Below are 288,358 nucleotides of genomic sequence, written 5' to 3' on the forward strand. Positions count from 1 at the left end.
CCCGAAAGTCAGATTTTTGATGAAATTGTGACCCCGGGGCTTAGGGATTTTTTCAAAAAAATCTTTTTCTGCCGGTTAAGTTGTCGAGGGCTGCTTTCTTTTCCTTTGATAAAAAGCCTTCTGTCTCGACCTCCAAACCTCTCAGGGGAGCATTTGCAACCTTTTGGCACCATTTTTGAGTGAATTGCCAAAAGTCAAATTTTTGATGAAAATGTGACCCCGGGGCTTAGGGATTTTTTTCAAAAAAATCTTTTTCTGCCGGTTAATTTGTCGAGGGCTGATTTCTTTTCCTTTGATAAAAAGCCTTCTGTTTCGACCGCCAATCCTCTCAGGGGAGCATTTGCAACCGTTTGGCACCATTTTTGAGTGAATTGCCAAAAGTCAGATTTTTGATGAAATTGTGACTCCGGGGCTTATGGATTTTTTCAAAAAAAAAATTTCTGCCGGTTAAGTTGTAGAGGGCTGATTTCTTTTCCTGTGATAAAAAGCCTTCTGTTTCGACCTCCAAACCTCTCAGGGGAGCATTTGCAACCGTTTGGCACCATTTTTGAGTGAGTTGACAAAAGGCAAATTTTTGATGAAATTGTGACCCCAGGGCTTATGGATTTTTTCAAAAAAATCTTTTTCTGCTAGTTAAGTTGTCGAGGGCTGATTTCTTTTCCTGTGATAAAAAGGGTTCTGTTTCGCCCGCCAATCCTCTCAGGGGAGCATTTGCAACCGTTTGGCACCATTTTTGAGTGAATTGCCCAAAGTCAGATTTTTGATGAAATTGTGACCCCAGGCCTTACGGATTTTTTCAAAAAAATCTTTTTCTGCCAGTTAAGTTGTAGAGGGCTGATTTCTTTTCCTGTGATAAAAAGCCTTCTGTTTCGACTTCCAAACCTCTCAGGGGAGCATTTGCAACCGTTTGGCACCATTTTTGAGTGAATTTCCAAAAGTCAGATTATTTATGAAATTGTGACCCAGGGGCTTGGGGACATTGTCCAAAAAATCTTTGCCTGCCGGTTAAGTTGTCGAGGGCTGATTTCTTTTCCTGTGATAAAAAGCGTTCTGTTTCGCCCACCAATCCTCTCAGGGGAGCATTTGCAACCGTTTGGCACCATTTTTGAGTGAATTGCCCAAAGTCAGATATTTGATGAAACTGTGACCCCGGGGCTTAGGGATTTTTTCCAAAAAATCTTTTTCTGCCGGTTAAGTTGTAGAGGGCTGATTTCTTTTCCTGTGATAAAAAGCCTTCTGTCTCGACCGCCAATCCTCTCAGTGGTGCATTTGCAACCGTTTGGCACCATTTTTGAGTGAATTGCCGAAAGTCAGATTTTTGATGAAATTGTGACCCCGGGGCTTAGGGATTTTTTCAAAAAAATCTTTTTCTGCCGGTTAAGTTTTCGAAGGCTGATTTCTTTTCCTGTGATAAAAACCCTTCTGTTTCGCCCGCCAATCCTCTCAGGGGAGCATTTGCAACCGTTTGGCACCATTTTTGAGTGAATTGCCCAAAGTCAGATATTTGATGAAACTGTGACCCCGGGGCTTAGGGATTTTTTCAAAAAAATCTTTTTCTGCCGGTTAAGTTGTCGAGGGCTGCTTTCTTTTCCTTTGATAAAAAGCCTTCTGTCTCGACCTCCAAACCTCTCAGGGGAGCATTTGCAACCTTTTGGCACCATTTTTGAGTGAATTGCCAAAAGTCAAATTTTTGATGAAAATGTGACCCCGGGGCTTAGGGATTTTTTTCAAAAAAATCTTTTTCTGCCGGTTAATTTGTCGAGGGCTGATTTCTTTTCCTTTGATAAAAAGCCTTCTGTTTCGACCGCCAATCCTCTCAGGGGAGCATTTGCAACCGTTTGGCACCATTTTTGAGTGAATTGCCAAAAGTCAGATTTTTGATGAAATTGTGACTCCGGGGCTTATGGATTTTTTCAAAAAAAAAATTTCTGCCGGTTAAGTTGTAGAGGGCTGATTTCTTTTCCTGTGATAAAAAGCCTTCTGTTTCGACCTCCAAACCTCTCAGGGGAGCATTTGCAACCGTTTGGCACCATTTTTGAGTGAGTTGACAAAAGGCAAATTTTTGATGAAATTGTGACCCCAGGGCTTATGGATTTTTTCAAAAAAATCTTTTTCTGCTAGTTAAGTTGTCGAGGGCTGATTTCTTTTCCTGTGATAAAAAGGGTTCTGTTTCGCCCGCCAATCCTCTCAGGGGAGCATTTGCAACCGTTTGGCACCATTTTTGAGTGAATTGCCCAAAGTCAGATTTTTGATGAAATTGTGACCCCAGGCCTTACGGATTTTTTCAAAAAAATCTTTTTCTGCCAGTTAAGTTGTAGAGGGCTGATTTCTTTTCCTGTGATAAAAAGCCTTCTGTTTCGACTTCCAAACCTCTCAGGGGAGCATTTGCAACCGTTTGGCACCATTTTTGAGTGAATTTCCAAAAGTCAGATTATTTATGAAATTGTGACCCAGGGGCTTGGGGACATTGTCCAAAAAATCTTTGCCTGCCGGTTAAGTTGTCGAGGGCTGATTTCTTTTCCTGTGATAAAAAGCGTTCTGTTTCGCCCACCAATCCTCTCAGGGGAGCATTTGCAACCGTTTGGCACCATTTTTGAGTGAATTGCCCAAAGTCAGATATTTGATGAAACTGTGACCCCGGGGCTTAGGGATTTTTTCCAAAAAATCTTTTTCTGCCGGTTAAGTTGTAGAGGGCTGATTTCTTTTCCTGTGATAAAAAGCCTTCTGTCTCGACCGCCAATCCTCTCAGTGGTGCATTTGCAACCGTTTGGCACCATTTTTGAGTGAATTGCCGAAAGTCAGATTTTTGATGAAATTGTGACCCCGGGGCTTAGGGATTTTTTCAAAAAAATCTTTTTCTGCCGGTTAAGTTTTCGAAGGCTGATTTCTTTTCCTGTGATAAAAACCCTTCTGTTTCGCCCGCCAATCCTCTCAGGGGAGCATTTGCAACCGTTTGGCACCATTTTTGAGTGAATTGCCCAAAGTCAGATATTTGATGAAACTGTGACCCCGGGGCTTAGGGATTTTTTCAAAAAAATCTTTTTCTGCCGGTTAAGTTGTAGAGGGCTGATTTCTTTTCCTGTGATAAAAAGCCTTCTGTTTCGTCCTCCAAACCTCTCAGGGGAGCATTTGCAACGGTTTGGCACCATTTTTCAGTAAATTGCCGAAAGTCAGATTTTTGATGAAATTGTGACTCCGGGGCTTATGGATTTTTTCAAAAAAAAAATTTCTGCCAGTTAAGTTGTAGAGGGCTGATTTCTTTTCCTGTGATAAAAAGCCTTCTGTCTCGACCACCAATCCTCTCAGTGGTGCATTTGCAACCGTTTGGCACCATTTTTGAGTGAATTGCCGAAAGTCAGATTTTTGATGAAATTGTGACCCCGGAGCTTAGGGATTTTTTCAAAAAAATCATTTTCTGCCGGTTAAGTTGTCGAGGGCTGATTTCTTTTCCTTTGATAAAAAGCCTTCTGTCTCGACAGCCAATCCTCTCAGTGGTGCATTTGCAACCGTTTGGCACCATTTTGGAGTGAATTCCCGAAAGTCAGATTTTTGATGAAATTGTGACCCGGGGGCTTGGGGACATTTTCCAAAAAATATTTTTCTGCCGGTTAAGTTGTAGAGGGCTGATTTCTTTTCCTGTGATATAAAGCCTTCTGTTTCGACCTCCAATCCTCTCAGGGGAGCATTTGCAACCGTTTGGCACCATTTTTGAGTGAGTTGACAAAAGGCAAATTTTTGATGAAATTGTGACCCCGGGGCTTATGGATTTTTTCAAAAAAATCTTTTTCTGCTAGTTAAGTTGTCGAGGGCTGATTTCTTTTCCTGTGATAAAAAGGGTTCTGTTTCGCCCGCCAATCCTCTCAGGGGAGCATTTGCAACCGTTTGGCACCATTTTTGAGTGAATTGCCCAAAGTCAGATTTTTGATGAAATTGTGACCCCAGGCCTTACGGATTTTTTCAAAAAAATCTTTTTCTGCCAGTTAAGTTGTAGAGGGCTGATTTCTTTTCCTGTGATAAAAAGCCTTCTGTTTCGACTTCCAAACCTCTCAGGGGAGCATTTGCAACCGTTTGGCACCATTTTTGAGTGAATTTCCAAAAGTCAGATTATTTATGAAATTGTGACCCCGGGGCTTGGGGACATTGTCCAAAAAATCTTTGCCTGCCGGTTAAGTTGTCGAGGGCTGATTTCTTTTCCTGTGATAAAAAGCGTTCTGTTTCGCCCACCAATCCTCTCAGGGGAGCATTTGCAACCGTTTGGCACCATTTTTGAGTGAATTGCCCAAAGTCAGATATTTGATGAAACTGTGACCCCGGGGCTTAGGGATTTTTTCCAAAAAATCTTTTTCTGCCGGTTAAGTTGTAGAGGGCTGATTTCTTTTCCTGTGATAAAAAGCCTTCTGTCTCGACCGCCAATCCTCTCAGTGGTGCATTTGCAACCGTTTGGCACCATTTTTGAGTGAATTGCCGAAAGTCAGATTTTTGATGAAATTGTGACCCCGGGGCTTAGGGATTTTTTCAAAAAAATCTTTTTCTGCCGGTTAAGTTTTCGAAGGCTGATTTCTTTTCCTGTGATAAAAACCCTTCTGTTTCGCCCGCCAATCCTCTCAGGGGAGCATTTGCAACCGTTTGGCACCATTTTTGAGTGAATTGCCCAAAGTCAGATATTTGATGAAACTGTGACCCCGGGGCTTAGGGATTTTTTCAAAAAAATCTTTTTCTGCCGGTTAAGTTGTAGAGGGCTGATTTCTTTTCCTGTGATAAAAAGCCTTCTGTTTCGTCCTCCAAACCTCTCAGGGGAGCATTTGCAACGGTTTGGCACCATTTTTCAGTAAATTGCCGAAAGTCAGATTTTTGATGAAATTGTGACTCCGGGGCTTATGGATTTTTTCAAAAAAAAAATTTCTGCCAGTTAAGTTGTAGAGGGCTGATTTCTTTTCCTGTGATAAAAAGCCTTCTGTCTCGACCACCAATCCTCTCAGTGGTGCATTTGCAACCGTTTGGCACCATTTTTGAGTGAATTGCCGAAAGTCAGATTTTTGATGAAATTGTGACCCCGGGGCTTAGGGATTTTTTCAAAAAAATCATTTTCTGCCGGTTAAGTTGTCGAGGGCTGATTTCTTTTCCTTTGATAAAAAGCCTTCTGTCTCGACAGCCAATCCTCTCAGTGGTGCATTTGCAACCGTTTGGCACCATTTTGGAGTGAATTCCCGAAAGTCAGATTTTTGATGAAATTGTGACCCCGGGGCTTGGGGACATTTTCCAAAAAATATTTTTCTGCCGGTTAAGTTGTAGAGGGCTGATTTCTTTTCCTGTGATATAAAGCCTTCTGTTTCGACCTCCAATCCTCTCAGGGGAGCATTTGCAACCGTTTGGCACCATTTTTGAGTGAGTTGACAAAAGGCAAATTTTTGATGAAATTGTGACCCCGGGGCTTATGGATTTTTTCAAAAAAAATCTTTTTCTGCTAGTTAAGTTGTAGAGGGCTGATTTCTTTTCCTGTGATAAAAAGGGTTCTGTTTCGCCCGCCAATCCTCTCAGGGGAGCATTTGCAACCGTTTGGCACCATTTTTGAGTGAATTGCCCAAAGTCAGATTTTTGATGAAATTGTGACCCCGGGGCTTAGGGATTTTTTCAAAAAAATCTTTTTCTGCCGGTTAAGTTTTCGAAGGCTGATTTCTTTTCCTGTGATAAAAACCCTTCTGTTTCGCCCGCCAATCCTCTCAGGGGAGCATTTGCAACCGTTTGGCACCATTTTTGAGTGAATTGCCCAAAGTCAGATATTTGATGAAACTGTGACCCCGGGGCTTAGGGATTTTTTCAAAAAAATCTTTTTCTGCCGGTTAAGTTGTAGAGGGCTGATTTCTTTTCCTGTGATAAAAAGCCTTCTGTTTCGTCCTCCAAACCTCTCAGGGGAGCATTTGCAACGGTTTGGCACCATTTTTCAGTAAATTGCCGAAAGTCAGATTTTTGATGAAATTGTGACTCCGGGGCTTATGGATTTTTTCAAAAAAAAAATTTCTGCCAGTTAAGTTGTAGAGGGCTGATTTCTTTTCCTGTGATAAAAAGCCTTCTGTCTCGACCACCAATCCTCTCAGTGGTGCATTTGCAACCGTTTGGCACCATTTTTGAGTGAATTGCCGAAAGTCAGATTTTTGATGAAATTGTGACCCCGGGGCTTAGGGATTTTTTCAAAAAAATCATTTTCTGCCGGTTAAGTTGTCGAGGGCTGATTTCTTTTCCTTTGATAAAAAGCCTTCTGTCTCGACAGCCAATCCTCTCAGTGGTGCATTTGCAACCGTTTGGCACCATTTTGGAGTGAATTCCCGAAAGTCAGATTTTTGATGAAATTGTGACCCCGGGGCTTGGGGACATTTTCCAAAAAATATTTTTCTGCCGGTTAAGTTGTAGAGGGCTGATTTCTTTTCCTGTGATATAAAGCCTTCTGTTTCGACCTCCAATCCTCTCAGGGGAGCATTTGCAACCGTTTGGCACCATTTTTGAGTGAGTTGACAAAAGGCAAATTTTTGATGAAATTGTGACCCCGGGGCTTATGGATTTTTTCAAAAAAAATCTTTTTCTGCTAGTTAAGTTGTAGAGGGCTGATTTCTTTTCCTGTGATAAAAAGGGTTCTGTTTCGCCCGCCAATCCTCTCAGGGGAGCATTTGCAACCGTTTGGCACCATTTTTGAGTGAATTGCCCAAAGTCAGATTTTTGATGAAATTGTGACCCCAGGCCTTACGGATTTTTTCAAAAAAATCTTTTTCTGCCAGTTAAGTTGTAGAGGGCTGATTTCTTTTCCTGTGATAAAAAGCCTTCTGTTTCGACTTCCAAACCTCTCAGGGGAGCATTTGCAACCGTTTGGCACCATTTTTGAGTGAATTTCCAAAAGTCAGATTATTTATGAAATTGTGACCCCGGGGCTTGGGGACATTGTCCAAAAAATCTTTGCCTGCCGGTTAAGTTGTCGAGGGCTGATTTCTTTTCCTGTGATAAAAAGCGTTCTGTTTCGCCCACCAATCCTCTCAGGGGAGCATTTGCAACCGTTTGGCACCATTTTTGAGTGAATTGCCCAAAGTCAGATATTTGATGAAACTGTGACCCCGGGGCTTAGGGATTTTTTCCAAAAAATCTTTTTCTGCCGGTTAAGTTGTAGAGGGCTGATTTCTTTTCCTGTGATAAAAAGCCTTCTGTCTCGACCGCCAATCCTCTCAGTGGTGCATTTGCAACCGTTTGGCACCATTTTTGAGTGAATTGCCGAAAGTCAGATTTTTGATGAAATTGTGACCCCGGGGCTTAGGGATTTTTTCAAAAAAATCTTTTTCTGCCGGTTAAGTTTTCGAAGGCTGATTTCTTTTCCTGTGATAAAAACCCTTCTGTTTCGCCCGCCAATCCTCTCAGGGGAGCATTTGCAACCGTTTGGCACCATTTTTGAGTGAAGTGCCAAAAGTCAAATTTTTGATGAAAATGTGACCCCGGGGCTTAGGGATTTTTTTTAAAAAAATCTTTTTCTGCCGGTTAAGTTGTCGAGGCCTGATTTCTTATCCTTTGATAAAAAGCCTTCTGTTTCGTCCTCCAAACCTCTCAGGGGAGCATTTGCAACGGTTTGGCACCATTTTTCAGTGAATTGCCGAAAGTCAGATTTTTCATGAAATTGTGACCCCGGGGCTTAGGGATTTTTTCAAAAAAATCTTTTTCTGCCGGTTAAGTTGTCGAGGGCTGATTTCTTTTCCTGTGATAAAAAGCCTTCTGTCTCGACCTCCAAACCTCTCAGGGGAGCATTTGCAACCTTTTGGCACCATTTTTGAGTGAATTGCCAAAAGTCAAATTTTTGATGAAATTGTGACCCCGGGGCTTAGGGATTTTTTTCAAAAAAATCTTTTTCTGCCGGTTAATTTGTCGAGGGCTGATTTCTTTTCCTTTGATAAAAAGCCTTCTGTTTCGACCGCCAATCCTCTCAGGGGAGCATTTGCAACCGTTTGGCACCATTTTTGAGTGAATTGCCCAAAGTCAGATATTTGATGAAACTGTGACCCAGGGCTTAGGGATTTTTTCCAAAAAATCTTTTTCTGCCGGTTAAGTTGTAGAGGGCTGATTTCTTTTCCTGTGATAAAAAGCCTTCTGTCTCGACCGCCAATCCTCTCAGTGGTGCATTTGCAACCGTTTGGCACCATTTTTGAGTGAATTTCCGAAAGTCAGATTTTTGATGAAATTGTGACCCCGGGGCTTAGGGATTTTTTCAAAAAAATCTTTTTCTGCCGGTTAAGTTTTCGAAGGCTGATTTCTTTTCCTGTGATAAAAACCCTTCTGTTTCGCCCGCCAATCCTCTCAGGGGAGCATTTGCAACCGTTTGGCACCATTTTTGAGTGAAGTGCCAAAAGTCAAATTTTTGATGAAAATGTGACCCCGGGGCTTAGGGATTTTTTTTAAAAAAATCTTTTTCTGCCGGTTAAGTTGTCGAGGCCTGATTTCCTATCCTTTGATAAAAAGCCTTCTGTTTCGTCCTCCAAACCTCTCAGGGGAGCATTTGCAACTGTTTGGCACCATTTTTCAGTGAATTGCCGAAAGTCAGATTTTTCATGAAATTGTGACCCCGGGGCTTAGGGATTTTTTCAAAAAAATCTTTTTCTGCCGGTTAAGTTGTCGAGGGCTGATTTCTTTTCCTGTGATAAAAAGCCATCTATTTCGACCGCCAATCCTCTCAGTGGTGCATTTGCAACCGTTTGGCACCATTTTTGAGTGAATTGCCGAAAGTCAGATTTTTGATGAAATTGTGACCCCGGGGCTTAGGGATTTTTTCAAAAAAATCTTTTTCTGCCGGTTAAGTTTTCGAAGGCTGATTTCTTTTCCTGTGATAAAAACCCTTCTGTTTCGCCCGCCAATCCTCTCAGGGGAGCATTTGCAACCGTTTGGCACCATTTTTGAGTGAAGTGCCAAAAGTCAAATTTTTGATGAAAATGTGACCCCGGGGCTTAGGGATTTTTTTTTAAAAAATCTTTTTCTGCCGGTTAAGTTGTCGAGGCCTGATTTCTTATCCTTTGATAAAAAGCCTTCTGTTTCGTCCTCCAAACCTCTCAGGGGAGCATTTGCAACGGTTTGGCACCATTTTTCAGTGAATTGCCGAAAGTCAGATTTTTCATGAAATTGGGACCCCGGGGCTTAGGGATTTTTTCAAAAAAATCTTTTTCTGCCGGTTAAGTTGTCGAGGGCTGATTTCTTTTCCTGTGATAAAAAGCCTTCTGTCTCGACCTCCAAACCTCTCAGGGGAGCATTTGCAACCTTTTGGCACCATTTTTGAGTGAATTGCCAAAAGTCAAATTTTTGATGAAATTGTGACCCCGGGGCTTAGGGATTTTTTTCAAAAAAATCTTTTTCTGCCGGTTAATTTGTCGAGGGCTGATTTCTTTTCCTTTGATAAAAAGCCTTCTGTTTCGACCGCCAATCCTCTCAGGGGAGCATTTGCAACCGTTTGGCACCATTTTTGAGTGAATTGCCAAAAGTCAGATTTTTGATGAAATTGTGACCCCGGGGCTTAGGGATTTTTTGAAAAAAATCTTTTTCTGCCGGTTAAGTTTTCGAGGGCTGATTTCTTTTCCTTTGATAAAAAGCCTTCTGTTTCGACCGCCAATCCTCTCAGGGGAGCATTTGCAACGGTTTGGCACCATTTTTGAGTGAATTTCCAAAAGTCAGATTTTTGATGAAATTGTGACCCCAGGGCTTGGGGACATTTTCCAAAAAATTTTTTCCTGCCGGTTAAGTTATAGAGGGCTGATTTCTTTTCCTGTGATAAAAACCCTTCTGTTTCGACCGCCAATCCTCTCAGGGGAGCATTTGCAACCTTTTGGCACCATTTTTGAGTGAAGTGCCAAAAGTCAAATTTTTGATGAAAATGTGACCGCGGGGCTTAGGGATTTTTTTCAAAAAAATCTTTTTCTGCCGGTTAAGTTGTCGAGGGCTGATTTCTTTTCCTGTGATAAAAAGGGTTCTGTTTCGCCCGCCAATCCTCTCAGGGGAGCATTTGCAACCGTTTGGCACCATTTTTGAGTGAATTGCCCAAAGTCAGATATTTGATGAAACTGTGACCCCGGGGCTTAGGGATTTTTTCAAAAAAATCTTTTTCTGCCGGTTAAGTTGTAGAGGGCTGATTTCTTTTCCTGTGATATAAAGCCTTCTGTTTCGACCTCCAAACCTCTCAGGGGAGCATTTGCAACCGTTTGGCACCATTTTTGAGTGAGTTGACAAAAGTCAAATTTTTGATGAAATTGTGACCCCGGGGCTTATGGAATTTTTCAAAAAAATCTTTTTCTGCCAGTTAAGTTGTCGAGGGCTGATTTCTTTTCCTGTGATAAAAAGCCTTCTGTCTCGACCTCCAAACCTCTCAGGGGAGCATTTGCAACCTTTTGGCACCATTTTTGAGTGAATTGCCAAAAGTCAAATTTTTGATGAAATTGTGACCCCGGGGCTTAGGGATTTTTTGAAAAAAATCTTTTTCTGCCGGTTAAGTTTTCGAGGGCTGATTTCTTTTCCTTTGATAAAAAGCCTTCTGTTTCGACCGCCAATCCTCTCAGGGGAGCATTTGCAACGGTTTGGCCCCATTTTTGAGTGAATTTCCAAAAGTCTGATTTTTGATGAAATTGTGACCCCGGGGCTTGGGGACATTTTCCAAAAAATTTTTTCCTGCCGGTTAAGTTGTAGAGGGCTGATTTCTTTTCCTGTGATATAAAGCCTTCTGTTTCGACCTCCAAACCTCTCAGGGGAGCATTTGCAACGGTTTGGCACCATTTTTTAGTGAATTGCCGAAAGTCAGATTTTGGATGAAATTGTGACTCCGGGGCTTATGGATTTTTTCAAAAAAAAAAATTTCTGCCGGTTAAGTTGTAGAGGGCTGATTTCTTTTCCTGTGATAAAAAGCCTTCTGTCTCGACCGCCAAACCTCTCAGTGGTGCATTTGCAACCGTTTGGCACCATTTTTGAGTGAATTCCCGAAAGTCAGATTTTTGATGAAATTGTGACCCCGGCGCTTAGGGATTTTTTCAAAAAAATCTTTTTCTGCCGGTTAAGTTGTCGAGGGCTGATTGCTTTTCCTGTGATAAAAAGCCTTCTGTCTCGACCTCCAAACCTCTCAGGGGAGCATTTGCAACCTTTTGGCACCATTTTTGAGTGAATTGCCAAAAGTCAAATTTTTGATGAAAATGTGACCCCGGGGCTTAGGCATTTTTTTCAAAAAAATCTTTTTCTGCCGGTTAAGTTGTCGAGGGCTGATTTCTTTTCCTGTGATAAAAAGCCTTCTGTCTCGACCTCCAAACCTCTCAGGGGAGCATTTGCAACCTTTTGGCACCATTTTTGAGTGAATTGCCAAAAGTCAAATTTTTGATGAAAATGTGACCCCGGGGCTTAGGGATTTTTTTCAAAAAAATCTTTTTCTGCCGGTTAATTTGTCGAGGGCTGATTTCTTTTCCTTTGATAAAAAGCCTTCTGTTTCGACCGCCAATCCTCTCAGGGGAGCATTTGCAACCGTTTCGCACCATTTTTGAGTGAATTGCCAAAAGTCAGATTTTTGATGAAATTGTGACCCCGGGGCTTAGGGATTTTTTGAAAAAAATCTTTTTCTGCCGGTTAAGTTTTCGAGGGCTGATTTCTTTTCCTTTGATAAAAAGCCTTCTGTTTCGCCCGCCAATCCTCTCAGGGGAGCATTTGCAACGGTTTGGCACCATTTTTGAGTGAATTTCCAAAAGTCAGATTTTTGATGAAATTGTGACCCCGGGGCTTGGGGACATTTTCCAAAAAATTTTTTCCTGCCGGTTAAGTTGTAGAGGGCTGATTTCTTTTCCTGTGATATAAAGCCTTCTGTTTCGACCTCCAAACCTCTCAGGGGAGCATTTGCAACCGTTTGGCACCATTTTTGAGTGAGTTGACAAAAGGCAAATTTTTGATGAAATTGTGACCCCGGGGCTTATGGATTTTTTCAAAAAAATCTTTTTCTGCTAGTTAAGTTGTAGAGGGCTGATTTCTTTTCCTGTGATAAAAAGGGTTCTGTTTCGCCCGCCAATCCTCTCAGGGGAGCATTTGCAACCGTTTGGCACCATTTTTGAGTGAATTGCCCAAAGTCAGATTTTTGATGAAATTGTGACCCCAGGCCTTACGGATTTTTTCAAAAAAATCTTTTTCTGCCAGTTAAGTTGTAGAGGGCTGATTTCTTTTCCTGTGATAAAAAGCCTTCTGTTTCTACTTCCAAACCTCTCAGGGGAGCATTTGCAACCGTTTGGCACCATTTTTGAGTGAATTTCCAAAAGTCAGATTATTTATGAAATTGTGACCCCGGGGCTTGGGGACATTGTCCAAAAAATCTTTGCCTGCCGGTTAAGTTGTCGAGGGCTGATTTCTTTTCCTGTGATAAAAAGCGTTCTGTTTCGCCCACCAATCCTCTCAGGGGATCATTTGCAACCGTTTGGCACCATTTTTGAGTGAATTGCCCAAAGTCAGATATTTGATGAAACTGTGACCCCGGGGCTTAGGGATTTTTTCCAAAAAATCTTTTTCTGCCGGTTAAGTTGTAGAGGGCTGATTTCTTTTCCTGTGATAAAAAGCCTTCTGTCTCGACCGCCAATCCTCTCAGTGGTGCATTTGCAACCGTTTGGCACCATTTTTGAGTGAATTGCCGAAAGTCAGATTTTTGATGAAATTGTGACCCCGGGGCTTAGGGATTTTTTCAAAAAAATCTTTTTCTGCCGGTTAAGTTTTCGAAGGCTGATTTCTTTTCCTGTGATAAAAAGCCTTCTGTTTCGTCCTCCAAACCTCTCAGGGGAGCATTTGCAACGGTTTGGCACCATTTTTCAGTAAATTGCCGAAAGTCAGATTTTTGATGAAATTGTGACTCCGGGGCTTATGGATTTTTTCAAAAAAATCATTTTCTGCCGGTTAAGTTGTCGAGGGCTGATTTCTTTTCCTTTGATAAAAAGCCTTCTGTCTCGACAGCCAATCCTCTCAGTGGTGCATTTGCAACCGTTTGGCACCATTTTGGAGTGAATTCCCGAAAGTCAGATTTTTGATGAAATTGTGACCCCGGGGCTTGGGGACATTTTCCAAAAAATATTTTTCTGCCGGTTAAGTTGTAGAGGGCTGATTTCTTTTCCTGTGATATAAAGCCTTCTGTTTCGACCTCCAATCCTCTCAGGGGAGCATTTGCAACCGTTTGGCACCATTTTTGAGTGAGTTGACAAAAGGCAAATTTTTGATGAAATTGTGACCCCGGGGCTTATGGATTTTTTCAAAAAAATCTTTTTCTGCTAGTTAAGTTGTCGAGGGCTGATTTCTTTTCCTGTGATAAAAAGGGTTCTGTTTCGCCCGCCAATCCTCTCAGGGGAGCATTTGCAACCGTTTGGCACCATTTTTGAGTGAATTGCCCAAAGTCAGATTTTTGATGAAATTGTGACCCCAGGCCTTACGGATTTTTTCAAAAAAATCTTTTTCTGCCAGTTAAGTTGTTGAGGGCTGATTTCTTTTCCTGTGATAAAAAGCCTTCTGTTTCGACTTCCAAACCTCTCAGGGGAGCATTTGCAACCGTTTGGCACCATTTTTGAGTGAATTTCCAAAAGTCAGATTATTTATGAAATTGTGACCCCGGGGCTTGGGGACATTGTCCAAAAAATCTTTGCCTGCCGGTTAAGTTGTCGAGGGCTGATTTCTTTTCCTGTGATAAAAAGCGTTCTGTTTCGCCCACCAATCCTCTCAGGGGAGCATTTGCAACCGTTTGGCACCATTTTTGAGTGAATTGCCCAAAGTCAGATATTTGATGAAACTGTGACCCCGGGGCTTAGGGATTTTTTCCAAAAAATCTTTTTCTGCCGGTTAAGTTGTAGAGGGCTGATTTCTTTTCCTGTGATAAAAAGCCTTCTGTCTCGACCGGCAATCCTCTCAGTGGTGCATTTGCAACCGTTTGGCACCATTTTTGAGTGAATTGCCGAAAGTCAGATTTTTGATGAAATTGTGACCCCGGGGCTTAGGGATTTTTTCAAAAAAATCTTTTTCTGCCGGTTAAGTTTTCGAAGGCTGATTTCTTTTCCTGTGATAAAAACCCTTCTGTTTCGCCCGCCAATCCTCTCAGGGGAGCATTTGCAACCGTTTGGCACCATTTTTGAGTGAATTGCCAAAAGTCAGATTTTTGATGAAATTGTGACCCCGGGGCTTAGGGATTTTTTTAAAAAAATCTTTTTCTGCCGGTTAAGTTTTCGAGGGCTGATTTCTTTTCCTGTGATAAAAAGGGTTCTGTTTCGCCCGCCAATCCTCTCAGGGGAGCATTTGCAACCGTTTGGCACCATTTTTGAGTGAATTGCCCAAAGTCAGATTTTTGATGAAATTGTGACCCCAGGCCTTATGGATTTTTTCAAAAAAATCTTTTTCTGCCAGTTAAGTTGTAGAGGGCTGATTTCTTTTCCTGTGATAAAAAGCCTTCTGTTTCGACTTCCAAACCTCTCAGGGGAGCATTTGCAACCGTTTGGCACCATTTTTGAGTGAATTTCCAAAAGTCAGATTATTTATGAAATTGTGACCCCGGGGCTTGGGGACATTGTCCAAAAAATCTTTGCCTGCCGGTTAAGTTGTCGAGGGCTGATTTCTTTTCCTGTGATAAAAAGCCTTCTGTCTCGACCACCAATCCTCTCAGTGGTGCATTTGCAACCGTTTGGCACCATTTTTGAGTGAATTGCCGAAAGTCAGATTTTTGATGAAATTGTGACCCCGGGGCTTAGGGATTTTTTCAAAAAAATCATTTTCTGCCGGTTAAGTTGTCGAGGGCTGATTTCTTTTCCTTTGATAAAAAGCCTTCTGTCTCGACAGCCAATCCTCTCAGTGGTGCATTTGCAACCGTTTGGCACCATTTTGGAGTGAATTCCCGAAAGTCAGATTTTTGATGAAATTGTGACCCCGGGGCTTGGGGACATTTTCCAAAAAATATTTTTCTGCCGGTTAAGTTGTAGAGGGCTGATTTCTTTTCCTGTGATATAAAGCCTTCTGTTTCGACCTCCAATCCTCTCAGGGGAGCATTTGCAACCGTTTGGCACCATTTTTGAGTGAATTTCCAAAAGTCAGATTTTTGATGAAATTGTGACCCCGGGGCTTATGGATTTTTTCAAAAAAATCTTTTTCTGCTAGTTAAGTTGTAGAGGGCTGATTTCTTTTCCTGTGATAAAAAGGGTTCTGTTTCGCCCGCCAATCCTCTCAGGGGAGCATTTGCAACCGTTTGGCACCATTTTTGAGTGAATTGCCCAAAGTCAGATTTTTGATGAAATTGTGACCCCAGGCCTTACGGATTTTTTCAAAAAAATCTTTTTCTGCCAGTTAAGTTGTAGAGGGCTGATTTCTTTTCCTGTGATAAAAAGCCTTCTGTTTCGACTTCCAAACCTCTCAGGGGAGCATTTGCAACCGTTTGGCACCATTTTTGAGTGAATTTCCAAAAGTCAGATTATTTATGAAATTGTGGCCCCGGGGCTTGGGGACATTGTCCAAAAAATCTTTGCCTGCCGGTTAAGTTGTCGAGGGCTGATTTCTTTTCCTGTGATAAAAAGCGTTCTGTTTCGCCCACCAATCCTCTCAGGGGAGCATTTGCAACCGTTTGGCACCATTTTTGAGTGAATTGCCCAAAGTCAGATATTTGATGAAACTGTGACCACGGGGCTTAGGGATTTTTTCCAAAAAATCTTTTTCTGCCGGTTAAGTTGTAGAGGGCTGATTTCTTTTCCTGTGATAAAAAGCCTTCTGTCTCGACCGCCAATCCTCTCAGTGGTGCATTTGCAACCGTTTGGCACCATTTTTGAGTGAATTGCCGAAAGTCAGATTTTTGATGAAATTGTGACCCCGGGGCTTAGGGATTTTTTCAAAAAAATCTTTTTCTGCCGGTTAAGTTTTCGAAGGCTGATTTCTTTTCCTGTGATAAAAACCCTTCTGTTTCGCCCGCCAATCCTCTCAGGGGAGCATTTGCAACCGTTTGGCACCATTTTTGAGTGAAGTGCCAAAAGTCAAATTTTTGATGAAAATGTGACCCCGGGGCTTAGGGATTTTTTTTAAAAAAATCTTTTTCTGCCGGTTAAGTTGTCGAGGCCTGATTTCTTATCCTTTGATAAAAAGCCTTCTGTTTCGTCCTCCAAACCTCTCAGGGGAGCATTTGCAACGGTTTGGCACCATTTTTCAGTGAATTGCCGAAAGTCAGATTTTTCATGAAATTGTGACCCCGGGGCTTAGGGATTTTTTCAAAAAAATCTTTTTCTGCCGGTTAAGTTGTCGAGGGCTGATTTCTTTTCCTGTGATAAAAAGCCATCTATTTCGACCGCCAATCCTCTCAGTGGTGCATTTGCAACCGTTTGGCACCATTTTTGAGTGAATTGCCGAAAGTCAGATTTTTGATGAAATTGTGACCCCGGGGCTTAGGGATTTTTTCAAAAAAATCTTTTTCTGCCGGTTAAGTTTTCGAAGGCTGATTTCTTTTCCTGTGATAAAAACCCTTCTGTTTCGCCCGCCAATCCTCTCAGGGGAGCATTTGCAACCGTTTGGCACCATTTTTGAGTGAATTGCCCAAAGTCAGATATTTGATGAAACTGTGACCCCGGGGCTTAGGGATTTTTTCCAAAAAATCCTTTTCTGCCAGTTAAGTTGTAGAGGGCTGATTTCTTTTCCTGTGATAAAAACCCTTCTGTTTCGCCCGCCAATCCTCTCAGGGGAGCATTTGCAACCGTTTGGCACCATTTTTGAGTGAATTGCCCAAAGTCAGATATTTGATGAAACTGTGACCCCGGGGCTTAGGGATTTTTTCCAAAAAATCTTTTTCTGCCGGTTAAGTTGTAGAGGGCTGATTTCTTTTCCTGTGATAAAAAGCCTTCTTTCTCCACCTCCAAACCTCTCAGGGGAGCATTTGCAACCGTTTGGCACCATTTTTGAGTGAATTGCCAAAAGTCAAATTTTTGATGAAAATGTGACCCCGGGGCTTAGGGATTTTTTTCAAAAAAATCTTTTTCTGCCGGTTAAGTTGTCGAGGGCTGATTTCTTTTCCTGTGATAAAAAGCCTTCTGTCTCGACCTCCAAACCTCTCAGGGGAGCCTTTGCAACTGTTTGGCACCATTTTTGAGTGAATTTCCAAAAGTCAGATTTTTGATGAAACTGTGACCCCGGGGCTTAGGGATTTTTTCAAAAAAATATTTTTCTGCCGGTTAAGTTGTAGAGGGCTGATTTCTTTTCCTGTGATAAAAAGCCTTCTGTTTCGACCTCCAAACCTCTCAGGGGAGCATTTGCAACCGTTTGGCACCATTTTTCAGTGAATTCCCGAAAGTCAGATTTTTGATGAAATTGTGACCCCGGGGCTTAGGGATTTTTTCAAAAAAATATTTTTCTGCCGGTTAAGTTGTAGAGAGCTGATTTCTTTTCCTGTGATAAAAAGCCTTCTTTTTCGACCTCCAAACCTCTCAGGGGAGCATTTGCAACCATTTGGCACCATTTTTGAGTGAATTGCCAAAAGTCAAATTTTTGATGAAAATGTGACCCCGGGGCTTAGGGATTTTTTTCAAAAAAATCTTTTTCTGCCGGTTAAGTTGTCGAGGCCTGATTTCTTTTCCTTTGATATAAAGCCTTCTGTTTCGACCTCCAAACCTCTCAGGGGAGCATTTGCAACCGTTTGGCACCATTTTTGAGTGAGTTGACAAAAGTCAAATTTTTGATGAAATTGTGACCCCGGGGCTTATGGATTTTTTCAAAAAAATCTTTTTCTGCCAGTTAAGTTGTAGAGGGCTGATTTCTTTTCCTGTGATAAAAAGCCTTCTGTTTCGACCTCCAAACCTCTCAGGGGAGCATTTGCAACCTTTTGGCACCATTTTTGAGTGAATTGCCAAAAGTCAAATTTTTGATGAAAATGTGACCCCGGGGCTTAGGGATTTTTTCAAAAAAATATTTTTCTGCCGGTTAAGTTGTAGAGGGCTGATTTCTTTTCCTGTGATAAAAAGCCTTCTGTTTCGACCTCCAAACCTCTCAGGGGAGCATTTGCAACCGTTTGGCACCATTTTTCAGTAAATTGCCGAAAGTCAGATTTTTGATGAAATTGTGACCCCGGGGCTTAGGGATTTTTTCAAAAAAATCTTTATCTGCCGCTTAAGTTGTCGAGGGCTGATTTCTTTTCCTTTGATAAAAAGCCTTCTGTTTCGACAGCCAATCCTCTCAGTGGTGCATTTGCAACCGTTTGGCACCATTTTGGAGTGAATTCCCGAAAGTCAGATTTTTGATGAAATTGTGACCCCGGGGCTTAGGGATTTTTTCAAAAAAATATTTTTCTGCCGGTTAAGTTGTAGAGGGCTGATTTCTTTTCCTGTGATAAAAAGCCTTCTTTTTCGACCTCCAAACCTCTCAGGGGAGCATTTGCAACCGTTTGGCACCATTTTTGAGTGAATTGCCAAAAATTAAATTTTTGATGAAAATGTGACCCCGGGGCTTAGGGATTTTTTTCAAAAAAATCTTTTTCTGCCGGTTAAGTTGTCGAGGGCTGATTTCTTTTCCTTTGATAAAAAGCCTTCTGTTTCGACCGCCAATCCTCTCAGGGGAGCATTTGCAACCGTTTGGCACCATTTTTGAGTGAATTGCCCAAAGTCAGATATTTGATGAAACTGTGACCCCGGGGCTTAGGGATTTTTTCAAAAAAATCTTTTTCTGCCGGTTAAGTTGTAGAGGGCTGATTTCTTTTCCTGTGATATAAAGCCTTCTGTTTCGACCTCCAAACCTCTCAGGGGAGCATTTGCAACCGTTTGGCACCATTTTTGAGTTAGTTGACAAAAGTCAAATTTTTGATGAAATTGTGACCCCGGGGCTTATGGATTTTTTCAAAAAAATCTTTTTCTGCCAGTTAAGTTGTAGAGGGCTGATTTCTTTTCCTGTGATAAAAAGCCTTCTGTTTCGACCTCCAAACCTCTCAGGGGAGCATTTGCAACCTTTTGGCACCATTTTTGAGTGAATTGCCAAAAGTCAAATTTTTGATGAAAATGTGACCCCGGGGCTTGGGGACATTTTCCAAAAAAATCTTTTTCTGCCGGTTAAGTTGTCGAGGACTCATTTCTTTTTCTGTGATAAAACCCTTCTGTTTCGACCTCCAAACCTCTCAGGGGAGCATTTTCAACCGTTTGGCACCATTTTTGAGTGAATTGCCAAAAGTCAAATTTTTGATGAAACTGTGACCCTGGGGCTTAGGGTTTTTTTCAAAAAAATCTTTTTCTGCCGGTTAAGTTGTAGAGGGCTTGATTTCTTTTCCTGTGATAAAAAGCCTTCTCTTTCGACCTCCAAACCTCTCAGGGGAGCATTTGCAACCGTTTGGCACCATTTTTGAGTGAATTTCCAAAAGTCAGATTTTTGATGAAATTGTGACCCCGGGGCTTGGGGACATTTTCCAAAAAATCTTTTCTTGCCGGTTAAGTTGTCGAGGGCTGATTTCTTTTCCTGTGATAAAAAGGGTTCTGTTTCGCCCGCCAATCCTCTCAGGGGAGCATTTGCAACCGTTTGGCACCATTTTTGAGTGAATTGCCCAAAGTCAGATATTTGATGAAACTGTGACCCCGGGGCTTAGGGATTTTTTCAAAAAAATCTTTTTCTGCCGGTTAATTTGTCGAGGGCTGATTTCTTTTCCTTTGATAAAAAGCCTTCTGTTTCGACCGCCAATCCTCTCAGGGGAGCATTTGCAACCGTTTGGCACCATTTTTGAGTGAATTGCCAAAAGTCAGATTTTTGATGAAATTGTGACCCCGGGGCTTAGGGATTTTTTCGAAAAAAATCTTTTTCTGCCGGTTAAGTTTTCGAGGGCTGATTTCTTTTCCTTTGATAAAAAGCCTTCTGTTTCGACCGCCAATCCTCTCAGGGGAGCATTTGCAACGGTTTGGCACCATTTTTGAGTGAATTTCCAAAAGTCAGATTTTTGATGAAATTGTGACCCCGGGGCTTGGGGACATTTTCCAAAAAAAATTTTCCTGCCGGTTAAGTTGTCGAGGGCTGATTTCTTTTCCTGTGATATAAAGCCTTCTGTCTCGACCTCCAATCTTCTCAGTGGTGCATTTGCAACCGTTTGGCACCATTTTGGAGTGAATTCCCGAAAGTCAGATTTTTGATGAAATTGTGACCCCGGGGCTTAGGGATTTTTTCAAAAAAATCTTTTTCTGCCGGTTAAGTTGTCGAGGGCTGATTTCTTTTCCTGTGATAAAAAGCCTTCTGTCTCGACATCCAAACTTCTCAGGGGAGCATTTGCAACCTTTGGCTCCATTTTTGAGTGAATTGCCCAAAGTCAGATTTTTGATGAAATTGTGACCCCGGGGCTTGGGGACATTTTCCAAAAAAATCTTTTTCTGCCGGTTAAGTTGTAGAGGGCTGATTTCTTTTCCTTTGATAAAAAGCCTTCTGTTTCGACCGCCAATCCTCTCAGGGGAGCATTTGCAACCGTTTGGCACCATTTTTGAGTGAATTGCCCAAAGTCAGATTTTTGATGAAATTGTGACCCCAGGGCTTAGGGATTTTTTCAAAAAAAAATAATTCTGCCGGTTAAGTTGTTGAGGGCTGATTTCTTTTCCTGTGATAAAAAGCCTTCTGTCTCGACAGCCAATCCTGTCAGTGGTGCATTTGCAACCGTTTGGAGTGCACCATTTTGGAGTGAATTCCCGAAAGTCTGATTTTTGATTAAATTGTGACCCCGGGGCTTATGGATTTTTTCCAAAAAATCTTTTCCTGCCGGTTAAGTTGTCGAGGGCTGATTTCTTTTCCTGTGATAAAAAGCCTTCTGTTTCGACTTCCAAACCTCTCAGGGGAGCATTTGCAACCGTTTGGAACCATTTTTGAGTGAATAGCCCAAAGTCAGATTTTTGATGAAATTGTGACCCCAGGGTTTAGGGATTTTTTCAAAAAAAAAAAATTCTGCCGGTTAAGTTGTTGAGGGCTGATTTCTTTTCCTGTGATAAAAAGCCTTCTATCTCGACAGCCAATCCTCTCAGTGGTGCATTTGCAACCGTTTGCCACCATTTTGGAGTGAATTCCCGAAAGTCTGATTTTTGATTAAATTGTGACCCCGGGGCTTGGGGACATTTTCCAAAAAATCTTTTCCTGCCGGTTAAGTTGTCGAGGGCTGATTTCTTTTCCTGTGATAAAAAGGGTTCTGTTTCGCCCGCCAATCCTCTCAGGGGAGCATTTACAACCGTTTGGCACCATTTTTGAGTGAATTGCCCAAAGTCAGATATTTGATGAAATTGTGACCCCGGGGCTTAGGGATTTTTTCAAAAAAATCTTTTCCTGCCGGTTAAGTTGTCGAGGGCTGATTTCTTTTCCTGTGATAAAAAGCCTTCTGTTTCGACCGCCAATAATCTCAGGGGAGCATTTGCAACGGTTTGGCACCATTTTTGAGTGAATTGCCGAAAGTCAGATTTTTGATGAAATTGTGACTCCGGGGCTTAGGGATTTTTTCAAAAAAAAAATTTCTGCCGGTTAAGTTGTTGAGGGCTGAATTCTTTTCCTGTGATAAAAAGCCTTCTGTCTCGACCCCCAATCCTCTCTGTGGTGCATTTGCAACCGTTTGGCACCATTTTTGAGTGAATTGCCCAAAGTCAGATTTTTGATGAAATTGTGACCCCGGGGCTTAGGGATTATTTCAAAAAAATATTTTTCTGCCGGTTAAGTTGTCGAGGGCTGATTTCTTTTCCTGTGATAAAAAGCCTTCTGTCTCGACCACCAATCCTCTCAGTGGTGCATTTGCAACCTTTTGGCACCATTTTTGAGTGAATTCCCGAAAGTCAGATTTTTGATGAAATTGTGACCCCGGGGCTTAGGGATTTTTTCAAAAAAATCTTTTTCTGCCGGTTAAGTTGTCGAGGGCTGATTTCTTTTCCTTTGATAAAAAGCCTTCTGTCTCGACAGCCAATCCTCTCAGTGGTGCATTTGCAACCGTTTGGCACCATTTTGGAGTGAATTCCCGAAAGTCAGATTTTTGATGAAATTGTGACCCCGGGGCTTAGGGATTTTTTCAAAAAAATATTTTTCTGCCGGTTAAGTTGTAGAGGGCTGATTTCTTTTCCTGTGATAAAAAGCCTTCTGTTTCGACCGCCAATCCTCTCAGGGGAGCATTTGCAACCGTTTGGCACCATTTTTGAGTGAATTGCCAAAAGTCAGATTTTTGATGAAATTGTAACCCCGGGGCTTAGGGATTTTTTGAAAAAAATCTTTTTCTGCCGGTTAAGTTTTCGAGGGCTGATTTCTTTTCCTTTGATAAAAAGCCTTCTGTTTCGACCGCCAATCCTCTCAGGGGAGCATTTGCAACGGTTTGGCACCATTTTTGAGTGAATTTCCAAAAGTCAGATTTTTGATGAAATTGTGACCCCGGGGCTTGGGGACATTTTCCAAAAAATCTTTTCTTGCCGGTTAAGTTGTCGAGGGCTGATTTCTTTTCCTGTGATAAAAAGGGTTCTGTTTCGCCCGCCAATCCTCTCAGGGGAGCATTTGCAACCGTTTGGCACCATTTTTGAGTGAATTCCCGAAAGTCAGATTTTTGATGAAATTGTGACCCCAGGGCTTAGGGATTTTTTCAAAAAAATCTTTTTCTGCCAGTTAAGTTGTAGAGGGCTGATTTCTTTTCCTGTGATAAAAAGCCTTCTGTTTCGACTTCCAAACGTCTCAGGGGAGCATTTGCAACCGTTTGGCACCATTTTTGAGTGAATTGCCCAAAGTCAGATTTTTGATGAAATTGTGACCCCGGGGCTTAGGGATTTTTTTCAAAAAAATCTTTTTCTGCCGGTTAAGTTGTCGAGGGCTGATTTCTTTTCCTTTGATAAAAAGCCTTCTGTTTCGACCGCCAATCCTCTCAGCGGAGCATTTACAACCGTTTGGCACCATTTTTGAGTGAATTGCCCAAAGTCAGATTTTTGATGAAATTGTGACCCCAGGGCTTAGGGATTTTTTCAAAAAAAAAAAATTCTGCCGGTTAAGTTGTTGAGGGCTGATTTCTTTTCCTGTGATAAAAAGCCTTCTGTCTCGACAGCCAATCCTCTCAGTGGTGCATTTGCAAACGTTTGCCACCATTTTGGAGTGAATTCCCGAAAGTCTGATTTTTGATTAAATTGTGACCCCGGGGCTTGGGGACATTTTCCAAAAAATCTTTTTCTGCCGGTTAAGTTGTCGAGGGCTGATTTCTTTTCCTGTGATAAAAAGCCTTCTGTTTCGACCGCCAATAATCTCAGGGGAGCATTTGCAACGGTTTGGCACCATTTTTGAGTGAATTGCCGAAAGTCAGATTTTTGATGAAATTGTGACTCCGGGGCTTAGGGATTATTTCAAAAAAATATTTTTCTGCCGGTTAAGTTGTCGAGGGCTGATTTCTTTTCCTGTGATAAAAAGCCTTCTGTCTCGACCACCAATCCTCTCAGTGGTGCATTTGCAACCTTTTGGCACCATTTTTGAGTGAATTCCCGAAAGTCAGATTTTTGATGAAATTGTGACCCCGGGGCTTAGGGATTTTTTCAAAAAAATCTTTTTCTGCCGGTTAAGTTGTCGAGGGCTGATTTCTTTTCCTTTGATAAAAAGCCTTCTGTCTCGACAGCCAATCCTCTCAGTGGTGCATTTGCAACCGTTTGGCACCATTTTGGAGTGAATTCCCGAAAGTCAGATTTTTGATGAAATTGTGACCCCGGGTCTTAGGGATTTTTTCAAAAAAATATTTTTCTGCCGGTTAAGTTGTAGAGGGCTGATTTCTTTTCCTGTGATAAAAAGCCTTCTGTTTCGACCTCCAAACCTCTCAGGGGAGCATTTGCAACCGTTTGGCACCATTTTTGAGTGAATTGCCAAAAGTCAAATTTTTGATGAAAATGTGACCCCGGGGCTTAGGGATTTTTTTCAAAAAAATCTTTTTCTGCCGGTTAAGTTGTCGAGGGCTGATTTCTTTTCCTTTGATAAAAAGCCTTATGTTTCGACCGCCAATCCTCTCAGGGGAGCATTTGCAACCGTTTGGCACCATTTTTGAGTGAATTGCCAAAAGTCAGATTTTTGATGAAATTGTGACCCCGGGGCTTAGGGATTTTTTGAAAAAAATCTTTTTCTGCCGGTTAAGTTTTTGAGGGCTGATTTCTTTTCCTTTGATAAAAAGCCTTCTGTTTCGACCTCCAAACCTCTCAGGGGAGCATTTGCAACCGTTTGGAACCATTTTTGAGTGAATAGCCCAAAGTCAGATTTTTGATGAAATTGTGACCCCAGGGTTTAGGGATTTTTTCAAAAAAAAAAAATTCTGCCGGTTAAGTTGTTGAGGGCTGATTTCTTTTCCTGTGATAAAAAGCCTTCTATCTCGACAGCCAATCCTCTCAGTGGTGCATTTGCAACCGTTTGCCACCATTTTGGAGTGAATTCCCGAAAGTCTGATTTTTGATTAAATTGTGACCCCGGGGCTTGGGGACATTTTCCAAAAAATCTTTTCCTGCCGGTTAAGTTGTCGAGGGCTGATTTCTTTTCCTGTGATAAAAAGGGTTCTGTTTCGCCCGCCAATCCTCTCAGGGGAGCATTTACAACCGTTTGGCACCATTTTTGAGTGAATTGCCCAAAGTCAGATATTTGATGAAATTGTGACCCCGGGGCTTAGGGATTTTTTCAAAAAAATCTTTTCCTGCCGGTTAAGTTGTCGAGGGCTGATTTCTTTTCCTGTGATAAAAAGCCTTCTGTTTCGACCGCCAATAATCTCAGGGGAGCATTTGCAACGGTTTGGCACCATTTTTGAGTGAATTGCCGAAAGTCAGATTTTTGATGAAATTGTGACTCCGGGGCTTAGGGATTTTTTCAAAAAAAAAATTTCTGCCGGTTAAGTTGTTGAGGGCTGAATTCTTTTCCTGTGATAAAAAGCCTTCTGTCTCGACCCCCAATCCTCTCTGTGGTGCATTTGCAACCGTTTGGCACCATTTTTGAGTGAATTGCCCAAAGTCAGATTTTTGATGAAATTGTGACCCCGGGGCTTAGGGATTATTTCAAAAAAATATTTTTCTGCCGGTTAAGTTGTCGAGGGCTGATTTCTTTTCCTGTGATAAAAAGCCTTCTGTCTCGACCACCAATCCTCTCAGTGGTGCATTTGCAACCTTTTGGCACCATTTTTGAGTGAATTCCCGAAAGTCAGATTTTTGATGAAATTGTGACCCCGGGGCTTAGGGATTTTTTCAAAAAAATCTTTTTCTGCCGGTTAAGTTGTCGAGGGCTGATTTCTTTTCCTTTGATAAAAAGCCTTCTGTCTCGACAGCCAATCCTCTCAGTGGTGCATTTGCAACCGTTTGGCACCATTTTGGAGTGAATTCCCGAAAGTCAGATTTTTGATGAAATTGTGACCCCGGGGCTTAGGGATTTTTTCAAAAAAATATTTTTCTGCCGGTTAAGTTGTAGAGGGCTGATTTCTTTTCCTGTGATAAAAAGCCTTCTGTTTCGACCGCCAATCCTCTCAGGGGAGCATTTGCAACCGTTTGGCACCATTTTTGAGTGAATTGCCAAAAGTCAGATTTTTGATGAAATTGTAACCCCGGGGCTTAGGGATTTTTTGAAAAAAATCTTTTTCTGCCGGTTAAGTTTTCGAGGGCTGATTTCTTTTCCTTTGATAAAAAGCCTTCTGTTTCGACCGCCAATCCTCTCAGGGGAGCATTTGCAACGGTTTGGCACCATTTTTGAGTGAATTTCCAAAAGTCAGATTTTTGATGAAATTGTGACCCCGGGGCTTGGGGACATTTTCCAAAAAATCTTTTCTTGCCGGTTAAGTTGTCGAGGGCTGATTTCTTTTCCTGTGATAAAAAGGGTTCTGTTTCGCCCGCCAATCCTCTCAGGGGAGCATTTGCAACCGTTTGGCACCATTTTTGAGTGAATTCCCGAAAGTCAGATTTTTGATGAAATTGTGACCCCAGGGCTTAGGGATTTTTTCAAAAAAATCTTTTTCTGCCAGTTAAGTTGTAGAGGGCTGATTTCTTTTCCTGTGATAAAAAGCCTTCTGTTTCGACTTCCAAACGTCTCAGGGGAGCATTTGCAACCGTTTGGCACCATTTTTGAGTGAATTGCCCAAAGTCAGATTTTTGATGAAATTGTGACCCCGGGGCTTAGGGATTTTTTTCAAAAAAATCTTTTTCTGCCGGTTAAGTTGTCGAGGGCTGATTTCTTTTCCTTTGATAAAAAGCCTTCTGTTTCGACCGCCAATCCTCTCAGCGGAGCATTTACAACCGTTTGGCACCATTTTTGAGTGAATTGCCCAAAGTCAGATTTTTGATGAAATTGTGACCCCAGGGCTTAGGGATTTTTTCAAAAAAAAAAAATTCTGCCGGTTAAGTTGTTGAGGGCTGATTTCTTTTCCTGTGATAAAAAGCCTTCTGTCTCGACAGCCAATCCTCTCAGTGGTGCATTTGCAAACGTTTGCCACCATTTTGGAGTGAATTCCCGAAAGTCTGATTTTTGATTAAATTGTGACCCCGGGGCTTGGGGACATTTTCCAAAAAATCTTTTTCTGCCGGTTAAGTTGTCGAGGGCTGATTTCTTTTCCTGTGATAAAAAGCCTTCTGTTTCGACCGCCAATAATCTCAGGGGAGCATTTGCAACGGTTTGGCACCATTTTTGAGTGAATTGCCGAAAGTCAGATTTTTGATGAAATTGTGACTCCGGGGCTTAGGGATTTTTTCAAAAAAAAAATTTCTGCCGGTTAAGTTGTTGAGGGCTGAATTCTTTTCCTGTGATAAAAAGCCTTCTGTCTCGACCCCCAATCCTCTCTGTGGTGCATTTGCAACCGTTTGGCACCATTTTTGAGTGAATTGCCCAAAGTCAGATTTTTGATGAAATTGTGACCCCGGGGCTTAGGGATTATTTCAAAAAAATATTTTTCTGCCGGTTAAGTTGTCGAGGGCTGATTTCTTTTCCTGTGATAAAAAGCCTTATGTTTCGACCGCCAATCCTCTCAGGGGAGCATTTGCAACCGTTTGGCACCATTTTTGAGTGAATTGCCAAAAGTCAGATTTTTGATGAAATTGTGACCCCGGGGCTTAGGGATTTTTTGAAAAAAATCTTTTTCTGCCGGTTAAGTTTTTGAGGGCTGATTTCTTTTCCTTTGATAAAAAGCCTTCTGTTTCGACCTCCAAACCTCTCAGGGGAGCATTTGCAACCGTTTGGAACCATTTTTGAGTGAATAGCCCAAAGTCAGATTTTTGATGAAATTGTGACCCCAGGGTTTAGGGATTTTTTCAAAAAAAAAAAATTCTGCCGGTTAAGTTGTTGAGGGCTGATTTCTTTTCCTGTGATAAAAAGCCTTCTATCTCGACAGCCAATCCTCTCAGTGGTGCATTTGCAACCGTTTGCCACCATTTTGGAGTGAATTCCCGAAAGTCTGATTTTTGATTAAATTGTGACCCCGGGGCTTGGGGACATTTTCCAAAAAATCTTTTCCTGCCGGTTAAGTTGTCGAGGGCTGATTTCTTTTCCTGTGATAAAAAGGGTTCTGTTTCGCCCGCCAATCCTCTCAGGGGAGCATTTACAACCGTTTGGCACCATTTTTGAGTGAATTGCCCAAAGTCAGATATTTGATGAAATTGTGACCCCGGGGCTTAGGGATTTTTTCAAAAAAATCTTTTCCTGCCGGTTAAGTTGTCGAGGGCTGATTTCTTTTCCTGTGATAAAAAGCCTTCTGTTTCGACCGCCAATAATCTCAGGGGAGCATTTGCAACGGTTTGGCACCATTTTTGAGTGAATTGCCGAAAGTCAGATTTTTGATGAAATTGTGACTCCGGGGCTTAGGGATTTTTTCAAAAAAAAAATTTCTGCCGGTTAAGTTGTTGAGGGCTGAATTCTTTTCCTGTGATAAAAAGCCTTCTGTCTCGACCCCCAATCCTCTCTGTGGTGCATTTGCAACCGTTTGGCACCATTTTTGAGTGAATTGCCCAAAGTCAGATTTTTGATGAAATTGTGACCCCGGGGCTTAGGGATTATTTCAAAAAAATATTTTTCTGCCGGTTAAGTTGTCGAGGGCTGATTTCTTTTCCTGTGATAAAAAGCCTTCTGTCTCGACCACCAATCCTCTCAGTGGTGCATTTGCAACCTTTTGGCACCATTTTTGAGTGAATTCCCGAAAGTCAGATTTTTGATGAAATTGTGACCCCGGGGCTTAGGGATTTTTTCAAAAAAATCTTTTTCTGCCGGTTAAGTTGTCGAGGGCTGATTTCTTTTCCTTTGATAAAAAGCCTTCTGTCTCGACAGCCAATCCTCTCAGTGGTGCATTTGCAACCGTTTGGCACCATTTTGGAGTGAATTCCCGAAAGTCAGATTTTTGATGAAATTGTGACCCCGGGGCTTAGGGATTTTTTCAAAAAAATATTTTTCTGCCGGTTAAGTTGTAGAGGGCTGATTTCTTTTCCTGTGATAAAAAGCCTTCTGTTTCGACCGCCAATCCTCTCAGGGGAGCATTTGCAACCGTTTGGCACCATTTTTGAGTGAATTGCCAAAAGTCAGATTTTTGATGAAATTGTAACCCCGGGGCTTAGGGATTTTTTGAAAAAAATCTTTTTCTGCCGGTTAAGTTTTCGAGGGCTGATTTCTTTTCCTTTGATAAAAAGCCTTCTGTTTCGACCGCCAATCCTCTCAGGGGAGCATTTGCAACGGTTTGGCACCATTTTTGAGTGAATTTCCAAAAGTCAGATTTTTGATGAAATTGTGACCCCGGGGCTTGGGAACATTTTCCAAAAAACCTTTTCTTGCCGGTTAAGTTGTCCAGGGCTGATTTCTTTTCCTGTGATAAAAAGGGTTCTGTTTCGCCCGCCAATCCTCTCAGGGGAGCATTTGCAACCGTTTGGCACCATTTTTGAGTGAATTCCCGAAAGTCAGATTTTTGATGAAATTGTGACCCCAGGGCTTAGGGATTTTTTCAAAAAAATCTTTTTCTGCCAGTTAAGTTGTAGAGGGCTGATTTCTTTTCCTGTGATAAAAAGCCTTCTGTTTCGACTTCCAAACGTCTCAGGGGAGCATTTGCAACCGTTTGGCACCATTTTTGAGTGAATTGCCCAAAGTCAGATTTTTGATGAAATTGTGACCCCGGGGCTTAGGGATTTTTTTCAAAAAAATCTTTTTCTGCCGGTTAAGTTGTCGAGGGCTGATTTCTTTTCCTTTGATAAAAAGCCTTCTGTTTCGACCGCCAATCCTCTCAGCGGAGCATTTACAACCGTTTGGCACCATTTTTGAGTGAATTGCCCAAAGTCAGATTTTTGATGAAATTGTGACCCCAGGGCTTAGGGATTTTTTCAAAAAAAAAAAATTCTGCCGGTTAAGTTGTTGAGGGCTGATTTCTTTTCCTGTGATAAAAAGCCTTCTGTCTCGACAGCCAATCCTCTCAGTGGTGCATTTGCAAACGTTTGCCACCATTTTGGAGTGAATTCCCGAAAGTCTGATTTTTGATTAAATTGTGACCCCGGGGCTTGGGGACATTTTCCAAAAAATCTTTTTCTGCCGGTTAAGTTGTCGAGGGCTGATTTCTTTTCCTGTGATAAAAAGCCTTCTGTTTCGACCGCCAATAATCTCAGGGGAGCATTTGCAACGGTTTGGCACCATTTTTGAGTGAATTGCCGAAAGTCAGATTTTTGATGAAATTGTGACTCCGGGGCTTAGGGATTTTTTCAAAAAAAAAATTTCTGCCGGTTAAGTTGTTGAGGGCTGAATTCTTTTCCTGTGATAAAAAGCCTTCTGTCTCGACCCCCAATCCTCTCTGTGGTGCATTTGCAACCGTTTGGCACCATTTTTGAGTGAATTGCCCAAAGTCAGATTTTTGATGAAATTGTGACCCCGGGGCTTAGGGATTATTTCAAAAAAATATTTTTCTGCCGGTTAAGTTGTCGAGGGCTGATTTCTTTTCCTGTGATAAAAAGCCTTCTGTCTCGACCACCAATCCTCTCAGTGGTGCATTTGCAACCTTTTGGCACCATTTTTGAGTGAATTCCCGAAAGTCAGATTTTTGATGAAATTGTGACCCCGGGGCTTAGGGATTTTTTCAAAAAAATCTTTTTCTGCCGGTTAAGTTGTCGAGGGCTGATTTCTTTTCCTTTGATAAAAAGCCTTCTGTCTCGACAGCCAATCCTCTCAGTGGTGCATTTGCAACCGTTTGGCACCATTTTGGAGTGAATTCCCGAAAGTCAGATTTTTGATGAAATTGTGACCCCGGGTCTTAGGGATTTTTTCAAAAAAATATTTTTCTGCCGGTTAAGTTGTAGAGGGCTGATTTCTTTTCCTGTGATAAAAAGCCTTCTGTTTCGACCTCCAAACCTCTCAGGGGAGCATTTGCAACCGTTTGGCACCATTTTTGAGTGAATTGCCAAAAGTCAAATTTTTGATGAAAATGTGACCCCGGGGCTTAGGGATTTTTTTCAAAAAAATCTTTTTCTGCCGGTTAAGTTGTCGAGGGCTGATTTCTTTTCCTTTGATAAAAAGCCTTATGTTTCGACCGCCAATCCTCTCAGGGGAGCATTTGCAACCGTTTGGCACCATTTTTGAGTGAATTGCCAAAAGTCAGATTTTTGATGAAATTGTGACCCCGGGGCTTAGGGATTTTTTGAAAAAAATCTTTTTCTGCCGGTTAAGTTTTTGAGGGCTGATTTCTTTTCCTTTGATAAAAAGCCTTCTGTTTCGACCGCCAATCCTCTCAGGGGAGCATTTGCAACGGTTTGGCACCATTTTTGAGTGAATTTCCAAAAGTCAGATTTTTGATGAAATTGTGACCCCGGGGCTTGGGGACATTTTCCAATAAATCTTTTCTTGCCGGTTAAGTTGTCGAGGGCTGATTTCTTTTCCTGTGATAAAAAGGGTTCTGTTTCGCCCGCCAATCCTCTCAGGGGAGCATTTGCAACCGTTTGGCACCATTTTGGAGTGAATTCCCGAAAGTCAGATTTTTGATGAAATTGTGACCCCGGGGCTTAGGGATTTTTTCAAAAAAATCTTTTTCTGCCGGTTAAGTTGTCGAGGGCTGATTTCTTTTCCTTTGATAAAAAGCATTCTGTCTCGACAGCCAATCCTCTCAGTGGTGCATTTGCAACCGTTTGGCACCATTTTGGAGTGAATTCCCGAAAGTCAGATTTTTGATGAAATTGTGACCCCGGGGCTTAGGGATTTTTTCAAAAAAATATTTTTCTGCCGGTTAAGTTGTAGAGGGCTGATTTCTTTTACAGTGATAAAAAGCCTTCTGTTTCGACCTCCAAACCTCTCAGGGGAGCATTTGCAACCGTTTGGCACCATTTTTCAGTGAATTGCCAAAAGTCAAATTTTTGATGAAAATGTGACCCCGGGGCTTAGGGATTTTTTTCAAAAAAATCTTTTTCTGCCGGTTAAGTTGTCGAGGGCTGATTTCTTTTCCTTTGATAAAAAGCCTTCTGTTTCGACCGCCAATCCTCTCAGGGGAGCATTTGCAACCGTTTGGCACCTTTTTTGAGTGAATTGCCAAAAGTCAGATTTTTGATGAAATTGTGACCCCGGGGCTTGGGGACATTTTCCAAAAAATCTTTTCCTGCCAGTTAAGTTGTCGCGGGCTGATTTCTTTTCCTTTGATAAAAAGCCTTCGGTTTCGACCGCCAATCCTCTCAGGGGAGCATTTGCAACGGTTTGGCACCATTTTTGAGTGAATTGCCAAAAGTCAGATATTTGATGAAAATGTGACCCCGGGGCTTAGGGATTTTTTCAAAAAAATCTTTTTCTGCCGGTTAAGTTTTCGAGGGCTGATTTCTTTTCCTTTGATAAAAAGCCTTCTGTTTTGACCGCCAATCCTCTCAGGGGAGCATTTGCAACGGTTTGGCACCATTTTTGAGTGAATTTCCAAAAGTCAGATTTTTGATGAAATTGTGACCCCGGGGCTTGGGGACATTTTCCAAAAAATCTTTTCCTGCCGGTTAAGTTGTTGACGGCTGATTTCTTTTCCTGTGATAAAAAGGGTTCTGTTTCGCCCGCCAATCCTCTCAGGGGAGCATTTGCAACCGTTTGGCACCATTTTTGAGTGAATTTCCCAAAGTCAGATATTTGATGAAACTGTGACCCCGGGGCTTAGGGATTTTTTCAAAAAAATCTTTTTCTGCCGGTTAAGTTGTAGAGGGCTGATTTCTTTTCCTGTGATAAAAAGCCTTCTGTTTCGACCTCCAAACCTCTCAGGAGAGCATTTGCAACCTTTTGGCACCATTTTTGAGTGAATTGCCAAAAGTCAAATTTTTGATGAAAATGTGACCCCGGGGCTTAGGGATTTTTTTCAAAAAAATCTTTTTCTGCCGGTTAAGTTGTCGAGGGCTGATTTCTTTTCCTTTGATAAAAAGCCTTCTGTTTCGTCCTCCAAACCTCTCAGGGGAGCATTTGCAACGGTTTGGCACCATTTTTCAGTGAATTGCCGAAAGTCAGATTTTTGATGAAATTGTGACTCCGGGGCTTATGGATTTTTTCAAAAAAAAAATTTCTGCCGGTTAAGTTGTAGAGGGCTGATTTCTTTTCCTGTGATAAAAAGCCTTTTGTCTCGACCGCCAATCCGCTCAGTGGTGCATTTGCAACCGTTTGGCACCATTTTTGAATGAATTCCCGAAAGTCAGATTTTTGATGAAATTGTGACCCCGGGGCTTAGGGATTTTTTCAAAAAAATCTTTTTCTGCCGGTTAAGTTGTCGAGGGCTGATTTCTTTTCCTGTGATAAAACGCCTTCTGTCTCGACAGCCAATCCTCTCAGTGGTGCATTTGCAACCGTTTGGCACCTTTTTTGAGTGAATTGCCCAAAGTCAGATATTTGATGAAACTGTGACCCCGCGGCTTATGGATTTTTTCAAAAAAATCTTTTTCTGCCAGTTAAGTTGTAGAGGGCTGATTTCTTTTCCTGTGATAAAAAGCCTTCTGTTTCGACCTCCAAACCTCTCAGGGGAGCATTTGCAACCGTTTGGCACCATTTTTGAGTGAGTTGAGAAAAGTCAAATTTTTGATGAAATTGTGACCCCGGGGCTTATGGATTTTTTCAAAAAAATCTTTTTCTGCCGGTTAAGTTTTCGAGGGCTGATTTCTTTTCCTTTGATAAAAAGCCTTCGGTTTCGACCGCCAATCCTCTCAGGGGAGCATTTGCAACGGTTTGGCACCATTTTTGAGTGAATTTCCAAAAGTCAGATTTTTGATGAAATTGTGACCCCGGGGCTTGGGGACATTTTCCAAAAAATCTTTTCCTGCCGGTTAAGTTGTCGAGGGCTGATTTCTTTTCCTGTGATAAAAAGGGTTCTGTTTCGACCGCCAATCCTCTCAGGGGAGCATTTGCAACCGTTTGGCACCATTTTTGAGTGAATTGCCCAAAGTCAGATTTTTGATGAAATTGTGACCCCAGGGCTTAGGGATTTTTTCAAAAAAATCTTTTTCTGCCGGTTAAGTTGTAGAGGGCTGATTTCTTTTCCTGTGATAAAAAGCCTTCTGTTTCGACCTCCAAACCTCTCAGGGGAGCATTTGCAACCGTTTGGCACCATTTTTGAGTGAGTTGAGAAAAGTCAAATTTTTGATGAAATTGTGACCCCGGGGCTTAGGGATTTTTTGAAAAAAATCTTTTTCTGCCGGTTAAGTTTTCGAGGGCTGATTTCTTTTCCTTTGATAAAAAGCCTTCGGTTTCGACCGCCAATCCTCTCAGGGGAGCATTTGCAACGGTTTGGCACCATTTTTGAGTGAATTTCCAAAAGTCAGATTTTTGATGAAATTGTGACCCCGGGGCTTGGGGACATTTTCCCAAAACTTTTTTCCTGCCGGTTAAGTTGTCGTGAGCTGATTTCTTTTCCTGTGATAAAAAGGGTTCTGTTTCGCCCGCCAATCCTCTAAGGGGAGCATTTACAACCGTTTGGCACCTTTTTGAGTGAATTGCCCAAAGTCAGATATTTGATGAAACTGTGACCCTGGGGCTTAGGGATTTTTTCAAAAAAATCTTTTTCTGCCGGTTAAGTTGTAGAGGGCTGATTTCTTTTCCTGTGATAAAAAGCCTTCTGTTTCGACCTCCAAACCTCTCAGGGGAGCATTTGCAACCGTTTGGCAAGATTTTTGAGTGAGTTGAGAAAAGTCAAATTTTTGATGAAATTGTGACCCCGGGGCTTATGGATTTTTTCAAAAAAATCTTTTTCTGCCAGTTAAGTTGTAGAGGGCTGATTTCTTTTCCTGTGATAAAAAGCCTTCTGTTTCGACCTCCAAACCTCTCAGGGGAGGATTTGCAACCTTTTGGCACCATTTTTGAGTGAATTGCCAAAAGTCAAATTTTTGATGAAAATGTGACCCCGGGGCTTAGGGATTTTTTTCAAAAAAATCTTTTTCTGCCGGTTAAGTTGTCGAGGGCTGATTTCTTTTCCTTTGATAAAAAGCCTTCTGTTTCGACCGCCAATCCTCTCAGGGGAGCATTTTCAACCGTTTGGCACCATTTTTGAGTGAATTGCCAAAAGTCAGATTTTTGATGAAATTGTGACCCCGGGGCTTGGGGACATTTTCCAAAAAATCTTTTCCTGCCGGTTAAGTTGTCGAGGGCTGATTTCTTTTCCTGTGATAAAAAGGGTTCTGTTTCGCCCGCCAATCCTCTAAGGGGAGCATTTGCAACCGTTTGGCACCATTTTTGAGTGAATTGCCCAAAGTCAGATTTTTGATGAAATTGTGACCCCAGGGCTTAGGGATTTTTTCAAAAAAATCTTTTTCTGCCGGTTAAGTTGTAGAGGGCTGATTTCTTTTCCTGTGATAAAAAGCCTTCTGTTTCGACCTCCAAACCTCTCAGGGGAGCATTTGCAACCGTTTGGCACCATTTTTGAGTGAGTTGAGAAAAGTCAAATTTTTGATGAAATTGTGACCCCGGGGCTTAGGGATTTTTTCAAAAAAATCTTTTTCTGCCAGTTAAGTTGTAGAGGGCTGATTTCTTTTCCTGTGATAAAAAGCCTTCTGTTTCGACCTCCAAACCTCTCAGGGGAGGATTTGCAACCTTTTGGCACCATTTTTGAGTGAATTGCCAAAAGTCAAATTTTTGATGAAAATGTGACCCCGGGGCTTAGGGATTTTTTTCAAAAAAATCTTTTTCTGCCGGTTAAGTTGTCGAGGGCTGATTTCTTTTCCTTTGATAAAAAGCCTTCTGTTTCGACCGCCAATCCTCTCAGGGGAGCATTTTCAACCGTTTGGCACCATTTTTGAGTGAATTGCCAAAAGTCAGATTTTTGATGAAATTGTGACCCCGGGGCTTAGGGATTTTTTGAAAAAAATCTTTTTCTGCCGGTTAAGTTTTCGAGGGCTGATTTCTTTTCCTTTGATAAACAGCCTTCTGTTTCGACCGCCAATCCTCTCAGGGGAGCATTTGCAACGGTTTGGCACCATTTTTGAGTGAATTTCCAAAAGTCAGATTTTTGATGAAATTGTGACCCCGGGGCTTGGGGACATTTTCCAAAAAATCTTTTCCTGCCGGTTAAGTTGTCAAGGGCTGATTTCTTTTCCTGTGATAAAAAGGGTTCTGTTTCGCCCGCCAATCCTCTCAGGGGAGCATTTGCAACCGTTTGGCACCATTTTTGAGTGAATTGCCCAAAGTCAGATATTTGATGAAACTGTGACCCCGGGGCTTAGGGATTTTTTTTTTTACAAAGTTTCTGCCGGTTAAGTTTTCGAGGGCTGATTTCTTTTCCTTTGATAAAAAGCCTTCTGTTTCGACCGCCAATCCTCTCAGGGGAGCATTTGCAACGGTTTGGCACCATTTTTGAGTGAATTTCCAAAAGTCAGATTTTTGATGAAATTGTGACCCCGGGGCTTGGGGATATTTTCCAAAAAATCTTTTCCTGCTGGTTAAGTTGTCGAGGGCTGATTTCTTTTCCTGTGATAAAAAGGGTTCTGTTTCGCCCGCCAATCCTCTCAGGGGAGCATTTGCAACCGTTTGGCACCATTTTTGAGTGAATTGCCCAAAGTCAGATATTTGATGAAATTGTGACCCCGGGGCTTAGGGATTTTAAAAAAAAAAAAAAAATTTCTGCCGGTTATAAAAAGCAGTATGTTCCTATAAAAAGCAGTATGTTCCTGTGATAAAAAGCAGTATGTTTGACCGCCAAACCTCCCAGGGGAGCATTTGCAACCGTTTGGCACCATTTTTGAGGGAATTGCCAAAAGTCAGATATTTGATGAAACTGTGACCCCGGGGCTTAGGGAGTTTTTTTTGAAAAAATCTTTTCCTGCCGGTTAAGTTGTCGAGGGCTGATTTCTTTTCCTGTGATAAAAAGCCTTCTGTTTCGACCGCCAATAATCTCAGGGGAGCATTTGCAACGGTTTGGCACCATTTTTGAGTGAATTGCCGAAAGTCAGATTTTTGATGAAATTGTGACTCCGGGGCTTAGGGATTTTTTCTAAAAAAAAATTTCTGCCGGTTAAGTTGTTGAGGGCTGATTTCTTTTCCTGTGATAAAAAGCCTTCTGTCTCGACAGCCAATCCTCTCAGTGGTGCATTTGCAACCGTTTGGCACCATTTTGGAGTGAATTCCCGAAAGTCAGATTTTTGATTAAATTGTGACCCCGGGGCTTGGGGACATTTTCCAAAAAATCTTTTCCTGCCGGTTAAGTTGTCGAGGGCTGATTTCTTTTCCTGTGATAAAAAGGGTTCTGTTTCGCCCGCCAATCCTCTCAGGGGAGCATTTGCAACCGTTTGGCACCATTTTTGAGTGAATTGCCCAAAGTCAGATATTTGATGAAACTGTGACCCCCGGGACTTAGGGATTTTTTGAAAAAAATCTATTTCTGCCAGTTAAGTTGTCGAGGGCTTATTTGTTTCCTGTGATAAAAAGCCTTCTGTTTCGACCGCCAATCCTCTCAGGGGAGCATTTGCAACCGTCTGGCCACATTTTTGAGTGAATTGCCGAAAGTCAGATTTTTGATGAAATTGTGACTCCGGGGCTTAGGGATTTTTTTTTTTAAAAAAAATTCTGCCGGTTAAGTTGTTGAGGGCTGATTTCTTTTCCTGTGATAAAAAGCCTTCTGTCTCGACAGCCAATCCTCTCAGTGGTGCATTTGCAACCGTTTGGCACCATTTTGGAGTGAATTCCAGAAAGTCAGATTTTTGATTAAATTGTGACCCTGGGGCTTGGGGACATTTTCCAAAAAATCTTTTCCTGCCGGTTAAGTTGTCGAGGGCTGATTTCTTTTCCTGTGATAAAAAGCCTTCTGTTTCGCCCGCCAATCCTCTCAGGGGAGCATTTGCAACCGTTTGGCACCATTTTTGAGTGAATTGCCCAAAGTCAGATATTTGATGAAACTGTGACCCCGGGGCTTAGGGATTTTTTCAAAAAAATCTTTTTCTGCCAGTTAAGTTGTAGAGGGCTGATTTCTTTTCCTGTGATAAAAAGCCTTCTGTTTCGACCTCCAAACCTCTCAGGGGAGGATTTGCAACCTTTTGGCACCATTTTTGAGTGAATTGCCAAAAGTCAAATTTTTGATGAAAATGTGACCCCGGGGCTTAGGGATTTTTTTCAAAAAAATCTTTTTCTGCCGGTTAAGTTGTCGAGGGCTGATTTCTTTAACTTTGATAAAAAGCCTTCTGTTTCGACTGCCAATCCTCTCAGGGGAGCATTTGCAACGGTTTGGCACCATTTTTGAGTGAATTTCCAAAAGTCAGATTTTTGATGAAATTGTGACCCCGGGGCTTGGGGACATTTTCCAAAAAATCTTTTCCTGCCGGTTAAGTTGTCGAGGGCTGATTTCTTTTCCTGTGATAAAAAGGGTTCTGTTTCGCCCGCCAATCCTCTAAGGGGAGCATTTGCAACCGTTTGGCACCATTTTTGAGTGAATTGCCCAAAGTCAGATTTTTGATGAAATTGTGACCCCAGGGCTTAGGGATTTTTTCAAAAAAATCTTTTTCTGCCGGTTAAGTTGTAGAGGGCTGATTTCTTTTCCTGTGATAAAAAGCCTTCTGTTTCGACCTCCAAACCTCTCAGGGGAGCATTTGCAACCGTTTGGCACCATTTTTGAGTGAGTTGAGAAAAGTCAAATTTTTGATGAAATTGTGACCCCGGGGCTTATGGATTTTTTCAAAAAAATCTTTTTCTGCCAGTTAAGTTGTAGAGGGCTGATTTCTTTTCCTGTGATAAAAAGCCTTCTGTTTCGACCTCCAAACCTCTCAGGGGAGGATTTGCAACCTTTTGGCACCATTTTTGAGTGAATTGCCAAAAGTCAAATTTTTGATGAAAATGTGACCCCGGGGCTTAGGGATTTTTTACAAAAAAATCTTTTTCTGCCGGTTAAGTTGTCGAGGGCTGATTTCTTTTCCTTTGATAAAAAGCCTTCTGTTTCGACCGCCAATCCTCTCAGGGGAGCATTTTCAACCGTTTGGCACCATTTTTGAGTGAATTGCCAAAAGTCAGATTTTTGATGAAATTGTGACCCCGGGGCTTAGGGATTTTTTGAAAAATTCTTTTTCTGCCGGTTAAGTTTTCGAGGGCTGATTTCTTTTCCTTTGATAAACAGCCTTCTGTTTCGACCGCCAATCCTCTCAGGGGAGCATTTGCAACGGTTTGGCACCATTTTTGAGTGAATTTCCAAAAGTCAGATTTTTGATGAAATTGTGACCCCGGGGCTTGGGGACATTTTCCAAAAAATCTTTTCCTGCCGGTTAAGTTGTCAAGGGCTGATTTTTTTTCCTGTGATAAAAAGGGTTCTGTTTCGCCCGCCAATCCTCTCAGGGGAGCATTTGCAACCGTTTGGCACCATTTTTGAGTGAATTGCCCAAAGTCAGATATTTGATGAAACTGTGACCCCGGGGCTTAGGGATTTTTTTTTTTTAAAAGTTTCTGCCGGTTAAATTTTCGAGGGCTGATTTCTTTTCCTTTGATAAAAAGCCTTCTGTTTCGACCGCCAATCCTCTCAGGGGAGCATTTGCAACGGTTTGGCACCATTTTTGAGTGAATTTCCAAAAGTCAGATTTTTGATGAAATTGTGACCCCGGGGCTTGGGGATATTTTCCAAAAAATCTTTTCCTGCCGGTTAAGTTGTCGAGGGCTGATTTCTTTTCCTGTGATAAAAAGGGTTCTGTTTCGCCCGCCAATCCTCTCAGGGGAGCATTTGCAACCGTTTGGCACCATTTTTGAGTGAATTGCCCAAAGTCAGATATTTGATGAAATTGTGACCCCGGGGCTTAGGGATTTTTTAAAAAAAAAAAAAAATTCTGCCGGTTAAGTTGTCGAGGGCTGATTTCTTTTCCTGTGATAAAAAGCAGTATGTTTGACCGCCAAACCTCCCAGGGGAGCATTTGCAACCGTTTGGCACCATTTTTGAGGGAATTGCCAAAAGTCAGATATTTGATGAAACTGTGACCCCGGGGCTTAGGGAGTTTTTTTTGAAAAAATCTTTTCCTGCCGGTTAAGTTGTCGAGGGCTGATTTCTTTTCCTGTGATAAAAAGCCTTCTGTTTCGACCGCCAATAATCTCAGGGGAGCATTTGCAACGGTTTGGCACAATTTTTGAGTGAATTGCCCAAAGTCAGATATTTGATGAAACTGTGACCCCCGGGGCTTAGGGATTTTTTGAAAAAAATCTATTTCTGCCAGTTAAGTTGTCGAGGGCTGATTTCTTTTCCTGTGATAAAAAGGGTTCTGTTTCGCCCGCCAATCCTCTCAGGGGAGCATTTGCAACCGTTTGGCACCATTTTTGAGTGAATTGCCCAAAGTCAGATATTTGATGAAATTGTGACCCCGGGGCTTAGGGATTTAAAAAAAAAAAAAAAAATTTCTGCCGGTTATAAAAAGCAGTATGTTCCTATAAAAAGCAGTATGTTCCTGTGATAAAAAGCAGTATGTTTGACCGCCAAACCTCCCAGGGGAGCATTTGCAACCGTTTGGCACCATTTTTGAGGGAATTGCCAAAAGTCAGATATTTGATGAAACTGTGACCCCGGGGCTTAGGGAGTTTTTTTTGAAAAAATCTTTTCCTGCCGGTTAAGTTGTCGAGGGCTGATTTCTTTTCCTGTGATAAAAAGCCTTCTGTTTCGACCGCCAATAATCTCAGGGGAGCATTTGCAACGGTTTGGCACCATTTTTGAGTGAATTGCCGAAAGTCAGATTTTTGATGAAATTGTGACTCCGGGGCTTAGGGATTTTTTCTAAAAAAAAATTTCTGCCGGTTAAGTTGTTGAGGGCTGATTTCTTTTCCTGTGATAAAAAGCCTTCTGTCTCGACAGCCAATCCTCTCAGTGGTGCATTTGCAACCGTTTGGCACCATTTTGGAGTGAATTCCCGAAAGTCAGATTTTTGATTAAATTGTGACCCCGGGGCTTGGGGACATTTTCCAAAAAATCTTTTCCTGCCGGTTAAGTTGTCGAGGGCTGATTTCTTTTCCTGTGATAAAAAGGGTTCTGTTTCGCCCGCCAATCCTCTCAGGGGAGCATTTGCAACCGTTTGGCACCATTTTTGAGTGAATTGCCCAAAGTCAGATATTTGATGAAACTGTGACCCCCGGGGCTTAGGGATTTTTTGAAAAAAATCTATTTCTGCCAGTTAAGTTGTCGAGGGCTTATTTGTTTCCTGTGATAAAAAGCCTTCTGTTTCGACCGCCAATCCTCTCAGGGGAGCATTTGCAACCGTCTGGCCACATTTTTGAGTGAATTGCCGAAAGTCAGATTTTTGATGAAATTGTGACTCCGGGGCTTAGGGATTTTTTTTTTAAAAAAAAATTCTGCCGGTTAAGTTGTTGAGGGCTGATTTCTTTTCCTTTGATAAAAAGCCTTCTGTCTCGACAGCCAATCCTCTCAGTGGTGCATTTGCAACCGTTTGGCACCATTTTGGAGTGAATTCCCGAAAGTCAGATTTTTGATTAAATTGTGACCCTGGGGCTTGGGGACATTTTCCAAAAAATCTTTTCCTGCCGGTTAAGTTGTCGAGGGCTGATTTCTTTTCCTGTGATAAAAAGCCTTCTGTTTCGCCCGCCAATCCTCTCAGGGGAGCATTTGCAACCGTTTGGCACCATTTTTGAGTGAATTGCCCAAAGTCAGATATTTGATGAAACTGTGACCCCGGGGCTTAGGGATTTTTTCAAAAAAATCTTTTTCTGCCAGTTAAGTTGTAGAGGGCTGATTTCTTTTCCTGTGATAAAAAGCCTTCTGTTTCGACCTCCAAACCTCTCAGGGGAGGATTTGCAACCTTTTGGCACCATTTTTGAGTGAATTGCCAAAAGTCAAATTTTTGATGAAAATGTGACCCCGGGGCTTAGGGATTTTTTTCAAAAAAATCTTTTTCTGCCGGTTAAGTTGTCGAGGGCTGATTTCTTTAACTTTGATAAAAAGCCTTCTGTTTCGACCGCCAATCCTCTCAGGGGAGCATTTGCAACGGTTTGGCACCATTTTTGAGTGAATTTCCAAAAGTCAGATTTTTGATGAAATTGTGACCCCGGGGCTTGGGGACATTTTCCAAAAAATCTTTTCCTGCCGGTTAAGTTGTCGAGGGCTGATTTCTTTTCCTGTGATAAAAAGGGTTCTGTTTCGCCCGCCAATCCTCTAAGGGGAGCATTTGCAACCGTTTGGCACCATTTTTGAGTGAATTGCCCAAAGTCAGATTTTTGATGAAATTGTGACCCCAGGGCTTAGGGATTTTTTCAAAAAAATCTTTTTCTGCCGGTTAAGTTGTAGAGGGCTGATTTCTTTTCCTGTGATAAAAAGCCTTCTGTTTCGACCTCCAAACCTCTCAGGGGAGCATTTGCAACCGTTTGGCACCATTTTTGAGTGAGTTGAGAAAAGTCAAATTTTTGATGAAATTGTGACCCCGGGGCTTATGGATTTTTTCAAAAAAATCTTTTTCTGCCAGTTAAGTTGTAGAGGGCTGATTTCTTTTCCTTTGATAAAAAGCCTTCTGTTTCGACCGCCAATCCTCTCAGGGGAGCATTTTCAACCGTTTGGCACCATTTTTGAGTGAATTGCCAAAAGTCAGATTTTTGATGAAATTGTGACCCCGGGGCTTAGGGATTTTTTGAAAAAAATCTTTTTCTGCCGGTTAAGTTTTCGAGGGCTGATTTCTTTTCCTTTGATAAACAGCCTTCTGTTTCGACCGCCAATCCTCTCAGGGGAGCATTTGCAACGGTTTGGCACCATTTTTGAGTGAATTTCCAAAAGTCAGATTTTTGATGAAATTGTGACCCCGGGGCTTGGGGACATTTTCCAAAAAATCTTTTCCTGCCGGTTAAGTTGTCAAGGGCTGATTTCTTTTCCTGTGATAAAAAGGGTTCTGTTTCGCCCGCCAATCCTCTCAGGGGAGCATTTGCAACCGTTTGGCACCATTTTTGAGTGAATTGCCCAAAGTCAGATATTTGATGAAACTGTGACCCCGGGGCTTAGGGATTTTTTTTTTTTAAAAGTTTCTGCCGGTTAAGTTTTCGAGGGCTGATTTCTTTTCCTTTGATAAAAAGCCTTCTGTTTCGACCGCCAATCCTCTCAGGGGAGCATTTGCAACGGTTTGGCACCATTTTTGAGTGAATTTCCAAAAGTCAGATTTTTGATGAAATTGTGACCCCGGGGCTTGGGGATATTTTCCAAAAAATCTTTTCCTGCCGGTTAAGTTGTCGAGGGCTGATTTCTTTTCCTGTGATAAAAAGGGTTCTGTTTCGCCCGCCAATCCTCTCAGGGGAGCATTTGCAACCGTTTGGCACCATTTTTGAGTGAATTGCCAAAAGTCAGATATTTGATGAAATTGTGACCCCGGGGCTTAGGGATTTTTTTAAAAAAAAAAAAATTTCTGCCGGTTAAGTTGTCGAGGGCTGATTTCTTTTCCTGTGATAAAAAGCAGTATGTTTGACCGCCAAACCTCCCAGGGGAGCATTTGCAACCGTTTGGCACCATTTTTGAGGGAATTGCCAAAAGTCAGATATTTGATGAAACTGTGACCCCGGGGCTTAGGGAGTTTTTTTTGAAAAAATCTTTTCCTGCCGGTTAAGTTGTCGAGGGCTGATTTCTTTTCCTGTGATAAAAAGCCTTCTGTTTCGACCGCCAATAATCTCAGGGGAGCATTTGCAATGGTTTGGCACAATTTTTGAGTGAATTGCCCAAAGTCAGATATTTGATGAAACTGTGACCCCCGGGGCTTAGGGATTTTTTGAAAAAAATCTATTTCTGCCAGTTAAGTTGTCGAGGGCTTATTTGTTTCCTGTGATAAAAAGCCTTCTGTTTCGACCGCCAATCCTCTCAGGGGAGCATTTGCAACCGTCTGGCCACATTTTTGAGTGAATTGCCGAAAGTCAGATTTTTGATGAAATTGTGACTCCGGGGCTTAGGGATTTTTTTTTTAAAAAAAAATTCTGCCGGTTAAGTTGTTGAGGGCTGATTTCTTTTCCTGTGATAAAAAGCCTTCTGTCTCGACAGCCAATCCTCTCAGTGGTGCATTTGCAACCGTTTGGCACCATTTTGGAGTGAATTCCCGAAAGTCAGATTTTTGATTAAATTGTGACCCTGGGGCTTGGGGACATTTTCCAAAAAATCTTTTCCTGCCGGTTAAGTTGTCGAGGGCTGATTTCTTTTCCTGTGATAAAAAGCCTTCTGTTTCGCCCGCCAATCCTCTCAGGGGAGCATTTGCAACCGTTTGGCACCATTTTTGAGTGAATTGCCCAAAGTCAGATATTTGATGAAACTGTGACCCCGGGGCTTAGGGATTTTTTCAAAAAAATCTTTTTCTGCCGGTTAAGTTGTAGAGGGCTGATTTCTTTTCCTGTGATAAAAAGCCTTCTGTTTCGACCTCCAAACCTCTCAGGGGAGCATTTGCAACCGTTTGGCACCATTTTTGAGTGAGTTGACAAAAGTCAAATTTTTGATGAAATTGTGACCCCGGGGCTTAGGGATTTTTTTTAAAAAAAATATTCTGCCGGTTAAGTTGTCGAGGGCACATTTCTTTTCCTGTGATAAAAAGCATTCTCTTTCGACCACCAAACCTTTCAGGGGAGCATTTGCAACCGTTTGGCACCACTTTTGAGTGAATTGGAGAACGTCAGATTTTTGATGAAATTGGGATTTTTTCAAAAAAAGACTTCCAGGACCGATATGAATAACAATGGTGATAAGGGACACCCTTGTCTTGTACCCTTGGTTATAGCAATATCATCTGTCAGTACATTATTAACAATTAATTTTGCTCTTTGTTCAGAATATATTGCCTTCACACCATTTAGAAATGAATGACCCATCTCCATAAATTCCAGATTCTTTAACATAAATTCCCAAGAAATATTATCAAATGCCTTTTCCGCATCAACAAGTATCAACATCACTTGCTTATCTTTCACTTGCTTATATAATATTCTATTATATTTATTATATTTCTTATATTATCTTTCATCTGCAACTGGGCACCATTTTTGAGTGAATTGCAGAACGGCAGATTTTTGCTGAAATTGTGACCCTGCGGCTTAGAGAATTTATTTTAAAAAAGTTTTTCACAAGTTCAGACGTCGAGGGCTAATTCTTTTTCCGATGATAAAAACAAATCTTTTTCCACCGAAAAACCTCTCAGGGGAACATTTGCAACAGTTTGGCACCGTTTTTGATTGAATTGCAAAACGTCAGATTTTAGCTGAAATTTTGCTTAGGGATTTTTTGAAAAAAATCTTTTTCTGCTGGTTCAGTTGTCCAGGGCTGATTTCTTGTCCTGTGATAAAAAAAAACTTTTTCGCAAGTTCAGTCGTCGCGGGATAATTCTTTTTCCGATGTTAAAAACCCTTCTGTTTCCACCGAAAAACCGGCTTGAACCAGTGCAAACTGGTCTGGACCGGTTCAAACTGGCCTAAACCGGTTCAAACCAGCTTTGACCGGTTCAAACTGGCTTTGATCAGTTACAACAAGTCTGGACTGGTTCCAACAGGTCTGCATCGGTTCCAACCAGCTTGGACAAGTTCAAACTGGCCCAAACCGGTTCAAACCAGTCTGAACCGAATCCAACCAGCTTGGACCGGTTCAAACCGGCTTGGTGTGGTTCAAACTGGCTTAAACCAGTTCAAAGTGGCCTAAACCGGTTCAAACCGGTCTGAACTGGTTCCAACCATCTTTGAGTGGTTCAAACTGGCCTATAGCGGTTGATACTGCTCTGAACCGGATCCAACCAGCTTGGACAGAATAAAACCAGCTTGGACTGGTTCAAACTGGCTTAAACAGGTTCAAAGTGGCCTAAACCGGTTCAAACCGGTCTGAACTGGTTCCTACTGGCTTTGAGTGGTTTAAACTGGCCTAAACCGCTTCAAACTAGCCTAAACCAGTTCAAACCAGTCTGAAACAGTTGCAACCGCCTTAGACTGGTTCAAACCGGCTTGGACTGGTTCAAAGCGGCCTAAACTGGTTCAAACCGGTCTGAACTGGTTTCAACTGTCTTTGAGTGTTTCAAACTGGCCTAAACCGGTTCAATCCGGTCTGAACGTGGTCCAACCCGCTTGGCCTGGTTCAAACTGGCCTAAACCGGTTCAAACTGGTCTGAACAGGTTCAAACCAGCCTGAACCGGTTCAAACTGGCTTAAACCGGTTCAAAGTGGCCTTAACCGGTTCAAACCGGTCTGAACTGGTTCCAACCGGTTTGGACCAGTTCAAACTGGCCTAAACTGGTTCAAACCGGTCTGCACTGGTTTCAACCAGCTAGGACCGATTCAAACTGCCCTAAACCGCTTCAAACTAGCCTAAATCGGTTCAAACCGGTCTGAACCAGTTCCAACCGGTTCAAACCGGCTTTTCCTGGTTCAAACTGGCTTTGACCAGTTCCAACAAGTCTGGACCGGTTCCAACAGGTCTGCATCAGTTCCAACCAGCTTGGACCAGTTCAAACTGGCCCAAACTGGTTCAAACCAGTCTGAACCGAATCCAACTGGCTCAGACCAGTTCAAACCGGCTTGGTGTGGTTCAAACTGGTTCAAACCGGTTCAAAGTGGCCTTAACCGGTTCAAACTGGTCAGAACTGGTTCCAACCGGCTTTGAGTGGTTCAAACTGGCCTATACCGGTTCAAACTGCTCTGAACCAGATCCAACCAGCTTGGACCGGTTCAAACCGGCTTGGACTGGTTCAAACTGGCTTAAACAGGTTCAAAGTGGCCTAAACCGGTTCAAACCGGTCTGAACTGGTTCCAACTGGCTTTGAGTGGTTCAAACTGGCCTAATCTGCTTCAAACTAGCCTAAACCGGTTCAAACCGGTCTGAACCGGTTCCAACTGGCTTGGACCGGTTAAAACTGGCCTAAACCGGTTCAAATCGGCCTGAAGTGGTTCCAACCGGCTTGGACCGGTTCAAACTGGCCTAAACCGGTTCAAAGCGGTCTGAACCTTATCCAACTGTCTTGGAACGGTTGAAACTGTCCTAAACCGCTTCAAACTAGCCTAAACCGGTTCAAACCGGTCTGAACCGGTTCCAACCGGCTTGGACCGGTTCAAACCAGCTTAGACTGATTCAAACTGGCCTAAACCGGTTCAAACCAGTCAGAACTGGTTCCAACCGGCTAGGACCGATTCAAACTGTCCTAAACCTCCTCAAACTGGCCTAAACCGGTTCAAACTGTTCTGAACCGTTTCCAACCGACTTTGACCGGTTCCAGCTGACTTAGACCAGTTCCAAGAGTTCTGGACCGGTTCCAACCAGCTTGGACAAGTGCAAACTGGTCTGGACCTGTTCCAATCAGCTTTGACTGGTTCAAACCGGCTTGGAACGGTTCAAACTGGCTTAAACTGGTTCAAATTGGCCTAAACCGGTTCAAACCGGTCTGAACCGGTTCCAACTGGCTTAAACCGGTTCAAACTGACCTAAACCGGTTCAAACCGGTCTGAACTGGTTTCAACCAGCTAGGACCGATTCAAACTGTCCTAAACCGCTTCAAACTAGCCTAAACCGTTTCAAACCGGTCTGAACCGGTTCCAACCGCCTTGGACTGGTTCAAACTGGCCTAAACCGGTTCAAACGGTCTGAACCTGATCCAACCGGCTTGGACCGGTTCAAACCGGTCTGAACCGGATCCAACCGGCTTGGACCGGTTCAAACTGGCCTAAACCGGTTCAAACCGGTCTGAACTGGTTTCAACCGGCTAGGACCGATTCAAACTGTCCTAAACCGCCTCAAACTGGCCTAAACCGGTTCAAACCAGTCTGAACCGGATCCAACCGGCTTGGACCGGTTCAAACCGGTCAGAACTGGATCCAACCGGCTTGGACTGGTTCAAACCGGCTTGGACCGGTTCAAACCGGCCTAAACCGGTTCAAACTGGCCTAAACTGGTTCAAACCAGTCTGAACCCTTTCCAACCGGCCTTGACCAGTTCAAATAGGCCTAAACCGGTTCAAATCGGTCTGAACCGGATCCAACCGGCTAGGATCGGTTCAAACTGGCCTAAACCAGATCAAACTGGCTTAAACTGATTCAAACTGGCCTTGACCAGCTCAAACTGGCCTAGACCAGTTCAAACCGGCCTAGATCGGTTCAAACTGGCTTCGACCGGCATAACTGATTGGCTTGCAGCAGCAGCCCAAACAGATCCCAGGAGGAAGTTAATCAACCTATTAGGCTGGTAGGATCGTAGAATGTAACAACTGATTGGCCTGCAGTACCAGCCAGGCGGGAAGCAGAAGCAGCCAATCAGACTGTAAATAATGTATATAAAAGCCTGAGGTTTGGGGGGAAATTCAATCACTGTTTTACAAGCTGCAATAAAGAGGATGAAATCACTGCAGGACTCTGAGTATATTTCACAGGGGAAGAAAAAAAACTACGGAAATAAAGGCAATGCTATTTGTAAATGTAGGGGTCAGATGGGATTACCATGAGGAATTATAAAATATACATCAAGCCATCGGGACAACCGATGTCAGTGATCACAGGTAGGAGGAGGAGTTACGCTAAGACTAGACCGTGTCATTACAGAGGGGACAGGTTTAGTCGTTGTCTGAGGACTATTCCTGCCTCCGGGTCTGGTCCTGACCGGATGGATACTAGAATCAGCAAGGTATACTCACATGACCTGAAGGTGCTGCTGTGCAATGCCAGGCCAATGATTCATAAGACCACTGCCATCCATGACTTGATCATGGATGGAGGACTTGACCTGGCATGTGTAACAGAGACTTGGTTGGATGAAGCAGATGGGCCTGTCCTTGCTGCTGCTTGTCCACCAGGTTTCTCTTACGCACAGCAACCCAAGTCATGTGGGCGGGGAGGGGGGCTTGCAGTGATTTTTAGGAAGTCATTAGTTTGCACCAGGCGTCCTATTGGGAAGACCCAGTTTTCCGAGTGCATGTTCTGGAAGTTGGGCAATAGGGGCAGTACAGGATTCCTTTTGGTGTACCGACCTCCCCGCTGCACCAAGGATTCCCTGCCCGAGCTGCTTCAGGTCGTGGCGGATGTTCTCCTGGAGACACCTAGCTTGGTCGTCCTAGGGGATTTTAACATGCATGCTGACACGACCTTACAAGGGGCCGCTCGGGACTTCGTGGAAAGCATGGCCTCCATGGGGCTGTCCCTGAATAAGTCTGGCCCAACCCATAGCCGTGGACATGCCTTGGACCTGGTGTTTACCTCTATGGATGTTGGTGATCTGACACTAAGTAAAAGCGAAACGAAAGAAGTGCCATGGTCAGATCACTTCCTGGTGCAACTGGACTTCTCTGCGACCCATCCCCTCTGCAGGGAGGTGGGACCAATTCGGATGGTCCGCCCCCGCCACTTAATGGATCCAAATGGTTTCCAGAGAGTGGTAGGGGATGCTTTATCCCATGTTGATGGCCTTTCAGCTGATTCCCTCGTGGCCCGCTGGAATGTGGAGTTAACCAGGGCTATTGACTGTTTGGCTCCGAAGCGCCCTCTCCGATTGCATGGAGCCCGGACAGCCCCATGGTTTTCCACGGATCTGAGGGCAATGAAACAATCGTTGAGACGGCTAGAGCGCCGGTGGCAGATAACTCATTCCGAATCTGACCGGACACAGGTTAGAGCTCAACGTCGAGCCTACCAAGTGGCGATAGCGACGGCAAAGAAGAATTTCTTCACCGCCTCTATTGCATCTGCAGAAAACAGCAGCAGGAGACTTTTTCAGGTTGTTCACAATTTAGCGGAACTACCTGCAACATCGGGGCCCAGTACGGGCCACGTGTTCTCCTGGTCCTGAATGGGGTAACTGTGCCCCTGAAGGACAAGGTGTGCAGCCTGGGAGTCATTTTGGCACAAGTCAATTCTGTGTCCAGGGTGGTTGTCTACAAGCTCCACCTGGTACACAGGCTGAGACCCTACCTGCCTATGGACTGTCTTGCCAGAGTGGTGCATGCTCTAGTTATCTCCCGCTTGGACTACTGCAATGCGCTCTACGTGGGGCTACCTTTGAAGGTGACCCGGAAACTGCAATTAACCCAGAATGCGGCAGCTAGACTGGTGACTGGGAGTGGCCACCAGGACCACATAACACCGGTCCTGAGAGATCTGCATTGGCTCCCTGTACATTTGTGAGCACAATTCAAAGTGTTGGTGCTGAGCTTTAAAGCCCTAAATGTCCTGTATACCTGAAGGAGCGTCTCCACCCCCATCGTTCAGCCCGGACACTGAGATCCAGCACCGAGGGCCTTCTGGCGGTTCCCTCACTGCGAGAAGTGAGGTTACAGGGAACCAGACAGAGGGCCTTCTCAGTGGTGGCGCCCATCCTGTGGAACACTCTCCCTTCAGATGTGAAGGAAATAAGCAGCTATCTTATTTTTAAAAGACATCTGAAGGCAGCCCTGTTTAGGGAAGTTTTTAATATTTAATGCTGTATTGTTTTTAACACTTGATTGGAAGCTGCCCAGAGTGGCTGGGGAAACTCAGCCAGATGGGTGGGGTATAAATAATAAATTAATATTATTATGATCCTCCTGGATCTCTGAAACTACAGAATAAATCCTGCTCAAGGAGAAAGCAAGAAACACTCAGATCCTTATTATAGGCTTCCAATGGGTGCTGGACTTAAGATGGACCACTGGCTTAATTCAGGAGGCTCTTATGTTATTAAGAAAACACCCTCAAGCAACGCTCCTTGGATATGCAACCACATGAACTCAGCTGTAGCTATTTGTGCAGAGATTTTAAAAAGTAAAGAGGTGGCAAGTTCAGCTGCTTTGTGGTAGGGCGTCTTCCTGCAAACAGGCAGGGCTATTGTAAACCTAAGATGGCAAACATCTCAAACAATGGCCCTGAAGCGCTTTTGCCAGTCTCTGTTGCCTAGGAGTCCTTCATCTCCTTGGATGACACCGATCCTTCTCTTATTGGAAAATGAATTAATATTTTTTCCCCTTTCCACATTTACTCAAAAGCCCCTGTAGGAATGCTCAGGCTCCTGCCTGTCTTCAGGCCTCGCGTTTGGAGATGAAGTAATGGAAAATGAGATTCCCGCGAGGCCAGGAGGCGATATGTCCAGAGACAAAAGGCTGCTGCCACGTGAAAGCCACCGTTATCTCACGTAAACGCTTTTTTTCTCGTTTCATAGGAAGATCCTAGGAGGAAGGGCTGTGGCTTTTTGGTAGAGCATCTGTTGTGAATGCAGAAAGCCCAGGTTCAAGTCCGGGCGTGTCCAGGTGAACACTGCCTGAAACCCTGCACAGCCGCTGCCAGTCAGTGTAGACAATACTAAATGGAATACCAACAATGTGACCAACAGTATAAGGCAGCTTTCTGTGTTCCCCTGGTGAAAATAAGGGGTCTTCTGTAACTTCAGGATCAAAATATCACGTTGGGTGTCTTAAAGCAGCAAAACTAGTGCCTTAGGAACTTGAACTATTTTTACAACTTTACAGAGGCCAGCCTCCAAAGAAAGAAATATTTCTGCTACCGTATTGCAAATTCTTGTTTTTTTATCATAACGGCAAACCTGGGAATGCACAAAGTAACCTACAGTACAGGGCGCATGAAGCGAAATTCAGCAGAAATGACACCCCTGCAACACGCTTTCTGTCTCTGCTTCATCACACTGTGACTTTTGTTAGCCCACCAACCAGTGCAGGGAAACTCACAATGAGAAAATACCAAAATGTTGTAGGAGGACTATTTGCCATTTTTAGGAGCATCCCTGTGGTGGGTGGAACTTCTGTTCCTTCTCAAAATATGACTGGATGCTAATCAGGGGGATGCTAATCTATTCGTAACAAGTAGTTTTATTCTTGCCTTAAGGACTCGTGGTTTTAAATTGGGAACAGACAGCAGTACTTACGCACAAAGCATACATACATTTGCTCAACCTTTCCTCAAGCCTGGAGGTCCCTGCCGTTGGGATTTCTTTCTTCACCTAACCCATAACAAACAAGGGTTGGATGGCAGAGGTTGGATGGCCATCTGCCATGGATGCTTTAGCCAAGATTCCTGCATTGTAGGGAATTGGACTAGATGGCCCTTGGGGTCCCTTCCAACTCTACAAATCTAAAGGTAAAAAAGGCAAAGGTCCCCTGGACGGTTAAGTCCAGTCAAAGGTGACTATGGAGTTACGGCGCTCATCTCGCTTTTCAGGCCAAGGGAACCGGCGTTTGTCCACAGATAGCTTTCTGGGTCATGTGGCCAGGACTAAACATGTAACGGGACACCGTGACAAGTGCCAGAGTGCGCAGAAATGCCATTTACCTTCCTGCCGCAGTGGTACCTATTTATCTGCTTGCACTGGTGTGCTTTCGAATTGCTAGGTTGGCAGAAACTGGGACAGAGCAACGGGAGCTCATCCCGTTGTGCGGATTCAAACCGCCAACCTGATCAGCAAGCCCAAGAGACTCAGTGGTTTAGGCCACAGCCAATTCTATGATCCAATGAAACAACTATTCTTCCGTTTGCCATTTCTGGAAATATCTTGTCGACATATGCTCAATGATGCATTGGGCAAAGTAATTTTCCTATTCACACATACCCAGTTTTGATTGTTCAGCCGCTGATAAGGAATTGCTTCTTAGTAAACAAACAATAAGGTTTCCCCCCCTAAATACCTCCAGTGCTGGGGCAGCTATTGATTAAAGGAAGAGTCATCAAACCTTTTGGACAAGTGGGCAAATTTGGAATCCCCCCCCCAATGGCTGCTGGAGGGGAGGGGCATGGAGTAACACAAAGGGGCTGCCTCATCTAAAAAAGGAGAAAAAGACAGAACCACAAAATTAAATGGGCATGGGGGGGAGGGGAATCACCTACGGCAGCCACGAGCACACTGGCTCATGGAAAACACCTCTTTCCTGTCCATCACAGAAGGGTAGGTATCCAGTTCTGGAATTCACTGAAATAATGGGATGCTTGTGTGTGTGTTCAATGCTGCAGAGGCAGCGTAAACCAGAATTGAGCGGGAAGAGCAGACAGCCTCTTGTACAATAAGAACTCTTGAGTGGTGTTTGTGGATTTGAACAGGACTTTTTATGGGCACATACTGGCAGGCACACTGGCGTCGGCTCGTGCTGAATTGGAGACTCCCTGCATTAGAGAATGTTTATGGCAGGAAAGAGCATACTTGTCCCCGCAGTTTGCCTGATGGTAACACACCTGCTGGACCATAAAGAAGGCTGGTTGCCGAAGAATTGATGCTTTTGAATTATGGTGCTGGAGGAGACTCTTGAGAGTCCCATGGACTGCAAGAAGATCAAACCTCTCCATTCTTCAGGAAATCAGCCCTGAGTGCTTACTGGAAGGACAGATCCTGAAGCTGAGGCTCCAATACTTTGGCCACCTCATGAGAAGAGAAGACTCCCTGGAAAAGACCCTGATGTTGGGAAAGATGGAGGGCACAAGGAGAAGAGGACGATAGAGGACGAGATGGTTGGACGGTGTTCTCGAAGCTACAAACATGAGTCTGACCAAACTGCGGGAGGCAGTGAAAGACAGAAGTGCCTGGCGTGCTCTGGTCCATGGGGTCACGAAGAGTCGGACACGACTAAACGACTAAACAACAACACACCTGCTTACAAGGGGTGCCGTATATATGATAAGGAAGCAGAGGTGTGGGTCCCTGGGGGGGGGATACATGTATATAGCTGCTTTATGCATACACCCAATCTGCATGACCCTTCCCTGCCCTCTGCCGAGGGAAATGGGTTGCAGATCAAATGTATGCAGTATCACTCATGCCAAATGTTGCCATGGATGCAGCAGGCAAAGAAATGGGTGCCTGCTCCTCCATCTAACATTCCCAGGCAGCCTTTACTTCACAATTTTTGTTTTTAAAAAAAGCAGCACAGGGTAGAACAGATATTAGATGATCTAATTTACACCAGCTTCAGTGTTGTTAACATGTAACACGGAGCTGTTTTCTGAAGTAATGCCCCATAGTGCAAGTTGCAGGATTTGGCTTATACAACTGTATTTGGTATGTAATTAAAAAGCTAAACCTACCCTGACCGGGGGGGAGGGGGAAGGGAATGACTTATTAAGTAGCTTAAATAACCACAAGAAAGTGCAAACAACATTCCTAATGAAGAAAAAAAGGTTAGATTACGCAAGATAAAATGAAAAATGAAACCGCTTGGAATACTTTAAAAAAACCAAAGCTGTTTTGTTAAACGCTCCCAAGCAACAAGTATTGGATAATGTATTTGATTCTCCTTTTTATCAGAACTTCATCTTAATGTCACTGCACAGGGTAGACTTACGCCACTTGTAGCAACAGCTGTGCAGAAAGGCATAATGGCCACCTTTCACATGCAGTAATCCAACTACCATTTTTCCGTGGTGTCAATCCATGCGAGGGGTGCATGGATATAGCAACTGTGTGGGTAGTGCCAACTGCACAGGTCTTTCCTACCAGATCAGCATGCAGCTGGGCACACTTGCGTGAGCTTTCCGTAACCACTCTGGCACATCCCACACGGTTACGGTAGTCATACACACCTGCAAAAATACACCACCGGGAAGCACCTCTCGTGCTGCGGCCATCAAATAAGATGTGGGAAAAGAGAAGAGAGAATTAACACGCATCAAAATCACAGGCGCATAGTGGGCAGACAAGCCTCAAAACATCTAATTTCTGGGCAAGGAGTTTTAGTGTGAAGTAGCAACTGGACTCTAGGAACAAGAGCGTTTACATAGATCCGTTTCAGCTGTTATTTACCATATTTTTCGCTCCATAAGATGCACTTTTTTCCACCTAAAAGGTAAGGGGAAATGTGAGTGCGTCTTATGGTGCAAATAACGCTGCACAGAGAGGGAGAGCTGCGCAACGCCCGTTCAGCAAAGCGGGAGGAGGAACAGAAGGAGACCCTGGGAAGTAGAGGCGCTGCGCAGAGAGGGAGAACTGTGCAGCACCCCTTCAGCGACACACCTGTCCTGCAAAGCTGGAGGAGGAACAGAAGGGACTCCTTCTGTTCCTTCTCCAGCTTCGTTCGAAGGGGCGCTGCACAGTTCTGCCTCTCCTGCGAAGCTGGAGGAACAGAAGGGACTCCTGTGCAGCGCCCCTTCAGCGACGCCCGTCCTGGCTTCTGCCAGGCGCAGCCTCTTCTGGCAGGGGGAGCCTTCATCCCGCTGCCCTGAAGAGGCTTGGCGCGGTTATCCGAGAAGCCAGAACAGCCACACAGTATCCCAGAACCCTCTTGCTGTTCTGGCTTCTGGGATTCAGAATAATTTTTTCTTATTTTCCTCCTCCCAAACCTAGGTGCACCTTATGGTCGGGTGCGTCTTATGGAGCGAAAAATACAGTACTCAGAAGCCAGACAGAGAGAGTGCACCCATTAGTTCTGCTGGTGCTGTAACTCTCAGCAGCACTAACCTGGAGCTGTTCTAGAATGCTTCTAGACCATATGGCTAGGATAGACACACTGTTCCACAGTCCTTGCTGGGGCACAGGCTTCGGATGTGGCACTGGGAGACTTCTATTTGACACCAAAGGAATTGGCATATAGATGCTTTTTTATCATCAATATGAAATGGGTGCAAAGGGGACAGGGATCAGAGACTGAAGGTTCAGTGTCACCAGCCTGTATATAGTGTCGCTATCTCTTTTTTCCATCATAAATCAGGAAGAGCCATAGCTGAGTGGAGCAGCATCTGTTTCACATGAAAGAAGTTCCAGGTCCCTGTCTGAAATGCAGGAGAGCTGCTGTCAGTCAAAAGAGACAATATTGAGCTGGATGTGGAGGCAGGCTAACAAAATCCAGGCGAAGTACTGCTAATCAGCAGGACTGGGGCTCAACCCATTTGGAGCAGGGTAGCACATCTCTCAAAGAGTGGGGGAAGTACTCAAAGAGTTCATCAGAGAGCTGAGGTGGTCAAAAGTGCTTTTATGCAGCTTAGATGTGCACAGCAATTGCCTCCATTCCTGGCAAAGGTAGATTAGCTCTGGTCTGGTCACAGGAATTAATTAATACATGAAGGCTGGATTGCTGTAACATGATCTCTGTGGGATTGCCTTGTTCAGAGGTTATGCCTGGTGCAAAGCAGAGAAGCCAAAGCTATGGGTGGTGCTTTGATTTTTTATCATGCAAACCCCAACATACTCTTCGTTTGCAGTTCAAACTGCTGATCATCGCCTTTAATGCTTGAATGGTTTATGTCCAGGATACTTAAAAGGATCACCTTCTCACAGATAAACCCACTAAATCAGGTCTTTTAGGGAGACTATGTTCTGTTATCCCACCTCTAGAAAGGATTTAGCCTGGTGTGTGTGTGTGTGTTTGTGTGTGTGTATGTGTAAGAAAAAGGCAAAGGGTATTTGTGGTGCAAGCACGCAGCTTATGAACCTCCCTGCCCCCTACTTTTCTGCCCAGTAGTGTTCTAACACCAGATGAAGGTTCTCAGTCTCTGTGTCTTAAGTGGCATTTGTCCTGCTAGTCACTTTTTATACAACACAGGATAAAAATGCGAAACCAGGTGCTGCCGTTGCCTGTCCTCCCTGCCATACCATAGGACTGTTTCCAAAATATTGGTGACAGTTACATTGAGCTTCCTAAATTATGAGACAGAAAGGCAACACAGAAATATTTTGGATACCTATTGTTCATTTTTTTGCCTTTTGGAGTGGTTGATTCAGCTGAAATGTCAATGTGTGCTCGTGATAAAGCATGAATTTTTCACCCATTAAATACTTCGCTAAACATAAACATACTTTTTTTCTTCTAAAATCTTGAAGGATGAAAATAGAGCATTTGTTTAATTGGGAATATCAGGACAAAATCTATACATGTAGTGATGTACACCAGAGCAGGGCAAGTTAAAAATTATCCCTGAAACCGTACTAGATTCAACCTCATCCTATGAGAAAACATCTCCGCAAAAATCTTTTGCAACTTTGGTGTTACATAAATGGCTCAAGACAAGGCAAGACTGCTTTCCTTGCAAAAATCATATTACCCATGGACAGCAATACTACAAGGTACAAACATGTGCCAAAATAAAAATGGGAATTTATTATTATTTTTTTCTACTAAACCAATAAACTCTCAAGCTTATCCATTGGTCATTGTAAATGATTCTACCGTTCAATCTGTACTTTCAACTCTGTAAAAAATTTAGACGCAACTCCATATAAACAAGAACACAGGGCGAGCCACTGAAAGATTCAGAGACGAGGACAGTTAGTGGTGATAAACAAAGAGAGGCCAACTTATTTTTTTTAAAAAAAAACAAGTCTTCACATAACTATATATCCAATGCTTCACTGTGAGACAAGATATTTAAATATATTCATTATGGTAAAAAGATCTACATTACTTTCACAAATTTGGGTCTGTACAAATTGCAGCAGTATTTCCTGATTAAGTTATGAAGGATCAAGTCAGATATAACTGTTAAATACTGGAATTTGACGGAGACTCTAAAAACATTACCGAGCGGTAGTACATGCACATGATGCAAGGAAAAAGGGGAAGATTTATAGACTCCGTGCAAATGGGACAGGACAAACTGTTACGGTCAGTAAACGTGCGTCGGACAATTTTAAACTTTACAAGAAGTCTTGCAGGGTTACTTTCATGAAGACGAAGAAATTCAGAAGCACATTCCCCTCTCAAAACAAAACAAACAAAAACCCTGACCACCCACAAAATGAGCGAAAGAAAAGGACACCAGTCTTCATTTGGCCTCTTGAGCTTTCTTGGCATTCTGTTTTTCTTTTGCCTAGAAGGTAAAGTCAGACAGAGAAAGCATGCTGCACTGTTATAACAGGCCAGGTATTTTTTTTCCTTCTGTAACTCAAAATATACAAAACTCTGCATTATCTCTTCAATCACTGAATATACAAGCAACTGCATTCTACAACAGATGCAGTTTGATACAGACAGAACTTTGGAAACCGATATATAATCACAAATCAGTCCAGAAGAGCTTACAACATTTACTCTCAAGTAGATGTACATAGGACTAAAACTCAGTATCTATCATTGTACTCATTGTACATCTAGAGCACATGGGAAGAACATGTGCAAGGCAATTTTAGAACAATAATCTAAATCGGGTCAGCTGAATCACCGAACAGTTTAATAGCCCTGCAGGGGACAGGCTGAGGGTTACTTTATTGATTAAACGTGCTTGGAATTAGGCCACACCGGCAAATCTATGCTACAACTGGAACCAGAGCACTGAGGAAATAGCAAAATGCCATGAAGTCAATATAATCAGAATAGATGCTACAGAAGCCGAAGCTTACAGTTTGCTAGGGGTTTAGTGAGAAATACAAGAGAAAGAGTGCCATCTAGGTGTATGTGCTTCAGATACTCTCTTCTCTAAACAAAAAAGTCTACAGGTTTCACGATTCTGCTTCTACTGATTACTCTGACATTTTCCACTAATGTTCAGGTGTGTGCTGCACAACACATACACACAAACAGCCTGCCTATTAAGTTATTTCAGGCTGAGAGCACAACACTTACCTTTTCTACAAGTGGGATTAGCTGCTGGTGTTCTGCTAAAGTCTTTAACAATTCCATAATGAATGGCAGGTAGTTATGTTTTCTTCTAATGTTTTCAATCTACAAGCATAGGTGAGACATTAAAGAAATTAGCATTAAATCCCATCATGTGCACACACCGCAAAGCCAGGTTTCCACCTCATTGCATTAGCAAATACATACAATAAACTTTGTCAATAAGCATTTGAGCAAAATCACTATCTCCCTTGTGCAAGTCTTTTATTATATTTTGGAGAGGGGAGAGAGAGAAGAGAGAAATTTTGGCTGGGGGATGCAACATACTGCTGCTGATGATTATGGGATGACTGGTGCAGACTGCTTTTTATTTTCTGTGCCAGCTTAAATGTGATTGTTTTCTCAAGCATTTGGGGGGTCATTAGTTGTTCAGTTGAGGGTTGATTTATGCAGCCTCCCTGTAGTTTTAAAAAACTTGATGGCATTAAAAAAAAAAAAGCTGCTTAGTTATTATTGTTGTGCTCTGAAATGTAACTTCATCCTGAGATGAAAAGCAAGTTAGAAATGTTTTAAAAGCAAAATCAGTTTCTCTAACACTTTGCCCTCTTAACCCCCTTGGGTTGTGAAAGAGTAAAATTTACCAGTTGCTGGAGAGTAGAAGCTTTTAGAGGCTTCCAGCCTGAATAAAACTTGTGTGGACAAGATTTGGAATGTAAGTGTTTCAAGAGGCAAGATAAAGGTTTCTATAGTTCACCAGTTCTCCAAATTCTGTAGTTTTCCTTTCTTCAGAAGGAAGTCACTATTGAAATTATGCAGTCATTAGTTGTCTGCAAAAAGCAGACAGGAGCTAACTTTAGATAGTCTACCTTCATGGAAAAAAATGGGAAGCTCAATGTGCATGCCAAATCATTAAGTATTTGCTGTTATGGCCTACAGCTCACAGCATTATTCTCTTAGTACAAAAGAGCCACAATAAAAATCGGAACAATACAATTACTAAAACGTTATCCTAACAGAAGATAGGAAGCATGCATTAAAAAACTCTGTTTTTATGAAAATCTTGAGTTTTAAACCCAAACAAAATGAAGATTTACAGATTTTTATAATTATTTTAATTGTATCAACCTTTTTGCAAGTAGCCAACAGCTAATTTGGGAAAAACGTATTAGGTTCAGATTATGGTCTCAGTATAAGAAAAACAAAATATCGGTGTGTGTGTGTGTTCAATGTTAGCCCTACTCGGAGTAGATTCACCAATGTTAATACGCATGGCCAACTTGGGCTCATTAAATTTTGAATAGGACTTATGTCAGACCAAAGTTTAGAACAGCCGAACAGAAAGCCCTACTGCAATCTTGTGTATGTCTACTGAGAAATAAGTCCTATTGAGTTCAGTGGAGCTTATGCCCATGCTATACCCATGTAAAGGACTACAGCTTCAGTTGTTATATACAGTGGTACCTCGGGTTAAGTACTTAATTCGTTCCGGAGTTCCATTCTTAACCTGAAATTGTTCTTAACATGAAGCACCACTTTAGCTAATGGGGCCTCCTGTTGCGCCGCTGCTGCACGATTTCTGTTCTCATCCTGAAGCAAAGTTCTTAACCCGAGGTAATATTTCTGGGTTAGCGGAGTCTGTAACCTGAAGTGTATGTAACCTGAAGCGTATGTAACCCGAGGTACCACTGTATAGACAACCACATTGGCCTGATGTGCCCTCGTGGGATGTTAGTTAGCCTGCAGAAAACCACAGCGTCTGATGTCAGAACAGATCCGAGCCAGGGATAGGCAATATCATCAGCGAAAGAATATTACGATGAATATTCACCGTTTTTGTCCTTTTAAGTAATAAATGGCTGTGCAGGTATGTTTGATGGGGTGATGGTGCTGCATTCAACAAGTTAAGAAGCCCAAGGGTAAATTAAGAGTTTTCTGCCACATGTTTCAAACATCATAATGGGATTTACTTCAGCCATTCCGACAAGGCTCTTAAGGTAATCTAGCTGGCAAATTAAGTCAATTATCATTAGTCTGTATAAAAGCCTGCAACTTGTAGTGCTTTGGGCAGTGAAAAAAGACTGTGCAGAGTAAGAAAGGCCTTTGATGCATCACTATAGTAAAAATGTATCTGAACAGAGCAGAAGATATGCAGCCCTCAAAGTCTTTTTGGCAGCCCTCAGCAACATCTGACACCTCCCTGCCCCAGCCCTCATGCAGCCTTCCCGTAGCTGGGTAAGCGAGGCACTGGGCTTTGGGAAGGAGGCCTGAGGGCTCTAGGACCTTGCCAGAGCCTTCTGCCTCCTTCTTAAAGCTCGCTGCTTTTCAGGGTTTGGGAAGGCAGAACAAGAGCTGTGTGTTTGTGTGTGTCAAATTTTGGCCTCTGCGTGTGCCAAGGGAGTGTGAGGCTTGGAGGTTCCGTGTTGAAGTACTCCCGTGGCCGCCCTGATCTCAGAAATCCACACACTATGCTATGTAACATTACAATCACACTAAGAAGCAAACTGTGACGGAAGCAACACACAAAAAAGTTAGATCAGAGTTGCAGCAGGTACAGATCCCGCTGTAACCAGTTTAACCTGCAAATAATTGTTCCTGCAAGTAGTCCTCTGCACGCGAAGTGTTAATGTCGGATTACGAAGCTTGCCCCTTCCATTCCATGAACAGACGGGAAATTGTGTTCCAATTAATGGAACAAGAGCTACACATCTTCCAACGTGAGTACCTCTTAAAGTGTCCAGTTATCTGTGGGAGCCAAATGGCTGCACTAATGTCTGTGCCAGTTTATGTAACAAGCCACAGAACAGAGACCACAGAGCAAGTTGCGGGGGGAGGGGTGTCTTTTATTAGAAAGATCAAATGTTAAAAATTACGAAGTGATCTGAAACAAAGGAGGAGTTTTAAACAGGAACTAGAATTAGGATTACAAGCCATCTGACCTTGTTGGAGGGATCAGGTTGCACAGCCCCCTAGAATCAAGGTAGAAAAGAAATTTCAACAAGGCATGGGGGTGGCGGGGATAAAAACCAGCCATGAAATTATAAAGAACTTAAGAGTGAAAGGCCTCTTTCCATCTCCAGTATCATCAGACCCCATAGGTCCCTTCGAGGGCAGGACACTGGCGACGCAGACCAAACTTGCCATTCAATAACTGGAGGTAAATTTGGAAAGGGTCAGTTCAGGTGATACACTGCGGCACTGAACAGAATCCCAAGGCTTTGGTATCACGTTCCCTCAGAACCTTTCTTGCTTTCAAAAGGAATGCTCACACTTTATGGTTCACATCAAATTTTTTTGCACTGAATCATAGAAATGTAGAGTTGGAAGGGTCCCTCAGGAATAATTTAGTCCAATGCAGGAATCTCAACTAAAGCATCCATGGCAGATGACCATCCAACCTTTGCTTAAAAATGCCTGGGCTTTGTGTAAGAGGACTGTGTAACTGCTTTGAAATGTGAAAGAAGCATAAATGAAACGCCTCTCCTTTACAAAATGTGGATTATTAATTCAGTTCTCCAAGATGCGTTGTTTTTCTTCTTCTCCTCCTGCTTGCCTTCTTACAGCCAGTCATTTGATAGGCTCTACTCGTCAATGGCTCTGGCTGTCATCATCTCTGGTTCCACCTACTATTGGTCTTCCTGCCTTCCGCCCTCTCCGTCCCAGTGGGCACCAGAAAATACTGATTACTTCTGAAATGTTTGGCATCTGAGATCACAAGCCGTCTCTCTTCCCGTCTACCCCACAGTGATTTTCAAAACTGGGGAACCCTGCAGGTCCTCAGAAGTTGACCGCGAGCTCCTCAAGGTGAAAGTAAGTGATGATGGGAAAACATCCCTGAAAGAAAGCGTGCCCATCACTACCCATCTGCTCCCCTAATGCAGCCACAGTATACTTTTAGATATGTGAGAACTAACAGGACTGGGGCCAGCAGCCCAAGTAAACTGATTATGCTTCTTGTCACCTCAGGAACTCTCAGGGCTTCCTTAATGGAAACATCAGTGTGCAAAGGGATTCCCATAAGAAGCAAGTCTGAAACCACTCCTTGGGGCAACACACATTTATTTAGAATAAGCTGTTTTCTACTCTTCTGTTTCCAGAGGCAGCTAGCCAGCCCTCAACCCTGCACACAAAGGCTCATTAGTTTTTTGCTCTGAGCACCAGATGAAGAACCAATTATTTGAAAAGGCATAGCGTGTTGACATTTCTTCACCAGCTTGTGTCACATTCTGTGGGACCAACACAGCCATGGAGTATAATGTTTCTCCATTTCTTTCAGCTCAGAAACCACGTTAGCACCCCCTTTTTAAAAACCATTCTGAGCATGCACAGCACATACCTTGTATCTTTTCAATTTTTGGTTTTCTTCGTCAATTAACATCTGATATTTTGCAACTTCTGACTGAATAGAACTTAGTATATTACTGCTCTGGTCTGTATCCATGGGCTCTTCCTATTGGGAAAAACAATTTATTAACTTGCATGTTAGTGTTTCTAGCACAATGTCATCCAGTCAAGATTCATAGAGATAAAATATTGTGATGGGATGGTGAGCTGCTTGTGCGTAAAATCCTGATCCCTCAGAGTTTGGCTAAGTCCCCAAACCTCTGTCTGTGATGGAGCTCCTTAAGCATGGCTCCATCAATCGCTCGTTGAATCGGACAGTGGGCGTTTACGGAACTTCTTCCAGCATAAAAGCTCCTTAACGGAAACGCGTCTTCTGGACTCTCGGCGTGACAGTTTCCGCCGAGGAGTGGGTGTCCCTACGGGAGGTCCTGAAACCTCCCCACTGTTCTCGCTTGAAGTGTCTCTGAGCCCTCCCTCCGACTCACTTTCCCTTGGAACTCCACTTCTCCCCCTGCTGGTCCCCTCCTCCGCGGAGTGGTCTCTCTCACCCTCCATGAGCCCTTTCACCTCCTTCGTCTCAGATGACAGTTCCCTGACATCCACCTCCCCTCCAGGGCCCCCTTCACCCCCTTCCCTCCCCTCCTCTGCGGGAGGCGAGGGAACAAAACCCCTGAAGGAACCTCCCTCATCTTCCGAAGTTTCGAACACTTCCCTCCACCTTTTGCTGTTTCCGGTTTCCAAGTACTCCTCCTCCTCGGAGTCTGTACCTCCTTCCAACTCCGATTCCCTGAATCCCTCCAGTTCCTCCTCATCGTCGGTGGTGCCAAAGTACTCCCTCCGGAACCTCGCTACTGGCTGAGGTTTCCTGGGGAACCTTTGGTGGAACGTTTCGATCAAGACCTCGTCATGGACCTCCTCTGCCTTCACCCAGGTGTTTTCCGACTCCGGTTCCCCTTCCCACGCGACCAAATACTCCACCTGATTACCCTTCCACCTGGAGTCGATGATTTCCGCCACATAGTTGCGGCTTTCCCTTTCTTCTATGACTGGCCCCCGTGTGGATACCCCTTCACCTTCCCCCCTGTATGGTGACAGTAATGACCTGTGGAATACTGGGTGCAGTTTCATGTGGTTCGGTAACCGGAGTCTGAAAGCCACTGGGTTGACCTGTTGGATGACCTCAAATGGTCCCAATCTTTTGGGTCTCAATTTCTTGCAACCCCCCTTGAACGGCAATCCTTGGGTAGATAGCCAGACCCGACTCCCCACCCTAATTGTTTCACCTTCCCTTCTGCTCTTGTCTGCCTGCCTCTTATATTCTTCTTTGGCCCTTTCTAAGTTGCATTGGAGTTGACGATGGATCGCTTCCATTTCCTCTACAAAAAGTTCAGCGGCCGGAACACTCCATCTCTCTCCTCCTTCCCCTGGAAACGCCCTGGGGTGGCACCCATAATTAGCCAAAAAGGGGCTCATCCCAGTGGACACATTCTCTGCATTATTGTAAGCAAATTCCGCTAGTGCCAACTTTTCGACCCAATCGTTTTCTCTGTCATTGACATAACACCTCAGGTATTGTTGAAGGATACCGTTTGCCCTCTCCGCCTGCCCATTGGTCTCAGGGTGCCTGGCAGTCGAAAAGTTGACCTCTACGTGCAACAAGCTCATAAGCTTCCTCCAGAATCTGGACGTGAACTGTTTCCCTCTGTCGGAAACTAGCCTCAAGGGGGCGCCATGCAGCCTAAAAATATGTTCTACAAACAATTTCGCTGTCTCTTCCGCCGTGACTGCATGTGAGCAAGCTACAAAGTGACCCATCTTAGTTAACTGGTCTACTACGACTAGTATGGCGGTTTTCCCCTGGGATTTGGGCAGATCAGTCATAAAATCTATCGACACCGCCTCCCACGGTCGTTCTGGTGTGGGTAACGGTTCTAATAACCCCGCTGGTGCCCGCCTTTCTCCTTTGGCTCTCTGGCATTGGTCACACCTTCTCACATACTCCCGTACATCCTCCCTCACCTTGGGCCACCAAAACTCCCTGGTCACCAACCACATGGTCTTGTGTTGCCCAAAATGCCCCGCTGTGGGATTGTCGTGCAGCTGTTTGAGTACTCTCCCCCTCAATTCCCCTTCGGGTATATATAGCGCCCCTTTGTAATACAATGCCCCGTTTCTTTCTTCAAAACCTCCGGGGTCTTCTCCCTCTCTCCTTAAACCTCTGAGCTTATCCTGGGCGTACTCATCATTTACCGTTCCCTCTACCAGTTCTCTTTGCCGCACCCAGGCCGCACCACACACCCAGTGGTCCTCTGGGATAATATGTCTCTCTTCTGGCGCTCCCTCTCCCTCCAAATATTCAGGTTTGCGAGAGAGAGCGTCCGCTCTGATGTTTTCTGGACCTGGCACATAGCAGATTTCAAAATGGAATTTGGAGAACTCCTGGGCCCATCTCACTTGGCGTTGGTTGAGCACTCGTGCCGTTCTCCAATACTCCAAATTCTTGTGGTCCGTACACACTTGCACCTTATGCTGTGCGCCAATTAGTAAGTGTCTCCATCTCCGGAACGCTTCGTGAATGGCGAGTAGTTCTCGGTCATATACCGTGTAGTTCCTCTCGGATTTGTTCAGCTTACGCGAAAAGAAGGCACACGGTCTCCATTCCGACTCATTGCTCCCTGGCTGAAGCAGCACCGCCCCCACCGCCCGGTCTGAGGCATCAGTTTCCACTCTCATGGGTTTTTGTAAATCCACATGCAGGAGCTGTTCTTCCGAAGCGAATGCCCTTTTCAATTCCTCAAAAGCGTGCTCCGCCTCCGCCGTCCAAACGAATTTCTTCTTGCTGCTTAGACAGTCCGTGATGGGAGCCGTTAAGTGGGCAAAGTTCTTGATGAATTTACGGTAAAAGTTCCCAAACCCTAAGAACCTTTGCACATCTTTTTTCGTTTTCGGTGTCTTCCATTCCAGCACCGCCTGGACCTTGCCTGGATCCATGGCTAATCCCTTGTCTGATAGGCGGTACCCCAGGAATTCCACCTCCTTGGTGTGGAACTGACACTTCTCCAATTTCACCCACAACTGGTTTGCTTGCAGCTGGCTCAGCACTTCCCTGACATCCTTTACATGCTGCTCCTCATTCTCTGAATATATCAGCACGTCATCGAGGAATGCCACGCAATTCTTGTAGAGCAAAGGTCCCAGTACATGGTTCATGAGCGATTGAAAACAGGCGGAGCCTGCTTGTAATCCAAAGGGCATAACAAGATATTCGAAAGCCCCTAGGGGGGTGAACATCGTTGTCTTCCATTCATCCCCCTTCTTTATTCGTATCAGGTTGTACGCTCCTCTCAGGTCCAGTTTCGTGAATATCTTTCCCTTCCTCACCCTGGTCAAAATGTCATCAATCCTGGGCATGGGGAAAGTCACTGGTTCTGACACGGCATTCAGCCGCCGGTAGTCCACGACCAATCTCGGTTTATCCGTGTTTTTTTTGTCCACAAAAAACACTGGGCTGCCCCCCACCGCTCTGGACTCTCTGATGAAACCTCTCTTCAGGTTTTTGTCAATAAACTCCCTCAACTCCTGCATTTCCCTGTCTGACATGGCGTACAGCTTGCCCACGGGGAGCTGGGCCCCAGGGACCAGGTTAATTTGGCAGTCAAAGTCTCTATGCGGTGGTAGTTTATCTGCTTCCCTTTCGCTGAAGACCTTGCTCAGGTCAGCGTATTGTTTGGGCACCTTCCCTTTGTCCGCCACTTCCGTCCCTGCTAGGGAGGCTTTTGCCCCTTCTGGCACCTTTCCCTCTTTGCAGTGTTCCAGGCAATGTGCTGACCCAAAGGAGACCACTCTCTGATGCCAGCCCACTAGCGGGTCATGCAACGCTAGCCAGCTCATTCCCAAAATGACTGGCGCCCCTCCCAGGGTGGCTACATTGAACGCTATCCTTTCGGTGTGCCTTGCCACCCTCATAACCATTGGGACGGTCTGTAGGCTAACTTCTCCCCCCAACAGCTCCCTCCCATCTATCGTGGTGACCTGCAGGGGGTTGCTTAAAGGGAGTGTCTGTATCTGGTGTTCAGCTGCAAACTCCTTGCTCATAAAATTACAGGAGCTGCCTGAGTCCAACAGCGCTTTGGTCTTTAGTGGGTATCCGTTTGCCAGCTCTAGCAACACCTCTATTACTAGGGCTGGTCTTGGAGATTCCGGAGTGGGCACTTTTACTGCTCCTTGGCCTGTCTGCAGTGCCCTGACAGTGGCAGACAGGCGTTGGCTTTTACTGGCTCCTGGACTTCCTCCTCCTTCCCCCCAACAGCTCCCGCCATCCCTTGCCATTCCTTTCTTTGCGGGCAGACTCTGGCAAAGTGACCTGGCTGCTGGCAGAGATAACATTTCTTGGCGCTCTTTCCCTCCTTCTTCCTCCCTTCACTGGGATTTGAAACTGCGCGCGCGCGCGCTGTTCCAACTTCCATCGGCTCCCCGGGCGGGAAACTTGGTTCTGGAATCTCTGGAATGCGGAAATCCCTCCAACGCTCTCCTTTCCCCTCCTGCTTCTCCAAGGCTCTTGCCTCCTGGCGCGCTCCAATGGTCAGCGCTGATTTGGTCAGCTGGTCCATAGACTCCGCCCTGGGCGCCCGGGAAAGTTCGTCTTTCACCGCCGAAGAAAGCCCCTCTTCAAAGAGCATTTGAATGGGTTCCGCCGATAAGTCCCACCCCAATTTATGTATCAACATTGTAAACTCAGTCCAGTACTCACGAACCGGTCGGCTCCCCTGTTTGCAAGCCATCAATTGCCTGCGCACCAGTCCCTGTTCAATCTCGCTGGAAAACATCAAATCCATGGCGCGAAAAAACTTCCTCGCGTCCTTCAGCATGTCACTATTCCCTGCCATCAGGGGCCTCACCCAGTCTCTCGCCCCCCCTTCGAGATGGCCAATCACAAACGCCACTCGCGATGCCTCATCGGGAAAGTCGTTAAACTGCAGTTCGAGAGCATACTGCATCTCTGTCCTAAAGGCTTGGTAGTTCCTGGGGTCCCCCCCAAACTTCTGCACCATTCCTGGCATCTTTCTTGCTAGTGTAGCGCCTTTTGCCTTTTCTGCATCCTGCGCCCTCCTTTCTTCTAGCCTCGCCGTTTGCATTGCTAGCTGGAGTTCCAACACTCTGTACCTTTCTTCCAGACTTGGACTTTCTCCAGCTCCTGCTGCTCCTCCGGCTCCGGCTGGGTTGCTCATGATGCCTCTCTGCACAAGCTGCTTTCAGGGACTGTCCGATTGCTGTGATGGGATGGTGAGCTGCTTGTGCGTAAAATCCTGATCCCTCAGAGTTTGGCTAAGTCCCCAAACCTCTGTCTGTGATGGAGCTCCTTAAGCATGGCTCCATCAATCGCTCGTTGAATCGGACAGTGGGCGTTTACGGAACTTCTTCCAGCATAAAAGCTCCTTAACGGAAACGCGTCTTCTGGACTCTCGGCGTGACAGTTTCCGCCGAGGAGTGGGTGTCCCTACGGGAGGTCCTGAAACCTCCCCACTGTTCTCGCTTGAAGTGTCTCTGAGCCCTCCCTCCGACTCACTTTCCCTTGGAACTCCACTTCTCCCCCTGCTGGTCCCCTCCTCCGCGGAGTGGTCTCTCTCACCCTCCATGAGCCCTTTCACCTCCTTCGTCTCAGATGACAGTTCCCTGACAAATATCATACAGCGGACAAAGAACCAAAGCTTGACTCACTAGTCTCATTTGCATGTATCTCCAGTGCAAATTATCATACAATGTTCTAGTCTGTCCTGTAGTGATTAAAAGTGCTTGCTAAAGTACTTTTATTTGCTAGTACCATTTGCTTGCCTCTTGATAAAGGAGATCAGAAATAATAAAAAGCTGGAAGAAATGCAGAATAATTTAAGCTTGCTTCGTTTTTGTCGCCCCCCACCTCCGTGTGTCTGCATTTCCTACAATTGCTTTTGTGCCTACCTCTACAACAACCATACTGGCTTAAAAAAAGTAAAAGAGAGCTGGGGTTTTCAGCCTATGTACAGAAGTCTAGATGCTATACAGTTGTTCAGAAAGGAAAAGAAAGTGGTAGTGAAAGAGAACCAATTAATATTGCCCAACCTTTTCTTTTTGAAACAAAAAATTACACTTGTATCCCACTCTTACATGATACTCTGAGTTGATTCCTGTTGTGATTTATTAGCTGCTTAGCTTCAGGAATGCTGCAACACCAGGTGATCCCAGGGCAATTTACTAACTAAGGCTTACGATGCAACCAAGTTATCGAAACAACCTATTTGATTAGCAGAATACCTCAGCAAGTTGTCTCTGCAACTCTGCAATTTTCTGTTCATATATCATTTTTCTGTCAGACACAATTGCCATCAAGTTAAACCTTATTTCGCCTTCACTGTACCTACAAAATAAAAACAGAGTTGTCACATACTGCCATCACTGTATCAGGAGTCTCATAGCTATTGATAAGCTTCAGACACTTCTGCATTAAGAACAAAGCGCACTAAACATTGCCCACCAATTAACAATGGCAAATGCAGCGACCAGCAACAGAAGTGGAGAGTGATAACACTCTGTTCTCTCATTATGCCCTGATTTTAACGTATGTGTCAAGTTAAGAATAGTGCAAGATGATTCCAGTTACCTTGCGAACACAGTTTAACCATGTTTGTAAGCAAATTTTGCCAAATTTACAGCCTGGTATTTTGATTTCTCTACAGGACAATCTAATCAAGTTTAATCCAAGTGGGGGAGAAAACAGTATTGTATGGGGCACAGAAATTCTCAACAGTCATTCCTAGGCTGAGTGTCAGCACAGGACAATCTCAGAAATTCTACTAACGCTGCTGTCCTGGTCCCTGTTTCTGGCACCCCCATGAGTCCTGGATGGCCACTGCTGTAACTGCTCAAATAAAAGATGACCCTTCTCAGTAGAACCACGAAGACAAAACAATTCCCCCCCCCCCCAAAAAAATCCAGATCTTTTGGAAGCCAACAAATGGGTAGGGGGGGAAAGGCCAAGCTGGAATTGCTCCAGCCAGCAATCTAAAAGTTCAAGTCTAAAAACAGTTAATTCCAGTTTCACCATGAAAACAGTTAATTATATGTTTACTTTTGTATTCGTTTTTCTATGACGGGCCTTACAGCACTGATCCAGTCATCTTGATTGCATACTCCTAAATGGGAAATACATAAGAAGTACAAGTTAATTTTCTTGCAAGTTACAAGTTTATAGGACTGTAAGCTTCAGAAACACAATACCTGCTGATGAAGTCAAACTTTTTTTTTTACTATCTAGCCAAGATACATTTGTTGAAAGAGAGTAGCCAGATTGTTGCAGCTCAAGAGTTGGCTATTGGGTTGTTGTTTTTATTTTGATTATGTATTTTGTGGTTTTATATTTTGATTTTATTCTGTGAACCGCTCTGAGACCTCTGGGTATAGGGTGGTATATAAATTCAATAAATAAATAATAATAAATAAATAAATAGTCTGCTGAGGTTGTTTTGGTGCATTGAGGAGAACACATTTCTTGATCATAGGCAGCTCCTATAAATCTGAGGGAAAGTATACTGATTTTAAACTAATATTTAGATTCCAGGGATGCTGTATAATCACGTATATCATTTCTAAAACAATAAAATCACGCTTTTAAAGGTAAACCTTCTGATCGGCAAGCCCTAGGCTCTGTGGATTAAGGAATTAATAGAGTAAGATAACTGCATTTAAATTATAAATACTACTGAGATCAGCAATGTGGTTCTAACATTGGAAATACATTGGTTTGATATTGTAAATTTGGTAGTGATGTATTTAAAGGAAGGTAAGGCTCTCTAACGGGATGTGGGTGGCGCTGTGGGTTAAACCACAGAGCCTAGGGCTTGCTGATCAGAAGGTCGCGGTTCGAATCCCTGCGACGGGGTGAGCTCCCATTGCTCGGTCCCTGCTCCTGCCAACCTAGCAGTTCGAAAGCACCTCAAAGTGCAAGTAGATAAATAGGTACCGCTCTGGCGGGGAGGTAAATGGCGTTTCTGTGCACTGCTCTGGTTTGCCAGAAGCGGCTTAGTCATTTTGACAGGTAATTCAGACTGAAGCCCACCAGCTGGTCCTGTCTTCTACCCTTGCTACCTTATGTATTTTGTATACACCCGGTATACTTTGAATGACATTCAGGCAGGAAATTATACAGGTGAAATGTGAGAGTTACCTAAATCTATTGGGCCTTCTCTTAGACCATCCAGTTCATATAATCTTCCATGCACAGGAACATAGCTGACAAAGTGAAAAGCATCTTCTTCTTTTGCCGTCGACTTTGCATCAAACTCAAACATTTGTTGTCTAGAGGTTAAATTAGAGACAAGCGTGGATGTTAAAGCAAAAGCATCTCTGGAAACTGTATCCGAAAGGCTTCAAATTTCTTGTTACCTGGCAAAACTGTTGTGGACTTGTCGAATCACCTCAGAGTTACTTAATGCCAGGCCCTTCATCTAAAATTAAAATGAGACATTTGTTCAACTAACGACTCAGGCTTAAGATGCTTTTTTAAAAAATAAAAAATAGAGAGAGAATAGAATAATTGGACGTACTGCTGCATCAAAGCTTTGTGAAAATTCTTTAAATTCCGACAGCGTTTCTCCTAAATGGACGTCTTGATGGGTGCAGTTTAATAGCACACTTACTATAGCCTGAGTTGCACAGGCGTTATTTATTACCTGTTAAAAAGAAACAAAGTGAAAATTCAGAAATAATTGAATACAAGACAAATTATAAAATGAGTTATAGTAGCCTCAAGTTTACCCACTATGGCCATTGGGTTGGATCCAGGCTACTTGGGGTGAAACTCAGCTTATGGAACAATCTGTTGGAGGAAGAGTGGGAAGTGATTTTCATCAATTCCTCCTGCAGTTTCCTGAAAAGCTTCTCTGGCAAGTCAGTGAACTCTCTGGAACAATGTGGAAGGTGGGCAAGACTGGACTATGCTTTAAGTTTAAAGTAAGAGCCCCTTCTTCTACATCAGTATGCTCCCAACCCCATATCCACTGCAGGAAGGTAAAATGCCTTTGACACCCAATGACTTATTTTGCAGCTTTGTTTAGAGAAACAAATTAAACCTGCTTTATTGCCCTGACACTGAAACATGTGAGTTACAGGCTCAAGGACAATAGGAGTTAGTTAAATTGGGTGGGAGTTTTTTTTAAATGAGGTATCCCATTTTTATAAATGGAAGAAATTAATACATTCCTTTTTACTAGAATGGGCCAGAATGCACAGAGCTACTTTAGACATACCCCACAATTATACAAAAAGACAGAGAGCATCTAGATAGGTATTCCTAGGTTGAACTTTCCTCTTAGATTTTGTTTAATAATGACTAATGCTTTTTGGAGATTAACAGCAGTGAAGGAATAAAGGAGGTCTTTCCCACTTTTTACACAAAAAGTAACTTATAGCAGAATCATGTGTATGTCAACTCAGAAATAAGCATTATCGAGTTAACTTGGACTTTACTCCCCGGCAAATGGGTCTATGATTGAAGCCGTAAGGAGAAAGTAATATAATCAAAAGCAGCAGCAGTGAAGTTTAAAATGGACCGCATAACCACGGTACCATCTGAATGGTCATCAATGGAACAACCATGAGAAAATACCTGCAGTCCTTTAAAAAAAAACACTACAAAGAAAAATAAAGAACTTAAAATACTGATGCCTAAATGATATGAACATTTTCAACATACAGAGATGAGACTGACATACTCATAATTACGAAAGGAGGAGGACAAGCTGAGTGACAGCAAGTCAGATCTGAGAAGGTTCATAGTTGAGAAGCTGACACACACTAAGAGATTGGCTTTCCATAAAGTATCTTTCTGGTCAGATATCTGTCACACTTAGAACACCTGAGTTTTTCTATTTAAAAAGCTTTCTCATGTACACTAGCAAATTAATATAAGAAGCTATTCAAACAAAGTTAAAAATAGCCAAGTTTAAAAAATAAAATAAGCTGTTTTGATTCATGTGATTAGCCCCCACCCCAATCCATTGTACTGTGGTTTTATGATTAACAGTACACGGGTAAAAAACCCCCACTATTAATCTACTCTGACACAATAGCAAAGCTAGGAATTTAGAGTTAAGGCAGAAATTGCACCCTTACCTCACCTTATTGTGCCTAGGTATCCTAGCTCATATAGGGTGATCCAGAGTTCTGAGGCCCCAAAATACAGGACCGTATCATATCTAGGCATAACAAGGAGGCCAAATTTTACAAGTGTGCATACGAAGCTGGCCACATTGACAAACATGCAGACAACTTTATCGTGTGATTATCCAAGAAGGGCTCAAGAGCTACAATCTCTATTAACAGGCCATCAATTTTATTTCATTTGTTTCATCACCAATCTGGATGTTATTACAGAAATTACTTGGTTATCACATTAAGATATTTATTTATTTATTTTTAAATTGTCTGTAAAGCTTGATTGATTGGTTTTAAAATTTAGATGAGATCAAGCAGTAGGAATGCAAAAAGTATTGCATGGGTACCTACTCCTGTAGAAATCCCTTTTAGAATATTATTTTGGTGCCATCAAGTGTCAGTTCTCTGAACTGCTAGCCTAAGAGTATTTCCCCACAACATCCTTCAAAATACAAGAATTGACATAGTAGTTCACTGGAAGGCACAGCCTTCCAAGAATAATGCCTACCATTTTATCTTCAAGACCCAGCAAATGCAAAATCCCTATTAAATAAAGTTAGCTCTAATCTGAAAGTCACTTTTGAGTCTGCATTTTTCATTCCTAAATTTAATATATGAACTGGCTTTTCTCTCTCAGTAATGAGATTTGCTAAATCAGGGCTAAACTCAACATACTAGGAATAAAAAAAGGAGGGGAACTGGAGTGCAAGTGGTCAGAAGATGAAGTATGCCCAGAAGCTGAGATTTATTTAAGTATGACTAAATAAAAAGGTAAATGACCCCTGACAGTTAAGTACAGTCAGGAACGACTCTGGGGTTACAGCGCTCATCTCGCTTTACTGGCCGAGGGAGCCGGCATTTGTCTGCAGTTTTTCCGGGTCATGTGGTAAACGCTGCTGGAGCGGTACCTATTTATCTACTTGCACTTTGACGTGCTTTCAAACTGCTAGGTTGGCAGGAGCTGGGACTGAGCAACAGGCGCTCACCCCGTCGAGGGGATTCAAACCACTGACCTTCCGAATGGCAAGCCCTAGGCTCAGCGGTTTAGACCACGGTGCCATAGAATATATCAATACACATTTTCTTTGATGAACTCTCACCACAATGCCAGGTTTTTGGAAACTGAACTTAAACTTTTCTTACACTTCCCCTCCCAAAAGACATTTGCATAGAATTGACTTCATGCAAGGACTTCCACTTGGCTCTGAAGTCCTCTTCTCCAAAAAAATATTTTCTAGGGGTCCCCACCACTGGACCAGAATTGCAGCAGGGGCTGCAGAGCAAAAGGAAAGGAATGGGAAGTTCTACTGCCAAGTGGCATTCCTTGCTCAACCCCCAAATTTCTAAATAAATCTGCCTCAAACTATGCTTGTTTTATATGATGTAATTTTACCAGTCACACAATGAAACTGGAAAGGAGCAACAATGATTTTTTTTTTTGCTATTCCACCAACTATTTGTACAAGGGTAAGAATCCTGTGAACTCCACAACCCACCCCACCAAGATGTTGTTGGACTCTGGTCAGTCCCAGACAGCCTGGTGAATGTTAAGGAATGTTAGGAGCTGCAGTCAAACAACATCTGGAGGGCTATGGGTTCCCCATTCCTGAACCACTATGATACTGTGCTTGTACACATGCAGACAAGAACAACAGAATGGTAGGGAGATGGTCCCCTCTTCTAAGATAGATGATAGGGTTGCTGGTGGAAGGTCCCAATGCTTTTACCTATCAGAATTCCATTCTACCATAAAATATTCCAGGACAGAACACTACTTTCTTATACATCACTTTACTTTGGACTTTTAAAATAAATGTGTATCCCCCCCAGGGAAAACTGGATTTTCCCATCATAGGAACAGCTTTCAAGCTCTCCGCCTTGCTTATGGGGCTCTGGGAATATCTTGTGTGGGCTCTGGAGGCAAGATCTCACATTGCCGTCCAATATCCCTGTAAGCAAGGCAGAGCACTTAAAAGCTATTTCCATGCCAGTAGAACCCTGCATAACAAGAGCTTTTAAGCTCCCTTTTACTGAAACCCTTTTGTGGGCTCTGGAGGCTTTCGTGAGATCTGGCACCAGCTCTGGAAGGTAAGATTCCCTGTGTGGAAGTGATTCCAGGGGGTTGTTTTGACAATATGCCATTTTGGCTTTATGCACTACTCTCAGAATACAACCCCTGTGCAAGGTCGTCCCTACTGTAATAATATGTTAACAGCCATCAAAAAGTCAATCTCAACTTTCTGGGGAAAAAGAACTGCCCCTCCCCATCAGAGTGGTTTTTCAGGATTTGAGACCTAACCACAACGTATGAACTCACTAAACTCATCAGAAAGAAATTTATAGCAAAACAAGTTTACTGGAAAATGGGCGAGTTATATCTTATTTTGGAATGAGAAAGTAAGATATGATCTAAAGTCATGCTCATTATTTACTTAGGTTGAATGATTTTTTTAAAAATGTGAATTCATTTATCTTTCATCATATATACACGCATACATGTATGTTTGTTTACTGCTCTTTTGTGTAACAAATGTTTATAATGATGATATTGTCCTGTCTGCAATTTAAGATACGGTAGAAGGTCTGCTTCAGTGTCCACCATCAAAGGCAAACAGGCTGGTGAACACACAAATTAGAGCCTTCTCTGCAATGACCCTGAAATTATGGAACACAATCCTGACAGGGATCAGGCAGCCCCCCCCCCCCGTATTTAATGTGGGATCATCAGTTGTAATAGTAAACTGGAATATTGTTGAGCTACTGCTGTTTTATGCTGATCATATCAGTGCTGTTGATTGTTGTTTAAATGTTTTATGAATGTGGATATGCATTTTGAAATGCTGCAAGCTGCTTTGTGAGGAATATCCTCAAAGTGGAGACTAAGTTTCCCAATGTTTGTTAAGATTCCCTTAAAGCAGAATCCTTTGCATGCTTACTCAGAACTGCCAGAGATATATGAGATTTACTTCCGAGAAAATCTGCAAAGATTGCAGCCCATGAATTATTCTTGACTACACTTGTAAAAGGCAAGTGTCGCATCTTTGGAAATATTAAATTTGAATGCACATAAAACAAAGTTGCTTTGCCCATGATAATTTTTATTATTCACTGAACAACCTGTTCTGCCAGACTGCCTTACTATTTAAACTATGTCACAATGTTTCAAAGTTGTATTATTTTCACTTGCTGCATCTAATTAGGAGGCGTCACAGATAATCTTTTAACTTACTATACCTGTTTAGCAAAAAATATAGTATCTAATCTGGAGTCCTGAACAACAGAGCCAGCTGGTTCTTCTCCTGGTTGCCACTTGAACAGAAAAATTAATCCATGAACTGGCCTACATAAAAAGGGGCACAAAAAGAAAACAAGCAAGAAAACCCAGTAAAGCATTATCACAACATGTCAAAAGTTAAAACACTAAACATCCTTACTGGAAACAAATTCAATAAACCTAACTGAACACATAGTTTTTTTAATGGTACACTTGAACAATAAGGTGTAAAATTTTGTTTAGTAAGCCCTACTGTGCCTGAGGTATGTGCTGGTGCATGCAGTCCGCGTGTTGACATGTTAACTCTTCTCTTCAATCAAACATGTGAATAAAGCATGACAGAGATAGCTTAGCATTATGTCTGAACCCGAGGCAGAGGTTTGTTTTGTTGTAAGAAGCCACAATCTCTACCCAGGCTTAAGCCATAGCTGGTTGATGGTTTAACAACCAAGGGTAAAAAACCAACCACTACCCTGGGCTCCTACATCACTTCTACATATCCCTGTTGTGCTTTCCTTGCTTGCAAGAAGTAAGTGTTTCTGCTGTGTGTACAGTATCATTTGCTAAACCAGATGTGGCTTAGTATCAAATATGAACAGAGAAATTTTTTACTTTTAACCCAACCAACACTTAAAAGCTCAGGACAGGAACTGCCCAGGATCAGTAAGAAAAGAAATGCATGCCTTTCCAAAAAAATAATTGCACGATGCCACTCCCAGCTTCCTCCATTGTTCACTTTAATTTATGAATGGAACAACACAACTCTGTAAGTGTGCACTATTATACCTGACGGATTTTTTAGCAATAAGAATTGGGGTTGGGGGAAAGAGAAGTAAATTATTTAGAATTAAACTTACTTTAATTTCTCAAAGTTCTCTGGCTCCAAACTCCATATTTCCTCTACTTGCGCGCCTCTACAACCTGTAGTAGCAGAGATAATTATTATAATTATTGTAATTATTCATGCTTAGAAAGTTTGCTTTACAGGAAAAACAGAAAGTAAAACCTGACACCTCTTTCGAAACAACTTAATTTTGTTTCAATATACAGAAATAACTTCCACCCCTTCTATTGCATTTTATAATAAATTGGTCCATGATATATGAAAACCATGATGGCATGGAAATCATGCCAAATTTACGTATTTACAAACCTTATAAAAACAAGTTGCTAAAAATGGATGTCTCAGAATGTCCACAGTGCCACAAATATGTGGGATACTAAAAATGTGGTGTCTGAGAATTTGGATAAAGAAGACTCATGACACTAATATTGCAAATATCTGTTTAAATTGTAAACACATACCTGGTGGGGCAAGTTACCAACCATGGTGCTAAAATAACCAATAGTTTCTCTATGCACATGACAAAAAAGGTTTAGTAGTAGTAGTTACAAGGGATATTTCTTTTACTTCAGGCACTTAATTATTAAACAAGTGAAAGTTGTGCCTTACTTATTGAAGCAATGTTTTTTATTAATTCACAATCCTAAACCATGGTTTAATTTAGGCTTAGAAAGGTATTCCAATATATATGATTCAGGAAGAAAATGTGCAATGAAAGAACTGGCAAAGGTGAACAATGTGCATTAGGAATGCTCTGAAGCAGAAATTATTTTTAATGAATGTGTGCAGAACTCAGAGATGAGACCTTGTGTACCTGTCAGCATGTTTAATGACTCAGCTTCCCCAGAGCAAAAAACGAATAATAGCAAGCTACATTACATCTACCAGATAGGATGATAGCAAAGTCATCTGACAGAAATTTTATTATCATTATTTGTTAATCTGAATAGCTCCTTTCTTTCAAGGATCTGAGACAGATGCTTTAGCCTCAAATCAAAGCAAATCATAAAGACAGATTAAGATTAGACAGATGGACAGTAAGTTGTCTAAAGTGGTCCATCCACAACCACTTCACTCATCAAATTGCAAAAGATGCAACAAAATGTAAATTCAATAAGGAGACACAACCAACTCCACCTCCCTATCAAGCACATTCCTATGACACATGCTTGTAAATGCCCACTTGAGATCAGTAGTGAGAAACCTCTGGCTTGTGGGTTAACTAGGCCCACAATGTCTCCATTTGGCCAAGCCATACTCCCCTGCCCTACAACGGACATTATACACAGTATCATGTTTGGGGCAGAGAAATATGTACCTGGGTCAAAAGGAGGCTTAGACCTATGTCTAAATTGTGTTAAATGCACACACACAAGCCACCAACACAATTGACCTGAGTCTGCAAATACAGGGACACATACAGGGCAGTGGCTGGCTACAACTCTTTCGAAAACAAAGCTTGATGGCAAACCTTCTGTGGTGCAAAAAAAATGGCCCATAGCCACACACAAAACCAGAAACCAGAATAATGCTATGAAGCAGTTCTACACAAGCCCTTGAACCCAGGCTCAGCCCAAGTCCAACACCATGGAAGATATCTATTAGCATATAGACATATGAATAGGGCCAACGGCAGGTACATCAGGGTGTGACTTTGCTTGGCTTTCCAACCAGCCATGCTATCGTAACCAGGGCACGATCTAGTCTGGGGACTGAGCTTGTTCTCTCCTGCCCTGGAGGGGTAGGACCTGAACCAGAGACTTCAAGTTACAAGAGATGAGAACTTTACGGCAGTAACGGACACCCTCGGGAGGTTGTGGACCCCTCCTTCATTGGAGGTTTTAAAGGAGAGGTTGGATGGCCACCTGCTATGGATGCTTTAGCTGAGATCAGGGGTGCCAACTTGAATAAAACACTGGGAAGTCCCAGGTATGCCCCACCCTGCATAAGCGACCACAAGACGCAGCACATGCACACCTTTGTATGGCAAAGCCCATCATCTTTAAAGGGGGGGGCCTGGACCCCTCAAATATTTTATAGAAGGAGGGGAGGGGGCTTAAGGGACCTCGGCCCCTAGGAGTTGGCGCCTATGGTTGAGATTCCTGCATTGTAGAGGCTACCAGGAGATGATGCTTCCTTTCCACGAGTCTATAAAATTAGCCGGGCAGAATGACAACGCAAAAGCATGCGAGCCTTTCACGTACTTCATTCAGGGCCAGATTTAGGTTTGATGAGGCCCTAAGCTACTGAAGGTAATGGGGCCCTTTATATGTCCAGTTGTCCTTTGTCAACAACAAATTGTCGCTGTTTTTAGGGAGCAGGCTAGCAGGCATAGCTGCCAACTTTTCCCTTTTCTTGTGAGGAATCCTATTCGGAATTAGGGATTTTCCCTTTAAAAAACGTTGGCAGCTATGCTAGCAGGCTTACATCATAGGAGCCTACACAACACAAAACGCTGTTGCTGCATGTAGGTTTTATTTTATTTGTTTTGTATCTTATATTTTGGAAATGTACATAGGTTCCCCCCTATCATTTTTTCTGGGGAGCCCCCAAGAGAGTGGGGCCCTCAGCTATAGCTTGTTTAGCTTAGACGTAGATCCGGCACCGACTTCATTGCAACCCAACCCGCCTGCCTCGTGCCAGCTAAACGAAAACCCTGCTTCCCGCCGGATGAGAGAGGCGCTCTGCACACGCCTCGGAGGCGCCGTAGTGAGGACTTCTAAACACAAAGAGAAAGAGAGAGGAAGCTGGCTTTCCCAACTAAGGCGCTCTGCACATGGCAAGAGACTACGTTTCCTCCAGCAAATAAAAGCGAGCTGGGAAAATCCTAGCCTCCCCGCCTCGCCCACCCGCCTCCCCGCGAAGTGGGCCGCCGCCAAGCCTCACCGAAGCCCTTGATGAGCTCCGTGAAGACGCCCGGGTCGCTCTCCATGAGGCACCACTCGCCGGCGCTGCCTCCTCCCGCCATGGCGCTGGAGCCGCCGCAACTGCCTCCCCCGGGCGGGCCCCGTTCGCTCGCGTTCTCTCTCGCTCCGTCCGCCTGACGCGACAACCCGTTCCTACTATTATTATTGTTATCGTTGCTGTTAAAAAAAATTCTCTCTCTCCTCACGCCGCCCTCGAACGCCCGCAAAGCAGCGCACGCGCGGCTCCCTTCCCGGCAACCTCTGCGGCAAGGGCCGCTTCGACGTCCGTCGCCCAGGCAAGTGTCTCCTTCGTCTCTATGGTGAAAGGGGAAGGGAGGAAAGCCAACCACCGAGATTGTAGAAGACCGCTGCTGCGCACGCGCAGAGAGAGTCACGTGAAAAGGGGAACCCGTTCGTTCTAGCCCCGCGTCTCTATCGTCCCCACTGCGCCGTGTCCATGCATTTGGGTTTCGCGGTCGATTCGGCCGGCGACCGGAAGTCCCTCTGCGCGTGCGTAGGAATCTGCCACTTACTGAATAGGGGTGGTCGCCAGTTCGTGGAATGGTGGCGCCTTTCCGCCAGGCATCCAGTCTCCCTGCCTAACCACCTTTCCTTGTGGAAACATCATTATTCGATTATGATTCTGTATTTAGTTATTCCCTTACGGGACTCAAGGCGGAGAACAGATTTAAAAAATGCTTGCTCGAGCCTCGTTAGTCTCTCTTCGAGCATCTTCCCGTTGCAGAACTACAGCTCCCATCAGCCCCTGCAAACACGCCAAATGGCCAGGGGATGCTGGGAGTAGTAGTACCGCATCTTCCGGCGGGCTATTAAATCTCCACACACTTAAAAAGGGCCTAGCTAAGTGGAGAAAGCGTCGCTAAGCTCACTCGGGCCTCACTTTTGAGGTGCGGAGGCCCAATTCTTGAAAGTATGGAGGCTCCTTTCCCGTATGAAAAGGGATACATGAGCGACACCTCTCATTCCTCCATAAGTGAATCTTATTTATTAATTTATTTATTAGATTTATAATATCTCAGGGTGAGTCATAAGCCAAGCGGCGGTTGGCTGAGGGGTGAGGATGAGAGAACTGCTGCTTCTCGCTCCATCCGGGCCTTTGTTTTCGCGGCGTGAGGGAAGCGCCGGCCAGGAAGGCGGGGTCGGGCGCCGACATCCGGGTCCTGGGGGATGGCCTCCCTGAGCCGCTGCATCCGGGTCCTTCTCTCGTGAGGGAAGTTGTCAGGAGCCGCGAGGGGTCCTGAGGCGGAGAACAAGAAGCCTCCGTGCTGCCCGCCGGGACCTCCCCACCCCCGCACCCCGCCGAAGGCCGCTCAGGTACGGCTTCATCCTCGGGCGGCGAAGGGCCGGGACGCCGGAGGACCCGCCTTGTCCGCCTCCCTCAGCGGCTCGGGCGAGTCGGCGTAGGGAATCCTCCCCTCGCCTCTGCTCGCCCTGAAGGCCTGGCGGCGGCGCCCAGCCTTCTCTCGCCGCCCCGTGCGCGCTTACTCCACACACGCGTTCTCGCGCTCACACGAGCGCTGCGAACCGACAACAGCTGGCTAGGCAGTGTAAACCGGCGGCGTTTGTGTTTTTGCGCGGGTTTGTGTTGCTTTCCCAGACAGGCGGTGTTGCATCCCCCCCCCCCAAATTAGCCTTCAAACTCCTTTGCAGTGTCCCTTTACTGTGCGCATAAGCAGGGGACCGCACCGTGCATGTTGTTGGGTTTGTTTTGCTTTTATTACTTCCTTTCGCCTGTAGTTTTATTTCGCATTTTCTTGCTGTGAACCAGCCCCGAGATCTTCGGGTCTTGAAGGGCGGCATACCGATTTAATAAAATAAATGGACGTCATTGGGCTGTGTGTGTGTGTGAAAGAGAGAGAATTTATGCACGGTAGTGCAGCAGCCTGAAAAGGTGTCGATCTGCTGTTGCCTGATCAAAATACGAAACTTTGCAGGAAGTTTTGGAAGAGTGTGTTTTGTACATCTGACAGCTGAATGTGCATATATAGTGTAAACATAGGCAGACTACAAATTCAATGGCTCCTCCCGCAGAGACCTGCCCCTGTCTGGGTTAAAATCAGGGACGGAGGGAGGTGGTTCTGCAGTTGAATAGGTTCATCCCTCTGAGGGCCTTTTCAGTGGCGCCCCATTTGTGTAGCATCCTTCCAGCTTAAATAAGTTGCCAGTGATTCTTCTGTTAAACAGTTTTCACCCGCCAAAGCATGTGTTTATCAAGTATAGTGGGGTTGGTTTTTTTTGCTGCATCCTGGTTTGGTGGTTTGATTTGCCTGTTACTTGAGATTGCACCCTGTACTTGGATAATTTGTCAAGGAAGAAAGGATTGTATCTACCTGTCTGGTAGGCAAGATTGGGACTCAAAACTATGTTAGAATTTGGGTAGTGAAATGATTTCAATTTCTGTTCAAAAATATGACCAATGTTTTATTTTGTATAATATCACTGTGCCCTTATAATTGGAACTTGTCTAGCACAAATAATTGCATCATATCATTGGAATCTTATCGTTATTAAGAACAGCAGCAAAAAAAAACCACATGTGTAACAATAATATGTTGTCTAGAAATATATGGTGCATCTCTGGTAGAGCATAGTATTATACCCCTAAAGCAGCTAGCACAATTGTGCCCATAGATAATAATCCATAAATGGTTACAACTTCATATTTAAACTGGTTTTATGAATGTGTGCTGTTTTAAGTGGGCATTGGATTTTGCTACTGTTTATTTTCAAGTTTTTTATTTTAAGAACTTATGAGGCTGTAACATTTAGATATAACTTCTGGACAGTAGCAGAATCTCAGAATTGTGGCATGGTACTTTTTGTGCAGCATAACTATATCCATGCAGATCAATAGATCTCACTATAGATAGGGTAAGCCATAGAAATTATATATTTATTTGAAGCACCCCCCTATTTTTCAGGAGCCTCCTAACATTGAGAAGCAATGGAAGTAGCAACAAGTCAAACGCAACCTTGCAATGAAAAGCAGCTGCCAAATTCTGAAGGTGGATACGTGTGGCAGGTTACCGACATGAATCGACTGCGCCGTTTCTTGTGTTTTGGTTCTGAGGGAGGTACTTACTACATCAAGGAACAAAAGTTGGGCTTTGAAAATGCAGATGCTCTGCTGAGGCTTATTGAAGATGGCAGAGGCTGTGACGTGGTACAGGAAATAAAGACGTTCAGTCAAGAAGGGAGGGCAGCAAAACAGGAGCCAGCATTGTTTGCGCTTGCCGTTTGTTCACAGTGTTCTGATTCAAAAACAAAACAAGCAGCTTATAAGGCTGTTCCTGAAGTTTGTCGTATACCAACCCATCTCTTCACTTTCATTCAGTTTAAAAAGGATCTGAAGGAGGGCATGAAATGTGGCATGTGGGGCCGTGCCCTAAGAAAAGCTGTTGCGGAGTGGTACAATGGGAAGAATGACATGGCTATTGCTTTAGCGGTGACAAAATATAAGAAAAGAAATGGCTGGTGTCATAAAGATCTTCTCAGGTTATCCCATCTGAAGCCTGCAAACGAAGGTAACAACAACTGGGAATTTTCCATTACAGCTATAATTGTCTGGAGTAAGCACTGTCTGTTTGAGTGTGTAAGAAATGAAGGAATGAGGAATGAAGCCTCCATAAAACTGGGGAGCTGTTGTTGCCCAGGCTCATTTAGACATTGCAGAAATGAGTGACCACACATTTTGAAATCAGATACTTAGACAGAAGTGTGACCATGTGATTTTACTCATGGCTTTCATCATAATGGGAGAAACGGTCCTTAGTCTGTTACTACCATGTTAAGTAGAACGACAAAAATCTCACTTTAAAAAATCACTTTTTTACTTTATACTTACGAATGGTCCGTTTCATTCTATACAGTGAAATGAAGGGAAAATGTGTCTCAAATAGCTAATAAATTACTGGTTTTTTACATTATAACTGAATTATCTCTGATCATAGTTTCGATATTTTTCTGCAAGCTGTAAATGTACAGTACGTTTGATGTGTGTTTGCATATTCTGCTGTAGATAAAAACCTGGTCACTTACTTGACAGTTGGGAGAAAACTTCTTATTAACCATCCTGTTAATAAGCTGTTATGCAAGAGTTACTGAGTATAGCTTTTTTCTATTTCAACAGGCCTTGCCGTAGTCACTAAGTATGTAATGAAAGGGTGGAAGGAAGTCCAAGAAACATATAAAGACAGCAAGCTTTCTCCTGAGACTGAAAAACTGATAAAATATTTGGAGGCAGTGGAGAGGGTCAAGCATACAAAGGATGAATTGGAAGTGATTCATTTGATAGAAGAATATAGTTTAGTTAGGGAACACCTTCTGACAAATCATTTGAAATCTAAAGAGGTGAGTGCATTAAATTTATTATGTGCACTAACTGCGTAGTTAACGTGATGATGTCAAATTGCCTGTTGATTGTTAAATGGTTAAATGTAATATATCCTCATTTTAAAACATCATATCCTGGTCTTTCTATCTCAATCTGTACAAGGTGTGGAAAGCATTGTTACAGGAGATGCCCTTAACAGCAATGTTGAGGAATCTAGGAAAGATGACAGCAAATTCTGTTCTTGAACCGGGAAGCCCAGAAGTAGCAGCAGTTTGTGAAAGACTAAGAAACGAAAAACTTCTTAAAAAGGTAAGACTCTCATGTTTGTATTATGCTAATGCAGCTCGGTGCAGTTGAAGTAGATCATTCTGATAATAGAAATTGTTGTTGAAGGTGTAGCTACACTTGCAACTAAAAACAGCAATTTCACACTTAAGAGTTTTAGAACTGCAAATTTTGATTGAAATATATTGAACCTGCAAACAGCATAGGGATGGAAGAAAGTTGGCCGCTATTTCTAGTTTAAGGAATTGCTGGTGTTGTGGATAAGGTTATAAAAACAAGAATCTTATGAGGTCTTTCTCCTGCACATTGCCATATGTTCAGGAAATCGATTGATCAAGGAAAATGTTGGGAAGCATTTTCTCAGAAAAGGATAAAGTATTGTGGAATTGACAAAACAACAGCACATTATTACTATCTCCTCCATTCTGAGTACCATTTTAAAGGACCATTTTGTAGGAAGAACAGAAACCTTTTACTCAAATGGGAAATAAATCTTTCTTTTACTCAATTGGAAAGAGGGTTAATCCTGCAATGAGGGTTCTAGAGTAAAGTATGATGGAAAGAGTAGAAACACATTAATTGGAGGCAGAGGGTATTGATGTTTCAACACAGCTTAGATCTGATGTGATGTGAGAGCATCAGAGAGAAGTTGCTAAAAACAGCAACCCTAAAACAAATTAAAAACCTGGATATCTCAACATACAGTCGTACCTTGGTTCTCGAACAGAATGCGTTCCGGGAGTCCGTTCGACTCCTGGAACCGTTCGAAAACCAAGGCGTGGCTTCTGATTGGCTGCAGGAGTGTCCCGCAGCCAATCGGAAGTCGTGGAAGCGACACCCAACGTTTGACTTCCAAAAATCATTTGAAACCTGGAACACTCACTTCTGGGTTTTGATTGTTAGGGAGCCAAGGCGTTTGAAATCCAAGGTACAACTGTATATTGTGTGGACATCTTGAAATCCCCCTTTTGGTGTAAAGTGAAGATTACACAAAAGTTTAGAAAAATTAATGTAAGCTAGGATGGTCAGAAGACAACTTAAGATGACAACACTTTTTTTGTATTTAGAATATTGTTTTGTCAATTATATGTCTTTGAGAATGCAGCCCTCTTTTTTCTAGGCTCGAATACATCCATTCCATGTTTTGGTTGCACTAGAAAACTACAAAGGAGAACGTGGTTATCGGGGAAAACTTCGCTGGCAACCTGATAATGACATTTTGGAAGCACTTGATGCCTCATTTTACAAGACCTTCAAGGTAATTATCAGTTGTAGCTGCAGAAGTTCACACCTGTTTTAACGGCATGTTGATTTAACCTTTATTTTGAATCTTTCCAAACATACACGTATAGTATAAGCCTCCAGATGAGCAATCTTCATTTAAGAAAGTATTCAATTTTAATAATAAAAGTTTAAGGTCAGGATTATCAGAGTGTGTTAAGGACTCTGAAAAACAGAAATCTTTTGCTTCTCTGCCTCCTTTCTTGTCCTGGCTAAGTCCCATGGAGACCCATTCTGCAGATTACGCTGCTTCAGCCACTTCCTCCTACTGAGTTCCCTGAGGCCTTGTATTTGGGGGAGATACAGATTATAAAGAACAACATCTTGTGCATCCTTCTCATACTGTGTGTTCTTCTAGTTCTGGGCAAGAGCCAATGTTGTGCCTGTAGCGTGACTTCCTTTGCTCGAGGGTCCCTCAAACGGACCTGGAGACTTGTGGGGAACGGGGGACGGGACAACAACAAGCTGCTTCCCTTACTGTGAGAAGCGAAGTTACAGGGAACCAGGCAGAGGGCCTTCTTGGTAGTGCTGCCCTCCGTGTGGAACACCCTCCCTTCAGATGTCAAGATAAAGAACACAACTTTTAGAAGACATCTGAAGGCAGCCCTGTATTGGGAAGTTTTTAATGCTTGATACTTTATTGTGTTTTTAAATATGCTGTAAGCTGCCCAGAGTGGCTGGGGAAACCCAGCCAGATGGATGGGGTATAAATAATAAAATTATTTATTATTATCATCATCATCATCATTATTAGCAGATGACCATAGTTTGGACATCACCCTCTTTTTCGTCAAGGTAGCAATTGCTTGTTCTCAATGTATGCTTATGCTATGAAAGCATAATAATAACAACCACTCACCCAATTTACCTCTCACACTCTTTCTTTAGACAATGGAGCCAACAGGGAAGCATTTCATGCTTGCAATTGATGTCAGTGACTCTATGTTCCAAAAGGTTTTGGGTAGTGTGCTGAATGCTAGTACAGTTGCTGCAGCAATGTGTATGGTAAGTTACGTTTGTTTCACCAAATTATTTTAACTCAAATTTGAATGCTGAATTAGCTTTCTGTTGTCTTTCATGCCCAGACATGCACTCTGCCTACAGACCTAATCAAGAGACACCTAAAAACCTAAGTGGGGGGGGTAGGGTAAGCTTGTGATGCCTTAGAGAGTCTTTCCTCATTTTTTAAGAAGGCTTACTTTAAAAGATAAAAGCATGCTTGCAAAGCAAACATAATAACCCCTATCTAACTTTTTATCATCTAAAAGTATGATGCAGATAATCATGCATGTATTTGGGGTGGTTATGGAAGACAAACAAACAACTTAGTGAGGGAGCAATGTCCTCCTTTCTACTCCCAAATGTCTCACATTAGCACATTTAGAGCAATGCATAGAGATGTGAAGGCCGGGGGGAGGTACAGGAAAATTGGGGGGAAATGGGTTTCCTCCCAATTTTTCCATTTTCTCCCCAGGCCTTCACATCTCTAGGAAGGCATGAAGGAGCCACCTGGAGCAGCAAAAGAGATACAAGAGGATGGAGGGATCTGTTAGAGAGTGATAAGTTTGATTGAGAAGTACAAGAGGAGAGGAGCTGAAGAGGAAATGTGGCTATAGCAGTGGACACTCTGAAAATCCTGAGACAGACAGTGGTACCCTTAGGTCTCCCTTCAGAACATAGAACACAAATTGAAAATAACATGGCTTCATTTTTTGTTTTCTGTTTTGTTTAACACCCTTACCAGGTTGTTGCACGAACTGAAAAAGATTCTCATATTGTTGCCTTTTCCCATGAAATGGTCCCTTGCTCGGTGACTGAGGACATGACATTACCTCAAGTGTTACAAAAGATGTCTGAGGTATCTAAAGCTTTTATTTTTGTCTCTAATTTTATATGTGGAAGTTCAACTAATTGTCCTGAATTGCAAAAGGGAACTACTGGTAAACGTTCTCCCTCATTTTGAACAAAACATTTTATAAATAATATTTTGAAGTATCTTGTTCACTCTCAGATTATTTTTTCACCTTTAAATTAAACTGAAGCTACCTTTGATAATATTTTCATGCAATTTTCACCGTTCCCCAGTCTATATATAACCCTATACATATGGACTTGGATGTAAATCCACTTGTGTTCAATGGGACTTTCCGTCCAGTAAGTATATTTAAGATCTTAAAATCTGTGATTAAAGATAAAGGTAAAGGGACCCCTGACCATTAGGTCCAGTTAATTAGTTTGTTTGAAAAGATGGAATCGAGACCTGTATCAAACATCAATAGACTCAACAAAAATATAGAACTAAAATTCATTTTTGCTATTGAACATTATTATATGTACATGGCACTTTACATAGTTGCATGCCAAAATCGAAGAAAAACAAAACCCTGGCGTTAAGAGTTTACACTGTAAATTTCAAAAGGAGGAGTAACAGGTAGAGAAGGAAGAGACAAGGTTAAGATGGAAGACCAAGGGCAGTTGCCTGTATTTAAGCTTTGTTGCAGTTGAGGCTGAGCATAGATTTGAAGTGATATTGGAAGGTAGAGAGAGAAAGAAAGAGATATTATATAGGAGTTCTAGGGATAAGGGACAGAAAGAGAATGTGGCCAACACTGTTGTAAGAATAGTAGTCTTTGGGTCAATTGCTGGCAATAGAGTTTGAGTAAATGTTGTGGACAGGGATGTAACAGGAAATAAGAGCACAGAGAGATGCTAGGGCAAAACCTTGGAGAGCTATATGGGTAAAAACAAAAAGTTTATCCTGGATGCTGAAGAGTATAGGAAGTCGTCAGGGATTTGCGGAGGGCTTCTCAGAGTGCACCAGTATGAGAGATGAGTAGAGTTTTGAACCGAAGTACAGTTCCCATCTAAAACGTCTGCTGACTTGTTTTGTTAGTAATGGTTTCTTATTTTTCCTAGATTCCAATGGGTGCCACAGATTGTTCTCTTCCAATGCTATGGGCTCAGAAGACAGGTGTAGCTGTTGATGTCTTTATTGTGTTAACAGATAATGAGACATTTGCTGGAGATACTCATCCTGCCACAGCCTTGAGGACGTATAGAGAGGTAAAATGCCCTTTGTACAACTTTGCCATGAAGTTGCTTCTGTAGGAAATAGCTGATTTTTAAATAGTTCCCACCTTTTAATAGGATGACTGCTATGTTGCAGAAATAAAAACTCTTTAGAATCATTTATGTGTGGCAGTTGAAACTACAATACTAGTGGCTGGCACACTGTTAAAAATATTCCAGTTTGCAACAGCAGCACTCAAAAATAATTTTCTTCAAACATTTTGCTCACTTCACATTTACTCTGGTCAGTATCAGTGTAAGGTGCTGTACTTTGTGGCTCTTCAGTGGGTCTGCATCATGGTCAACCAGATTTGTGCATGTGTGGCTATAAAAGCTCCCTAGAAGCCAAGCCAGCGGGGGATGTTATTGTAGTGGAAAACAGATGGAATTGGAAACCCAGAGAAATTGTCAATGAATACTGTCTTGCATGCAAAGAGGTGGGGCAGGTCAGCCGGGTTTCCTGTATCTGTCACAGTAAAGTGTAAACACTTGGCTTTTGTAAAGAGTTCATGCTTGGCTGTGCAGCTGCACACTGGAAAAAATGTGATTTCTTTTTCTTCTTCCTTCAGAGAATGGGTATTCCATCCAAGCTGATAGTTTGTGGCTTGACATCCAACAGTTTTACCATTGCAGACCCAGATGACAGAGGCATGCTGGACATATGTGGCTTTGACACAGGAGCACCAGATGTCATTCGAAACTTCACTTTGGATTTGATTTAAATCTGTGAGCACCTGCTTTACTGAATCTGTTACTTGCTGAAGACTTTGATCTGGGACTTACCAGTCGGATTGACTGACTGTACTAACTTATGACTGAGTTTGACTCATCAATTGGAAAGTTGAACTTTTTTAAAGGGGGTGTACAGACAAGTAGAGGCAGAATCCACTTTCTGGGGAGATTGTTTACTTCTGTTGCATATAGTTTTAAAATAGCAGTGGAAAGCCTTATAGAAATACCTATGGAACACCATATGTGTTTAATTTTATTAATAGCTTACCAATAGCAAGGTATTCCATCAATTTATACATTATTTTCTGAGAATAATTTTATTCTGTTACTTCCAGGATGGGAAGTGATTTTAACATTTTACATTGTGTTGGGTTAATAACTGTTTGCTTGAGTAGCTGTTACTCATTGTATTGAAAAGGAAAAGCGAGACCAAGTCTGCACTACAGGTTAACTCACTTTTATTAATGTGTGTTGGTTCACATTGTGTACACCACACCTACTTTTGGCAACTTGCTGCTTTCAGTGCTCCTTTTATTTATAGGGGATTCTGTTTCTATAAGTGTTGGGATATTTTTTGGACAACTGGATTGTCCCAAGGGATATGTGGGTGGTGTTTGGTCTTCAGCCTCCTCCTTCATCATTCCTTGTTTCAAAACAAGTCTTGCAAGAATTGCACGATTTCGTAGTCATGCATTCTCATCACACTAATTCACGAATAAGCATATTTTAAATTTTATACGTTTGCTGATATGAAGAGGGATCACCAAGCAAGTTTGTCTTTTTGCACATTTTAATCAAAGGCAAATGAAATTACAAACCTCACCATTTGAAGCACAGGGACAAAGAAGTAGAGAGGATTGTTGGCAAAGATAAAAATTGTGGCAAGTAATTTCATGCTAGTAAATGGTGTAGGGAATATGCCCTGAAACAGTCTTTTAAGTGTGACAGCACTGAACCTGTACAGGTTTCCAGGTATTTTGAGTGCAGTTGATGCCAGTGAGAAGCTAAATTCTAGTCAACAGTGATTTGTGGTATACTATTAGTGCAGGCAAACCCCATGGACCAACCTTGTAGTTTTCACCTCAGCTGTGTACAATAGGGAAATACTTATGGAATGCACTAGACCACACAACTGTGATAGGGGTACAAAAGCTACATATATTTTAAACTGAACGGGGAAGTTTTAATTAAATTATAATGGCTTTTTTTGGTCTTTTCTGGAGCTGAATGTATTGGTACATACTACTATCATTACCTTATCTATGAGCATTATAGGTAACAAACTGCCCTTCTTTATGCCTTGTTCACTTTGTTCAAAACCCATTTCCTTCCACCAGCTTCTACGGAAAGTTTTAATATATTGAGTTCTTCTTTACAGGGCACTAGTGTTAATCAGTGCAACTGGTAGAGCAAAATTGATACTTATGCATGTATACTGGAGTCCTGAAATATGCCATATAATACAAAAAATAACAACCACATCCTTCCTTTCTGATGTTTTAGTCCTAGGTTGATAAATTTCTTTCAAGTGTTCTTTTGAAAACACTTCTCAATGCAAACACTAATCTATTGTCAAAATCCAGTGTAATTATAGCAAAGTAATTACACAGTGCATTCTGCAAACATTTTATAGTCCACAATTTGTATGGGCCTCAGCCTAGTGAACATTTGATTAAATTGTAATGAGCAGGGATGCAGCAACTGCCTGCATCTTATCCAGTCAAAAGTGTTTGCACTGCATTTTGTATAAAGTACCTACTATAGGTACTTGCATTTTTTCACAACTTCAGAATGTTACTTGCAAATGCTATTTTTTTTCCCTTTTTAATTCTTAAAATGGCTAGAGAATCCAGGAAATCACAATTTGCAATTGTTGAAGGATGTGCATCTTAAGACATTAGTAGTTATGTAAGTAGTGGCATATGTTTAATACAGGACTGCAAAGTTTGACTAAGTGTAGAATAATTCATTAAAATTTTTGATCAAAAAGATTAATAGAGTAACACATTTTCAATAATAGTAATGTAAGTACTTCACCTGGAAATTCCAGGCATTGTCTTAGAAAAGTCCAAGATTAATATATTCAAGATAATTAATAATTTGGTACAGTTCTTTAGAAGGAGATTGTTTCTGTAATTGCCAAGATGCATAGTTACTTTTCTGCCCTTCACAGAAGCAGCAATCCATCAGAAGCAGCTATATTTAAAATATTGCCATATGAAGTACTTGTGGCTGCAATCTCTTGTCTAATTTTTTTTATTAAAGGAGGCAAGTGTCTAAAAATGTTACAATAACACTGTGCTGCTTTTCTAATATCTTGGGTGATATTTGTTTTAGATTAGCTCTTGTGTACATAGCAGGCATTATTTCCTTCTTGTTAAAAGATAATAATTCTGTTATGAGTATTATGCCTCTTCCTGTAGAGAGATGCCCTACATGGATTAGATGCATGATTGATCAACAAATACTAATGACAGTTACTGACCAAATGAACAGAACTACTGCCCTCTCCCAAGGTATGAGAATATCAAAAGCACAGAAAATGGTAAATGATAGAATAGGAAATTGCTGCTAAGTGTGAAAATAGTTGCTACACATACATTACTAACATAAAGTATGCTTTGTACAGCGTTGGTAAAAGTTTGGTGTAAACGTTAGGTGAGTCAGAATAAGCTAATTGTTCAAGTAGAAAGAAGCTGACATGACTTTGTGTGGCTTTAGCACAAATTTAATTCATTGAAAACTAAAAGGAATAGCTGTAACTACCATATTTTTACACTTTCAAAATTAAGTACAGTTAACTTGTCTTATACACATTTCGCTTGTGTGTATTCAGTTTTATGCACTTGGCAAATTAAAAAACAAACAAACAAGGGGGCAGACCTAAAAAAAACACCCTAACTTTTGCAATTCCATCCATCATTGCATCCAGTGTGTTTTGACTATATGTAATTTTGACTTCATGCATTATCCCTGGAATGTAACTCCCACGTAAGTTTGAGAGTTGCCTGTTTCCAGTTGTTTTGCAGGCTGAGATTTAGGGCCAGTTCCTTTGTAGAGGAATGCCAGTGGATTTGCAGGAAAGAAGAGCCTAAACCGGGGTGGCTGATTGGTGGCTTCCAGATGTTGCTGGACTCTTAACACCCATCAGACCTTGTCAGCATATCCAGTGATGATGGGAGTTGTAATACAGCAGTGTCTGAAGGTCCACTGGTTGGCCACTCCTCTGTCATAAACATTGGTGAGATTCTGAAGAGTTAATAGTACTAACACTAATAATTTTATTATTTGTATGCCGCCCATCTGACTGGGTTGCCCCAGCCACTCTGGGCGGTTCCCAACAGAATATTAAAAACACCATCAAACATTAAAACCTTCCCTAAACAGGGCTGCCTTCAGATATCTTCTAAATGTCAATTAGTTGTTTATTTCCTTGACATTTGATGGGAGGGCATTCCCGCAGGGTGGGCTCCACCACCAAAAGGGCCTTCTGCCTGGTTCCCTGTAGCTTCACTTCTCGCAGTGAGGAAACCGCCAGAAGGCCCTCAGAGCTGGACCTCAGCGTCTGGGCAGAATGATGGAGGTGAACACACTCCTTCAGGTATACAGGGCCAAAGCTACGTGTGCCAGATTATGTCGCTATGCCCTGTAGAATTTTGCTTCCTACCCCATTAAAGGGTAGTAACTCCACTCCACCCACATAATACATTGCTTTTGAGATTTCCCTTGGCCTCAGAAGAGATTTTCTATATGGCTATAGAGTGGGTTGGCTGTTGAGGAAATGCTAGTCAAAGTCTTCTAAGAGCATATTGCATTATTGGTTGTGCAGTTTTGATGCCTCTTTTAGCAAAGCCCTATTGTTTTTCCCCCCTCTTTGACATTTTTTGCAGACACTAATCTATGATACACAAAGTATTGGTTCTAGGTCTGTTATTTTGATTAGGCTAGCTGTTTTTATTCTCCAGAACTCCTGGGTCGACTTAGTTGAAAAATGCTTATTGTTTGACACACTCTAGGAATGCAAAAAAGCATGGGAAAAGCCAGATGTCATTTGTGACCTGCCTGCCAGATGGCATTCAGAATTCAGTTTTTCAAGCAAATGATCTGAATTGCCTTTCCAGGCATGGCCAAACTTGGCCCTCCAGATGTTTTGGGACTACAGTTCCCATCCCTAACCACTGGTCCTGTTAGCTAGGGGTGATGGGAGTTGTAGTCCCACAACATCTGGAGGGCCACGTTTGGCCATGCCTGCTCCAAACAATATCAGTGATCCTTTTAGATCAATTCATGGACTTTGTGCCAATATTTTATGAAAAAATGTAGGAGTTAAGCCCCGTTTCACAGAGGTTTGTCTACAGTATACAAATGTTTCTCAGGGATATGGATAGCTATTCTGATTTTGATGTCAATATGCTATGAAATTCAATCCTGCCTTTTTCTGCCTGTGTTGCAGAAGCAGCAGAGTGTAGCAGCTAAGGAGGAAGGGAGCAGCAAATTCAGAGTAGGTGAGGTATCATAATTGGTCCTGCATCCAAGATGGTTAAAGGCTCTTAATCATTCTTCTATGTGCTAGTTATCTCTGTTGTGTCCTCTATTCTGGGCACCCCTGTATGCAAACAAATTGTACAGATCTCAATGGGACATAATAAAATAGGTGGGCAGAACAGGCCAGACTTCAGTTGGTTACTAGGTAGGTAGCATTAAAGTGTTGATATAGGACAGGTTGCTAAGCAGCTATGAGCGTTTGAGTGCTTGAAGAAATTGAATGAATGCTTCTGCAAAAAGAAAAAGAAAAATGCTAAGCATTTGGGCAAACAAACAGTTAATTCTGAGTTAAAAGTTTTTCATATGCTCATTATAATGGAACTAAGTTATTAACTCTGGGAAAGTCCTATAAATGTCATTGTGGAGCTGCTGCTTGAGTAGTCTCTAGAAAAGAGGATTCAGAAGTGCAAAACTAATACTGAGAAATGATTGTAGGAATAGCATACATGGGTACTTGGGGGTGGAAGAATAAAAAATTAAGGTCCTAATGCTAAAAGAAGTATTGAGAAGAAAACTGTATTTCCTGGAAAGTGTGTTGATTCCTTCAAGTGCATGTCTTTCTTCAAATGGTAAGACACATAATTACATAAATGGTCTAAATTAATAATCAGAAAAATGAAGACTAGCAGGACTGATGAACGCGCAGAGATGAGAAAAAAATTGATCTCTTTGAAAAGGGATGCAATTAGCACTTTATGAGATTTTGGGAACACAAATTAAAATTTAACTGAAATTGTTCTTTCTGCTTCTGTATGCTGTTTCAAACCTGCATTTTACATAGGAGGATACAAGGCCTTATTTTTCCTGCCCATCCTCTCCACTGCTTCCCCCCCTCCCCGAATGAAAGCTTCTCCTGGCAATTTGAAACCCCAGGAAAATGTGGCATATGGTATAGGTGGGAAGAAAAAGGGCAGGAAAACCTTGTTACGTGAGCAGCCTCCTGCTCACCAAAATGTGGATGCATGTTGTTGTAAAGCATGAGCTGATTAATGCTGAGAAGTAGACAGTCCATAAAGCTAGAGTGTAATCCAAGGCCAGGCAGGCACTGGTGCCTTGTGTGTGTTTCTGTGGAGCCCATGTACTTCTGAGAATTTCCTGTTACATGTGCAGAATACTCCTGAGCTCATGGAAGAGTACATGAAATCCCTGGTGTGTGTCACATCTTCTGGCTCACAAGTTGTAAATCGTTGAGGGTCTATGGAATACACCATGACATTACTGTTTTTACATACACTAATTCTGAATATATTTTAATACTGTCACATCTCTCACTACAGAAATGCTACTGTCTTACCTTGCGACTCTTTCACAACCCAGCTGCTGTTTAGCCACCATTCATTTTTCTCATTACTTGATTTACGCAAGTACATGGGAAGGGCTGAGTGAATAGTGCTCTAATCGGGTATCTTTCCCCTTTCAGTAGTTATAAAGGTCATCTTAATTCCCCTTTCTCCGTTTGGCCACTTTCTTTTCTGAGGTTTGTCTGTTCCAGGTATGATTTGCGCTGCTAGTCTCACCTTGTTCTTTTTAAAATGATAGATATATATATTTGCTGTTTCTTTACACTTTTGTAAAGGTGTTCTTTTCTGTCGAGTAGTAGACAGAGCCCATAGGCTGATGCAAACACAACAAATTCATTAAACTGGTTGAGAGGGCCTTAAGTTTGAGTTGAGCCTCAACAATGGCTAAGCGTTACATCACTACTGGTTAATGCTAACTACGATTCACACTTCATTGGGATTTTTAATCAGCTTCTGACTTTTTTTTCTGGTTAGTCCTAACCATGATTAACATCTGTGCCAACATACCCCTCAATTGGGTTGAAGCTTTTGTGGGAAATTCAAGCTGGGTGGGTGGGTTGCAGTGAGCAACCAAATAACAGGCTCCCAAGTTTTTAGCCATGGTATTGCAGCTACGTAGGCCTATGGTGCAATGACCATAGCCTCTGATGGTTTCACAGAGCAGCTTTGTGTACTCCCACCCTCATACTGGAGTGGGATTGCATGTATTTGAATGGCACAAAAGGACTCCAGTTGAGATGGTTTCACTAGAGAAGATTAGTAACAAGTTTGAGAAATTGAGGGCCCAGTTAGGCAGAAAGCTGTGGGACACAAGTTGAATAATCATGGTATTTGTTGAGTACAATCGAAATATAAAAATGAGCATAGAACAATGAAGTTCTTAAAAAAACAAAAAACAAAACCTGATTTTTTTGTGCTTTGTTCTTTTGGTGTTTCCAAAGTTCTGTTTGTAGAATCTGAGCAAAAGCAATAATTCTGTCGTACAGCAGGACCCATTCGCTTGAAGGAAATGCTTTAGCTGCCGCTGGTTTCCTTGCGGAGGAGAAAAAAAACATAGTGCTTTACAAAGTATATACTCAAATTAATGCTCACCAAGCTCAATTAAAAATGTCCTAAAATAAGACAAACCTGTGGAAATGCTTCAGTTGCCACCAGTTTCCTTGCGGAGAAGCAAAAAAAGTGCTTTACAGTTAAAATGCCCTGAAAATCAGACATACATGAGGAAGGCCGGAATTAATTTTCGTGGTATTAGAAATGTGTTCTTGGACTCGCAAAGTGAGTGAGAAGTTAATGACTATTGTGGAAGTATGAATGTACTGTATATGCATGTGGCTCTGCTGTTTTTTCTTTTATTTTCATGGAGTATAGGAAACACACGAGATGAGTGCACTTTAGGGTGGCACAGTATAAACTTAACTATGAGCACAATAGGTAACAAGCAGCCCCTTTAAGACCTTGTTCACACTACATACCTGCATTCTGGCTAGAACATGGTGCTTGTAACATCTGGGTTTCCATGCGAAGAAAATATTTTTCATGGAGGAGCTTTCAACCATCTGAGTCCCCACATAGTCTTTAAGTGTATGTTGATCACCTTGGAGAGAACTCAACCTTCTATTCAATACATTCTAATTTGAGCAGCTGTTCCCAGACTAATAGTTTGTTAAAACCACACTTACATATTTGGAGCAATATAGTCCCTCTATAAGCAAATGCGACCACATTATTTGCATTGTGTGCTTTGGATTAAAAGCTTACCAATTTGTATGTGTAACTGTACAACAAAGTTAACTTTATTGCTACAACTGCAGTGCTGCTTAATTTTCTTTAGATCTAAATATGGTTAACATAGGATGTGGCGACACTGTTTTAATAGACTGGTAAATAGGGTTTTGGTGTTAGCTTTTTCTACAGAATGAAAAAGAGCCTTAATTGGGTAAACAGTGGTGTTATTGTTTAGAATGCCTTAAGATATGTATCATATGAAATGGGCACTCATTTGAATCTGTAGGTATGCAGCTTTCCCCCTAAATAATTGAGTTCTGCCTTAAGCCACGCCACCCTGAGATCTGAGAGTGTACAATTGAACAGGCTAGCATTAAAATAGGAAATGGGTGGGGTGGGGTGGGAATAGGTCTTTGTGGTAAAAGGATAAAAAGTGTAAATGTCTTAGAAATAATTCCTTTTACATGTTAATGTAGCATTATAAAGGCAACCTAGACATACCAGCATTTTGCATGTTTTTGTTTTTGCATTTATTTGATGGAGCTATATTGTACTGTGGGAAAACCCTATATACAAAAAGCTGTTCAATACAAATTGGTAATCCATAGACCAGATTAATTTATTTTATTAATATTGTGGGAAGATCAGTTTTCACTTGAGGGTTCAGTTTCAGTTCTTTAAGAAACATTGAGATAGAGATATTTACCAGCATCTGTGCAAAATGTTTTTTTAATGGTATGTTTAGTGTGAAATGTATGTGTTTGTCTAATTGGTAGATAAATATTACTTAACAGGGTCATAAAGAACTTAGCAAAACTTTTAACTCTTGCAATAGCAGGAAAAATGCTATTATTCAGGTCTCTATGTTGTGATTTTTGCTTTATATATGTTAAAGGTGCACTATGTCATTCAAAACAAGAAGGAAGACTGCCTATGAATTACAAATTTTATCCATTTAAACTTTTACAATTGAAGTTTATACATTTTGTTGTTTGCTTGTATTTTGACTGAATTTGCTGCTCAGTTTTTTAGAATTAAAAACTGCCTTCTATTGGAGCAAAATACATTACTTGTGAATGTGAGTAATGAAGCCCTGATAATCACTACCTATATACACAGCTTATGGAGAGGGCTATTTTGAATAGAGGATCGGGGATGTGTAAAGTCGAAATCAAAATCTCCTCTTGAAGGTTTAATTTTAAAATGAAAACAGCTGTCACAGCTTCATGAAATAATTTGAGTATAACACAAAGGCCTTAAGAGGTTTGTGTTGGTATCTGACTTCTACTTTAAACATGCTGGAAAATCAGCCTTAATATCTTTTTTTTAAAAAAAAAATCAAATAGTGCATCTTTAACTGTGACATGATTACTTTCTTAATAAGAAAGGTGAACATTGCCAGACAATGTGGTTTTTGATCTTACTCATAACCCTAATCCTTAAATAATTACATGAACGGTTTTTGACGCTGCAAATGAATTGTTCCTAATCTACATTATGATTTGTAGAACACGACAAGTACAAAATAAATTCTATGCATTATCATTCTCTTAAATGACTTCACAATCAATATGCATGTACTAAGGCTCACTAAATGGTAGGCATATGTATGGAAAATGAGGCCATAAAGATCAGCTGGAACAGATGTTGGGCAGGTGCTGAATGCTGTTTACCTCTGCATGCCTACATTCTGCCTCTTTGGGTGAGGTCCAGTGTAGCACAAATTGGCATTCCCTCATGCAATGGGACTTCTCCCTGCCACCCCCTTTCAGCCTCCCATGCACCCTCAAAGCCTGTTCCTGAGGGTTGGGGGATATTCCATGACAGACTTGGAGGAGCAGAAAATTTTTATTGCCCAGGTGGGTGGGCTTCATTAGATGTGACCCTTTGTTTCCAGGCCTCTGATGTAAGTTGGCCTTTGTGGTGAGAGCCAGTGTGGTATAGTGGTTAAGAGCAGTGGACTCGTAATCTGGGGAACTGGGTTCGCTTCCCCGCTCCTCCACATGCAGCTGCTGGGTGACCTTGGGCCAGTCACACATCTCTGAAGTCTCTCAGCCTCACTCGTCTCACAGAGTGCTTGTGGTGGGGGAGGAAAGGAAAGGAGATTGTTAGTCGCTTTGAGACTCCTTAGGGTAGTGATAAAGTGGGATATCAAATCCAAACTCCTCCTCCTCCTCCTCTTCTTTGTCCTTGGCTGTTAAGCTTCTGGTGGCTCTCACAACCATTATGTGTTTCCTTACGAATTCTCACAATGCACTTACCCTTCCTGTAAGCTTTCTCAACCATGTCTGCCCTGCTCCCCTCCGTACTGACATAGTTATTTAGGAGAAAGACAGTTCCAGAGCTGTGGTATCTTGTAGGATCACCGACTTCAAATTTCAGATCGAGAAAATATGTTTCAAGATTGGCTTTACAATTAAGGGGGCTCTAGGTGGTGTGGCGGCTTTTTGGTGCAGAAATGAATGGAAGGAATTTGCTCTGGTTTTCCCGTGGTTATTGTGGTGATGCCATAGGAAGGCCAACCATTTCAGCTAAATGCATGTAGTGGTTGCGTCATTTTTGTGCAGGAGAAAAACAAGTATGTGTTTGGAGATAAAATTGATTTGAACAGGGACAAATGCACTAGCATGAAGGTTATGAATTGTAACATCCACTTTCTAGAGCAGTATGGTGAACTTGCGTCCCTTTGGATGCTTTTTGACAACTCCCACCATCCCAGACCACTGGCTGTGCTTCCTAGTACAGCTGGGAGTCGAACAATATTCAGCATCCCTGCTCTAGCACTTTTAAGGCGACATTCCTATACTCACTTACCTGGTAGTAAGACCCACTGAACTAAACTGAACTTTGAGAAGGCATTAGTAGTGTACTCCTTTTATTGTCTCTTTCCCTTAGAAAGTGTTGTAGGGACTAAAAGTTCACTGGCTAGCCATTTCAAATTAAAATATTTCTAATATGTCCTTCATTGCACATGATTCCATGACGGTATAATGATCCACTCCTCACACGTCACACTAGCTCGATAACTATTTTGTGACATTTTATTCTTGGTCATAATAAAGGTATTCACAGACAATGGATTTCCTTTTGTGTTTTGTGTGGCTTCATCAATCACAGATTAGAAACAACGTACTTTGGGCACAAACCATGTTAGCAGTCTCACAGTTCATTGAATTGAAATCTACACTTCAGACTATTTTTGCTGCTCTCTGAGCTACTCCAGCAAATGCAAGTTTCCCATATTCATTTGAAGCACAGTGATAAAAGCACAAAGTTATGTAATTCTGGGTTTCCACATTGAGTGTGGTGCTTCTTGTTGCACAACTGTACCTTGTAAAGAGGTTGGCTGCTATGCCCTGTCAAAGCATGGCATTCTGGTACAAGCATGTGAAAGTATTGAGGGAAAGGTCTTTTGGTTGACAGTATTTGCTTGAAAAGCGGGATAGCAATAATGATTAAAGCTAGATATAAGGTAAAGGTAAAGGGACCCCTGACCATTAGGTCCAGTCGTGGCCGACTCTGGGGTTGCAGCGCTCATCTCGCTTTATTGGCCGCGGGAGCCGGCGTACAGCTTCTGGGCCATGTGGCCAGCATGACTAAGCTGCTTCTGGCGAACCAGAGCAGCGCACGGAAACGCATTTACCTTCCCGCCGGAGCGGTACCTATTTATCTACTTGCACTCTGACATGCTTTCGAACTGCTAGGTTGGCAGGAGCAGGGACTGAGCAATGGGGATTCGAACTGCCGACCTTCTGATCAGCAAGTCCTGGGCTCTGCGGTTTAACCCACAGCGCCACCAAATGTACATTATATAATTGCACACACTTAATGGCAAATACTGAAGTATCTTACTTTGCTCAAGTATTCAGCAACAGGGAAAACTTTTGTAGAAAATACCACTGAAAAACAGGATCGCGCCACTTCCAGATGTTGATGGACTATACCTATCACCCCATGGCTGGTAGGAACTGTAGAGCCACAAGTTGGCTACTCATAGTATAAAATGTCGCTTGTAATTTATGAGCATAAAAATAAAAATAAGCACTGTTGCAGCAGTGGGCTAGAGAAACTTCGGTGTTCTGCACCAGGGAAGCTTGGAGATGTGTTTTAAAAACAGTCCGTTCTACTTTACCTGTAGCTTTAGCCTGTCACTTCAGATCGCAATACCACACTTCTTTAATATCTTTCCTCCTCTCACCTCTCCACCTGCTTGATTCGAACTGTGACAAGCTAATCGTCTGCCATTGCTTTCAAGGTCTGGCAATGAGGTCGGGAAGGGAGAGAGTGCCAGCTAGACTCTTTGCTTGTACACTCCTCCCACCCCCTTGTGCATGGTCACAACAAGGAGTTCAAAATGCTTGCTTCTGGTTTCCATTAACCACAGCTCAGCATTATGCGTATACCTTGGGATTCATCTTTGGTTTTTGAAACAAGCTAACAGCATCAACCCGACTTGGAAGCTGGCATACACACACATATTTCACATAGATCGGAGGTGTTTTATTTGTGTATCCTTGGCAGTGTTCCAACTGCCAGCACAATTAATGCATGCAACATGCATTTCTTGTAGTGTAATCTCAGTGGAAAGGGTGGAGTGTGAGGACTGCTCCATTTAATTCCAACTGAAGCTTTTGTCTAAGAGGCCAGAGACGCTGCTCTCATTTGAATAAAGGAGACATCTATGCTAGGATAAACCTAGCGTACTACAAGGTAGCTAATGTTGGGAATTCCATTCCACCCTTGCTGCAGATATGTGGGATTGTTACATGTCACATGTCTGTTTGCATTCCAGCGCTGATTGCTGGAGTCCCGTGAGCGGAACATCCACTCTGTATTGCTTTTGTTTTCTCTCTCTCTGAGAAGAACGACAAGGAGAGAAGCCTTGTCCCCCGACCCCAGCCCCCAAAACGGGTCCCACGCAGCTTCGGCATTGCTCTGGGAGCTTGCGGGGCTGGGTCCCAGAGCAATGCCGAAGCTGCGCGCGGGATGGTGCACTGTGCCTCCCTGCTGTCCCCCAAGCTTGCGGGGCTGGCAGTGGGGCTCTCCTGAAGCCTGGCGAGCGAGAGGGATCAGTGCGCACCGACCCCTCTCGCTCTCCAGACTTCAGCGAAAGCCTGCATTCACCCCATAGGACGCACACACATTTCCCCTTCATTTTTGGAGGGGAAAAAGTGCATCCTATAGGGCGAAAATACGATAATTCTTTGCTGCAGAATATACTAGCTGAATCTTGAACTGATTCTAGATGAAGCTGAGGTTAGTTACCACACTTCAGGGGAAACTAAGTCACTATTAACTTCCCACATTTATTTCAATGATGCCAAAGTGCAATTTAATTTAAGCTCGAAATAAAAAAATGTCCAGTAGCACCTTAGAGACCAACTAAGTTTGTTCTGGGTATAAGCTTTTGTGTGCATGCAGACTTCTTCAGATACCAGATACCTGAAGAAGTGTGCATGCACACGAAAGCTTATACCCAGAACAAACTTGGTTGGTCTCTAAGGTGCTACTGGACATTATTATTATTATTATTATTATTATTATTATTATTATTATTATTATTATTATTATTTTATTATTTCGACTGCGTCAGGCCAACGTGGCTACCTACCTTAATTTAAGCTGCAATAATACTGTGACCTCGGAGCAAACCCCAATGAATTCAGTAGGGTTTACTTCTGCGTAGACGTGGTTAGGACTGTGTTGTTAGCTATTTGCATTGGGGTGGACCTAAATTAAATTTAAGTATTTAAATAGAATTTGTGGTTAAACTGAAAACAAGCAGTGCACTCCTATGCATTTTTACTCCTTCAACAGAGCTTATTTTGTATTGAGAATGTGCAAGAGTGCATTGTGAATTTAAGATGAACTAGATCCTGATAAATTATCTGGCTGTTGAAAACCTTCCATACATATTTTGAACACATAAATAGTACTGAAACCAGAGTACCGGGGTGTAAGAATTCATAACTAAGTATACGCAGTCTAATAAACTCCAGCAACACAACTGTGTAAGAAGCAACGGAATCAAGGAAGACTACATGGCTGTTCTGAGTTTCGCCCTCTTCGCAAGAGACACTGGTGAACTAATGGGAGCAGTTTGCCTTCCCGATGAAGTCTCTGTGTGTCTGTAGCACCTCCGACAAACGTTCCATTGATAAATATTCTTGGAACCTGTTGGGTATAAAAATTAACAAATGAATTTTATTTCTTGCATATAAGCTTAAAACGCACATGCTGTATATTCTATAATGTTACCACTTACGTCCCAGTATAGCAGGGGTGGCCAACTCCCAAGAGTTAAAAACTGGCAGTGACCTACCCCCTTTTTGGGGGCTCAGGTCAAAAGTTGTTGAGCTTTTTTTAGGAAGGAGGGAGGCCCATTTTTGCAGGGTTCGGGGATCAAACTTGTTTGTTGAGTTTTTTCAGGGAGGAGGTAAAATGTTGAGCTTCTTTTAGGGGATCCACGCTTGTTCAGTTTCTTTGGGGGGAGCCAATGATCTGCCAGTGATCTACTGCAGACGTCCAGTGATCTACTTTGTGGACATGCCTGCAGTATAGTATTTCTGGGCTGTAGCAGAAATAGCTATGGAGTTGGACAAATGGCATGCATAAATGGCAAGCAATGCCCAACTCTTCAATATTGAAATTGAATTGAAATACTTTATTGTCACTTGTACAACTTGTATACAGTGAGATTACACGAGCACCCCCCACTCAGCTCTCTTAGTCGTAATTCCCCTCGTTTACTGACGCACACCCACCAAACCCGAAAGTCACTTGCCCTGTTGTTATCTTTTCATTCAGCAGCCTAACAGTCCACAGATAGAAGCTGTTCTTTATCCTGTTGGTGCGACTAATCATGCTTCTATATCTTCTGCAGGAGATCAAGAAAGTGCCGGCCAGGGTGTGAATCATCCCTGAGAATTTTCCTCACGCTCCTGAGGCAACGTTCTTCCGCTATTTCATCCAGCGGATTCACGGGACAGCCCATAACATCTTGTGCTGTATTCACCACCCTCTGTAGGCACTTCCTATCACCAGCGTACCACACCTTGATGCAGTATGAAAGGACACTTTCTATGGTTGACCGGTAGAAGGAGATCATCAAATGTTGATTGACATCGTTCTTTCGCAATACTCTGAGGAGATGGAGTCTCTGTTGGGCTTTCTTAACCACCTGGGTTGTATTTATTTTCCAAGTAAGGGCTTCACTGAGATAAACTCCTAGGAATTTAAAGGAAGAGACTCTCTCCACACAGCCCTCCCCGATGTACAGTGGGGCTAGTTCTCCTCTCTTTCTCCGAAAGTCCAACACCATCTCCTTTGTCTTGCTGATATTAAGGTGCAAGTTGTTCCCTAGGCACCATGTAGATATTTTTTGGACCTCCCCTCTATACACTGATTTGTCTCCACCTGTTATTAAACCCATTATGGTGGTGTCATCTGCAAACTTAATAATTGCAGTAGACGGGTCAGATGATACACAATCGTATGTATACAATATGTTCGGCAGACAGGAGGTCATGCTAGATTGTCTGAATTCTATGCTCTGAAAGTTTTACCATGAAATCAACCACAGAAAGCAAACTTAAAAACAACAACAGGTAGCCACATCTGATGGATATGAATATCTTAATGATGTAACATCCAGGAAGGCCACAACAGGGCACAAAGCAATAGCTCCCACTCCTATTGTTAGGGTTGTAACCAGCAGGGGGGAGGCAGGCAGGAAAAGTCCCCAAGAGCTTCGCGCGACTTTTGCGGGCTTTTCCCCAGGAGGGAGAAGGGACTGACGCGGCCAGTCAGTCCTTTCTCCCTCCCTCCTGTGGGCTTTTGCGGGAGGTGGGGGAATTGCCATAGCCTTGCACAGCCTCTCCAGCCGGGAGAGGTTGCGCAAGGCTAAAGAGGAAGCCAAGGCAGCGAGCGGGATGGATTGCGCTTGCTGCCTTGGCTTCTTTAGCCACGCTTCTTTAGCCGCGCTGGAGAGGTTTAGCTCCCGGCTGGGGGGAGGTTGCGCAGCTATGGCAGAAGCCAAGACAGCCAGTGGGATGGATCCCACTCGCTGTCTTGGCTTCTTTGCTCTTTGGGGCTGGGGGGGGGGAACCCGGGCTTCCCCTGCAGCCCCGAGAAGCTCTGTCCGCTGCTCTTTGGGGCTGGGGGGGGGAATAATATTTTTGTTCTTGATTTCCCCCTCTAAAAACTAGGTGCGTCTTGTGGTCCGGTGCGTCCTATAGAGCGAAAAATACGGTAATTCACAGAGAGAGAGGTCTATGTCATCCCATCACCACATCTTGTGGCTGCAAGTTCCACGGGCTAAGTTCCTATTTGCTGTAGGAAGAAATGCATCTACTGGGGGCGGGGGCTGGAGAGAGAATTCCTCCCCCCCCCCGCCAAGTTTCTGCTATAGGTGACCAAACTTGGAAAGTACTCACTGTCCTGCCGCCAGTCATTTGATGAAGAATATCTTGAAACTGGCTTCCGTTTTCGTACATGTCCAGTTCGATGGCTGTGTAGTTCACATTCATATCTTCAAATAGCTTCTTTGCCATGTTGCAGTAGGAGCATGTGGTTTTCGAGAAGATCACTACACAGTTGTCTGAGATAGTTTGCTAAGTGTTTTAAGAAAAGCTTGCGTGAGCAGTTTCTATACGTAATGTAAGCTTTTAAGTTTTTAACAATATCAAGGTTCTTGCATTTAGATTTTCCCATCCCAGAATTGCCTACAAAGACTGGGGGAGGCAGAGTCTTGGCCCTCAAAAAATAATCAAAATATTTAACTATAATCTAGAAGGGAATTACCTCTTTAAACTGCAAAAATAAAACCTTGGGTTCACATTTGTCATCTTAAACATCTCTCTGTTTGCATCAAACAAGACATGCTTTTGCCAACGTTCTTCACAGAATGTGCTTGAATATAATCTGAGTACTTAAAAAAAAGTCTTTAAGTAGAAAGAGAAAAAGGAAACTAAAAGACAAAACAAACATACGCTTCATGGGCATGCTAAATATGCAAAAGAAAAATAGCATAAATACATTTTTACAATACTGAGTATATTTACAGAATGGGTTTATAGAAGAACGAATAAATGAGCATTAACATCTAATTGTAAGGGAAAGAATAAGGGGGAAATACAGGCAAGCAAGCAAAGACATAAATGGGGAAAACGAATTGGAAAAGGACTAGTTACATTCTAAATGAATTCATACTTTACATGGACTATATTCAGATGGGTACAGTTACTAAGATACGCCATCAAGGTCAGTCAAATGCACACTTAATCCTTGGGCTCCACAGTTCCGCACAGCACTCAGAATGATGAGTGAGTTTTTCCATGATTAAAATATGTACAGCCTTTTTTGAGCCAAATATCAAATCTAAAATTTGGACCATCTTTCCACCTTGGGCTATAGGAGGTGGGCTGCCACCATAAGATAAGACAAGTGGTTTTTATTTAACGTGGGAGTTACTGCCTTTAAATACAGAAAGAAGGCACACAAGCCCAATCTGTTTGGACTATTTCTAACAGTGGTGCTGTTTTCAACCATAACAACAGTCCAGGGAGTCTGGGGAAAATGGGCATAAAGGGCCAATAAGTCTTTATGGCTCCACAGTTCCACCAACAGGACATATTCTCAGAGTTTGAATATGTGCCATGTGAAAGGTGCTATCTATTAATAATTTTCATGAATTTTCTCTAATCCAAAAAACAATTAAAAACATGTTTCATTATTGCCTAAGTTTATATTTCTGATTTGGGGATGTGTTTTCTACCCTGGGCGTTATCGAAAGGAAGGGCAGGAAATAGATTCAACAAATTATAATAATGTGTCATTTAAAAATGACAGGTTGAACAATAACAATAAAGGTATTATTATTATTATTAAAAAACCTGAAAATTTATAAATGATAATTTAAAAGTATTTTCTCTACTTCCTCATGTGTCACATATTTTGTGAACCTGAGGGCTTAATACTAATTTCTCTAAGACACTCCAGGAGCTTCTTTGGTTAAGGGGCAAGAATATAAATGAATAAATTTCATACAAAATACTGGCAGTAGAGTACGTTTAAGGTAAAAGCCATTTCCACTCACCTCTATCTGGTTAGCAGTGGCAGTGTTAGATAAGTCTGTGGTAGCAGATGTACTGTTCCCCATTCTGAAATTATAAATGGAGCCAAATGAATATATTAATGTTATTTTGCAGAGCTTAGTCAATGTTTACAGAGCAAATAACATCTAAGCAAAATGAAACAAGAAAGGGAGTTGGCAACTGTGTTTTAACATTTTGCACGTCATTAAGACTTCAACAGAACTGAACTGTTTACTGAGATCTATCTTTTTATTATTATATATGGTATTACTATTTTTTGTAACTAGATCTGAGTTTATTTTTGAAGTGGTCTATAAAATTTTGAATAAAAATATCCTATACGTCTCTACTCAGAAATATGTCACATTGAGATCAGAATGTATAATATTCTATAAGTGTATAAGATAAATTATTATAATTATAATATTACTACCTAATGCGAGCACTCCTGACTCTGAGGAGGTCCGGATGGTGTTAAAGAACTTTTCTGCCAGAAGAGAGTAGCCAGGAAAAATCCAATGTCAACAAACATTACCTGCATTTGTAGCATACTGATAACCTCACAGGAATAGAGAGAGAGAACACCCAACTCTGCCAATTTGCAAAAGCATCCTGGTCTGGCCACCTGGAGGTTGCCCTTGTTTGCCACAGGCAACTAGGAAATAACCTGTTTACAAACCTGCCATACAACTAGTACAGCATAACTGCTTCACATGTTTTGATGCTTCATAATGTCCTTTCTGTAAATAACATGCAAACTGTTATAGACTATAGTGTGCATGCTATTTACTACATTTATGCAAGTTCTTATACAGTGGTACCTCAGGTTACATGCGCTTCAGGTTACATGTGTTTCAGGTTACACACTCCGCTAACCCAGAAATAGTGCTTCAGGTTAAGAACTTTGCTTCAGGATAAGAACAGAAATCGGGCTCTGGCGGCGCAGCAGTAGCAGGAGGCCCCATTAGCTAAAGTGGTGCTTCAGGTTAAAAACAGTTTCCGGTTAAGAATGGACCTCCGGAACGAATTAAGTTCTTAACCTGAGGTACCACTGTACAGGCAGGTGGTTTTCATACATGCCAGGTACAATATTTTGTGCAACCTCTTTCCTGAGAATTTATGGGTTGTTTCCCTTTTGAGGAAAGACTACTGAAGATCTGTAATATGTATATACAAATACGTGTCACTCCTGGCAAGAGAATCCAGGATATGCTTAATCCCTCCCCCCATTTTTCAATCTATGAGATCTAGAAGTGCTTACTTTTCACAGGATCACACACCATCAACTAGTAAACTGCAGAGCTCCACACAGAGGACTGTTTCTTCATTTGGCACAATGTAACACTATAGCCTTCTTGGGAGAAAAGCAATGACAAACCTAGACAGCATCTTAAAAAGCAGAGACATCACCTTGCCAACAAAGGTCCATATAGTTAAAGCTATGGTTTTCCCAGTAGTGATGTATGGAAGTGAGAGCTGGACCATAAAGAAGGCTGATCGCCAAAGAATTGATGCTTTTGAATTATGGTGCTGGAGGAGACTCTTGAGAGTCCCATGGACTGCAAGAAGATCAAACCTATCCATTCTGAAGGAAATCAGCCCTGAGTGCTCCCTGGAAGGACAGATCCTGAAGCTGAGGCTCCAATACTTTGGCCACCTCATGAGAAGAGAAGACTCCCTGGAAAAGACCCTGATGTTGGGAAAGATGGAGGGCACAAGGAGAAGGGGACGACAGAGGATGAGATGGTTGGACGGTGTTCTCGAAGCTACCAGCATGAGTTTGACCAAACTGCAGGAGGCAGTGGAAGACAGGAGTGCCTGGCGTGCTCTGGTCCATGGGGTCACGAAGAGTCGGACACGACTAAACGACTAAACAACAACAACAACAACAACAACAACAACAACAACAGTATAGCCTATACCAGGCGGTCCACCTTTCATACCAAGTGTGAGTACTTTAACACAGAACCCACAGGCCACACAGTGAATTAAATTTCCACATTGTAAATTAAAGTGTTTGCAATATATTTAATATTATTTAGTGTACACAGTTAATATATTTGATTCAATATATTTAATTAAATACACAATAAATAGGTTTAAATCTCAGCATTGTGGGTTCCAGCCACACGTTGGGCAAAAGATTCCTGCATTGCAGGAGGCTGGACTAGATGACCCTGGTGGTCCCTTCCAACTCTACAGTTTTGTGAGGAAGGAATCCCAGTGATTGATCCTAGCACTAATACAAAGAAAGCATTGGATCCATTTTAATACACAAGCAAATGCGTGACACAAAAAATAAATTTTTAAGGGTTTAAGATGTTTTTTTCTTGAACGTTGCCACCCTGACCTGTACCAGGCTTTTAAAATAAAAATACTGCATATTGAAGCAACTTGGAGATGCTGTGATACATAGCTCCCTGGAACTCCTCCCCCAAAATCTGAAAGTATGAGACTCTTGACACAAAACTGCTTGTTTCTAGAGACTCTGAACTTGTTGCTGTCTGAGGGAAAGGGCCCAGCTTTGCCAATGAACACCTTATAACCTAACCTGCAGGGAACTGGAAGGGACATGAAAGCCTTGCCCTGGTTTGCTCCTTCTTAGGAGTGAGATGAGAAAGCATGGAGCTGGAAGGGGCCCCAGGATCATCTAGTCCAACCCCCTGGCCATGCAGGAATATGCAGCTCAGTGCCGGATTTAAAGGTAAAGGTACCCCTGCCCGTACGGACCAGTCGTGTCCGACTCTAGGGTTGTGCGCCCATCTCACTTAAGAGGCCGGGGGCCAGCGCTGTCCAGAGACACTTCCGGGTCACGTGGCCAGCGTGACAAAGCTGCTCTGGCGAGCCAGCACCAGCGCAGCACACGGAAACGCCGTTTACCTTCCCGCTATAAAGCGGTACCTATTTATCTACTTGCACTTAGGGGTGCTTTCGAACTGCTAGGTGGGCAGGAGCTGGGACCGAAAGACGGGAGCTCACCCCGCCGCGGGGATTCGAACCGCCGACCATGCGATCGGCAAGTCCTAGGCACTGAGGTTTTACCCACAGCGCCGGATTTACATATAAGCTAAACAAGCTATAGCTTAGGGCCCCACTCTCTTGCCCCCCCAAAAAATATACTTCTTAATTGTATTTCACTATTAATATACTTCTTCTTAATTGCATGTCAGTTCAACAATTACTTTGATAAAATACATATTTTGTTATGTGCAAATGGCTTTAGATACCTATTAGGTCCATAAATTGCCATATTGCATATATTCAACACAAAAAAAACAGCGACAATTTGTTGTTGGCAAAGGACAGCTGGACATATAAAGGGCCCCATTACCTTCAGTAGCTAAGGGCCTCATCAAACTTAAATCCAGCCCTGATGCAGCTGTTCCCATGTGGGGATCGAACCTGCGAGCTTGGTGTTGTCAGCACTATGCTGGAATACCAATTGAGCTGTCCAGTTGCCAAGGGAAGGAGCGTTGAGAGAAAAGAGGGAAGGGGGGCCGCAAGAGGTTGGGAGCAGAGAGAAAGCAGCAGCATGCAAAAAGGGGAAATGCAGGACAAACTGAATCAATGCAGGACATAGCATTTTACATTGAAACAAGGGGCAGTCTTGTATGATCAGTGGCATTTTACATTGAAATAAGGGGCAATCTTGTATCATCAGTGGCATTTTGCATTGAAATAAGGGGCAATCTTGTATGATCAATGGCATTTTACATTTTACAAGGAGATGTCAAAGCGATAAACAACTACCTGACATTCAGAAGACATCTTAAGGCAGCCCTTAAGTTTTTAATGTGTGACATTTTAGTGTATTTTTGGTCTCTGTGGAAGCCGCCCAGAGTGGCTGGGAAAACCCAGCCAGATGGGTGGGGTACAAATAATAAATTATTATTATTATTATTATTATTATTATTATTATTATTGAAACAAGGGGCAATCCTGTATGATCAATGGCATTTTACGTTGAAATAAAGGGCAATCTTGTATGATCAATGGCATTTTACGTTGAAATAAGGGGCATTCTTGCATGATCAAGGCAACCCTGCTTGGGGAAAACCTTGCAAAGCGCCTGCTAGGGAAGAAAACCCTTGCAATGCGGACAGCGCTACCCGCCCCCCCCCGCCTCCCACCCCCGCCAGTACTGACCTTCGCCAGCCCCGCAGTAGACTCAGCCTGGGCAGCGCCTTCAAAGCCATAGGCAACAGCAGCAACAGCAGAAGAGGAAACAGAGGGCGGGGTTTTGCTCAGGCCCCGCCCCTTGGCCCCGTCCTCTTTCGGTCCCGCTCCTCCCTCGAGGACCCTCACCGCTTGAGGCTGGCTATCCGAGTGCCTGCTTGGTGATTAATTTTTTTTCTCCACCCTTCCCTTCCCAGCGCGGGCCTCTGACGGGCTTCCTCCGCTGCCCATCACGCGCGGGGGGGCGGGGCCTCGCCTCAGAACGCTAGGAGCAGGAGGAGGCGGGGCTCCAGGGAGGCGCCCGTTCTCCTTGCGTGCGCAGGCGCCAGCCAGGTCAGGCCAGCGTGAGGTCCTTCTTCTCTTTCTCGCGGCGGCGGCGGCTGGGCCAGTCAGTCAGCGAGTCGCTCGCTCGGTGGTTCGTTCGGTTTGTTTTCTTGTCAGCGAGCGAGCGAGCGAGGGCGGCGGCGGCGGACTTGAGGAGAGCCGAGCCGTGGGAGCGAGCGAGTGAGCGCGCGCCCCGGGTCCGCGAGGCCGGCGAAGGGAGCGAGCGAGCGAGGCTTTTCTGAGGGAGCTTTGAGGCTGAGGCGATGGCGGACGTCCTGAGCGTGCTGCGCCAGTACAACACGCAGAAGAAGGAGATCGTGGTGAAGGGGGACGAGGTGATATTCGGCGAGTTCTCCTGGCCCAAGAACGTCAAGACCAACTATGTCATCTGGGGGTGAGTCCCAGGTCGCGAGGAGGAGAAGGAGGAAGGAGAGGCGCCTTTTAAAAGCTCTGTAAAGCTGGACGACTCCAGCTGCCGGGCCGGCGGAACGGGCTGCCTCATGATTCTTAAGCGTGTTGGTTCTGTGGGGTTTGGTTGATCCCGCATGAAGAAGCTCCCCTGCCCACTGCACCCGTCTACCTTCCCAAGCTTCGTTTCCAGCATGCACAGAAAAGTTCTGCTGGGGCTGCATAAAGATACTTTAAACGTTGCACATAGGGCTTAACGTTTCTGTGGTGGTAGTTGCCTTTGGAAAATTGAGCTCCTCCTGTATAGAAATACTTTACATTGCATAGGGGTTTAATATTTCGGTGGCAATAGTTTCCGTTGGGAACTGGGCTCACCCTGTGCTGTATAGAAATGCTGACATTGCATAGGGGTTTAATATTTCTGTGGCAATAATCTATTGTATTTTAATATTTTGCTGTGGCTGGGGAAACCCAACCAGATGGCTGGGGTATAAATAAATTATTATTATTATTATTATTTCCCTTGGAACTGCACCCAAGCGACAAGAACCCTGCATCCATGCTGTACGATAAATACCATATTTTTCCGTGCATAAGATGGCCCCATATATAAGACCCCCCCTACTTTTGGGGATTCCAAATTAAGAAAACACCTCTCAGCACTACTCGTGTATAAGACGCGCCCCAATTTTAAACCTAATTTTTTGGTTAAAAAAACCTAGTCTTATACACAGAAAAATATGGTATTCATGGGAGGGGATTAATATTTTCTAAGAAAATATATGCAAAGGAGGAATAAAATATCCACAGATTTAGAATCATAGTCTTAATCTCCAGCCCCATGTTGGGCAAAAAGATTATTGTGTTGCAGGGGGTTGGACTAGATTGCCCTTAGGGTGCCTTCCAACTCTGTGATTCTCTGATTCCACCCCCAGTGACGGGGGTAGGTTGCCTTTGCACACAGGGCTCTCGTATAGTGCGTTTCAATGCATTTGCCTAATTCTTTTTTTTAAAAAAGCCATTTAGGCCGGAGCCTGTGTCACCACATCATGCAGGAACAAGTTCTGTAAACTGGGGGTGTCAGCACTGTAGCTTTGTGTGTGCTTGCCGGGGAGGGAGTGCTGCGTGCTGTATTCAAGTCATGAATTTGTGGGGGAAGCAGGTGGAGAGGTGTGTCTTTCTGACCTCCTGCAAGAATGAGGAGTATAGGGTCCCTAGGAAGAGTTAGGAGAGTCAGGCTGGAGTCTTGTATGTACTTTCTGGAAAGTAAGTCTCGCTGAACTCTGCAGTGCATTGGGTAATGGGAAGTGTGGTGCTTCAGGTGGTGCAGGCCTACAGCTTCCACAGTCCTTGCTGGTTGGGGCTGATGGGAGTTGTAGTCTGGCAACAGTTGGAGGGCCACAGGTCCCCCATCCATGGCATCACATGCTTAGGGGCAGTATTAAGGTGAAGTCATATTTGTTTATACCTGGGAATAAAGAATTGCAGAAGTCAGTGAGTCTTGTTATTGAATTGCACACTCTCTCGCTTAATTGGGTTTTAAGAAAGAGAGGACGGCAAGGACGAAAGGAGGCAATCCTTGAAAAGTTGAGAGATGGGGATGCCCTGTGACTCCTGTGCAAATAGTAATGTTCTTTTTGTTGAAGGAAGAGCTAAGAGTTGGGTTAAAAGTTTTATAATTTGGCCCTGCTTCTGCGCCTGTAGCAGGAATCAAACATGGAAGAAGGAGCCAAATTACACACAAGAGCTAAAGTTGGAAAGGCTCTTTCTTTTGTTTAATCTCCATGTCTGAAGATTCACCTGCTTAATTTCTGCCTGAGGGCTGCTACTAGAGAAACAAGAAGTGGACCACATGAAAAGAAAAAAATGACAACTAGTTGGGGAACTGTAAACACATACATATATGAGGGTCAGTCCCATTAAGTCCAGATGCATGCTTACCTGGGAATGAGAGTAACTGCTGTTACCATTTGGACTGGCATCTGAGTAAGCATAGTTAAGACAAAGCTGTAAGAATTTCTCTTCCACTTTTTTTGTACACCTACTCCAGATGAGTGCAAGTGAAAAAGGAGTCCCCACAGTCTGGGTTTTTCTTTCAATACTACTAGAGTGTAGAATCTTAATTTTTAAGGAAAGTATGGAAAGTATGCAAGCTTGAATAAACCATCCTGTTTCTGGATACCAAGATTTGTATAGAAGTAGTAACAGCCTGCAGTCCTAAACCTACCTACTTAGGAGTAAGTTCCATTTAATTCAGTAAGGCTGATTTCTGAGTAGACATGGTTAGGTTTGTTCCAATTATTCCAGTGCTGATAATCCTTTTTGAGGATAATTCTTACTAGTTTCTTTTGACCTGTATCTGTGTTGGGAGAAGGGTAAAGAGAATGCCTCACAGCCTGTGTGGAAAAATGACACCTTTTTCTTTGCCATGTAGTGTGCATGTTTTCACTTCTTTTTTCCGTCCTCCGTGGGAGAGGGAAAGGGTAAGGACAACAGAAGGACCCCCCCCCCATTTTTTCTCAATGCCAAATGGGGTTCACTATGGAATCCTAATGCAACTTAGTTGCAAAGTTGGATCCAAGAGCCAAATGTGGAGTTTCCAAACATGACTTTGCTGAGAGGAGATTGGGATGCACTGATTAGGATTTTCCCTGGGTTACAGAGCTTCCTGCCCCCGGAGTGTGATTTACTGTCTTTGAACTGTAGAGCTAAAGATTATGCACCTGTTCATCCCTCGCCCAGCTTATCTGAGGAGGTTTTGAGAGATAGTGGTAGTTGTGTCTTGTGAAGTTTGTTCAGAGATTCATGTTTATCTAACCCTCTCTCCTGGCTAACTTTGATTGGTTACTTGTGGCGTTCTTTTCAAAAGTTCTTTATCTGATTGGCACCAGGACTTGTCACCTGGGTGCTGGAGATGCATGTTCCATCAAGAACTGTGCATGGCTGTGCAGTTCAATAAGTGAAATCCTTTCGCCTAATGCAAGTTTTATAGCTGTATATTGCCTGGCAATGCATGCCTAGTTATGTTGTGCACATTTTGGAGGGTATACTACGAAGTTTTTAAAACAGCTTTAACAAATTGGACCATAGTTCTCTTTCAATAATTGGCATGTTGTAGCTTGTATTGCTAACAGTTAAAGTTGATTCCACAGTCTGGTGTAGCTAAACCTGTTAACTAAAACTGCCCAGTTTTTGACTTGGCTGTGAACTGACTAGGAGATGATTGCACACCAGAGGGTTAGAGCTTCTATCAATGTTAAAATGCCAATACTGCCTTTCTTACTTGGGGAAAATAGCCATCAAATTTGTTATAATTAAAACACTTCCACAAAATGACGATGAAGCACCTGTACAGAAAAACAAATTTACAAGATGGCAAGTTATAAACTGCACAGGCTCCCCAGACCATGCTGCCTGAACCAGAGATGGAAATATAGTGAGAGTGGAGAATTTGCCTCTATGGAGTGAGGATGGGTACTAAAGAACTAGGCAAGTTACAGTTGGGGCATAAGTGCAGCAGGAGGGGAAGCTCAAATGCTCTGCACTCACTGCTCAGAGCAGAATCAAAATAGACACTTAGGTTTGGGATACGTGCAGGTGAACCTAGGTTTTTTGGGGGGTGTAACAGTATTGTACAGATACAGACTCCAGGGATACATGCTTAATGTCATATCGCTGTTCACCGCACATTCTGTGGTAAACCCAGATTTTCTGATTACTGTCCAAGGACCCATTTTCTAATTGGTGTTTGCATATTCAGTCGGAGAGCCAGAGGTAACTTTGAAGTCCTTGCTCTATGCTGAGAGGCAAACAACATCACTTTCTGGGTGCTGTTCAAGGCTGCATGGGGGAGGAAAAGCAAAGGGAACCTTGATTATGTACATGGTTTTCCCATGTGCCAGATGTCTAGGATTACAACTATACTGAACAAATATATATAGCAGCCAAGTTTCTATGGTGTGCCACAAAAGGCAAGCACACAAGGATACCTGTCTTCAAGTTAAACTCACTACGTACAACAGTAGATTATAAGCCCGTCAATTTACAACATTTTTGGTGAGTTTTTAAAAAGTTTGACTACTTTTGTGCTGTTTGCTTTTATTCTGAAGTTTATCTAGTTTGGGGTATATTGATTCCTCCTCTCCTTTTTGGTTGTGTTCAGGCAAGGAATCTTTAAAAAAAAATAAAAAAATGCATGTGTTCCAGGTGCCCAGAAAATGAATGAAGGAAAAGTGTTAGGATAGACAAACTTCAGGGCCACATTGAAGAAATATTTGGCAATGCTTGGTGTCAGACTGCATGCTACAGTGTAATCTTTGGTCTTGACATTTGAAAATAATGGGATGAATTAGAAGAGACAATAGGGGGTGAGTTAACCCATCCCTAGCCTTCTACTTTTCTGCTTCCCTGCCCTCTGTCACAGCTGCATTTATCCCTACTGGAATTTCAGACCTATGTTTACCTTGCAGCCCTACTGGTGTTGGGAAGAGTTACTGGAGGAAATATTTCAGTGGGACTAGCCAGCTGATAAAGGTGTTAGGCACAAGCTTCTTTCTTACACCATATTTTATTGTGCATCTTGCATTTCTGAGGATGCCTTGCACTGGAGAAGTTGTCATTGGTCTAACATTATTTATGTCTGCTTTATAACATGTGGTTTGACCCCTATTACCATCTTTTAGTTTAAGGTAATTATCACTTTGCCAGTGGCGTAGCGTGGGTTGTCAGCACCCGGGGCAAGGCAAGTAATTTGCGCCCCCTAACCCGTGGATTTGCGCCCCCTAACCCATGGATTTGCACCCCCTAACCCGTGGATTTGCCCTAACCCCAGATGTTGCGCCCGGTGCGGCCGGCCCCCCCTGCACCCCCCACGCTACGCCACTGCACTTTGCATATTTATAGGCACCAAATATGCAGAATTTGTCTGTGAAATGCTACACTTATTCTAACATATTTTTCTGTGGTTTGAGTCAGCTTTTAAAAAGTCTTAATATTAATGAGAAATGTAGAAAAATTCTTTCATTTCCAGTACTTTTGCAGTTGTTGCTAGAATTCGTCACGTACATACTTCAGCAGAAGGAAAGTTGTTAAATAAAATAAAAACAGTTTTCTGACACACCCACAATGTCCATGTCTTCTCCAGGCTATCAAATCTTTATGTAGCACTTTTCATTATTAAAGGTGGTTAAAAGATCTGTGTGGGACATCTTAAGAAGTTGCCTCTCTCCTATTAATTTTATCTTAGAACTCTGTTTTCCCCTTTTCATTTCCTTCCTTCCTTCCTGGGTGGGGTGTGTGGGTGTGAGAGAGTTCTGACCTATACATGCACTTTTGCTAAATTGATCACACCTAATCTGTTTTGTGGACATCAGCTGCAGTGCTGAAACTGCTTTGTGATAGAGTCGTATCTGGTCCAAATTTATATTTTCTCACTAGAGTAATTAGTTACATTGACTTTACTTGATACCTTGTATAGGGAAACAAAAATAAATTTAATGATAAGACCATTGTCTTCAGGTACATCTTTAAAAAATGTCAGGAACCCATTTCTGCACAGCAAAGTACTGAGACCTGTGCCAGTGTAATATGATACCTTAACAGGAACAATTCTGGTTGTAGCATAGCAACAGTGGTGAGCAGATAGCTTGCAGTAGCAATGTACAACTGGTGGCCCTGCTGCTCAAATCTACCTTTTAAGGGCTTTCCATCTGGTCCTCAGATATGCACCTCGACCTTCTATACAGGCCAACCCAAGCAAAAAAACCTTTAATCTCTCTCTGTTCACACTTGTAAAGGGTTTGGCAAAGTCATTCCTGTGCTATGTGGTTTCACTATCTTTCCATGGCACGGGCAAAGGGATTTTGAACTTTTACTTCCTACTGTGAACAAGTGTATCTATCAAAATTATCTTAAGCGCCACAGTTTCTGTATTTTCCTGTATTTTGGCCCATGTACAAAATATACATTAAGCTACAGAAGAGCCCTTTGGTTGTGCCTTGGCTTATGCAGGAGTAAGTCAGTGGGTGAAGACATTGTTGCTGACCCTTCCATCTTTTTTTTTTTAATGGAACCTGTTAAAGTATTCCTTGTTAGTTGAGCATTTATTTTGTAATATATTTCCCTTCAAGCTGCCACTGCTTGATTTGGCAGCTGTGCTTGCCCCTTCATAGTGTGCCATCTTGAATTATATAAATACCCAATTTTAAGGATATGTTAACCTCTTTGGGACGATTGCCCTTAATAGAAACAACCTGACTGAAAAGGTCTGTATGCCGTGTGTCTTTGGAAAGGTGGGAAGAGAACAATTCAAATATTATGGTGCCTTTCCCTTCAAATTTGTCAAACTTGGCTTAAGTGAGCAGGGTGGGGGAAGGCAGAGTGAGGAAGCAGTAAGCCAAGCTGATCGGTGGCATTTGCATGAGTTATTTGCCAGACAGTTTTGATATACTGTACAAGTTTGTTGTTTTGTCATGCTTCCAGCTTTTTATGAAGAGAACCATTGGTGGGATATATTCTCTCCAAATATTTCCTAAACCATCCTTGCTTTCCATCCATTACAGGACAGGAAAGGAAGGCCAGCCAAGAGAGTACTACACTTTGGATTCCATTTTATTCCTGTTGAATAATGTGCATCTTTCACATCCTGTTTATGTCCGCCGTGCTGCGGTAAGTAGATCCCTCACAATAGGAGCCTAATGTTGGTTGATGTTGTTTCTAACCTGCCTGTTGGTCAACTGAACATTTGTAGAATTGGAGGGTATGAACTGCTGTGCTAATAATAATAATAATAATAATAATAATAATTCAGCAATCGGAAATCATAATCTTGCAATGCCTTATTTAAATGGGGTACATTTTAATCAATGCCCTTAATTTTTTTGGCAGGAACTAAAAACATAACAAAATTGCAACTGAAAAAAATCAAAATTTTACAGGTAGAGGCAGTAGTAGCTGTGATAAGTGTAATTCAGTCCCCCGACCAGAGGTTCTGTAATAGTATTGTTTCACATATTTATGCCTTTAAAAATAACTTTTTGTGTTGCTAAATTATATTGCAGTGTCTTGCTGCTTCAGTTTCAGAAATGCACTCACCCTGCCCTTTCCTAGAGTAACTGTGTGTGTTTGGGTGTGGGTGTGTTTGTCATTATGTTGTGTATTTTTGTGTTTTTATATTGAAAACTACCCTGTGATCTTTGTATGAAGTGCAGTATAGAAATCTTCACAATAGTAATGATGACAATGATAATAAAGCTCCCTTCTTGAACAGTTTGTCAGAACTATGTTAATCATGCTTGAGGTTAACTAGGATTTCCCTTAACTGAGGACCTGAAAGTTGAGATCCTGCGAAATTGAGATCCCATGTTAAATGAAATCCTGGTAGGTCTTAATTGCAGTGAGCATTTCCTCTGAGGAAGAGCTATGACCTACCTGTTCATAAATTGCTAATGGTGTCTAGAAGGAAGCCAGCATTATTTCTTTAAAGTAACAACATTATGTTTGTAAAGCACACCCATGTTGCTGTTTCATTTGCTGCTTGCCTTTTTTATTGTGTTCTCTCCTTTCAAACACGGTGCATTTCTCAAGAAGCTGATTTCATCAGTGTCATTAAGAGTGCCATGTGGTTTTGGCACAAACCTTTGATCCAGAACTAGGGATGGATGAGTCTGTCAATTTTGGTTTCTCTTTTTTCCAATCCCAAATTCACTTCACCTGACTTCTGCATTAGTTGGCAATTTTATTTTATTTATTTTTTAAAAACCCATAGGTGTTTTCATGTTCATTTCTCCTAATATATGCCTTTTTCAAGTGTGATTTAAGTAGACCCACATTAAAATGCAAACTTGAACACCACCACCCCAATCCGTGATATTGTGTGTGTGTGTGTGTGTGTGTGTGTGTGTGTGTATATATATGTATGTATAAACTAGCGTTAGATATACCTGCTATTTTGGCCTGCCTTACAGGAGTGGAAGCAACCTGATCATCACTCTTTGTAGTTGTAATTTTAGATAATGGCAAGTATAATTGAGCTGCCCCTATTCCGTGGAACAAAAGCCAATCACTTTGTATTGTGATGCTGCTTGCACTTCCCTGCCATAATAGCTATTTTAGCCTTATGGGCTGTAATCTTACATACTGGTGTCTTACATTTGACTATTTTCCTGCTTGACCTGTGCTTTTGTTGCCTTATGCTGTTTTTGTTGCCTTATGCTGGTTGTTTTTTTAAAAAAAGAAATAAGTGTGCACAGATACACTCCCAAGTTCTTCACACTGGCAAACATCTCTTAGAAACTATAACTTTTCTCTACAAGTTCAGAGAAATGTGCAGAGCTATCAACTACTGATGACCAAAAAAACAACAACCCCACCTGAGTATCAGCATCACTAAAATAGTGAGGGAAAGTGCACATAGACTTTGTGACTTCATGTATATTTTGGTATTGACAGCTGAAGCTAATGGAATATCTTTAAAGTCTTGTTTCAGAACTATTACTAAGCTTCTTATATCTTAATTACATCCTAGTCCTACTTACTTGAAAGGAAATGTCACTGAGCTCAGTGAGATCTAGTTGGAATTAAATGTAGGTTTTCAGCCTTAGCAGAAGAAACCACATCATTCTACAGTGACTTAATATTAATTCTAATATTGTATTTATTTAAAAATTTATAGACTGCTCACCCTATAACAGGTAAAATAGCAATTAACTTCTACAGTATGATCAGCAGACAGTAATTAAAAGGCTTGAGGAAATAGTCTTAAGCATTCATTTGAAAGAGTGGATTGCTGGAGCGTGCCTTATCGTGATCGGTAACAGATTTTAATGTGCTAGTATTATTGGTAATAAATAATTCTGCATTTATTATTACCTGCCCCAAGGCATTTGACAGGCAAAGACTAGAAATCCAGATGAATCCTAATCTGAATTTGAAGGATGGTGATTGATCATAATGTTATTTTTGTTATGTGGTAGGTTACTGCTCACATTTTACAGATAGGAAGTTGATCAGCGAGTGAGTTATACTAAGACATTCTGCAAGTTTGTGGCTGATCTGGGTTTTGAAACCAGCCCCCCAGTTTTTGAGTCACTGGCTAATGTTAAATCATTAGCCATAATGTTCTAGTCATTGCTGCGATCTACTACTTCTGAATTTAACACCATTTAACACTTGTAAGCTTCCTCCCCTCCTGCCGTGTACTATGAAAAGCTTTAACTGGCCATGTAGCTGTTGCTCCATCCCCTACTTTACAGAAAAGTATAAATATTGATAAAATTAGTAATCAGATCCTTCCCGTGTGTGGCAGATTAAATGAAAAGGCCTTTAAGTAGAGCAAGATAAAATAATTTATGGGGGAAAGGGCCTGAGGGCATCTTTCCCCACGTGAAGTGCTAACATTGCACTCTGTCTAACCATGCTAAAATGACAGCAGGTTCCAAACAAGTGTCATAATAGCTTTCCTTGCATGGCTCTGATCAAAGTATATATTGCACGCATATTTGTATAATAAAGCTCCACCAGCAGCTACTTCCGTACAAAGAAGAAAGTGGGTGGCATTTAGAAGTGAATTATCTCTTGCCACTTTTCCTCTCCAGCTTTGCCTCTGAACCAGCAGCCCTTCCTTCCCTACCTGAGGATTTGCAGGTGCATATTCAAAAGAGGCGGGTTAAGCAGTCCCCGCTCCCTCCCCCCATACACTTCAATTTGCCTTTTTCGGAAAGTTGCTTTCCTTGGAAGAAACAGATGCATGTAATAACATAGCACCCAAGCCACCACTGTTTGCCACGTAACACTGAACGCTACTGTGTTAATAGCGCTGGCGGAAGACACAGTCCAGCTGCAGTGCAATAATTGTTGATACTTCTGCAACTGGTGGAAGCACAACAATTTGTAATCCCATAAGGCCCTATTCCCTCACTGGGAGCTGCTGAAGCTATTTTGACTTGTCACAGTCATGCAGTAACTAGGCTCTTTGTGAAGGCATGGCTGGGGCTTCCTTGGACTTTTAGTGGATTCTATTTTTCAAATCAAATGTTTTATTAACAATTGGTCTGTTGCTTTAATCTGTTTTCAGTCTATTGTTATAAATTATGAAGCAGTGCTCTCCTAGTGGATTGGATTGCACTCGACCAACCATGCTAATATTCTGTTCAGGTGCGGTTATTATTAGCATTTTCAAATCCTGGGGGAAACCCTGCCGTGTGGCATTTTATTGAGAAGCAGCTGTATTTGATGTTCCAATTAACATTTGAGATAGGCTTCACACTAAACTGTCAACTTTGGGTTTGTTTTGAAGCAAACACATGTATGTTGTTGTGTCTCAAGGCCGTATTTTCATTCTTTTAGACTGAAAACATTCCTGTAGTAAGAAGACCCGACAGAAAGGATCTGCTTGCATACCTAAATGGGGAAACATGTGAGTTAAAAGTTATTTAACTGTTTCATGTTCTCACTAATCTGTTTTTCCTCCTTGGGCTAAAAATATAGGCTGTAGCCACTGCTGCTGTGATGTTTGTATAATGGGACTTCTCTTTCTCTGCTCTCCTTAGTTCACCCTCAAAATCTTCTTCAGAGGGTTGGGGGACCCTCTTGAGCAGATCTGGGGAGCATGAAGGGGCTTCAGGGGGAGGAAAGGAAGGAGAAGTCCCACTGTATAAGGAGAAGTCTGCACAACATTGGATGCAGCACATTACTGAGAAGTGAAGGGTAATGATCTTGGATTTCATCAGATGTTTGGAGGCCTGGTACCTCTTTCCAAAATGAATCTGAAGCTTAATTAGTTAACCAGATAAGCTAAAATGAAATCTAGATCATGTTGTAAATAGGGTGTGTGTGTGTTTACAAAAAGAGAATGATTGGTTTCCTGAGTCTCTTGGAAACAAGCAGCACAAAGACCTGAATAAAACTGTTGTCATGAGTGTCAACCAAAATCACCAAATAGGGAGCTGTCAGTGAAATTCTTACTGAGGGATGCTGCTCACATTACCATATTTTTCGCTCCATAAGACGCACTTTTTTCCTCTTAAAAACTAAGGGGAAATGTCTGTGCGTCTTATGGAGCAAATGTGTGGTCCCTGGGGCTGGGGGGGGGGGCCCGGGCTTCTCCCGCAAGCTCCGGGAGCGGAGGCAAGGCTGCACGCAACCTTGCCGCTGCTCCCCGACCTGTTCTGGGGGCTGGGGTCGGGGGAAGCTCAAGCTTCCCCCGCCCCAGCCCCGCGGCTAAAAACAAAGCCAAGGCAGCGAACGAGATCCATCCTGCTCACTGTCTTGGCTTTTTTTGCTCTTTGGGGCTGGGGGGGGGGACCCGGGCTTCCCCTGACAGCCCTAGAAGCTCTGGGAGAAGCGGACAGGCTGTGCGCAGCCTGACCACTGCTCTGGGGGGGGGGAATAAGATTCCCCCCCTAAAAACTAGGTGCGCCTTATGGTCCGGTGCGCCCTATGGAGCGAAAAATACGGTAGTTACTTTCTGAGCAACCAAAGTTGCAGCAAGCAAAGACATTTCTTGTCCATTTTAGTATGGCACGGTTACTTTTGGGGCTTGTCTATTTTATGTTTGTATATCTTAAAAGCATTCATGATTTATTGATCTTATTGTATATTTTTAGCAACGTCATCGAGCATAGACAGGAGTGCACCGCTTGAAATAGGTCTTCAACGATCTACTCAAGGTATAATTTAGTTCTCAAGTATTATAACTGCACACTTTTTGAAGGGCTGCCTCATTCATGTACGTTAATTGCCTCTTTTTCTTGTAGTTAAAAGAGCAGCTGATGAAATACTAGCAGAAGCAAAGAAACCAAGAATAGAGGTAACCTAGTAATATTTTTCCCGAAAGGTTTGTGGGACAAAGTGGGTTTGCTTTATCTGTCTTCAAAGCAGTTCATGATAAGAGCATTTTTTGTGATTTAGGTGATTACAGTGGTACCTCAGGTTAAGTACTTAATTCGTTCCAGAGGTCCGTACTTAACTTGAAACTGTTCTTAACCTGAAGCACCACTTTAGCTAATGGGGCCTCCTGCTGCTGCCACACCGCCGGAGCACGATTTCTGTTCTCATCCTGAAGCAAAGTTCTTAACCCGAGGTAATATTTCTGGGTTAGCGGAGTCTGTAACCTGAAGCATATGTAACCTGAGGTACCACTGTATTCTCATAATGCTTCCCATTGGTATTCATGATAGTTGGAAGGACTGAGTCCTTGTCGTCTCTGAGTTAAGGACTCTAAATGGCAAAAAAAAAATTGTTCAGGGTCATGCAAATGGCTTGTGCTAACTTTCAGCTTTTTGATTTGCTTTTATGGATGGCTGATCCCATGCTATATTAGAAACAAACTGCTTTTGGAACTCTCCTCCGTTTTTGAAAGCAGTTTTTACCACACAGCATTGGGGTGAAGAGGAATTACTGATTTAAAGAAAAAGCAAGCTCAAAGCTCACATAAACTTACAGGACTTGTTTCACAATACTCTTTGTGATCATATTCAATATTTGGGAGAGCTCAGTGGAGAACACTCTCCGGTAGTTTGTGAAAGGTAAAGCATGAACTGTAAGCCATGTTATGGAAGAAATAGTTGGTAAACACCACTCCAAACAGGTTTTTTGGTGTGTAGGGTTATAGCTTGGACATGAAACTGATTTTTTAAAAAAATATTGAATGGGTAACATAAAACTGGCTGGCAAATCTATACTATTGGGGAATAGGGCTGGATAATACCTTGCTTTCAACAGTGTGCTTTACCACCAGCTAAATATACTCATATGTTGCAATTTCTGAAATAAGGATGGAGCTATGGCTGTTGGCTGGCTTCACGGTTTTTCCGGCATTGGGATTTTTGCCAGTACCTGCTCTTGTGATTTGCTGCCCCCCTGCAGGAGGCAGAGGACAGCTGAGCTGGCAGAATTAACAGCGGCTGCTGGAATTGAGAGAAGCATTACCTGGCTTCACAGTTTCCCCTACATTGTGATTTTTGCATTGCACGCACGCACACATGCATGCACAAACACACATACACAAATCATTCGTAATATATTGTCAGGTCAAAAATTATGAAACTGATATCGCGATATGGACTTCAAACCAGTTTTGGATGATATATTGATATATACCCCAGCCCTACTGGGGAACAGCAGTGAACAGACACGCCACGGACAACCAGTGCAACTGTACAGGCTTTATCTAAACTCCCTAATTTCAGTGGTTTGTGGACTTGGATTCCTTGTGGCTTTTGCGGCTGACTAAACGTTTCCCAGTTTGCTAAGGGGTAGCTTTGGGTGGCCTGTGCTGTAGTTTTTCTGACACTTGGCTTATCCTTGCTCTTTGCTCTTCTTCCTAGGATGAGGAGTGTGTGCGGCTTGACAAAGAGCGACTGGCAGCTCGACTGGAGGGCCACAAAGAAGGCATTGTGCAGACGGAGCAGATCAGGCAAGTCTTGCTTTGCTTCTGATAACTGCTAATTCAAGAATTGTCATAATGCTCTCGACATGTAGGCCTTTCTAAAATGTGACACAGCAAAAATGGCCAACCATTGAAAAAACGTTACCTGCGGTGTAACTGCAGGGACAATGTGAGATTTGTTGCTAACTTTTTCATGGAATATTGTTAATAGGGAAATGGAAATATTCAAGAGAAGTAGTCAGTGTTTAATGGTATCTTGTAGAAAAGGCACATGGACTTAAAATGTAGTGCATCTTCCGTATGAAGAGAGAGCCTGACATTCTTGGTGTTCCTGCTACTGGCTATGCAGCCTGATCTTAATCACGTTTACTCCAGTGTTGTAAATCCCACAGAATTCACTGGGACTCATTTTTAAGTAAATAACGTCAAGCTGCAGCCTGACACCTGGAAAACTGGAGAATTGCTGCTCACCTCTGAGCTTCTTAGTTTCATTCCTACACCTATAAAATGGAGCCAAGGAGATTTAGGATTATAAAGCTGGTGAATTGTTTGTGCTGTTTACGAAAGAAAAACTCAGTATTTTGAGATTAGAAAGAATCTATAGGTTCCTGGTTAATTCATGTAACTCAAAGCTTGACCACAGTACAGAGTTTTTGGGTATAAGAACTTACTTTAGCTTATCCAAGAGTCCATGTTTCCCATATAGGAAAGCACCAGACAGGATAGGTAAATTTCCCAATCCATCTCAGTGGATTCCATGATACTATGTACATGTGGGCACATGGAGCTAAGGGCAGAAGATTTGCAAACATACATCTTTTTTTCCTAAAGCTATATTCTTCACCTACACATTAATTGCGAAACACATGATAGCAGTAAGAAGTACGCTGCCTTTTTTGTATAAGAAGCTCATGAAAATTGCTTAAGAAATTGCTGTTTCCTATTTCTCGGGCAGGGGGAGAAGTGTTGCATGCACTGCTGGGTGAAATCAACAGTTTTCCAGCAAAAAGGAGGAAGTATTCTTTCACATTTGTGTGTGAGAGAGACTTATTTACGGTTAAACATTGTTTCAGGTATAATTTTAAATTGCAATTCAATTTGTATTGAAGAAATTACTCGTTTAGCAATTGTTCTGAGGTCAGGGATCAGATCATTGAACCTGTCATTTGAAATCCAAGAGCTGTGAAAGTCCAGAAAGGTCAAGGTCATTTTGTCTAGCACTAAGGCAGCAGCACCAGTCTTAAGGCTGTGGAAAAGGACAACTATTTGTACTGTGTTTCTGGTTTTTCTTAGGTTTGTATGGAAATCTGCCCCCCCCCCCCAGTTTTCCACTTGACAAAGGAAACTCAGAGAAACCACACATAATGTGAAACATGAGCTTACTGTTGCATGCAAATACATACATTGGCTGTGTTTGAATGTAACAATAAGTGACACGTCATTTAAACCATGGTTTGTTGAACAAGCCAGGATTCAACTCACAGACATTCAAACAAACCATAGTCTGTTTCAGCTAATGTTGGCCTGTTGTCTGTCTTCTCTTTCTCGCGAACCCATGCTACCCACAGCCTCTCAGCTGCTATGGTGAAGTCATGTGCACAGTGCACAGAACTGCCAAGCATTATTGCTTCACCATTACCATTGGCAAGAAACACTAATGCATTCCTCCAAGAGTATCAGTCACTTTTGCCACAACTTTAAGAAAAAAAAGTCCTACAGTATTTCTTGCTTCCCTCTTTCCCTTGTAGGCTTATTAGCCCACTTTGTTAATCATTTCCTTCCAATCTACCTTAACTAGTGTATTTCCTATTGTGGCCAATCCTTAAATAAGAAACCTTTCCCCGAATACTAATATTTTACTGTGGAGCAAGCACAATAACAGGTACAGTGGTACCTTGGTTTAAGAACAGCTTAGTTTATGAACAACTTGGATTAAGAATGCTGCAAACCTGGAAGTAGGTGTTTTGGTTTGCGAACTTTGCCTTGGAAGCAGAACATGTTTTACTTCCTGTTGAGTGCGTTCCATTTGTAAATTGAGTCCCCCGCTGCTATGGGAAAGCACACTTTGTAAGGACGCTTTGGTTTAAGAGCGGACTTCCGGAACGGATTAAGTTCGTAAACCAAGACATCACTGTAGTAGCAATAACTTGAACCCTTAGGACTTAAAAGGAAGCTGTTGCAGAAACAGAGTTTAGTGGCAAGCGGTGGTGGTTTTAGGTCACACTGTGCTAATTGCATCTGATCCTCTGCTAATATAAGAAAGAGTGCTTAGGCATGGATAAAAGTTCCTATGTCCCTGAAAACAAAAACCCTCACAAGAGCTTGCCAGTGGAGAGGTGTGTGAGGTACAGCCAGCTATGCAAAGTAATATCTGTGAGCTTTCTGTAAGTACCAAGCCTAGTCAGGCTTGCTGAATGCACCAACCAGCTGATCAGCATTTCTAGCAAGCCTGCTTTGGGCAGGAATTGGCTGCTGTACAGGTGAGGAACTCCAAAGCCAATCCCACTGGGGCTTTCTGTCACTGCCAGTCAGCTGACTTGTGTTGACAGGAAGCATCACTTTCCAACAATTGGGAGCACACTTTTAGGCTTCTGATTGTTCCTTTGCCGCTGTGTCTTTACCTGCCCCACAACTGATGTCTCATGGGATGTCAGGTGTGGGGCAGGTGGGTGTGGTGATAATGGCCTTGTGGGCAAATTGGGCTTTAACTGAGGCCTCATTTGGCCCAGTTGCTGGAAGTTCTCACTCTCTGTCTCCTCCACACCTCCCACCCCATGAGCTTAAGGACACATAAAAAGAAAGATGATTGGGAGAGACAAGGAAAAAAGCAAGTTTAGGCACTCATTTTTTGTTACAACTACCAACTGGAGTGGAAAGCGTTTTAAGGAGAAGAGGACCCAAAAGATGCTGGTCTCTCATATTATCCACATACAGTGGTACCTCGGGTTACAGACGCTTCAGGTTACAGACACTTCAGGTTACAGACTCCTCGAACCCAGAAATAGTACCTCGGGTTAAGAACTTTGTTTCAGGATGAGAACAGAAATCACGGCGTGGCAGCAGCGGGAGGCCCCATTAGCTAAAGTGGTACCTCAGGTTAAGAACTGCTTCAGGTTAAGAACGGACCTCCAGAACGAATTAAATTCTTAACCCAAGGTACCACTGTAGTCTTAATGCTCACATACATAGTTCTAATCTGTAGCTTAGTGTTATGTCTGAATCAGATAACAGTGTCTGGAAGGAAGGAAAGAACGAAAGAAAGAAAGCCAAACCTGGCCCCAGGGCTGTAAATTAGTTTTATCTCAATCTCTCAATATTGATACTTTTGAGATTTTTACAGTAAAATCTTAAGACCATGATTTATTGAGCTTGAAGATTTATGTGGTTTATCACTGGGACATTCATTTTATACCATTGTTGGTATAAAATGCTGGTTTGTAACTCTGCTCAATCTTTTCTAGATCCTTGTCTGAAGCCATGTCTGTGGAAAAAATCGCTGCTATCAAAGCCAAAATCATGGCCAAGAAAAGGTCCACCATTAAGACTGATTTGGATGATGACATAACTGCTCTTAAACAGCGAAGTTTCGTCGATGCGGAAGTTGATGTAACTAGAGACATTGTCAGCAGGGAAAGGGTGTGGAGGACTAGAACGACCATTTTACAAAGCACAGGCAAGGTAAGGACTTAGCATATTTGTGTCCCATCAACTGACAGATGATTCTATGTCTGCCTTTGATGTTCAGTAAGAACAAGGGTCATTTTAGAGTTCGAACGTAGTAGTGCAAATACATGTGTGTACACATAGCAGACCAGTCCTATGCATGTTTTCTCAGATGTGTGCAACTACTGTATGTTCACTTGTACTTTCCCCACATAAACATGCATATGGCTGCAGCGTAAGAACTGTCAATATACACCTCTGCAAATTTCCTTAGAAATTGCTTGTTTCTCAATCATTTCTCAGTCTCAATCATAGTTGAACCGTGATTTGGTTGTTATCGTATGCATTTATTCATATCCTAACACTCTTCAGAAGACACACTTTTTTTCTTTTTTAGCTTTTTGGTCTTGCTTAACGTCATAAAATGACACCAGAGTCTATAAAGTATGAAAACCCCTAAATGTTTTACCTTGTCCTGCTCCTACAGCTGTTAACTCTTCTAGTTCAGTAAGGTACCAATGTTTTGCATGGTAAGTCTTAGGCCAGTACAATCCCTCCTCCTCCAGTCTGATTTGAGACTGGATTCAATGATTCGGATCAGCCCTGAACTGGGACGATCTGGGCACAACCCACAAATCCTTAAAAAAGAAAAGAAGAAAGATTGTGTTTCTAATACCATTCCATATATGAGAAATAAACGGGGGGAAATACAAAGATCACAAAAAACCTCTGAAATAGAAAATAAATAACAATTTTAAGATTGTAAAACATAAACTGAAAACCAGAAAGTATTCCTCCTCCAACTTCCCATCCTCTCCTTCCATGGTTCCATTTCTCTATTCTTTTTCTCGCATTTTCTTGGTTCGCCCCATCTATCGCAACTACAGTGATACCTCTAGTTACAAACTTAATTTGTTCCAGAGGTCCGTTCTTAACCTGAAACTGTTCTTAACTAGAGGTGTGCACACGATTTCCATTCTCATCCTGTGGCAAAGTTCTCAACTCGAGGTAACTCTTCCAGGTTAGCGGAGTTTGTAACCTGAACGTTTGTAACCCGAGGTTTTGTTGTTTAGTCGTGTCCGACTCTTCATGACCCCATGGGCCAGAGCACGCCAGGCACTCCTGTCTTCCACTGCCTCCCGCAGTTTGGTCAAACTCATGCTGGTAGCTTCGAGAACACTATCCAACCATCTCGTCCTCTGTCGTCCCCTTCTCCTTGTGCCCTTCATCTTTCCCAACATCAGGGTCTTTTCCACGGAGTCTTCTCTTCTCATGAGGTGGATCTGTCCTTCCAGTGAGCACTCAGGGCTGATTTCCTCCAGAGTGGAGAGGTTTGATCTTCTTGCAGTCCATGGGACTCTCAAGAGTCTCCTCCAGCACCATAATTCAAAAGCATCAATTCTTTGGCGATCAGCCTTCTTTATGGTCCAGCTCTCACTTCCATACATCACTACTGGGAAAACCATAGCTTTTACTATACAGACCTTTGTCAGCAAGGTGATGTCTCTGCTTTTTAAGATGCTGTCTAGGTTTGTCATTGCTTTTCTCCCAGGAAGCAGGCGTCTTTTAATTTCGCGGCTGCTGTCACCATCTGCAGTGATCATGGAGCCCAAGAAAGTAAAATCTCTCACTGTTTCCATTTCTTCCTCTTCTATTTGTACTCGTATACACTGTACTCATATACACATTAGTTTTTTCTTACCATGCTGAAAATCTTACCATCCTGCTGGGTTAATTGTTTGTTTATAATACTTTTTCATATATTCAGTAAAAATATCCAGTTTTTTATATATCCAGTTTCTTATATTTTTCATCATTTTGATTTATTATAGTGGTCATCCCTGCTAACTCTGCATACTCTAACAGTTTAATATGCCATTCTTTTGTTGGGATCTTCTCTGTTTTCCATTTTGGGGCTAGTAATACGCATGCAGCTGTTGTCGCATAGAGGAACAAGTTTCTCTCTTTTTTAGTCACTTCTGTTGTTATTAACCCCAGCAGATACGCTTCTGGGTTTTTAGAGAAGGGTTTTTTAAGCATTTCTTTTTTTAGTTCATTATGGATCATTTTCCAGTAGTTTTTAATTATACTACATGCCCACCACATGTGGTAAAATGATCCCTCTGCTGTCTTACATTTCCAGCAATTGCCCGTTGATGACCCACAAATCCTGATCACATTGCAAGAGGGGGGAAAAACAGAAATTCCATTGACTTGCCTTGGGAAGCCAAAATGGCTATATTTTGCTCCCCTTTGCTCCCCTCCCCCCCCATAGGTGCATGAAATTTGGAGATATGGTAATTCATCAATAAGGGATTAACACTTCAAAGTTTCAGATGCTGGAGTAAACATGATTAAGATCAGGCTGCACAGCCAGCAGCAGAAACGCCATGCTATTTATTTATATGGCGTGAGCGCTATATTTTATGTTCACGAACCTTTTCTACAAGGTATCATTAACTACTGACAATTTCTTTTGTCTATATCTATATTCCTGTTAACAGTATGTTATGAAAAATGAATTTCACACTGTCCCTGCAAGTACATTTCAGACTACACTTAGTTCACGGTTTTCAAGAGTTGGCCATTTTTTTTGCCAGTGCACATCTCAAAATTACATAGAAAATGTATGATATGTTTTAACAAGCTACTGTACAAAAGCCTGACGACAACAGCAATACCTTCTCTGTGATCTGAACTGAAAGTGCTTGTTCCAAACTGTGACTCAGTGGAGGTGTGGTGACATGACATAGGCCTGGCACATACCTGTTGGAAAGGTTGCAGAGGAGGAATCTCTGCCAAGTGTTTTAGAAGAGTGGCTACTTGACTCGATGTGCAAACAAATATGCACATGTTGAATTTTGATGATTGTGGGTGCAGAAAGAATAAAGCAGGATGTTGGTTTTATGTAACACTGGAACCAGGATTTCATAGATTTGGTCATGAAGTTCCAGATGCTTTCTTCTCTGTCTCATCTTGAGCATGATTTCTTCCTCGTTGGGAATTGTATGAGTTTGGTTTTGTTTGCCTCTGATTTTAAAACAAAGCCTGTTATGCTTCTAAACTGACTGTGTTCTTGAAGGTAAATATTAAAACTCTACTACCTGCAGTGATGGGGCGCGGGTGGTGCTGTGGGTTAAACCACAGAGCCTAGGACTTGCCAATCAGAAGGTCAGCGGTTTGAATCCCCGCAATGGGGTGAGCTCCCGTTCCTCGGTCCCAGCTCCTGCCCACCTAGCAGTTTGAAAGCACGTCAAAGTGCAAGTAGATAAATAGGTACCGCTCCGGTGGGAAGGTAAACGGCGTTTCCGTGCGCTGCTCTGGTTCACCAGAAGCGGCTAAGTCATGCTGGCTACATGACCTGGAAGCTGTACGCCAGCTCCCTCGGCCAATAAAGCAAGATGAGTACCGCAACCCCAGAGTCGGTCACAACTGGACCAAATGGTCAGGGGTCCCTTTACCTTTACCTTTACCTTTACCTTTACCTGCAGTGATGCAGCATTGGCTTTCAAACATGAACTGAACACTGTTGTTGTTAAAAAAGAATGTCATTCTATTTGCACTGTTTGAAAGCCAGTCTGAACACGGGAAATCTCTGGGGGACTATTGCTGTGTCTGTGAGATGTGGCTTTGAATTTAAATGCCAGTATGCTGTAGGGATTAGAGTGTCAGCTTAGGAACAGAGAGACCAGGGTTCAAATCCCCACACAGCCATGAAGCTCACTTGGTGACCTAGGGACAGTCACTGCCTCTCAGCCTAACCTACCTCAGGGGATTAAATGTGGAAGTGTGGCGGGGGGGACATGTATGCTATGTTGAGCTTCTTGAAGAAAAGGTGGAATATAATTGCAATAAAATGAAAATAAAAAATGAATCGTTTAGTACATATTTAGATTAGTACATATGAAGCTGCGGTTTTGCCAGGATCTATGACATTGAGGTCTTGCCACTCTAATCACTGTATTGAAAACAAAATGTATGCCAAAGAGCAAGCTATGCTGCTCATGCCAAGCCACAGGAGTTTGAAATATTGACATGTTGGTTCAGATATTCTGGCAGCAATGTCTACAATTTAAAGACCATGTTCTGAAGAAGGAATGTTGCAGGGTCCTTGATATAATTCTCAGTATTGGCTACCTAAATATTCTGTTTTTGGTAGATGTGTATTTTACCTTAAACTAAGACAGCTGTGGTCTAAACCACAGAGCCTAGGGCTTGCCGATCAGAAGGTCAGCGGTTCGAATCTCCACGACGGGGTGAGCTTCTGTTGCTCGGTCCCAGCTCCTGGCAACCTAGCAGTTCGAAAGCACGTCAAAGTGCAAGTAGAAAAATAAGTACCGCTCCGGTGGGAAGGTAAACAGCGTTTCCCTGCGCTGCTCTGGTTCGCCAGAAGCGGCTTAGTCATGCTGGCCACATGCCGGAAGCTGTACGCTGGCTCCCTCGGCCAGTAAAGCAAGATGAGCGCCGCAACCCCAGAGTCATCTGCGACTGGACCTAACGGTCAGGGCTACCTTTACCTTTAAGACTTAAAACATGGGAGAGTTGAAGTTGGATCAGGACCAACTGATAAATCAGTCTGGTTTGTAGATCATTGGACACTGTTCTTAACTGTTTTTTCATGATAGCAACAGAAGGATGCTCCTCCCTCTTAATTTAGACTTGACCTATGGAAGATCCATGGTTTTTGATTTGGAAAGTAAGTTCCCTCACCATCTCCGCTAGTTATTATTCTGTGCTACTTTGCCCTGAGCCACCTATTTTCTACTTGGTGGACTCTTGTTCCAGTGAAAAGAAAATTCTATAAAGCTGAAGTCTGCCCACCCCTGACTTAAACTGTTAGTAGAACAAGATGTTTTAAATGTTTGGGGCAAACGTTTTGAAAGTAAGCTGAAATTGCTTTGCACAAAATGTACCAGTACATGGTAGGTTGCCTGCCATGTGTCCCTTATTTGGTAACATCTAGTGACAGGCTCATCAAATGATGAGAATGTGCACTGAAATACTGCTATAATGATGGACTACAAGTTGGGAAGTGTTGGGCGCTGCTTGCGTCAGTATATCCACATTATTTCTGACAAATGTTATGGTGGCGTCTTATAGCAGGAATATATCATAAGCAGTCCTGAGGAAGGGCAAAGCAGGACAGGTTTTTTGTGGGTAAGCCAGTGAAGTGAGGAATCACATTATGATATGGGCAGCCATAGGCATAGTTAATGTTAAGCACGAATGAACTGCATGCCGGTGATCACTTATCAATTGTGAGTGGCAGGGTTGCTGCTCATGGTTTAGTGAAAGACAAACCATAAGTTGGGTTCAGCTGGCAGAACAAGCAAAGAGTGGGGATATTGAACAAGGTGTGTTTACACCCTCAAATTACTTAGAATTTGGACGCTATAATGCTGCTAATGTATGAAATATATTTGTAGAGAAAAATAAAAAAATGATCAACACTGATCAACACTGTGTTCCTCTTTTCCTTTTCTTTTTGTATTGTTGCTTTTCCTCTTTCTATTACTAGCCTTTGCTCCTAATTTCATTATTGAATATTTGGGCCTTCAGGTATTAGTAGGGGTATACACACGTTATTCATGGCTCTCTAGGGCAGTTCCCTTTAGAATTTGATCATTGTAGCTTTATCCAAATTCTTACCCTTGAATACTAGACTCCATTCTTTTCATTTGTTAACTGAAACATTTCAGATGACCTCTAACACACCCGCAACATTTTCTTTCTCGTGTCAGTAAGCTTAACCTTGTTTCGCTGCAGTGCCTGACAGTGAGTTAGTTTGTTCAAAGAGAACTTCATTCTCAAAGCAGTCTCTGTAGTAGCTAATAATGCAAGAATTCTGAATTCTCAAAAGGCCGCCCTTATAGCGAAGGTGCTGGGTTGCCGTTTAAGATGCTGAGTTTTTTTCAAATCCACTTTGTAGGTCTGCATCTCAAAGCTCGTAAGGATACAAAAGAAGAATCCCCTTTCTTCTCACAGACAGTTTTCTGAATGAGCACTAGATGGTGGTCTTGTTCCACACATGATAAAATTATTCGCTTGATGGAGTCTGAGAACCAAAGGAATCAATGTGCACTTGGAGCTCTAAGAATGATTTTTCCTGCTGTGAGCTCATTCCAATGACAAATTTCAATAATGTTAACATGTCCAACATTTTGAGTTAGGAGTCTTATGCATGTTTAGATCGAGGCGATTTGACGACCAGGGGAAAAATTTCAATTTAAATCATTGCTATAAATTAAGTTTTCCTTTTTTTTTTATAAATATTTTTATTCATTTTCCAAAACAATAATACAAATTGTACAAATTTCCATACATTTGATTCCTTTTTGACTTCCTTCAACTTCTCTGATAATCATCCGTAATTACATCTCAAATCCGCATTTCTCTGTTTATATTGCCATTAATCTTCCCTCCCGCCTCTATTGCTTTTTAACAATATATCTCAACTTTTACAGTGCTTCTTGAAATCCCGCTAGCGTTGTTTGCACATTACATATTCTTTTCAGATATTCACCGAATTTTCCCCAATCCTCGATAAAGTTTTGGTCTTTAAGGTATCTAATTTTTCCAGTTAATCTATCCAATTCAGAATAATCTGTCAACTTCAGTCTCCATTCTTCTAAAGTCGGAATTTCTTCTTGTTTCCATTTCTGGGCTAGTAGGGTTCTTGCTGCTGTGGCCGCATATTGAAAAAGTTTACAGTCTTTCCTTCTTATTTCATTCCCTGTAATTCCTAAAAGAAAGATCTCTGGTTTTTTGGCAAATGTATATTTTAACATCTTTTTCATTTCGTTGTAAATCATCTCCCAAAAACCCTTTACTTTCCTACATTCCCACCACATGTGGTAAAACGTGCCCTCCTTTTCTTTGCACTTCCAACACCTATTGCACGTTGTCAGAGACTGCCTCTAGGTCCCGGCTCACAAAGGACCAACGCTAGCCGGTAGAACGGAATAAAGTCTTTATTGAAGTATAGTTTCCATTTCCACATCTTAGCGTGCGTCTCTACGTCTATTCCCTAGATCGGCGAAGTCCCATCTGAATCTCCGCCTCCTGTACACCAGTTCAAGACCCTAGCCTTGCTCCACCTTTTGCGTCTCTCCTTTCGCCTCTGGGTCCTACCACCCCCCGGGGTTCCTTCCTTCCTGGATGCCTCGGATGCGGACCCTTCGGATTCCTCCCCCTCCCTTCGGCGGGCTTTAGGACCTGGCTCCCTTTCCGGGCTGCTCATTGCGCCTCCCTCTGGTACATTTGAACTTGGCGCGCGCGCGCTGTCTCCGACCCTCCTCTCTACCGTTTCCTCGCTCTCTGACGCAGGCGTGGCTGCTGCCGGAGAGCTGCCTGTCGCTGGTGCCTGGAACTCCTCCCCCCTGCTGCTCTCTGGTGGAGTAGCTGGTCCGGATTTCCAGCTGCTGCTCTCTGAATCCCCTCTGGTCCCTTCTTCCTGGGGTGCCCCTCTTGGTAACCCCCCAGCTCTGCCCACGGGAGCCCCTTTCTGTGAATCCTCCGATTCGCTGGACAGACTTAGAGATCTCGGACGGCTATCATCGCTAACCTCTCCTTCCGATTCCTCGCCATCCGTTCCCTCTGCTCCTGAACCCCTGACATCCATCCCCCCCTCGAAGCCCCCCCTTCCCCCCTCCCCTCCTTCCGGTGTGGGTTCTGGGTGCTCCGTCGTGGCAGGGGTGAGTGCCGGATACAGTTCTTCCCTCGTGTCGTACATTACATCGGGCAGGTCTGGCTCGTCCTCCGTGCGCTCGTCGACGTCGATCTCCTCTGCTTCCATCTCCCTGCCTTCGTGTTCAAATCCCACGTCCTCCCCCAACACGTCCATGTCCATCTCTCCCCCGTTCCCCTCTGAGGGTGATGCCTGCCAGGGACCCCCCAGCCACTTCCTGCGCCACTGCTCCTCTGGTTGATTATCCCACCAATAGGAGCGGTCTGAAGCAGAACCCGAGGGTGAACCTTCCGGAGAGCGTATGTGTGGTGCCGTCTCCTCGTCCGAGTCGAACCCCTGGAACGTGCTGCCTGAAAGTGTGGGTGTGAAGAGCCAGTCATCGAAATACTCGGCTGGCATGGGCCTGTGTGGGAAAATGGCATGGAACTCTTCCTTGAGAAGAGGCTCGTCCAAGGCATAGCCCGGCACCCAACTGTTGGCGCTGGCCGGGGTATCCTCTCTGGCAAGAAGGTATTCTACTCCCTCTTCCCCCCATCTCGAGTCTAAAATCTCTGTGGCTTCGTTGATGCGCTCCCCTCTTGGCGACCCCCTTTCCCTGGGTCCTTCTCTGGGCGGATCTGGTGCTGTGCCTGGCTCGTGAAATCTATGCGGTGCTTTGTAGGGCGTGAGCACCGATCTATGGAAGACCGGATGCATTCTGGAACCCTCCGGAAGCGCTAACCGGAAGGCCACTGGATTGACCTGTGCCTGGACTTGGTAAGGCCCTAGCTGCTTATGCCCTAGCTTCTTCTTGGCCAACGATCTGGTCGGCACTGCTTGCGCTGCTAACCAAACCCAGTCTCCCACCTGTATGTCTTCCCCTACTCTCCTGTGTCTGTCAGCCTGCAGTTTGTATGCGTGCTTTGCCAGTTCCAACTGCCTCCTAAGCTGTTCGTGGACTTCCTGCAACTCTGACGCTAATTCTTCCGCTGCCTGCGGCTCCCCCTCCCCCACTCTCTCTAAACCTGGGAAGGTTCTGGGATGCCTCCCGTTGTTGGCGAAGAACGGCGTCACCCCCGTCGACACGTGCTTCGTATTGTTGTAAGCGAACTCTGCGAGGGGCAGGTAGTCCACCCACGTGTTAGGCTGCTGATTGGCGTAGCATCTCAGGTACTGCTGCATGATGGCGTTGACCCTCTCCGCTTGTCCGTTGGTCTGCGGGTGTCTCGCCGACGCTAGATTGATCTTGACGTTCAGGATGCCCATCAACTTTTGCCAGAAGTTCGAGATGAACTGCCGCCCCCGGTCGGATAGAATAGATCGTGGCAGACCGTGGACCTTAAACACGTGGTCTATGAACAGTTTGGCGGTCTGTTCTGCCGTGGCCACCTTCGCACACGGAATGAAGTGTGCCATCTTGGTAAACATGTCCACCACCACAAGCACTGCCGTCTTTCCCCTCGAACTGGGCAGATCCGTGACAAAGTCCAGGGCCACCCGTTCCCACGGCTCAGACGGCGTCTGCAACGGTTCCAGCAATCCCGCCGGCGGTTTGTGCACTGACTTGGCCCTTTGGCAGGTGTCGCATCTCGAGACGTAATCCGCTACTTCCCCCCGCATCTTGGGCCACCAAAAGTCCCTGGTCACTAGTTCTACAGTCTTTTCTCTGCCAAAGTGCCCGGCAGTGGGGGCGTCGTGTAGCTGCTGCAGCACCCTTGCGCGGAGGTCATTCCCCGGCACGTAGAGTGCTCCCTTGCGGATGAGCAAACCGTCTCTGATCTGGAACTCGTCGTCCTTCACCGTGCCCTTGTGCACCTCCTCCATCTTGGCTAGCGCGAAGGGGTCCTCCTGCAACGCTCGACGTACGGCGTCCAGATTCACGGTCGCCGAGGCGCAAGCCCACGCTTCCGGTGCGAAAATGTGCTTGGCTGCCGACGGTGCCTCCTCCTCGAGGTATTGCGGCTTTCTGGACAAGGCATCCGCCATGATGTTGTTGTCACCCGGGATGTACTCTATCTTGAAGTCGAAGTCCGCGAAGAACTCTGCCCATCTAATGTGCCTCTGATTCAGGAACCTCGCCGTGCGCCAGTACTCTAGATTCTTGTGGTCCGTGCGGACCTGCACTGTGTGTCTGGCTCCGATAAGGAAGTGCCGCCACGCTTTGAACGCTGCATGGATGGCTAGCAACTCCCTGTCCCAGATGGTGTAATTCTGCTCCGACTTGCTGAGCTTCCTTGAGTAGAAGGCGCACGGCCTCCAGTCCCCCTGCTGGTCTTGTTGCAACAGTACAGCTCCCACGGCTCTGTCTGAGGCGTCCGTCTCCACCCTCATCGGTCTGCTGGGATTCACATGCAGCAGCTGCTCCTCGGAAGCGAAGAGACGCTTGAGTTTCTGAAAGGACTGCTCCGCTTCCTCCGTCCAGATAAACTTCTTCTTCTTGGAGCTGAGCGTGTCGGTGATGGCCGCCGTTTGCATAGCGAACCCCTTGATGAACTTGCGATAAAAGTTGGCAAAGCCGACAAACCGCTGGACTTCCTTCCTATTGCGCGGGCTTTTCCAGTCCAATACTGAGCGAACCTTGGCGCTGTCCATGGCGAGCCCCTTGTCCGACAGTTTATAGCCCAGGAAATCCACCTCCGTCACGTCGAACTGGCACTTCTCCAGCTTGGCGTACAGCCTGTGCTCCTTTAGTCTCCGCAGAACTTCCCTGACATCCCTCTCGTGCGCTTCTCGCGACTCAGAAAATATCAGGATGTCGTCCAGGAAGCATACGCATTTCTTGTAAAGGAGTCCCGCCAACACGTGATGCATAAAGGCTTGAAAACAGTGAGAGCCATTTTGTAATCCGAAAGGCATAACTCTGTATTCGTAGGTGCCCAGTGGTGTGAACATGGCCGTCTTCCACTCGTCGCCCTCCCGCACACGAATCAGGTTGTACGCGCCTCGCAGATCCAACTTGGTGAAAACGCGTCCTTTCCTTACCGTCGCGAGCAGGTCGTCTATTTTGGGCATGGGGAAGGACGAGGGCTTGGTTTTCGAGTTCAAAATTCGAAAGTCAACTACAAGCCTCTTCTGGGGCGTGTCTCGCTTCTTCACAAAGAATACTGGACTGCCCCCTACAGCTTTCGACTCCCGAATGAACCCGCGCTTCAAATTGTGGTCTATGAACTCCCTAAGTTCCTGCAGTTCGTCCTCAGACATGGAATACAGTTTCCCTGTTGGCAGCGTTGCCCCCGGCAGGAGATCAATCTTGCAGTCATAGGGTCTGTGGGGGGGCAGTTTGTCCGCCTCCTTCTCGCAGAAGACCTCCAAAAACTCCTTGTACTTGTTGGGCACCGCTTGCACCATGCCTAGATGCAGCTGCGGTGCATCCTCTCGCCCCTCTCCTTCCTGGCAGGTCTGGATGCAGTGCGCTGCGCAGTAGGAAGAGCCGAAGGTCAATTGCCGCTGGTACCACGCTAATGCCGGGCTGTGCCTATCCAGCCAACTCATGCCCAACACTATGGGCGTGTCCGACAATTGGGTGACGTTGAAGCTGATGACTTCTCGGTGATTCCCAATTTGCATCACCATAGGTGGTGTCTGCTGCACCACCTGCCCCCCTAGCAGTTCCCTGCCATCCACTGTGACCACGTTCAGGGGCAGTGTGGCTGGCAGTAGCGCTATGTTGTGTTGTTGAAGGAATTCCAGTGCGATAAAGTCCGCATTACTGCCAGAGTCAATCGTAATCGGCACTTCTAAAGTGAGACCACTGGGCAGCTGGAGCGATGCGGTGAGCTGCACCACTGGTTTGGGCGGGAGGGGATCCGTGGGCTTCAAAATCTCTGGGGACTTCTTCACTGACTCGCCTGGCTGGCCCCCAGTGCTTCCGTTTCCCTGCCGTGGTTCACTTTGCTGAGTTGCTCCCATTACTGTCATTGAAGCTGCAGTGTGCTTGTGGAGCCTCTGGGGACACTCTTTCGCCATGTGCTTCGAACTGTCACAGATGTAACACTTCCTGTTCCCTCTAGGCTGCTTTGTTTTGACTGCTCCCGGTGTTAAGGCTCTGGTGGCTGAATGAGCTCTAGCACCGCCGATCTCCATTGGCTCCTCCCCCCCTGCTTGCGGAGGCGTTGATTGCGCACGCGCGACATCCCTGGGTAAGAGGGAGGGCACTCTGGCTGGTGTGCGTCCCCAACGCCCTTCTCCTCTGTCCCAAGGGCGGTCCTCCAGCCTCACCCCCACTGCAAGCGATCTGTCCACCACTTCCTGGGTGCTTTTGGGTCTCTCCCCCCGCGCTATCTCATCCTTGATTTGGGGGTTCAATCCTTCCCAATAAAGATCTCTAACGGGGGGGGAATCCTTGTCCCACCCCAAGGCATTGACCAATGCAAAAAAGCGGGAGTGATACTGCCTCACGCTGGCTTTCCCTTGTCTCAGCTCAAATATGTCCTTACGGGCAATGTCAATGTCTATTTTCGATAGAAAGCAAGAATCCATCGCTTTAATGAATGCAGCTGAACTCTGGAGCGCTGGGTCCATATCTCTCCACAGATTGCGCAGACATGCTTTCGCCTCTCCATGCAAATGAGACAAGATAAACCCCACTTTTTCTTGCTCATCTCTAAACTCTTTCTCCAGCAGTTTCAGCGCAAACTGCACGTCTGCTCGGAAATTGGGGTACTGCTGCAAATTCCCATCAAAGTGAGATACAATGCTGCCTCCAGTCCTTCCCAACCCGATTCCCTCGGATCTGGAACCCGTTTGTGCCTGCTTAGTAAGCACTTCCAACCTGGCTTGGAGATCTCGGCATGCAGCAGCCGCTTCATCCTCTCTTTTCCTGGAGGCGATTATCTCTGCGCTGAGCTGCGTTACCGCTTCTCGCAGGGAAGCAATTTGCTCTTCAGTAGACATGTCGCTTGACTTTTGTGAGCTCCAAAGGCACCAGTCCTCTTTCCTCCCTGCTTCGCTCCCCACACGCCGCTTGAGTCAAAGAGAACTGATGAAAACTTCTGTGAGATGGGACTTACTGTCAGAGACTGCCTCTAGGTCCCGGCTCACAAAGGACCAACGCTAGCCGGTAGAACGGAATAAAGTCTTTATTGAAGTATAGTTTCCATTTCCACATCTTAGCGTGCGTCTCTACGTCTATTCCCTAGATCGGCGAAGTCCCATCTGAATCTCCGCCTCCTGTACACCAGTTCAAGACCCTAGCCTTGCTCCACCTTTTGCGTCTCTCCTTTCGCCTCTGGGTCCTACCACCCCCCGGGGTTCCTTCCTTCCTGGATGCCTCGGATGCGGACCCTTCGGATTCCTCCCCCTCCCTTCGGCGGGCTTTAGGACCTGGCTCCCTTTCCGGGCTGCTCATTGCGCCTCCCTCTGGTACATTTGAACTTGGCGCGCGCGCGCTGTCTCCGACCCTCCTCTCTACCGTTTCCTCGCTCTCTGACGCAGGCGTGGCTGCTGCCGGAGAGCTGCCTGTCGCTGGTGCCTGGAACTCCTCCCCCCTGCTGCTCTCTGGTGGAGTAGCTGGTCCGGATTTCCAGCTGCTGCTCTCTGAATCCCCTCTGGTCCCTTCTTCCTGGGGTGCCCCTCTTGGTAACCCCCCAGCTCTGCCCACGGGAGCCCCTTTCTGTGAATCCTCCGATTCGCTGGACAGACTTAGAGATCTCGGACGGCTATCATCGCTAACCTCTCCTTCCGATTCCTCGCCATCCGTTCCCTCTGCTCCTGAACCCCTGACACACGTCTTATACATTCTTGCGAGTTTTACCGGGGTGATGTACCATCTGTAAAACATTTTCATTACGTTTTCTTTTAGTACTGTACATGCGGTAAATTTTAAGTTCTGATTCCACAGTCTTTCCCAATCCTCAAACTGTATATTATACCCAATATCTCTGGCCCATTGTGTCATCACTGATTTGACTTCTTCATCTTTCAAATTCCATTCTAACAAAATTTTATACATTTTCGATAAGATTTTGCACTCGTTATTTATCACCTCTATTTGAAACCTTGAATCTTTTTCTGCATAGCCCCTTTCTTTAACATCTTTTTTAAACATCTCATTAACTTGAAAGTTTTCCAATCAGTATATATCCTGAATAAAGTACATGAATTAGTTGCTTAAGCAATGAAAGCATATTGGTATGACACTAAATAGTCTTTATTTCACCTAGGAGCCCACAAATTCTGACTACTAGCACTAACCAGCTTGTGGTTCTCAAGCAATTTAATATTTACATTTCAAAACACATATCTGTTTCACCAGGCTATGAATAACTCAACCTTTATTTAGGTCATGGATTTTGAGGCTTTGCCAAATCCAGATATTTTGGACTACAACTCCCATCATTCCTTGCCATTGGCCATGCTGATTGGGAGTGCTGGGAATTGAAGGCCAACAACATTTTGAGAGGCACAAATTACCCATCCCTGATTAGATTTATGAGTACATGAAATGACTTTATGGAGATTTTAAGAAGCAGTACCCTGTTGGCATCTTGAAGACTGAACATTTTAAAGGAAAAAAATGGTGTTATATATTGTAGTAGATCAAATATGTAACAAACAGAAAATTCTTAATCCTGTTTGTAGAATATGTCACACTTTAAAGAAATATAATCTGAATCCTGTATGTAGGGAGGGGAATAATTTATGTTTATATTTATACATTAAGCAATAATACTTTTGCAATGCTGTTTAGTATGGAAAATAAATAATTTAAACATTAAACGTAGAACATAATAAATCAGGTTTGTTTTGTTTTTAAAAAAGACTGAATTCTGAGCTTTAGAAAGTTAAATATATTTTTCAACTGTACAGTGCAGGTTTAGCAAATGAGTTTGCCCATAGGCTTGATTGCAGAAGTGATAAATCCCAATGGGGGATTTGTATGGCAAAATTTGGTTAGTATTGTGGAACAGCAGAAGTGCTGGATGAGGTTATAAAGTAAAGGACCCCTGGACGGTTAAGTCAAGTCAAAGGCGACTATGGGGTTGTGGCGCTCATCTCGCTTTCAGGCCGAGGGAGCTGGCGCTTGTCCACAGACAGCTTTCCGGGTCATGTGGCCAGCATGACTAAACCACTTCTGGCACAATGGGACACCGTGACAGAAACCAGAGCACACAGAAATCCTGTTTACCTTCCTGCTACAGCAGTACCTATTTATCTACTTGCACTGGTGTGCTTTCGAACATTTAAGTTGGCAGGAGCTGGGACAGAGCAAAGGGAGCTCACTCCATCACGGGGGTTCGAACCACCGACCTTGAAGTCGGCAAGCCCAAGAGGCTCAGTGGTTTGGACCACAGCGCCACCTGTGTCCTGGATGAGAGTAACAAATTGCAGCTCTTGCTCTTGTCCTCCCCACTTCAAGTGGCATAGGGTGCCCAAAGTGTCCAGCTTTGGTGGCCTAGCTGTTGAAAATACACTTCAGCCTCTCTCTTGCAACACACGAGTGTGCCCTTGCACACAGTTTGGAAGTCAGTGTACTGAACTATTTTGTGTAAGTTGCTACGCTGCCACCATCTGTTGCCACGTATGTGTGTACTTACTGAGCACCACTTCATTCTAGGTCTAATTGTCTGGAGCAGATGCTTATTTGTTGCACGTAAATGTGCCCAGGCATAACAGATGGACATTTGGTGTGTGTGTGTGTGTGTGTGTGTGTGTGTGTGTGTGTGATGCTACTACAATAGTGTATTCAACTGAAGAAATGCAAATAGGAGCTTCTCAGCCTACAGGCAATGGAGCACATGTTGGCCTGCCAAGAACTTCTCAAACCACGCAAAGCTTGAGCCTCCTTATTTCCAGCCACTTATGTATTCTGTGACTTCAGCCAAAGATCTTCCTCCTCCTGCACAGTTACTAGTTGTTGCTGAAGATGCCATCTGACTGTAAGGCCAGAAGTATTGGAAATTGCAATTTGTGGGAAAGTGGGTGGAATAATAAAATACGATATAGCTTAAAGCAGGTTCATGGTAAGAGAACTTGTTTAGCAATAATAATAATAATAATAATAATAATAATAATAATAATAATAATAATTTATTATTTATACCCCGCCCATCTGGCTGAGTCTCCCCAGTCACTATGGGCAGTTCCCAATCAAGTGTTAAGAACAATACAGCGTTAAATATTAAGAACTTCCCTGAACAGGGCTGCCTTCAGATGTCTTTTAAATGTCTTTTATTTCCTTCACATCTGAAGGGAGGGTGTTACACAGGGTGGGCGCCACTACCAAGAAGGCCCTCTGTCTGGTTCCCTGTAACGTCACTTCTCGCAATGAGCAACTCATCAGACTTCATTTTAAAGCAGTGCTAAACAGATTATTTGGAAATAAACTGGGCAGGAGTCATTCTCCTGGCCATATGGAAGGAGTGGAGGAGGAGCTGGATGCTGTGCTCAACTTTGCTAAAGTTAATACAAATCATGCTAAACTATTGCTTAGGGTTACATACGGACGAGCACATGCTCCCAGTTTTGTTGAAGTAATTTCTAGCTCTAGCAGAACAATTTGTTTTGAGTTGAACCTGTCTCCAGTACAGAAATAATATCCTAATACAGTAGGTTGCCTTAAGCAGGTACAGTGATACCTCGGGTTACATAGGCTTCAGGTTACAGACTCCGCTAACCCAGAAATAGTACCTTGGGTTAAGAACTTTGCTTCAGGATGAGAACAGAAATCGTGCTCTAGCGGCGCGGCGGCAGTGGGAGGCCCCATTAGCTAAAGTGGTGCTTCAGGTTAAGAACAGTTTCTGGTTAAGAACGGACCTCCGGAACGAATTAAGTACTTAACCTGAGGTACCACTGTATTGGAATCCATTTTGAGGGGGCAAAGCACAACTAAAATAATTCTTTAAACCCTTGAGTTAAGAAGCATTTTCCTCATTTTAAAAGAAAACACTAGAAAATTTCAAAAAAGGGCTAAAAAAATACACCATTTCCCCATTTCTCTTTCCCATCTCATTAGCTCCACTGCAGTTAATGTCGGTGCCAAAAGTTGCTTAACTGTGATTGAAGTAGAAGAGCAAAGCTTCTTCAGGGAGGAATCTGAGTGTGCATTCCCAAGGGCTGGCTCTTTGTTTGCTAACTGCAGTAAGCAAGGGAGCTAGCATTATATCTGCACTGGACCTTCTATAAAAAAATACAGTTCATTTAGAGTCTTTTAAATGGGGTATAGGCTTGAACTGTCCGTTCATTCCTATATCATTAATTCCAGCCGCTTCTGAAGATGACTTTATGCCCCAGACTTGAATGAGATGCTCAGGTTTTTTTTTTTTTTTTAATGAAATTACTACCGCAAGGGGCTCTAGTTTTAAAACACACATCAACGTGCAAGACAGGCACATTACTAAGTATGTAGCACACTTAGAACTTTGCAGCTTGTGTCTGTTTTTGATGCTTTAATGTTTCCATACTTAATAGGAGAGAACCATTTTGCATTATAAATGTTTTGCAGGGAGCTCTGCTACTGAATACATTCATTATTACTTAGAATTATCGGTAATGGAGGACATCTGTTGTGTACATATGCCATTCAATATGAAGTGCATCTTGAGAGTTGATGTAAATTTGTTAAATATGTGCCCTTTTAAATATGACTGATATTAGCATTATATGCTGCTGTTAAACAGCCTAATATGGTTTACTTATGCTGCCTCATGCTGAGCTCCTTTTAATAGGGTTAAAATAGTAATTTTCTTGGTTTGAAAGGCCTATATTATGTTTTTCTTGCTTCTTACACATTTGTGCACATCCCGAGTTGTCATTTGTCTAGCGTACCTAGCTTTTTATGCTTTAAGGCAAGATCCAATATTAGTCATGTTTGGAGTAGACCCATCGAAATCAATGTACCTAAGTAATTTACAACTAGATTACCAGATTACTAGTATTTTTGCCCTCCATCCTGGTTTATGTGCAAGTGCTGTGGTGTTTTCTTTACAATGCAAGGGGACCAATCATTTGGCTGGAAGTGTTGCCGTACTATATTCTCTACCCTCCTCTTATGCTGCCAGATGGTCAGGATATAGTTTAGTTACAGAACATTTAAATTTTAAAATCTCTTAAATATATATTCTAGTGGAAACTCCCTTTTTGTGGACGCTCTTGCCTTAATTGTTGGCCACCCAGACTCTGTACGAGAAAGAGCTGTTGATATTCCTGATGGTGGAGAGTAAAGCTTCCTCTCTGGAGCCCCGTTTGCACCCTGAAGTAAACGTAACACGCGTCTGCGCGGGTCGCGTTTTGCCGCTTCCGTGCATGCGCGTGACGTCATTTTGAGCGTCTGCACATGTGCGAGCAGCAAAACCCAGAAGTAACGCGCTCCGTTACTTTCGGGTCGCCGCAGAGCACAACCCGAAAATACTTAACCTGAAGCTACTTCAACCCGAGGTATGACTGTATTCTGTCCAGTTTTCAAATCTTTAATGGAGTTTGAATCAGAGCCCCAGATTTCAGAGCCATGGAGCATTTGAGTAAGCCCTTTGCTACCAACTATCTTTAGGGATGGTTCAGTCAGCTGACCTTCCTTTTGGTAATAGGACTTCACCAGTGCCCCTATGGTTTTCTGTGCTTTGACCTTTACTGTCTCCATATGACACTTCCACGAGAGAATTTCATTAAAGAGTGCACCCTTGTATCTAAATGAGTGAGTTTGTTCTATGGCCTGCTGATCCAAGCATCATCTATACATAGGTTTGTGTCTGCCAAAAAACATAATGTTGGTCTTAAGAGTAATTTGTAGCTAGGCTTTCCTGTTTACAGTATGTGCTAAACACCTCCAAGAGATTTTTGAGGAAAGAGAGAGGGGTACTAAATAATCTGCATACATCAAGATTGAGATCTTTCTGTCTCTGATTACTGGAGAGGGGAAGTTTGCATTGGCTAAATAGGCACCAAGTCATTAATATAAAAGTTAAAAAGAGTGGGAGCCAGAATGCAATCTCACTTTACTCCTTGTGACGTTTTAAAATCACCAACCATACCACCCTTTAAACCTACTCTGAGCCTCATTTCTGCGTAGCCGTATACTTTGTGGATCAATAGCGGAAGTCTGCATTTGATATTGGCAATTTGAAATTTCTCCCATCTGTTTCGATTAATAGAGTCAAATCCCGCAGAAAGATCAATAAAGGCTACATAAGGATTTTTCTTAATGTTCTAGGATATATTTTTATAATATGGTTCATAGTAAAACATTGATCAATGGATAGGTAAGGTTAAGACCCCTGGACAGTTAAGTCCAGTCAAAGGCAACTATGGAGTGCGGCGCTCATCTCGCTTTCAAGCTGAGGGAGTTGGCGTTTGTCCACAGATAGCTTTGCAGGTCATGTGGCCAGCATGACTAAACCGCTTCTGGTGCAACGGAACACCGTGACGGAAACCAGAGCGCACGGAAACTCCGTTTACCTTCCTGCCACAGTGGTACCTATTTATCTACATGCACTGGTATACTTTCAATCTGCAAGGTTGGCAGAAGCTGGGGCAGAGCAATGGGCGCTCACCTCATTGCACAGATTCAAACTGCTGACCTTCCGATCGGCAAGCTCAGGAGCCTCAGTGGACCACTTTTGCCTCCTCTCTGATGTCTTCTGAAAACTGTACTGTAGGCAGTCTGTCACAATTTGTATTACTCTTTTTAACCGATCAGTATCTACTGATGTTTTATTGATATTTTATTGATAAATATGGGATGACTTCATTATTCTTTATGTTGTAACACATAGGAGCATTGGGTGGAGTTCATAAAACCTCTTCGCATTTCATGGAGAGAAAGATTATTGTAATTAATTAGAACGTATGCGCTAGTGCTCATGTAGACACACATTTTATCAAATAGATTTATATCCTATGTTTCCTCCAAAATGAGCCCAGGGTTGCAAGGGTCATTTACATACAAAGGTCACTAACTAAACTTCGCACCTGCCTTTTCCTCCACTTGTACCAAGCTGAAGAAAGGAAACTGTCATCAAGTGTTAAGAGGAGGTTATTTGTCACTAGCTACTTTGTATTTTCTAAGCATTAAAGTCTCTCTTCCTTTAATACATTCGTGCAAAGAGACAGAAACTGGAAATATGTGACAACTCATGTGCATGTGCAAATTGATTAAAAGCTGTTTCACATGCTACTTATTATCACTTACTGTCTGAAAATGTGCAAACGGTAAGAGACAGAAGAGTGGCAGAAAATGTTCAGTGGTTTTGTCAGTTGCATTTCTCAAAATTGTGGCTTCTAGCTATACTTTGTAGTACACTGTATAGATGTAAATTTATATACCACACTTTTCTGTTATACACTGCTTCAGAAGACACTGGTTAACAGATAAATAGTATAACACTCAATCTCTTGTGTTCTAGAACTTTGCCAAGAACATTTTTGCAATTCTTCAGTCCGTCAAAGCAAGAGAAGAAGGACGTGCACCTGAACAAAGACCAGCACCAAATACTGCACCAGTGGTAAGACTTATTTCTCAATAAGGGATTTGGGTTTAATTAAAAAGCAGAAGGATTCAGGTACTGAGCATTTAATTGCAAAACAGATATCTTTAATACTGCTTCCCTTGTATTTTGTCATGGCAATAGTTTGAATGTCCATATTACAGAAGTGAGGTTTATGTGAAGATTTACACCCTGGAAGAAATTATGTAGATAATTGAAACAGAATGCTTGCTAATTTTAAAAGGACTTTGGCAATGTTGGCACTTGTACTTTCCTTAAAATTCCAAGTACAGTCAAACCTCGGTTCCCGAATGCCTCGGTTATCGTATGTTTCAGCTCCCCAACGCCGAAAACCCGGAATTAAGTGTTCTGGTTTTCAAATGTTTTTCGGAACCCGAACATCCAAAGCTCTTGCAACTAGGCGGAAGCAGTGCCTCGGTTATTGAACATTTCGGAAGCCGAAGAGGCTTCCAGAAAGGATTACGTTCAACAACTAAGGTTTAACTGTAGCAGCATTTTTTCAAAAAAAAGAGTCCAGAATAAACGTAGGAAGTGTTTGAATCCATATACTTGTGTGAAATAAAACAGATTTATTCAAAAACAAGGGCAGCATCCAACAAAATAGTTCTGTTAGTGCAAGGATTTCAGTTTGTGCAACGAAAGTTGCTCTCCGTGCAAGCACACCCACCCCAAATCTGCTCCAGAAGCCTGGAATAACCCCCAGAACAGGTTTAGTGTGCAGATTGGAGAAGAGAGGGAAGAGAAATTATATTGTGCAACCAAATGTCCCTGTATTGTATACTGCCCCAAATTCCAAATTGGTGTAGATTCTACTAACAAGACTCCCTAAAATATTATTATACTGTTTAGTTTTATTAATAGTGGATCTGTTACAGAGGGTACTTTAATTACCACTCTTTCTGGATGGCATTCAGGTTTTGCCTCAGCTGGGGACCTTCGTTGGCATATCTCAGCTCTTCTTCTATCCCCCTGCTGTTTCCATGCCTTTCTGTGTTTTCCGTGTCACTTAGTTAGGATAGAGTTTGCTTATCTAGAATCAGCAAGGTGACCAGGACTTAAAACCAATGGCAGCCTGGTGTTACAAAGTAATGATGATGAGGCACAATACCTGGTGGTTGAGTTGGCTCAAATTCCCACTTTCCAAAATTCATATTCCTAGTTGTACCAAAGTCCGGTGCACTCTTTCCATTCTCGCCGTAACTTGTATGTAATGATAAGATGACGTCCAGAACTGCGATGGCCACTTGAACATTGAAATGGATGGGACTTTGTTTCACGTACACTGTACCGAATGATTGAAACCGTGTTAGTAAATGGCCTATGCAAAAGATGGATGAATTGGAATTTGCTGGCCCATTAGGCTGACAGCATTTCAATTACACTTAGGGAAAGCTTCCACTCCTCCCAAGTTTGTACTTAATCTGTGCATCTCAGTTCCAAATGGCGTTTACTTAGCAATAAACACCTCTGACTTGTTGGAACCTGTATACCTATTCTCAGTGTCGGCAATTTTGGTTAGAAAAGGCGAATTGGTTGGCAGTCAATTTCGATTATTAGGGGTCGAAAGATCAATAAAAGCTACATAAACATTACTGTGTTCTTTATGTTCTTAGTATATATATTCCATTCTTTCTCTTAGGTTTCATAGAATCATAGAGATGGAAGAGACCACAAGGGCCATCGAGTCCAACCCCCTGCCAAGCAGGAAAATAATTCATAATTCATAATAATTCAAGCAGGTTTAATTCATAAGTTGTTGGATTAGTTTGAGAACTACTGACCCTTGCCATGCCAATAACATTTCTAAATATTAACCATGTGGATCAATTCAATAATGGCGTTGGAACCACTTTTATCCATCTAATCTGTTTTGGGGTTTGTTTGTTTTTGGTTTTGGTTTAGGAAAGCTTCAATGGCACTGGGATCAGGCAACTGGAAAACAGCTCTTGCCTTGCTTTGCTAACTCTTTAAATTGAGCCTCACTTAGTACAGTATGATATTGTGCTAAGTTTAGAAGACCTTTCCACTAGTTTTAGAAGTCAGTAGATAAGCTTAAATAGCAAATCAGGTTTAATATGAAGTACCTTTGAATATATTAAAATAGTAAGAGTTGAATCCAAATACAGTTTTGTGCTAGTGAACATCTAATGTTCCGTTAGATGGGGAACATGGTTTTTTCCCAAGTTCCCCTATTTGCTGCAACCCTCTGCTTAATATTTAATAGGGTTTCTTGACATGCAAAAACAGCTTTTCAAAGGGTGCAGGAGCCTGCAGAGCTAGGAGGAAGTGGCGAAAAGCAAGTGTATTGATTGCATTAAGCAAATCCATTGGATATAACCCAAAGTAAATTCTGCATCATCATTTCACATATTGTAATAATAATCTAAGTGTATTTTTTTATTATGACTTACATTAGCATGCCACAAAACTTATACTTTACATTTTTGTTTTCAGGACCCCACTTTGCGCAACAAGCAGCCAATTCCAGCGGCCTATAACAGATATGATCAGGAAAGGTTTAAAGGAAAGGAAGGTAAGTTTACTTGTGTTACCTGTTTCCAGTGTCAGCAATTTTGATTGGGAGAGGGCACACATGATAAGTAAAACAGTACAGTGGTACCTTGTGTAACTTACCGGCCCCCTTCCGAATGTTGCGGGTTACGCGCTCCGCTAACCCGGAAGTAGATGCCCCTTGTTGCGACCTTTGCCCCGGGATGCGAGCGAAAGTCACACTCTGGCGGCGCAGCAGCTGCGGGGGGCACCATTAGAGAAAGCGTTATGAGCGGTTTCCTGTTACGAACGGACCTCCGGAACAGATTAAGTACGTAACACGAGGTACCACTGTATGCTTATTTTCAAATCCCTGGAGTTGACAGTGTTGATCAGGAACCTGTTTCCGAAAAAGTAGCAGATTAATGGGGAAAATGAAATAAGACATAGCTATTAAGAAGCAAATGGTACTTTTAAAATAGTAAATACCTATATTTGAATTTTATGAATTCCTGATATGTCATATTCATAGTTTCTTTGCTGATAGTACCGATCAGCTAGACAGTTCTGACACTTGGTACTTAAACAATCATCTTTTCTTTATCAACTCTAGAAAAGCTGAGGTAATTATTTCAGTTCTGCTTTCCTGTTAAACAAAAGCCTAGTTTCCTGATAAATTATATCCCTAGAGTGTCTCCATTAATTAATATGTTATTGGGAAGAGTCTCGTCTTTCCACCTCTCTCCAGAGAGGTGTAAGAATAAAATATGTCAGACACTCATTTTCTGTCAATCTTCCTCTCTGTGTGTGTACGTACCTCTGTACGTACGTGTACCAGTTGCCATCACAATTTGTCATTCTACATTGTGGCCACTGAGTTGTATCCATATGAGAGCCCTCCACTGATGGAAGGGTCCCAGCACAACCTCTGAACATATTGCCACCAGCTCCACAAATTAAGGATCAAGATGATTCTGAGTTGGCACTGCAGATCTTGTCTTCTTAAATCAGGATTTTAACCTGCTTTAGGCTGCAATTTCCACTTGTGAAGAGTGAACTCTGATTAGCACTATCATCCACAAACCTTAGAAAGGCTGGGAGGGACTCATGCTCAAGAGTAGAGGGGTTGCTGGTGATAGGGAGTGCAGAATCTAGGCACCTTAACTGTAGCTGCATTGTGTTGGCCCCAAATGAAGAGGCCCCAATTGGCTGTGGCTCTTCTGCTATCACAAAATTTCGCTGCCAGGTGTTTTATTTTTTCATCTAATGTTCTGTGACTTGATGTCTTGTGAAATGATGCTTTAAATATAAAGGTAGCTTATACATTTAATAAGTGTACTGAAAGGAACCACAGGCTAGCTGAGCTTGGGTAAACATGGAATCAGACACTCAGAATTTCTTTCCAAATGATTGGCATGCCATACGGGTGGCCGTGTTCTTGTTCATGTGAACAATTATTACAGCTCTAGTTGAATAATTACTGTTCTGCCCATTTTATATGCGCTTTGACAATGTTAGTTAATGTTCTTGGCATCTGTCTGTCTCAAGAGACAATGGAGCACGCCTGTGAGGGTGAAGTCTAATGGCTGCATTAGCAGCACCTAAGTGATTTTCCCAGGATGCACACCTGGGCAGTGTGTATGGAGGTCCTGGGCTGCCCAGATGACAAGACTCCCCTTTCAGCCTCACTGACACGGTCCAAAGGAAAGCAAAGCAATTCATTTGGCACCAGCTTGGCTGCAGGAGTAGCTGGAAAGAAGTGTGCAAGGCGCCATCCTATCATCTTAGGGACTCCATTCTGGATTTGTGTAGCATTTACTCCTTAGTCTTTTCTCCTCCTGAAGATACCCTGCAAGGCAGCAGAAGTTTAGGACTGGAGTCTTCCTTCTCCTGGATATGCAGTGTTCGAAACTCCCATTGTTCTAGGCGCATTCTGCGACAGGGAATTTCATTAGCATGAGCTGTTTATGAGCTTTGTGTGCAGTATTGTGCTTAAGATTTCAGATTAAAACTGCAGAGTGGAAGGAGAGGAGAACCTTTTTCTACCTTCCCACTTGCAGCTACTCTCTGAAATAGTAAGAGACCCTCTTAAGAATATTAGGGGGTGGGCAGGGGAAGGACTAGACCATGTGAAAAATGAACATAATATTTTAGCTGCAGTTCATTCATTTTCAGCTTTGTATTCTTGTTATAAAAATAGCATGCCGAGACATTCCATTTTTGCGCCTGTAACCTAGGTCTAAGGTGCCATATGGCTCCTAGCTTTCATATATCAGTTTCTAACACTGTAGATGGGCTGCCTTCCTAGGTTGATGGGCCCCACCTGTCCTTCACTTCCCTCTACAGCACATGCAGAAAATGCCTTCTTGACCATTGGTCCCGCTATTGGTCTCATCCGCTCAATCCACCAGAGAAGTCCCAAACTCACTGAGCGTTTGAGATCCATCAGCTACCTTTATTTGGTTTAGCCAGCCAGTCAAATCCTTTCTGGGGTATGGCCACTGTTGCATGCTGACAGCTTCTAGGAGCCACAGGTGAGAGCTGCGTGCAGCGTGGGGACCAAAGGTGGGCAAACTACCCAGAAGGAGCATGATGTGTTCCCCACCAGAGGTACTACCCCCATATACCCCATGTTAGCTAATATAGCAATGCTATATCCTTAGATATAGCACAAAACGGTAGTGCAGAATTACCATTGCTCCAGTATACTGGGCAAAGATGGTTGTGGAATTCAAAATTTGCTGCCCGTAACATATACAGTATGCAACTCCTCTTCAGCAAACCTCATGCTGCCTTTGCACAGTGTGTCTGTCTGTGCTATCACTCCCCATGCCTTCTGTAATGGCAATCCAGTTTAGTTAATGCCATGTCCCTTAGTCTGTTGCATGCTTTTCAGGCATGCTTTCTGTTAAGACTGTGTTGTTCAGTTTTTCTGGTTTGAAGAAAACAATGGAGATTGGGTTGCAGAGTGTATTTTCCCCCACAGCTGGTAATAGCTTTGTAAAAAGGAAATATTCACATCCTTTCTAAAGCAATTTTGTGTCCTCAAAGATTATAAGAACAGAGTCACGGCTTCATATCTTGTGAATAAAAAGCCCTATGGGTTTAACAGAGCATGGTAATAAACACTGGCAAACCTTTAAGCAGAATACATCAGCCTTTGACAAAGTACAAGTAATTTTTTGGAAATGGTTACTGTCTGATAAAAATAACTCTGTCTCTGTGACACACCAAACATTCAAGTGGAAAATGTGATTAAGCTGCAAAAACAGTAAAGACCTCTAACTATCATCACAAGATATCTATTGCCCTCAGCCTTCTTTCCTTTAAAAAAAAAACACCTTCAAAATCTCCTTAATGTTACCCAGGTCTTGTAGCATTGCTGTATACTTAATTTTTTTTTTTGCTATGATTCTCTCATTTCATACAAATTAATTCTGATAGCTTATTTTTTTAAGCTGCTTTAAAATTTGTTTTTTTATGTTCAAAGCTGATTTGAGCATTCATTTATATTTGTATTGAATTATTCATTTTTATGGCATAAGTCGTGTGGTGAAGCAAAAGTACTAAATATTTTAATGAATGCAAAAATGAATGGGTTGAAGAAGAAAATCTGATACAGAAAGAAGAAATTCCATATTGCTCTCAATCAGCAGTTGAATGTCAACCTGATGTCAACTGGATGAGCATTTGCATGTGTTAACTGGAATAGTTGCACTATACTGAAAAATATACATTGCAGGCAGGTAGCGTGCATGCAGATATTGCAGCAAGCAGCTTAGCTGTTTCCAGGGAAAGGAAGCCCCCTGGCACTGCCACCTGTCTTCTGGTGGTGTGGGAAGTAGAGCTGGCTAGGGTTGGGGCTGGGTTCTTCCCCCCCGCCCTTACAACCCTGGAACCAGGGGTGGGGGTGGCTTAATAGACTACAGTATAGTGTAAATGTAACTTTTGTATGCATTGGGAAAGAAACAAAAAGTGTGACTTGCTTTATTGTGTTACTCATTTTTTTGTGATGGCTTGTAACCAAACTATCCAAGGCCTGCCTGTATATAGTTATAAACTAACATTATTACGGGTGGGTGTGTATGAAGGAGAGGATTCATGTATTGCACTTGCTTGTTGGTACAGTGGTACCTTGGTTTTCAAGCATCTCGGAAGCTGAATGTTTCGGTTTTCGAACACCGAAAACCCAGAAGTACCGTATTTTTCGCTCCATAGGGCGCACCTGACCATAAGGCGCACCTAGTTTTTAGAGGAGGAAAACATGAAAAAAAAAAATCTGAATCAAATGTTGTACTAAACTATTTAAAGCAGCAAAGCGGGTGGCTCCTGTCCGCTTTGCTGCTTTAAAGCGAGCCTCAGAGGAGGGAAGGAAGGGGAACCATGGCTTATCTAAGTCCAGTTAATAATGCCGAGCCTGATTTTATATGCATCTCAAAGCCCTTGACATATATACATTATAATGACAAGCCGAGATAGGCCTCCTGCATAGGAGGAGGGGAGGAGAAGAGAGGGAGCCATCATAGCTCAATAGGGAGAGCATGGAGAAGATCCCAAGTTCAGTCCTTGAAAGCTTCTCCAGGTAGGACTGAAGGTGTGTCTCCTGAAACCCAGGTGAGCCTCTGCCCATCAGTGAAGACAAAACTGAGCTAAATGGGCTCAGGGGTCCTGACGTGGTACAGGGAAGGTCCCTCTGTTCCTGTTTAAATTAGCCCTTTCTTCAGAACCATGGGGACTACAATCTTAGTTTGTTTTTAAAGGGAACAGCTGTAACCTCAGTGGCTTTGCATGCAGAACACCACACGTTCAATCCCCAGCCTCTCCAGGCCTGAAACTCTGGCAAACTGCTACCAGTCAGTGTTGACATTACTAAGCTAGATGGAGTAGTGGATCCGACTCCTTATAAGGCAGCTTCCTAGGTTCCCATTAATGCTTCAGATCTGGGTGTGAGGCTTGCTGTCACGTTTAGTGTGGCGAGGGTGGTTCTTTGCACATCTGGAAGATGACTGTGTCACCTCCCATCACCCTCTTGAAGGTGCTTTTACAGCTCAGGGAAAAGGGCAGGCAGCCACAGCATGTGTAGACTGTAGCATCCTGAATTAAGGGAGGGATTCCCCTTGCAGCCAAAGGGTTGTTTGAGGCCACCACCTTACACCAGCTTACATTCACAAACAATTTATATAGTGTTTAATGTGTACACTGTAAGTTGCCTTTACCATGTTTTTTCCTCACCAGAACTTTGTTAGGCTTACTTTTCCTATTTTTGTGACAGAGAATGGATGCTGAAAGTGTCCAGACTGATTGCCTTTTTGCCCAACTTTAGTTTGTAATAGGTGGAAAATATAAGCAGTATTTCTGGTGGTCACTGCAGTCTTCAGAAAGTTCATTTCTGTTTAGCATGTACGGTAGCAGGTAGGAACCCCAATTACCAATTGGGTTTTTTGGGGGGGCGGAGGGCTGTGAATCCTAAATTTGTGTGGGCCTCTGTTGGTCAGCCATTTTAGGTCAGGAGTCACCAACATGTATCTGTGTTCACACCTGTACCTGCAGAGGACTTCCCTCGCGCCTGCAGAATCTCTTCCCCCTACCAAAATAAAGACGTATTCTTTATGAAAGAAGTATTTCATAGTAGCGAGTAGACAAAGTATGTACTAGGTTGTGGAGTGCATGGATTGCCCAGAGCAGTTTCTCAGTTTTGCAGATATGCCCACAAGCCCCAAAAGCATGGCAAGCTCTGATATAGAGTAGGCACTCGTGAAAATCCCTCCATTCCTGCTATGCATCTGTTGACCAGCCTGATCTTCCCTGCCAGTTTGGGTTTTTTTTCTTCCTTGCATGGATTTCTGCTCTGTGAAGTTTGAATATTTTATCCTACTCAAGTCAGTTCTTGAAGAGCTTTCCTCTATGGATGACACATTCCCTTTTTAGTGCCCCTGTTTTCTGATTAAAGAGGAGCTAATGTTTTTTCTGCCTGCTCTCCTAACTGCTGGACAGAAAGGAACTTCACAGCAAGGTTTCTAATGGCAGAGATGGACTTGAGCAAGCCTTACTAGGTAAGGTGCTCCCTTCATATAAAGGTCACAACATCTTGGTAGATGAAAGGAGGGACACTGAGCAGGGTCTCTCTAGTACATTTTAAACAACACGGGTTATTATAGAGGCATGCTTAGTTATATGCAGGACCAAGGTTGCAAAGGGTTTTCCAGCATCTCTGATATGACCTGGACTACCAGTTAAATAAGTTCCTACTGTAGCTGTAGAAATCTTAAGTGCCCAAATTCTTAAAGGCTAAAACCCTAATATAATGGTGGCCAGATTCTTTTTAATAAAAAACACACACACTTTAAAGCAGGCATAGGCAAACTCCAGCCCTCCAGATGTTTGGGACTACAATTCCCAACATCCCTAATCACTGGTCCTGTTAGCTAGGGATGATGGGAATTGTAGTCCCAAATATCTGGAGGGCCGGAGTTTGCCTATGCCTGCTTTAAAGGGATAGTTTTCTAAACATAGCAAATCTATTCCCTGCTCTCCCTTCCCACCCACTTCTTCTTTCATAATAGTGTTTCCACTATAATAACTAATAAAAAGTTACATACTTTCATAAGTATATATACAGTGGTGCCTCGCAAGATGAAATTAATTCGTTCCGCGAGTCTTTTCGTCTTGCGATGTTTTTCGTCTTGCGAAGCACGGTCAGTCGCAACTGCACCTCTTCAAACGGTTTCTTTAAAAAAGGAAACAAACTCGCAAGACGTTTTCATCTTGCGAAGCAAGCCCATAGGGAAAATCGTCTTGCGAAGCAACTCAAAAAACAAAAATCTCTTTCGTCTTGCGAGTTTTTCGTCTTCCGAGGCATTCGTCTTGCGAGGTACCACTGTAATCCATTCTAGATGTAAAGTAAATTAAAATTAGCTTGTATCATCCAGGTACTATTGCGAAAGGCCATCAGCCTTGCCATTCGAATTGAGCTTTTTCTGAAAGTGCATCATGAAAATGTCCCATAGTTTGTATAGGCATTCCTCAGCATTACAGGGTTGTTGATCCTTCTACTATTGAATAATCAACCTAAATTGGATCTTCTTCTTTTTTGTATAAATTCACATGATGTTCTTCTTGTTTAGTATCAAGCAGCAGGGCTGTGAAAAGATGACATTTTCATAGGAATTTTATGTCCTTTTTATGAACCTTTTTTTCCAAATATCTGGATAACACAGAATGCATTGTCCACAGTCTTGAAAACAGGTTTCTGTGTGTTGGCTCTAAAAACTTGTTTGTCATGTGGGCACAGTGGAGGTAGATACATGCAGTAGATATTGTGATATGAATTACTTTGAATGCAGTGAAACATCTCATGAAACAAGTAGTTTTGCTGTAGTTAGCCGCATTTCAGGAATACACAGTCACAATATAATCTCTTAGCACCTGCCACCAATTAACATTATAATGCATTAAGAGATTTTGTTGCAGTCAGCAAAACCTCTGGCATTGTTGGCTTGGTGATGATATGAAGGTAGGTGTTCATGAGCATTAGAATATTGCAAACATTGCAGCTTCTGTAAGGGCAATTAAAGATTGGCCTGGGAAAATTTCCCATGCTTACTCCAGTGGCAGAAACACTAAGGTGGATATTTAGAGGAAGACAGAAAGGTGAAAGAAAAAGAGGCATGGAGGATGGGTGAAGAAATGGCAGAATCAAAAGCTTCCCCGTTGTGGAGATTTACTTATAAAGAACAGATTGGTCTCCTCCATTACCAGAAATGAGAAAATAGAAAAATTGTTTTGAGACGGTAGAAATGTGTGGTTCTGATTTTTGTTTATGAGCATAGCTCAAAACTAGCCTGCCTCATTGCTTAATTTGTATGCATAGAGGCACCCTGAAAGTACAGCTAAATGAAAAAGCAAATTGCAGATATATGCAACACATTGATTATATATGCACACAGTAATCTTATTACTCTAAAAACAAATAGACTGAGCTCTAATGAAATTGATAAAAGCTCTTTTTAAATATATTACAATATTGAACAGATAACTCTTTCGAATCACATTTAAAACAAATGCTTTCTTCCCTTTGCCTCATCTCTGGGCATGGAGAATACCTTTTGTAAGCCAAAAGCCGTTCTCACTTGGGGCAGAAACAGTGCTGTTCTGTAATTTCCATTAACTCTGAAAGGGCTTGCATGCAAACCCTTCCAACCTGGTCCGTTGTTCTTAAATATGGGGCAGCTCTGGTCTTAGCAAAGAGGAATACCAAGGCATTTTGTGCTGGCAGGTTGAGGGATATATATCATTGTGGCATGTCTGCTTGTTCCAGAGCACTGCTTACTTGCCTCAACCTGTATTGATAGGACAAAGCAGTGGCAGCAGAGCTACAGAAAGCCACAATTCCAAGTTAAAGCATTCTGTGGTAGGTTTAGCTTAATATCAAGGGGAGGGAATAGAGAGGGAAAGGTAAATATATTTTGAGAATCTGTGGTCATTATTTGATGGACCGCTCACCAGCCCACTGACTTCTTGTTAAACACTGTAATTAAAAAATGTCCAAATAAGCATATGGCATCTATAACCGCAAATGATTTTGTGGTAGAGGAAATGAGTACCTGCAATTTGCTGGCTTTTATTCTGCTACTTAAACTGCATTATAGAGGGGACATAAGAGACAGTTCTATCTTTTCATTCAGCTCCCCCGCCCCCCAGCCATTCACCCCATCTGGGAGCTGTATTTGTAAGATAGTTACTCACCATTCTATCTAAATGAACTATTTGAGAAGCATGCAATATATCTCCCTTACTTCCTTCTGCAAAGCATCAGCCTTCTTCCTTCTGTTTTTAAATACTTGATGTACATGTACTTAGGATAGTGTTCTGCTGCACAATTGAGCTAATATGTGTTGAATTGTGTGTGTGGTTTTTTTTTTTAAAAAAAGACAGTTAAATAACATGAGTATTCTAAACAGTCTCTTGCTGATCATCTGTCTTGCTTTACTAGAGCAATAGCATCTTTATACCAATGGTATTTCTTAACGGGCACTTTAATATACAGTAGATGCTCGGGTTGCAAACATGATCCATGCGGGATGCACGTTTGCGACCCGCAGCATTCGCAACCCGCAGTGGCACGCCTGCGCACACGCGGGTTGCAATTCGGCGCTTCTGCACAAAGCGCGATTTAGCACTTTTGCGCATGTGCTACAGCTGAAACCCGGAAGTAGCCCATTCCGGTACTTCTGGGTTTCGGTGGTCCATAACCCGAAAAAACGCAACCTGAAGCGTCTGTAACCCGAGGTATGACTGTAGATGAAAAGGCCAAGGATGGAGAACATGGCCAAACCATGGTTTGGTCCTTAATATCCAACTTGCTTCAATGCTATGATTTTCTTACATGCTTAGCAATAGCTTTGTTCCTTTCTATCTGCTTGGGTGTTGCAAAGAGAAAGGAACTCTGACTCTATTCTAATGTTGCTACAAGACAGTTTTTTTGTGATTTAGGTATTTGGGGCAGGGTTCACCTAATAAACAACATCAATGGAAGCCTACACATAGCCTTCCACTTGTGCAATGAGTTTTTCTTCCTTCCCCTCTTGTGCCCCTGAAATTGGCTCTGATGGGTTTGGGAGCATGCCCAGAACAGCATGCAAAGGGAGGGGAGGGGACTTGCTGCATCTGGCGAGCTGATAAGCTCATTCACATGAAATGTTTGTAACTATGCAATCTTACGTTCCACCCATAGTTGTTGTTTTTTAACTAACTGAGCTTTCTGCAAACCATTTCCCTGTATTTGCACAAAGCTGATTTGTTACAAGCCATGACCAAAAGTTCTAAATTTCCTACTCTCACGTGAAGGGGAGGTGCAGCCCACAAGCCCAAGGCTCACTGCAGCAAATTCTCAGCACGACAAACCATGACCGCTTTTGATGACTGCATATGCCCAGTTGCAGTCTTTCTGTACATTTGGCCATGGTTTAATTTTGCTAATAGTAAAGCATGGCTAAAAAAAACAACAACAAGTACAAGAGGAGATAAAACTAAAATTAAAGCAACTGAAAGTCTGCAAAATGATTTCCGATGATTATGGCTTTTAGTCAGCTGCCAAAGGCTATGTGGATAGTTCAGCTAGAAAGAACATACATTTTAGAACCTGTAAAACTTCATGACCTGTGTTCTACAACATTGCTCATTTTATAGCTATTGCTGTGTTGTGAAGATGGTGGAAAAGAATTATGCACTTGGGGTGGGTCTACCACAGCTTCATTGGGATCATCTTAGTAGTTGGAGACAAAAGCATACCGGTTGCCCTTTTCCCAGTTTGTTTGCATTCTTAAAGCCTTGGATAAAATATTGGAAAGCAGCAGAGGGGGAATTACATTCAGTACTTAATGGAGCCAGTGCTATGGTTGAAAGCTTAGGAATGGGTCATAGACTAAGGTTACCAGACATCCCCGTTTCTATAAAACAGTCCCTAGACAAAATCCATCTATTTAGTAGGAAGTTGAAAAGTGTCCCTGGATTCATTGAAAAAAATCTGGTAACCTTATCATAGACTCTCTCTCTCTGTGCAACTCTTCCCCCTTTCCTGAAGCACATTATTTCAAATATGGAACTTTTGCTGCAATTAAGGGGTACCTCATTATTGACTTAAAATGTGGTTAGGCTGACCAGGTTCCTTCTAAGTTATGGCTTACTAGACATATTCAAAGCCTGATTAGCCTTAACTATGTTGGGGTTTTTAAAAATTAAAATGTGTGTAGACTGTCTCTTGGCCATTAGTATATAAAGATGCATTAAGACAAATGTTAAAAGAACAAGTTAAATAAAATTAACAGTACAGCAATAATAACTCAAAAAGAGTAAAAACCAGTTATACCCACCCAAATATTGTAAACTATCAAATGCTGAGCAGAAATTACTTTACCACCTGCTGAAAACTGAGTAATGAAGGGGCTAATCTAGCTATCCCAGGCAGCGGGTTCCATAAATAGGCTACTGCCACTAAAAAGGCATGTTCCATGTTCTCACCAACCTACCCTCTTTTCACAGGTGGTACAACAAGGCCTCAGAAGAAGATTGAAAATTAATGGACTGGTTCCCTGTTCATAGAACTTTAGTGCTGAATTTCCCTTTACTGTAGCTAGTAATTTCCCTTTTCTGCACAGTGTAGGGTAACTTTTTGATTCCAAAGAGGAAAGCTATAGGAAAGGCAAGCAACACCTTAGCTATGTTCAGTTCCATTATGCATGCCTAGGTCCACAGAGGCCTTTGAGTATTTATTTATTGATAAACTCCAGTTTCCAGGAAGAACTTAACTTGTGGTGAGTTTTCTTTTCCTTAATATAGGTCTAATCCTTCCATGGTTAGCTGAGTACAAAGATTGCCTCAGTTGTAAGGAAGATGAGTAGTCTGAATCTTCCAGGCACAATGGTCTAGTGGATTATCTCAAACGGCATCTAGACAACAATTATTGGGGGCATCTGTTTCAGTATAGCAGAAAATTGTATCCCAGCTATTGAGGTTAATTGTATGAGTAACGCCAGAGAATTCCTCCAGTAGGTGCAGACCTATTCCTGATTTATAACTGATAAGCAGTTCCTGCCCTTATGTATCACTATTGATTTTTCCATTTACATTTTAATGCTTGCTAATGTGACCTCAGTTACAGTTTTATTCATGGTAATGTCTAATCTTTATTTTAAGGCAAGTCTGTATTTGTTGTGTGTATGCCTTCATGCATGCTTGTTTATAAGGCTGACTGATTTTGTCTACCTTACAGTGTACTGAATGAAGCTGTATATTAGCAGCATTTGTGCATAAAGGGGTTTTAGGAGGCAATTACTGGTAGTGGTAGAATATACACCCAGCAGAAAACAGGAGCACTTGAATCTATTTTGTACTGTGTAAGTCCAGCAGTTCATCTTGCGCTTACTAATCTGACATAAGCTCTGTGGTCTCTGGCAGAGAGGTCTTTCTCAGGCCTGCTATTTGAAATGCTTTGCAGAGATATCTAGGATTGAATCAGAGATCTTCTGCATGCAAGGCTTCCTATTGCACCTTCACTAAGTGTATTCTCTCAGATAAATTACACACACATGTACACACACAAATCCTATATCAAGTTTCTTTGACAAGTCACTGTTTTAGTTCCTTACCTATATTTAGATGCTGAAACCATAACTCCCAGTAATGCTTTCAATATGTAAATGACACATATTATGCTCCATTCTGATTTTTTTTTGTTAGCACTTTCTTTTACAGTGGTACCTTGGGTTACATACGCTTCAGGTTACATACGCTTCAGGTTACAGACTCCGCTAACCCAGAAATAGTGCTTCAGGTTAAGAACTTTGCTTCAGGATGAGAACAGAAATTGTGCTCCGGCGGCGCGGCGGCAGCGGGAGGCCTCATTAGCTAAAGTGGTGCTTCAGGTTAAGAACAGTTTCAGGTTAAGAACAGACCTCCAGAACGAATTAAGTACTTAACCCGAGGTACTACTATATTGAGATTAAAAAGCAAAACAGTTTCTTTACTAAGAAAAGCAAACAGTTCTGCAACCTTTTATAAATTATGCTCATGAGGCAACTTTCATGTTTATTTACCTTGCATAATGGAGAGGTCAGTAAGCTATGCTGATGTCCTCTCCTCTCCAGTCAGGTTTAGACATAGCTCCAGTTTCCTGCAAATCGTGATGTGTAGACATTAAGATAAACAGATCCTTCATTTGCATCCTGCAACCTCAGAATGCTTGCACTAAAGCGCTAGTTTATTTTAGCATTGTGCTGTTAAAGTCTGTTAAGGTCAAAATGTCCTTTATTTGTCACAGCTGGTAGCCATCTAAAACCTGCGCCTTCAAGAAACACAGACAAAACCTTAAGTTGAATTTTCTTCCATGTTCACTGAGCTGTAAAAATAGCAATGGGCATCAGTATGGCGTATCTTGTTGAATATGTGGGAGAAATTTTCTGTCCTCTTAATTTGGGTTTACCTAAGCAGACATGTTCATCCAGTAAATGCATGGCTAGGGATTACTTTGAACAGTTACTGATGCATGGATTTAAGGAAGAGTAACAAAGTTAAATGCACTAGCATCCTTACAGCTGGAAAATGTAATGCCTCAGTCTAGATAAAGGGCATCCTGAGCTGCTGTAGTTACTATCCGTAGTATCTCTTTACATATGGCTGTAGGCTGTATGTTGCTCCTGAGCTGGCTAGAATTCAAAGGATATATATATATTTCTAACTTGCATGGTTAGAAAGACATTGTGTAGAACAATGATAGGGGAAATGATAATGGAATGAAAAGACCAGTAAAAAACAAATCAATCAATCAATCATTATTTATGCATTTGAGGGTAACTTATCTTAACCTTATAGTCCCTGCTCAATTGAAATCTACATATAGCATTGGAAAGTTAAATACAACTCTTAAAGTCGTAAGCCTTAGATCTATGGGGTCTTTCCACAGCACCCTAAGTACTGAGTAAAATACAGGGGCCTGATTTAATCTGGAATAGAAATGCAAATAAATTAGTAGAAGGACCCAATATTACTGTGGTTATTCCAAGTGGTTCAGAGTTCTTTAATGTGAAGAAATCCGAGATACTATACCATTTGAAAGACGATTCAACTTCACAGAAAATGTTACTATCTCCTGAATTTTGTTTATATAACCAGTTTTTTCCATTAGGAGTGGTTCATAACTGATGGAACTTAGCTAACATCTTTTGTTTTGCCACTTGACTACTCTAAAGTTGGCATATGAAATGACTTACAAGAGTTTTCTTATTTCATAGAGACGGAAGGTTTCAAGATTGACACCATGGGCACCTACCACGGAATGACTTTGAAGTCTGTAACAGTAAGTTTGAAATTTTATCTATCTATTGTGTGTAGAAATGGTCAGAAGGGATCATATAGACATCTCTATTAGCTTCCTCCCCTGAGAGGAGACTATGTTGCATGGCAGGGGAAAAAAGCTTACTACTAGGTAGCATCACGTGTGTGTGTATGTTGAATTCCTCCTCCTTGGATGCAGGTGAAGACTGTAGATATTTCAGATGCCCCCCCCCAACAGAAGCTATAACAGTATGGTTTTGATATATACTTTGTCCTACTTCAAAGGTCAAAGTTTAATAATTTCAGTTTTGTATAAAAGAGGAGGAAGAGCACCCCTTCCAAGCGTCTCGATAGTATATTTTCATGCAGATAGTTTCTCAAAACAGCTGAATGCGGAGCATCTTTAAAATGGAGTTTCATCCTGTGCTTGTCTTAAATTGACTGCTTTTATGCAAGTGGATTGAGCGCTCGCAAACAAATGCTGTTTTGATCTGCCTGCAAGTAGGACAGATGCTACAGAACTAGTATAGAAGCCTCATTAAAGACTTTTGCCATCTGTATGCCTATATAAATCTGATGAATAGATGGCACTAAACTGTCTCAAAAATCTGTGCACCTACTTCTAGTTTGCTCTCCTAATTTGAACATAAAATAATGCCTGGAATGTAAACGTCTCAAAGCCAATTAGAGCTAACTTGTTTAAACTTTCCTCCTATCTAATAAAATTGTTCCTTTAAGTTTTTACTATCACTTTTCAGTCTATAAATGTGTTGGTCTCTGGTTCAATCTGTAGACTTGCTTTAAAGCAGGTATTTGGTTAGAGGCTAAATCTGCATATTGCGAGGAATGCCAATAGAAGCATTCATAGGTGTCACTAATAAGCAGAAGGCTTACTATGACAGCCGTTGCTGCCCTTTGATGCACCGGAGGTGTCCACTAACATTAGAGGATGGGATGTGCTTTTCTCAGATTTCCTGCAGTTGCCCCTGTGCCACCCTCCAAGTTGCCTATTTTTCATGAGGGTGTCAGTGCACTTTCAGGACCCTTCTGCAAGTAAGAAACAGCAACATTCTAGGGATGTAGATTGTTTTGACGCATTCATATAATCATTGAGCCCATGGGTTGCTGCAAAGGTCATAGAACTCCATTTCTTAACCATTGTTTCATGCTATATATGTCATCCAGATAGTTCCAGTTTTCTTAACCACCCTGCAAATAAGTCTCCGGAACTTGCTGGTCTTCCAATATATTTACTAATCCAACTATCCATGCAAGGCTCTGTTATACTTCTGTTTGTCAAATATAGTAGAAAAGGAAACACTTTATAAAGCTTCTCTGTCTGTTTGGCCACAAGGGAATTCTTTCTTTTTTTAAGCAAAGGCGTATTTACAAACTATTTTATATGGTGTGTTTGCAGCCAAAGTCAAATGTGGTGATCTGAGTCACACAACAAACTGAATTCGTGTTCCCTAAGTGCTACCCTTCCCTAAATCTTTAATGCCATAAAAGCATCACATGAGGATACTGCTAATTGTGCTGTAGCTCGCAGATTCTGTTAACGGAGAGGGGTGTCCCAGTGTGAACACGTTATCCTTGTGCAGGAAAGGGATGAAGGAAGGCCACAGGTTGAGACCACTTCAGCTTTTCTACCACAAGCCTAAATGGAGCAAATTGTCTCAACTAGGAGAAAAGGTTGTGGTGCTTTGTGTTCATCCCTGGAGGGCAGTTTGGCACACAGTTGAACCAGTGAAGGAATGCATATCAATTTACCATTGGTAGCAATAGCTGCAGTATCCTGGTGTTCCTCTCTTTAAAGCAGCAAAAAAAATTTACTTTCCTTTGTACCTCCTTCCTTTAGTTTGCTGTGTTGTTCCACTCCTGATTTAATTTTTTATAAGTTTATGTGAAAATTGGAATGCTCTTAGTTTGGGCAGTTGGAAGATGAAGGCAAGATGGGTTATCATTAACTTGAGCTTCAAATTCATTATAATGAAGAATTTTCTAACTCTTTCATAAAAGTAAGTGTCTGAATTTCATCTGCTGCCTTATTATCAATGGTGAGCTCATGGAGAACTCTTTAGAACTTCGACAGAACAGATGGTGAAAGGCTTTTCTGAAGTAATGTCAGTGAGGATTTTCTTGTTTGTTGCTGGAATAGTTCTTAATTGGCATCCTTAGTTGATACAGAATGAATGGGCATTTTAAATTCTTTTTTGTTGCTGAATGGCAACTTGCATTATTTGTGGAAGTTGTTAGACATGCATTTCTCCTTCCATGTTTGGTAAGGAGTCATCTTAGTTTCCTCTATTTCTTTATTTCCTGAAGAATGTCATTTGTGGTTGTGTAGCAGAACACAGTACATTTCAAAATGCTAGGTAATCTTGTGCAATCTTTATTCTGTAATGCTGTCTAAAGTGATGTCTTATTCCTCGTATCTCATCTTTTTGTAGCTTTAACTTCTATTGATTCAAATATACAATAGCTGTTCATTTGCTTTGGAGTGGGTTTTTTAAAAAAAAAAAGTTGAGAAAACTGATGTTTCACAAAACATGGAAGTCAATTTGAAGATAGGTTTTCTCCATGCTGCAGGGGAACAAAAGATTTCTTTTTGACATTGATTTCTATTTCTAGTTAATCCTTACAAAAAGTGTCCTGGGTTGGGCCACATATTTGCTTTCTTATAGATAAGAAATGTAAGTAAGTAAGTAAGAGAAATAAGCGAGTCCAGGGACCATGTGTGGCTAATTCTGGGGCCATGATACTGGGTCTCCCAAGACTCATTCTGGCACATGAGAGAATCAATTTGATGTATTTGAAATTCTTTCTATTTTGTGTTCCAAACAGCGTGTTTCTCTCTCTCTGAGGGACATGTGACTATATTGGGTTGCCCTGAAGATAGAAATTCTAAGATGGGGCATCCAGTGACATCTAGCTGTAGCTTAATAAGAGCTTCTTGACCTTAACTGCTTGACCTTTACAATCCTTAATGAAAAGGAATTGTTTTTTAAAAAAAGATTCAGATAATTTTCAAATGGTCTGATTTTTATTTAGTAAGCTGATTTACATGCTGTATAAATATTGTAACAGTTTATCCAGTGACCAAAAAATAGATGAACTGAAAACAATTCAGCAAAACAGTCAGTGGATTTTAAATATATTACAGCAAATTTAAATGTTAACTTGGAAAATTATTTTTTCATCAGTTATTGTAAATATTTTAAGATGTGACAAATATTTATACCCCACCCATCTGGCTAGGTTTCCCCAGCCACTCTGGGTGGCTTCCAACAAAATATTAAAATATTAAAATTTAATATTAATTAAACATTAAAAGCCTCCCTAAACAGATGTCTTCTAAAAGCCTGGCAGTTGTTTTTCTGTTTGACATCTGGTAGAAGGGCATTCCACAGGGCGGGTGCCACTACCAAGAAAGCCCTCTGCCTGGTTCCCTGTAACTTGGCTTCTCGCAGCGAGGGAACCGCCAGAAGGCCCTCAGCACTGGACCTCAGTGTTCGGCAGAACGATGCTTTGGAAATACCTGTTGCCAGGAATCACAGATGGCAAAAGTGCTGCACTCAGGCTCTGTTTGCTGATTTCCCATGGGCATCTTCTGGTTGGCTAATGTGAGAGCATTAGACTACAGGTGGTGACCATTTTGTGTGCATTCAATTGATGTGCAACCACCGATGCAGAGATCATTTTCAGCCCCGGAAGGGGGCGGAATGGGCTTATGTGTGACTTCTGACGCACACATTGACCCAGAACACAACCCCGGCGCAAACGGAGAGTTGCCTTGGCCTTTGGTCTGACCCAGCAGGGCTCTTCTTAAGATCTTGTGAGAGAATTGATCCAGATGCCAGCTAACTCAGATCTCCTCTCAATGGATTGTATGAGTAAACTGGGGGAAGGTAAATATGATTACAGAACACCCTCCAATCTTTTCCAAGTTCTTTTGCAAGAAGAAGGATAGAACTATCCTGAGGTGATACTCAGTACAAGGTGAGCATTAATGTGTTTCAGCCACAGACACCCTCCACATGGTAATGCAACAGCAAGGTCATTAGAAATATGGACCAATTAATACTTATTGACCATAGGCTTTGTTGAGTTTGAGGCTGATATATCTGGGCAGCCTATCAGCAGCATACAAATTCTAGCTGGGGGAACTTGCAAAGCATGCTTTGATAAACCCAGGGAAAAATTAGCATGTATTTTATGTTTAATTAAAAAAGAGAGAGTTAAGCTGCTTTATTAACATCAGTGGTACATATGCTGCCATAAATTATTTTGAAGAAGGCAAGGCATTAAATAAAGCCTTCTGACAATATATCTCTACAACAAAGCACAACTGACAGATTTTGGACATAACAATCCTTTCATCTCTTCATGAGTGTGTTACATAGGTCCACTCCCCCCTTTTCAGCCCCTTTTATGGACAGAATTTTGTAAATTCCAGAGTTGACATTGTTGTAGTTTTACAGCATCTTTTGTCCTCTGCAAATATCCTACTTCTTTGTTAAGCTGCATAAAACTGGTGTAGATAAACCATTCCCTCTAATAGTGAACTCAGATAGTGAGGGCTGACTGAATTATAGCCAAAAGGGGCTAAGAAACAAGAGGGAAGTACTATCATATTTAGGGAAACCCAGGATTTTCCGAAGGTGAATTAAAAAAAAATAAGTCAAGGGGTGGAAAGCAGTAAAGATTGTCTGAAGAGAACCAAAGGTACTTAGTAGCCAGGAATGCTGAGTATCAGGTGGGAAAAGAATGGAAAACTGGAGGGAGAAGGCAAGGGAAATAGCCTGTTCAAAGTTGGTATGTTTAGCAGGCTAGAACATTGAACATGAGCCCTGTGCACTGCAACATGTTATTGTGGCTTCCACTTTTGCATAACTAAAAACAGAAAAAATAGCCCTACTTTTGAGTTGAAGTGATGGTCTGGAAAAAGTGTAGGACTGTAGCTGAAACCTGGATACAAGTTTCATGTGTAACTTGCGTAATCAGTCTTTTCTCTTTTTTCCTTGAGGAAGTAAGCAGATAATGAAAAAGCAAGCACACTGTTAAAATTGCTTCCACCTTTCCATTTTGAAATAGTTATTCAAGCCACCAACCTGTATGCTCAGCACTTGCTGTTATTTATTATTCAGTCTAAATGCTGAAGAGTTCACTCCAATGCATAATTTAAGGTCTCTTTTATAGAGTTTCAAAATGCAAAATAATCTTTAAGGTGTCTAGTTACTGTTCTTTGTTTTGATGCCATTGGGTCATGCAGCACAGTACTAAAGGTAAAGGTACCCCTGCCCGTACGGGCCAGTCTTGCCAGACTCTAGGGTTGTGCGCTCATCTCACTCTATAGGCCGAGAGCCAGCACTGTCCGCAGACACTTCCGGGTCACGTGGCCAGCGTGACAAGCTGCATCTGGCGAGCCAGCGCAGCACACGGAACGCCGTTTACCTTCCCGCTGGTAAGCGGTCCCTATTTATCTACTTGCACCCGGGGGTGCTTTCGAACTGCTAGGTTGGCAGGCGCTGGGACCGAACGACGGGAGCGCACCCCACCGCGGGGATTCAAACCGCCAACCATGTGATCGGCAAGTCCTAGGCGCTGAGGTTTTACCCACAGCGCCACCCGCGTCCCGCAGCACAGTACTGCTAAATTGCAAAACAACATTTTGCAGGTAAGCTGATCGAAGTTACTGTGGGCAGATTGTTGTGGTCAATAGCCAGTTGCTTTTTAGAAATATCTGGGATGAAAACACCAACAGTGTGCTGTGGCACAAATATAAAGGTTCCAGATATAACACCAAGCCATTTTAAATGTTTTAACCATTTTAAGATATTCTTATTGGATGGTATTCAGCCAGATGTACTTAATATTGTGAACATTTCAAATCCATTTTTGTTTTTATTGAAGTGCGTTGTTGCTTTGTTTGCTAGATTCCTTTGGGAGGAAGGGCAGAATTTACTAGTTTGTGCTTTCTTCAAGTTATCCCATTTTGTGGAGCTCTGAGCCTGGTAGTACTACCTTGTTCCTTACCCAGGTGAGGAACAACCACCTTTTGAATAAACCACAGAACCAAGGAGACTATTTCCAAGTCCAGATTTAGGGACCCAGCGTTTATTATAGCTATTGCAGTAGGACAGAGCTCACTCAACTCAACGTGCCAGTTGAGAAGGTCTGCCCTGAGGCACTTCAGACCAAAAGCTTATATAGTAGTTCAAACACAGCAAACAAAGAGTCATAAAACATCTTCACATATGTCAGGAAAGGTTACAGGTCACGAGAAGTAAAGCACACATGGATCCATACTGGTATCTTCACCCCTGCATTACCTTGGAGTGGCCCCTACGTGCCCAGACCGTTTGACCATTTTAGGCCTTGGATGTCCGGCATTACCATGGCAACCTAGCCTTCAGTGAGGGAAGAACATCATAAAATCCTCTTCTTGGGTCTCAGATAGCTTCAAGGATAACTGATTTACACTCTGGTGCTAAAACATTCTGCCATTTGTACCACTTTCTTTTTTTTTTTAAATAAATTTTTATTAAAGTTTTACAGAAAAGAAAAGTAGAGATTCTCAAAATAAAAAAAACCATAAATTACAGAAAAAAGAAACACACAGAAATACAAAGAAAAAATCACAACTAATTAAAAAGAATTAAATTTAAACAAAGAACAAAAAATAAAAACAAATCCATATTTCCCAATGACCTCAAATTCATATGCTTATGTTCTTGACCTCCTCACGCCTCCCCCTTTTGTATTCCCATTTAGATATTTAATTCAGCAAATTCTTACCCTTTTTCAAATATTTAAGCTTTATACCATAACATATTCTATATCAATATTTTCAGCCAATCATCAATGCCTTTTTTTGCATAATCTTATTAACTTTTATCACTAATTACCACTTATTACCAATCCAAGCACAGTTTTAGCATTCATTAATTTTATAGTATTTCTGAAGATAGTCTTTAAATTTCTTCCAGTCTTCTTCCACCAACTCTTCTCCCAGGTCTCGGATTCTGCCAGTCATTTCTGCCAATTCCATATAGTCCATCAGCTTCATCTGCCACTCTTCCAGGGTGGGTAGCTCTTGTGTCTTCCAATACTTTGCTATAAGAATTCTTGCTGCTGTTGTTGCATACATAAAGAAAATTCTGTCCTTCTTTGGCACCAATTGGCCCACCATGCCCAGGAGAAAGGCCTCTGGCTTCTTAAGAAATGTATATTTAAATATTTTTTTCATTTCGTTATATATCATCTCCCAGAAAGCCTTAATCTTTGGGCATGTCCACCAAAGGTGAAAGAATGTTCCTTCATTTTCTTTACACTTCCAACATTTATTGTCGGGCAGATGGTAGATTTTTGCAAGCTTGACTGGGGTCATGTACCACCTGTATATCATTTTCATAATATTCTCTCTTAAGGCATTACATGCCGTAAATTTCATACCTGTGGTCCACAACTGTTCCCAGTCAGCAAACATGATGTTATGACCAACATCTTGTGCCCATTTAATCATAGCAGATTTAACCGTTTCATCCTGCGTATTCCATTTTAGCAGCAAGTTATACATTCTTGAAAGTATTTTAGTTTTGGGTTCTAACAACTCAGTTTCCAATTTTGATTTTTCCACCTGGAAACCTATTTTTTTATCCATGTTAAAGGCTTCTCTTATTTGAAAATAGTGCAGCCAATCTCGCACCTTATCTTTTAATTTCTCAAAACTCTGCAATTTCAATTTATCTCCTTCTTGTTCCAATATTTCCCAATATTTCGGCCATTTGGCCTCCATATTGGACTTTTTGAGTGCCTTTGCCTCCATTGGTGACAACCACCTTGGGGTTTTATTCTCATTTGTACCACTTTCAGGGATAGATAAGGAAAGATGGAATGTAGCGTAGGAGGGGAACATTCGGAAATGCAGAACCCACAAAAATCAATACATTCTAAAAGGTTAAATACAATTACAGTGAAACATTGAAACATTATTAAAATAATAAAAATATACACCCGGGGTCTTTAATTCTTATATTAGTACTTGGCTTAACTAACCAGCCACTTGTTGGACAGGTAATTACTGTGTGATACTGTGTTGACCAGACTGTTAAAAAATAAATCAGGAAGTTCAAAGTTTATGGGTGTATCTTATTCCCAGAAAAAGGAACAACAGCCTTTGGACAAACTAAAATTATATGGCACTAATGTCAAATGCATGAGATTACTTGTCAAGGCTCTGAAGCTAGTATTGTTCCCTGTACTGTGTTAATGTATACTTGATTTCCTTTCATTTATGAGTACTAAAATCTGGGTCTTTCACTCAGTCTACTCTAGTCATCATTCTAAGTTTTTTCACACCCCTCCTTACTTCCTCCCCCACAAAAAAACCTAGAAAGTCCCAAAACGCTTCAACCCTATTGTTTCAGTATTGAAAATTTGGCTACACCATAGACCTGCAATATTATAAGCCTGGTAGTTTCATTTTCAACTTTTTCCTGATTACCGTGGTTTCGTTCAGGTGCAATGCCAAACCATGTGTTACATTGTTGTTTAATTAATAATCTGTACTAGCCAGATAATGGTTTACTGGTTAGGAGAGAGTTGAAAATATATTTGTGAATGAAATATCTAAGTTTGGGAAAGCTGATAGAGGAAAGGTGTGTGCATGAGAAGGAGAGAACACAGCTGCTTGGAAGAGAGACAAGTTCACTTAAGGCATCTTCTGGGGGATCTTATGTGGAGGATCTGGAGGTTTATAGGAGTGCTTGCTCTTTGCCTTTCCTTATTCTCTAGTTGTATATTACAGACTCACACAAGTCTGCAATGTGTGTTCATCCAAAGCAGTGGTTCTCAACCTTGGGTGATCCCTAGCTCACAGGACCAGTGGTCAGGGATGATGGGAGTTGTAGGCCAAAAACATCTGGGGACCCAAGGTTGAGAAAGGCTGATCTAAAGAAAACCAAACCCAGACAGTGCTGGTCTATGAATTTCCCCTTGCTTGAACAACAATTGTAACTATGGGAAGTTTGCTGTGGTTAACCAGTTACTCTTCACCAGCAAGATTATGCACATCTGGGGTCAATACCTCACTGTTCGCCTATTTAAAATATATGTAACTATGTAACTCTTATTCAGCTCATGGCTGTCTTGTTTTTCTGAAGCACATCTTGTTCCTTTTTTAAAAAGAGTGCTCATCTTGGTTGACAAAACCAAACCAGTGTATATGTCTTTAAGCTGAGGTGTGAGTTTAGATATACACACTCAGTACTTCAAATAGTTTGCCCTTTCTTTCAGAAATGTCCCACAATCCGAAACATTTAAAGGGAATTTCTGAAAGAATGGAGAAGGAATTTGACTCCTTCCTTCCATCCCTCCCATTTTGCTCTGACATTCATCACTTTGCAGTTGTTTACATGGTCTTTGCCTTTATTCATTCAGTTTAGAGAGGTTCTTTTGGAGCTCTTCACGATCTCTTTGTTTTAATGACCCTGAGCAATATAGTATTGTCAGCCAACTTGGCCACCTCACTGGTCACCCCAAAATCTAGTTCATTCATGAACATGTTCAAAAACACAGGTCCCAACATGGATCTTTGTGGGAGTTGACTTTTTATATCTTTCTCTTCAGAGAACTATTCATTTATTCACCATCTGTTTCTTCTACTTAACCAATTCCTGGTCTGCAAAAGGACTTCTCCTTTTATTCCATGACTTCTAAGCTGAGGAGTCTTTTATGAGGTACCTTGTTCAAAGGTTTTTGAAAGCCCATGTACAATAAGTCAGCTGGATCACTTCTGTCTTACATGCTTGTTGACACTCAGATATCTCACAAATAGGTTCATGAAACAGGACTTGCTCTTGCAGAAGCCATATGCTGGGTCTGCTTCAGGTAGCAGCCCTAGCAAGCTCACCTAGCAGCCAAGTAGCACAAGCAAGTAGCTCATCCATCCTTCCTCAAATGCTCTCCTCTTGCTACTGGTCTCCTGACACCTCAGACAGTGCACTATATGCATCTCACAACCCAAGGCTGTGCTCAGTGCAGCTGAGCAAGTCCAGCTCAGTGAGCAGACACAATATTTATTATCTGGCTGGGGCTTGGAGCAGGTCAGTCATACCCAGTCTGCTGCCACAATGCTCCATTCTAGCACCGTTCAGCTTCCTTGCCTTGCAGGTACTTACAACAGCAAGGTTCTCCCTACATCAGTTATCAACACAAGGCATGCAGAGAGTGCCCCACCAGAACGTATGAAACCTCACAAAGTTTTATATTACTAGACTTTAAACAATTTAAATCCCATGTTAACAGGTTGCTCTGCAGCAGTGGACTGCTGGTGCCCCTGAGTTACTGAATCAGAGCAATTTTTAAGCTGTCTTTTCAGTTTGTTCCATGGCTCTTTTGATGTGAACATGGCTCTGATAGAGATTTCATATTGGAAATGGGGTATGTACATGACTTTGATTAAAATTCTAGGCAGGGAACAGAAGCACAATAAAGAAGCTGAACCATTTTAGTGGAAAGCATGTAACACTATAAGTAAACCTCCTTTCTCCTCCAGATGTTGAAATTTAGGTAACATTTATCCATTATGGTTCTGTCTAGGTAGTGTGCAGCCTGTATACTAAAGCTGCTTTGCATTCTTGCTGGGGAACTGTGAATTCATGTATTGTGTCTGTAATGGCCAAGGTTCGTAAAAAGTGTTTTGATTTCAGATTTATGCATTCTTCCCCCTCCCCCATTTCTGCTGCAGCAGTGGATTCAGAAAATAAACCACTGCAGTCATTTCAGTATGAATGACAGAACATGTTTTAAGGAACAAATAAGAATGGAAAATGTGATGGTTTCATGTGTTTTGTTCCTACCTAATGAGAAAACACTTCCTATAAGCCAATTTATAAGCCGCTAGTTATATTTAAGCTTTCTCTTACCTTGATTGTGATTCCTGACTTTAATGGAATTCAGAGACACCAGTTTTGTTTGTAACAACAGCCCCCACAATTAAATCATGACTGAAAATAATGCTAGACCTCTATGTATATTTGAAAGCAGATTGTGAAAGGTGGTTCACCATTTACTGAAGTGCCTGGATTCTTAAAAAAAGTAGTTATAATAACTACACTATTACTACTTTGCCTTTTAAACTGCAAGAAATGCAGAAGTTTTGGATTGAGCTGTAGGGTTTTAAAGATGCATATTGATGGATTCCTACTGAGATAATGGTGGATTATTTAAATAAGTATGTTGAAAATTCTATACTGCTGGATATTTTTAAAGAGTTCAAAGTGGTGCCCAGAAAGAAAGCATACAACAAAAGCAATAATACATAGTAATATAAAATTCACAATATTAATAGGTATTGTGGTCCTGAGCCGTTAAAGGCTTTATAGCTCAAAACCAGCACTTCAAATTGGGCCCCAAAACTAATTGGCAGCCAGTGCAGTTGGGCCAGGATTGGTGTAAAACAGGCATGTCCAACTCCCAAGAGACTGTGATCTACTCCCAGTATATATTTTTTTAAAAAAACTGGCAGTGATCTACCCATTGTCATTGGAGGGAGGAGGAGTGTGCATGGGGTGGATGGATTGCCCAGAGTTGTTGAGCTTTTTTGCCCATAACTTTTTGTACATGATAAGGATCTACCAGGACCAACCAGGGATCTACTGGTTGGACATCCCTGGTGTAAAATTTTCTAACAGTCTTGTCCCAGTGAGCAACTTGGCTGCCAAATTGCGCATCAGCTGAAGTTTCCAAACTGTCTTCAGAGACAGCCCTATGCATAATGTGTTGCAGTAATCTAACCTAGATGTTATCGGACCATAAACGACAGATATTAGGCTATCCCTGTCCAGATACAGGCAGAACTGGGCTACCAGCCAAAGCTGATGGAAGGCATTCTGCACCATTGAGGCCACCTGAGCCTCAAGTGACAGCAAAAGAACAAGCCACCTCCTATCCCACTGGTCTAGGGAACCACCCACTAACAGTGCTTCATTCTTATCTGGATTTAGCTACAGTTTGTTGGCTCTCATCTAGTCCATTACCAAGGCTAGAAAATGATTCAGCACATCCACTGCCACACCTACAGGTGTAAAGGAGAAGGAGAGCTGTGTGTCACCAACATACTGCTGGCAATTACTGAAATCCCATTAAAATTGGCCTTTGTTAATTCATCTGCTGCCAGTTAAACATATATTCCTAGAAAATGGGGTAGGGGTAGGCTTTTTTCTAATTATCCAGCATGATTGTTGATACCATGCTCATTTCATTCATGCCTGGATGTTTATGTGCTTTTTCCTTTAAGAAACGTTGCATTTTCCTATCTGGTGTAGGAGTTCCTGTACGTTTTTACAGTTTACATTTTGAGGATCAGCGCATGAACACTTTTTCCATTCATCGTTCTAGCCAAGACGTTTCTTGTTACCAAGAAGCTCTTTGAAAGATCTGGGAAAGTGTTGCTCTTGAATTTCCCTTATTTTGTGGTGCCTTTAATTGAAAGGCTTTAGGAGCCAACTGAAGCTATAAGCTGTGAGCCTTTTCCTTTTCTGAGTTTAATGGGTTTCTATTTTAAAGGTTGCATAGTTGCTAAGTTGATAAGACTTAACTTCCACAGTAGCCTGAGGGGAATGGTTAATATGCAGCAATTTTGAGTTACAGATCAGTTAACTCCTAAAGTCAACTATGGCCCTACCATCATTCAGATAGTGTTATCGTAAAGCTGTCAGATTTTAAATACTTAGGAGAGAGCTCTTATAACTGTTGCCATGGTGATAGCATGAAGGCAACATGGTAGTTTCATCTATATCAGTGTTTAGCCAGATCCTTTTATAGTCATTTAGCTGTGAAAGGATGGTACCATTCTGCAGTCAGGTTACATCTCTTTAAGCTGTGCCATGATAAATTGGGGCAGCAATTAACATTACCCCCTGCAAATGAAAATGTACTTCAACATTAGGTATATTGAGTCTAGTGTGTTCCTGCCTCTCTTTTAGTTTGGTATTCATTGACTGATTTTCTATGTAGATTTGCTTTGGAATTATCCATTCACCTGCTATTATGCTTTCATGTCGGTTTCCTTCTCTAGTATTACCTCTGCTCAGGGTATTGCTAAGTGTGCCTGCAATCAGGGAAATTGCAAAGCGATTTGAGACGTTGACATGGAAATGGACTTTCACCCCTTTCTATGCTTCTTTATGCCCCCTTACCTGATTGGGCAAACACACAGACCTATTAAAATATATTATAAATGTCAAGAAATCATGCTATTTTACCCTGTTAGTTTAACCCATCATAGACCACGCTTCTATAGCCCATTAATCTCCGTAGACAGAGTGCTTCACTAACTTTATAGTTACGTTCACACCAGTGAATCAGAGCATCATTCCCCTTTTTACAGTGAACATATGGATGAGGTTGCACTTGGAGTGCTCTGCTTCACTGGTTTTCATAGTTTAATAATTGGTTTAAAAATACATGTGACATTGGCTTTTATGTGCCGTCTCCCAACATCCATTCTAAATTTGGGCAGAGTTTCTGTAATATTATTACAGACTTAACCCATAGTCCTGTGAAAAACACCACACAAAAAATAGGCAGATGTAGGATGCTGCCTTAAGTGGATTGGTCCGTCTTTACCCAGTATGGTCTATTAATGCTGACAGTGCCTCTTCAAGGTCTCAGACAGAAGTCTTTCCCAGCCCTGCTACTTATTTCCTGATTTATTTATTTTTGTGATTATACTTGTGATTGCAATTGTCTGTGTATAAGTGAAGTATGGATATGAGACATTCTAGTTTTGACTTATTCAGGAAAGCTATCACAATCCTCCAACTTATGTGTGTACTTGTTTTACTGCTTGTGTTAGTTAGCTAGTTAGTTAATTAGTTAGTTAGTTACATGAGAGAGATAGATAAGATAGATAGATAGATGATAGATAGATAGATAGATAGATAGATAGATAGATGATTGATAGATAGATAGATAGATAAGTTTAGCTAGGTGGTTTGAAACTATGGGCTAGAACATCGTAAGTTTTGGAGATCTTCCTTGAATAATTGCTTATGTTGGAGCATTAATGCATGCCAAGTACAATATGGCCTATATTATATAAAGAAGCCTTTAGCAGATATACCTTGGATTATGTAATTTATATAAGTATTAAGTATTCTACATTAGGTGGTGGGAGTATATATTCTGTGAAGAAGATTTGGTTCTTTGTTCTTCATTCACTCTGGCCGGTGACCTCATTTCTTTTCCTGGTCCCTACTTTTTGTCTTCTGCCTATTTACCCACCTCTTGCCCTATGTTCAACCTCTGTGTTTGTGTTAGCTCCTTGTTGACTGTTGGTGCCTCTGTTTTAAATCCTGCCAAACTTTTCTATCTCTGCCTCTTCTCTTAACTATTACTATTTCCCCAAATCTCTGTTGCTTGTTATTCCTGTTGGATGCCATCTTTCCTTATAATATTGTGAATGTGTGATGGTTGGCAGACATTCAGAACAGCAGGGCAATGGGAAAGATTTCTTTGGGGAGCAGCAGGTCAGAGCTTGACCTCATCCAAAATACAGTGAGCAAAATTATCCTAGTGTATCCAATAAAAAGGGACGCGGGTGGCGCTGTGGGTAAAACCTCAGTGCCTAGGACTTGCCAATCGTCAGGTCGGCGGTTTGAATCCCCGCGGCGGGGTGCGCTCCTGTTGCTCGGTCCCAGCGCCTGCCAACCTAGCAGTTCGAAAGCACCCCCGGGTGCAAGTAGATAAATAGGGACCACTTACTAGCGGGAAGGTAAACGGCGTTTCCGTGTGCTGCGCTGGTTTGCCAGATGCAGCTTGTCACGCTGGCCACGTGACCCGGAAGTGTCTGCGGACAGCGCTGGCCCCTGGCCTCTTAATTGAGATGGGCGCACAACCCTAGAGTCGGACACGACTGGCCCGTACGGGCAGGGGTACCTTTACCTTTACCTTTATCCAATAAAAAAGGAGTGCAATGGACTAAGTCTACCAATCCATTTTACTTCTCTCTCTCTCTCTCCCCCTCTCTGTGGGTGTAATAATATGGTGTGTGCATATTTTATTAGACTTAAGTTTGTTTATTAAGATTTATCTCTCATCCCATGTATCTAGGGTCTTTTAAAGCCACTTTTGTGTGGGCAGTAAAATTCAAGAATAATAAATAATAAGAATAAATAATAAATTGAAGCTAGCTTGCTATTTGAACTTGGTGCTATGTAGAGGATATCCTTAGCTGACTTACAGTAAGGCACACATTGATATTAGATACTCCTCTATAATGGGCATCCCAGAATACCCATCCCAGAGTCACATGGCCTGCTGTTCTTTGTTACTTCTGTTTTCTATGGATTCAGTTTCAGTGAGCTCACCCACCTCTAGATAGCTATCATGTCCTCTAAATTGGTGATGGCTTGGATGAAAAAGACAAGAACAACTATGTCATTGGCATTCTGGTAGTCCAATCCCGTAAATTTGTGTAATGTCTCTTAGCCTAAAACATCTTGCCTCCATGTAGAGAGTAAGTGTTGGGATGCCCAGATTGGAATAATAATTCATTGATTATAGTATATGTATTTGGTTTTTTTATTGAGTTGCAGTAAACCAGACTGGGTTGATTTCAACATTAGCACCTCTTATGGCCAATCATATATAATAGATTATGTTAAAATAACATGTTGTAACTGCACATTCCAATTAATTTGAGAATATTAACTTTGTTTTTGTCTTCGCTTTCTCCTGAGAGCATAATGCTCTAATGAAATGAAGAATATTGAGAGGTAATCAGAAGTGGCTGAAAATAGAAAAACTATGATCTAGTACATAGAAAAGTCTTGTTCATTTTATGTAGCAAGTGTGACTCATATGCCATATTTTTCCATCTATAAGACGCCGCCATGTATAAGACGCCCCCTATTTTGGGGAACTCAGATTTAAGAAAATGGGGAGAGATGTATTCATGTATAAGACGCTCCCTAATTTGTGACATCATTTTTTAGGAAAAAAACTAGTTTTATACATGGAAAAATATGGTACTTAAGTATGAGTTTTACTCTTACGGTTACTGTTGTTACACATCATAGTCAGTTGTTCGTTGCAATACATAACTCGCAAAACAATCTGTGGAAAGTTAAAAACAGTATTAAAATCGGGAAATTTAAGGTTTATAATGCAAGCCTTTTTGTTGAAAGGAGAAGAATTTTGTAGATGCTGAAATATTAAAGTTTAATGTAAAACATTGTGGAAGACTTCAAAAATGTACTTTTCTTATTTTGTATTTCAAATGGCATATGGCATATACTAACCCAGTTTTTTATATTAAAAGAAATCAGGCCTCCTCAAACATAGTCATGTGTGTTCCTTCCAGTGAACATGCCAGATGGGATTGTGTAACCTCTTGAAGGGTTCCAGATTCTGGTTGACTGTAAGCATGTTCCAAACAAATGCCAAGTTCATTTCTCATGGATAGAATAGCCAGTTGTCATGTGTCATGGATTGCTGTGCCTAATAAGGGCAACTGAATTATCTTGAAATGGTGTCCCAGCAGCAAGGCAGAATAGAAGTTCAGATCGTTTGGCTTAGTGTATAGACATTGTAAATAAAATACAGCCTGAATAGAGTGCATTGGAAGAATCCATTCTTAAAATGGTGACATGAATGAGTGAAAAGTCCATTCACTGAACTGATTCACACAACAATGTGTTCTTTTATTGTTTTTTTAAAAGAGGTTTCCCCCTCCAGTTTACAAACAAGTTGAAAATACAACAGTGGATGTCTTTAAAAGAGTGTTATACAAATTCATGGAGGGTAAGGCTATTCAGTGGCTATTAACCATGATTGTTGTGTACTGCCCTCCAGTATTGGCCGTCCTACGCCTCTGAATACCAGTTACAGCACAAGTGAGTAGAGTTTTCCTCTCCTGCTTTTAAGCTTCCCTAGGCATCTGATTGGCCTGTGAGAACAGGATGCTAAACTAGATGAGCCTTTGGCCTGATCCAGCGTATCTCTTGCTTTTTGAACGGCAAAATCTGGAGAACAAAGGAAGGTGGAAGAAAAGGCAAAGAAGTAGAAACTGTGTGTTTGTGAGCGTGTGCCTAGAGAGAGAACTGAAGTTTGATGCCTCACCCAAAAATACAGGAATGGCATACCAATTTATTTGGGGTAGGGAGAAAAGATGACCAGATGACCTCATACTTGCCTATGTGCTGCTTTTTCCACTAGGCCTGCTGTTCATAAAAGAGATAAAGAATAGTAGCTGTTCAATCCATTGATGTATTGTCAGGGATGCACAGGTTTCGTTAATTTTGAAACTGCAATTGCACTGCAAATTTAATTTCATGTTTTAAAGAACATGCTCCTAGCTGTTAAAAATATGGCATGTGAAGGCAACATCTGTGTAAAAGCATTGGCTTGGATTCAGATTAAGTTAATGGAGTCTAGTTCCTGATGAAATTAAGATGGAAATTCAGTGGGACCTAAATGCAACTTAAACTGAGTCTAACCCACTGAAAACAGAAGATGAAATTACCAGTAACTGAGAAGAATGATTTTATACTGTTTCTTTATGTTTGTAAATATCCCAAAGGTCTTATCCCTTCTCCATTTCCTCTTAAATTTTCCCATTGCATCGTTTCACAGTATTGCAACTTTGTTGTGACTTAGTTGTGATTGTTTTGTTGAAAGAACTATTTTGGGTTTAATCAGCTTTGATTGTTGCAACAAGTATATTCATTTGGTTTTTCACTATGTTTTATTAAGTACACTATTTTCATTTTGTACAATTAGTTTTGCTTTCAGAAAATAGCAAAATGTAGCTTTGCTCACTGCGGAAATTGGTTTGTCGCAATTTGATCGCAATGGCCAACAGATGTAGGCTACCTATCCGTTTTAAACAAAAACTGTCCACATGCTGCTTTTCCCCCTTCTGTCTTCTAGCACATAGGTTCTCCTGTCTGAGAAACTTAAGCCATATCACACTTGTACACATTAAATAATACCTTAAATTATTCTAGCCTATAGGATCTACTTTAGGTTTTAACTAGAACTCTGAGTTTCAACAGCTGAAGCCAAGGTGTAGGCAGACATAGAATTATAGAGTTGGAAGGGACCACGAGAATCATCGAGTCCAACTTCTGCTAAGAATTAAGGACCAGAACACCTTTGAGCACATGCCCAGCCCAAACCTAAATGATTTGTACCAGAATTGAGCTCTCCGGTTCCTTCCATCCACTCCTGGTTTCTCTTTCCACCACAGCCACCACCTCACCAGTGTTCTTTCTTAAGCTGTTTAGGAGGAGAGGGAAGTTTTTAAATCCTTACTATTGTCAGGCAGTTGAAACTTGGAAACCCTTGCTGATCTCCTGCAGATCACCTAGAAATCCGCCTTCTGCTCACCTTCCGTGGATTGTGAAGAAGGTGAATTTGGACTGGGTGTTGTTGTGGAGGGGAGAAGTGTCAGTGAAGAAATCAATTGTAGTACCAAACTTTGCTCCCCTCAAAATCCGGATCTACATTGGTATAGTGACTATCAATGCCTCCATTTTCAGATTTTGTTTTCAAAATCTCTGCAGCTCATTTTTCTTATAGCGAGCTCATCATTCAGCTGCCACAAGTGTTCAGTAAGAACCAATGAAGCAATTTTCTCTCAGGCCAAGCACAGAATTGTGATTTTTAATTTGTATGTGCCAGGTAATAAGAATTATACAGCCATATATAGCTAGATTGATAGTGGGCAGAGAGACACTATTGAACCATATGAGAGTCCCCTGAGAAAAGCAATGAGCATATTTTAATTAATCAGAAGAGCTATGATACAATAAGTGCAACTTTTTCGATCCTTTCTTCCCTCTTTTGTCCTGTAGTGACAGCAGTCTTCTAGGAGGGTTGCATCCAGACTTCCTCTGAGTGGAGTTTCACACCTCAGACACCTCCACTGGATTTCCCTTCCTTTGGGAATCCCCTGTACTGCCTCAAAATCTCCAGAAAGTTGGGAAACACTTTGGAACACTGTTGGAGATGATATGAGGCTATAGAGAATAAATGAAAATCACTTCCTGTTCCTTCAGCAGAAGTCTCCACTTCATTGGAGCCTCTTCTGTGACTGGAAGGAACACCTGGTTTCTGTGGGCAGAACCTTATTTAGAGCCTATTTCACAGTGGGGAAGAGGAAGATCCAGAAAACTGTAAATGCATGTACAATGTAGTCCAATCCTAGCAGTCTACAAACTAGTGGAGCCTTTCTACCTACAGTCTAACAAGGACACATAACTCAGATTGGATAATAACACAATATGCAGTTTGTGTACACACTACCATTTTATGTACGTACATTCCTGGGTCAGAACTAAGACTTAGAATTATATATAAGGCTAGGTAACAGCTTGTATTCAAGCCTTATCCTAGACTGAAAGTTTATGGCTTTTATCTTAACTCCCTCGCCCCACAATAAAGGGCTTTGTGCCTTTGAGAGTTATTCATATTAACCTAGGATTGTGGTAGATGATGTTGAATTTATTTTAAAATGGCTTGCATGTTGTCCTCATTCTATAGCATGTGTAATTAATTACAGCGCAGTGTAAAGATTTTGGGGGATATTTGCAATGAGTCGGGGGGACGTCAGCCAAATATGGCACCAAATACCATATTTGTAGAATTCATTGGAATGTCAAAGTTGGCTTGGCAGTGGTAGTTTTTTTTAAAAAAAGATAGGAATACTTGGTTAATCATGAAGTCTGTAAAAATCATAGTGTCTTCAAATGTAGCTGAGGCGTTGAGTGTTGACTTCAGGCAAGCTTCAGGGTAATACTGTCGTGCTCAGAAGTCTCTCTGCCCTCCAGTTACTGTGTAAGGGGTCATGTGAGGGGATATCCCCCTAATTCATGTCTTGGACACATGTTTCTCATGTCTGGAAACAGAAGCACAGTAGTAAGAACACTAATGGCTGTTTCCATGCTAGAGGTTCCAGTTGGATCATCAACATAGACCCTTTTGGCTGATGCTAATAATATGAGTTTACATAGTGGAGTCTCCTACACAATTTTAACTAGCAGGGCTAATCACTGGCAAATTGGTGCAGTGCAAATTGTCTGTGCAAATTGGTCGTTCTTGTTTTGTCAATTCGTTAAAAAATTAGATAAAAATTAGGTATGAAGTGCCAAGATGACACAATATGTTGCCACATGACAAAGTACCAGTGTTTTCTTAGTAGTGACAGGTTTTGTCTCAAATGTCCTAAAATATTTGAACCAAGTTATGACCAAGTTATGAAATTTTGCATCCCACTTTGCCAGCTTTCTTATAGCAAGACTATTAATTTATATGAAACACAGAGGCTCTTTAAAACTGGTGTTAGCATTACTGATCCCAGAAAATTACACATGAAAAATCTGTGTGCTCTGTTAAATGACTCTTAGGCTAGTGGAAGGAATTTCATTTCATTGATACATGATTTCTTCAAATTGCCATGTATGTTTTTCATTACAATTCTGAATACCAAAATGAGAAGTCATTAACAGCAAAAATTGGGAGTAAATCCCTCTTAAAAAAGAAAAATAGTGTGTAATATTTGCGCAGTTAATTTTATTGGCACATAAAATAACAATTGTACCACCAAACTGTGCATGCTTATTATTGCACATTAACACAAATATCTTGAGACCACCTTTCTCTAATCTCCCAGATTTTGAAAACTTCTTGATTAATACTTCCATCATAATATTATTTCCAAGAGTTAGATTTTTTTTCTTTTAAATTAAAAAAATAATTTTCAAACATCATTAAGTGCTTGGTCTTAAATATTGTCCCTCTCAAGCACATTTTTTTCACTATACATGCTTTCAGCCTTTTCCCTTTTCTCTTTATTTTTTTAATTTTTTTTTTACAAATTGCACATGGAATATTTTTAGGAGGAGGGTGCCTTCTAGTGAAGTTTACGATGCCGATACTTGCCCGCTTTTTCTTTTGCTGAGTTGGCACAGGCATTGTGCTTATTCTGTTGTAAATGATTCCAGTATTTGATCAGTTCACTAGGCTGGAACTGATGGGAGGTAATTAGGTGACTGTATTTACAGCTGGAATAAGAAACCCGCCAGTGATTGAAGACAAACTCGTTGGGTGGGGGCATGGGGTCAATTCGCAGCTTGGCAAGGCAGATGCCCACATATACATCCTCTAAGTGCAAACGTCTGATACTCAGTGAGACCTTAAATATTTTTTCCGCTAAATCTCCAGAAAACACATAGCCAGTCCCAGAGCAGAATACAGGGTACCGTTCACTCGGATATAGATCAGGCGGCATATACCACTTGCTATCCTTGTTCCGATTGGGTGCATACCCCCTCATTAGATAGCCCGTAAAGTATTTGTGCCGGAGAGGAAATTCTGGCTTCAGAAGCTTATGTATTAAATACTCTGTATTGACAAACATGTCACTGTCCGTTTTCATAACGTAGGGGACATTGGGGCAGTAGGTTGCCACCCAGTTCATCCCCATCAGTGTTTTGATGGTTAAGTTGTAGTAAGTATCTAAGTACTCTTGTTGGATAATATCGTGGTATTGCCTGCTTTCCTCCAGGATGGCTCTCTGAAGGTATCCATTCAGCTTAACGCTTAAACCCAGCAAAAAAATCCGAACAATTTGGATCCCAGGCGCCAAGCTCTCATTTCCCCAGGTTTGCCTTATAGCTTGTCGAGCTTCCACCTGCCCTGGTTCTGCAGCTATGAGCAGTATTAGAAAGGGGCTTTTCTCCTGGCATTTCCCAGGCTCGTTGATAATATACTTAAAGTGATATGACGTCGGATGTCCTGTGCCTCGCACGTTGTAAATGCTCCCATTGGCACTCAGTGTGTTCTCTAAACCAGTAACTCCTTGAGGCGACAGCTCCGTATTGTTGGAATTAGCCATCGCCTGTGGCCTGAGGGTCTGAGGAACTGCATCCTTCCAAATGGTCCTCAAAGAGCTGTGGTTTGTTTCGCCTCTCATCGATCTAAATCCCCGTGTAGTGTAAGCCACAGGGTTTTCTTTGAATCCACCTCTGCCAGGCAGCCAGTCATGGTGATTAAAAAACAGGAAAATAGCAAAAAGGAACACGAGGGAGAGTAAGCCAATGAAATGGGTGCGAAACAGAGACCGCTTGGTATTCCAGGTCATCTTGGCAAAGCAGCAATGCCTCCTTCTCCACTGAAGCATGTTGTAAGTATCCAGAAATGGGATGTGAGAATGATTGAAGGAAATGCTTTGTTTTCGGATCCACTGCTATTTCTTGGTGTTCATCTTCTGTTGTGGAAAGCTTGTTAGCGAATCACCAGCTCTGCAAAAATGAAAGAAGGTTAGCAGACAAGCTTTCAAAGTTTGCCCTTCCCGTTGTCAGAAAAACTGCTAAACAAGAGGCAAATCTGAATATTAGTAATCGCCATAAGACTTTTAATGTTCTTGGGGCTTCACAAGTCATAGCATCCAAGTTGTCTTGATTACTTACTCCTGTTTAATAGGAGGGCAAGTTTTAGGAAGAGACTTACCCCAAACCACATGACTGAACCTTCAAATCCATATCCCAACATCTTACCCAGTTTGCCATTCTGGTGCTTGTCTACATATGAAAAAAGTGTTGCAAGGGTAAGGAGCAAGCCCTCAGTGTGAAGTGGTTTTCTATTCCTCTGGTTTCCAAACTTTATTTCTTTGTGAAATCACTCCAATGAATGCTATTAAACACATGTGTGTATATGCTATTGTTTATGTATATTTAAAGTACTTAAAAGAATCGGGGGGTGTCCTATTGTTAAAAAAACCAAGTTCTTCTACTGGGCATTTTTTATTTTAAAAGCAAGCCCTGAGTTGGTCAAGAAGATGAGCGACTCAGATTGGACCAGTGTACATCAAACGCAAAACCACTGTGAGATTCCCAGGGAAGGGTCAAGTGTAAAGGTCTTGATACCAGATGGAAGGTTTATTGCTAGCAATTAAAACTGATTTGGTATGCGGTTGGTAGTATGGCTCGCAGTTGGAGGTCCTTTATGCAAAATGATCGTGGACTGGTCGTGGGACAGACAGTGCAAGGTTGATTGTAGCAGCGTTCCGTTAGTTACAGAACATTACTTGGCTTGTTTCCATTGGTCCCTGCTGTGTTCAGAAAGTCAGTGTGCCAATGCACCTGACAAAATTAATTTTCAGGGTCCAGTTACCTCACTGCTGCATCCTTCAGCATCAACCAACACCAAACACTCTGATTCACCTTTACTCCTCTTTTAGCCTTTCCCTCTAGCGTTTTCCATTTTCTTTACCTGATTGGTTGTGGTCAATAAGTTGTGTTCTTAAAGGGACCATTTAGTTACTTATAGCTGTTCCAGTTCATTTAAGATATTGGGTATGTGTGTGCATATAAAACCAAACTAACCTATCTCTAACCCCACTGAAAGAAAGAAAAAGGAAAGAATAGTTACTTAGTATGAAATCAATAAACTCTGTTAAGGTAATATATTTTCCCCCAAGATCCTTTCATTCATGAGCCCAAAACTGTAAGGTCGTGTTAGTTTAGAAGACGGTTGGCAGACTTTTTGCATGCTACAGATTATAACCCCAACTTTATAATACATTTCACCCTGCTATTCCCTATTGATATTCAAGAGCAGATTCAACATGGCAGTTTCATGATACTGCATATTAAAACCTGATCACACTGTCCTACAAATGAGCCTCTCATTTCATGGTATGAATTAATTTGTGGGTTTTTTCCAATTAGTTCTAATTTGTTTCATAATCTTAGGGTTTTGAACAGTGATAGAAATCTCATATGAAAAGAACGTTTTTATGTAAATATGTAATTTATTTAATTTCTTTGCTATCTCTCAGCCAGTTTTTGGATTAATTTATTTTCAGAATTTAGTGATGTGATGCATGTGTAAAGACATCTTTAGGGTAAATCTTTCAATTTGGAAAAAAAAATGACATTGAAATAGATAATGACATTAAATTATAAAGGAGGGTGACTGGCACAAGCGTGTATTTAAATGTACAATTACATAAAAGTAAAACAGATATAGCATAATTTTAAATGAAAGAGGGAATTAGTGCCTCTAATTTCCAGTCAGCCAAATTAAGAAGCTCTCAGTACAGCATGGAATGCATTGCAAATATTTGAATGTCTTGATGGACGTACTAGTTGTCTTTCTGAACAAAACTCATCATATTAGCCACCACTAGGAGGAGCAATTGGGGGGTTTAGCCTTGAATTGTAGCAGTGCATCCGTCTAAAACTTGCATAGTTTCTGAGCTGCATGTTAAGGTCCTCCAAGCCATTTTTACTTGGAGCAAAAACTATGTTATGAATGACTATTAAAAAGGATTCTCTGGGCATATAAAGGACAAAATGTAGCTTTAAAACTGAGGCTCTGGGTAAGACTGGATAAAATACATTTGTAACAATGCAGTTATAATTATGAGTAGCAGATCTCAGTACAACCATGCAAATACTACATTTTGATAGATTTTAAACAAATTGAATGAATCGCCGTATGTGAATCCTTGCTGGATCAAAAAATGGATTAACCACTTCAGCCACAATTGTTGACTGGTTCAGTTGTACTGAGCAATAGGGAAATGGAAATAAGAAGTGTGTTGGACACATGAGAGAGCTGTCCTTAGCAATTCTTAATAGAGCATATTGTCTCCTTAAGGATTCTGTTTGGTGAAGCTTTTCTATATTTAGGATGTGTTTCACTGCTTGAACAGCCACAGCTTTTATTAGGAATGCACTTTAAAAAAGAGAGTTAATATTCTGTTGTTGGCAGTCACCATTTTTCTAAGCATGTCAGCCTGTTATAATCTGATGACTTTATTAAATGTTTAAAGAATTCTGGTAGTGTAATTCTAAGTCAAATTACATAAAGCATTTAGAATTATCCAAGCAGAACTTTATTTCTGTTAGTAAAAAGGAATGTTCTAATATAATTTAGTTATATTAACTTGATTATGTTATGCTATTATTTAATAACTTGCAATGGTGCTCAGTCTCCTGTAATACGTTATACTTTCACCAGTATGTTGGAATGTTACACTAAATCATATAGGTCATATATACGTATAGATTAAAATTTTGGGTTCTTAGCAAAATACAAAATGTCCATGGCTCGGGACCAAAGGACTGTGTGTACCATATCACACAGTCACTGTTTTCAGAGCCCCTGGTGTCCCCTAATACCTACTTCTGAGGGTCAGGAGAAATGAGGTGGGGGATGAAAGCTGTGAAAGTGTAGTGTAAGCTCTCCCCCCCCATGCACACGTGCACAAATGCACACACATGCACATGCCTTCCACTCACAAATGGGCCTCTTGGGATTCTAGCCTATATTTAGAAGAGTAAAACTTGTATATTGGATTCCTCACTGAGTTTCAGTTCCTCGTGCTCACAGTGAATTGCTAACATATTGGCTTGTATGTTCTAGATGGTCATACATTCTTTAGTTTTGGGGAGTCTACTCTTAGATGGAAGGAACAAATAAGAAGGGAAGCTTTAGATCTGGTGGGCTGTGCAGAGCAAGTGAGTATAAGTGTATTATCCAGGGCCTGATAACAGTCTTGACATATCTGCATTAATACTTTTACAGAAAGGGGGGGGGGGGAGAGAATGGTCAGTAGTAATTTTAAAATCCTAACCAGCTCTAGTGAAAACCCATGGCATGCACACTCCTAAGTTTTTGAGTGAGCTTTGTTTAGAATTGTATGATTGTTGTATAATTATATTTTCTATAATGTTTCAACAAAGCTATCAGCATTTTATTTTTCATATTGCTGTAAAATTCACATCTGATTGTGTCACATTTTCTCTTCAAAGCAGTCTTTTTAAATCAGGCTTCCTCCATACTTATGCTAGCTTTATTGCATGTTAGTTTTGCCTGGGGCAAAGCAAGAACCATTATGTTTAACACTTAAAATATTTAGTATTGTTTGTTGGGTAGATTTTGGAAGGGAAGCACTCAGGCACTAAAGGACCATTAGACAGTTGTAGATGCAGGTCTTAATTTTTTACTGCAGATAAGTAACTTGAGATTCCTGTCAGTCCTTTCTCAGTAAGCATTCCAAACAAAACTACCAATCTTGGAATTGATGGGATTTTTGTTGTGCTTGCTGCTTTGTAACCCTTAAACAACCCAAATGTCACATGCTGCACAGAACTTGGGCATATACCCCATTTTGAAGGAAACAGACTACTATACAGTATTGTGGTTTCCTTGTGAGATTCTGTTGGATATCTGCATTACTTATGGCATCCAAATGATTGTGATGCTTTTGCCAGAAGCTCAAATCACTGCCTTTCTTTGGGGGGGGGGTGACTGATAATATTAATCAAATAGCACTCTTCTTGCATGTTAGGGAGTAGGTAGTATTGAGCTGGTAGCTGGACTGCCTCGTCTGTTTTGATGGTTCTCAGTGTATGTCACATCATAGCTATTTCACTGGTGATCTTAGATTACAGTAGGTAAGGATTAAATCTGACCTATTTTGATTATCTGATCATTTTGTAAAACCAGGGGATGTAAAGTTAAATTTCTCAAACCTAGACAATCGCTACAGAGAACTACATTATCCCTCTTAATCCCTCTCCTTCTCCCCCTCCTTTCCCAACCCTCCCCAGCCTTCACATTTGAGTATAAGTGACAGATTTATTAACAGATAAGTGTAAAGACAATGACACCCTTCTAAGCTGAATGCAAGAATAGCTCTTCCTAGATTTTTTTGATTTTTTCAAAACCCAACATCCATGGAAGCATCAGCCTCGGCTTCTGTAAATTTGGGGCGGTGGGAGTCGGCACTTGGTATGCCACTAACAGCACATGCATTTGAATGAAATATGCAATGATCTGACATACCTTCCTTTGTCAAGCCATTTGTGGTGAGAGGATTATGCCCACTGCAAGTAGTTTTGACACGCCATCCCTTCAGCCAAAAAGATGCTATCGGCCATGCGCACATCTCTCCTCCAGCAGCCTGCTGCCTGCGACTGCTTTTCACAGTATCCAGTGTGTCCATCTGTATGCTTCCTGCTCCGCTACCTTCCCTGCTCACCAGCGTGTTCGCCTTGATTTTTCTCCGGTCATTTTTCAAGAGACAGAAGCAGCATTTCTTGCCTCCATTCCGACTGCTTTTGTCTGCTTCTGACAATGGAAGCATTGACGCTTTTACAGTTGGTGTTTCCCTTGCTGGACAATGCAGTGCTCTGTTTTCTCTTCAGTATCCATATTTCTAGTGGCGATGCCAGGCAGAACAGCATGAGCTAGAAGCTGGAACTGTTGGCTTGCATTTGATAATGGGATTTACCCCTCTTCCTTCATTGTTGCTAGGCAGTAACCGAAAGGGATGACTTGAAGCGAGGGGTGGGGGAAAAGCTTTTAGCTTAAGGTTTTGTTCAGCAAAATCCAATCCATAGTTCTTCAGCTGCTGCACAGGCAAGCAGCAGTTTAAATGTGGGCTTTGACAGATGCTGTCTTCTGACAGAGCAGAATTTCACGTCATTGCTTGGCTGGGTCCCACGTGATGGTTTGCATTCATTTGGACTAAATCCGAAGGCAGGCAGAGAGCTTAGTGCTCTTGCTTCTGTTCGATAAAGGATACACATCTAGTGCCAGTGCAGCACTGGATGAATAAAATGAAAGAAGGTGGTCATGATGATGATGCACATTCATTGATGAGTGTATTTCCCCCCCCCCCAATTACCCTCCTTTATCTTTTGTACTATATCTTAGCACTCTCTAAACGTTTCTTAATGTTGGGTGTTAGCTTATCTTAATTCAAGCACATCGCTGCATTGCCTAAGAACTACAAGCTGTTTAATATAGTGTAGCATTCCTCAGCTGCTGTTGTTTTTTAGTGAATAGTATTCCACAACTTAAAATAGTAATAAAAGCCTCTACTTTCTCGGACCCCTTCAGGGGAACTTTGTGATGATGGATTAGTTAGCAGCCTTTTTAATCTGTTTGTTACTCCATCACATTGTAATTTTATCAGGCATAGAATCATTGATTCAGCACTGCAAAATCAGGGAAGGAGAACCATCAGATTTTCCATTCTTGTCTCTCCTAATACACACCACTCTACTTGGGTGCTCTTTGTGCAGGCTGCCTTGTCCAGATCTCTGCTCAGCAACCTCTTTTTTATGCCAAAGCTTGTAAATTCCATATCAAACGTATGTACAGTGCATCATATGTGGGGTTAAGAAGCTGAAGACAGAATATGTAATTGCTAGAGAACTGTATGCCTCAGATGTGCTTCAGACTTTGCTTAAATTGCTTAACAAAATTGCTTTACCTAAGAAATAGTAGCAAAACTTGGAATTTTTTGTTAGCTGGCTTTTAATTTTTAAAAAGAAGTGACTTGTTGCGAAGGACCACTAAAATGGGGGAAGTACCATAGGAGTAAAATAGGTCTGTAAAAGCTGATTACCCAAGATCAAGGAAAGTTGACAAGAAGCTATGAAAGTCATCTCTGGAGAATGAATTCTAATCATCTGATATTGACGAAGAAACTTTAGGAGCATATTCTCTCTCTCTCTCTCTCTCTCTCTCTCTCTCTCTCTCACACACACACACACACACACACACACACATTAAAGCAAGTCTTTCTCTTTGATTTTATTTATTTATTTATTTATTTATTTATTTATTTATTTAATTTCTATACAGCCCTTCATCCGAGGATCATAAGGGGGGGGGTTCACAATATAAAAATTCAAAAAATGCACAACATATTAACAACTAAAAACAACCCCCCCCCCATTTAAAATGCCATAGATGCTTTAATTACCCAAAGACCTGGCTTGGAAACCATGCCTTGTGAGGAACTGTTGAAGGAACTAGGTATGTTTAACCTGGAAAAGAGGAGACCGAGAGGAGATTTGATAGCCATCTTCAAATATCTCAAGGGCTGTCACAAAGAGGGAAAAATCTTGTTTTCTCCTGCCCTGGAAGGTAGGACTCAAACCAATGGCTTCAAGTTAAAAGAAAGGAGATTCTGACTAAACATCAGGAAAAGCGTTCTGACAGTAAGAGCTGTTCAACAGTGGAATGGTCTCCCTTGGGATGTTGTTAAATCTCCTTCCTTGGAAGTTTTTAAGCAGAGGTTGGATGGCTGTCTGTCATGGATGCTTTAGTTGAGATTCCTGCAATACAGGGGGTTGGGCTAGATGCTCCTTGGGGTCCCTTCCAATTCTACAGTTCTGAGATTTATGTCTATAGTGTATTATCTTCCATCCCCCCATGAACCACAGGGGCCAGATATCTGTTGCTGCTGTTTCCTTTTTGTTTTTATGATGAAAGCTTTCTGAATTCCCATCTAGCTTATCACAGATGTAGAGATAGCCCATGGTTAACTGGAACTAGAAGTGAGGGTGTGAATTCCTGAATATAGGAATTGGGGGTCTGCTGCCCACCCCCACCCCTTTCCTGTGTTATAGGTGGGACAGGGTGCAGTGAATGAATATAAATGAAGATTCTTACTTTGCCACTGCCTTTACACTGCTCTTTGTAAAACTGGCATTCATGTAGCTTTTCTTCAACAGAAAACCTCCTCGATGTTTTTATAAATAAATAAAAAGGGGAAAATTAACTCTGCCTTTATCTTTTCAGTCAACCCAAGGAAGCTATTGTCTTGTTCATTAAAGTTTTCATTGTTCTGGGGTCATTGAGACTCTAATGCTTTGGATGTATAGTGTTTCATTTTCCCTTCATTCAGTGTACTTGGGCTCTGATTGACCCCAATAAACTTTAAATGTAGAAGAATACTGACTGTAGTAACAGAGTTGAAGCGGAGAGTTTTTCATGGTTTCCATACCCTTTGATTTCAGTTGTGACCCCAATGTATGAGAGGGTTTAATTTGCAATAAATCTGTTCCTTTGAAGGGAGCTGCTTTTTTAAAGAATGGGTTTGTTATCCAACACAATATGTATGTGCATGTTTCAGGAATAGAATATTCTTTTGCCTCAAATAATTGAGCTCACTAAGGTGAGTGTTGGTAGCAGAACAGTGATATAACCTTCAGGCAATATCTAAATAAGAATCAATGTTTAACAAAGCTGTGTATTTTGATTATAATCTGCTGGTACGCTTTTTGTTAATACTGAGAAATGCACAGCTCTCTCAAGCACACCAGCAGATTATCTGAAAAGCAAGAGAGATAGATAGAATAGTTTGCTTTCCTATTTTAAAAAGAAAATGGGCTGTTAGTATTGTTTCTTTAGCTTGCATGAATTTAGACAGTCCACTGAAAATGTAACGTCCTAAATTTTCAGGAATGACATTTGTAATGCTTATTTTTACTAAATGGACCATTTGCAGTTGAGCTGTTCCTAGAGATTATATCCTGGGGATAGTTTAGGGCATGGTCAGATGATCGCTTGTTGTTAATAACTATTGCGGAGTGCAACTGTTCTATTTTAGGAATATTCAAATGCCCTTAAGTGATAGTCAAAGTATACACTGCCTCAAATCCCACAGTAGTTCTGGGGCTTCTTGAAGTCATAACTTGTGTGAAAGTGACCACAGTCTACTTTCGTATATAGCATTTTTATTGCGAGTTGCAGCTGTGTGTTAGAAATTATTGGTGGTATCAAATTTTGCACAAGTGGAAGGCAAGCTTACAAAGAGGGTCTTTTCCTTTCCCTCATCCCCCTTGCAACCCTGCATACCCTCCAAAAAAAGCCTCTGCATAGTGTGTGCCCTACTAAACATTGTGGGTTGTATAGTGTGGTGCTGCAATGGCAGAAAAAATCAGACAGAAGACACTTGTGCTCTGCTGGCATAAGGTTCCCTCCCAAACAAGCCGTGTATAAATGTTACGAAATTATTTACTATTTCCCCCCACAAATTGCATCCTAATTGTATTTGAACCAAACAAATCACAAAACAGTAAGCCAGATTTTTGCTTCTTGGCAAGCAGGGCTGGCCCTAAGTTAGGCAGAGTGAGGCAGCCGCCATAGGCGGCAGATACTCTGTCTATTGCTCCGGAGGCCCCAGTTCTGTCCCCTCTGTTGCCCATGACCTCTCCTGGGCTCCTTGATCTCTAGGCTGCTGCCTCAGGTGTGGTGGAGAATGTTATCCAGCCACAAAGGATGAAGGGAGATTCGACCGCCAGTCCAGTCAGCTTCTGTAAATGAATTTGGGAAGGGGTGCCACCTTGTCCTTTGCCTCAGGCATCAAAAGGTCTTAGGCCGGGCCTCTTTGAAAGTGTTCTTCATGTAATTTTTACAATTGCATCTCTTTTGTTCTCATTGTCAAGGCAGAGGTGTAGCCTCCTAAACATTTAATATAGTGCAATGTTTGTTGTTGTTTTTTCCTTTTGAAAGTATTTTTCAGTGATCCATTGGGGCAGCAGCAGGTAGGTCAAACTGATGATATCCTTCTAGCGGAGAGACTTTAATCCAATAAAATTCTCATTTTTCAAGTGTTGGCTAGAGCTCTTCTTGAGGGAATCCAGTAATGATGACAATGGAACAACAAAAATAGTTGTTTTTCCTCATCCAACTTTAGCCCAGTTAAGGGTGCGCAGGCTAGCAGAGTAAGCTTGTGCAACACATTTCTGCTAGGGAAACAGTTGTGTGACTAGAGAGCTGTAGTGAGCACCCTAGCCTCTCAAAGAAAGAACGTTATAGTGTGGGACTTGAATGCAAGAGCATGGCTTTAGATTTTACAATTGTGACAAACCAAGGGAGATTATAATTTGGATAGGAAGTATGAGGGACCACTTGCTTGTGCCTCATCCTGCATAAAGTACCTTGTGTTTTACAATCTTTATTTATATAGCACCATTAAACGATTTTGTCAAAGTATAAAAAAAATGGTTTCATTAGTACAGTGGTACCTCGGGTTACAGATGCTTCAGGTTACAGACACTTCAGGTTACAGACTCTGCTAACCCAGAAATAGTACCTCGGGTTAAGAACTTTGCTTCAGGATAAGAACAGAAATTGTGCTCCAGCGGCATGGTGGCAGCTGGAGGCCCCATTAGCTAAAGTGGTGTCTCAGGTAAGAACAGTTTCAGGTTAAAGACGGACCTCCGGAATGAATTAAATTCTTAACCAGAGGTACCACTGTATAGAACTTGTGACCTTTTTGTTGAGGTTAGCGTATCTGTCTGGCAGATCCCTAGTTATTTGAAACCATAAATAATTTTGTTTCTAAACTACTTCCTCAGCCCTCAGCAGCTATTCCAACTGGTCACCAGAAAGGCAATTACATAACTATAAAAATTGGGACTCAAATTTGCTTATTTTCCTTGTTCCCCCCTCTCCATTCCTTTTTCCTTTTGTATTGTGTCTTTCATCTAAATTTTAAGCCTGCAGGTGGAATTGTTTGTTAATAATCTCTGTAGTACTTCCTAAGGGATGATAATAAATCGAGGACCTATTGCTACAAAGTTGCGAGAAGCATATTCTGAAATATTCACCCTTATTATTTTATGCACACTACTGTGAATATTCTATCTATTTTCAATATTTTCATGTTCCCCATGACATCCAAACCAGGAAACTGTGGTTTATTTAAACTGGTTAGTGATTGTAGATCAGAATCTGAAACCTGAAAATGTGGTTTGTTCTTAAAGCCTATTGAGTTTGCATGTCATGGGGAACTGTGGTTGGTTTAAAATTGAAGCTGGCGCTTCTTATCTCCTCTTCGTTAAGTGCAGAACAAGAGGGGGAGCATGTCTGAACAGAATCTTTGTTTCTGCTATTCATAGAACGATAAAATCTGATTAGATTCCTACTTTCTCAATAAGCAAAGTGATAGTATCTTGGCCACACAGAGGCATTTCAAAACTGATTCTTGTATTCGTATTTTAACATTACCCTTGGTTACTCTGTAACCAAGTCAAAGAAGCATTTTCTAAGGCAGAATAGATTTGTATTTTAAAAATTCTGGTCCAGTACCTGTGTTTAAATAGCAAAATACATGTCCGACACTGTTGAGTGCAAATGGCATCTGTACAAAGTTAAGTTGCCAGGTTTGTCCACAGAAAACATGAAACAAGCAGTTGAGGAAGGATTGAAATTTTGCCTCTGTGTTTATTGCATTGAAGCCCAGTCATATAAAAGCATGCAAACCATTCACAAGCAATGGTGACCTCTGTCTTTTACAGGCTGTTGTTTTTTGTACAAGTTTAAAAACTCTTTTAACGGTAGTCAGCCTTTACTACTGTTTACTTCTCTCTTTTTTAGTTCTATTGCTGTGCCAATTTGTCTGAGCTGTAGGTGTGCCATGTGTACATGGTAGTTAATGACTGCAAGTGAGTGGCATTTGCTTTCTTATCGTAAGGTTTGCCTGAACTGAATGTAAAAACAAATTACCCCTATCCACAATGACAATCTAGGGATGGCCACAAGTGTCACTGTTGCCTTCCTTATTTTCCTTCCCAGCAAGTTGTATCAGTTAAACGTATTGTTCACTTTCTCATTTGTTGATAAACAGTAAACAAAGGCACAGTGGTATTTACAATGAGGACTCACGCTGTGGCATTGAGCAATAATGGATGAAAGATCAACTGAGCAGTTTGTTTTGAGATTGTCAAGTTTATTATTATTATTCTTAGCTGAGCATTTTCTCCTGTTATCAGTATAGTAAATAATTTTCTTGTCTATTATCAGTATTGTAAGTAAATAAACCGAGTTTCTGTAAATGGGAGGTCAAAGTGAAGAATGCATCAAATAGTTATCTTTCATGATGTTTTTAAGAGTTACTCCATGTAGGTTTGGTTTTTGTGCTGTTACATTATCCTAGCACTGAGCAACTGAGACAGTTCAGCATCATTAAGTAATGCCTGTCCAACCCTTCTAGAGAAAGCAAAGTATCCTGTTGGTTTAGGTAGGGGTCAGCAAACTTTTTCAGCCGTGCGCCGGTCCACCATCCCTCAGACAATGTGGGGGGCTGGACTATATTTTGAAAAAAAATATGAACAAATTCCTCTGCCTCACAAATAACCCAGAGGTGCATTTTAAATAAAAGGACACATTCTACTCATGTAAAAACACGCTTATTCCCGGACCGTCTGTGGGCCAGATTGAGAAGGCGATTGGGCCGCATCCGGCCCCGGGCCTTAGGTTGCCTACCCCTGGTTTAGGTTCTTTCCACAACAATTCTCTTTTAGGCCATTGAGTACTAATTTACATATATATAGGCTAGTTCCCTTTATGGACTTATTTCAAGGTTCAGCATTACTTGCAAAGCTATTCTGGCTACCTTTTCTCACCTTGCACCACCAAAATGTGGTGATGGTGATTAAACCTTCACTTTTGGTGCACCCCAGAGAGTATTTAAAACAGTGTAACTCCCCACCAAACTAACTCCAACAGTCCTTGGTGGTGCTTCATGCTTGTCACAAATACTTCTCTCACATTCTGTAAGGAACTGTGACTTTTATGAAGCTTTCATTCAGCACAGCAGGAGAAAGGAGGCTAACCTGCAGCAGCACTGAACATTTCAAAGAGAGAGAAAATTAAACTCTTATTCAGCAGTATAGTGGTTTATATGCCACACTTGCATGCATTGCTTAATAATATAAGAGGATAGAAAAAATGTTTTTAAAGGGGAGAAAAAAGCACTGACCAGAAACATCAAAGTGGGCTTTGATCTGTGGAGATATTAATTATAGTGACAGCATCATGTGTGTGCCAAACTGCATAAAAACCTATAATGGCAGGATAGTGGTTTCCTTGTATATATTTACACTGGGGGGTTTTTATGGGTCATTATGGTTCCTTTTGCTATTGTTCTTCTCTCTGTTGTCTAATATTCTCTCTAGATGATTAATACTTAAATCTCCTCAGACCAATTTCTACCTTCCTTTGGTCCTGAGTGGTTGCTTTTTCCTGCTGTTTCTAATATTTGCATTGGGTTTGTTTAAAATGTACTTGAATGTCATTCAAATGGCAGTTTTCTGTGTGCCTATTATAAAACTAGAAAGTGCCAGTGACTGAATAAACTTTTGGTCTTCCCTTTGAGTCTTCTGTATTTGCAGCCAGTGAATGAATCGGTCCTTTCTTTCTCTCTGGGTGCCATTAGCCCCAATTATATTATTTCAGCAGTGGTGTGAGGGTTGCATTATTTTGCGCTTCCAAATTGGTGTGCCTCCCTGTTGCATGATCAACTGTAAAACAACAATAACAACAACAACAAAATGCAACATCACAGAAGGGCATCCAGAGCCTAGGTCCGAAATGAAATTCCTCATATGTCCAATTCAGATTAAGCATTTTTTTTTCATCTTTAAAAACCATTAGTAGGAGAACAGGAATTCTCTCTAAGCTTGATTACTCCCTTTCTAACCTCCTTAACATGCACTGATAAAATGGTGTGATAGTGTGTGGGGAGAAAGTGATTGAGGGCTGGTTAATATGGCAGTTTTAGTACTCTGGTGATGGACAGGAAGAAAAGAGAAGGAATTGGAGAGGGGCAGGTGGAACTGGCTGGAAGTAAATGATTTTAAGACATTTTCTTTTAAAGTTATGCCCAAATGAGCCAAGATAGTCATTACACAAGGCCACCTAAGAGTACCCTTCCCTGAGCACATATCGCTGACAGGATGTGCAAAACAGAAAGGGCAAGGCCAGCTAAAGAGAAGAATTCCTTCTGGTGACGAACAAGCTTTATTCTCTGCCGGAAGAGGTCACAAAAATTCTTACGTTGCTGTGGGTGGGGCCTCCCATGGCGGCATTGACATCCACTTTAGCTTTCCTGTGACAAGAGTAGAGGTTTTGAAGCCTGAATCTGTTGTGTTTCAGTCACAAGTCTGGTATGTCAGTGGCCCAAAGAATTGGCGGAGATGGAAAACACACTGAAAACCGTGATGACAATGGAAGATTGTTCTCTCAGCAGCCCTAATTTATCTTTTGATGTGGTTCAGCTGGAATCACTGGTTGTGGCTGGCAACATGGTGGCATGAAGGAATTTGTGGGTGAAAATCTAGGATGTTGACTCCCAGATGACAAACTAGCTACCTCTGCCTAATCAGACAGTGCTGTTTAGTGCATCCCTTGAGCCAGTTCTCATCAAATAACAGGAGGGAGGAGAAATGTAAATCCCAGCAGCCAGTTCAGATTTTTGCACCTACAGCCAGGGATTGGAGGATTCGGATGCAAATGGAACCATTCCAGAGGATCCATATGAAGCCCCCACTCTGCATTGTTTGGTGCATCTCCCTCCTCCATCTTCTCCAATGGTGTGAAACATTTCTCTTCTTTGTGCAAATTGGCACCACACCATGTTCAATGTTTGGATTCAAAGGTTGGTGCCCCATGGACTGGGGTTTGTCAGCTCATTTCATTGTGTCACCAAAATTAAATAAGCCTGTGAAGCATCAGACAGTTTTAGGAGTCCTTAAACATATATGGAGATCCAAGAGAGAACTGTCCCGCAGAGGGTACTAAGAGGTGCATTGCATTATTTTCTGAGTGCCCCACAGTAATGGGAGCATGAAGGCCATTCTAGATTTGAAATGGCTCAACACATTCCTTCTAGAGCAGCACTTCAAAATGGAGACTCTCATATTCATTGTAGGAGCAATATCAGACCAGGTCTTCTTGGATCCTAATGGATCTGTCGAAAGCTTGCTTTCACATTCCCATCAGGTCCAGCTTGCTTACCACACACTCCTGCTTCCAGTATAAAGTCATCCTGTTTAGGTTGACTTCAGAGTCTCCACAGAGGTCAACCTAGCAGTCCCAGTCACAACAACATTTGTTCGGATGGGCTGGCCACCTGTCTGTTATGGGAGCCTTGGTGCATACCTTTGCTGAACATTATCTTACTATATAATAGAAGCACCATCACTCTTTTAATTGGCTGTTTTCCAAGGTTCTAATGGCATGAATGGGCTTAGGCTGTTGTGATAGAACAGTGTGATTGGGCATGATTTCTTTCACATGTTCTTACATATTTGTATTCTTCCAGATAGAGGCAGTCAATAATATTCAAAGCAGGTAGGTGAAAGGATTAAATGATTTTAACCTAAACATAAGTTCCCACTCGTAAAAATCCAGTCTCCCAATTTCCCCACTTCCCATCTAGCAACTCTTCACAATTAAGGGCTGCAGCCCTAGTTTAATTTTCTCAGGAGTAAGCTCCGTTGAACCCCATAGAAAGTTACTTCTGAGTGCCCATGTTTAGGATTGCACTTTAAAATGCCACATGAGAGGTGGCCCACCTGCCCACCTGCCACCCTCCCCATGTATGTATGTATATATGTATGTAAATAATATAAGCTCAGCAGGGGTTCAGGGCAGGCAGCAACCATAAAGAGAGGACCCAGGATGTGCAGTCATATTTTTCCTGCCTTATCCACAGGGTTGGGGGGTAGTGTACCGGGGATGTCGGGAGCCCAGTCAAAGCGTGAATATTTTGACCACCACTGAGGCCACCATTCTCCCCACCCCCTCTGTCCAAACCAATGATTTTTGTTTTAAAGCATGAAAATACTTACCCTGTCAGCTGTGGTTCAGACTACATACCACATTCTCCAATTGTATCTCTCTCTCTCTTTCTCAGATGGCGATAGTTCTCAAAATAAAGTAATATGCAAAAACACTGCAGATACCTCGGACTGCAACCAGTTGGATGCCTGTCTTGTTCTGGGACCTTTCAGCCCAGCGGGGAAAAAAACACTGCTCATGCTCACAGCATTGTGCATTATGATTGGCCACAAGTCATCCATACCCTCCTCCTCTATAAACATTTTACGGTCTTGGTTTTGTAAAGGGAGGGTGAGGCAAAACGGCTAGTTCTGAGAAGCAAGACACCCTAGTAAACATGTGCTGATATATCACATGTTTTGCTTACCTGTTTGCTTTTATTCCCTGAGAACAGAGGATACAACCTTGACCCCAGTACTAATTTGCTATTGGATATGTGTTTAAAAGAGTGGATTGACTGATTTGAGAAGACTGATAGAAACTAGTTGGAGAGCAATGCTTCTGTGTAACTGAAATTAGAAGCATGGAAACAATGTGAAAGACAAAGGGGGCACAGAATTCTTTGAGGGCCCCAAGTGAGATATCTCTGCTGCAGGGACCTAAAAGTGTCCCACACTGAGTGAGATTTAAAGTGTCCCTTCCTTTAAATCTCACTCAGACATTTACTACAGATGCACACTGAACATCCCTCCCATTCATATCTTTTCTTTTCTTTCTTTCTTTCTTTCTTTCTTTCTTTCTTCCTTCCTTCCTTCCTTCCTTCCTTCCTTCCTTTCTTTCTTTCTTAACTCCTCTGCACCTCTGCAAATATCCCAGCCACTTACATGCCCTTTAACCCCATAAACGTCCACCTCAGCCTCCTCCAACTCCCTGTCCTCTCTATAGCTTTCTCCTCCCGCCATCACTGGAGGCTGAATACTCTCTCATGCATACCTCCCTCCCTCTTATTCCTCCAAATATCTCATTCTCTCCCAGCCTGTTCTACTTGCCCCTCCCCAATCCCTTTGCTTTCTCTCTGGCCTATTATAAGAGAACTAAAACTGTCGTATTAACCTGTCCTGTGCTTTCCTCCCTATCCGTCCCCCAGTCACACTGTTTTCGCAGAGCAACCTCACACCTCACCTGCCTTTAGAACCTTGGAAAAAACAGCCAAGGAAAACAGAGTGATGGCACTCCTCTGGCAAGCTCCAAAATTAGAAATCCCTACATGCCTTTACTGCTTTGTCCCACAAGTCTTTGAATGAAACAAAAAAAAAAAAATCATGCTCTTGTAGGATGTTTACTGCCCTTCTGGGATTTGAATATTGTCTGGCTTTTCAAAGCCCACAAGCCTCTCCTTGCACATGCATTCAAACAAGAAATAAACAGACCCTTAGGCAAAGTAATAAGTATTGCATGAAATACTACCGTACTTATCAGCATGCACAAAGAATAAAGGTTCTGTTCTATCTAAAACCTTAGCAGCAGAGACTGGGAGGGTTGACAAAGACACAGACCTGTCCAGTTTTTACCTCAGAAGAATGCTAATGCAATTTCTTAATGTCCGCCATGCTTTGTCATGGTGTTTTTATCTATCGAGTTTATTTATTTGATAAAATTTGTGTGCCTCTTGATTGGAAAAGAAAGAGAAAACAGTTGAATTGGCCAAACCTTTGCTGCTCAGCTAGGTACCCATCATCAGCATCTTACATAGTGAGCTCTGTTGCCATGGAGACAAATGGTGGGACCTTTTCGTACCCCTGCTTGGCTAGATGCCACATCATCCTAGGATGGAGAGCAATAGGCCAAGGGTGTGTGTGTGTGAGAGAGAGAGAGAGTGTGAATTGGTACTGGAAACTAGACTCAGAAGCTAAAGTCATGGTTTGGGGATCTTGGAAACTTAATGGGGAGACAAGATCTGTTGGAGTGTTAACACTGTGAACCCTTCCATCAGACTGTTTACATGTATAAATAAAACTGAATCCTAAAGACAGCACGGTCTCCATTGACCTACATTCCCAGGAAACGGAACCCTAGGGTAAGCACTAGAACCCTTGGGGTTTCTTGTCGCTTGGGTGCGCGCAACAAAGGACAGAAGTACCGTATTTTTTGCCCCATAGGACGCACCGGCCCATAGGACGCACCAAGTTTTTTGGGGGGGAAATAAAGAAAAAAAAATATTTTCCCCCCAGGCGCTTGTGGGGCCGACTGTCCCCGGAGCTTGCGGGGCAGGCAGCGGGGAGAAGCGCTCTTCTCCCCACCACCCGCCTGCAGAACAGGTCAGGGGACAGCGGGAAGATGCGCTGCGCCTCCCAGCTGTCCCTGGAGCTTGCGGGGCAGGCAGCGGGGAGAAGCGCTCTTCTCCCCGCCGCCCGCCTGCAGAACAGGTCCGGGGACAGCGGGAAGACGCGTTGCGGGGCAGGCAGCGGGGAGGAGCGCTCTTCTCCCCGCCGCCCGCCTGCAGACCAGGTCCGGGGACAGCGGGAAGACGCGCTGCGCCTCCCAGCTGTCCCCAGAGCTTGCGGGGCTGGCGACGGGGAGAAGCACGTGTCTCGCCGCCGTCAGCCTCCAAACCACATCGGGAGACAGCGGGATGGCGGCATTCCGCCTCCCCGCTGTCCCCCGACCTTGTGGGGCTGGCGCTGCGGCTCTCCTGAAGCCTGGAGTGCACACCGACCCCTCTCGCTCTCCAGGCTTCAGCGAAAGCCTGCATTCGCCCCATAGGACGCACACACATTTCCCCTTCATTTTTGGAGGGGAAAAAGTGCGTCCTATAGGGCGAAAAATACGGTAATTCTCCTCTCCAACTCTCCTCTGCCTTGCCTTGAAGTTCTGCATTTAATCCCCATCCCTCTGCCTTCATGACAGTGGCTCTCTTCCTTGCTGCTGGCATAAGCTTCTGTCTAGCTTAGAAGCGCTCAGTTGTCACCTCATTCAGCTCATGTGGTCCTGGCCAAGAGAACAGCCTCAGGCTCCGTTCTCTCTGTCCTTCCTTTTACCCTCCATTCCCATAGCTCTGCTGGTGCCAGGAAAGGACGAGGAAAATCGAGCTAGACTGCTGTGAGCAATGCCAAGAACTGACACTGAATGTCTAATGGCAGCAGGAAACCGTGTGGATGCAGTTTTTGTGGCTTGTTCTGCATTTGAACCTGTACACACGAAATGAGACAGTGTTGTCCAAATGCCTTTATTGTTGTTTCATGAATGGCACTATGTAGGCTTTAAAAACAAAACACTTCCACTAAGTTGAGTTGATTGCATGCATCTAAGACAAAGAAAAGGGAGGGTTCAAAATGTGTTTGTCCATCCAAGACCTAAATATGCAAAGGATCTGGGAACCGCTTAGCGATATCAGTGACTGTACCGGGTGATCAGTCATGGGTTTTAGAAACCTTCTTGGCTGCTTGATGGCATGTGAAATAATGCACTTGGCAAAGCAAGCAGAATCTTAATCTGTTTCCTTCATTATTTGTTTTAAAGCAAATTGCTAGTCTTTGTGGCTGCAGAGAAAACCCTGGAAGTTTGTGATCACTTTTTGCTGGAAACACAGAAGACAGTAAAAGTCTGAGTGGGGATCCTTGTGGCTAGCACATGGTGACAATTTAGAGCCCCTTTCCAAAGATCCCAGTCAATATTTTCCTCTCCATGTTCTGTTCTCCTCCACCTTGTAATTCAGGGCCGATGAACATAAATGAGGGCTGTGACTGCATTAATTTGTTTCTGCCAGTCACATGCAGCTGTTCCCATGTGCAGGCCAGCATGACATCTGAGTTGGTAGCAGCACATTGTCATCATTCCTGTGTGTAGCTGCAGCGGCAGGGAGGCTTAAAGTTGGAAAATGCAATGGAAAACAAGCAAGGGGTATGCAACTGATGGTTGATCAGTGGAAATATGGAAAGTTGTTTGAGTAGAAAAATGAATGTAGTACAGCAAGCTAGTTAGAGGAGTAATTATGCAGGACATGCCTTTCTTGTCTTAAGTGTGGGGTTTTCTGAACAGCATTGTCAAAGTACTCATTCATATTTTCGGAAGGGCCGCTTCCCCATGGCAGTTGTGTGTGGCAATTGTAATTATTGGCTATGACCTCATTTGCATGCACACTTTTCCCATGGTGTCATCATGTCATATCCCTCCCCTCTCAACGCCAAAGTGAAGGCTGCGGTCCTACTTGGATTTAACCTTGAAGCAAGCCTTCCTCCCCCACACCCCAACATAGTAGCACTTTTTTTTTTTTTAGCAAACTTGAATGCTGTGTAGAGGGAGAAAGCCAAGTGAAATGAAAGGAGAAGGAAGTTGTGTTGTTCTTTTGTATTTCACTGCTCAGCTCTCTAGAAAAGCAGGCAAGCTGCTATTCAGAGCAATTGGTTAAAGGGGGAGCAGTAAATTTGGGAAAGGCGGGGGACCCTTGGGGAATGTTCTCTTACTTGTTTCTTTATATTGGAAAAATGCCAAGACAGCAGCTAGGATGTGGAGGGTTGTTGGAGAGATGGAATTAGAAAGTGCAACTTGAAGGGATTCCGTAAAGCAGAATGAGAAGGGAAACCCAGAATCCTGAACCCGCTCCTCATCAAGAGGGGGAAGAAGTAAAGCAAACTGAGTGACAACAGTGAGCAATTAAACTGCAACCCGGCAGGAATGCTGGTGCCTTGTGCATTAGCTTTCTTGAATGGGAAAGAGCATGCGTGCGCACACCTCATTCAATCTACAAGGCTGGCTCTGCTGGGGGCAGGCAGATGACATGCCGCTACTGGCCAGCCTAAAACATGCAGATTCTGCTAGCAGCAACAGGCAAACCATTTCTGTTGCAGCTGCCGTGTCTAGGCATCTGACTGTGCAAGGTGGTAAGTAGCACCGTGTCTCCACCACTGCCACAGCCACAGTGAAACAGTCTCCTTGCTGGCTTTGCCACCATCAGGATGCTCTGTCCTCTCCCTTTCTCCTTCCAGCCGATTGGAAGAATGGAGAGGGAGAAGCAGTACAGGGACAGCAAATAGCTCAAGGAACTCATAAAGCAGCTTGGTGCTCTTTCAATCTCCATTCTTTTTTTATAGAGTGGCAGCTTACTCCACCCAGGAATCGAGAGAGCTGTTTCATCCAAGTGTCCAAAAGCCAGCTCAAAGAAACAATAGCCAGCGGCCAGCAGCAGCTGTAGTCGTGGTTGTGTGTGGAAGCAGGGGGGGGAGAAAGGTGTGCCCTTCATTTGCTACCTAAAGCAATTTGCTTGCTTTCTTTCCCCTCTTGATGAGGAGCAACGCTCCGTTTGCCTCATTATAGATTCCACTCTCTTGAGAAGTAATAAAACAACCTAAACCTGCAAACAGAAAGTGTTTGCTTAAAGGCAAGGAGCTCTTTAAAAACCTCGGCAGTGGTTTGCTTGTGTACACTAAGCAAGCTAGTGCTGCAGTTGTGTGTTACAGAAATATTGCCACACATCTAGTGGGGAAATAACCAAGGTGAAAACAAACAGCCTGGAATACAAGCAGCTTGATGAGGACAAAGTCTGGACACGCCATGACTTGTTAGCTGCCTTGAGTTCCTCTGAAAGTAGGCGTCTTTAAAAAATAAAGCCAATAAACATTTCATTTCCTCCTCCTATTGCACTCACCTGTAACCCCCCTGCCACTACCCAGAAAATCTAAGATTTCAATCCCCAGCATCTCCAGGTAGAGCTAGGCAAGGCTGCTGTCTGAAACCGTGGACAGCTGTTGCCAGTCACTGTAGACAAAGTTTGACTTTGTATATGACGGCTTCCTTTCTGGGCAGTATGAGTGTAGCTCTCCCAGATGATCTGATTTCATATAAGTTATAATTGCAATATATAGCTGGTAGCAGTTTTGCACCTTGAGTACACTTCAGGCACCACATTGTCCAAGAACAGTAGAATTGTCTTTCTTTTCCTCTGCTCTCCTATTCTATCTTGATGGTTTGGTGGTTTGTGGTGTATATGTCAGACCAACTATAAGGACAGTACATTTTTCAGGTTGCATGCAGCTAAGCTATGCCGAGAGTATAGCAACTAGAACTATGTTAGTCATGTCCATTACCTTCAGTGGGTCTGCTCTGAGCATGGCTAGCTAGCATTGCATGCAACCCTGTATTTTGTATGCTGCTGGGGCAAAAGGCTTTGGTTTCCTGAATTGCTCTGTGTACATGTAGCTGTTCTACATGTAACTTCTAGTATTACATCTTCTTTTTAATATTCACTAAGTCTTTCCCTTCCAAAGACAGACTTTTGTATCTTTCTTTCAGCCAGGGCACTTAACAGATCCCATCAAAACATTTAAGGGTGTTAGGTAAGGATGCCTTTTGGCCGCTTTATTATTTAATTTTTATTTAAATAACCTGGTAACCACTCTCCATAACCTCGACTTCCACGCTCCGAAGTTAGCAAACCGACACGTCACGGCTCTGCTTTACGCACATGATGCGGTAATACTATCCAGAACCCCCATAGGGCTTAGAAGAGCACTAAGAAAAATAGCTGCCTATTGTGAGACGGAATGCCTCAAAATAAATTATCAGAAGACCAAAATTCTTGCTTTTGGTAAAAAACCAAAGCTCAGAAACTGGAAACATCAAGGCCAAAATTTAGAACAAGTCTCTAACTATAAATATTTAGAAATGGCTGTCCAGGCATCAGGATCCAACAAAATTCATATCAACTCAAATGGGTGTGCTGGAGAAAGATCTGCAAATGTTATCCTTAATTTTTTTAGAACTCAAGGGGGTTTTTATGTCCCCGTGGCACTAAAATTATATAAAGCCAAAACGTTGGCACAGCTCCTTTACGGATGCTTTCTGGGCCCACCTCCTTGTTCATTCCCCTTGAAAGAGTCCAATCCAAACTCCTCACAGCCCTTCTACAAGTTCCTAGATGCGTTTCAAATGCATGGGTCAGACTAGAAACAGGGATGATGAAAATCGAAGCTCATGTTAGTCTAACATCAATATATAAGTGGCTAACTCTGAAACTGCTCCCCCGAGGAATAGCCCCATTGATTCTGAGTGACCAGTTTCGGTCTGGCTGGCAGACAGTCTTAAACACTCTTCAGAAACTGGGCCTTGCTCCCCAAACCCTCATAACTATGAGCCTGGGCCATTCTAGATTTGTGGTTAGGCAAAGAATCATGGAGATAGAGAGACAACAGGACTGTACAAGGGTCCCCGATTATAAAATCATAGAAAACGGGAGATACGTAGCCGCTCCAGCAACATATCTCTATTCCCTCGCATCCAGAAACGCAAGAAGGGCTTTCACTCTTGCTAGAAGCTTGGTTGTGCCCTCACCGGTTCTGGAAGGCTCTTATAGAAGTGTCCCGTACACACAGAGACTTTGCGCCTAGGGGAAATAAGAAGCCCCGAACATATATTTTTTAGATGTCCTTTTTTTGCTGAGATTTGTAGAGACACCATTGACCCTTTGCTGAAGAGGCTCTCCGATCTTTCAGAGAAGTCTAAACTTAATTCTCTCCTCTTAGGCAAAGATCACAAGACGACCTGGCTGGTAGCCAGATTCTGTGCCCAGATTTGTAGGCACAAATCATCCTCTAGAATAAAATAGCTTACTAGGGAAGAGCTGAAGTCGCCCTTTGGGGCACCTCAGGGTCAATTTTTATCGTAGCCCAAATCTCAGTTGTACAGGTATATGTATATATCTCAATTTTAACTCATGAGCTATTGCTGCAATCTGCTCTAATTGTATATTTTATCTTTATGGACGCTGTTTTTATTGTGTTATGCTAGCTGGTCTTTGACCGTAATAAGTTATCTATCTTATCTATCTTGCTTTCAGAAAGGGAGTGGTGGTGAATTTTCCTTCCACCTGGCTCATTCATTTCCCCTTACTGATTAAAATCAAGGCATTCTATATGCACTGTCCAGTTAAGCCGAGTGAACAGTGGTAAAATGCCTTTTCTGTAGAGCATAGATGCACGTTGTGTGAGTGAAGTAATGATTTGTCACATCTAGCATTGCAGCTTCCTATGCAAAATGTCATTTCATGACTGGCAGGTTTTAGATATTTGGGAATAAATTGTTTGCTCTAAAGAGGCGTAAATCCTGGGTGATATTGTGAAAGAGAAGGAGACTGGATACTGTGCTTCGCACATTGCAAAAGCTGGTGGTTGTATGCCAAGCAATGATTTGTTCACCATATGTAATTAATCAGGCATGTTTTATTGAAGTTCTGTAGGGAGATATTTAACTAAATTCTAGTCTTTATCAGCCGGACGAATGAGAGATGGCCCTCTGTGTATCTTTGACTCATAGACGATTGTTTCAAAGAGCCATATTGGGTTTTAATTATCATGAGAGAACATTTAATTCAGATTTCATATAACAGTACCTGTTGTAAAAAAAGGATACAAATTCAATCAAGGATGTAATCCGCCAGATGCTGCTGCTATTCAAATTGTATTCAGTTCAGTGGGACTTGCTGCCTTCATGTATTCCATTCAGGTTGTATTAAAATGAAAAGAAACTGTGTAGCAGTAGTACTTGTAGCATAGTTGCTGGTGATGTAATCTGCTTGCAGACACACAATTTGACGAGCAATGACTTCATTTGACACTCTTCTGAATGTTTTCCTATTTAGATCTGTATATTAGAATCTAAGGGCCCATTTACAGCTGATCGTTTCCCAAAGTGGAAATAATTTTTATGTTGTGTAAGCTTGCCTCTCATTTTTCATGAATGCATTCATTTGAGAGCATTCTGCTTTGAGGTTTTTGGATATGTGTAATTGCGATTATATGTTTAGTTGAAAGACTTTCACATGTGAAGGCATTCACTGATAATTGGGGGAAGCGGCTACCTACCATGCAGTTCATGAAGTAGCCTACCATTTAGTTTTTGACTGCAGTTTGTAACAAATGGCTTATTAATTATTTCAACTAATTAATTTTAAAATAATCTGCCTATTGCCCATGTGATGAAAAATTACTATGATTGTTAGCAAACTACTACTACTTGAGAACAAATAGTTGAATTGACACTAGCAGCAGTTATCCAGTGGCATTTCACAGGTGAATGAAAGCAGGAACATGTTGTTGTTGTTGTTGTTGTTGTTGTTGTTGTTGTTGTTGTTTAGTCGTTTAGTCGTGTCCGACTCTTCGTGACCCCATGGACCAGAGCACGCCAGGCACTTCTGTCCTCCACTGCCTCCCGCAGTTTGATCAAACTCATGCTGGTAGCTTCAAGAACACCATCCAACCATCTCATCCTCTGTCGTCCCCTTCTCCTTGTGCCCTCCATCTTTCCCAACATCAGGGTCTTTTCCAGGGAGTCTTCTCTTCTCATGAGGTGGCCAAAGTATTGGAGCCTCAGCTTCACGGTCTGTCCTTCCAGTGAGCACTCAGGGCTGATTTCCTTCAGAATGGATAGGTTTGATCTTCTTGCAGTCCATGGGACTCTCAAGAGTCTCCTCCAGCACCATAATTCAAAAGCATCAATTCTTCGGCGATCAGCCTTCTTTATGGTCCAGCTCTCACTTCCATACATCACTACTGGGAAAACCATAGCTTTAACTATACGGACCTTTGTTGGCAAGGTGATGTCTCTACTTTTTAAGATGCTGTCTAGGTTTGTCATTGCTTTTCTCCCAAGAAGCAGGCGTCTTTTAATTTCGTGACTGCTGTCACCATCTGCAGTGATCATGGAGCCCAAGAAAGTAAAATCTCTTACTGCCTCCATTTCTTCCCCTTCTATTTGCCAGGAGGTGATGGGACCAGTGGCCATGATCTTCGTTTTTTTGATGTTGAGCTTCAGACCATATTTTGCGCTCTCCTCTTTCACCCTCAATAAAAGGTTCTTTAATTCCTCCTCACTTTCTGCCATCAAGGTTGTGATGCCATCAAGGTTGCCCCTTCATGGATCACTACCTTGCCGTGGCGAAGGGGCTTGAATAACTCAGAGAAGCTATGAACTATGCCGAGCAGGGCACCCAAGATGAACAGGTCATAGTGGAGAGTTTTGACCAAACGTGATCCACCTGGAGGAGGAACCGGCAAGCCACTCCAGTATCCCTGCCAAGAAAACTCCATGGACAAACACAACAGGCATAAAAGCAGGAACATAGCAGTAGTTAATACCTGGCCATCTTGTCCAGCATTCTTTTCCCCACAATGACCAGCCCAGATGCCTATGAGAAGTCCACAAACAGGATATGAGAACAGTAGCCATTTTCTGCTGTTGTACCCTAGGTACTAGTATTCAGATAGATGCTCCTTCTGGTCCTTGAGGTAGCCTGTAGTCATTGTTGATAACTTATCCTCCATGAATTTGTCTGATGCCCTTTACAGGCTGTCTAACCTGGTGGCCATCACCACATTCCATGGTTGACATTAAATCAGGGGTGGCCAACTTACGTTTCATGTCCACGGCTTTATTGACCCATGGTCAGCCCTCTGGGGTCCCAACTGTAAAAGTGGGTGTGGTGTAAGAGTAGCTGTGGCCATATAAAAAAAGAACATATTTTTTGTTGAGTCACCATTTTTTATTTATGTACTGTGGACATCACCCATCTTCAGATAAAGAGTCCAAATGTTGCTATATTTAAACTTTTTCTCTGCCTTTGATTTTTTTTCTGGACAAAACTTTCAGGCTTTCTAAAGCATATATTACATTGGTTGTGTAAAAAGATGCTGGAAGAAGATGCTGGTCTTATTAATAATTTGCTTGAATCGTTTTCCTGGAGAGAGAGAGTGTGTGTGTTTACATGTACATGAATCAAAGTTTTATTATATTAAAGGCTGACTTTCCTCTTTCTAAAGGAAGGAGCTTCGGCACGGAAGACCCAAACCCCAGCAGCTCAGCCTGTGCCAAGACCAGGTAAATCTACCTTTTAAAATCAGTATTTCATGTGTATGTATTTATTAATTCATTTGCAGTGTTTATATCCTGCTCTTCATTAAATATTTTCAAACTCAGAGCAGGTAACAAAGTAATAAAATAAAAAGAGAAAAACAATGTGTAAAAATTGCAAAATCATATAAACAAAGCTAATAAATAACAAATTAACAATTCTGACATAAGATAAACAAGCAAAACTACAGTGACAAAAATAAAATTTTCTACTTTAGCCAGATATCTAAGTAAAAATGCCAACAATGCAAGACATTCAAACAAATTAAGGCAGCAATAGACTAGGAATAATTCCCATCCCATTTTCCACCAAGGCAGCCTATTCACTCTTTTTCTCACACACACAAAAGGCTCTTACTCTGTGGCATTTGAGCATCTTAAGACCTTTCTCCCTCACTCTTTAACCCATCCAGGCTCTTAAACTGAGTGGTATATATCCTTACCCATAAGCACTCATAGCAAGAAGCTCTTATGTCTTGTCTGCAGGAAGCAATAGAGCACAAAATGCATGACCTGGCTTTAAATCCGCACTGATTTTAGTATGCATTAGTTGTAGAAAATACTTTGGTCTCTGGCTTTAAATAGTTAGATGGGTTTTTTAACAACCATTATGTCTTGCACTAAGCACCTCTGGGACATACAAATATTTCCAGTGGTGAATGGTGATTGAACCTGAGTCAGGGCATCTCAGTACTATAGTGTTTGGTTTGCTGAACCGCAAAGAATTATGGCTGTTGTAGTTTGGTAAGGGTTCCAAAACTGTTCTCAGAGACCCCTAGGCACCTATGCAGAACTACCGCTCCCAAGGTCACTGCGCAAAACAAGTGTCTGGCTGTTTAAATTTAAGCTATAGTGGATGTCAAAACCCTTGAGAAATACTCAGTTTATGCTGACAATTAACACCAACTATCTCTTGAACTGATGCTAAGAATGGATGCCATGTAAATACTGCAAGGCCATGTGAGTATTTTTAGCACCAAATGGTGACTGGATCTTGATGACAGGCTGGGGAAAGAATAATGCTGTTAAATAGGTACTAAGTAGCTATAGAATAAACAGAAGCTAAGAGAATACAATAAGGGGGGTAGGGTTTCAATGTGAATTGGATCAATTTGTTTGGCATCTTCATTGCAACAGCTCCTTGTGCCCTCCTATTGGAAATGACTATACACTTTTCAACTTTTCCAGATGCAAAATTCGCAGGAATAGGTGTTTTTGCCTTTTTAAAATGAGCATCATCTAAAAGATATTTTAAGATGGAATGCTAATGTAGTTAGACTGGCATGGTATTGGAATTTTTTACTGGTTATGTTATCTTTGCAGCTATGTGCCTATGCTTAGAAAGGTCATACTGCCTGTCATATTTATCTCACCAGGCTGTTGAGAATAAGAATGCGTTTGGAACTGACAGGCAATGATATGAAAAGGGTAGAAATAGCAAGAGCAGAAATACATCTGGATAAGCCGTTGCACATGGGGGTCACACTGCCAGATGCGATTTCACACATATTAACTGAATGGCCTGTACAGGCCTTCGTCAGTACAAAGGGTGGCCAATATCACGACTGACCTTCCATCCTGCAAGAGTACAAAGAAATAAGCAAAGTGCCATGAAGCATCTGAAGAAAGCATTCCCTAAGGATTTCACTACAAAACGGTTTAATTTCTTTAGTAGTCTTATATATTTATACAGTACCACCAGTGATCATGGGATCTTAACAGAATTTCATAGGCAGTGTACTATGAAATTTGAAGTCAGCGTTGATGCAATCCTGAAAGCACTTAGTAAAGTAAGTAATTATATAGCTGCAGCTGTCCTCTTAAAGTGTGATGGGTTATGCCAACAGTTGCCCCTTTACATTGCAACACTGCAGGGTGATGCTCTCATGTCCCTTCAAACCTCAGGCATACTTAAAAAGGTAATGGTGAAGGACCCCTGACAGTTAAGTCAAGTTGCATACGACTCTTGGGTTGCGGTGCTCATCTCGTTTCACTAGCCGATGGAGCTGGCATTTGTCCGCAGACAGTTTTTCCGGGTCATGTGGCCAGCATGACTAACCGCTTCTGGCGAAACCAGAGCAGTGCACGGAAACGCCACTTACCTTCCCGCCGGAGTGGTACCTATTTATCTACTTGCACTTTGACTTGCTTTCGAACTGCTAGGTGGGCAGGAGCTGCGACAGAGCAACGGGAGCTCACCCCATCGCAGGGATTTGAACCGCCAACCTTCTGATCGGCAAGCCCAGAGGTTCAGTGGTTTAGACCACAGCGCCACCCCAGTCCCTCAGGCATACTTATGATCGGGCAATTGCCTTTCCCAGCTCCTCATCTTCTCCCAGTGATGGTGCTGAGACTGGGAAGAGATTTCCTCAGCCCTCGGTCAAGAGTAGTCACCCACAGTGTACCACCCCGCAGTGCTGAGAAGTTGTGAGTTGCACTCCATTTTTGTAAAACATGAAAAGTTACTTGTTGGGTGTTCAGTTGATGAGCTTTCATTTGCTTCCTCAAACTACAACATTTGGGTCTGAACATTTGCTGAACTGGGCAATTTCTTTCATTGTACTGTATACCAATTGTGTTCACTGCTAATCAGAATTTGTAACCAACTTCAAACCCAGTCTTAAATTTCCTGGGTTAGAATAAAATCCATGTTTCTGGTAACTGTTGATGCAGACACAAATGTTCCCCTGCTGGAGGAAATTATGAACAAGTTCTTAAGGATGTAATCTCACCACACTGTAGGAACAAAATGTCATGGCATGTGCTATGCTACTGTGATTCAGAAGAGGAAAATATTGTCCAGTGTTTCTCAGAGAATGGGTTTGAAAATATGCAGAAAATAGTTTCCCCCCTTGTTAGTTGCCTGCTCCGGTATCTCATGCCAGGATCACAAGAGTTGTGAGTGCTTCTTAGAACTCACATTTCTACTGCAGCATAGTAACCAAGTGACACCACGTGGAAGTGAACTAAGGATTTATTATTCCAGACTAATAAATTTGACTAATCTTATCCAGAATCAAAATTTGTTATATAATCAAAGATTTTGTGGTTTCTTTTTCCTCTGCACAGTCTCTCAAGCAAGACCACCTCCAAACCAGAAAAAAGGTGAGTTGCTTCTAATTTTGTAAGCCCTTTAATCATAAACAGCCTATATTTTGTGGCAAATACGAAGTAAGGATTTACAAATAGTTCTGCATTCTTTCATAATTTTTTAAGCTGCAGAGCAAGGGATAATAATGATGATGAGAATGGCATTTTTAAAAAATTATGTCTTTGTTTTGTTTTTTAAATTATCTCTCTACAGGATCTCGAACACCCATCATCATTATTCCAGCAGCTACCACCTCTTTAATAACTATGCTCAATGCAAAAGATCTTCTGCAGGATCTAAAGTAAGTAGCTGAGTAAAATATGCTTCGTAAAAGTCAGGTGTAAAAAAAATGTAGCTGAAGTTATAAGTTATTGTAGAAACAGTGCATGTTATTTTATATCAGCGGCATTTTAATTTTTTATGACAAAATTGGTGACTACAGCATAGGTTCCTTAGCAGAAACAAAAGAAACACAACAACACTATGACTGTGAGTTCTACAGAACCTCTTAACTTCCATGCAGAAAGCATATGGACACCAGAGGTACACTCAGATCTGAACAAAAATATGGATTTACATTTTAAAAGCCTTTTTTTAAAAAAGAAAAGTTTAGTTTAGGTTTCCAGCCTTTCCTTTTGCCTTTTGAGGCACACTTCGTATTGTATTGTAGGTTGGTTGATGTATTGATTCACAAATCAGTACAGTGGTTGAACCCTGTGTGCATAGGCTCTGCTTTTGTATATTGTATGAATTTTAATTTGATTTATATTTGTAATGTTTTCCTTTACATTGTGCTTAAACTTTAGGTTTTAGTTTTCAGCATCAAAATAATAAGATTATAAATAAAAAATGTGTGGCAAGAAGAATCTCTCTCCTAGACTTGGTAGCTGGAATGCGAGCGAATCAGACATTGCAGGTTTTGTATTTGAAGTTCTGCCCTTCTTTCTACACGTCTTTTATGGTCCTCAGGAGGCTGCAACTGTTTCTGTACTTCTATTAGTCCTATCCCTTTATCATCCCATGAATGCAGTGTTTTGCCACTAAAGATTTGTGACCTTGAGGAGCATTTCTTTGTAGTCTGGCAAATCAGTGTGTGACTGTCATGACTGGCAGTCTAATTTTCATCCTCTGTCTGTATATTTTACACCCCCAAATTAGAGAAGGAAAATCTCACCTTCCATTTAAATTAGTTTGTGCATCCAACTGTGTTTCCTGTTCTCTCTTCTGTGTGTCACAGTGGGTTTTATCTCTGTGAGATACAATGATGAGAACAGCAAACATGATCCAAGTCGTCGTGCATATTCTCATAAATCGCGTGGACAATGTACCTTGCTTTGTTTTTTGGTAAGAGCATCTGTGGAGCAACTAATTAATAAAGATCTAAGTGACAGGTATGTTAAAAAAGAGCAATTCTTATAGCACATGGTTTTTATTATGATACTACTTAAGAAGTCTGGGAGATTGCCAACATCTCAGTGTCCTTCCATATTTTGCTTATCTAAAATTTGTGAATTATACTTTGACCTGGTGTGGATGAAAAAACAAGTCATCTCCTAACAATACTGAACCACGTCACTCCAAGTCTATTGGTGGTTTGCCTCTTCAATTTCTTCTCTTGTGAGTCCCAAACCAAGAAAGGAGGTTGGCTTCTTAGTTAGGAATTCCTGGAGCATAACGCTTTCCCATCGTTATGTTCTCAAGTTTTGTAATTGGCTGCCTTCACCCAGTGGCATGTTACCCATGTTGGGAAAATGTCATAGTTCTCCACTTATTGCAGGAAGTGTTACTGAGACAGTGCTGAACTGAAGAAAAGAATATGGAAGGCTTTAAAATGCATTTTCAAGGAAATGCTGCTAAGTTGAAAGTAATTAAAAATGAGGGACATGGGTCAGCTAACGTTCAGATGCCATGTTTTCTAGTGTGCACACACACAAATGTTGAAATTGTGCTTTGGCACCTTTATTAATAAAATAAAATTATTGTTGTTATTTTTCAGAAACTACTTCTGATTTGCATTTTATTGTATTTGTCCTCCTAGAAACTTAATTCCAGTGATAATAAGAGTTCCTAGAATTTGTAGGCGGACAAAACTAATTTGATTGGGGTTTAGAAAAAACACACACACTTAGCTCACACTCATCTTTATTCTGTAAACTGCGCTGAGATCTTACGATGAAGGAAGGGGTGTGTGTGTGGAGAGATGGGTGGATGGACGGACGGATAAATAGACAGGCAAAATTGCCATTATTTATGGATTTATTTTCTTGAGATAATAAAAGTAAGTTATTTTGTTTGCTTCTTATTCAAAAGGTACTCATAAATAGCATTTATGGAGTTCATATTTTCCTTAATTCATCATGTTTCTCCAGGTATCTCATCAAACAGCCAGGTTTAAGGCATCATAAGTGTTAACCTTCAATAAACTTTTTTTCCCATAATGCAAAGGAGATCAGTATGTGAATATTAATAGTGCACTTTCTGTGTTCAATTTAAAAGAGAGAGATTGTCTTGATCGCTAGCTCAAAAAGGAAGTAATTGGTCAGTAATTGTACTGCTATTGACCATTTCTAAGAAGAAACTATTTATTGCTTCTGAAAGCAAGGAAATTCAATAAATGCATTGTTTAGATATGATGTTTGTGTTCAGTTGTTTATATTGCTAGAACCTAAAATGTACGTATTGGGATTTGGCAATGAGGTGTCTAACCATTTCTTTTTCACCATATTTATGCTCCTAATGAGTTGCTGTCATGAAAACCTCTCTGGATTTGTCTAATTCAGATTCCCTCTTTTACTCAAGTTTACCTTCCATGGCACTACTGAACATTATCTTCCACGCATCTAAACATGTCATGAAATATTCAAATAACTGGGAGAAAGTTCCTTCTTGTTCCATTGTTGCTACTTTGGCGGCTGCGGGGTTAATAAATTTGAATATATGTAAATTGATGCATGTCAATTAACAGAGTTTGATTTCTTCTCTTCTGAGAGACATCTAGCAGTTGATACGGTACATCCTTGCAGCCAAAATGAACTGTAAGATTAGGCTCCTAGGCATGTAGGCTTTTTTGCAAGACTGCCAAGTCATCCTTGTCTTTAATAAAAACTGAATCCTGTGAAATGTTACAAACTAACAAATTTATTGTGGCATAAATCTTTGTGGACCACAGCCCACCTACATCTGACAAAGCGAGATCTGGCTCACAAAAGCTTATGCTGCGATAAATTTGTTGGTATATAAGGTGCCATAGGACTTTTTGTTACTTTTCGGGCGTAGACTAACACACCTATCCATCTGGAATTTATTTCTAGTGACACCATTTGTGGTGTAAAATATCCATTTAAATAGCATGCATGTCTCTATTTTTTGGAGTAGAGATTTTCTGAAATTATTTTGATCAGTTTAGAGGCTCTGTTAGCTTGTATTGTTCAGTGATTCCCCGTGATTCTGTCCAATTTGTGATTAATCTCTTGACTACGTAATGTCTGCTTTACCTTGACTGCACCAAATCAATTAGTCCCAGTCTGTTTATTTTCTCGCCGTGCTTATATTTAAGGTTTGTGCCATCTGATGAAAAGAAAAAGCAAGGTTGCCAGCGAGAAAATGAAACTTTAATACAGAGAAGGAAAGACCAGATGCAGCCTGGTGGAACTACAGTCAGTGTTACAGTACCGTATCGTGTGGTTGATCAGCCTCTAAAACTTATGCCTCAAGATTGGTAAGGGAGGGTGAAATTTTGCTGCTGTTGCTGTTTCCCTACTGCTGACAATAGAGTTAGGATACAGCCCCCTTGAAGCCAAGTACTGTCCACTTACTTTCATTTCTGGAAATAGCCATTCTGGCATCATACCTTCTCATTGAATATTTGATTGCTAACATGGCTGTGTCAAATGGGCACAATCCCAGCCCATTTCCGAGCACAATTCATAGTGTTAGTGCTGACTTTAAAAGCCCTAAATGCCCTTGGCCCAATATACCTGAAGGAGCGCCTCCACCCCCATCGTTCAGCCCGGACACTGTGGTCCAGTTCCGAGGGCCTTCTGCCGGTTCCCTCCCTGCGAGAAGGGAGGTTACAGGGAACCAGGCAGAGGGTCTTTTCAGTAGTGGCACTCGCCCTGTGGAATGCCCTCCCATCAGATATCAAGGAAATAAACAAGTATCTGGCTTTTAGAAGACATCTGAAGGCAACCCTGTTTAGGAAGTTTTTAGTGTTTGATGGGTGGGGTAATGATGATGATGATCATGATGATGATTTGTTACTAAGAGTGTTCCTTCAGGACACTCATGAAGAGAGCACTGAGTTATAGCTCCTCTTAAACTGCAAAGTTCCATAGTTGTCTGGGTCTACAAGATCCACAATGGCCATTGTTTTTTCCATGAAAAGAGCATTATGACAGTGGGTCACTTCTAATGTGATTAGCAGAAAGTATGTTTCTTTTTCCCAAACTGCAAACAAAACTATCAACTCTCTTGGGGGAATGCAAAAGAGAGATTCTCATGACCTTTTCCTCCCTGCTTCCAAATTCTCCTTTTTCTGTGCTCATGGTGACCTGTCCAGGTCATGGCTCAGTATGGATTAAGATTACATGATACAGGAAGAGTGGGAGCTTTTTGGCGAGTATTTAAAGAGATACAACAAGCAAATAAATTTCCAAGTAGGGTTAGAAATATAAGCAGCAGTTAAAAACAGTATGATAAAAGTCTATAATGATTTGGGTGGTACAGTGGTACCTCGGTTTTCAAGCGTTTCGGAAGCTGAAAGCAGAAAACCCAGAAGTAATTGCTTCTGTTTTCGAATGTGCCTCGGAAGTTGAACGGCTTCTGCTGCATTTTATTCTTTTTTTCTTCATTCACTTTGCCAACTACCCTTTGCGCCTCTGTTGTCGAAAGTTTCGGAAGTCAAATGGTTTTCCAGAACAGATTATGTTCGACAACCAAGGTACCACTGTATTAAAAGGATATGCAGCAAAAAAATGAATAAATAAGGAACCATGGGATGGTGGAAGTCTTTTGATATGAGATTAACAAAAGAAACTGTAATATGTGTATATTAAATCTGTGAAAATGCATAAATAAATTCAAATAATTCTCCACTGGAACTATTTCCTATCTTAAGGAACAACAATAAACTCTTTCCAACTAAAAGAGAGAGAGAGAGAGAGAGAGAGAGATTACATGTGCAGTCCGTATTCCTGGTTAGCTTTGTTGTTGAAGATTTCCAGGCATTAGTTTAATGTCTAAATACATTTAATAAGACCGGGATCAGATATCCACAAGACGTGAACAGTTCAAAGTTCTTATGCAGTGGAGAAAACTTTATGTGAATAAATTCTTAGCTTTTGGAACATTGCAGGAAGTAAAAGACATTTTAAGCTGAACACTGTGGTATTCATTGTTCTCATATTTCTCTTTTTAGGGATCGTGTTGTGGCTGTGTTTGTACAAGGTCCTGCTTGGCAGTTCAAAGGCTGGCCATGGTTGCTACCAGATGGATCACCTGTTGATATTTTTGCAAAAAGTAAGCCTTCATTTTCAGCCAGCTAATTCTCTGCCACCTGTTTTAATTATGAATTATCAACCTTGTATTATTTTGATGGAGGCGTTAACTCACCTGACACTGATCAGCAAGGCTGGTTTGGTAGCACAGAGCATCATTTGCTGAGGGAACTAGTTTGCTGTCAAGCTTCTCTGAAGGAATGATGAATTGTTATTTTTACTGGGATTCACATAAGGTCAGGCTGAAATATAGACAGAGGACCAGAGTGTAGGGAAGCAACATGACAGGGATCCTAGAGACGAGGGAAGAAGGAATAGTATAGGCCAGGCACATCCAACTTCCAAAAGACTGCAATCTACTCCCACTATAAAAAAACTCACAGTGATCTACCCAGAGTTGTTGAGCTTTTTTTGGGAGGATGAGCCAAAGTTGTTGAGAAGGGCTTTGGGAAAAGTACCAAGGAGGAGGAATTGAGGCAAGGAAGGGCTTAATGAAGTGATGGATAGATCTTGACAAGAGAGTTCCCCCATTTGTTGCTTCTAGTGTCACTATGGCATTCTGACTTTGCAAGTCAAGGGAGACAATGGGGTCTGAAGGCAGCTACAGAATGGGATGGGAGCTGAAATTCACATATTGATTTGAATTACCTTGGGCTGCGGACTTCTAATATTTTTATATTGTTTTGATGGAATTTACGGTTGAGAAGCGTCTCAGTATCATGATAGCAGGTGTGCCTCCTCTTCTGCAAACTGCTCCAGATTTCTGCTCCTTAGCTCTGCATGGGAATGGTAGACTTTTGAGCTTCTTTTCTCATCTGTAACTCAATACAAACAATTGCTTCTCCCACAGAACAGCTTAAATCTCTCTTTAATCTTCAGAACTGTTCATCTCGCCTGCAACAGTGTGCACATACACAAACTGAAAAATCAGGACCTACGCATGAGCATCCAAGGATCCATTTTCATCTATATTGCCAGGGAGGAGGGATGTTGCCAGGGAGAAATGTTTGCAACCCTGCCTAGTAAAACCTCCTGACATAGAATAGTCAGGCATATATTCCATTAATCACTTGCAGCCGAACTTCTTAGTATTGCGGTTTCCCATCAATTATTTTAGATTAGAACTATGCCCCTTAGCCAGCACACTTGCATCATTGAAAAACAATGCAACAATCCAGTTCTGCCGAACTTCCATCTTCCATCGTATACACTCAAGTTGTTGTGAAAATCAAAATTGCTGGGACAAAATGGTACTCTGGGAAGCATTAGGATTTAAATGAAGCTCATCGCTCCTGACTTTCATACATGCAGAGAAGCTCAAAGTTTTTCCACGAGGAAACTGGCTTTCTTCCACAAGGAAGATTAACAGAGATTTAGAATTGTTTGCTGTAGATTGAAAGTTCGGATAAATAAATAAATTGAAAGCTGATTGCTGTAAAATCCAAGAAAAAGTCTAAATGTATCATGCATATCCGGGATTAGACTCCCATCTAGATAGAGCACATCAGACTATTTCTCAGTATCTCACAATAACACTTTATGCTGGCTGAAATCCTATAAAGTGTCACTTGAACAAAGCTTAAAATAGTACTCTCTTTATCCTATGTTTTCCAGGCTACAGCGCTTGACCTCTTGTGAAATAATTTGTTTATTTTTGGACCATATACCAATTGCTTTTGTCGAGAATAATTTCTTTTATCCTTTCATTTCAGAGATGTCTGTATGGAAGTAGATATTTTCAGTGCAGAGTTCCGTATTTTGGCATTTTAACCAATATGAATATTTTATCTGAATGTCATTTTAAAGGTCTACTTGCAATCACATGTTAATGCAAGTCTATTGAACTTGAAGGTCACTTTTAGTGGATTGATTCTTGTTCAATACATTTTGCTCCTAACTCAAAGGATCTGTTTGACATTCATAGATTTCTTTGTAAATGCATATATCCTTGATATACTTGGTGTACTTCTTTTAAAAGGAAAGGTTGGTATAACATAGTATGATAATAATATTTTTATTATAAATGCTAGAAGATGTCCTAGATACATAAAGTTGATGTACTTGAAGGATTTTTTGTTGATACCCAAAAAGTTTTAATGGAAGAAATTCCACCTTCAGGCAATTTGTAATACTGGTTGCAAGTCCTATGCATTGTGTGTGTGTGTTGTGTGTAAAATATAGAAGCAATTAGATAAAGATTTCCATGGTTCGATATGGTGATCTTAAGATTAAGTTTGGGGGTGATTTGCTATGGTGGGGCTATCACTTTACAAATTCTGCCTTGTGGTTAAGACTCATATTACAGAGGTAATATATTTAAGTGCCACTCTAATGTAGTGTTGTGACATCTGAAATCGAGACTTCGTTGAGATCTTCAGAGGGCATGTTTTAATGCAGTACTTCCATTTTTTTAAAGTGGACCTGGATGAACTGAAACAGCCTCTTTGAAAACAAAACATGAGCACACTGACTTCTTATCCAGGATGATTGTCCCATTCACCTTGCTGTACTTCTGCCTCAGAGACCGCTGACAACAGCATATCATTTCTATAACTTATCTGGCACACATACCCCACAGCAATACTCATGAAGCAAATTCCTTTAGCCTGAGGAAAAACAACAAAACTATATATAACAAGGAAGCTAAATGCACTTTTAAAAATATTTCCAAATTGGTAGTCTTCAGGGCTGATGTGTTTTGTTTTGTTTTCATTTTTGGTGATGGGGGACACACTTCTGTCAAAGTACTCTGAAACACCAAAGTTATGGGTTAGCTCCAAATGTCACCAACTTTTCATGTAGTAGAGGAGAATATTTTTGCTTATCCCCTACATCTCCCCCTTTCTATTCCAGAATGCCCCCCAGCAGATTTTCAGAGGATGCAAGGAGAAGTGGGAATCAGGCAATGTGCCCCTACTTCAATGGGCAACCACAGTGTGGACTCAAGCCATAGCTTTTATCCAAAAATTTGTGATTGACCAACAACAAATAGGAAGAATTGTAAACTGATTCTGAATCAGTTGAATTAATCAGTAAAAAAAACTTACAATGGACTAAAAGGGGGCCTCCAATTAATTGGTCAGCTAGATCTATGTCATTTTTATTACAATCCATTATAAAAACTGTATGTAGCCAGTAGCCTTTTAAAAGTTTCATTTCCCTTTTACGTCACATAGGAGGGAATGCTGCTTCTAAGATGATGCCTGGTTCCACACATATATGTATCCAGAAACCAAAAAACTGTGTGTCCGGCTTCAGAAATACTATTTTTTCATATTTGATATTTATTCATTAAAATGTTCATTAAAATGAGTTTCAATTATCATTTATTTGATTGGATTGTGGGCCTAACAAAAATGCAAGCCATTATGTTGGAACAGCTCCTTAGAATAAGGACAGAAATCAGAGTATTCTTCTAAAAACTTGTGACATGGAAGTTGGGCATTAGGGCTAGTTCACAAGGGCACCATAGTTGCCATCTTAAGCTCCTAGGTGGATCACAGAAATGAAGCCTAGCTGCGTGTACAATGATATCCCTACACACTCCTGTGGCAACTGGTCTTGTTGTGTCTTCTGTTTCAGAATCGCAGTCATCCAAAATGAGTTTGGGTGTTAAGAGTTATTTTAATTGCGGTATCTTTTTCTCTCGTTCCTTTCTTTCACAGTTAAAGCTTTCCATCTTAAATATGATGAAGTCCGTCTAGATCCAAATGTCCAGAAATGGGACGTGACACTGTTAGAGCTCAGTTACCACAAACGGCACTTGGACAGACCAGTGTTCCTGCGTTTCTGGGAAACATTGGACAGGTAAATATCACTGGGGAGGGGGATGCATTTATATTTTTAAGTAAAAGCCATCTGTTGAAACTGGCAAGCTATTAAAAACAATAGTCAAATACCCACCACATAAGGCCAGTTTGCTGCACTGTTGCAAATTACATATTAATGAGCAATTCACAAGAACATCTATACTGAATGGGATTCCTGCTCACTTCTCTAATACCCTGCTCTCCAACCTGTACCAATAACAGCTCATAAAGAGTTTCTACAGCTTAACAAATGTCTCCCCTTGCACTATAATCCTCCATTTTTAGAGATCTGGCTCAAAGTGAGCTCTTACACCCCCCCACCCCCCAATTATTTACATCCAAACTTAAGGTAACAAATGCAAAGCTAAATATTTTAGCATTTTATCTACGGATGTAAAACATTTAGAGCAAAGATACAGCAGTATGATTATCTGGAATCGGTCATATGGAACCAGTTTGCAAAAGACACGCAGGTACCAAACCATTTCAAAGCACCTTTTAACCTTAAATGGCTTGGGACCAGGATACCTGAAGGACTATTGAATGAACTTGCCCTGTCATTAAGAGGGCATTGCTCAGAGTCCCCCATCAGGACCTGCAGGTGGTGATTAGAGACAAGGTCTTTTCCATTGTAGCAACCTGTTTATGGAACTCCCTTTCTATAGAATTTTGTTGAATTCCATCTGTATTTCCTTTCCATGGCAGGCAAACATTTTTTTTTTAAAAAAAAAACATTGCCCAGGCTTTTTAGTTTTGATTCCATTTTACTCTAGATTTTTAACTGCCTGCTAAATCTGTCGTTGCTGGATTGTATTGTATATTATTTTGTAAGCCACTCAGAGCTTTGACCGAAGAGCTTCTAATAACGTTTTAAATAAATAAATACTCTGCAAGTACTATTTCAGTTTATGTCATCTGCCCTCCTCCGATTTATCACTGAAGTCCATTTTCAGTCTGTCAATCAGAGTAGTGAAAGATTTACTTTAAAAATCTATTGATGGAGAATTAGTTGTTGTATGTTGTTGACACACCACATCTGTGTCATTCAGATGATTGGGGGGGGCAATTGGAACAGATGGTAGCTAGTTACAAATGCAAAAGGAGGGGGAAAAACAATTTATTGCTTTACCGTTTTCCTTAGCTTAGTTTCTTACATCTTGGGTTGTTAACATCACTTTTGCCAGAGAGAGAATGCATGCCTAAATTTACATATTTATGCAGCTGCTGCAAGATTCTACAATGGTGATTTTTCTTTACATTGCAGGTACATGGTAAAACACAAATCCCACTTGAGATTCTGAATTCTTGACTGCCATTTTGTTTTCTCAAACTTTGGATTGAGAACTTTGAAAACTGCTCTGGTCTACAGAGAGGAAGGAGTTCTCCTTGCCCACATTTGTCAAGAACATTATACAGATAAAGAAGGGAGTCATTGTTCAATCTTTTTATAAGACCTTGTTGGATCATCATGTTGCAATGACAAGCCCGCAGCCAGTCGTCAAGCAAGGGATTTTGCTTAAAACTATTTTTTAATAGCATAAACCTTCTAGCCTGCAATTCAAATGTATATTTTGATAGCAAGCCATTTCTTCTCCATTTTGTTAAACTAGCAACATTTTTACAATAACGTTTCTGTTCATCAATAGGATATAGGGTGATTTTCATGAAAGGTTACGAACTTGTGTGTGTATGTATATATAGATATAGAGGTAGATGTTCTAAACCACTTCGCTTCTGAGCATAGTTCTTGGTTCTTTGCTTTATCGTTTCACTTGTGGAAAACCTTTTGATTTGATTGGTATTATCTTCTAGTCTAAAGAACTCTAGGAACTGAGCAAAGTGAAGACTGCTTTAGATGAATCAAATTGTCATTCTGTATATGTACTGTATATTCTTTCAGACTTTGGAAAAGGGATGAATAAATCCAAACTGGCTTCTTTTGTTATGATGATAGTTTACCAAAACTGTAAAAAGAGTAATTACGAATACATTTGAATTTTAAACACCCTCCTTGCAAATTCCCTAATTTAAAACTGCATGTGCATAATCCTCACATGGAGGTGTATATAAAACTCTACACACACAAGAGTTTCAGGGCGTCTGGGATTTTTAAAATCTGAGTTGGCAAAATAGAATAATAGAACCAGTTCTTTGAATTTCAATACGTGTAGACCATTTCTTCCTTAGACTTTATTCTTAAATTACCTTGGCAGTATGGGAAACATAGCAAGCCACGCAGGGAGAACCTGTTTTTCAAAGTTCATTGCTGGCGTAAGCGAGGAGATGCAGTGCAGATTCTTCCCACGGGTCCAGAGTTTTTCTCAATATCATGGGGATGTGCAAAGGAATGGCATCCCACTCTGCCGGAGTAATGTAGGAACCCAGTCTCAGTGCCATAAGAAGTTCAAAGTCACCCAAATTCCAATTATTGCTGGTTAAACCAGTTTTTCAGCATTCGCATGAGATAGAAACTTTTCAGTAACCAAAGAACCTGTTTGCTTGATCAGGAATGAGCAAAGGAGAGGCAAGAAAATACTGATATTTCTGTGAGTCTGTATTTTATAATATAGTTGCTGAATGCTGCATACCAGTGGACATGAAAAATGATCCTTCAACATTCAGTTTCATGTGGATTTTTTGAGATGAAGAAACTACGTATTTCTGTTTTTCAAATCCAGAACCATGTTTTTATGCTGAGTGTCTGAGGTCTGACAGAAGTAAAATATTCTCCATATTCTTCCTTAGTTTTGCTTTTATTTCATTTTCCGACTGGTTCTTTGTATATTGTTTCCTAATGAACTGTTAAGGCTTTTCTTACTATCTCCTTCTTAAGATGCAGTTGAGATCTAAATGACTTTCTGAATACTTTTCATATTTATTTCTAATATACGGAGACTGTGACTTCTATTTTGTTGTAGTTAGAGCAAGTATCAATTTTTCAGCCTTTCAGTGCTTTTTTTAGTGATGTTAAGAATTCGCAATGGTAGTATTTTTGAAAGAATATCACAATAGAACTAGATGAACTAAATCAGGAATGGAATGTGTTTTTAAAATAAAATGGGGTTTCAGAAATCACTCATAACACTGACTTTTCCAGCACTTTTATTCAGCACTATGAAGAGCCAGAGCTGCTCTTAAACCTAAATGATGGGGTGCAATTAAAACTGTTGTTTGTACACTCTGTATTTTTTTTCTTTTTTTTTTTTTTACTTATGAAAACAGAACCATACAATTTGGAGATTTTATAAGTTTGTAGAATTGTGATTGTAACACTGTCACATTTTTGGAACACAGATTACCTTGAAATAGAAACTTCATTGGAAAGGCAATGCAATGTAAGAATCACATGATCATGAGAGTGTGTAGCTCTCCCCCCACCCCCATTTTAAATTTACCACAACCCTATATGGTAAGTTAGGCTTAGACTTGCCCAAGGTCTCCCAGTGAGCTTCCTGGCTCAGTAGAGATTTGAACCTGGGTCTCTGCTGTCTTTAGATCACATTATTCTCCTGTAGGGGTGAATGTGTTCCATGTTATGGGTTGTCTGTGCCCATCTCTTCACTGGCAGGAAATAAAATCTATTAGAGAATTTATCCTGGGGAGTGAGACAATCCCCTCCGATTATACTTCCTGCCAGCATTTCCTACCCTCTAAGAATTCTGAGCACTGTAGTTTATCCCTCACAGAGTTATTATACCCAGCAACTCTGAACAAACTACCGACTGAGCTATCCCAGATTAAGCTGCTTCAAATGTGTGATAAAATATTGTGGGTATACAGCCTTAGTGTGTAATGCTATAACAACTGGTTGAACACTTAAGAAGGCAGCAAGCTCAATGAGTCTATCTCAACCCAGTCTTTGACTCCTTACTATCTTTTGAATCCCTGTTTGGTTTGAACTAGAAATTTCTGGATCTGGTTTTAGTCAACTTAACCTGTGGTACCTCTGGTGGAGTGCAATGTGTCCTTATTCAATGCTTTATGTGTGCCACAATTCTACAGAAGTTTAGAAGTCTCAACCTTTTTTTTAAAAAAAAGCATATTTCTAACGCATATGGTTACAGAGTTGTGTTTGATTGTGTGTGGTCAATGCCTGATACTATATCTGAAGTCAGAGGAGTTGCTTAAAGATGTTTCCACTAGGCTATTGGTGCTTTGTATAATTCCTTGCCCTTCTACTTGAGAAGCAGAACAGAAGAAATAACCTACAAAATGTGAAAATGCAGAATAGGTTATGCAAAATAATTGTGAAGTCATCAAGCATAGGTTAACTAGCAGAACAGGAGAACTCTGCGGGGGTTAGACACGGAATTGACCTTACCTCTTTGCTTGTGGTGATTATAGTACAGGAGATCACAGCTTCTGTATTAGGATATTCCTAACAGTTTCCAGCTGTTGTAGAACACAACTTTAAAATGAGAAAAGCTGGTTTGAACTTCCCTGTATGTTCCTTAAAGAATATAACGAAACACAACCTCAGTTGCAGGATATAAAATCGGGGACATAAAGGTCCATACTGATTAGGGTGTACGTATATATATGTATTATTTCTTGGGCTACATGATCACTGCAGATGGTGACAGCAGCCACGAAATTAAGAGACGCCTGCTTCTTGGGAGGAAAGCAATGACAAACCTAGACAGCATCTTAAAAAGTAGAGACATCACCTTGCCAACAAAGGTCCATATAGTAAAAGCTATGGTTTTCCCAGTAGTGATGTATGGAAGTGAGAGCTGGACCATAAAGAAGGTTGATCGCCGAAGAATTGATGCTTTTGAATTATGGTGCTGGAGGAGACTCTTGAGAGTCCCATGGACTGCAAGAAGATCAAACCTATCCATTCTTAAGGAATCCAGCCCTGAGTGCTCACTGGAAGGACAGATCGTGAAGCTGAGGCTCCAATACTTTGGCCACCTCATGAGAAGAGAAGACTCCCTGGAAAAGACCATGATGTTGGGAAAGATGGAGGGCACAAGGAGAAGGGGACGACAGAGGACGAGATGGTTGGATAGTGTCTTCGAAGCTACAAACATGAGTCTGACCAAAATGCGGGAGGCAGTGGAAGACAGAAGTGCCTGGCGTGCTCTGGTCCATGGGGTCACAAAGAGTCAGACACGACTAAACGACTAAACAACAACAAATATATATGTATACATTGTGTACACACACACACACACACACACACACACATGTATGTATGTAGTACTATGGGCTATGCCCCTGCTCACTTGACTCACCACCACTGGTCACCAAAAACCACTGCCTCCCCTTACTCCTTGTCCCAACTCCCTCTCCTTAGACCTCATTTGGGCTGCTGTCTACTTACTTGCCTGACTCACTAGCCCAGTGATGGCTAAACTTGGCCCTCCAGCTGTTTTGGGACTACAACTCCCATCATCCCTAGCTAACAGGACCAGTGGTCAGGGAAGATGGGAATTGTAGGCCCGAAACAGTTGGCCATCACTGCACTAGCCCATCCACCTACTGACCCTCTGGCACAGCTGTTATTACAGAAACTCTTTGGAGCCCAGTTTGTTGCCATGCTGTATGTTGTTCACAGCGCCACCTGTATGTTGACAAGCAAACTGCAGTGTGATGACATCCTTACATTTCTAATACATGTATAGACATTTCAAGCATGTGTATCTCCTTAGTGCAGTTTGGGAGGACAGTACCAGAACATCTTCAGGCTCCAGTTGCCCTGTGAAAGAGTCAGAGGAGGGTCACAAGTCCACATCATCTTGAATGTAGGTAAACTTTCCTTTCTGTACGTATGAATCCAAATCTTCAAAATGTGGGGGCACGGAAGATCCTACCTTGATAAGGATTTACTGTTTTTTTATGAGTCTGTTCAAATGCTACATTTCAAAGAAACAAGCAAGGGGGGGATCTCAAAACCAAAGAAGTTGTAGGACAACACACGTCTTTTCATTTCTTAACCAGGGTTATAGAGCCATATGTGATGAGTTCTATAAGTCCAGAAGGACTGTTTAACCTGGGATCAAGGATGATGCAATTGACACCAGGTAGATGGTTTATGTCCGCTTTGTTTTTTGATGTTTGTTTTCAGTTGATGCATAAAACATGCCACTTGTTCTCCGTGGAGGCTGTGAAACAATTTTATTGGTACAGCTTCTCAGTCTCCTGCCCAGTGAAATATGCCTTCACTTGGTAGTGCTTGCGAACACTCTATATACGAAACAGAAGCTGGCCAAAATTAATGGCTTAGATGGTGATTTTAAAATTTAATGTTGCAGAGCTGTGCTCATTTTCATTCAGGAGCTATAACTAATGCCAAGCACTTTATTAAAGCAATGTGTTCATGAAAAATTAAACACTCCCGCCTGGAGGAATTGTTGGCCTAGCAGGTTAAAGTTCGCCCAGCATGCTGCCGGCAATTGTCAATGGTGCAATATACCATGTAAATCTGATTCTGTGGATGTCAAATTCTGGCTATTCGAAGAGCCTTATAATGAACATTGCAGGGTCGTTAGAATACCGGCCTCCTTGATTATTAGAATTTTGCCTAAGCCATTGAGCTCTGTTTTAGTCTTCCTCTTGCCGAAGACCTTGTCAATGTTTCTAGATCGCTCAAGGAACGCAGAGAGATCACCTGGAAATACGGGGTGGAATTTCACCAGCATGATCCTGGTAATTTCACATGGCGTTTGTCATCTCCATAATGCAGGCCTCCCATGTGGCTTGCTCCTCTCTGATGAGCAATATAAACTATGAAATGGGATGTGCTTAGTGAAGCAGAACCCATGCTGGTATCTGCTGGCAAGCAGTGATTCCAAGTTAACTTGGATTCATTCTTCATAAAGCACAAGCCATTATAATAATGCTTACAAATGAGCACATACCCAAACAAGAATCTTAACTACTGGAAGGTATTTTAATCCACGAATGAATGATGAAGTAATATATAAATTTCCATGTAGGATATTGCTACTCCTACGTTTAATTTTCATCTCGTAATTTCTCCCCCCCCCCCCCAGCGTGCTTCTTTCGGAGCTGGAAAATAAGATAAATATATGGATCTGCCTTCTACAGAGTTGGTTATGGGTCCACCTGACCCAAGTACTGTCCACTTTGACAGGGACAAGCTCTCTAAAGTCTCAGGGTGATAATTTAATTCTAGATTTTGGCCGTTGAACTTGGAATCTTCTGTGAGCAAAGGATATGCTCTACCAATGAACTTTGCCCCTTTCCCTACAATATGGTGTTCCGTCTTGGACCAGTCATCCAAGATAAGGTTAGCCCTTTCTAATGATGACCTGTTTATCCAGATATTTTATTTAGTACATTTATATTCTGCTTTTCTTCCCTTATGGAACTCAAGGCAACGTGCATAGGGTTCCTGGGTGATCTGCCATCTAGGCACTAACCCCACCCAAATGTGTATAGATTCAACAGGCAGATGTGTTATGTGCCCTATATCCAGGATGGCTACTATTGTCCACTTGTCGGCCATGGTGAACTTGTTTCAGTGATTGTGATGGATCTTGCCCATGATTTAGTGGTCTCAAGACTGGAATCATAATATACAAGCAGCATTTTCAACAGTGGAAACCAACCTTAAGCCAGAAAGTCTTAAATTTACACATCAATGTTACAGCAATGACTACCATTCAACAACTATAGTTGAGACCATTGCGCATGATGGGTCTGCATTTAAGGCTCAATCTCAAATGAAAAGTGTACTTTTACCTATAAATTTGCACCAAGCCAACTTAAAAGTGCTTAAATTTGGCTAAACTGTGATCAGCATCCTTAATATATTTTAATTCTCATATGTAACTCTGCCTTTTTTTGGAGGGGGAAATGGGAAATAGACATAAATATGTGTTCAAACATTAAAATGTGCTTTGTTTCTGATTATTGCTTATCCGTCTTTAAGCCTGTTTTTGCAATTCCTTGAGAATCTGCTGAAAGCAGTGGGGAATTTCACATCATGGTTTTGGATCACCCCAAGCTGCTACAGCTTATAATAATCAAAATTTTAATAGGCTTGAGATAAATTTTACTAACATGCTTCAGGGAAGGAAACTGGATATTTTTATTTAAAAAAACACACCCCATGGTCTTCTCAAGAATGAATAAATCCTTGCACATCTATCAAAAACTTCACTCTTGTGGTTTATCCCCACAACAGCTACTCACCATGGGTTATAGTAAAGCAAACAGTCTGTTTTGTCAATGCCTAAATGATATTGAGCATCAATAACTTGGCCACAATAAGGAAATTTTGCCCATGGTATGACCCATTTTCCATCTTCCCACTTTGATTCTCTGGAACCCTATCTGTATAACCTAGCAATTCCAAAATATAGACGTGCTTTTACACTAGCAAGATTGAATGTATTGCTGTCAGCTGTACTTGAGGGACGATTCCAACAGATTCCACATGAAAAACGCTTATGCCCCTGCGGAGATGGCAGCTCCGAATCAGTGGTACATGTCCTCCTGGCTTGCACTCTTAACAAAGACCTGAGGAATGAGATTATCACTCTTTAATTGTCCATTCCGGGTTGCCCAACCACTGGCACAGTGTCTTTCCTCCTGGCAGATGAAGAGGAGCAGATGACAGCAACGGTTGCAAGGTTTCTAGCTGGGGCAATCAGAATAAGGTCCACTATTTGACTGCTGATTCAGGACCCTAAACTGTGTTTTATACAATCAATATTTTTATTTTGTTATGTGTGTATCACAATGTTCTTTTGCTGCTATGGCCGATGGCTGACGCAAATAAAGTTTCATTCATTTAATTTCATTTCTTGCACATCAGATGAACATCCAGAACCATCTTTTGAATTGAGTGTCAGATCCAAGTGAGAAACTGGTTTCTAGCATGCAGGTTTGTTTTCCTTTCATCAAAATGAAAGGAAAGTTCATGCGGTCATGTTTCACATGGGACCAGCCAGGCCTGCTACCACTTTTGACAATCCTCAAGGATTGGTTGAAGAGTAGAGGACATAGTAGCTATGAATCAGTAGAGCAGAAAAGTGAAAGGAGAGAAAGAACATGTGATGGATGCAGATGGAAATAATGGATTCAGCAAGATGGCTGAATACATGTAAAGACGCATTTAAGGTGGAACTGTGGGAACGTCAAAAGACTGATTTATGTTGTTGCTTTTAGTATTCATGTAGGGGAGACATAAATAATGGAAATACTGTTGTGATTTGATATTGTGTACTAGGAGGCTGGGAATCCAATGTATGTAACAGGGCCAAAACATCTGTATTACAATTTATCTCCAACCTTTTCGCCCATGGCACTCAAGGCAGCTAGAGAGCCAATAGAAATTAGTCAAGAAGCCAGAGCATTAAGAAAGCATAGAACGGTGAATGAAAACACAAAGTTGGTCAGCCCATATTATGTTTGTTTTATGTGCTTTTTGGACAGGGGTATGAGTGCGGTTTTGTGTGATACACCAAAAGACTCCGCTTACAGTGTAATTGTAATTTCACAATGGCACTTGAAAGTTTTTATAAAAAGTGGGCCAAAGAATTTGGAGTAAAATCCACATAATTTCAATGAGAGGACACCAGTGGCGCTTACATAATGTTTTATTGGGACTGCGTTGTGCCTGAGACAATGGCTGATCAATCAGTTGCCAGCATCCTTTAGTCCCATCTTTGATAATCTGCTGGAATTTTCAGCACAACTCAGAGATTAGTTTATCCCCAAACCCTAAAGATGCATTTCAAAATCTGCCACAACACAAAGGAGCAAGAAGCTGAGATGCAGGTTCCCACTGAGCTATAAAAAGAAAAATGGAATAAGGGGGTGCTGGGAGCATCAAAGAAGCTATGTATGTTCACAGTAGCTCGAGGCAACGGCTTTATTTTAGCTAACTTTGTAGTTATTTCACAGTGCTTTGGGACTGAAGGTTATGGAATGGGTAGGCAAGATTCCCATTATCTGAAATGCCAAGAGAGACTACTTTCAGACTCTTGAGTTCTGTGTTTAATATTACTATTTTACGGGATGTTATGCACATGTAATTAACAGGGAACAGTGGGATGAAAGTAGCCCTTTTCTCTTTCGTTCATTGCAAGCATCAGCCACAGTTCATCTGTGTGCAGCTTTAAAAAGCTTTGGGACCTACAACAAAAATTCTGTTGGTGCTCAGAATTCCAGTCACTCCATTCTTTCTTCCCTGTCTTATTTTATTTTTTCCCTGGCGCTCATTGGTCTGTTTAGGGCAATACTACATGTCAGGGACTCAGGAGCAGGAGCACTGGGGAGAGAGGAAATGGAGAGCGAAAGGGAAGAATCCGAGGGCAGCGTAGGGGAGTATGACAGTGGCCCGAGAGATTCCATGAGCTTCTCCAGCGAATCAGAAGATTCCCAGAAAGGGGCGTCGATGGTCAGGGCAAGGGGGGTCCCAGGGGGGACGCACCAGAAACAAGGAGCCAGAGGGGAACCCCAAGGCAGCAGTGGAGGATCGGGACCAGTTTCCCCACCAGAGCGTAGTGGGGGGGAAGAGTCACATGTGTCAGGGCCAGCGTCTCCTCCAGCGGGGAGAGAGAGTGAGTCAGGGCTGACCACGCCTCCATCGGAGGGGAGGTCAGTTGCAGCTAGCCCCCCAGAGGGGGAAGCAGTGACAGCAGCAGCAGTGAAACGGTCAGGAGAAAAGTTACCGGCTGGGCGCGCGCGCCAAGTTCAAATGTACAGGCGCGGGGAACAGCAGGAGACCCGGATGGGGAACCAGCTCCTAAAGCCCGCCGGAGGGAGGGGGAAGGCTCAGGGGACTCAGCGTCAGAAGAGGCTAGAAAGGGCGAGACCCCGGCGGGCAGGCGGACCCAGAGGAGGAAAGAGCAGCGCAAAAGGTGGAGCAAGGCGAGGGTCTTAAACTGGTGTACAGGGGGAGGAGATTCAGACGGATCATCAGCGGTCTAACAGTTGAGACGTAGAGCTGCGCGCTGCGGCTCTGGAAGTGAAACTGAACTTCAATAAAGACTTTTGTACTTAACAACGAAGCAGCGTTGGTCCTTTGTGAGCTGCGATCTTGGGCAGCTCTGACACTACAGTAGGCCAAGTAAGTTTGAGTGAAAACGTTCTCTCCTTTAAAAGGTTTCTTTTTTTTAACTTCTGCAAACAAGTTTCCCCAAGCCTGCTGACACCTCCTCTTGTGTGTGGGTGGTGCTGTTTTGGCTACCTAAGCAATGACACTCTCACAGCATGAACATCAAAAACAGAGGGAATTATTTCTTCCTGTCAATGCTTCCTAAGGAATGCATGCATGCGTCAAAGGTTGCCATTAGTTGAAGTGCACAATTGTCCATATTTCTTCAGTGTGCCAGCAGAGTCTTGCAATCTTCTTCTCTGGCAATCATTCGTAGCTGAGTAAGATTGTCTTCCATAAACACGGTTTTAACAAGAAGTCCGTAAGTGACTGTGGAGGCCAATTCTGGATCCACACATCCTTCCACATTGGTTTCCGGGCGGGAGTTGATCATGGTGTGGATTTGCCAAGCGTGCTTTCCTCTTGGCACGTTTCTCCCTTGCGTCCTGAGTTCGAGTGTCTTCAAAGCCCATGACACCTTTGGTAAAGGCTGTTCTCCAACTGGACCACTTGCAGGCCAGTGTTTCCCAGTTGTCAGTGTTTATACTACATTTTTTAAGATTTGCCTTGAGACAGTTTTTAAACCTCTTTTGCTGACCACCAGCATTACGCTTTCCATTTTTAAGTTCGGAATAGAGTAGTTGCTTTGGAAGACGATCATCAGGCATCCGCACAACATGACCAGTCCAGTGAAGTTGATGTTGAAGAATCATTGCTTCAACACTGGTGATCTTTGCTTCTTCCAGTACACTGATATTAGTTTGTCTGTCTTCCCAAGTGATGTGTAAAATTTTTTGGAGACACCGTTGATGGAAACTTTCAAGGAGTTGGAGATGGCGTTTATAAGTGCTTCCTGTTTCACAAGCATGTAGTAAGGTTCATAGTACAATAGCTTTGTAAACAAGCATTTTGGTTGCGATAACAGAACATGCACTCATCTGTCAAACTTATTGTAGCATACTTTGGCTGTGGATAAATAGGTACCGCTTTATAGCGGGAAGGTAAACGGCGTTTCTGTGTGCTGCGCTGGTGCTGGCTCGCCAGAGCAACTTCATCACGCTGGCCACGTGACCCGGAAGTGTCTCCGGACAGCGCTGGCCCCCGGCCTCTTAAGTGAGATGGGCGCACAACCCTAGAGTCGGACACGACTGGCCCGTACGGGCAGGGGTACCTTTACCTTTTACCTTGGGTTACAGACACTTCAGGTTACAGACTTTGCTAACCCAGAAATGGTACCTCGGGTTAAGCACTTTGCTTCAGGATGAGAACAGAAATCGCGTGGTGGCGGTGGGAGGCCTCAGGTTAAGAACAGTTTCAGGTTAAGAACAGACCTCCAGAACAAATTAAGTTCTTAACCCGAGGTACCACTGTAATGCAATAAAATTAATTCTTTGTCTTTATTTTTAATTTTAAAAACACCTAAAATTTCAATCTGCATTTTAGGCATGAATCAATTATAGCAACTGATGCATGGCTTAAACCTCAGTTGTAAGAGTCCAGTTTGTTCCAATGAAACACTAGCATAAGCCCTAAATCAGTAACCTTAGCAAATCCTGGGGGAAGGTTGTGATTCCATGAGACACAATGAAATTATATTGGATTAGTTTAGGTCTGTCACATGGGATTTTAAGGAGGACAATTGCTCCCTCTCCCATTTGACTTCTGTTATTCTAAAACAATAAGTGGCTTTTCAAGCAGACGATTAACCTGCATTACCAGAGCTGTGGACTAAAATACAAATCCTGCTGTCACTCTGAATGCCCCGTAGATCTAAGCTGATTTGACTAATTTTCCACTGATGCCTTCTAAATGGGTTGTAATGTGTTACAAGGAGACTGAGACCCCACTTATGGCAGTCAACTTAGATTGGATCAGGGGTTCAAGGCAAGTAGGGAAGCTTTTTACGCAGCTTATAACGTGCCGTAGAAGATCAAATACGTTGAAAAAACTCATACAGGAACCGAATAAGAACGTGCTAAGGTGTCCCAACGTTCCAGGGATGAATCAATATGACAATGGTCATGTTGATTCAAGAGAACTAGAGGCATCTGAGCAACTACATAGCTGTACCCTACCTGTGACTATTTTGCCCAGGCTCTTCTCTGATCACCCAAGTTCAAAATGGATATGGTAACAGCTGGAGAAGCTACAGAGAAAAGGGACAACAAAAACAAGGAACCTGACCATCTTAACTTCAAGGAAGGGATAACTTGCTTGGGGCAGTTGAAAAAAGTTTAGTAGGGAACTAGTACGGAGAGAGGGGAACTTTCTCTTCCAGAGTCCTACAGCTGAAGGCCCACAGTGAGGATAAATGGCAACAAATTCAAGGCTGAGTAGGAAAATGATGCATCTTCACACACCATGCAATATACCACAATGATAGTCGCCATCTCAGAAAGTGGTGAGGGGTCTTGCAGAGGCCTGGAGCCCTTGACCAGTGCCTTCTTATGCCCAAACTCTTGGCTGCAGTCTTACCCGCTCTCCCTTGTGAGAGAGCCTCATGGAGTAATTGTGACTTAAAAGGTAAAGGGACCCCTGACCATTAGGTCCAGTCGTGGCTGACTCTGGGGTTGCGGCGCTCATCTCGCTTTATTGGCCGAGGGAGCAGGAGTACAGCTTCCGGGTCATGTGGCCAGCATGACTAAGCCGCTTCTGGGGAACCAGAGCAGTGCACGGAAACGCCGTTTACCTTCCTGCCGGAGCGGTACCTATTTATCTACTTGCACTTTGATGTGCTTTTGAACTGCTAGGTTGGCAGGAGCAGGGACCGAGCAACAGGAGCTCACCCCGTCGCGGGGATTCGAACTGCCGACCTTCTGATCAGCAAGTCCTAGGCTCTGTGGTTTAACCCACAGCGCCACCCGTGTCCCTAATTGTGACTTACATCTGAGTAAACATGCCTCCAATTGAGCTGTAACAGCCATCTCTCTCTCTCTCTCTCTCTCTCTCTCACACACACACACACACACACACACACGTTCCTCTTTTGATGACTAGAACAGCAAACCACTGCTCATAAAATAGCACCTAAAATCTCCATGTATCTGTGCTTTTCAGATGAGTCTGGTTGCACATTTTGGCAGTGAGTCAAACAGCAGGAAATCTATTCTATGTGAAAAGGGCCTAAGGGTGTATCATCATTGTCCATGACCTGGCCCCTGAATAGCTGGGATGTGAAGAGTAGAGCCACAGCAGGTTGAAGACATTTGCCATTTCTGTTTTAAAGTTTCCGTGAAACTTTGAGCCTCATTAAAGTCCATTCTGAGCACCAGGGAGCTGCCTTAGGCCAGGTCAGACTTTGGTTCATCTGGCCCAGTTTCTTTCTACCGTTTCTGGAAGTGGCTTTCCAGGATTTCTTCATATCACCTGCTGCCCGATCCTTTTAACTGGAGATGCCAAAGCTGAAACATTGGGACCATCCACTTGCAAAGCACTGGACTGAAGTATATAAGCAACACAATATTAAGTAGATAACTACGGTGTATGGATCACTGAATGTTAAAGGTTATCAGAGCAGGTACTCTTCTCCTGCCTGGAAAGCACAAATTCTTGCAAATCCTGTGCATGATCTATAAATAAATAATAAATAATTTTTTATTTATACCCCGCCCTTCCCGGTTCAGAAAACTGGGCTCAGGGCGGCTAACAACAAATTTAAAACACTTAATTGTAATACAACATAGAAGTAGCATAAAATAAAGCATAAAAGCATGAATATCAATAAAATTCAAAGTTCAAAAATCAATTGGGGGGAAATCCATCCAATAAACATTAGTCACCAGGGCTAGCTGGCTGAATTAGTCCTACTTGGGCCAGCAAGGAGGCCAGGGGAGAATTAGCTGTGGGATCCCAGAGCTGGTAACCTTCATAGAAGGGGAGGGGAAGGGAAGGGAAATAAAAGATCAGGCTGAATTCAAATTAAAGGCCAGGTGGAATAGCTCTGTCTTACAGGCCCAGCGGAAGGAGGTTAAATCCTGTAGGGCCCTGGTCTCATGGGACAGAGCATTCCACCAGCCATCACTAGTTGCTTTGGAAGACGATAATCAGGCATCCGCACAACATGAAGATGATGTTGAAGAATCATTGTACAACAACTTCATAAGCTCATCAAAAAGATCTAGGAGAGTGAGGAGAACCCTACCCTCCACAACAGCACTCACAGGTTGACAAGGGGATGGGGGTCGGTGCCCAGGAACCAGAGGAGCCAGAGGGCCCCTGTTTCCACAAACATGGGCTCTGAGGTTTAGGTAGCAGCAGGAGTGGCACATTAGGCGGCTGAGGCAGGCAAGGGCCTACAGCCTAGCTCCTTGGCTGGCCAGGTGGAGCTCTCTAGCTCTGGGAGGAGGGGTGTGAATCCTCACCTGGAGTAGGCTGGAACAGGTGAGGGTCATTTTCCTCATCAAGCTCAGATGCTGCAATCAGCACACAGAGCTGGGAAGCAGAGTTGAGGTGCTGTGTCTGCTCAAGTGCCCATGGGGCTTGACTTGAATGCTGCTGGAGCTCCCCAGGACTGGGCTTCAGGTTTGACTCTGGATTGTATCCTGACTGCTTATCTTTGGACTTGGCCTCTTGGGTTAACCCTGAACCTTGTTTCCTGACCTTTGGACTTTGCTTGTGTGGATCAACCGTCAAACTTTGAACTTCAGACTTGGCCTGCTGACTTGCTGCCAGGTAGGCCAGGGGTTCAGGGCATGGAATATAGTATTTGCTCTGGATTCCAAGGAACAGTGGCAGGCCTAGTTTGAAGCCTAGTTGGGCTCAGGGCCTGCTTTTCTCTAGGGGAAGGTGTGGGGAAATCGACCGGACTCTGGAGCCCATCAGCCCCAGCCAGCATGCCCCATGGCCAGGCAATGGAAGTTGTCATCCAGAACATCTGGAGGGCGACAAGTTCCTCAGACCTGCTCTAACAGCACCCAGTGAGGCTACCTTAGAAACTGCTTTTGAAAGGCAGCACTTTCAAAAGCAGTTTGTGATATGGGGCTGGGTGGGAAGGTCTGCTTTTCAAAGAAAGTCAGTCAGAATTCTCACTGAGTAGGTACAAGACCCTTGCATGATTATGAATAAATTTTGGATCCATCAAAACCATTGCCATACACCCCAGAAGGGTGCATTTTGCATTTTGCCTTCAAACGAATTAGTATGGTTTCCTGTTGAGGTTCAGATGCTTTGTCTTAATTCCTGTGGTGTGTACTTTTATTTATAGGTTTGCTTTCTGATTTTTTATATATAAAAAACATTAATCATTTGACATGGCTTCTTCAGTTGAATTTTGAAAAATAAGACTTTTTGAGTATAAATATTTGCTACTTCCTGTGAAATATTTTACGCTTGCCCTCCTTTCGATCATATGTAACTTTGGTCATAACTGTGTCCTCTGGGATAGAAAAATCCGATTTGTGTGAGATACATTCTTATGTTGTGACAGTGCTGTGGCTGCACTGCCAAACTCTCTTATTGGGGAGGGTCCGTAGCCCACAGAAGGCCTCTCTAGGTAAAAAGGTTTCAGTTAGTGGGCCTGGAAAATGTCCCTGCCTGAGAAGCTGGGGGAAGACTGTTGTCTGTGTAGACCAGGAGTGGGCAGACATTTCAGGTGTTTGACTACATATCCCATCATCACTGATCAATGGCTATGCTGGCTGAGGCTGATGGGAATTGGAGTCCAATACCATCTGGCCACAGAGCCCCCACCCCTAGTGGTACTGTCCTGCTACTTGTGGGGTGAGGCAGGGGCTAGTCATCCTTGCTTAGCATGCCACAGTTTATTTAAATCTTTTGTTACTTTTATGGCTAGCTGTTTTGCAAGTTTTCTTCTTACGCAACATTCCGGATTCAACCTTATTCCCACAGTTTAGCATTGCTTTGTTTAACGGCATAGTTCCAGTTATGGACAAACCAATATTCTCTGCCAGCAACCAGCAATCACGTTTCTTAGCCGCCTGTCTCCCGCTAATTGCCATTTAGCAAAGTCGTACAGCTCTATGATTAAACAGCAAAAACAATCTTGAAGGGAATGTTTTTAATATCTCCCCCAACATCTTTGCGAAATTATCATTTTTTAAAAATTAATTTCAAAAAGCAAGAGTTGTCCCATAGAATAGCCCTTTCAAGGGAAAAGTGGATTAATGCGGCATTTCTTAAATAGCATTTGTCGTAATTGCCTTACTTGTGCAATAGTGGAACTCATAAAGTGCTTAATTGATAACGCAGTGTTATTTGGAATATCAGTCTCTTTCTAGTCATTGCCTTCTGCTGAGTTTGGTTGGTGTCTGTTAATTCTTCTATTGAACCAATTAATGAAAGTAATGGTTGCGCATCTGGTAATAATCATCCTACTTCTGTTGGGAGCATATTTTCTCTCTCCCACCCTCCCCCACCCCCTGAAATTGGAATATATTAAGACAGTATTCCACAAACTATTTACTCAAGGGCAATCTAACTGAAATCCCATTTTGGTCTAGGGGACATTCCATAGTTACTTTTCATTAAATCAGTTGTACATTATAATTCAGCTTTGTAAGTTGACTGTGGCTCCAAAGTAAATGCTGCATGGATATTTGTTCAAGTGCCACTGATGTTAAATGTTAATATCAACACCTTAAATTGGGCCTGGATGACTATAGGCAAGCCTGGATTATATAAGACCAGTATGTATTAGTATGTCCAGCAGATGGAATGATCCCTCCCTGTATCAAGGGGTAAACAGGCTGTGTTCTAGCAACTGGGTTTAGGGATTACTGTTTGCACAAACACGAAGGATTAAAACAAAATTCATTTATTCCTTTCCTTCTATCCTAAATGACTGAAAGGAGGTACAGATTTTCAGACTCTCCCATCTGTTCGCCTCCTTTGAGAATAGCCACTCATTTTGGTTTCTAAAGTGGTTAGGAGCTGTTTTGCAATCCTTAAACCACTGGAAACCTTAAATATCACAGTCCAGATGTTGGGTTCCAAGTTCAAAACAACTCTGCTGATTCTTGTGTGCATTAAATTAGCAAACTGCTTCTTGAGCAGCAAAACAGAAATGAGCCAAATGTAGCAACTCATTTAAAGACGGCCAGTAATCATCTTAGGTAGAATGTTTAAAAGGAGCTAAGGAGGGGAAGTGTGTTGATGTTAATCTAGAACAGGTCTGGGCAGTGCTTCCCCCCCCCTAAAAATAAAATAAAATGTTTAGGGGTACTCTCATTTTGACTCAAGAAAATCACCAGGAAAGGAAATGAAGCCGCCATCGGGCGTGGTAACAACAAAACCAACCAATCTTTGTGCTAGATTCCAACTCCTACTTCACACATTAAACATTCACTTTCATCTGAGACTCAGGAAACACTGTGACAGGAAATGAAGCCGCCATTGGGGGTAGCAACGGAACTGACGATTCACCGTGCTAAATAAGAAAGTTTTTTTTTTTAAAAAAAAATTAGTTTCTTCTCCCATTAGATTCACAAAACGTATGTTTGTTTGTTGTTGTTGTTGTTTAGTCGTGTCCAACTCTTCGTGCCCCATGGACCAGAGCACGCCAGGCACTTCTGTCTTCCACTGCCTCCCGCAGTTTGGTCAAACTCATGCTGGTAGCTTCGAGAACACTATCCAACCATCTCGTCCTCTGTCGTCCCCTTCTCCTTGTGCCCTCCATCTTTCCCAACATCAAGGTCTTTTCCAGGGAGTCTTCTCTTCTCATGAGGTGGCCAAAGTATTGGAGCCTCAGCTTCAGGATCTGTCCTTCCAGTGAGCACTCAGGGCTGATTTCCTTCAGAATGGATAGGTTTGATCTTCTTGCAGTCCATGGGACTCTCAAGAGTCTCCTCCAGCACCATAATTCAAAAGCATCAGTTCTTCGGCGACCAGCCTTCTTTATGGTCTAGCTCTCACTTCCATACATCACTACTAGGAAAACCATAGCTTTTACTATACGGACCTTTGTTGGCAAGGTGATGTCTCTGCTTTTTAAGATGCTGTCTAGCACAAAATGTTTAGGGGTATGCAAACCCCTGCGTCCCCCCAGAAAAAAAGCACTGGGTCTGGGTAATCTTTTTTCCTGTTGTGAACCCCGTTTTGTTGGAGTAATATGTTGGGGGGTTGCATTTCACGGGTTGGTGAGGCCACAACCAAATCTGGTTTCTTTTCTTTTCTCCTTTCTTTCCGCTGCTCCATTCATTATCTTTCTCCCCCAGGATTTTTTCCTTCCTTGGCACCCAGGTTAAATTGCCCACCCCTGGTCTAAAAGTTGGAAAGCAGGAACCAAATCCCTACTTAGCCCAGCCTGAACTTCAGCCAAATGTTACTCATGTGTAGGTTCACCTGTTGTTGTTTGAAATGAAAGCCCAACATGTGAGTGCTCACTTCTGTGTAAGGGCTCCATCTGATTGGGACGTGTATGGCATGGCCTCAGGGGTGGAGTTTAAACTGCAGCCCCTCACCAAAATAATCATGGACATGCCCTGTGTGCAAGTAACACTATTATCACTAGGGTTTTATTTTTTCCCCAGCTGGAGCTCATCGGAGCTCATTTCCAGTACCTCTTTTTCTAGAAAATTAGCACTAATTATCACTCAGCCTCCATTATCCTGGAAGCTACACAACCAAAGTACAGTTTGCAATACAGAAGCACCGTAAGAGTGAATGAGCAGTTTTAAACCCTTCAGTTAATGATGCATTGATGATGATGATTACATTTGTATACCGCCCTACACCTGCGGGTCTCAGGACAGATCATGAGATCGGTTAATTAGGTTGGTTGGTTTCAGCCGCGGGCCATAACAAAATCACAAACACATTCAGACATAAAACCGGAGGCAGAAGTACAGCGGCAGATAATAAACCAAAAGGGAAGAAATATTATTAGCCCCACAGAAATAACTGTCCTTGGGGGAATCCAGGTTAAATGGCATGACATAATCATCTGGATCAGTGGTTGCCAAGCTTTTTGGACTGGTGGACACGTTCTGAATTTCACAAGATAAAATCACAATATGAAAGCATAGAAAATAATAATAATAATAATAATAATAATAATAATAATAATAATAATAATAATAATAATAATTAATAATTAATAATAATTCTGTAATTCTCATAGCATTCTAGCCCAGTGGTTGCCATTAATTTGACTCTGATTTTAGAATGAATTGATTTTAGAATGTATTTCAATTAATTGATTGTGATTTTATTTAAATTGTGTTATTTTTATTGTTGTTAGCCACTCTGAGCCCGGCTTCGGCTGGGGAGGGCGGGATATAAATAAAATTATTATTATTATTATTATTATTATTATTATTATATAATTTTAGAATACCTAACTGTGAAGATACATAGAATGAAAGGGTTTAAGGTCAGTGAGAAAGAGGAGGATTGGTCTGAGAAGATATTGAATTATTTGAGTAGGTTTGAACAATTTGGGGCAATTAAAATGCTAAAAGTTAAATAAACCTTGTGGAAGGAGGAGTGTTAAGGTATATAGAAGTGTACATATGGTTGATTTGAATATGTTATGATTGAATATGTATATTATTGAATATTGTATACCCAATGTATCAGCCGCCTGGGGGGTTTCACTGTTTGTGTTTTGGTGGTTGGTAAAAAATAAAATATAATAATAATAATAATAATAATAATAATAAACAAGAACAACCCAATAATCCTCATCTCCCCAACACAAGAACAACCCAATAATCCTCATCTCCCCAACACAAGAACAACCCAATAATCCTCATCTCCCCAACACATTTTAAAAGAGCATTTGAGCAGCCAACCTTTCTTTGCCTTGTCCAGGATTGGACAAATTAATGAGGAGAAGGCTATCAATGGCTACTAGCCATGATGCTGATGCTTTGCCTACACAGCTGGAGGGAGCAATGCTTTGAAATACCAGTTGCTAGAAACCACAAGAGGGGAGAGTGCTCTTGTCTGGTTGGTCACTGCCATAACAGGATGCTGGACTTGATGGACCAGTGTTCTGACCCAAGAGGCTGTTATTGTGCTCTTCTGTTTCTGGCTGAGGTAAGTCACGCTGTCCAGCGCCGGACGGGACAAAACCACAGAAGTATCAAGGGAAACCGAAGCAAAATAATACTGGAAAAATGCCCCACTGCTTATATCCCGTGAGTAAGATGTAGTTACCTAGCAACTATTGAAAATTGGTAAATCACTTTCCTGTGCCCATTTTCCTTTTCCCCTCCATGTGCACATTTGAGAAGGGCTGAGTGTTCCACAACAGCTGATGTGTTCCTAATTCAGGGTGTGTGTTGGCAACAATGGGCAACATGGATGCCCTCCGCTTAGCGGGTGGCTAGCTGTGTAATACATTCCCGTTGTTTTCTGTTGCCAAGCTAGAAAGCTAGTGTGCTGTCATGGTTAAGCAACAATGGACTTCTTCTCCTTCTCCTTCTCCTCCTTCCCATTCTTTTTCTTTTTTCTTTTTTTAAAAAAACATAATTTCAGTCTTAGTTCTGTAGCGCTGGATTTGCCCTTAAGTAAAGAGGAAGGGCTTTATATATGAGTCCTGCTGGGTGGACCAAAGGCCTATTGAACTCTGCATGCTGTTCTCATGGTGACCTAAACCACTGAGCATCTTGGGCTTGCCGATCAGAAGGTTGGTGGTTCAAATCCCTGCAATGGGGTGAGATCCTGTTGCTGTGTCCCAGCTCCTGCCAACATAGCAGTTCGAAAGCATGCCAGTGCAAGTAGATAAATAGATACTGCTGTGGTGGGATGGTAAACAGCGTTTCCATGCGCTCTGGTTTCCATCATGGTGTTCCATTGCGCTAGAAGCGGTTTAGTCCTCCTGGCCACATGACCCAGAAAGCTGTCTGTGGACAAACACCGACTCCCTCGGCCTGAAAGAGAGATGAGCACCACAACCCCATAGTTGCTTTTGACTGGACTTAACCATCCAGGCGTCCTTTACCTTTTTACCAGATACCCATGAAAAGCCTGTAAGAAGGACCTGCATGCAACAACACACTCTCCTCACCTGGAGGTCAAGCACAGCCATTGTGGTTAATAAGAGTTTGGATTTGATATCCCACTACCCTAAGGAGTCTCAAAGTGGCTAACATTCTCCTTTCCCTTCCTCTCCCACAACAAACACTCTGTGAGGTGAGTGAGGCTGAGAGACTTCAGAGAAGTTTGACTAGCCCAAGGTCACCCAGCAGCTGCATGTGGAAAAGCGGGGACTCGAACCTGGTTCACCAGATTAAGAGTCTACCGCTCTTAACCACTACACCACACTGGTTCTCTGATAGACTCTGATAGGCCACTGATAGACTCATTTTCCATCAAGTTGTCCACTCCCCTTTTGATGACCTCCATGTTGGTGGCCATCAATACCTTCTGGAAGCAAATTCTGTAGTTTACACATTTTGTGAAGAAGACACAGGGTTAATGTCATGAAAGAGGAACAACTGCACCACACATACTTACACCACAATCACGTCTTCTCTTACTCACCTTTCTACTAAGCTAAAAAGCACCAAACATCTTATCCTTTCCTTGTAGGGGAGTTAGTTTAGCACCCCAGCTATATGGCTTGTCCCTTTCTGCTTCTACCCTGTCAGATTAGGGGTACCACACATTCTCTAAGAAAGTGCCACAGGCGTTAATTGTGCAGCCCACTTTAACCACATCGGGCAGGCAGCAGAGCAGCTGCAGCATCCAGAAAATATTTAAATCAGGCGTGTACACAGCCAGCACTGAGCAACGTAAAACATCATTTGTAATAATTTGTGCTCACAAGTGCTGAGGGAGGATCAAGAGCAGGTTTGGACTGCTTCAGAGTTCAGGGATGTCATGGGAGCTGCGAGCTATTTGCAGCCATTAACACCAATTTCTGGTTTGTTTTCAGCACGAGATGACTTTGTAGTGGGCATGGAGAGGAGTATTGCAGGCAATTTCTGTTTTGCATGGAGGTTGGCTTTGTAGTTAATTACTTGGGTCAAGGGAGTATTGTATCAGGCTTGTTGATGCAATTTTCTGTAACAAATAGGAGGCCAGAGACAATTTTCGAGATAATGGACATGTGGGAGTCTTCTCATGAGGCACTTACCCTGAAGTGGTTATGTATGTTTTCAGTATAAATCATCAAAGGATTCCCAGCACTTCGTTTTAGAGAGAGAAAGTGTCTAAGGGTGTCCTTCTGTACAGAGCTACTCAAAAGTAAAGCTGTGCACCTACCATACCATACATTGAAAGCTCATTCTCCTCCTCCCATTGCAGGAACTGTAGTTTAAGGATACAGTCGTACCTTGAAAGTCGAACAGAATCCATTCTGGAAGTCCGTTTGACTTCCAAAATGTTCAGAAACCAAAGTGCAGCTTCTGATCAGAAGCTGCAGAAGCCCTGTTGGACGTTCAGGTTCCAAAGAATGTTCACAAACTGGAACACTCACTTCGGGATTTGCGGCATTCAGGAACCAAAACATTCGACTGCTAAGGCAGATTGGGGAAAGCTGTTTTTTATGATATGATATACTCTGCACTGTATATAGTACGATAGCATAGTATATATCACTGTGGGACATGAATGGCGCTGTGGTCCAAACTCTTGATCAGAAGGTTGGCGGTTCAAATCCCCACGATGGGGTGAGCTCCCATTGTTCGGTCCCAGCTTCTGCCAACCTAGCAGTTCAAAAGCACGTCAGTGCAAGTAGATAAATAGGTACTGCAGCGGTGGGAAGGTAAACGGCGTTTCCATGCGCTCTGGTTTCCATCACAGTGTTCCATTGTGCCAGAAACAGTTTAGTCATGCTGACCACATGACCCGGAAAGCTGTCTGTGGACAGACACCGGGTCCCTCAATATAGCTACCCACACCCCACCATGGCTGATATTTTGGATATGTCTGGAACATTTTCTTTTCTTGTAGCTTTGATTTGGTATCTGAATACCATCAAATTCTAGTGGCATCCTTAATCAACTATGGTTTCCAGGCTTCTTTGGGGAAAGCTATGGCCATTAAAGTGTTGTTGTTGTTGTTGTTGTTGTTGTTGTTAATAATTTCATTTCATTTCTATACCTCTTTATAACACATTAAAACATCAAATAAAACAATCCAGAATAAAGCAATACTGAAGAAAGTCAAATATGAAGTATACATTGAAAGCAAGATAATTAACAGGAAACGAAAATGTTACCTTAAAGATTTCAAAATAAAACATCACAAAGGTCAGCTACGGAATGCACATTTAGCGCAGCAAAGTTAACAAACAAAATTATCTTAACCATTTCAAAAAAGTTACTAAAGGAAGTCACATATAAAATGCATATTTAAACCAGCATAATTAGCAAGAGAACAAAATTATCATAAGCATAGAACATATCTGCTGCTGTTGCTGCCAAATCCTGTGAAAACTGAGGCTTGATGACTTGGGTCTGCACTAAGAGACAGCCAAAATCATCTCTGACATCTTCAGCAGCCTCAGCTTTTGTAGCTGGAGTCAGTCAAGGCTCTGCTACCCAAGCCAGAGGGAGAAGGGCCTGCAAGGCAGTGAGTAGGTCTTCCAGAACTGATGTTGTTGTTTAGTCATTTAGTCGTGTCCGACTCTTCGTGACCCCATGGACCAGAGCACGCCAGGCACTCCTGTCTTCCACTGCCTCCCGCAGTTTGGTCAAACTCATGCTGGTAGCTTCGAGAACACTATCCAACCATCTCGTCCTCTGCCGTCCCCTTCTCCTTGTGCCCTCCATCTTTCCCAACACCAGGGTCTTTTCCAGGGAGTCTTCTCTTCTCATGAGGTGGCCAAAGTATTGGAGCCTCAGCTTCACAATCTGTCCTTCCAGTGAGCACTCAGGGCTGGATTCCTTAAGAATGGATAGGTTTGATCTTCTTGCAGTCCATGGGACTCTCAAGAGTCTTATAGCCAAAATATAATCATATTGCTGGCTTTCTACAACTACGTAACAGGCAGCAATCAAAGTAAAGGTTTTCCCACTGTTGTGTCTCCATGCTAGGAAATGATTCAGCTGTTTATTTGTACCTGCATTACATCTTTTAAATATGAAAAATCCCTGTGCATTTAGAACAACATTGGAGTCCTTAATCAACAGTGGCTAACTACCCACTGACCAGATGTAGTCCATGGGACTCTCAAGAGTCTCCTCCAGCACCATAATTCAAAAGCATCAGTTCTTCGGCGATCAGCCTTCTAGAGCCTCCTTAGTGCTGGTTAATATCTATCTTCCCCCCTGTCAAAATAATTCAGCAACTAGGGCAGCATGGGCAGACTTAGAGGCCTTCCTAGAGCCCCTCAAATCTACCTACCCTACTGCTCCGATTATCATTAGCAGAGATTTCAATGCCCGAATGGGAATAGATGATAACTGTCTATACACCCAGTACAACCAGTTCCTGGACCATGATAGCCATTTTTCATTGGAGAAATGTTGGAGGGTATGTAAAGTGCTTTGAATGGATGGTGTGGATGTGACCTAGGAATCTCTGTCTGGGTACTTGCCTGATTTCCACTAGGACTAGGTGCTTATACTGGAGAGCACTAAGCCATAAATATGGCATATTCTGCATGCTCACTATCATTTGAGAGTGAAATGGCTCAAGGATATTATTTATTCCATTATGTCCTTGTAGAACAGGATCAAGGGTTTCTGGGAAAGGAGCTGGCAGTCCTCTGCTGGAGTGATCAGAATGGCTTCATTTAACGGCCCATGGCATATGTTTGGAGGCTAAGCCCTTTCTTCAGCCTGCAGTTAAACACAAGGAGGTCCCATGCCCTAAGAAACCATGGAATGGACAGGCTTTGAATGTTTGCCAGAGTGCTCAGTTGCTTTGGCCGGCTGCAAAAGAAGTGAGAAGTCTGTTTTAGCGAATCTCCTCTCTGCTGGCAAGTGTGCCTGTGGTGAAAACTCAGCAGCAAGGTCCAACTGTCTGACACATTGGAACCAGAGACATAACAAATGTACACACGGGGAGAGAAGGAGCAGAAGAAGGAGGGAGCTGCCAAGTGACCTGGCGAGACGAGCACTGCAGGCTTTGCAAAAAGCCAGATTTAATTTGAGATTTCCTCACCCGCCTTGGTTCAGCTGCTTCCCATAGTGCCCGCCCGCCCCCACGTGATAAAAGAATATCCCTAAAATATCGAGTTGCCAGCACCAAGAGCAGCATGACGGCCACAGAATCTGTGACAGCTGTGGCAAAATGGAGCTTTTATTCTCAGCCTTCTGGATAATCCATCCAGGCAGGGCAAATTTTGATATGCTTCTAAATACTGTGGTGCTTGTTGCCGCGTCTTTGAAAAATGGAACCATCTGGAGTGTCGGCAACTGTGACTTTTGGCAGCCAGGAACTCTTAGCATTCTGAAGAAATATTGTGAAGGAGAATATATATATATACGTTGTTCTCGGAGAACTGCCATCTCCTCCTTTCTCAAGAAGGTGGTTCTGCCTCTGGCAGAAAGACAATTGTCCCAAGAAGTATGGGTGAGATAGTGAAGATAAAGTATTAGGAATTAAGCCAGCAAGACTGAGTAGTTTTGAACTGTGCAGGACCATTGCTTGGAGTCGCAGAGAAAGTTGCATACTGCAACCAGTGTAGGTTTGGCATCTGAATGTACCATGGAAGAATTTGGAGCATACATACATGGGATCTTGTCTTTTAAACACCTGGCATGAACACTCTTCAAGTGTAAATGTGGGGCAGGGTGTGGGGGGCTGTGAGCACCATCCCTTCCCTTTGTAGCCTTGCTGTGTTGAGTAGCAAGGTCTTGTGGTTGTGGTGGGGTTGTAAGTGTGGGTGTCCTTCAAAATGAGGATTCAGCCACACAATTTCTCATTTCTGGCCTGCTCTGTCCTCAGTCCTCTTGCCTTTCTTCTGCTTCCAACTGCTGTGGGGCAAAATAAGTCAAAAAACCATTGAAGTTGAGTGATGGAACCAGTGGAGTTTGGAACCAATTCCAACCGTAGCATGCAGTTGCTATCATCAGATGACAATGCAGGAGTGTTTTTGGGAATGGGAAAAGGATTGGCTTCTCCAACCACCCCTTCTTAGCCTGCGGGTGCAAAAAAAATGAGCCATGCATGCAAACAAGGCAACATATGACCCAACATTTCTCTGATGAAAATAGGGATGTCTTATTCTTTTTTAAAAAAATTTTTAAAAAAATTTAAAATATTTTTTGTTAAACAATTTCAACATAACAATTTATCAATCCAAGTATTCAATTACATTATTTTTTCCCTTCCCCCATCCCTCCCTCCCCCCCCACCTTATTCAAGGGACGCGGGTGGCACTGTGGTCTAAACTACTGAGCCTAGGGCTTGCCGATCGGAAGGTCTGTGGTTTAAATCCCCGCGACGGGGTGAGCTCCCGTTGTTCGGTCCCAGCTCCTGCCCACCTAGCAGTTCGAAAGCACGTCAAAGTGCAAGTAGATAAATAGGTACCACTCCAGCGGGAAGGTAAACGCCATTTCCGTGCGTTGCTCTGGTTCGCCAGAAGTGGCTTAGTCATGCTGGCCACATGACCTGGAAGCTGTACGCCAGCTCTCTTGGCCAGTATAGCGAGATGAGCGCTGCAACCCCAGATTCGTCCGCAACTGGACCTAATGGTCAGGGGTACCTTTACCTTTACCTATTCAAGCATGATGATGATGGGTTGCCCCATCCACTCTGGGTGGCTTCCAACATATATAAAAACGTAATAAAAGATTTTTAAAAAATTCACTATACACCTTCATGCCTTTTAAAGGTTGTACAGTTACTTATCTCCTTGGCTTGAGGGGGGGGGGGACTCACATAACTCCATGTTCTCCAACATTTCTCCACTACTAATAGGAATGTCCTACCATATCCTCCAATATTTATTTGATAAAAATAGGATCGTCCTATGGAGAAGTGTGACATTCCAGGATCAAATCAGAAACTGGGGTAGCTTCTGTAAATCTGGGGCTGTCCCTGGAAAATAGGGACACTTGGAGGGTCTGAGATAAGTATTGGTGGTGTACCATTAATTTTTGTGGATTTGCAGGTCTCTTAGCTACTATTGGTACCATGAGGCCCCTTGAAACTATTGCAGAAGGAGCGCAATCTAGCCGAGAATGTTGGATTTTGCTTGCTTGCTTCTGCTCTATTGTATTTAGCTCAGTTTCATCTGTAAACTTGATTGTTCTGGGACTGCATGGCTTGGCTGGTGAACTTCACTGTGGCTGGCTGAGCAACAAGCTCCTGAACTCTGAACTCTGGAAATGGGGGTCAAATTTTGCAGGCTCATTATAAAGCTGCTTGCTGGGTATTTATGGGAGCCCATCCAAAGGAGGCTGTAAAAGGGCTAGGCCTTGTTTTGTTGTCATATTGTATCATTCTCCCAGATGTGTTTAAATGGTGCTTCTCTGAGGTGAAGCCTTCTCCTTTCTCCTTTAAAATGCTTAAGATCGCCAAATTATCCCTCCATGGAGGCAGTGAGGCAACACTGTTCACTGAGCTTAAGAATATTTGGGGCATCACACAAGCTGTCTAATCAGAATGTTGCTAATACAAAGAGAGATTCTTTTTATATATCCAGAAATAAAAATGACAGGCCACTTAGATCCTTTGCATAGTGTGTCAGCTTCAATTCATGTCTCCATTTTAAGCCCTTTCATATGTGTGAGGATCAAAACATGGTTCTGAATAACACAGAGAAGTTTGATTTCTGCTCCAACAGTAAAACTCAACTAGTTTTGGACAATCCAAAAACCCACTAGTCCAGTAGTTTCCTTTCTTTCTTTCTAGATATAATTTTAAAATTAAATTTCCAGAATTTCACATATTAACTTCGATTCAAATAATTACATAACATTTTTGTTTCATAGATTAACTTCCCACCCACAACTCGTGTTTTCATTCTACTGCATTGCATATCAAACTCTTATCTGTTACAAAAATCCCGCTAATACAATTATTTTCTTGTTTTTCTTTCTCTGCTTATACAGTGGTACCTCGGGATGTGAACGGGATCCGTTCCAGAGCCCTGTTCGCATCCTGAATAGAACGTAAGACGCGACTGCGCGTCTGTGCGTGCGCAGGTTGCGTTTTGCTGCTTCCGCGCATGCGCGTGACGTCATTTTGACCGTTTGCGCATTCGCGAGCAGCAAAACCTGGAAGTAACATGCTCCATTACTTCTGGGTCACCATGGAGCGCAACCCGAAAATACTTAACCTGAAGCATATTTATCCTGAGGTATGACTGTATCTTGAATCCTGCTTGCAATTTCATTTGACTATAATACTTTTTTCAAATAGTCCACAAAAGGCCTGCACGCCTCTATAAAAAGTTCACCGTTTTGGTCTCTTAATTTTGTTGTCAACTTTGCCATTTCTGCATAGTCCATTACTTTTAAAAGCCATTCCTCCTTCACCGGAACCTTCTCTTCCATCCATTTCTGTGCATATAATATTCTATATGCTGTTGCCCCTTTTTATATGTCCACCACATACGAAAGAATGACCCTTCTGTCTGTTTGCACTTAGCCCAGTAGTTTTCAAAAGAGCTGAACTGAAATGGAAAAGTCATTTTAATGAATGTTTTTGCCTTTCCTTTCAGAGCTTTTCTTATTTTTGTGAGGACAGGATAAAAAATTAATAATAATATTCAAAGCACAACTGCTCCAACACTTATTCAGAGTGAGAGTGCTGTTTCTTGCTGTCACTCTGAATTGGCCTCATGCAGTCATCCTCTAGCCAAATTTGATTGATTATATTGTTTCATGGAACCATCTTGCTGACTTCGCAATCTCTATAGCTGTCAAGCATCCCTTATTTGGCGGGACAGTCCCTTATCCCAGTGCCATGTCCCGCTGCTGTCCCTTATTGATGATGTCCCTTAAATAAGCTACTGAAGGTAATGGGGGCCTTTCTATGTCCAGCTGTCCTTTGCCAACAACAAATTGTTGCTGTTTTTTTGTGTTGAATACATGCTATATGGTAATTTATGGACCTAATAGGTATCTAAAGCCCTTTGCATGCAACAAAATATGTATTTTATCAAAGTAATTGTTGATCCCTTATTTTGGCTGCTGATCCCTTATTTTCGAGGCTGCTGGTCCCTTATTTTCAAATCTGTAAGTTTACAGCTATGACGATCTCTGATTGGTGGGGATCGCATACATCTCCAGTAACAAACACAAGACGTTTCACAAAAATGGCACCAAGGCAGCAGTTGCTCATGGCTGTGGATAGGTTGTGAAAAGCAGCAACAGCAAAAAAGAACAAAAGTAGGGGGAAGCAAGGGGAGTTTGGGACTTGCTTCTAGAAAAAAGGAAATATAAAAGTTTGATTGATTAAACAGGACGAGCCAACTCTGGGGAAAGGCCAAGCATAGGGGCCAAAGGTTTCCTCTTGGTCCTGTGTGGTTGTCAGCCTGGGATAATAGAATAAATATATATTGGTTCAATTATTTGATACCACAATATGAAAATAAAACTTCCAGTGGGAAATTGACAGTGCCAAATGCCATTTACAACCATGATTTAAAACACATCCCCTATACAACTGATAGCAGCAAAGCACAATCAAAGTTTCATGGGAAATAATGCTATCAGAAAAAAGCAGTCACTTTCCTGGTTAATGGATTTCCTATCGCCCTCCAAGAGGGAAGCAGACTGGTGGGGTTGACCAGAACCGAGTTCCAGTTAACACTGGTAAGAATAGCTGCTTTAAAAAAATAATAAAAAAAAATCAGTTTAAACATTAATCATAAACATATAGGATACCCTGAACCCTTAGAGTTCCTTCCACTCCTCCATGGTTTCCATTGTCAAACTTTTTCTACTGCATCTTATAGTTTCTCCATTTATCTTAAAAATCCATTTTTACCTTAGTTTTTCATACATTACAAGTGTTACTATAATCCTGCCAGTTTTTAGTTACTTACAGTTACTTTAGTTACTTACAGTGTTGTCTTGGATAACATAAATTTATCCCATTCCTTTATTTATTCCTTTATTTATTCCTTAATTTATCCCATACATTACAAGTGTTACTATAATCCTGCCAGTTTTTAGTTGTTTACAGTGTTGCCTTGGATAACTTATAAATTTATCCCATTCCTTGTTAAAGTTCCTATCTTCCTGGTTTCTAATTTCCCCGCCCATTTTCGCCATTTTGGCGTAATCCATCACCTTCATCAGCCATTCGTCTCCGGTCAGGACTTTTATCGGATGCTACTGGCCTAGAGAGGGAAAGACGAAGTAGTCCTGGTGAGAATAACTGCTGTACACATGTACACATCTGTGGCTTAATGCATGGCAAAGTTGTTCCCCCAGTTTTGTTCCAAGTCACATTTTTACACTGCTGTATGTGCCAGAGAGGGGCCAGGGAAGTCTCCACTTGATGTACATTAGCTGATTCCCTCTCCTGCATCTGCACCACCCCCCCAAACCAGGGGTTGTCAAAAGTTTTTAGCTGTGGGCTTGGTGTAGTGGTTAAGAGCGGTGGACTCATAATCTGGTGAACTGGGTTCACGTCCCGGCTCCTCCACATGCAGCTGCTGGGTGACCTTGGGCTAGTCACACTTCTCTGAAGTCTCTCAGCCTCACTCGCCTCACAGAGTGTTTGTTGTGGGGGAGGAAGGGAAAAGGAGATTGTTAGCTGCTCTGAGACACCTTAGGGTAATGATAAAGTGGGATATCAAATCCAAACTCTTCTTCTTCACTGTCCCTCAGACCTTGTGGCGGGCTGGAGAAGCCGCACCGGGGGGGGGGGGCTGGAAGAAGAGACTAGGGGGGCAAATAGTCCTCCTCCCCAGCCCCAGCTCCAGCCCCAGCCACTGCGCTTACTTTCCCAGGGGCTGCCGCTGCTGCCGCCACCACCACCGCTGCTGCTTCACGTGGGTGGGCAGAGTGAGCTCGTCCGCTCCGCTTTCTGACCCACAGGAGCACCAGGGCGGAGCGGAAGCGGCAATGGCTGGGGGGGGGGAGAGAGATGAGCGGCGTGGAAGGGCTGGCTCTGGAGAGGGGCTGCTTAAAATGGTGCCCAGCCTGCTCAGCCTGCTCAGCCCAGCCTCCTTCCTCCTCTAGGCAGGGCGGGGAGAAACCAGGAGGAGGGAGGGAGGAGGCGCTGCAGTGGTGTATGTGAGAGGGAGTGTGTGGAATGGCGCAGGGAGGAAAAGCGAAATCCGAATGAACAGAATCCCCACACTGATCCACAGACGGTCTGTGGGCCGGTTCTTGAAGGCAATTGGGCCTGATCCGGTCCCCGGGCCTTAGTTTGCCGACCCCTGCCCTATGCAATGAGTCTGTCATCTGCACATGTGCAATGGATGTCTGAAATGTACACACCTCAGCTGAGCTGTGGCTTATGCTTTCAGATTGGACAGAAGCTGGTTTGAAGCAAAACACATCAAACAGAATTTTTCTTGGTTTGGTTTCAAACACCAGCAATGGGAGTGAGTGTACACGATAATGTGTACATAGCTTGTTGTATAAATAACATGCCAGCACGCAATAAGGAAAACCCTTATTCTCTCCAGTAGCCAAAGTACCTGGACCAATGGAAACCTTTTACAGAGCAGGAAAGAAAAGAGTAAAGAGGATATTGTGTTTTTTCTTCTTCCCATCTTTTCTCCCACTTCAGGGAGAGAATTCTGCACTGCATGTTAGGTTTTCTCAATGAAAGGTAATTGTATGTTTCATATTAGTGCCTCCTAGCCAAAAATGTATTTTCTGTTAAGTCCTATTGCTTTTGATAGAATTAGCTTTCATGCAAGCGTGCACTGGATTGCTGCCTTATTTTAATGTGCAGCTTAATTGCCAGGTATTGTCAGAAGTGGTTTTTCTGACCGGTGAATATTTGTTATTTTTCCGCTCTGAAGGTCTCTTTCCCAGAGGGGTGGCCAACTTAAATAAAATATTGGGGCAGGTAAGCCCCCACCCTGCATAATCAATCACAAGATGCAACACACATAATTTGAATGACAGTGTCCACCAACTTGGGGGTGCATGCGACCCCCTCAAATACCTTATGGGGGGGCGAAGGGACCTCAGCCCCTAGGAATTGGCTCCTATGCTTCCCCACCAGACAACAAAAGTGAGCCTAGGCAAAGCTGTTCTTCCTACATTTCTGAGACTTTTTCTACATCTACGTCCGTCTACCTAGTTGATTAACAGACATCACACATGTACAAACCAATATCACGTCACTTCAAGTATCCACTGTCATGCTAGCAGGTGAGGCAGCTACCTGCTTCAGAACATGTGCTCTGAAGTCTATGTCTCCAAAGCCACTTCCTCCTACTGCAAACAGCTGTGTGAGTGGGGATTTTGCCTTGCATCTATGGGGGAGATTGTTTTTGGGTTATGTGTCACCCCAACCCAGTTAGGAACATAGGAAAGCTTCCTTATGTTGAGTCAGATGGTTGCTCCACCTAGCTCAATATTATCAAGAGTGATGGCAGCAGCCTTCCAAGATTTCAGGTAGGGGCTTCTCTCACCCCACCTAAGAAATTCCAGAGTTGAAACCTGGGACCTTCTTCATGCAAAGCAGATGATCTACCACAGAGCTATGGCTCTGCTGCACCAGTTAGGCCTCAGGGTAAAGGGAATACTGTTTTCTCTTGCTTCACAACTAAATGCATCATAATGAATGCCAAAGCTGATATTGGATTGTGCAAAGCTCCTTTGGCCAGAAGGGATTTATATCTCTAAAAACTTTGTAAACATTGCTATTATCATGATCTTCTGGTGAAAAAAAACTAGTCGGCAGACTAGTTGGATAAGCAAGCTTTGCTAAGGAAGAGTCAACTCAGGTCCGGTAAAGAAAGGTCTCATGGAAACAGCTTATTTAAAGTCACCTATGGGCTTCAGTCGGCGCAGGTACTGCACATATTTATTATTACCATTCTTATTATTAACAAGAAGAAAGTTTCAGGGACCACCTCCCTTCCTCTCTCTTTTTGGAAGTCAGGTGCCTGCAGAGGATGAGTGAGCAAGTAAGTGGCAATGGAAGAAGCAAGACGGCGGTTCTCCACAAATGCCTGTAGCTGTTGTTTCTGAAGGCTGCTACTACAATCACCTGGAGGCTTTTCAGTATGCAGTGATGGTTTTAAAGGCTGCCGCGTGAGCTGGACTGCGTAAACGCATACACAGATACCGTATTTTTCGCTCCATAGGGCGCACCTGACCATAGGGCACACCTAGTTTTCAGAGGGGGAAATCAAGGGGGAAAATATGATTCCCCCCCCAGCTCTGGGAGCAGTGGACAGGCTGCGCGCAGCTTGTGCGCTTCTCCCAGACCTTCTTCCTGCTTTTGCGGGAGGTGGGGGAATTCCCCCACCTCCCGCAAAAGCCCACAGTTTGGGGAGAAGCGGACAGAAGCGTGCAGCCTGTGCGCTTCTCTCAGACCTTCTCCCTGCTTTTGTGGGAGGTGGGGGAATTCCCCCATCTCCTGCAAAAGCCCACAGGAGCCGTGCACTTTTTAAAGGGGCTGCGCGACTTCTACTGGCTTTTCTACAAGGTGGGAGAAGGGACTGATGCGGCCAGTCAGTCCCTTCTCCCTCCTGGGGAAAAACCCGCAAGAGCCGCACGGAGCTTTTGTGCGGCTCTTGGGGGCTTTTCCCACCTGTCTCCCCCCTGCATTTGCTCCATAGGACGCACACACATTTTCCCTTGCTTTTTAGGAGGGAAAAAGTGCATCCTATAGAGCGAAAAGTACAGTAACTTTATGTAGATAACCTGTAGTGGCCCAGCATGTTGCCCAGAGGATGCTACAAGTTAAGATCCCTCTGTATGCCTTGTCAGTTCTGTATTCTACCTTTACAAACATAGGAACAGGGCACAAGGGTGGGCAAGAGAAACCGCAGGATGCCTATCCTGTTGTAAGCCTGGAACGGCAGCTATCAAAAGAGGACAAATGGACCCTTTTGTTGATAAGTGGTTTGATTTTTCTCCGCAAGGCATTGATAATGGGACTATTTTCCGAGTCAGGGAAAGACGCACCAAGTGTTGAAGTTGAAACTGCAAAGGATGACAAGCACACAGCTGACAATTCACACAGCAGTTGGCAAGTAATGAAAACAACATGAACTCCTGTTGCAGGGATGTTTTTAAAACACACACACAGAGGCTGTTTAGTTGGGATGATGTGCCGGCAGCCTGCCCATCTGCTAGAATTTCAACCTTCACAATAATTACAACTCCCATGGCAATGAATGATGTAACTATATCATTTCCCCCCTTTCATCTACTGTGATTAGTCCAAATTTCATTGATTTCCCTTTCATGCAGCCCATGTTGGGAGCAGGTGTCCTGTACACAAAATCCCATTTTGCACAGTATCTCAGCAAACCCAGGTTTGCCACCAAATGTTACACATCATAGGAATCCACTGCCAAATCTTCCTCTATGGTGCATGATTTTCCCTCCCTAGGTACCTGATTGTTATATCTAGGTGCATGCTGCCTACCTAAATCAAAGTAATGTGTGGAGCAGAAAGATGTAAGGGCGGATGGGACCCGGAGAACAGGATGTTTGATGATCTATCTATGAAGCAAGAAAGAGAAAAAAGAAAACTGGCAGATCCATACAGAGCAAAGATGGGCAACCTATGGCCCTCCAGATGTTGCTAACTCTAATTCCCATCAGTTCCCCAGCTCAGGGATGATGCCAACCACATTTGGATGGTCACATGTTCCCCATCTATGCCCTAGAGCAGTATTTCCCAAACTTGGGCCTCCAGATGTTTTTGGACTACAATTCCCATCATCCCTGGCCACTCTCCCTGCTGGCTAGGGATGGTGGGAGTTGTAGTCCAAAAACAGCTGGAGACTCAAGTTTGGGAAATCCTGCTCTAGATGAAGGTTCTTCAACCTTAGGTCTTCAGGTGTTGTTGGACTACAATTGCCATCATTCCCAACCACCTTAGCCCAATGGTCAAAAGTGATGGAAGTTGTAGTCCAGCCACAGCTGGGGACTCAGGGTTGAAGATCACTGTTTTAGAACATCTGCTTCTGATTGGAAACACTCGAGTTATTTTTGCATCTGTGGAGAAGGTAGATACAGTGCCTCTTTAACTTGTCACACTGACATATATTGTTACAAAAGCTGGGAAGCTATTGTTGATTAGACCGATGGCTTGCTAACGGATTAAGACAATCAGTTTTTGTTTCCTCATTGACTTGTGACCAGTGTAAGTCATCCCTCGGCTCATGGTAGGCACCAGTGAAACCATTTACAGCCGCTTCTGAAGTCTGTATAAAGCGTGTTCTCATTAAAAGAGAGCACGGGTTGCGGATGGGGCCAAGCAAAAACACCCACAGTTGCCAGGCAGGTTAGATTCAAGGGGCTTGGATCAGATTGGTGGTTGGTGTTACTGGGGTAAATTTGATGTTGCCAATTTAGGGGTGGGATCAGAGGTTATTTAAACAAGGTCCACAGCATGTTCCTTTCTCTTTCGCTGTGGACACCGGATCAGCACCGGAGTGAATTCAGCGAGAGATTGGTTGTATAATCTTCTTCCCTGGTTTCCCTCTTTCTTTCATCCTTCTCCCTTACTATTTGGTTATTTTCCCCTCTTTTGGCTTTTCTTTCGCCTGTTACCTACCCCTATTATTTGTATTGAATCAACTTACCTTGCTCCGTGGTTGGGCCTCCTGGGCTGTCCTCCTTTCGTGCATTGCAGGGAGTGTGTTTTGCATTGCACGGAGTGTGTAGTTGCATTGAATGGAGTGTGCAGTTGTATTGCATGGAGGGTTTGTGTGTGCATTGCAGGGAGCGTGTTTTTTGCATTGCACGGAGTGTAGTTGCATTGCACGGAGTGTGTAGTTGCATTGCAGGGAGTGTGTATGCACTGCACGGAGTGTGTTTTTGCATTGCACGGAGTGTGTAGTTGCCTTGAACCGAGCGTGTAGTTGCATTGCACGGAGGGTTTGTGTGTGCATTGCACGGAGTGTGTTTTTTGCATTGCACGGAGTGTGTTTTTTGCATTGCACGGAGTGTGTAGTTGCATTGCACGGAGTGTGCAGTTGTATTGCATGGAGGGTTGTGTGTGCATTGCAGGGAGCGTGTTTTTTGCATTGCACGGAGTGTAGTTGCATTGCACGGAGTGTGTAGTTGCATTGCAGGGAGTGTGTATGCACTGCACGGAGTGTGTTTTTGCATTGCACAGAGTGTGTAGTTGCCTTGAACCGAGTGTGTAGTTGCATTGCACGGAGGGTTTGTGTGTGCATTTCACGGAGTGTGTTTTCAGGGCTTCCGGCTAGCCATTTTGCCCCCTCTTCTGCCTTTAAGGCTTTAGGGGGCATTGCATGGGAGGGCGGTTGGAGGCCCCTCCATTTTGAGGCATTTTTGGCGGGAGCGCCATTTTGCCTCCTTCTTAGTCAAGTGGTGGCCTCTAGCGGCCAGGCCCTGTAACTGCAGGGTCTGCTGGAAATTGATTGGGGGCCTCTAGTGGCCTGTTGGGTAAGTGCAGGGCATATCCACATTTTAAGTGGTAGCCTCTAGTGGTTGTTTGGATAATTGCAGCGCAATTAGACTGCTTGCTTTGGCACCTGGTGGTTTACAGTATTTCGCAGCTACTTATAATTGTTGACAAGCCATCGAATAATTTAGTAGCGGTTGGGTTGGCGCTTACCTGCTGGTTATTTTAATTTATTTATTTCTTTGTTATCCTATTTTATTTTAGCTGTATATATTTCCTTATTAATTAATTTTGTTTTGTTTTATACCAGTAGTAGGAATGGCTCCAAAGAAGGCGACAAGGAGGCCTGGACCTGCCCCCTCTGCAAAGCGGCCTATAAAAGGCCCGTCCCAGGCCCTACGTTCTCCTGAGCCTGGCCAGTCGTTGAAACGCCTCCAATCCATGGTCGCTAGCCTGGCTGGTGACCCGGTGGCACTGGCGTGGGTTGAGGCAGAGATGGATGGCTTGATGCACCGCTGCTCAACCCCGTCGACCTCATCTTCGATGCCGGCTCCTCCTGTGGGTGCCTCTTCGCCTGTGTCATCATCTGGTGAAGATGAGAGAGAACCATTGTCAGCCGGTGGTTACTTACCTGACACGCAACTGGCCCGGTCCCCGGTCTTACCTGTGTCTCAGGTTGCCGCGCCAAGGGGTCGGGGTCGCACCAGGGTTGTGGCCAGGAGGAGGGCATCAACCCTGGGCCGTGTTGTCCGGGATTCACCTACGCAGTCTTCAGTAGCTGGGAGTTCGAGTCTGGGTCATTCACAGGTTGTCTCTTTGCAGTCAGTTCCAGGCGCTGGGCAGCAAGGCGAGGTATCTGAGTCTTCAGTAGAGGACAGCCTTCCTCCACCTCCAAAGACCTCTTCTGGTGGGCACCGCCGCCGCAAAAAGAGCTCCAGGAGGCGCGCCAAGAAGAGACGGAGAGACACCTCGTCCTCTTCTACAGGTACTTCGTCCCAGAGTTCTAGTAGTGATGAGGAAGCTTCCCTTAAGCTTTATTGGGGCTTCGGGGAGACCTCTGGGCTCCCAAAGTGGGTTTGGGAGCGGAGGGCGAATTCCCACAGGGTTAAGTATGGGGCGGTGCAAGAGTGTCGGGAAGGGGTCTTGTTGCCTGACGTGAAAGTCTCCACCAATTCGGCTAGGGATCTTATTCCTGGTGCCCACTTGTCTGCCAAACTGCGGTCCAGGATATTGAATGGCCGTTATGTTGATATTTTTAGCCTGGCCCCTCCGCTTTGCGGTCAGGAGCCTTTAGACAAGGGCTTTGCTCCCTCAAAAAAAACGGGCGTTCATAGCTCAAGCAGATAGGACTTTTGAACGCTGGTTAGATAGTTTCCAGGTTTTCGCCGGTGTGGTTTCAGCAGCCTATCCTCGGAGATCCTTGCACTTATGGGTGTATTTGTCTATAGTCCGCTCAGCCTTTACGATGGCGGGAGAAGCTGCTGCGTTGGCTTATGACCAGAATTTTAGACGTAGAGCAGCCAAGATCCCCACAGCCCGCTGGGATCGGAAGGACTTGGACGTCTGGACCACTTACGTGGCCCCACGTATTGACAAGAAGGCCTCTGATCAGTTGAATCTCAAGGCAGTCCCTGCAAAAGCAGGTCGCAAGCTGTTTTGCTGGGACTTCAATAAGGGTTTCTGCCAACGGCAACCCTGTAAATTTCCTCATGTGTGTGTGAAGTGCTCAGGGAACCATTCGGCATCTGTTTGTGCGGGGGGCCGGCGGCCCTTTCGTAAAGGAGGGGGCTCTCAACAGCCCCCCAAAGCCGCTCCTCAGCTTCCAGCCGCTGGAGCAGGAAAGTAGTATCCTATCCTCCTTGGCCTATACCCCGGTACGGCTACAGCCTTTATTGTCATTATTAAAATCATACCCTGATAGGGTCTCGGCATCCTATTTACGTGATGGTTTTTCTATAGGCTTCAGAATCCCAGTGGTTTCACCTCCGATAGCTAGGGATCCTGGGAACCAGAAATCTGTTAGGGACATGCCAGAGGTGGCGCGTAAGAAAATTGGAAAAGAGCTGGCTTTGCATCGTATGGCCGGTCCTTTTGCCGTTCCCCCTTTTCCCAATTTGCATATTTCACCCTTGGGTATTGTTCCTAAGAAGGCCCCGGGGGAATTTCGCCTGATTCATAACCTCTCTCATCCTAGAGGCACGTCAGTAAATGACGTGATTCCCCCGGAGCTTTGTTCGGTGAAATATGCTTCGCTGGATCATGCGATCAGGATGATACGGAAGTTTGGGCCTGGTGCCCTACTGGCAAAATGCGACATTGTATCGGCATTTCGGCTGCTCCCAATTCATCCTGATGATTTCTGGTTGCTAGGTTTTCAGTTTGAAGGAGGATATTACTTTGATAAGGCCATGCCCATGGGCTGCTCTGTAGCCTGTGCGGCTTTTGAGTGTTTTAGTTCATTTTTGGATCTGGGATGGTAGGTGGTGTGCGGAACGCTGGCCTCCTGCTTGGCGTGGGGAAGCCATAACTCGGGACCTAACGTTTCTTGAGTTTTTTCCCATTGTAGTGGCCGTGCATTTGTGGGTCGAGCATTTCAGGGATCATCGAGTTTGCTTTTGGTCTGATAACCAGGCGGTGGTGAACGTGCTAGCCAAGCAGTCCTCACGATCCCCTAGGGTATCAGCCCTGTTACGGGCTTTTGTGTTGCATTGTTTGCGTTTTAATATTGTATTTTCTGCTCGTTTTGTTCCGGGCATATCTAACGATATTGCTGATGCTCTGTCCCGTTTTCAGATGGAGCGATTCAGGTCCCTGGCGCCAGTAGCTCGAGACCGTCCGGAAATTTTCCCGGATCATCTCTGGAACCTTGGCAGCACTTAGTTTTACAGGGAGTAGCTGCATCTGTTGCCCCCTCCACTCTGAGGTCTTATAAGAAGGCCTGGACAGATTTTTTATTATTTAACGGCCAGTCGGCTGCAGGGGAGGTTATTGCCCCCCATTCTACCTCTCAGGTGCTCCAGTATTTAGCGCATCTGTTTCAGATGCGGCGGGCGGCCAGGACGCTGAGGATCCATTCAGCGGCAATATCTTTCTTTAGCAGGGCGTTTTTTAACAAGGATCCATGTGGGAAGTTTGTGGTGCGAAGGGCGCTGGAGGGATGGGGGCGACTTTCTCCTTCTAGGCCTATTTCCAGGCGGCCCATCACATTCGATTTGCTGACTCAGATGCGCAGTAAACTGCGGAGCATCTGTTGGTCTAAATTCGAGGCTCGACTATTTTCCGCAGCCTTCTCACTAGCCTTTTTGGGGCCCTGAGAGTGGGAGAGGTGGTCCTTGAACTTAAGCCGGATGGAGGTTCAAGGGGTTTGTTGTGCAGGACGTGAGTCTGTCTCCGTTAGAATTGCAGGTTAATATCAGAAATTCTAAGACAGATCAGCTAGGCAGAGGAGCAGTTATTCGGCTCCCGGCAACTGGGGAAGGGGGCCCTTGCCCGGTAAAAGATCTCAGGAAATATTTGGCCTTGCGGCCGGCAGGTGAGGGCCCCCTGTTTATCCATGAAAATGGGCATCCATTGGTGAGGCATCAGTTCACTAAGGTGTTGCGTAAAGTTGTTGCGGCATGTGGCCATCTGGCCTCGGAGTTTGCTCCTCACTCCTTTCGGATTGGTGCTGCAACAACAGCTGCCCACTGGGGTTTGTCAGCGGATAGGATAAAAGACCTGGGGCGTTGGAAGTCAGATGCGTTCCGGACTTATGTTCGGAAATAATGTGGATTGTGTACTTACATTTTGTGTTTTAACCCTAGGTATGGCCACTATCCGTATCTGGATAGTGGGGCACAGTATTGTGCATTGGGCTGCTGACAGAGCTCGTCGCTCCGGATTGGGAGATGGCCTGGGCCTTCCGCAGCACGTGCAGGTGTCCTGGATTTCCAGAAGGGGGATGCTGTGGAGGGAATTCTTACCACTCATGCAAAGGCGCATTCTCCTGGCTGGCCCTCCTGCAGCGATCGTGGTGCAGCTCGGGGAAAATGATATGGTTTCCTCTTCTTGTTATGGGTTGCGGGCTGCCATTTTACAGGATCTGAGGGAGTTGGCGGCCATGGTGCCTGCTTCTAAAATAATTTGGTCACTATTGCTTCAACGCCGCATTTGGCGGGGTAGTCCCTGCCCAGCTGCCACCGAGCGGGTTAGGAAGCGGATTAATTCCGCGGTAGGCAAATTGGTGGTTGGTTTGGGCGGGTTTGTGATTCCTCACCCTCTTATTACTTTCAAGGCCGCCGAATATTTTAGGGCGGATGGGGTTCATCTTTCCTCAGTTGGGAATGATGTTTGGCTGGATTCGGTGGTGTCTAAGTTGAGGGTGTGGTTGAATTTGTGAGTGGTTGGCGGCGAGCGTAAGGGCTCTGGTGGCGGTTAGGCATTGGTTAAATTGGTTGGTGGAGGGGTATGGATTGGCTGTGCCTGCCCCTCCAATGCTGCTGCTGCACGGAAATTCCGTTAAAGGAATTCAGGGGCTTACCATCCCCTCGTCCAAACCCTTGGTGCAGGGTGCGGGCCGCGTAAGCTCCTGGGAGCATGCAGGGAGTAGCTGAGGGTCTGTGTCGCAGCTCCAGTTATCCCTGGTCTTGTTCCTCCGCACTGGCTCTCGCTGGAATCCGGGAGTCAGTGCTGTCCCCCAAGGCGGGGGGGACAGCTAGTCATAACCAATGCCTAAGCAACCACTCACAATTTGTATGTTAATAAAGTTGTGGCCAAAATTATGCCAAAAACCTTAAACAAAAATTATGTGTGATGTGTGAGTTATTGGGGTAGGGGTGTTTTGGGGACCTCAGCACGCAAAGCGTGTTCTCATTAAAAGAGAGCACGGGTTGCGGATGGGGCCAAGCAAAAACACCCACAGTTGCCAGGCAGGTTAGATTCAAGGGGCTTGGATCAGATTGGTGGTTGGTGTTACTGGGGTAAATTTGATGTTGCCAATTTAGGGGTGGGATCAGAGGTTATTTAAACAAGGTCCACAGCATGTTCCTTTCTCTTTCGCTGTGGACACCGGATCACCCGCCCGCCCTCCCTTGATTGGGCTTGTGCTTTGACCTTGCTATGCCTGTCATGGGGTCGTCCGCATTGGTGCGGGGGCCTGGTAGGAATTTTTCCTTTTGGCTGATTAGTGTGTGCCAATTGGGTTTTGCCTACTGCGTAGCAAATTGTCACAACTTGTAAGGTTGGCGGTTAGGCATTGGTTAAATTGGTTGGTGGAGGGGTATGGATTGGCTGTGCCTGCCCCTCCAATGCTGCTGCTGCACGGAAATTCCGTTAAAGGAATTCAGGGGCTTACCATCCCCTCGTCCAAACCCTTGGTGCAGGGTGCGGGCCGCGTAAGCTCCTGGGAGCATGCAGGGAGTAGCTGAGGGTCTGTGTCGCAGCTCCAGTTATCCCTGGTCTTGTTCCTCCGCACTGGCTCTCGCTGGAATCCGGGAGTCAGTGCTGTCCCCCAAGGCGGGGGGGACAGCTAGTCATAACCAATGCCTAAGCAACCACTCACAATTTGTATGTTAATAAAGTTGTGGCCAAAATTATGCCAAAAACCTTAAACAAAAATTATGTGTGATGTGTGAGTTATTGGGGTAGGGGTGTTTTGGGGACCTCAGCACGCAACTGATGAAATCAGACAAAGGGATTTATCCAACTACATTCTACTCATAGAACATTAGAGCTGGAAGGAACCAAAAGAGCCAACCAAAAGTCACAATGCAGGAATCATAGCTAAAGAATCCCTGACAGTAGACCCATTGAAATTAATGAACCTAAGTTGATTTAGATATAAGAAATTGATCAGTGTGACATTGATAGCAAGCATAATTCTACAGCAGATTCTTATGTAGTTTGTGGGAAAAGTGCATGTTCAGTGCTTTGATTTCAAGAAACTAATAAGGGGTTATTGAGAACAAATCATGGCCAGGCTGCATCTGGAGTGCTGTGTCCAGTTCGGGGCACCGCCTTTTAAAAAGGAAATAAAAACAACAACTGAAGTATGACTAGAATGGTGAGGGTTCTGGAAAGCCCTTGAAGAGCTGCGAATCCTTTCCCCAGAAGATTAAAGAGATAGCGAGCTCTTCTTCACTGGAGACACTAAAGCAGAGGCTGTAGAGCTCTCTGTCAAGGCTTCTGTACAGTGGTACCTCACTGTACTTAATTCGTTCCGGAGGTCCGTACTTAACCTGAAACTGTTCTTAACCTGAAGCACCACTTTAGCTAATGGGGCCTCCTGCTGCCGCTGCGCCCCCGCTGCACGATTTTTGTTCTCATCCTGAAGCAAAGTTCTTAACCTGAAGCACTATTTCTGGGTTAGTGGAGTCTGTAACCTGAAGCCTCTGTAACTTGAAGCGTATGTAACCTGAGGTACCACTGTAGTTGCATTTTGCACTGCAGAGCCTACAATGGGTAGTGGATTGGGCTAGATCAGGGGTCAGCAAACGTTTTCAGCAGGGGGCTGGTCCACTGTCCCTTAGACCTTGCGGGGGGCCAGACTATATTTGGGGGGGGGGAATGAATGAATTCCTATGCACCACAAATAAAACAGAGATGCATTTTAAATAAAATCTCACATTCTGCTCATGTAAAAACACGCTGATTCCCGAACTGTCTGTGGGCCGGATTTAGAAGGCGATTGGGCCAGATCCGGACCCCGGCCTTAGTTTGCCTACCCATGGGCTAGATGACTTCTGAGGTCTCTACCAACTCCATGATTCTTGGATCTGTGGGGCTGAAGCAGATTTATGAACAGCTGCTCACATGTAGGCTTCTACCTGATCAGGACCCCATTTGTGCATGGAGGAAGTTTATGTCGCCATAAAAAGGTAAAGGGACCCCTGACTGTTACATCCAGTCGTGGCCGACTTTGGGGTTGCGGCGCTCATCTCACTGTATTGGCCGAGGGAGCCGGTGTACAGCTTCCGGGTCATGTGGCCAGCATGACTAAGCCGCTTCTGGCGAACCAGAGCAGCGCACGGAAACGCCGTTTATCTTCCCGCCGGAGCGGTACCTATTTGTCTACTTGCACTGGTGTGCTTTTGAACTGCTAGGTGGGCAGGAGCAGGGGCCGAGCAACGGGAGCTCACCCCGTCACTGGGATTCGAACCACCAGCCTTCTGATCGACACGTCCTAGGCTCTGTGGTTTAACCCACAGCACCACCCGCGTCCCTTATGTCACCATAGGAAATGTAATATTAAACTCTGGGGTATCTCTGTTTCTTGCAGCCATAAAACCTTTGTATCTTTTCAATATGAGATTTGCTCCAATTGGTCATCCCTTCCCCATTCACTCTCTCTTTAAAAACAAAACCCTTTGCCAGAGGATGTGAAATTATGGTTCATGAAGCAAGAATGAATTTATCTAGCTGTTTTCTTTTTGGAGAGCTGCTAACGGTTTTACTTTTCCTTTCTTTCCAAATGCCCTTGTTATATCTTATACCGAGTTATCTTCCATTGCCTGCCAGCTCTATCTGTAATGTCAGGTTAGGAAGACAGCTTGGCTGTGAGTACTACCTATTACAGATAGTTCGAGCAAAAGAACAGCAGTCTTGTTTTGCCCATGTAATTTCCCAGTTACTCAGGGTTTTCATTCTTGAAGGGGTGGGAAGGTTGGTTGGCAGAATTGCCTTCCAAACATTTGCCACCTTTGACTGTTTTGAGGAAGCAAATATGCAGGTTGGTGGTTTTATTTATGAGATGCTGAATCTTCAGATCTCTGTGGTTGTTGTTTTTTTTTAAAAAAAATACAAACATTCTGCAGCCTGCTTGATTCTAGTTTCACAGCAGACCGCCGGCTTTTGTCGCTGAGAGGGTTTATTAAGAATACAGTGCCTCAAACATTAGGGAATCTCAAATAAGGCTAATTTTGCTAAAAGGGCCTCGGGGAAGACATATTTTAAGTGCCACGAACATAGCATAGCGCCACTGGGTGTTTGCCTCTAGGGCTGGAAATTGCTTTTGTATATAAGATGTATATAAGCTACTGCAACGAAATATTAATCAGCAGACCTCCCCTTGAAAATGTCTTACAGAGCAATCCTTTGCATTTCTACTCAGAAGTAAACCCCACTGAGTTAAGCGGGCTTTCCTCCTAGGACACAGGGGTACTGTATTTTTCGCTCTATAGGATGCACCAGACCATAGGACGCACCGGACCATAGGAGGGGGAGAACAGGGGGAAAAAATTCTCCCCCTCTCCGCTCAGTGCCCCTTCAGCGAAGCGGGAGGAGAAACTGAGCCCCTTCCATTTCTCCTCCCGCTTCGCGGAAGGGGCACTGCGCAGAGAGGAAAAACTGTGCAGCGCCTCTCCAGCGAAGCGTAGCCTGGAGAGCAAGAGGGATTGGTGTGCACCGACCCCTCTCACTCTCCAGGCTTCAGACGGCTATCCGCAAGCCTTCGGAGTGCAGCGGGAACTCCTGCTGCACTCCGAAGGCTTGCGGATAGCTGCCTGAAGCCCCCGGAGCGCAGCGTGAACTCCCGCTGCACTCCGGGGTTTCAGGCTTCAGGCGGCTATCCACAAGCCTTCGGAGCGCAGCGGGAACTTGCGCTGCACTCCAAAGACTTCAGGCGGCTATCCCTGAAGCCTGGAGAGCGAGAGGGGTTGGTGCGCACCGACCCCTCTCGCTCTCCAGGCTTCAGCGAAAGCAACGCGTAGCCTCTGGAGCACGGAGGGAGCACTCCCTCTGCGCTTCGGAGGTTTCGTGTTGCTATCGCTGAAGCCAAGGAGCCTGCACTCGCTCCATAGGAGGCACACATTTCCCCTTAATTTTTGGAGGGTAAAAAGTGTGTCCTATAGCGAAAAATACGGTAATTTCTAGGGATTTTCGACACTAAGGTGGTTCTGGTAAAATATTACAGCCGAGAAACCAGCTGCTACATCTTGCTGTCTTTCCAGATGGGGATTTTTTTTATAGACGACTTCGCAACTAACAAAAATTGAGGGTGGGTCACTTTTCTGTGAACTTTTCACATAAAAAATAGACAAATAAGAAGTGGAAGCATGATGTAATGGTGGAAGCTGGCAATATTATTATTTCTATAGACTGGGCCCTGGGGGCAATAGGGGCACATTTTGAAGCACATTCTCACACCACCACCCAAAATATGGACACTGTAGGGTTTTGTTTTGTTTTTAAAGCATTGCTGGGAATTGTAGCTCTGTGTGGGGCAAACTACAGTACCCAAAATTATTTGAAGGGGAAAATGTGCTTCCAAATGCCTCTTAAAGGTATAGTGTGTATGTTGCCATAAATGCAATCAATCAGTCAATAATAATAATAATAATAATAATAATAATAATAATATATTTATACCCTGCCCTCCCTGGCCAGAGCCAGACTCAGGGAGGCTAACACCAGTAATATTACAATAAAAAAATAATGGGGGGGGAGGGGGAAAAACAATTTTAAATACGGGTTAAAATACAATTTAAAATGCAGCCTCATTTTAATAGTAGCCCATAGATCAAAACTATAAGGAGAGGGAAACATAAAAGTCAGACTGAGTCCAAACCAAAGGCCAGGCGGAACAGCTCTGTCTTGCAGGCCCTGCGGAAAGATATCAAGTCCCGCAGGGCCCTAGTCTCTTGTGACAGAGCGTTCCACCAAGTCGGGGCCAGTACCGAAAAGGCCCTGGCCCTAGTTGAGACCAATCTAATCACCTTGTGACTCAGGACCTCCAAAATGTTGTCATTTGTGGACCTTAAGGTCCTCCGCGGGGCATACAAGGAGAGGTGGTCCCGTAGGTACGTGGGTCCTAGGCCGCAATAGGACTAAAGCATTGCACATCTCTCCCCCCACCTCTCTACAATGGTTTAATTTATTTAGTAACTGAAGAAGAAAACCATCATATGCACCTTATAATCCCCCCGCCTCCTAAAGCAGTCATGGTCATGGCTCCTGCATTTTTCCTAAAAACATAACATGGGAAGCCGCAGCTCCTAGCAACCTTGTGGAATCTGAGCTGTGAACAGCAGCAATTGTTATGCAAACCCGCATTAGCCAGGGTAATACAGTGGAACAGAAAGAGCACACATGGGTGTGTGGAAAGATAAATAATACACATCCCCAAGGTCAGAAATGTTGGGGATCATCTAATCTACAGCTGTCGTGCCATTAAGTGCCACTCTGGCAGCATCCCAAGGTTCTTAAAACCAAACGAAGAGAAGATTAATCTGTTACAGCATGTGGCCAACAAAGAACTGGAGAAGCCAAAGTCTGCCATTGCCAAAGAGCTTTGCAAAGGAATTTAGCACTAGAAAACCAAGCAAGAAGCTGCAGACAAGATGCCTCTCTGCACTTGAGCCAACCGACAAATCTGAGTGTAGGAGGAATAAAGTTGGGCATTTACCACGTGGTAACTTGGATAAGCGGGACGCGGGTGGCGCTGTGGGTAAAAGCCTCAGCGCCTAGGGCTTGCCGATCGGAAGGTCGGCGGTTCGAATCCCCGCGGCGGGGTGCGCTCCCATTGCTCAGTCCCAGCGCCTGCCAACCTAGCAGTTTGAAAGCACCCTCGGGTGCAAGTAGATAAATAGGGACCGCTTACTGGCGGGAAGGTAAACGGCATTTCCGTGTGCTGCGCTGGCTTACCAGATGCAGCTTTGTCACGCTGGCCACGTGACCCGGAAGTGTCTCCAGACAGCGCTGGCCCTCGGACTTTTAAGTGAGATGGGCGCACAACCCTAGAGTCTGTCAAGACTGGCCCGTATGGGCAGGGGTACCTTTACCTTTACCTTTAACTCGGATAAGATGGTTATCAGCGTCATCCTGCCAAACGGCGAGGAGAATTTGCCCATACTTCCATAGCTGGTCAGACAGCTGTGAAAGGAAGCAAGGGAGTGATGAGATTGCCTATCTGCTATTCAGGACAACACGATCTTCAGGAGAGACATGTCTTATGCTCTTTCCTTCGGGGGTAAAGTCTTCTCTGTAATGGCTGGCAAACTGTAGATCTCTCTCCTTGCAGAGGCACATCAGCTGATGTCTTTCTACTGTAAGGATCTTTCACAAAAGCTGGATTTTTTGTGGTACATTATTTCAGAATACTAGCTGAATAATGGTGACATCAGGGACGTGTGTGGCGCTGTGGGTTAAACCACAGAGCTTAGGACTTGCCAATCAGAAGGTTGGCGGTTCGAATCCCAGTGACGGGGTGAGCTCCCGTTGCTCTTTCCCAGCTCCTGCCAACCTAGCAGTTCGAAAGCACGTCAAAGTGTAAGTAGATAAATAGGTACCGCTGTAGCGGGAAGGTAAATGGCATTTCCGTGGGCTCTGGCTTCTGTCACAGTGTTCCGTTGTGCCAGAGATGATTTAGTCATGCTGGCCACATGACCTGGAAAACTGTCTATGGACAAACACTGGCTCCCTCAGCCTGAAAGCGAGATGAGCGCTGCAACCCCAGAGTCGTCTGTGACTGGACTTAAGTCCTTTACCATTTTTACCTTTTAATAGTGCATCAACAACAGACGATCCACCAATCATTCCTCTTTATCTTTTGTGGTGCTTACCCAAAGTTATTGCATTCTTGCTGTCTGGAAGGGCATGAAAGCAGGAGCAAAAAGCAGCCACTCTGGGAAATTTGAGGTATGTGAAGTTACAGGATTTCAGCAGGAAACTACAGGACACACACTGACTAGAAATGAAGCTGTATGAATGTGTTAAATCTTCTGCAGGTGCAAATGGAATTGAAAGTGGTATCCCATGTAAGTGCCCCAATACAATTGTGAGCATACATCGCCAGGAACACACAGTAAGAAGGATGCCTTGGAGGGCTCCCAGGCGAGTCTCTCTCTCTTAGATAATAGACATTTCTGGGAGTGATGCCACTACACTCATTTTGAGGTTCATGCTAGCTAGCTTTCTTTACTTTATATTCAAGAGCATTCATTTCTTTTATCAGTCAAAGATTTGGGAGAGGAGAATAACACAGGTGAAGGATTAAGGCAAAAATCAAACACGCAGAAATCACCCTGATGTTTCTGGTCCAGCTTTTTGTCATGTCTAAAAGCTGCCCATAAATGTTTGCAGAATGAACTATGACAGGGTTTTCCCCCACTGTAGTAATGAGAGAAATTCTTTCAGTTAAAATACTTCCCTCTTTTTCCTGCTTCTTATCTGCCATCTTTGAACCCACTAAAAGATTCTGCCTCTAAAGTTTTGATTTTGATTGCCTCCTTGTTACCTTAAAGTAGATATATAAAGCTCGCTGCAGCAAATGCAACTTTTACGAAAGCTCACAACTGTGTTGCCTGAAGGATACCTCAGTTGGGAGGAGGAGGAGGAGAGGAGGAGTTTGAATTCGATTTTCCACCTTATCACTAGCCTAAGGAGTCTCATAGCGGCTAACAATCTCCTTTTCCCTTCCTCCCCCACAACAAACACTCTGTGAGGTGAGTGGGGCTGAGAGACTTCAAAGAAGTGTGACTAGCCCAAGGTCACCCAGCAGCTGCATGTGGAGGAGCGGGGAAGCGAACCCGGTTCACCAGATTACGATTCTACCACTCTTAACCACTACACCACACTGGCTTTCAGTATGAAACTCTTAATCTCAGGGTTCTGTGTTCAAGCCCCACGTTGGGTGAAAGATTCCTGCATTTCAGGGGACTAGATGATCCTTATGGTCACTCCCAACTCTACAATACTATGATCCTACTGCTTATGGTATCTCATTGGTATGGGACCCCTCGTGACATCACAGAAGTGTCTAAAAAATGCCCTACCCAGGGAGATTACCTTTGAGGTAAAGCCCAAATGCTGGATCCAAATGCTGGATTAACTCCTGTAATTGGACTTCCGGTGGAGCGCAAGCCCGTCGCAAGCGAGGGATTTCTCTGGGAGAGGAACCCTGGCTATTTCGGCCAGAAAAGGGGGTTTTAGGGCGAAAAAACCCCCTCTTAAACCTCTGGGGGGTGTCCAGAGGGTCAGGTTCCCGGCAGTGCCTAAAAGCTGCCCGTCCGGCCACCAGGTAACCTTGGAAAGGGGTGAAGAGCGCGGTGGAACGGGATAGCAGGCTATCGGGAAGCCATTGCTACAGCCGAATAGCGAAGCCCCGAGCTTTCAAGGAACAGCGCTTCGCTCTTAAGTTTAAGAAATTCGGACTTAAAATAATAACAACTGGATTGAAGAGACATTAAGGGAAGTTCCGAAATAAAAAGGAGAAGATTTCAAGTTCAGCTGTCATCTGGAATCAGCGCAGACGCAGCATTGTAAGCGGAGCCATGAAAGCAAAAGTGAGTTGCCACTAGCGGCTATTGTTTCCGTTTCTCCCTAACTTTTAGAAACTTTTAGAAACTAAGTTAAAAGTTTATAAGTAACCTTTATTGAGAATTTAAAGAGGTGGAAAAGCAAAGGGGGAACAGAAGGTTACTATTGTGGCAAGCAGAAGTCTTAGATGCAGCGGAGGATATATGAGGATTGAATTGTTTTCCCACCTCTATTTTCACAATAAACTTGTTACGCCAGGAGAAGAGTTTCCGACTCCATTTTAATTTAGCAGAAAGGCTACAGCGGCAGAGAAGAAAGAAATAATATATTTCTCCACTTTCCTTTTTTGGGTGATTTTTTTTTTTACTTTAATTTTAAAAAGTTTTGAAAATTAAATCTGGCAAAATTGAACTGGAAAATTTAACTTAAGTTAATTGACAATTCTTCAAATTACTTAATTGTGGATTGGAGCCCCCTAGTGGATGGAATGAGATACTACAACTTGTTTTTCAGGATTTTTCTTTGTTAATGGAGTATTACTGAGGTGGAAGGAATACTTGGTTTCCTGTTTGGTTTCCTGTTCCCCATATTTTTGTGGAATGCCCTGCTTGGAATTATAAAAAACCTATCCTCTCAAATATTTATATTTCCTCTGAAATACCATCTGGACTATTAAACAGAAAATAATTTGGACCTGGCTTCGGAACTTTAAACAGATAATATAGAACCAATTTTTTGATTTGAAATCAGAAGATATAAAATAAATTAAAACTATTTGGATTATAGCCATATTTTTGTTTTTATTTCGGAAGAAATTATTATTTTTTCTTTTTTGGGAAACATTCATAATTGGATATCTTACTGGAATACAATTTAATTTTTTGGGATTACAATCTGGATTACAATTTTATTATCTCAACTCAGTTTATTTTTGGATTATAGTTTTATTCAGTTCATGAAATATCCAAGAGGACATCTAAAGAATTTAACTGAGGATTAGCCCGAGTGGGGGCAAGAAGACTGGCCTACATCTTAATTCTGGTTCAGGTTTTGACTGCCTCTTCATGTTTAGAAGTGGTTAAAGGGGGAAGCATTCCCTCTTATAAAAGTTATGATCCGCTCCTTCCCTTCCTATATTATTTTTTTAAAATTATGGAGTAAAACTAAGTAATTGTATTCTCTATTTTTATGTTTTGGAAAGGATATTAAAATTGTAACGGTGAAAACTATTTGAACAACTTGAACAATTGGGAAACTGTTTAAGTTATATTGACCAAATTTAAGGTAAATAACTAATTTGAGAAACTTGTTTTTGTATTGGTTATATTTTGGTATTTTTGTGAAGGGAAATGTAACATCAAACAAAAAAAGGGGTAGAGGGAGGGGTGCCGACTGACAGGAGAGCATCAAAGCAGGAAACAGAGTTTAGAACAGAAATACTGAGAATGTTTGCAGAGATAAAACAAAGTGAAAAAAATCTGGAAACAAAATTGGAACAAGTGGATAATAAAATTGGGAAAATGGATAAAAAAATTGATGAGACAGTTAAGGAACTGAAAGGGCAAATAAAAGAGGTATCCAAAAGAACTCAATCATTGGAGGGAGGGGATGAAGAGGACAAAATTGGAAATGAGAGAGGTAAAACGAGAGGAAGAGAGGATGAAGACTGAGATGATGGAAATAAACAAATCACAGGAAGAAATTAAAGATGTGATTGCTATGAATGAGCTGAGACAGAGGGAAGTGAATTTGAGGCTGAGGTCAGTGCCAGAGATACAGAACGAAAATATAAAAGAGAGATTGATAACGGAAATTGCGCAGTGGCTGGAGATGCCAGCAGAAGAAGTTGCAAAAACAGTTCAAAATGCATTTAGAATGAAAGTAAGGACAAGTAAAGCAAGGAAATTCCCTGGTGACTGCTTAATTACATTCAAGGATAGAGAGATGAGAAACTTGATTTTACAGAAGAACAGAGATAAAAGACTATACATAGACGGGAATTACATAATTATTTTTAAAGATATACCAATAAGGCTGTTGAAACGAAGAGGCCCATATAAGCCACTGGTGCAGATCCTTAAGAAAAGCAAGATTGACTTCAGATGGGAATTTCCTGAGGGAGTCTCGTTCTTTTACAAAGGTAAGAAATGCAGATTGATAAGCCCAGAAGAAATAGGGAAATTTACAAGAAGGTACAAGGAATTACAAGTGGAAGAAGAAGAGGTCAAAGGTGCAGAAGGAGGAGCAGGATCCAGGGAAGAGTCTGAATCAGGAGAAGAGGAAGAACAGAACGGAAAGAAATCGGAAGAAGAAAAGGAAGAAGAAGAAGAAGAGGTCGATAGGTTATAAGGAAACCAAACCCAATTTGTTTAATTGGAAGACATTATGGCATTAAAATTATGGAATTGGAACATTAATGGGATGAATGACAAGAAGAAACGAAACAAAATTGAACAATTTTTTAAAAAGAAAAATTTGGACATCATATGTTTACAAGAAACACATGTGGCAAAGAGACACAGGAAAATTCTGATTAACAAAAGACTTGGGAATGAATTTATTTCTTCGGACAAAGAGAAAAAAAGGGGAGTTGTGTTATACATTAAAAACAAAATTGAATCTCACCAAATATTTAAAGATGAAGAAGGAAGAATTATAGCAGTTCCGATCAAATGGCAAGGCGAAAAATTAATAATTGTCAGGATCTACGCACCAAATGGAAATAAGACTGATTTTTACAAAGCTCTGGAGGAAAAATTATTTGAATACATGGATCAGAAAATTATAATAATGGGAGACATGAACGGAGTGGTTTCATTGGAAATGGATAGACTAAGAGAAGGAATGAATAAAGAAGGGAAACTGCCTAGGACCTTCTTTATGATGACTAAGAACTGTAACTTGATTGACATCTGGAGACTTAAACACCCATTGGAGAAGCAATTTACCTATTACTCAGAACCGAATCAGTCAATGTCAAGAATAGATCAAATATGGGTATCGAATGAATTGACTCCAAGAATTCAACAAATTGAAATACAACCCAATGTAATTTCAGATCACAACCCAATAAAAATGGAACTAAAAGGTTTTGAAGAAAGAACTTTCAGATGGAGAATTAATGACTACTTGCTGGATGACCAGAAGATTGTAGAAAAAGCACAAAAGAAATTATCTGAATATTTTATGGACAATATCAACAAAGGTACGAAGATGAATATAGTTTGGGATGCAAGCAAAGCAGTTATGAGAGGATTTTTCATTCAGCAGAACTCATTGAAGAATAAAAACAGGAGAAAAGGGAAAAAAGAAATTTTAAAGCAGATTATGGATAATGAGCAAAAATTAATCAAAAAACCAAACAACTTAAAAATTAAGCAAGAAATTAAGACCCTTCAAACTCAATTTGCAATGATAATAAACAAGGAAGTGGAATGGAATATTAAAAGGTTAAGACAGAAAAACTTTGAGTTCACTAATAAATCAGGAAAATGGCTTGCGTGGCAACTTAAAAAGAGAAAGGAGCAGAGCACAATCAATAAAATTATGGTAAATTGCGAGGAGACAGTTAATCCGAAAGAAATCAGAAAAGGATTCTTGAACTTCTACAGGCAACTGTACAGAAATAAAGAAAGGAACAATATGAAGAAAATAGAAAGATATTTAAGAGATAAAAAGGTGCAGAAGATCCCGACAGAACAAAAAGACCAGCTGAACGCCCCAATAGAAACAGAGGAAGTAAAAGAGGACATAAAAGAGTTGAAGAGAGGGAAAGCCCTGGGACCAGACGGATTTACATCAAGTTATTATAAAGAAATGAAAGATGTGTTGATGACCCCATTGAAAGAAGTTATGAACAATATCTTAAAAGAAAGAGACATCCCAGAAACGTGGAAAGAAGCATATATTACTTTGATTCCAAAACAAGAATCGTATTTAACCCAAGTTAAAAATTATAGGCCTATTTCATTATTGAACACGGACTACAAGATATTTGCGGGGATTTTAGCGAAGAGAATGAAAAAGATACTGATAAGAATTATCCATAAAGATCAAGCAGGTTTCCTACCAGGCAGACAAATGAAAGATAATATAAGGAATATAATTAATGTTCTAGAATATCTGACTGCTAGGAATGAGAAACAAGCAATTTTAATGTTTGTGGATGCAGAAAAGGCCTTTGATAATATTGTATGGGAGTTTATGTTGAAAAATTTAGAGCATATGGATGTGGGGAAAGAGTTTCTAAATGGTATTAAGGCAATCTATACAGAACAGAGAGCAAAATTGATAGTTAATAGCGTAATTACAGAAGATATAAAAATATCTAAAGGAACAAGACAAGGTTGGCCGCTCTCGCCATTGTTATTTATAACGGTTCTGGAGGTCTTTTAAAATGCGATTAGACAAAATAAACAAATAAAAGGGGTGACAGTAGGTCAGAATGAGTATAAAGTTAAAGCCTTTGCCGATGATTTGATAATAACAATCGAAGAACCAATAGAAAGTGTAAAAGAGGTATTGGATGAGATTGAACAATTTGGGAGGGTAGCCGGATTTAGACTGAATAAGAAAAAGACTAAAATGATTGCAAAAAATATGGAACAAAGTAAGATTGAAACAATGCAGCAACAGACAGAGATAGAGGTGGTGAAAAAGGCAAAATATCTGGGAATTTGGTTATCTCCCAAAAATATTGATTTGTATCAAAATAATTATATTCCGGTTTGGAAGGGAATAAGGAATGATCTGGAGGTGTGGGGTAGAATGAAACTATCTTTTTGGGGTAGAATTTCTACGATAAAGATGAACGTACTGCCAAAGATGTTATTCTTATTCCAGACTATCCCCATTATAAAGGGGATAGGAATTTTTAAAGAATGGCAAAGAGTGATTTCAAGGTATATATGGCAGGGGAAGAAGCCAAGAATAAAATATAAGTTATTGACAGATGTAAAAGAAAGAGGAGGCTTCGCCCTACCAGATATGAAATTATATTATGAAGCAGCATGCCTATGTTGGCTAAAGGAATGGATAAAATTAGAAAATAAGGAGTTACTAGATCTTGAAGGCTTTGATAACAGATTTGGTTGGCATGCGTATCTATGGTGTGATAAGAAGAAAGCCCATAAAGGTTTTGGAAACCACATTTTCAGGAGTTCGCTAATAGAAATATGGGAAAGATATAAAAATTTACTGGAACCAAAAGTTCCACATTGGCTATCTCCGTTGGAGGTTATGAGTGTAAAAAAAATTAATATGAGAGGTAAATGGATCACATATGGAGAATTGGTAATTAAAGAAGTAGGAAAATGGAAACTAAAACCATATGAACAAGTTAAAGATCATGTATATGATTGGTTGCATTATTTCCAGGTAAACGAAATGTTTAAAAAAGATCTAAAAGAAAGTGGTTATGTAGAAAAAGATTCTAAATTCCAAACAGATATAATAAACAATGAATGTAAAACTTTGTCAAAAATGTATAAAATATTGTTGGAATGGCATACGAAAGATGAAGATGTTAAATCGGTAATGATACAATGGGCCAAAGATTTTGGATATAACATACAATTTGATGATTGGGAAAAACTGTGGAAAGAGAATGTAAAATGTACTGCATGTATGGCGTTGAAATAAAATGTTATGAAAATGTTTTATAGATGGTACATTACACCAGTAAAACTAGCAAAGATGTATAAGACGTGTAACAAATGTTGGAAATGTAAAGGAAAAGAAGGAACATTCTTCCATATGTGGTGGGAATGTAAGAAAGTGAAAAGTTTTTGGGAAATGATTTATAATGAAATGAAAAAGATGTTAAGATATACTTTTGTAAAAAAAACCAGAGGCTTTTCTTTTAGGGATCACAGGAAAGGAAATAAGAAGAAAAGACTGTAAACTCTTTCAATATGCAGTTACGGCAGCTAGAATCTTGTTGGCCCAGAAATGGAAACAAGAGGAAATACCAATGATAGAAGAATGGAGAATGAAACTGACAGACTATGCGGAATTGGACAAACTGACTGGGAAAATTAGATACATCAGAGACCAAAAGTTCATCGAAGACTAGGGAAAGTTTGTAGATTATCTGAAAAATGTGTGTGATGTGAAAACAACGCTAGTGGGATTTCAGGAGGCACTGTAAAAACAAAGAAGTATTGTTAATATGAAATAAAAGGAGAAGGGAAGTTTAATGGCAATACGAATGAAGGGAATGCGTATTAAGGATATAAATATGGATGATTGTCAGAGATGCTGAAGGAAGTTCAAAAAGAGATGATTTGTTAAAATTTGGTTAAAAATGTATAATTGTATGGAAAACTAATAAAAATTTATTGGCAAAACAAACAAACAAACAAACCCTCCTGTAATTGTTGAAGGGTAGGTCTCTTAGTATGTGCACTTCCCTCTAGTTGGCCCCAAGGGCTAAGGTTTTATTGTCCATAAGCCTTGTGTCCAGCTTTATCCCAAAGAAAATGGGCATTATTGTTGGCTCCCTGGACTTCTCTGGGCCCAAATGCATTCACAAGTGGTCATTGACTGTGATGAAACTGTCAGTTAAGTGGGTGTGCTGATTCATGCCTGCTACCACCCACTCCAGTTCAACGCCGATTATGTGCAGCCAGCAAAAAGACCGTATTAGAGGAAAGTGGGCACAGCAATGCATATATTCGTGAAAATAACATACAAAAAGTGAATTCTATGATGAGAAATTGCTGGCAAAATGTGTATATTGGGCAAAAGGGTGCACTGAAATGCATATGAATTTTGGTGCATTTTTTTAAGATTGTGAAAAATAAAGGAACAGAAGAATGGAGAGAAACAGCAATTAAAGGATTTGTCTGATCCTACCATTCTGTTTTTAACTTCTCTCAGATTCTGCCAGTGACTTGTCCCAAAAGGAGCCTTTTTCATTATTTTAGCACCTTTGCTGCTTGTCCAATATATCCCCCTGTTCCCGCACATCTCAACCAGTGGGCTCTGAAAATCAAAAACTCTCATGACATGTGGGCTGCTAGGAACCTATTGAAGGAAATCTCCAAGTCTCCGTAAGTGCATAAAATGGAACTTGAACTTCTCCCCTTGCAACTTGAGAGACGAAGTGGTATGATGGAAAACATAATTAACATTGACATCTGGTGGTTGTGGAACTTCTGTTGTTAAGTGCTAATGCATTTGAACTTGTTCTGACTGTAAGACTGGGGGGGAAAGTACAATTTTCGGTCATTATGAGAATATATTCTTCACCTAGAAGAAGAAATGTGTACAGAAACCACCACTTAAATTGTGTTCAGGATTTCAATTGTGTCAACTCATTGTGGTTTAAAGGTAACCAATAATCATTCCTCCTCTGCAGAGTGGGAATAATGGTGACCTACCTCAGAGGGGTTGAGAATATTTGATTGATCAGCGTTTGATAATACTTCTTGTTGAGCTTGGAACTAGGGTCAAGTCCCACCCCTGATGTGTTTCTCGTTTGCCTAGGAGCCAGGAATGTGGGCAGTGAAGTAACTCTGTTATAAATGGAACACTTGTTGACAGCTACAACAAATAACCTGCCCCAATCACACACTGGCGAGACTAAACTCCCTCACTGTCAGGAGGTCAATAATAACAAACATCAGTGTCAGTGAAGTTAACTCTTTATTCAAAGGAACCAAAACAGTGCAGGCCTAGTGATCCCAGTGCCAGATTTGTTGTTGTTGTTTAGTTGTTTAGTCGACTCTTCATGACCCCATGGACCAGAGCACGCCAGGCACTCCTGTCTTCCACTGCCTCCCGCAGTTTGGTCAGACTCATGTTTGTAGCTTCGAGAACACTGTCCAACCATCTCGTCCTCTGTCGTCCCCTTCTCCTTGTGCCCTCCATCTTTCCCAGCATCAGGGTCTTTTCCAGGGAGTCTTCTCTTCTCATGAGGTGGCCAAAGTATTGGAGCCTCAGCTTCAGGATCTGTCCTTCCAGTGAGCACTCAGGGCTGATTTCCTTAAGAATGGAGAGGTTTGATCTTCTTGCAGTCCATGGGACTCTCAAGAGTCTCCTCCAGCACCAGAATTCAAAAGCATCAATTCTTCGGCGATCAGCCTTCTTGATGGTCCAGCTTTCACTTCCATACATCACTACTGGGAAAACCATGGCTTTAACTATACGGACCTTTGTTGGTAAGGTGATGTCTCTGCTTTTTAGATGCTGTCAAGGTTTGCCATCACCTTTCTCCCAAGAAGCAGGCGTCTTTTAATTTCGTGACTGCTGTCACCATCTGCAGTGATCATGGAGCCCAAGAAAGTAAAATCTCTCACTGCCTCCATTTCTTCCCCTTCTATTTGCCAGGAGGTGATGGGACCAGTGGCCATGATCTTCGTTTTTTGATGTTGAGCTTCAGACCATAGTGAGGCCTAGTGATCCCCAAAAAATTAAAGGGGGAAAACTGGATGTACATTTCCAAAATATAAGATAAAAAACAAATAAAATAAAAACTACACACAGCAAGAGTGTTTTGTGTTGTGTAGGCTCCTATGATGTAAGTAACGGGCCCCACCTGCTAGCCTGTTCCCTAAAATATCACTGGTTTGCTCTTTTCTATATATAGGGTGCCTACGTTCTGCATGGACTGGTTGTTGACAAAGGACAGCTGGACATATAAAGGGCCCCATTACCTTCAGTAGCTTAGGGCCTCATCAAACCTAAATCTTGCCCTGAGTGATCCCAGCAACTCTTCCCGGTAAGTCTTGCCCCAATGAGGCAGTTGTGAGGACTGAAGACCACCACCTTCCCACTGCTCTCTAAGGCTCCCCCCCCATCCCTTCCCCAGCAGCCTAAGACTCCTTCAGGTTGTCTCCCTTTGCTCCACCCTCTTCAATTCTATGTGTGTACTGGGAGACCCAATTCTATGTGTCTGGGAGGGAAGGGCAGCTGGTTACAGCAGGAGGGGGGGACCCCCTGGATTCTTCAGCAGCCTGCCTCACCACTGCCTCTTGGCTCCCCTCCTCTCATGCTTCTGAATCTAGACTGATCTCAGCCTCACTAAACCCTGTTGCCTCTTCAGCTTTCAACTCCTCCTCCTCTCAGTCTGCTCCCAATTCTCTCTCATCGTCTGACCACCAATCCCCTGGCTCTGAGCCTCCTTTCCCTGGGGGGTTTCCACTCCTCTGTATCCAGCCAGTCAATGACACAGACACTTCTGTAGTCATAAGAATTCGTTCTTCTCAGTGCTATTTTTATAGAAAAAGAGGTGCTGGACTCAACGTGAACACCTCCCTTGTTCTCTTATAATGGCAATGGCGCCATCTGCCAATTTTGGTTTTCTCACTCTCTTATTTTTACAATCAAAAATTCAGTTCTCTGAATTTTGCAGTGATCTGCACTCCCCCCCACCGCAAAGTTCCTCATGAAAATTCATCAGAATTTTAGTGTAAATTTCTCCCAACAAACACTTTTAAATGCAGACATTTTCCCCTAATATAATGCATTTGTCTATGTTATTTTCCACTAATATCTTCTTTTTTATGCACACTTTCCACTAATATATGCATTTTTTAAAATATTGTCTGGCTAGAGAACTGCCTTGCAAAATGTGGATGGATGTGAATTTTGAAGGGCAGCTGTACTTTGGCTCACATATTGTTTCGGAAAGGGCAATATTAAATGCATTAAATGCATACTGAATCAAATTTCTCCATCCCTACTTAAGTCCATTATATAAATTCTGAAATTGCAATTACCTGTGTAAACCTCCCCCCGCAAACTGTGTGGCATATAAATGAAAACAAAGAAAATGATTTTAATTTTTTAATCTTTGTGGCCATAATTCATCTGTCCTTCTCATCTAAGGAGCCACCAGAGGTTTAAAGCTGTGCTCCTTTACAAAAATTTCCATTTCTTTTCTGGGACAGGTTCCAATGAACTTTGTCTATAGTGGGGCTGAAGGTTTCAACAGAAGTCGGCATCGACCTAGCTCTGTGATACAGAATTTTAACATGCACAGGATTATTTTTGAAAAGCCGATCTAAGCCTTCTAAATCTCATTGGCATGGCACAGTGGTCTTTTGCTAAGCTGGTTGATTCTAGGGATTGCATTTGGATATTCCCCCTCCTTTTATCTAGCAAAGAACAGAATATAGATGTGTAATTTGTTAACAGTGATATTAAATAGGGGGAGGAAAATCTTTTTGATAACTCCTTGATACATTGCAGGTATCCCTTTTTAATTCCCCCCACCCCACCCGATTCCGCTCTAAGAAATAGTTCATGCATATATCCTTTTGTTCACAAGGAAAATTTTGTGTACTTGTGGAATGCAGTTTTGAACTTCTTCAAGGAAAATCGCTTGTGAACAGAATAGTGTTGCAGAAGTCCAACTGCAATATGCATAATATAGTTGTTGAGGAGTAATTGAGAACGCCATATGTTTCTCTCGGGCCTTTATAAAGTGTCCCTTTTAATGAAGCAAACCCACAATATGATTTTTCTCCTCCTCCCGGTAATAATAATTAATAATTATAAATCACTCACCCTGCCACAGAGCCCAGGACAATGCACGGCAAATGATAGGCAACAAAATTACATTGATGATGAAAACAAATACAGAATTTAAATATTCATAAAATAACAGCAATCCAATCCACAGATCCTTTAGCTGATGTCAAAATTCCAACAAGGAAGGGTAGGTTTGTTCCAGAATTGAGGTCCTGCTATGGAGAAGGTCCTTTTATAAGTTCCCTAGTCATGAATCCTCATGGGGAGTCCTGGATCTCTGCACCTGGAATTTCTCTATTGTCTGTTTGACCACAGAAAGCTGCGTTTTCTCTTTTTGAGAAACACCTGTTTCCCAAATTCCTGCCGTGTTTACCCCACATCCAGTTTTGCAACAGGTGCCTCTGTGTGGCGGCTGATTAAATTTCTTTCCCCTTTAACTCTGAAGACCTTTAAATTTCAGCTTTACAGAAAGTTACAGTAACAAACCAAATCAACAAGAAAGGAGATAAAGAAGGACTTTCTGACAGTAAGAGCTGTATAACAGTGATGTGGGAGGTTGTGGACTCTCGTTCCTTGTAGGTTTTTAAGCAGAGGTCGGATGGCCATCTGTCATGGATGCTTTGGTTAGACCAGATGACCAACTCTAGAATTCTATGCTTCTATGGCTGTCTTCCCACACTGGGCACCTGATCCTTGCAATCCATTTTGACCTTTCACTCATTCTCTCCCATATTCTATGTGGCACAACTGGGAAACTGCGGAGGGTTGAGGGCGGTGGGGACTATGTGGGGAAAAGATCAGCTCATCCTTAAAAGTGGTACCATTGCCCTGATACTGCTTCTCATGGAACTTTTAGAACCCAAAACTAAGATACTATCAAGAATGTATAACTTGCTGCTGAAATGGAATACTCAGGATGAAACGGTTAAATCTGCTATGATTAAATGGGCACAAGATGTTGGACATAACATAATGTTTGCTGACTGGGAACAGTTGTGGACCACCGGTATTAAATTTACGGCATGTAATGCCTTAAGAGAGAATATTATGAAAATGATATATAGGTGGTACATGACACCAGTCAAGCTTGCAAAAATTTACCATTTGCCCGATAATAAATGTTGGAAATGTAAAGAAATTGAAGGTACATTTTTCCACCTTTGGTGGACGTGCCCTAGGATTAAGGCTTTCTGGGAAATGATTTATAATGAATTGAAAAAGATATTTAAATATACTTTTGTGAAGAAACCAGAGGCCTTTCTCCTGGGCATGGTCGGCCAATTGGTGTTAAAAAAGGATAGAACTTTCTTTATGTATGCTACAACAGCAGCAAGAATACTCATTGCAAAGTATTGGAAGACGCAAGATCTACCCACTCTGGAAGAATGGCAGACAAAATTGATTGACTTTATGGGACTGGCAGAATTGACTGGCAGAATCCGTGACCAGGGAGAAGAATCGGCAGAAGAAGAATGGAAGAAATTCAAAG

General features: G+C 42.5%; 5 protein-coding genes and 2 long non-coding RNA genes across 12 annotated transcripts; 3 read left to right on the plus strand and 4 right to left on the minus strand.

The window, feature by feature from the left end:
• Positions 1-56,017: 56,017 nt before the first annotated feature.
• On the minus strand, positions 56,018-79,809 carry UCHL5 (ubiquitin C-terminal hydrolase L5). 4 transcript variants are annotated; one of them, XM_083620345.1, is made up of 12 exons: positions 79,289-79,735; positions 76,416-76,479; positions 75,519-75,624; positions 70,676-70,801; positions 70,515-70,576; positions 70,297-70,427; positions 69,202-69,265; positions 68,388-68,490; positions 62,089-62,202; positions 60,692-60,721; positions 57,762-57,860; positions 56,018-57,009 (listed from the first exon to the last, which is right to left on the minus strand). In XM_083620345.1, exons 1-12 carry the CDS (start codon positions 79,368-79,370, stop codon positions 56,965-56,967), a joined length of 1,026 nt encoding a protein of 341 aa, XP_083476471.1. In that variant the 5' UTR covers positions 79,371-79,735; the 3' UTR covers positions 56,018-56,964. The 4 variants fall into 4 exon arrangements, with proteins under 4 accessions (XP_083476471.1, XP_083476473.1, XP_083476474.1 ...); XM_083620347.1 differs by lacking the exon at positions 60,692-60,721 and adding an exon at positions 72,248-72,325 and having other exon boundaries at positions 79,289-79,613; XM_083620348.1 differs by lacking the exon at positions 60,692-60,721 and having other exon boundaries at positions 79,515-79,809.
• A 316-nt stretch (positions 79,810-80,125) lies between these two features.
• On the plus strand, positions 80,126-98,140 carry RO60 (Ro60, Y RNA binding protein). 2 transcript variants are annotated; one of them, XM_083620330.1, is made up of 9 exons: positions 80,126-80,643; positions 82,251-82,853; positions 83,459-83,679; positions 83,825-83,971; positions 85,068-85,205; positions 86,117-86,233; positions 86,973-87,086; positions 88,145-88,291; positions 88,867-98,140. In XM_083620330.1, exons 2-9 carry the CDS (start codon positions 82,274-82,276, stop codon positions 89,017-89,019), a joined length of 1,617 nt encoding a protein of 538 aa, XP_083476456.1. In that variant the 5' UTR covers positions 80,126-80,643; positions 82,251-82,273; the 3' UTR covers positions 89,020-98,140. The 2 variants fall into 2 exon arrangements, 1 of the variants encoding a protein (XP_083476456.1); XR_014549558.1 differs by having other exon boundaries at positions 80,506-80,643; positions 86,973-87,409; positions 87,455-88,291.
• A 2,938-nt stretch (positions 98,141-101,078) lies between these two features.
• Positions 101,079-110,994, minus strand: GLRX2 (glutaredoxin 2). The gene is made up of 4 exons (XM_083620365.1): positions 110,841-110,994; positions 106,697-106,760; positions 105,036-105,212; positions 101,079-102,774 (listed from the first exon to the last, which is right to left on the minus strand). The coding sequence occupies exons 1-4, from the start codon at positions 110,888-110,890 to the stop codon at positions 102,628-102,630; spliced, it is 438 nt and encodes a 145-aa protein (XP_083476491.1). The 5' UTR covers positions 110,891-110,994; the 3' UTR covers positions 101,079-102,627.
• A 173-nt stretch (positions 110,995-111,167) lies between these two features.
• On the plus strand, positions 111,168-228,840 carry CDC73 (cell division cycle 73). The gene is made up of 17 exons (XM_083620331.1): positions 111,168-111,588; positions 118,163-118,268; positions 121,947-122,016; positions 123,206-123,268; positions 123,356-123,408; positions 124,928-125,016; positions 128,451-128,667; positions 148,657-148,755; positions 151,213-151,291; positions 165,036-165,100; positions 213,273-213,330; positions 216,433-216,468; positions 216,668-216,755; positions 220,011-220,172; positions 221,871-221,971; positions 225,615-225,756; positions 227,023-228,840. Exons 1-17 carry the CDS (start codon positions 111,458-111,460, stop codon positions 227,057-227,059), a joined length of 1,596 nt encoding a protein of 531 aa, XP_083476457.1. The 5' UTR covers positions 111,168-111,457; the 3' UTR covers positions 227,060-228,840.
• On the minus strand, positions 185,639-192,688 carry B3GALT2 (beta-1,3-galactosyltransferase 2). Of its 2 annotated transcripts, XM_083620338.1 has the most exons (3): positions 191,944-192,687; positions 187,597-187,667; positions 185,639-187,388 (listed from the first exon to the last, which is right to left on the minus strand). In XM_083620338.1, the coding sequence occupies exon 3, from the start codon at positions 187,265-187,267 to the stop codon at positions 185,999-186,001; it is 1,269 nt and encodes a 422-aa protein (XP_083476464.1). In that variant the 5' UTR covers positions 187,268-187,388; positions 187,597-187,667; positions 191,944-192,687; the 3' UTR covers positions 185,639-185,998. The 2 variants fall into 2 exon arrangements, with proteins under 2 accessions (XP_083476464.1, XP_083476463.1); XM_083620337.1 differs by lacking the exon at positions 187,597-187,667 and having other exon boundaries at positions 191,944-192,688.
• Positions 227,085-231,164, minus strand: LOC310765456. Its single transcript, XR_014549602.1, has 2 exons — positions 230,930-231,164; positions 227,085-230,308 (listed from the first exon to the last, which is right to left on the minus strand). It is a non-coding gene; the product is annotated as an uncharacterized lncRNA (long non-coding RNA).
• Positions 231,165-263,964: 32,800 nt separating this feature from the next.
• LOC310765330 lies at positions 263,965-267,945 on the plus strand. The gene is made up of 2 exons (XR_014549527.1): positions 263,965-264,148; positions 266,967-267,945. It is a non-coding gene; the product is annotated as an uncharacterized lncRNA (long non-coding RNA).
• Positions 267,946-288,358: the final 20,413 nt, after the last annotated feature.

This window comes from Podarcis filfolensis (genome assembly GCF_964270895.1).
Source record: "Podarcis filfolensis genome assembly, chromosome: 6".
In the NCBI taxonomy this organism is placed as follows: Eukaryota; Metazoa; Chordata; class Lepidosauria; order Squamata; family Lacertidae; genus Podarcis; species Podarcis filfolensis.

What these genes read in the sequence shown, in the direction of transcription:
- UCHL5 (XM_083620345.1), bottom strand. Translation starts at nt 79,370, where the DNA reads ATGGCGGGAGGAGGCAGCGCCGGCGAGTGGTGCCTCATGGAGAGCGAC. An exon ending in GTCCACAACAGTTTTGCCAG is followed by an intron (nt 70,428 to 70,514) that starts GTAACAAGAAAT and finishes TTTAACCTCTAG; the next exon opens with ACAACAAATGTTTGAGTTTG. An exon ending in ATAGAAAAACGAATACAAAA is followed by an intron (nt 68,491 to 69,201) that starts GTAAACATATAA and finishes TTTATTTTGTAG; the next exon opens with GTACAGTGAAGGCGAAATAA.
- CDC73 (XM_083620331.1), top strand. Translation starts at nt 111,458, where the DNA reads ATGGCGGACGTCCTGAGCGTGCTGCGCCAGTACAACACGCAGAAGAAG. An exon ending in TTTATGTCCGCCGTGCTGCG is followed by an intron (nt 118,269 to 121,946) that starts GTAAGTAGATCC and finishes TCATTCTTTTAG; the next exon opens with ACTGAAAACATTCCTGTAGT. An exon ending in GATCTTCTGCAGGATCTAAA is followed by an intron (nt 216,756 to 220,010) that starts GTAAGTAGCTGA and finishes CTTATATTTAAG; the next exon opens with GTTTGTGCCATCTGATGAAA.
- GLRX2 (XM_083620365.1), bottom strand. Translation starts at nt 110,890, where the DNA reads ATGGCTTTGAAGGCGCTGCCCAGGCTGAGTCTACTGCGGGGCTGGCGA. An exon ending in CTACTGCGGGGCTGGCGAAG is followed by an intron (nt 106,761 to 110,840) that starts GTCAGTACTGGC and finishes TTATAATTTCAG; the next exon opens with AATGGGGAACAGTACATCTG. An exon ending in CCACTGCTAACCAGATAGAG is followed by an intron (nt 105,213 to 106,696) that starts GTGAGTGGAAAT and finishes TAAAACACTTAG; the next exon opens with CAAACTATCTCAGACAACTG.
- B3GALT2 (XM_083620337.1), bottom strand. Translation starts at nt 187,267, where the DNA reads ATGCTTCAGTGGAGAAGGAGGCATTGCTGCTTTGCCAAGATGACCTGG.
- RO60 (XM_083620330.1), top strand. Translation starts at nt 82,274, where the DNA reads ATGGAAGTAGCAACAAGTCAAACGCAACCTTGCAATGAAAAGCAGCTG. An exon ending in ATCATTTGAAATCTAAAGAG is followed by an intron (nt 83,680 to 83,824) that starts GTGAGTGCATTA and finishes AATCTGTACAAG; the next exon opens with GTGTGGAAAGCATTGTTACA. An exon ending in TTGCTGCAGCAATGTGTATG is followed by an intron (nt 86,234 to 86,972) that starts GTAAGTTACGTT and finishes CACCCTTACCAG; the next exon opens with GTTGTTGCACGAACTGAAAA.